The 282,657-nt window shown below is 53.7% G+C and overlaps 1 protein-coding gene, 1 long non-coding RNA gene, 1 other non-coding gene and 1 pseudogene across 3 annotated transcripts; 2 read left to right on the top strand and 2 right to left on the bottom strand.

The window, feature by feature from the left end:
- Positions 1-3,208: 3,208 nt before the first annotated feature.
- On the bottom strand, positions 3,209-3,312 carry LOC149998883 (U6 spliceosomal RNA). Its single transcript, XR_016507280.1, has one exon. It is a non-coding gene; the product is annotated as a U6 spliceosomal RNA (small nuclear RNA).
- Positions 3,313-23,828: 20,516 nt separating this feature from the next.
- Positions 23,829-42,705, bottom strand: LOC149998882 (small ribosomal subunit protein eS1 pseudogene; annotated as a pseudogene).
- A 55,018-nt stretch (positions 42,706-97,723) lies between these two features.
- LOC149998881 (zinc transporter ZIP11-like) lies at positions 97,724-102,350 on the top strand. The gene is made up of 3 exons (XM_090290522.1): positions 97,724-97,876; positions 99,745-99,903; positions 100,709-102,350. The coding sequence occupies exons 1-3, from the start codon at positions 97,758-97,760 to the stop codon at positions 100,785-100,787; spliced, it is 357 nt and encodes a 118-aa protein (XP_090146648.1). The 5' UTR covers positions 97,724-97,757; the 3' UTR covers positions 100,788-102,350.
- A 24,786-nt stretch (positions 102,351-127,136) lies between these two features.
- Positions 127,137-262,864, top strand: LOC149998880 (uncharacterized). Its single transcript, XR_016514053.1, has 3 exons — positions 127,137-127,622; positions 243,500-243,813; positions 262,443-262,864. It is a non-coding gene; the product is annotated as an uncharacterized LOC149998880 (long non-coding RNA).
- The last annotated feature ends 19,793 nt before the right edge of the window (positions 262,865-282,657 follow it).

The raw sequence follows: 282,657 nt of genomic DNA, 5'->3' as shown, positions 1-282,657 counted from the left end.
CTCTGGGTTTAGGCAAATATATAATGACATGTATCTACCATTATGGTATCATAGGGAGTATTTTCAGTGCCCTAAAAATCCTCTGTGCTCCACCTGCTCATTCCTCCCTTACCCTGCCACCTGGCAGTCACTGATCCCTTTCTTGTTTTCCATAGTTTTGCCTTTTCCAGAATGTCATTTAGTTGGGATCATACAATATACAGTATAGCCTTTTCTGATTGGCCTCTCTCTTAGTAATAGGCATTTAAGGCTTCTCCATGTCTTTTCATAGCTTGACAGCTCACTTCTTTTTAGTTCTAAAAAATAGTCCGTTGTCTGCATGGACCACACAGTTTCTTTAACCATCACTTGCTGAAGGACATGTCAGTTGCTTCCAGGTTTGGCCATTGTGAGTGAAGCTGCTGTAAACATTCACACGCAGGTTTTGTGTGGACATCATTTCAGGCTGGGATTTTCCTCATTCACACAGAAAGTACAGCCTCAGAATTCTGACCTGTTCAAGGTGAAAGCCCATGGTTTTTATTCTTCAGAGTTTTTTTTTTTTTTTTTCCTCCAGAGGCTAGGCCGATCATATGATTATCCTTTTTGTCTCTTGGTGGTGTTGGTTGGATTCTCTTCTTTCTAGTCTACCCTTCCACACAGGGACAGAATTCCACGCATCTTACATTCATAGCATGACATGTCCTACCTTGGTGGCCCACGCCTCATCTTTGCCCCGTGTGGACATTAACACCCAGAACCTGTCCATGGGGCCCTTGTGACTCCTCCAGCAGCTTCTGACCTGGGGTTTAGGCTCTGGCTTATTATCGCTTATTGATCAGTCATGGTCCCCTGTTTTGCTTCAGGCTCAGCTGTGCATTTTAAACCTTTTTTGTTTTATTTCCTCCATCATTTCTAAGTGTTTGTGGAGGAAGATTTTGGTTTTATCTTAATCTTAATCTTGCTGGAAAAGCACACATGTCTCTAGTAGAAATTTAAATTTGAAAAAACGACTGTGCTTGTATCTTTTCTTCAGTCGTTTGCCAGGTCCTGTGTGTCCCAGGTCCTGCCAGGCCCATTCTCCAGTGTCACTTCCTAGGGCTTCACGGACTTGAATCTTTTTCCAGACTCATGACTTAACATTTCCATAAATTTGACAATAAAATGAAAATACAGATGAATGTTCAAGCTCCCCAAGACTGTGTAAGAGGCAGGACTTCAGCTAAGCTGCTAGGCAGGATTTCTGAGTGGGGACTAACTTTGTAAGTGGTGAGTTCATTCATGAATATTTCGGGGTTACGAGCATGCTTGATTTCTTGTACCACCTTGCAGCTCGGAGAAGGCCTGCCTTGGGAATGAGGACCCTAGCAGGTGTTCTCCGTGCACATCAGACATGCAGAGCCATGGGCGAGGGGTCTCGTCTCTGCAGTGGGAGGGGGTCTCCTGTTGGCTTTCACAGTCCATGACTTATCTGATGAGCAGCAGGACAGTCAATGACCAGCTCTCACTGAGCTCAGCCGGCTCTACAAAGGACACATCTGTAGGAAAAGCCCGCATCTGGGGACCCACATTTCTCACAGGATAGATCTGGATGTGTTTCGTCGTCGTCGTCGGCATCCGTCCGTCTCGAGAGACGATGGTGTAGCTTCTACTGAAGCTACAGAGCCTGGGCAGGGTGATATGGAGGGTCTGCTGTTGCCCATGCAGCAGACCTCTGGATGTGTTTACCTCAGGATTTACTGGGATGCTCAAGAAAACCTACAGATGCCTGTGCTCTGCCTCCGATTTGCCCAAGTCCACTTTTCTGGGATGGGGCGAGGGAATCTGTCCTTTAAATTTTTCCAGGTGATTCTCAGTCAAATGACAGTGTGAGAATATTTGTCCTGGATGCCCACAGTGAGGTGGTGACGGTGAAGCCAAGGCATTCCTAAGTACTTTTTTTGCAGAGTTTCTTTGAGTTGAGTAGGATGCAAACAGAGAGAATAGGAGCTCTTAATTGCTTCATGCTTGGGTGTGGTTGAGGGTGGGGGATATTTGGCTCGGTGGTTTATCAAAGCCCCATCTTTGGAGGTGATATTTTGGGGGCAGGAGGGACGGTTAAAACCACTTGGTGACATGAAAATAAAGGGGGGGAAAGAGGACAGGAGAAAATCTAACTGAGCATTAACTTCCTTGGGCTTTGTGTTAAAACGTTGCCTGGGTTTCAATTAAGCAGAGCACCTTCGTCCTCATCCCTCACTGATGGGGGTTGCCATGGCAGCAGGCACGGTGCTATTTGTAGCCCACCCTGCCACCAGCCTCTGGCACAGGCGGTCCTGCAAGCTCCACTGAGCCCAGACCTGGCTCTTCTGCAGGCTGGGGGTTATGCTGGCATAACGTGGGACAGATTTTGCTGGGAGAGGTGACAGCTTGCTACTTAAGGCGGTTTACGGTGGGTAAATGCTACACTTGAATACCTTCAAGAAATGTGCCAGGCACCTGTCGGGGCTGAACGTTCTGTTCCTGCCCGTGCGCTTCGGCCTGGACTCAGGAGTCACATGAGCGAAGGTATCTCAGGTTATCCTGCGGGCAGAGTACCTCCTTGTCACCTCCCCTCGGCTCCCCGTCAGCCTGGGTCTCTCTGTGGTTTCTCTCAAGTCCGTGGGTCCTCCCAGGACAGTTTTCCTGGGCTTTCTGCACGGACCTGTGTTCCCATGCTCTGGTTTGGTAAATGGAGCAGATTATGCAATCCCTCATCCTGAGAGAGGTTTAAGAAGAACACACTTTGGGCAGAAGGTGATGTATTCCATTGGGTACAAGATCAAAATGATGGTAAAACCCCCAAGTGAAGAATCTCAGTAAACAGTCAGCAGGAGGTCTGGACTAGATGTACAATGTCAGGAGTCCATTTGTGCTTCTTCTGGATCCTTCTTTCTCCTCTAACTTAGGTTACCTTGAGTGCCTGTCACATGTGCAGACTTCTGGGCCCTGCCCAGGTCTACCGTGAGTTCCAAGAATCTGCACTTTAAAATGTTTTTTAATATAATTTTTATAGAAGTAATTTAGGTGATATTTCTTTTAATTTCATTACGGTAAGAATAATTAGCGTGTGGCCCACCCTCTTAACAAGCGTTTAAGTGCACAGGACCTTATTGTCGACTGTTGGTACCACGTTGCACAGCCGATCTCTAGAGCTTACTCATCTTGCTGAGCTGAAATCTGTGCCCATCGGTTAGTGACTTCCTATTTCAAAAACACGGAGCGCCCCACCAAGCTGGGTGTCATCCTTGCGCAGGGGCCACGCAGATCCCTGTGTCTTTCCAAGTTTAGTGTGTGTGCGGCCGAAAGGAGCCCGAGGATCTGCACTTGGCTCAGGCTCCCCAAGAGGGGGTTTTTGTCGTCATTCGCTCATTCATTCATTCACTCACTCACTCATTCATTCCTTCTTGCACGCTCACGTCCGAGAGATGCTGCGGAAGTCTCAGCGTGGCCGGCGGCTGGTCACGGACGACTCCCAGCGCACGCTCGCGGCCCTGGCCTCCCTCCCCACCCTGTGGAATAAGCGCTCCAGTGTGGCTGAGGGTAGCCGCCACCCCATCAGCTGGCCCCATGGCCTTGGTCCTTTCCTACATTAATGATCAGCGACAGTCTGAGCATCACTCAAGAGGGCCACACCTCCTGAAGCCTTCATTTTCAGTGAGGCCTGTCTGCTTCTCACCGAAGCTGAAAGAGGGCAGAGCTCGGCAGCTGCGTCTGCCTCCCTCTCGGAGCCTTGGCGGGAGGGCAGAGCCATTCTTCTTGTGTCCCTGGTGGCCGCAGTCTTTGCAGGAACGGGGTGAGGAAGCGTGCGCCCTGCCTGCCCCACCAAGTCCCTCAGTGCACCAGGCGGGGCCTTCCTGGGCCCCTGGCCGATCTCACCGATCGGTCCCACGCCGCCTAATTCCCAGGCCTTCTATTCCCGCTCTGTCAGAGCCAGTCCCGGCCTGTGCTCCGTCAGCTGCAGGCTGCCTCGGGCCGGGGCAGGTCCTCTTGCCTGTGAGTCGGTCTCCCTTCCGCCCTGATGTCCCAGCGCAGAGAGCGGAGGGCTCCAGGGTCCAGCCTGCCCGCCCTGCGGTCCCCAAGGTGGGTGGGTGCCTCTGCGCCGTGTCCTGCTCCATCTGTTGCACAGAGACAGCCCCCCGCTGAAGATGTGGTGGCCCCCAAATCTTAACCGACAACGGCAGAGAAAGAGTTGTGTTTCCCTTGCTGCAGGCTGCATTCGGATGGGTCGATTAGTTTCCAGAAACCAATTTTCTTCCTGGCCATTTCCCTTCTTCCCCGAGTATATGGTCAAATCTGGGAAGTAGAGAGTGGTGCTTAGTCTTCCGGCAGTGAGCTGTCCGGCCATTAAGTTTCAGTTTCCAAGGTGACTTTCTAAAAATCATATATATGTATACAATTTAAAAATATTAAACCTGAAAATGGACATATAATGGCTTAATGAAATGACATCAGATATTTAATATACAGCATACAGGTCATTTCTGTGTTTATGTAGGTATATGTGTGCATGTACCATCCATCCATTTTTCTATTCCAGTTTTCTCTGGACAGTAAACACACTTCAGGGATGACAGCGACCTACTTTAGCCCCATCTCCCTGGTTGTAATGTTTTTTAGGAAGTGCAAACTGGTATTAATATTAGCCTAAGCGAACTGTATTAGATGAGTAAATCCACTATTTAAAGGCACATGGAAGAGAAGGAAGTGGGGGAAAGAAAGCTACTTGGTATTCCATTACAAAATGGATGGTCTTAAAGGGCACCGGCCCTCCCCTCTTATTGACAGAAAGTCTCTATTATCTTTAGCAGCAGGTGATCCTGAAAATCGAAAATGTCAGCGATTGTGGAATCTTAAAAAGCATTCACTTTATAGACAAGGCACGATTCTAGGCTGCCGACAGGGAGAGCTGGGATTTGATGGTGCTTGAAAATTCTGCGCCAAAGCCTGTCATGATCTAATTTTCTCTCCTCTGCCAAGGACCTCGTGCCCTTTCAGATTTAATGGAAGAATGGGTTGGGGGTACTAGACATGCCGTTGACTGTTCTTTTCTGTTTTACCGGAATCACACGGGGTCATTGTGGGGACTGCTGAAATGTGGTTTGTCTAGGGCTCGGTGTGTGCCAGCCAGGGGGTCCCTCCCCCACGCTCATCGCCTCCCCGCAAGAGTTCTACACGGTGGCTAATGTTACCATCCCCACTTGGCAAACGCGGACACCAAGGCACGGGGGTGTCAAGTGACATTCCCAAACGTGCATTGTCAGGAAGTGGTCGGGTAGGCGGAAACCGACGTGAATGCAGATTTCCGTCCTCCCGGAACGCTCTCCCCTGCCGCTTCCTGCGCAATGACGCAGAGAGTCCTATGTTATTACCTTGGAGAAAGAGGGAAAGAGAGAAACCTGGAGCGGTAAGGAGAGGGACGTGCCGGAGAGCCTGCCGCGGGCCTTCCGTCGTCTCCAGGCTTGTGCCCGCTGGGGGGCTGGCCACCTTCGGCCAGCCTGCCGTCCGCCCAGGCTGGGGCCGCTCTGTCCCTGCCGGCTGCCCACTGCCCATCCCTGCTTTGATTGACAGCCCCCTGAGGAGGGTCGGGAGAAACTGCCAGAGCACCTCATGCCGAATAAGTTGCTCATAATCGGTATGTGAGCACATGTGTGCATATTCTCTCCTCCCCTGTCACACACGTGCGCACACACATGTGCACACATGCACACATGTGCACACGAACACTCAGTGTATATGCTAAAAAGGTGAGCAAAAGGGAGCTTCTGGGGCTCACTGCTGCTCCAGCTCTCGCCCGTTACTCGTGGTGAGGGGAACAGGGGCGGCTCTGTGTCTGAGTCACGTTTCCCGACCTGGCGAATGGGGACGTAGTGGGGACTGGCAAACCCGCGTGCGATGTGCCCGGCATCGTCACTGTAGTGCCGCTCTGATAGGGCCTGCGTGGTTTTCTCTCCACACTCCCCGCCTGCAAGTGAGACCTGGACTGAGTTGGTTGTGATAGGAGGTGATCGGACTTCGGTTCTTTTCCGTGGAGAGCACCCCGGTTGGGAGAGCGGCTTTTCTTTATTATTGGGGACCCTGCCTGTTTATCGAACAGATTAATAGCAAGAACACATTGTTGGGGCAATATTTAGCTAATTAAAAAAAGCCACACTTTCAGAGACAAACGTTTAGCTGCATTTACAAAATGTGTAAGTTATCTGCCTCTCAGTAATATGCTGATGGATCCTTACCTGTGAGCCCACGCTGATTGGACATGAGCCCGCCTAACCCACGAATGTGCCCTAGGGCCCGGCCGTGGCTTCACCTTCCGAGCTTTGTAGGTTACGCCGACACAGGGGTCTTCTCTGCCAACAGGAATGCAGGGGCCTCTGCCCACGGCAGGTTCTCTGGGGAAGTCCCTGCATCTTCTCCCCCAGAAGGGGACCTTTGTCTGCTGACCCTTGTGGAGTTCTGGGCCACTGCCCCCATCAATGTACTGCCATCTCTTCCTGGTTAGCAGGCTCATCTGTTGAGATGCCACTCCAGCACCTGTCCTATCCCCAACCGGTCCCTTGTCACTCTTCATGTGATTTTCTTGGATCTGACCGGTATCTTGGAGCCTTCAGTCTTGGCAAGGGAGGGCTTGCCTGTGGGAAAGGAGGTGCAGGAGGCGGTGGGTGGGTGCCATGCCCATATGCACACACTGCCTGTCGCACAGGCTTCTCGGGGCTCCATCCTCTCTGAGCCGGCTCTTCTCTCGATGTGCTTTTGGACAGGGTTGAAGTGCAGGTGACCAAGGACCAGGACTGGCCGGCTCAAGAAGACTGGCTGCTTTCATGGGCAGAGTGGTTAATCCGGCCGGAACTCATGGCCAGGAGACCATTGTAAGGAACTAGGGGTTTGCATGGGCAGCTAGCCTTGGCTGAGAAGAGGGACCCGTGTCTGGGACTGAAGGCCAAGTTCAGGTCCTCTTTGCCCTCAGATGTCCCTTTTGTTCTGCTCTGAGGGGTGAAGCTTGCAGAACTAACAGTCACCTGAAGCGAGCTAATTACTTGGGATGACAGGGTTCTCGCAGGGACCAGCGCTGGGCAAGGCTGAGGAGCCGAGGCTTCCCCATGCAGCATTTAAATTGAGCCGGAAGAAGAAAGGGCTCGGAAGCCACCACCAGGATAACATTTACATTACAGAAGTCAGAGAGCAAGAAACATTGGTCCTTTTAAGTTCAACCAACATTTGGCCAGTTCTTAAGTGGTGCTTTATAGTTCTGTCCAGCAGGCTTTTATCATTCTAAACCCCAGAGCTCTCTAGAGGCCTGGAAGGTAACTGGTTGTGCCTGACCTTGAAATGATTTGGACAATAAACATGGTTTTTCTTCTAATGGGAGGAAAAGCTTGGCTGTGTATTCTTAGTTCTCTGGCTATTGGAAATTCTGCATTGTGCCCCTCTTCACCTCTGTCAGCGAAAGGAAATCAGGAAAAGAACCATTGATCTGGAGAATATAGAAAATGTAGACTATAGCCATGCTTTATTGCTATTTAAAGTCATGTTTCAAAACAGTGTGGTCAGAGGGAAAAATTTGTACGTATGTGTTCATCTATACACGTAGTATACATATGAAAAAGATTGTCAGGACTTTTTAAAGGTGGTTTCCTTTGGTGGTGAATGACTTAGCTTTTCTTTGTGCTAATTAATATTTTTCCCCTTTTCTTACAATGTATGCAAATTTTTGTGTTGTCAGAAAATACTTTAATAAATTTTAAGGGAAGATAATACCTTTTAATTTGGGACACAAAGCAATGTTCATTACTCTGGACTAATGAATTTGTTCCTCACTGGGTGGTTGCTTCTTGTTCTACAAACAGTCAGAATGTGCTGTCCCTGAAGCTCATCCTGGGGACTTTCTTACAGAGTTTTGTAAACACTGGCACCAGAAATAGCCACTCTCTCCTGCTCACCGGGGATGAATGATCATTTAGGCTACCTGTGCCCGAGACTGTCTCTGGTAGCAGAGCATGTTAGTGCTGGATGGGGCTGGGGAGTCGACCTAATTCAGCTCATTTACAGTTGGAAGAAGCTGGACCCTTAGAAGTTGGGACTCGCCTAGGGTTGCACGCAGGCGATGGAAGATGAGGTTGGCCTGAGAATTCTATGCCATGGATTCCATTCACTTAGTCGTCTTTCTAAAGGCAGAGGAAAGCCTGGTGCCAATTTAATGGAGAGTTGAAGGAACTGAAGACATGGATATCTGAGGACGTGAATAAAACTTCCCCCTAGTAGCTTTCCCCTGTTCTTTCCTTCTTTTTCTCTCTCCCTCCTTCTCCCCCTCGAGCTGTTTAGCTCCTGAAGCCCTTGACCGTGTTTGGGACTCACCTTTCCCCCTGCCTTGGGAGTCTGGGTGGAAGGCAGAGCCTGCCTTGCAGGAGAGAAATGGGATTTCCCGCCTCTCTTGTAGCCAGAGGTGACGACGGCCTGGCATGGTCCCAGCAGTAGTGGCCAGCATTCAGTGCCCGTGACCTGAGCTGGGGTCTGTGGTTTCCGGTATTGAGGTAGAGGTGCGTCCTAGAGGGTGAAGTGGTGACATTTTGCTGGCGGTGCAGGATGTCCTGGTCCCCTTGACCCTGCTGGGTTCCCGGATGGGTTCCGTGGCCTCCTGGGTTGGTCCCATGGGCCTCTCAGTACCCATCAGTGCGCGAGCTGGTTTCTGTTGCCCACCACTGGGGCCCGCGCTGGCCCACTTCTGCTGACGCCGGGCGAGGACTCACATCCTCCTCTGCATCCGCACAGTCATCTCAGCTCTTTAACTTCTTGTCACAGAGACAGAAAGCAAAATCTACATCTTCTGGCAGGGGCTCGTGTTTTTCTTTTCTTTAAAGATTTTTTGTTATCTTAGTGATTATCCCGTGTTTGAGCATCCATTGCTGGCATCCGAAGAGCAAGAACATCCACGAACCAGGAAATGTTTATGGAACGTTAGCTTCACTGAAACCTTTCCAGCACCACACTGTCCTCCCGGTTACGCGGGCTGGGACAGAAGGAGTATTCTGCTTTTCTGTTGTAGTCTGCAGAATATAATGCTGTGCGTGGATGTTGGCACTACAGATGGCGGCGGCTCCGTGACTTAGACCCTGTGTGGACCCGGGGAAGACGCGAGAATGCCTTGGTCTCAGGGGCACTTATTTTCTCTCAGTTCTTCTGCTGCTGGTTGCACTTCTCTGTGATGGCCCTTGTCTTTTTCTTTTTTTAAAAAAGGGTCATTTAAATTTGATGTAAGGAAACGATGGTTTCTGTCAAGACAATTCAATTACTTTTTACTTTCTCGCCTTACATTCGTTTGTCTTCCCTACCGCATGTTTGGGAAAAAGTCATATGTACACTTAGGTGCCCAGATGTAACTGGGACTCAAGTGTATCAGTACCTCCCCGTGTCTCACCTTGAGGCTCCTGATTGGCCAGAAGTGTTTGGACTGATGTAAACTTAGGTGCAGAGGCAGCACCTCGGCCAACTTGTAGCTGGACAGTCTAAAATATTACTTTTACAATTTTAGTCTGTATCGGAATGATCCTGGGAGTGCAGGTGGGGGAGGGCGGGCTTAGGCTTATACAGTGCAGATCCCTGGGCTCCGCTCCCAGAGATTCTAGGTTAGTGGCTCCAGGGTGGGCTCCAGGGACGGGCGCGCTGGGCGCTCCCACCACGACCCCGCAGTGCTTGGCCTTCACTCCCCACTTGGAAATATGGCCGGCTAGGAATTTATTCTCGGAATCAGAGGCGACGTGAGGGCAGCATTTCCTCCAGCAGGAAAGTGAGCCAAGTGACTCTGCTGTAAGTTGGACAGAACCCCGAAGAAGGTACTGTCCTGGGTGCCTCCTTCCTTCACCTGGGAACTCAACCGTGTCAGGGACTAAGGAGCCACCATCTCTGAGGGAGAGGCTGAGTCCTCTGCAGAGTGCTTATAAGCATTAGTGTCCTTCCAGGGTGCCCTCTTACGAAGGCACGGGGGGTGGGGCTCTTTGGAAGTAGATGCCGTTTTCTGCTGGCGCACCCCTCCCCACCGGAAGATATGATGGTCTTTCCCACTGTGGAGTTTGCGCTGAGCACACACACGCAAGGGGAGCTGAGAAGAGATCTACGGACAGCTCTGGGGCCCACCCAGGGTGTGGTGTTGGGTCAGCAGCAATGAACTGGGAATGAGTTCAGGCTGGTCAATGATTTTCTGTGCCCGTGAGCCAGAAGCGCTGCCCTGGTATGTAGACATTTCAATCTTATCGGAGACTCTGGCTCTGCCGGCGGGGAGTAGAAATGATTACCCTCCTCAGGTATTTGGAATGAGGATCCTGTTGGTGGGTGGTGTGCTTCCCAGAGGAGAAGGCCTTAGGGGACAGTGACCCCGTCTCTGCTGATGTGCATTTAACTCTCACCACGCAGGCAGGTCTGTCTGTGTCTGCGTTGTCACTGAGCGACCACTTCTTCATAAGCAGCAGAGGTAAGACTGCATGGCGGGGGGGCGCCTGGAAAGTCGGTCCTGACCGAAAAGCCAAGGGCACCAAGCCAGCCTCCTTGCACAGGCAGCTTGTGACCCACTGGTAATCACGTGGCTTGGGTTATTAGAATGGCTAGTGGCGATGTCTAAGGTCGTTACAAAGACGGTGCATAAGTTTATCGTCATGTTTCTCAGACTCCAGGTGCCCCTCTGCCTAAAGGCCAGTAAATAAGCATAATAAATGCTTGTGATCTCCCCGCGAAGCTTCCTTGGCCTCTGGTGGGATTTCTTCCCGCCCTGGGTTGTGCGTGACCCGCGCAGCCCGTCCTTCGAGGCTGCACAGGAGCTGCACGTGCGGCTGTGTTCAGGACAGGGTGCCACCCGTTTGCACCCTCCCTGCCCAGAACTCGGGCCCTGAGGTAGGCACATGTAGGACCCTCAGATAAAACACAGGACAGCCAGTTACGGTTCAAATTCAAGTGAACAGTGAATGCCTTTTAGTGTCAGTATAGCCCCTGCAACTTTTGGGACATATGTACACTAAAATTTTTTTATATCTGAAAGTCAAGTTCAACTGAGCACCCTGTTCTTTAATTTGCTCAACCTGGAAACCCTGCTGAGGGTCCTGTCTGCACTAGATTCTCTTTGCCCTGTGTTCTAGTTGCAAAGCTGCGGTGTGGTTTGCAAGAATCACAGGGTTATGGGGTGGGGGAGAAGTCAGGGGGGCAAGGGAAGCTCTCATAGACCCTCTGCTTTTGAAAACAATTTCAATATTGAGGGAGAAAAATAGCATTCAGGACCATACCAGACAATAGCATAAATAAAGACAGAGAACCTTTTAAAATCTATTGTTTTATTGATTTTAAAGAGCGCTGAAGGGGGAAGGGAGAGAGGGAAAGAGAGAGAGAGAGAGACCGAGGGAGGCATCGATGTGAGAAAGAAACATTGACCTGTTGCCTGCCACACCTCCCTACCAGAGCTTGGATCCTCAACCCAGGCATGTGCCCTGACCAGAATCAAACCCGCAAACTCTTGGTGTAGGGGACGGCACTTGGCCAGGGCCATAACATGTTTTTGTTTTGTTTGTTTTGTTTTTCTTTAAAGGCACTATGCTGTCTTGAGGAATCTCAGGAAGGAATTTAAAAACAGAGGCTGAAACTCCAACTTGGCCAGGTGGACACAGCTGTCTGATGAGGAATCGGGTCTGCGGCCCCCAGCTAGGTCTCATCCATCATGACAAATATAAGTGGATCCCAGGAAAATGACCCATGTCTGTAAGCAGTTAGCTAATCATATCACCATGACTTTAAAAGGCCTCATTGGGACAGAGGACCTTTCACAGACGAGGAAAAAAAATACGCCTGAAATTAAGAAAAATACTCAGCTTCACTTGTGGTCAGAGAAATACAAATGAAGGGAAGTAGCATTTCCCCCGTAAATGACATTTATTTTCAGATGAAAAATACCCAAGCGAAGAAACAGACTGATTCTGTTGAAGGGAGTATAAATGGCCTGGCCTTTCTAGAAATTACTTAGGTAAATGGATCAAGGCCTTTGATGAAGAATTCAACTTCTGGGAATGTGGTCCAAATTCCTGATTCTTTATATAGGTTAAAGGTTTTCCAGTGATCTTGATAGAAAAATAAAAAATAAAAAAAGAGAAATAGCCTAAATGCCCAATGGTCAAGATTAAATAAGTAATAATTTGTATTGTTGCCAGCACTTGTAAGAGTTTTCCATTGCACAGAGAAAGGCTCGTGTTATGTGTCACGGGAACAGAAAGTCCACAATTGTAAAATATATTTCAGTATGTCAAACTACCTGAAAAAATCATGGAAAGAAATATGCCAAACTCTAGTATTTGTTTTAAACGATGTGATTATGTGTGTTTTCAGTTTTCTCTCGCACACTTTGAGGTTTTCCAAGGTTGTCTCAATATGCATTTTCTGTCCTTGTCACCAGAAGTGCGGTTATTGGCAGGAGTAGTTTGGATGGGATGGCTGGCCAGCCTCCCCGCCCTGGGCCGCTTACAGCCTTTAACCCTGTTACGTTGACGGGCGTCACGTGAGTGCTGTGCTCTTGGTTTCGCGCCAGGACTGCACAGTTGCAGCCTGTATGCGGGCAGGTCAGAGGGTCCTGGAGGGTCTGAGGACACTCCTGGGGCGTAGCCTTTGAAGGCTCAGCGAAGCGAAGGAATTTCTCCATGAAAAGGCATCATAAGCATTATTTCCCTCCCCTTTTTCCATGGTCTCTTGTTCAACCACGTGCTGCATTACATGGCTAACCTCCAGCTCTCTGGCCTTCCCAGTTCCTGAGAGTTGGGTCACATCTCAAGTGCCCCGCAGTTTCTAAAGACAGCATTTAATGCAAAAATGTCACAGAGTCAAAATACCCCCCTCCCCCCTTGAGAGCCCCTTTTCTTCTTAAAACTACCCGGCGGCAATGGCCCCCCAGAAGGTCGAAAGCCAAGAATTAATTTCTTTTTTTTTTTTTTTCCTCTCCATTTCAACTGGTGCCTCTCCTTTCTTTTGGAAATTGAAGCCAAAATTCCTGTGAAGATACAGTGGTGGAAGGTGGGAAGGGAGCATTGGGGAAAGAAGGGAATTTTCTCCTGTTTATTTTCGGATGCAAACGCCTGCATTTGCATTTGTAAAGTGCACGTGTGGTACATCTCCACTGTGGTTCAGTATTAGGAAACCAGTTTTGGGGCTACCATCACCCAGGCAGGCACCTGAAACATTTAAGGGTCTTCAACGGGAACTTACCCTCCCGTGCTAAGCCATTGCCTGGGGGTAGCTCAGCCCCCTTTTACACGTTCCAGTGGTGTACGTGAGTCATGAAGCCATAAAAGAGAGATTTAGTGCACGAAGTCTAGACAGGAATTTTCCTTGGGTGGGTTCCCGGTCTGTGTGGGAGGGAGCGGAGACAGTGCGCCCCCGCGTGGCGGGAGCGAGGCACTGCGTCTTCTAGCATCTGGGACGGAGGGACCGTTCAAACCTGAGTAAAAAGGATGGGCTTAGAAATAAGAAGCGTGTCCTCGAGTCATTAAAAACTAGAGTCGCAGAAGCTAAGAAATCTTGAAAATATTTCAGTAGGTTTAAGTGGAACAAGGGGCATAGGAAACTGGACATTAAAACATATAATCAGTAGTAATAACTAACATTGATTGTGATTTTGATGTGCCAGGTGCTTTACATCTGTTTCAGTTCTCATAACAACCTTACTAAGTAGATAAGATTATTAGGCCCATTTTACCACAGTGGCGCTGAGGCAGAGAGACAGCGTGTGCCTGAAGCCTCATGGCTAATGACTGACAGAGCCACGGTCCCATGGCTGACAGGGCCACAGTCCCACGGCTTCACAGGGCCACGGTCCCATGGTAGCCAGTGTGACCCAGCATCTGTTCTCGTCACCATTGGCAATGACTGCATATATGCAAAACATCAGTGTACTCGGGGCAGGGACAAATGACAGCTGTTGTGTTAGGGTTACTAGGGACTTTTTATGTGTGGGCAGGGGTCTTTAATGCAGTTATATTTATAGCTTTGCAAAGAGGAAACGGTAGGAGAGTTATGGATAGGTTTAGAGACAGCCACAGGCTGTAAATTTGGATGTCTCTGATCTGAGGGGCCCTCTGCCAAGACTGAGGGAACCACCGTGGCTCCTTCTTACATTCCCGTCTGACTATCAGGAAGGGCCTCTCAGGGTCTCCGTGGGCCTCTGCTGTCCCCATCTGCCTGCATTGATACTAGCCAATGTTGAGTAATTACTTCATGTTCAAATTCAGCATAAATTATAATACATAAAGGAAGTCATGCTAATCCCATAAACGAGCAGAGAGACAGAACCAGACTCTCAGCGAGCATTGTCCCACTCATGTGGATAATTGAATTTCTTCCCCCAAATTATTCTGATTCTCTGGAAAACAAGAAGAAAGGAAAAATATTAGTCAGTGTGCCCTCCTCTTTCCCCGCTCCTGGTCGGCCCTTTGATTTTGTTCACGCTCACGTCATCATACACAGTGAATGTATATCACTGCTGCTCTTCATTTTGGGTTTTGTAACAGGTTCAGCTTTCAGGAGGAATTTTTCCAGGGATTTGAAATTTTCTGCACTTAATCAGCTAAGGATTTGCCTATTTGTGCCAATTCAGCCAAACCGTCCCCAGTGATGTCTTAGGGATGCTTTCAAAGCTCTCGTGGCTGGTGATGTGTTAATTAGTGTTGCCGTATTCATGGGAGGCTCGTTACACTCAAACAGCCTGTGTCCCTGGTGGGACTGGGCCCACGGGTTATGAAAACAAAGGTCCTCGAATCCATAAGGATTCAAAAATCACTTAGAAATGATCTGTCAATATATTTTCTTCTTTGCTGCAGAGAAGAGCGTAGCTTCCAGAGGCAGTTGCTGATCCGAAAATGGGTTCCGTCCACTGATCTAGAGACATGAGGACTTTGTCACTCCGTGGGGGAGGGAGTCAAGCCCTGAGGAGTGGGCCTTCCCCATGCAGCAGGGTCCCTTTGCTGAGGCCCCCTGGCTTGTGCCCACAGACCTCTGTCTGGTTTCACTCTGTGGTACAATGCGTGGGGGCAAGAATCGCATCCCTGGTTTCGGGGGCGCGGAAACCAGGAAGTGACTGTGTCACTTTAGGTCACGCTGTGATCCAGTGGGAAGAGTGAGCCTTGGACTCGTCCGTCTGTTCCCCTGGGTCCTCATTCTCAAATGCAGCAAGTGGTGCCCCTCTCGCAAAGACGAAGTGGGGGGACCTCAGGTTGAGCTCCAGCAGGGGGCCTCCTCTTTGTGTGGATTCTTAGATACTTGTGTTCAAATGTTAAAAAGGGTTTTTTGATGATAATCCACTTTGAAGTGGTTCCTTTCTTCCCTCCCAAAGGAGCTGGAGCCCTGGGTTCTGTCCTCGGTGTTAATAAGTGTTTCCTACTTACGCTTAGAAATAGTAGGTCACTTGGGTTCATATTTCTCTGAGTGGGACGCCTACGCTGCACGCGCGCATGCGGGCGCGGTGCGGATGCCATGCAGCGGGTACTCAGCTTTGGTCCGTGCAGTTGTTGCCCGGAGGGGTTGCTGTCCAGCTGAGACGGTCGTGTGCTCCTCAGAGGCCAGCGTGCGAGGAGAGGCAGGAGGGCTGGCCAACCTGCGTCCCAGGGGGTCCACTCAAGGCCTCTTCTCCCTGTCGGAGCGGACGGTCAGCTGTTTCCGGAGGACTGCCCGTCGGGACTGGGGAGAGCCGCCCTGTCTGGTGCTCTCCCCCCCCACCCCCCATAAGCCCTGCTGGCTCCATTTGCGTGAACAAACCAAAATGAGCTTCAAAAGGAGTGTTGCTTTTCTTTTCCTGTTTTTGGAATATACAACAGCATTCCACTTGGGCGGTTCATCCAAAAAGGGAACCAAAGGCGTGGTCAGATTTATGGACTGAGATTCTGGTCTTTTAATGAGGCACCGAGAGGGTGGGATAAACTGCCCCTGCCTTGCGTCACAGCAAGGAGTGAGGTCAGAGAGAAAGGAATCCCCGGAGTCGCCCCTTGTTTCTTAATTGGACTTTGGGGAACTTCCCTGCAACTTTCAGCTTGGAGATGAGCGTCCTTCTGCCTGTGAGCCATGTGTGAGCAGGGAAGGGAAGGAGGAACACAGAGCTTGCCTCCCATCCTGCGGGTGGGTGACCCCTGACCTCCGCAAGGGACGTGCCCCCATCAGGCTTCTGTGGTTCCCCCGGCCTGGGAGTCACATTGCACGTGGCCCAGACCAGGACGCTGCCGAGGGTGGAAGGGGCACCAGTGACCGCCCTGCAATGGGAGCCAGACGAGGATGCGTGGTTACCCGGCTTGTAGCGGGTTTCCTACAAACACATTCTGGTGACCACCTGGGGCGTCCGAGTCATGCTTTGTGTGTTCTCACGCCCACTCATGATAGAAAGGCTTTTCCATTTGTGCCCCCTCGTGTTTAAGGTTCTCTCTGGATGCCTCACGTCTGGGAAGCCTCCCCCACAAGTCCACCGCCCTGTGACCCCCAGCCTGGCCCTCAGCCTCGCTCTTCGCTCTCCTTTGCTTTGATCCAGGCAGTTTGCCTCTGTCAGGAATAAACGTATGACCCAGGAGACCAGGGGTGCTTGGGACAGTCTGGCCCTGAGAAATGACACCCTTCACTGTGTTCCCAAAAGAGTCTTATTAAAAGGAGGGTTAGTGCACGGAAGTCAAGGGCTGGGTACTAAAGTTGGCCATGAAGGTCATGAAGGTCATGAAGGTCAGAGTGTCCTGTGGCACCCAGGCTGCCATTTGTCTGTCTGTCTGGCCACACGGGTACCTGCTTCCTTCCGTCTCTCTCCAGCCTGCTTCCTTGTTCCATTCACGCACAGTAGGTTCCATTATGTGGCCTTTTGGACTGAGAACCCACACTTGAGTCCAGGCTCCTTCCCCATTCCAGTCCCCCATCCCCGGGGAGAGAATCTCACTGGCTGAGCCCGGTGTTTGAACGGGTTCCGCCTGAGTCACTGTGGCCAGGAGAGCAGTCAGTCACATACGATAGACTTCTGTGGGCTGTGGGAGGGAAGGGCACGTGACGACTGCCACACTCCACGCCCACAGCACTAAGGACAGTCTGAGCCTTTCCACGCAGCCTCCCCTCAAATCCTCGCAAGCCCCCCCAAAATAGGTACTGTTACCCCATTTTGTGAAGCAGGAAACAAAGGCACAAAGAGGTTAAACAGCCTGTGAGCCTGCAGTCCGGTTCCAGAATCTGCTTCTGATGACGAGTCAGCATTGCCGCTCTAAAATAGGCATTCCCGGTGTCCCGTTCTCATCTTCCTCCTCCTCTTCATACCTTTCCGTGGGGCGCTGACTGTCTGCTCAGCGAGCGTTTGCTGAGTGAATGCTGAGTGGGCGAAGGGATGACGAAAGGAAGGAACACGCTGAAGAGCCCGCGGCCCGTTCAGGGGTCAGGAAGTAGCTCATGTCCTGGTCTTGAACGCTTCCTCCTGCCGCCGCTTGCCCAAGTTCACAGTAGTTGCCCATGTTCAAAGCGCTCTCTCTTCCCGTCCCTCTCTTTTTGCTCAGACAAGAGTGAGAACGGCGAGGCGTACCAGAGGAGGAAGACGCTGGCCGGCGGCCTCCCCGAGGGCCCTGCTGTCGCGCTGCCTGCTCGAGGGAACCCGGCCCCTCCCGGTGGCAGCAGCTGGAGGAGGATCACGCTGCTCATCTTGGCCATCACCATACACAACATCCCAGGTGAGGTCTTGCCACCTGCCGCCTTCCCGTGGCCCGGCTGGAAAGGGGGCCTGGGCAGTCGGGAGGATGCAGATCCTTTTTTGAGGGGGTCGGGGAGGAATTGCACATCTTTCTTGACTTTATTTATGGGGTTACTTCTTCTCGAGGGATCATTGTATGTTAAAACTTCCCGTTCCTATCACTTCAAACAATTTCATTCCTGTCTCCATCAGTGAGTTCCTTTCTTTGCGTATTGGAGAGCGAGTCCTTTAGAGGCTAAGTTCATAACTGTTGCCTGGTTGCCGTGGAATGAGCCTTCCGTAAACATGGGGTGTCTCTGGTTCCACGTCACGCTCTTTCCAAATACCGAATTCAGTGCCATTTAAGTCGATATTTGCCTTACCTGCTTTCTTTATGCAGGCTACCTTTCTGAAATGCCCTTATCAATTCTTTTTAGCATTTTGGAGGAACTAGTTTTGTGTCTTTGGATTTATTTTCCTTGAAAAAAATTTATTAGTGTTCGATTTCAAAAAAGTAATACATGCTTTATTTAGCATCACTAGAAGACACAGATAAGAATAAAAAAGAATAAAAGTATTATAAAAAAACAGAGAGGGAACCCGAGGAACTCCTTGGGCTACTCTTTGGAATTCCAGCTCTTCTTCTTACTTGCTGGTGTATCTTGACAAGTGACCCAGGGTCCCTGGTTTTCTCATCTGCGAAATGGGGATAGCGCTTCCATTGAGATAACTGGGATGTTCGTTACAAAATAAACTTCATTTATTTTGATAATTAAGGAGGATGCTATATATATGTATATATCTTATAAATAAAGCGTGATGTGTTTGCGTGCTATATATGTGTTTATCGGTATGTAAACATCTATGTGTGTGTAGTACAGTAGGTGGGCCTTACGACCCCTTGAGAAATGCTGTTATTGGCACCAGTAATACTTCGGCTCTCCTCTCCCCCTGCGACTTCCTCAGTCTTGGAGCTTAAACATTCCGATCCAGTTCCCATTGTGTTGGAACCGTGGTTAGAGCCACAGCATTGCTCAGGCAGTGTCCCCCGAGGACGTGTTACCTGGGTCCTTGCAGAGCTCCCAGTGTCACCCTGTTACCGTGTCACAGGAGCGAGGCCTTGAGTGGGCTCGGGGCCCCCATTTCCCTTTGAAGCTGATATGGATGTTGTCCCGTTACCTCTGGTGTCATCGTGTGGGGACCAAGGCCACAGCCGGGCCAGGTCCGTTCCCCTGGGGGTAACTCCGTCGTCTTGGGCCTGCACGAGGGGCTGCTTTTGCTTTTGCTCGTGTTTTAGGAACAACAGTGGCAGGGTGCTGTGTGTCCCAGTGTGTGTGCTGACCTGCCTGTGATGCCCAGTCACTTCTTTCGGTCTCCCTCGCGGTGAGAAGCGCTGCTCTCTGTCACGCCGGCTCTGATCTTAGGGATGTCTGCCGTGGGATCGTATGGGCTGGTTTGCCCAAGGTTCTCTGCGGCCTCTGTGTCTCGTTTCCCTCTTGACCTTTTCTCTTTGGGTGCTAAGTAACTCTTCTGCTTGGTTTTCTAGAGCTTGCTGTTGAGTGTGCCTTTGGGGCAGCCTGAGGGGGACGCCAGCCCACAGAGCTGGCCACAGTGGATTTGCATGGGGGGGCGTCTGGTCACGCTCCCCCCCCGATCTCTTAGAGAGCTCACTGGAGGGCCAGCGGCGCTGCAGAGGGCAGCTTGAAAGTCTCTCCAGCCTCTCTCACGCTGTTCAAAACTAATCATTAGAGGAGGTACTTGTGTTGCCTTTTTGGTTGTAATAGTTGCTGTCTTTCTGCCCTTCAAGATGCCTTCTTTAATCAGGCGAAATAGAAGAAAGATCTGTCTAGTGGGTCTAGAGCCCAACAGGATAACTATCCTGGCTTGAGTGGGGATTCTCTGTCTTCCTTCAGAACAAAAAGTGTTCTAAGAACCAGGATTCATAGCGATGGGCTTTGAGGACCCAGGAATAACTTTCCTCTGACGGCCCCTTCTCATATCACAGATGCCCCTACCCTGCCGTGTCCCCGTGTGCTCAACTGGAATTGTCCCCTGAGTTCGGACTGGGCTTAGCAGGGGCCAGGGTGGAAGCAGGGAGACTTGTGAGGAACCCAGGCAGAGACCATGGCAGCGGTACCAGGCGACGGTGCCGGAGGTGGCGGGGAGGCCTCCCGCCCTGGTATCTGTTGAAGGTGGAGCCGGCGGGGTTTCCGGGTGGAGTGCCTGTGGGGTGTGAAAGAAAGAGGACCAGAAGGACCCTGGGGTTCCATGGCTGACCGGCCACAAAGACGGTGCTGCCATCACCGGAGAGGGAAAGTTTGCAGCTGGAGCAGGTTTAAGGGGGGGCTGTGGGGAGTTCGGTTCTGGGCTCCGGGATTTGATTGCTGTCAGACATTCAGGTGGAGATGCTAACGAGCCGACTGGATGGGTCGGTTTGGGGACTGGAGGCATACATTTGTGACTCATTGGCACATAGTTGTTATTGAAACCCGTGACGCAGGATAAAATCACCGAGGGTCTAAATAGACATGTTTCCGCAGACCCCACTGGGGCTCATTCCTGGGTCTCGAGCATCTCACTTGTCTAAAGAGAGGGTCCCCTACCCACAGCTCCCGTGGGACCCCCTCATGCCCTTTGCCAAGGACTGTTTCCAGAGCTTGTCTGTTGCCAGCTTACCTTTGGGGTTTTGGTTTGTTTTTTTTTAGCAGTAACCCATAACCTTTGGACCAGCCAAGCTCACCTTTGAAAAGTTCCCTTCTTTAGGGTTGTTCTTTCTAGTTTATTAAAAATTTAGGGCTCCGACATTCCCTGAGACTCTGGGTTGTAAGACAGATTTTTCAAAGTGACTAAATGGATCATTGATTTTTTTTTGAAGTTTTTGTTTTGCTGGTTCGGTATTATATATCCTGGGGATGACATTTTGTTAAAAAAATTTTTTTTAATGTAGAAGCGAAAGCTTGTTAGTGAGTGTCTTGTCTCCTGCTGGTTTCTGGGGTCAGAGGTCACATACATAGGCATATGAACGCACCCAGGGCGCTTGGGTTCATAGTTAATTCACACGTGCAAGGACACATGAGTGGGGTCTTTGGAGACATGTCTATTTAGACCCCTGGTGATTTATCTGGTGTCACAGGTTTAAATAATATCTCTGTGTCAGTGATTCACAACTGTAGCCCCCCAGCCCCAAACCGACCCGTCCAGCCCCCTCACCAGCATCTCCACTTAAATGTCCAATGGGTCTGAGTCATCTGTGGCCCCTCTTATCGCAGGGTGCCGCACACGCGGTGTTCGCGGGCAGTTCTGGGTGCGCACAGACCCCGTGAGGACCACCTGTCCCCAGCTCTAGAGCAGGAAAGAACCTCGCTGTAGAGGCGCGCGTGTCCAGGCGCGCAGGCCGTTGGAGTGTTTCGGGAATAAGTGGCAAGGGCCAGTGGAGGCCAGCGGCCGCGAGGACAGATGCAAATGCTCCTGAGGGTGGCGACACCTCTGTCCTCCTCATTCCGGGTCCTCTTCTAGGGCTGGGGCGCGCGAGTCCTTTGGAAAACAACATCCCGAGGAAGGGACTTGCTTTTATAACAGCGACCCCAGATTGATCACGTGTCTCTTAAAGTGCTTTCCACGCAACAGATTATAGACTCAAGGGCTCCGGCCTTCCAGAGGTTCCCGGGCCTGAGGAGACCAGGCTCCCTTTCCGTGTCTGCGTGGGATTAAAAATCAGGTAGCAATCGAGTTCCTACTGATCTCTTCCCATGAGTAGTTGATCATCTCAACAGGGAACTATCCATTCAGCAACAAGATCTGGGCAGAAAACACATGGCCCGGAGCCTCATCCACGCGCAGGACCTGCCCCGTGGTCGCTCTGCGGGTCTGTGTAGAAATGAACCCGCCCACAGGCCCCACGTGCCCACAGCCGCCACCACCTCCACCGAGTGAGGACGGTCCAGGAACGGAAGATCATCAGCGCTTTAGCCACCCCAAGGAAGGCGACGTGGAGAGATGGGACAAGCACAGGGTTCTAAGTCAGAAGGGCCAGGGCTTGATCGTGGAGCCAGCAAATCATTGACCACTGGTGACCCTCGGTCAGACTGGGAGCCTCAGCTCTCCCAGCGGGAACACGGTGGCAAAGTCTGTCTTGCAGCTCAGGATTTATTAAGTGACAGTGATGGCGGCCAGAGGGCACACTCACCACGTTCCCCGCTATGCAGTGCGTATGACGTTCATTCCCTCTGTGTCCTCTCCCCGCACCCCCCCCCCCCCTTGGCCTTCACTTTGCTTTGATCCGCCAGGATCCTTTGGTTCTGGTCTCGGTGGTCTCGTGGGGGGAGTCTCCGATCACTTGACTTTTCATCGCCAGCAGGTTCCTTTTGAAGACGCTTCTCATTTCCTCCAGGAGTTTGGAAACACGGTAATAGTCCCCTTTCATTGCCTGCGTCTCAGTGGGAAGGCTGACATTATAATTAGCGCGGGCTCCTATCTGGGATGACATTTCGCTCAGTGTACTGTGTCCCTGGGGTGCGTGCCGCGGCAGAAGCTGTTGGCACACTCCGGAATCACGCCGTGGGGTTTGAGTGTGAGAGTCAGCCGAGGCGCCCGGAGGTGAACTCGCTGCTCCGGGATCCCTGCCTGATCACAGAACAAACGACAGGCAGCCTTGCCATTATATCTGCTCCCGCCACGGGCTGCAGACGCTCGGCCGCCCGTTCCCTGCTCTCTGGCCTTCAGGTTGAGTCGGCTGCATCCTGAGGCTGCACCAGGGTTAGGGCTAAAATCGAGGCTCCTTCCCTCGTCTGCCAGGTTCTGTCACCCTCCTACCCGTTATGTCAATTAAAGAAAAAAAGTTAAAGCAGGAGAATTTGAACACATTTTTGTATTAGAACTCCAACGTTTCCAGTTCCTTCCAATTGTCTTTTTAGCTATGGCTGGGCCAATAGTGGCTAGAACATGGTTTTGGGAAGGCCTTTTTCACTGGCCCTAATACAGCAGCTCCTGGCCAGGTGTCCAGCACAGGCTTTGGGGTCAGAAAGGGGGGTGACTGGTTGGGTCCCGTAACCAGAAAATGCCCTACCATTGGACCTTTACGTATCAGATTAAATGAAATGCAAAATGGAGATCCCCCAGTGCTGACCAGCTAGTGGCTACCATGAGGGGCAGCCCAGACACGGGCCAGTTTTGCTATCGCGGGAAGCTCTGTTGGATGGCAGAATGTATCAGAATAAAGCCTGTTAAATATCAGCATTTGCAAATGATTAATTTTTTAAGTGAATTAAAGATGGGACCGAGGGCTCCCTATGGTGCCATTCCTCCTGTCCCCCCTGTTGTGATCTGCTTTCTTAGGTCTCCAGTTGGGGACCGCACAGCGTGGGCTCCTCATCCTCGGCTCTGGCTGCTGTGGTGTCTGCAGAGAAACACGCACCCCTCCCCCGAGCAAAGCGCCACGGCTGGTCCGTGGCAGGTCAGCCCCTCTCAGATTTTGAAGCAGGGACGCTCACTGTCACGTGAACATCCCAGCAGCGTTCACTGTAATGCTTTTGCCGGGGACATCGCCACGTTTCCCCCGCCCTCGTGCTCCTAAATGAGATAATGCACCTCCTGGCCAAGAGTGGCTCTTGCGGCAGACGCCTCTTCCTTCTCTCGGCTTCCGAGCCCCGGGCCCCGTCTGCTAAGAGATAACGGAATGCATCCTGGCCATCCGGTCACCTGAATTCTTCTCTCGTCCTACAGCCGCGCGTTTGCTGCACTTGAATTCATGTCAGAGGTGGGAGGCCGTTCGCCCATGGGCACAGGGGATTTTATTCCTTTGCTGCCAGATTTCTTCATTTTGTTTCCTGGGCACGGGCTGTGTTTCTGATCCAGACACCCAGCCTGAAAAGGGCTTTTTTTCCTGGTTATAAGGAGGCCAGAGACCAGGTGAGAGGTGATGACGGAATGTCTTTATCATGTTCAACTGATCGGCCAGTGCTTTCTGGAGACTTTGTACATGGGAAGCATCTCGGGCACCCTGTTCAGACCTGTGGTTCAAGCTATCTGTATAGTGTAATGTTCACCTTCCTCGTAGCCATGTTAAAAAAAAGTAAAAAGCAAGGGAAGTTAATTTTCAATATATATATATATTTTTTTTTTTAATCACAAATAGGCCTTTTTATTCGTCACCATTAAATGTTTGTATTTGAAACAGATTCTTGAACTGGGGCTCGTATCCATCTGCTCGCTCAGCTGGAGCACCTGTCACCTCCCCAGCAGTTTTCCCAGAACTGCTGCCCTCACCATGAAGCTCCGTGCGTTTTCCCAGTTCAAACTTGGGCTTCTTCAGCATTTTGACTTTTCTAACAAAGACATCATGAATAGATTGACAAGCCTCTTCTGTGTCTTTTCCAACGCTATCTGGAATCAGTTTATTGACCACTTCTTTCAAGTCATCTGTCTGCGCCTCTCGGCTCATGATTTCCATCGTCTTCTTCCGGATTTGGCGGGCCCGTTGACGCCGCGCATAAGAGGTCTTCCAAGTCGGATTGCTGCGCTTTTTAGTAAAACCAGCACAGAGGAGACGAAGCAAACCCCCGCGGGTAGTCTTGACGTCAACATGAGCTTCAACCCTAGCCTGCCGCTTTTTGACCACGGAGCACATTTGGTCACGGGGAAGATCCGTGCCATGGAAAGGAGTCGGGCAGTGTTTGCCCTGAACATCCTCCGTAATTAGCTTGAGTTTTCTGACTGCAGCTTCATCGTTCTGCCCATCAGCGAGGCTCACTTCAGAAACACGACCCTTGCAACCATCAGAGGCGATTCGGGTTCCTTGAGTTCTCGTGACTAGTGTGTTTCCAGTATTTCTTACATTGAACACAGCTGGCGCTTTCACATCAGACCAGTCTTTCTTAGAAAACGGGCCAACCACTTTCTTCTTCGCTCCCTTTTTGCCGCCTTCCGTAAGGCGCGTGTTCCTGCCCACCGCCGTGGCGCTGCACAGAGAGCCCAAGGGCCAACGTATGTTTTATTTAACCTAAAATAGCCAAGATAGCATTTCTTCAACATAGAATCAGTGTAAAATATTGAGATATTTTACGTGCTTTTCCCTTGAAATCTGGTGTGCATTTTATATTGCTGGCGAATCTCAGTTTGGATGCTAAATTTTCAGTGGTTCAGGTGAAACTCAGTCCTACCAAAACAAAGCTGCGTACACAGGAAAAAATATTTTCCATTTCTTCGGTTTTGAAATGTAAGCTTGAGTTAATTAAAGTGGAATAGAATTATTCATTTCTCAGTCACACATGGCCAACGGGATGGTACAGATCTAGGTGTTCCAAGAGATAACAAAATAAATAAACAAATGAGAGAATAAGATACAGTCTTTGCCTTCAAAGAGCTTCCGGTCCAACAGAAAAAAGGTTACACACCCACATATTAAAATGCAGTGCAGAGTGAATGGATCATCACAGGAAGTCAGAACAGGAAGTGCAAACCCTCAGAACAAGGGTGTAAACTCTCTTTTGCCTTGGTGCACTTTAAAAATAATATACACTACTTTAAGAGTTGCGATTGGACCCAGGCCTTCCATCCACGGGGGAGGGGTGTGCAGGGGGTCAAGGCCATGGCTGAATACCAGGCTGTTCTCTTCCTTCCCACTTACCAGTGAAGTAACGAGGAGATAGCGCGCAGCCCAACACGGACCAGCTCTGCGTGTGGGGGCAGGGAGGTCAGCTTGTCAGGAGTTGTCTGTCCTGTCTGTCAGAGTTTTCTCACTGCTGCTCTTCCCAGCAGGGCGGCTCCACCCTGGGCCAAGGTCACGGTGAGAAAGGCAGTGGGCCTCCCTCATCCGAGGTTTCGCTTTCTGAGATTTCAGTTAACCTGTGGTCAACCACCGTCTGAAAATGTTACGTGGAAAATTCTAGAACTAAACAAGTCATCAGTTTTAAGTTGAGCGCCATTCTGAGTAGCAGGACGAGATCTCACACCCTCCCGCTCCGTCCGTCCTGCCTGGGAGGTGAATTGTCCCTCTGTCCAGCGTCTCCACGCCGCAGACACGCCCTTCCCTTCAGTCCCGCAGTGGCCGTCTGGTGATCAGATGGCCTGTCACAGTATCACAGCGCTGTGGTCAGGTCGCCCTCACTGTACCTAATACTGGCCTAAAGCCTTTCACGTAACTTTTATTACAGCATATTGTTCTAATTGCTCTAATTTATTATTGTTTAGCTTTTACAGCACCTAGTTTATAAGTTAAGCTTTATCATAGGCATGTATGGGTAGGAGAAAAACAAGTGCTTCCAGGACTCGGTACTATTCGCGGTTTCAGGCAGCCACTGGGGGTCTTGGATGTATCCCCTAAGGAAAAGGGGGGACCACGGTACTTTTTCTCCTCCTCCTGGACGAGCCACTCAGGACAGCCCCTACTGCAGATGGGCCAGCTGCTGTCATCACGTGATTCAAACACATCATTATGTCACCAGGTGGAGAGTCCCGAATCCCACGTGACTGACCCCTGCTGGCTTTACGATGACTTTTGACAAGAGCTTGACTGGTCCCGCTTCACTGGAAAGAGAACTGTAGCTTTTCCAAAACTTCGGTTAATGAAAATACGCGGGGCCTTTGCTGGCAGGAGCGGTGACCCAGGAGCCGTCCCACATGGTGCCGAGTCTCCCTGCTGAGGTGGCCGCCTTTGTGCAGACGCTGTAGCAGAGAACAAGTTTAATCAGCTGGTAACGTCTGAGATGCACACTTTATAATAGGCCCAGCTCATCTGGCTTCATGTGTGCTAATTTTAGTGTACATTAATTACGGAGCTCATAAGTCCCTGTTTATTCTATTTCTTCTCCACTCCCTTGATGGCTGTTATTGTGTGGCGTGGAAAATAATTAAAATGTTGCTTGTGTTCTGCAAGTAACAATTAACCAAGAATGAATTCTGAAATCAGAATCCCATTTTCTTTGCCTTTCTCTGATTAATACAATGAGCACAATGTACTTGGAGGGCCATTCCTCGCTCTGGTGGACTGTCACACTCTTCAGGGTAGGGATTGCCAGTTGAGTGCCCCACTTAGTACACGTGTGTCCTGAGTTAAATAACTTCCATTGCTTTTGCCTCCCATCTCTTTGCTGACACGGAGACCCGTTCAGAGGTGACACACTCAGCCTTGGGGTCTGGGAGAGGAAAGGAAAAGATGGGCTGCCCTCTGCGTGATAGGCGTGGGGGTGGGCGTTCTGCAAGTTCAGTCTGTGAAGCCCCCAGGGGGCTTGTGATGGGCCCGAGCTTCCTCCCACACTTAGATTTCCAAGCCACTTCCAGCCCCCGCCGGTTTGTCAGTGGTTCGGCCCGTCGAGGAACAGACAGTCCCTTGGCGCGAGTTTTCTGTGCGTTCCCTGCTCACGGACAGGACCATGTCCTCGTTCAGGGTCTGACCCTCAGCTGTTGGGAGGCCGCCTGCTCTTGCAGTGGCGGGGAGGTGTCGGGAGTAGACATTTGGGTCCGTTTTCTGTTGCCTTGGATCTTGTGCCAAAGCTTGCCAGGCGCCAGAGCATGGGAGCTCCCCTGCCCCCTGGTCACCTCCTTCTCCCTGCAGGTGGCCGTGCAAGTTGACCTTTGCAGCCAGGCCATCCCGTGGCTCAGGCCCCGCTCTCAGCCCTGTAGGCCGCTGCTCCCTCGGCTCCAGCAAACCAGCCATTGTAAATGGCACTCAGACGAGGGCTTGACAATGAGCCTGTGCCCTTGGACTTCCTAGTTTCACTCAAGGGAGAAGGAGCAAGGAGAGGAGCCCCAGCGGCTCCACCTTATGAATAAGCTACTGAAAATGTTTAACTAGAAACAACCCACAGCTCAGGAACGCGATGAAATTTGGAAACTGCCTTTGAATTACAGCCGTGTAGGCCAGCCCAGTTCTTTCTTTCCATGGATCGGTATGAGTTAGGAATCAGAATCTATAGCCTTTGTCCTATTTTTAAAATAACCAACTGTGTGATTATATGTATGACAGTTTTTCCAAGCTGTGATTTCCAGATCCGGGAAGGAAGATGAATAGTTGCTCCCCACCCCACCTACCTCCTAGCTTCGCAGGTGACAGGGGACAAAGTGCAGTTGTGGACCTGAGCCCGCTCTACAATTAAAGGGACCAGATAAAGAGCGGCTGTCCTGATTATTGGTGGGGAACCCAAAGCACCATCGGTCGGGTCCCCGGGCTTCCGAATTCCATTTCCTTTCCGCTGCAGAGCTCAGCACTGCTCGGCTCTCTTCTGCTCTGATTAAAGCTCAGAGCTGTCCTTTTGCTCCTCTTCCGTCCATCCTCAGAAAGCCTTCCTGGCACAGGGAAGTTAGGAAGAGGTGGGGGCGTGCCGATGGGGGGAAAAAATCTCTGGATCCTGTTTCCGTGTGCAGGCTCTTCTTAAATGTCAATATAGCAATACAGGCATTTTCTCTCCTGCCCTCTTAATCCAATGCTCTCCTCTAGCAAAGCCATTTGTTTATAAATCAGTAAGTCACAGTGGCGTCAGCTCTCCCTGCTGCGCCCTGGTCTCTAGGGTCAGCTTCCCTTCCAGACTGGAGCCACGTAGGGCCTTTCTGTCGGGAGTGGGGCTTGTGGGAGAAGCCAGCCGGTGAACTGAGCCACCAAGCCCTGCGGAGGACAGAGAAATAAACCAGGGGGAGGAGAGTGGGCAGGTGGAAGTGCAGGCACAAGGACTTGGGGGAGACGGGGTGTGGGGGGGGTTTGGTGAGGATATTGGGGCCGCGCACCTTTCTCTGCCCTGTAAGGGGCCAGTTGCTCTACCCTGACTTGCTGGGTCCTTGAGGACCCCCGAGCAGCCGGGGCTTGGCCTCGGGGTAATTCTGAAGAGTGCCCTGTTGCTTAGAGACAGGAGATGGTGCCCGGAGTGAAGATAAGGTTGTCAAGGAAACCAAGCCACAAATTCCCTTGTTTTTCTTCGGGCTGCTGGACAGAAGAGTGAAGGATTTCTGCTCTGACAACTAGAAGAAAAGTCTCTTCTTTTCTGTGTGTGTTTTAAACAAATGGACGTGCTAATAGCCAAGACGCAGCCAAGTTAGTGCCCAAGTTGGCAAAAACAGGGTGTCGAGGTTTGCATTGTGTTCTTACACCCAAGAGCACTTTCTGATGCAGACAGAATTAAGCAGCCCTTGAATCATGATTTATTTTCAGATGTGGGGACCCCAGCACTCCACCCTCCCTGTCATAACTACTTTGGTTTCCAGATGACCTTGAAGCTCTAATATAAGTCTCACTGTTACTTGGAAGACAGTTTCAAAGTCCAGAAGGGAAAATAGGCAGACTATTCCACAGAAGGCATATTCTCCAAAACCAACCTTTTCTAACAGGAAACAGGCCCAGTTTTTTTCTTTTTTATTGACTTTATTGGGTTGACATTGGTTAGTAGAATTGGGTTTCGGGTGCACGGTTCTCTGACACATCATCTGCCGCACTATTAGAGTCATAGACTGCATCTATTGCGTCATCATCACCCTATTGCAGTGTGTGGTCCCCACCCCCATCAAGTCTCCTCCCATCACCATTTATCCTGCCGTACCCTCTTCTTCCTGCCATGGGCCCACGTTCATTAGGAGTCTCCGTATATCCTGTCACCAGATTACATACTCACGTCCCTGTCAGTGGGACCTGAGGGGCGTCACAGAAGTTATTTATTTGCCGGCTTCAGAATACCCACCGTTAATTGGAAGTGAGCCGGCGCGTCTGGGCTGCGGTGTCCCCTGGGCCCTACCTGGATCCCTCCTACTGCAGCCCGCGGGGAAGCCCGCAGGGACCACGGGGGCTGGCCCGCGCGTGGGCATTATGCTGTGGACAGCAGCACGGCACGGAGGCCCAGGAGGGGGCGCCCCTCTGAAGGCTGAGACGGAGCCCCCATCTTTGGGTTCTCGTTCAGAACTGACCCCTGTCTAGTTTCATTCCCTGGAGCCAGGTTTTTTGTTTTTGTTTTTGACTTGGCTGTGATTTCGCTTCTGCGAAGTGGAAACGGTCACTTCCCAAGGTGATTTGAAGGGTCCCCCCAAATGGAGGGAGGCCGCTGGGAAAGTGTGAAGTGCCATCAGCTCGCTGTTCACTCGGCCACGCGGTTGCTGCTGTCACAGGCGGGCCTGCAGGTGTCCAGACTCCCAGAACCTTTAGAGGTGATGGCTCACCTTTCACGATCTTAGGGTTGGTTTCGTCCCCCCAACTCCCGTTCCCATGATGGGGAAGAGCTTTGTGTGGCAGCGGGGTGGGATGGGGCCATCCGGTCCCCTCCCTCTGTGTTAGGTTCCTGTGGATTCTGGGCAGTTGACCACATCCTGGGAGTCCTTGCAGAACAGAGATGTACGGCCTCGCAGTTCTGGAGGCCAAAACCCAAGGTCACGTTCAGCAGGGCTGGTTCCTTCCGAGGCCGGGAGGGGGAGTGCGTCCTGGGCCACTCTCCTCTTGGCTTGTGGGTGGTCTCTTCCCGTTGCCTTCCTTCTGTGTCTGTTTGATAAGGGCACCGGCCACATTGGGTGAGGAACCTCATCTTAACCTTTTGCGTCTGCAGGGACTCTATTTCAAAATATGGTTACATTCTCAATCCCAGGGTTAGACTCCAACATAGCAATTTGGACAGGGATACAGTCCGGCCCACAACACCCTCCTTCCAAAAAGACCAGACAAAGGACTTAACTTGTCTTTTAAAAACTTGTACTATGAATACAGGGTAGCGCCAAAGCAGATTTACAGTTTGCGTGGAAAACAATGCAATAATTCGTGAGTAATAACACAAGAATAAACTCTTTGTTTCATGTGCTCACAACTGTAAACCTACTTTCGCCTCTCCCTGTATAAGCCAAATATAAACGAGTTAATCACTCAGATGGGTATATCGATGGCAAGACAATCTGTAGGTGACGTGAAGCCGGGAGGGACAGGTAATTTGTGGAATGATGTCCATGTGCTGGAGTTCTGATGAGCTCTAACAAGGTGAAAATGAGCAGAAACAGAGACCAAGTGGAGTCCTGAAGTCAGATCCCCCTCCCTAAGCAAGCGATAAAGGCATGTTCAGGAGCAAGAAGAAGAGTCTGTGTTTTCAGTGAGAAGTGTGACCATTCGTTCAGTCACTTACTGATTGAAATACTCGCTGCTCCCCACTCCACGGGGTCGCGGTACCTCTGAGGGCGGCGGCTCTGTCTGCGGTGGCTTGCCCGCTCCCAGAGGGGGGCGCCCTTCTCCGAGCCCCCAAGGGTAGAAGGGAGCCCCACACCCTTGGGCTTGCATGCGGGGCTGGAAACCGGAATATGGGACAGTGGCTAAGATGACGGGACCTTGTAGGCTGGAGCAAGTTGATACAGGTGGTGCAAGCTGCCTGATGTCCAGGAAGGGCTGCCTCGCCCTTGGGTTTGCAGAACCAGGGACAAGGGTGCAGGAGACTAGGTGTCAGCAAAGTGTTAGAAACAATGTTTTCACAGAATCGGCTAAAAATGAGATACTCTTATTTGTCTTGGGAGGTAGTGGCGCCCTCATCACCAACATAACCACTGTGTACGGCGCGCCCCTACTGTGTGCCAAGCTGCTCTGAAAACTTGCCAGGGAACACACCCTGGGGTCACGCTAGTCACCCATGCCTGCCTCTGATAGAGTACAGCCGGCTCCCAAGGACCCTGACGTCGGAAAACCCTCGTGATCCAGCTAATCACTCTCTTCTCCAGACCAGAGTTTGGAAGGAACTGATTACTTGTTTGTTAGTTGATTAGAAGTAAATAATTCTTTTGGAAAAAGAACTCTGTTCTTCACATCTCTCCCCTTAAACTTGAGCTGGGCTGTGGGGCATGAAATCTAATCTCTGCTGCCAGGAAGGGACACGCTTCCCTAAAATCCATTAGGCAACTCCGGAGTGTTAGTTTGGGGTGACAGATTTCATAGCTGTGCTGATGGCACGTTGGGTGTTTGTAACATCTCCGGAGCCCTTTGCCATGCGCAGCCGGGGAGAGAAGGGATTAGGAACCGGCCCCCCAAACCCCCAGCTGTAATTAACAGACCATCTGTAGATCTGCATCACCTCCCCTAGCCTGGAACATGTTCCTCGACCCCCGTTGCTTTCCTTAATACGCTAGCTTTGCTCTCTTAGATAATTGGCAAATGCTCTTCTAGCGAGCATGCCACTGCTCTCCAAATGTTTCACTTCTAATTAAGAAAGGGAATTGGATGTACTCGTGGCCTGGCTGACGTTTTTCTTTCTGTTCTTTCTCCTCCCTGGCGCAGGACCAGGGTGGGAAGGAAGAGCAAAAGAAATTAAGAGATGTTTAAAAAAATAAGTCTCCACCGCCACCAGTGATCAAAGCTGTGTCCGGGAGTGCACTCCTATCAGAGATGGAGGGAGGGATCCGCAAGTTCAAGCCCAGCCTGGGGAGTTCCAGTCATGGGTGTATGACTGCACTCTGCCAGTGGGCAGCCGCCTTCAGGAGTGCTCTCGGCCCACAGAAATGCAGGCAGGTGATTCTGGATGAAGCACGTGGGACTCTGAAGACCAATGTCTAACCGCCGTCATGGGCTTTCTGACATCCTGGTTAGGATAAGAGGCGGACTGCACATACAGAAAACCCATAACAACGGCTTCTCTCATTTAAAAGAAGTCCAGAGGCGGGCAGTCCAGCTCCGGCCAGGCAGCGACAGAGAGCACTGGGGACCGTACTTAGGGACACAGGCCTCTTGGCATTTTCTGCTTTGCCAATGGCTCTCGTCTTCAGAGTTAACCTCATAGTCCAGGGTTGCCTTGGGGACTTCAGTCATCACTCCTTCCTTCAGACGGTCCTGAGGAGGACAACTTCCAAGTCTTGCTTTGCCTTCTGGAAAGTTCTTGTGCACAGTGTCCTCTTACTAAAGGAGAGGGGGATAAAGGACACTGGAAGGCACACTCCCACGCAGTGGTCAGTCAGTCAGAGAGTCTCAGAAGCAGAGATGCACCTAAGTAACCTCTTGCCTAGGGCCCCCACTCAAGACCTCTCCCCACAGAAGTGGCCATGTGGTGGCGAAGAGCCCACCGGGGTTTGAATCCTGGCTCGGCCATGCACTGGTGTTTGTGGGCTGGTTATTAAACTCCTGTGAGCCTTCATTTCCTCTGTGCAAAATGCAGGTAGTTGCCGGCCACATGTCGTGGCGTTCCCACGGCCGGCGGTCTGCATTCCAAAACCAGCAGGTCACCCGTGCGGTGTTAAGGTTGTGCTGTAACCATCACCCCCTTGTGGGCTACCTGCACCCCACTGTCCTACGGAGGCTGCACCTTTCTCCTGTCTTCCTTCTGGAACCTTCTGAGTGTGTAGGATGTAATCATAAGACAGCTTTATATTCTGACATCACGCTCTAACTCCTCTGTTCATTCTCCCTGACCTGCTCACTCCACAGATCCAGGGACTGGGTGACCTGTTCAAGGTCCTAGGTACTGGCGGATCGGGGCCAGATGCAGGCGTCTGATGCAGTGGGATGTGCCTGCCGCTATCCCGCGTTGCCTGCTCATCAGGAAATGCTTATAAGATGCTCGAAAGCACCTTCCTGTGTGGCTGAGCATTCCTCTTGTGATCTCACAGGTGCAGTTAAATTGCTTAGGTGTCTTTATGTTAGATTGTGTCCAATCCTAGACTCTAGACTCTAAATCATTCATGTTCACATTAATTTTTACTATTGCTCTGATTTTAAACAGCAACCCCAAATGTCTGGGATACAGTGGTGATCATTCTTAAATCCACGGAGGATCTGCTGAAGGGAAAAGGCTGCCAGCCGTCCAACTGGTCGCCCCGACATGTGTCTTTCCTGAGAGATGGTCTCCGGTTAAATTCAGACGCCCTTGGGAAACAGCTCTCTCTCCAAACATTATGTTTAGCTATTTTTTTTTTCTGGGCAAAGTTTGGGCTTGGGGAAAAGGCAGGTTATCTAGGGGCGTGTTAAGTTGGCTGGTGGAAATAGTAACTCTCCGAAGCCTTCTGTTGTTGGACAGCTTTTCTGACAGAATTTCGTGGTGCATGCAATTTCGTAGCGTTCTAGAGAGGATGCTTTGCTTTCGGTGCAGGACGTTTTATGGCAGAATAAGGCGCTCGCATCTGCCGTGTCGCTGAGTTTGTCTCGCTGAGCGAGCTGAGCGCAGAAGGTGTGGGTGATGGAGTCTCCAGCGCCTCAGGTGCTTAGAGGATAACAGTGTGTCGGATTGCGAAGGAGGAAAGACAGAGGATACCTTCTGGTTTAAAAAAAAAATCCCAACTTCTCCCCAGGGGTTAAAGAATTCTGGAATGGGGATGGACCTCAAAGATACTGTGGGTCACACCTTTGTATTAAGAGGAACTGGAAGCTCCTAGGAAGTGTGACCTGCCCAAGACCCCACCTCTGACAGCAGAGCTGAGGAGGGAGAAGGATCGAGCCCCTGTTTTAGTTACCACCTCTCAAATACTGCAGCTGGGATGTGCAAAGATGCCTAGCCCCTCCCCTGACTTCTAAGATCCGGGTAGGCTTCTAAAGAAAATACTAGATCTTCTTCTTTTCCCCAGAAAATCTTTTCCAACACAGCTTTAAAATTACAGTCAGTGATATATTCTTTTCTTATTTTGAAATCAAGGTCGAACACATGTACAGTAAGATAAATCTTAAATCTCGGAATCTTTGAGCGTCTATACATCTCTGTGCCCGTTATTCAGATGAAGGTACAGAACAGTTTTAACAACTCAGAAGCCTTCCTTGTATCCTCCCCAGGCAGTACTTCCACTGAGAGGTCACTGCTGTTCTAACTTATTTTAGCATAGATAGGCTCTGCCTGGTCTTGAGTATCACTTAATGGAATCACAACAAATATTCTCCTCCTTATCTGGCTTCTTTTGCTTTAAGATTCATCCATGGTTGCGCTGCATTAGTTGGCTGTTATTATTTGTATTTGCTATGTAGTATTTCATTGTATCTGTATGCCGCCTTTTATCCGTTCTGCTGTGGATGGGTACTGGGGTGCTTCCCGTTTGGGGCTATGAGGAGAAGACCACAATGAATGTTTTGTACAAGTGTTTGGGTGGACATGTGCACTGTGTGTGTGTGTGTGTGTGTGTGTGTGTGTGTGTGTGTGTGTGCCTAGGAATGGAATTGCTGGGTGGCAGGAGATAGATAGATGTTTGGCTTCAATACACCAACCAGTACTGTTTTAGAGCTGGGAAAGACATTTTCTTACCATAGTATTCCATGATTTTTATTACTGGTGTTTTCTTCCTGAGAGAGAGAGAGAGAGAGAGAGAGAGAGAGAGAGAGAGAGAGAGAGAGAGAGAGAGAGAGACTTAGGATAGATAGTTAAAGCAGACTTCTTTTAAACATGGCAGATTTAGTACATGCATTTCTGCTTCTTCCCAAAATCCCACTGAAATCACAGTAAGGAACTTAAAAATTGGGTTTCCGTAAGAATGGAGACCTGGAGGGTGAGGGGTCAGCAGACGGTTGGAATATGGGAGGCAGATGAGAGAGTGGTAATTGATCGACTCTAAGAGTGGAGAAAGCCCTCAGCCTTTAAAAACCTGCAAAAGGGAGGCCACTACAAAGCCAGCCGAGACGTGCTGCTGACTCCTGGGAAACCCTGAGGGTCCGAGGCACCAGGCCGGGAGTAGAGCGGGCACAAGATGAGACAGCCAGCAGGGCGGGTGACTGCACTCTGTATCAGCAGCATTTAGGTCTGTACCCCACACCCAACAACTGGACAGTCACCTCTCCTGCAGCATGTCAGGGCAGACCTTTCTTATCCAGATGAACGAACCAGAGAGGCATCTGGCTCCCGAATCGCAGGAGAGGGCTGGTAGGAGAGGCAGGAAGAGTTAAAGATGGTCAAGTGGATGCCAGGAATAGTGAAACCAAGAGGAGGTGGAGCCTGTCCTCCGCGAGGGGGGAAAGGAGAGGACTTTTGCTGGGGCAACTGGAGGCTCTGAGCCAACGATCCCCCGACACCGACGTTTGGAGTCCTCCTACTGAAAGGATGGCCCATGCTCAGTGCCCCTGGGGTTCCGCCCGCCGCCTGATAAGCCACTTCTGCAGGGGGCTCCCGTGTCTGTGGGGAAACGTGACCGGACAACCCCGATTCCTCCGACTTCTGAGGAATGCCCTCCGTAAGGAAGATAAAGACCCAAAGCTAATGCGGAGGTAACAGGGACAAGGCAGCTGTCACAAAACAACATGAAAACAAAAAAAGATTAATTTCCTCCAAGGGAGAAGAAGAGGACTCTCTTAATAACAAAAAGTGACGACCAGATGAAGAAAGAGCTCTGGGAAATGGAAAGCAAGATAGGCACCTTTGAAAAGGAGGAGGAGTTCAAAGATGAAGCCGAGGAAATCTCTAAGAAGATGGGGTTAAAAACACACACCCGCACAAGGGTACAAAACGTGAGAAAAGAGGGAGTGGAGTTCCAAAATGGAAGAATAAAAATTTCCCCAAACTGAAGTAGGTGAATTTTCCAGGCTGGAAAGGCCTCCTGAACTCCAGCCCAGTAAATAAGAAAGGGACCCTTGCCAAGACAGGTTGTCACGAAACCTTAGAATGCCATCGTCTGAGTTTGCCAAAGGTGGGAGACAGTTTAGAGTCCAAGTGCATCAAACCTGCCACAGCAGAGCTTCAAGGCAGAGGTTTGGGGGGGGGCGGCAGCTTTCCGGTTCCCCAGCTTGCAGCTTCCAAAGTGCCAAAGAAAAATAATTTTAAACAAAGGACAATGACGCCTCAGTCCCCTTCAAAGCAGGCACCTTGGGACCTCACACCGTTCTCCCAGTCACCATCAGCTGCCCCGTCGTATTTTCCTGAATCTCATCAACGGTCTGAAATCTCGTCCCTTTTAAAGCTGATTTTAGTTTTGGGAACAGCCAGAAGTCGCAGGGCACCCCATCTGAGCTGTAGAGAGGCTGAGGCACCTGGGTGATTTGATGTTTTGTCAAAACCTCTGCACAAGCTGTGATGTGTGCGTGCAGCATTGTTGTGATGAAGCTGCCAGTCCCCAGCTGCCCATAGCGGCGGCCTCGGAATCATCCCAGAAGTTTCCGCAGAGGAACGTTCAAGCCTAACACAAAATCTGATGCAGATTCGTTGCTCTACCCACGCAGTCATTTTGAATGTGATGGCCACACAGTACACATGCTCACTCAACGGTGTCGGCCACCCCCGCCAACTAGTGCAGCTAAACCACTCCTGGACTCCTGACCCTCAGAACTGTGAGCTAATACATGCTCTCAGTTTTGGGGTAATTTGTCCCACAGTGACAGATAAATACTATGGAGTTGGACGGAGGTAAGCTCTTTGATACCCAGCTTAGACTCACTTTGGACTGACGCTTTGACTGTGCATAGAAGTCTATCCCGTCATCGGAAATCCTCTTCCCTGGGGATTTTGAAGGCGTTCATTCATTGCGTCCCGTGTGGTTGTTGATGCATCCCGTGCCTTTCTTTCCCCACCCCCGACCCACAGAAACTGCATGCGATAAGAAATGTTTATTGTTTTAAGCTGGTAGATTTGGGGGTAGCTGTCACTCAGCGATAGACCACGCAGAGAGGCCTCGAGAGGAAAGGAGAGGTGATGGGGCACTTGCTCAAGGAAGGGGCAGTGACGCTGGGGTCCAGGTGCCCTGCCACGGGAGGAGAGGGGACGCAGGGGCCGGGGTGCAGAGGAGGGAGAGGCAGCTGCGGGTGTAGGTGAGGACGGGCCCCGGGCCTCAGGGACACCTGAAGAGTTTTCCGTTTCATCTGGGGAGCAGGAGGACGTGAAAAAAGTTCTAGTTGTGCTTCACTTAGAAGCCCGGGCTGCTGCGTTTCCTCTTCCCAGACACGGGGAGACGCTGAGATCCACTGCGAGCAGCATGTGGTGACTGCTCCCCGGCGGCGCCGTTAGCTCCGAGGCGGATCTCATTTCCCCGGATGGGTGAGGCGCCCCTGGGAGAGCTCTGCAAACCTCAGGCACAGCTGGGTGCTAACGAACAGCGACCTAGATTCCGAAGGCTGCTGTCACCTGCTGGAGGCAGGAGTGGGGGCTCTCAAGCGCCCTTCCAGGCTGAAGGTGCCTTGTGGCTGTGTGTTGGCCTGTGTGGCCCACCTGGGGGTGGGGTTTGCAGTTGGCAAACACTGGGGTCTGGCTCGTGGTCGCACCGCAAGCCGGTGAAAGGTTTAGGAAGGCTGTAGGAGTCAGACTCTGAAGCTGCTGGGGGCTACGCTACACCTGCCCCGCAGGGAGCCGCAGCTTGTCCACCACGGTCGCTTACGCCCTTTCTGTGCACCCGATCCCATTCATTCACATCGAGAGGCAGCTCCCCCTTCAAAGACAGAAATCGATTACCCTTGATCCGTTTCCTTCCTCATCTGTTTGCACAGTTCCTTCTGTCTTCCAATCCTTTGTATTATATTAAAGAAAAAATTTCGTCATCCCAGGGGTTACAAACATAAATGCCTTGGTGGTCCTTGCAGTTCATGTAAATAGGGCAAGCCAGCTAGTAAGAGACAACGGGGAGGGGTGGGGCCTGCGGCTAAGTGGAGCTGCTTGCCCAGCTACAGGACGTCGTAAAGTGTGCCTTCGGTGGCTTCTCTGTGGTCCCTGTTCCGCTGGTACCCTGGGAGTCTGTGACCCTGTGTCTGATCGATGACCTTCCCACTGCTCTCTTCCGGGCTGTGCAAAGCCTTTAGTCTGGAAGCCTTGCTGTAAGTACATCCTCATTCTAGCTTCCCCACATGCTATCTCCAGAATTATCTTCCCGAAATGGCAAATATGCTCATCAGTCTTCCACTAACGACCTCTGCCGACTCACGAGAGCCTGTAGGATGCAGCCTAAACATCTTGGAGATAAATAGAAGCCTCTTTGTAACTTTCCCCAAATGCTCCATTTGAGCCTCGCTGTTTTGGTGTTGCCTGTGCATGCCTGGTGCCTAGCACGGTCCCGGTGAGAAGGGTCAGTACTATATGCCGAGCGATGAACGTGTTCAGGCGCGCACTGCACACTGGCCAGAGTTCATGCTCTCACTGATTGGCAGCGGGGTGTGTGACAAGTTCTGGAAGGAAATGCAGCCACTGCATGATGGAGCCTTGAACTCAGTGGAGGGAGACCTTTAACTTTGACATCCACAGCCTCCCTGACCCAGCCTGCGACTTTACCAGGTAACCCCCAAGAGGGATTATGGGAATTCCAACAGTGGTGCACAGTGTGTTTTGATGAATGGCAGTAGGAGACAAGGTAGAATGGTAATTAAGACTAGAGCATGGCCCTGGCTGCTGTGGCTCAGTGGATTGAGCATTGGCCTGTGAGCCAAGTGTCATTGGTTCGATTCCCAGTCAGGGCACATGCCTGGGTTTCACGTCAGGTCCCCAGTTGGGGGCGCAAGTGAGAGGCAACCACACAGTGGTGTTTCTCTCCCTCTCTAATAAAATAAAATAAAGAAAGACACAAATAAATAATTTAAAAAAAAGAATATAACTTAAAAAAAAAAAAGACTAGAGCATGTGCTCTGGAACAGGGGGGCCTGGGTTCAAATCCTGACTCCGTCACCTCCCACCTGGGACCTTGTGTATTGGAAAGCCTGAGATTCTGTGTGCTGCCCTGACATCTCTGAGTCTGAAAGGGCCTCTAAGCTCTAGCTGAGTCCCCTGGGCTCGTCAGCAGTGCCCCCCACACAGTGGGACAGGGCTCCCTACCAGCCAGCCCAGCTGCCTCCCAGCGGGTCCCTGCAGTCAGCAGAGCTGCTCAGACCAGCCACGCCACCCTCCCTCAGGAATCGATAGCTACCTCACCCTGTTGTCATGCGCAGCCTGCTTTCCGGGCCCCTCTGGTTCATTCTGCTTCTGAGTGCAGCCCCCAAGTGGCCCTGCATGGCGCGCGGTGTCCCCTCCGCTGGCCGTGAGTGTATGTGACTAACGTGTATGTGACTAACATGCTGCTGCAGCACCTGTGCAGTGTCACGTGTCCTGTGTTTGGTCATCTCATGCTGTTTAGGGTGGGGAGTCCCTCTCACACTCCCGGGTGGAGCAGGAGGCGGTCAGAACGCTGTGAAAGTGAATGAACCTCTGTGCCTCAGTTTCCTTTTCTGTAAACTGGGAGGTATCACAGTGCCCACAGTACAGGGTCACTGCGGGCAGTGCAGGAAATGCTGTGTATAATGTGCTTACGACGGGGTCCGGCACTCGGGACGCCTGTGCATTTGCTGTTGCTGACCTGGTGCAGCGGCTCTCAGCCGTGAGCCGGCGTCCAGGTCCCCTGGAGGGCTTCGCTGCCCCCACCCCCAGAGGGTCTAATGCAGTAGGTCTGGGATGGGGCCCAAGAGTTTGCCTTTCTAACAAGTTCCCGTGTAATGCGGGTCCTGCTGATCTGGGGACGCCACCTTGAAAACCACGAGCTTCGTGGGAAGATCTCCCAGGGAGGGGGCGCAGGTTTTTTCCTGGATGTGGACTTCACTTCCTCCTCTGCTCAGTGTCCCAGCAACGTAGCGCGTAAAGGTGACATGAGTGCAGAAGTTCGTCACTCCCTTTAGAGCAGGACTTCCTTCCTGTGAAAGGCTCAGGTCTCTCCGCGAGGGAGGCCATCCTGGCCAGGGAGAAGGTGCCAGCACCTGCCGCTACTCCTGCGGTGGCAGCTCTGTTCTCGAGCAGGGCCACCCACTTCCCTGACAGGTCCCGTTTGTCCAGGCCCCTCGGTGTGTGTTCTGGGTGTTTGTGACAGCCTGACCGTGGGCAGCCAGGACGGAGCCTTGTTCATGGGCGGCAAACCTCTGGGATTAGCCTGGACTGCGGTCCGTGACGTGCCAGTCTGCTCTCTGGGGGTCACGGGAACCTCTGACCCTTGACGGTGCCAACGCCCTACCTCATCTACGGGGAGAAGAGAATAAATGCGTCCTTTGCCCGGTCTGTTATTCCTAAGTCCTCATTGTGTGACCAGAGGTAGTAGCCTCCCTCGCATGTACCTGCCTTGCATCTTTGAATCCGAGGCAGTGCAAGATTTGTCATAGTGTTCCCACAGCCCCGATTCCCCAGCTCGGTCTTCCGTCCTCCGGGGCAAGTCAGAAAGCCGGGCTACGGTGAAATTCCCCACGCAGACACCTCCAGGCTCGCGGGACCAGACCTGGAAGGCGAAGCTGGGTCGTGCCCATAAGCGGTGCGTCCAGCGTGGCGAGAGGCCACCCTGCCCACAGGTCTCGCTCCTTCTCCAGACCTGCCCAGCCACCCGGCCCGCATGGCTGGTGTCGTCGCCGTCCAGCTGCCCCGGGCGTGGTGTTCTGTAGGCTCCCTGATAATGAGAAGGTCCCTTCTCATAACTGATGCGCGTGCTCCAGAGAAAGGGTGGCGTCTCATCAGACTGCTGCTTTTCTGAGGTCACCCAGGCTCGCCCGCAGAGCGGGTGACTCACGTTGGCTGAAGTGACCCGAATGGTGGAATCGGCCCACTGGCCCCTGTCTTCCAGGCCATCGGCCTGCTTCTGGAGTGGTGCTCACCTTGGTGACGGCCTGCCTGCTCTCATATCCAGTCACAAAACTGGTCTTCATCTCCCACGCCCTTTGCCCCACATTCTTCTTTGACTTGAGCTTTGAACCGGCCCGTCCTCTGGTGCTGTTCCTTGGGCCCCCGATTCTGGCGCTGGTGTGAAATTAATAACAAACACAGAGAGTGTCGGCCTGGCGTGGAGTAAAGGGCACCGCTCTGCTTCCCAGCAGTGGCCAGGACAAACGTGGAAGGCTGGCCTCTGGGAACGTAACGCTCAGGCAGATGACTGCGACCTCATCAGGGCAGAGAGAAGAAAATACACCAGAATGAGCCCGCTAGCCTTGCCACTCTGCATTTCACGGTGGCGTCCGACGCGTGGTCTGTGGTTCCGTCTCCTTTCACTCCGCTTCGGCCTCTCGTTCTCCCGCGGACCCGTCTCGGCACACTGTGTTCCCGCCCCTGTGCTGGAGAGGCGGGTCCCTGCCTCTGCCGTCGTCCAGGACTTACGCTTGGTTGGGAAGTGTTCCCTTTGTGACGTGCTGTTGACGCGTGTGGTCCTCATCAGTGCTCGGATGGAGCTCTCGCTTGGCTGTCGTGATGAAGGGCCCTCCCGCCTCTCAAAATGGTGTATGTTCATCTTATTCTCCCTTTTCTGGGGACAGGTTATTGAGCATGCCCCACGGAAAAGCAGTGTGGCAAGAAGAGCTGGACAACTGAGGGATGGGAAGTGCAGAGCAGGACCGGGTACTGGTCGTGTCAAGTCGGTCAGTTGCCCTGACAGGTTTTCTCTTCTGAATGATGATAAGAAAATGGCAAACGCCCGTCTTCAGAGAGTCTCCAGATGCTGATGCGCTGCCATTGTCAGAGGAGAGAGGTCATTGGCGAAAACTGTTAACGCGCAGAACCAGCAGAAAGGGTGGTTTCCGCCAGAAGGAGTGGCAGAGACGTGTCAGGGGGGCGCGATGCAGCGTGGATCCTGGCAGAGGGGTCACCCCCAGGAATCTCTGACTGAGGGGTCCAGGAGATCGGGAGTAAATACTGTGGGTCTCCCCAGCGGGGAAAGGACCCCTGTTTCCCGGGTCCAGGGGTGCAGTCACTGGGCCGTCTCAGGGCTGGAGGCACCGTGTTTAATAAACTGAAGGCTGCTCGGATGGTGCTACCTGCTGGGAACACAGTGACTAATAGAACGTGCCGTCCCTGTCCTCGTGGAGACTTACAGTCCAGCGGGGAGAAGGACGTTAATTAAAGGGTTATACAAATAAGCGTGGCCTTTGGCCGTGCTGGATCTCCCCGCACCAGAGAGGGACATGTTTTCCCGACAGCACCTGAGGGCGAGACTGGCCGGGGAAGGGGTCTAGGGAAGAAGGAGAAGGATGAGTTGGCGAGGGGAGCAGAACGTGCGAGGGGTGAGGGGCACGGTGCGTCGGGGTTTGCAGGAGCGCGGCAGCCACGCTGCACTGAGCCGGACTGGGTTGGGTTCTCCGTGTACTTGACTCTCGCTACCTGAGACAGGATCCTCAGCCCCAGGAGTCTGTGGGCGTTAGTGACTGTGTGACAGTCTGAATCGTTAGGAGGAAGGGCTCCGGCGAAGGAGAGCAACCGCAGAACCCCAGCCATTCGACCTAAAATGGAATTGTCCTGAAACCCTTGGGTCATGACAGCAGAAGTGACAGAGGGTGAATTCTGGTGGCACACTGCCTCAGCATGAGCTGATACCCTGTGCTGCGTGGTAAACACACGAGCCTGCCCTGTGCTTAGAGGCTGTCTCTAGGGCCCGCGTCCACAATGACCTTTATAGCTCTGCTTCCAGGGTCCCAGCCCTTAATCCGTCGCCCACTCCCGGCCCTTGCAGAAGGAAGGGGTCTGATGCAGAGCTGGGAGCCCCTGTGCGTCATCCCCAGTCATTGGGGAATAGCCTGCGTGTGTTCTAATCTCACAAAACACCCAGAACGCATCCCGAGATCTTCTGTTCTTCTAACAAATCGAACATTTTGAGGCGCGGGGAGAGGGGCTTCTTTCGGTATCTAGGACTACTTTCCTATCTGTTGAGAAGTCAAGATATGACGTATAAAATAAGACATATCTGTGGGAAGGCGTACGGAGCATTTACCGGTGAAATTGGGTTGTTTGCAGTAAGACAGGAACATAAGTGTAAACATTTCACTGGTTCAGGCTGTAGGTTAACTGTCTCGAGAAGCCAGACTCGGAGGCATCTGTCGTTGCAGCATTAACTAAGCATAGAACTCTCCACGGGCTGTTCTGGGGTGCTCAGTCTTACCTGAGACCTGCAATACGTACCCACAGAGTGAGTACCGCTCCCTCCATGCCAACCGTCGGCTCTGAAATCAGAATTGAGGAGTCCTGGTTGGGACTCTCAGGAAAGCTGTGTTTCCTCACGATGCGGTGACGCTTCGCTCAGGGATATAAAAGTCAGCCCCAGGCCAAGAAGAGAGGCTGGGGCGTTTGTAGTAGGTCTTCCGAGGCAGCTGTTTTCAGGAAGGGCACGGCCGACCCAACATTTGCCCTGTTGTTAAGTCGTTCCTCCTCGCTTGTTCCTCTGAACGGGTTGTCCGCTCAGAGCCCTCACTTCCTTTTGTCCCCCCCGCGCCCCCGCAGCACACTCGAGTCCACAGAGTATTTGGGTCGAAACAGACAAAGCAGGGGTTAGCCCTTCTTCACCTTGGCCTCTTGGTGAGCCTCGGGTGCACAGACCAGAGCGGCGGTCCGTGCTTGGCCGCTGCAGGAAAGAGGTCCTTGTAGGTGGGTCGCTGGGAGAAGGCCTCCCGATGTCACACACTCGGAGTGGAAGGGGATGAGGGCTACAGGCAGGTGTGCCCCACGGGCCCCTGGGACTCTTGCCCTGTGGGGACGGGAGCAGCTGCAGGAGGGCCGTAAGGAGCCCCGTAAGTGCAGGGCCGGGAGCGGGCCTGGTGGCCCTATCTAAAGGCAGTTCCGGGTTCGCACGGACGCTCGCCGTGGGCATGTGTGCGGCTGGGGACCACACGTTTCAGCGGGAGCGGCCAATGAAAGCGGAGGCAGGAAGGCGAGCTGCCGCGTGACGGTGCTGAGAGGGTGCAGGCGGGAAGGGGGTGGCGTTCCCCTTTCCAGAAGCCACCGTGGAGGGCTGATGGGGTGGTTGGTACCATCCGCGAACCACCTCTCAACGCTGGTGCTGGAGAAGCAGAAACCACACAAGAAATTAAAAAATACCTCCTGTGTCCCAGGATTAGGGGGAGGCTCTCTAAGCCAGCCCCCCTACAAATACCTTCTAAGGCTGTCCTACCAAGTTTCAAAACAACATAGACGGGGAACAGCTGGTGTTCGTGCCGGGAGCCTGATGCTGTTCATTCCCTGGCCCGAAAGTGGGTGCTCATCCGGTTCAGCAGGGCCGGGCGGGCCGCTCAGAGCTCCCTCAGCGCGGACACAGCTGGACGGCAGGACACTCTGCGTTCCAGGAGAGACGTCAGCAAAATCCTGCAGTGTGTGGACATGACCCGTAAAGAACTCCTGAGTCCACAATACCGTTCGTTACTGGCCTCTGCTTCCTAATCCTTCATTAGATGAGGAGGTAAACCCAAATGACACGTGAAAGGGAAAAGGTCTGGCTCTGCACTGGCCTCCTGACAGCCGTGAGATAAGAAAGCAGATGCCGCAGTGACAATGAGTAGGACATAAAACCGATGACCATATGTCATTCATACAGACGCCGCCTCAATCAACAGACCAGATGGGGCGGCTCTGACGGGGGCCCGACATCCGCTCCCACCTCCAGATGTCTGAGGCCATCGTGTTTCATGACCTCATTCAGTAATGAATGTTTCTGAGATAATTTGGAGTAATCAATGCAGAAATTAAATTAAATTACAGATGCAGGAAAATCAGGCTTGCCTTGGGGAGTAAATTCCATCAAAATAAAGGAAAACATCCGTGCGTAAGGGTAGACCCTCAGCTACAGGAAAAACTGCATCTCTTAGGCTGGCTGCCCCCCTGCTTGTGAGTAACCGAGTTTCACTCCGTTGGGTCGTCTGCGTGGATCACGGTGCCTGGCACTAGGAAGGCAGACGTGGCCCCCCCACACCGCGTGGCCGGCCCAGTGGCTGGGCCCCAGGCCAGCTGACCGGGCTGTGAGTCCCGCTGTCTCTGCAGAACTCTGAACATGGGCTTCTGCTCTCAGTGCCTGCGTGTCTTCTCTTCTTAGCAGGACGTCAGTTATTGGATTTAGTACCCACCCTGATCCAGTACAACCTCATCTTAACTAATTACATATGCAAAGACCCAATTTCCAAAGAAGAGGTTCAGGATAGATAGACCTGAATTTTGGGAAGGACACAAGCCAACACAGTATACTACTCCCTCGTGCAATTTATGATTTTCTGAGAAGGGCCCCTCCCAAATATATAACTCCTCAGGCCCCTCTCCCCTAGCAGGCCACGTGAAACCTGAGCCTGTTCGTAGGACTTCCTTCATTTGGCTTCCAGCTTTGTCCTCTATTAAAATGCAGGGAGTTCAATGAGACTGATGTTATTGTTTTCGGTCTCATTAAATACTGAAGCCCGAATGTGTTTATTTGGCATTACCCCAAATCTTAATAATAACGCAGTCTACAAAGCAGGTCCCCACGATCCTCACAGGTCCCCAGAGATGTAGGCCAGGTCAGATGTCCCAATACTACGGGAGAGAAAAGTTCGGTTGAGAAAGGTCACATAGCAATGAACTGTGAAAGTCAACTTCAAAGCCAGGGTCCATGACTCCTGGTGCTGAGGCAGGTGGTGACCAGGTGAGAGGCGGGGGCCTGGCTGGACCAGGGGCGAGCTGTTCCCTTGGGCAGGTGACTTGACCTCTTGGAACCACAGCCTTTCCACCTATAGAATGGAATGGATAACATCTTTGAAATGCTGCTGTGAGGATGGAGTTAAACCACGGGAATATGATGCTAGACATCGCCCAGGAGGTGCTGGTTCCTCTGCTCTGCCTGCAGGCGTATCACCAGCAGCATGTCTCCGGGTTCCACTTCGTGCCGGCCCTGCGTGACCCCAGGTGGCGTACCGCTGGGAAGTGTCAGGTGTGCCGGTGGTGGGGTGCGTGGGGGGTGGAAAGAAGGGAGGCAACTGGTCTAGGGTGGGCACCAAGCGGCCTTCCTGGCGGAGGGCGTGACCCCACTCTGCCATCTGTCACTTGCAAGTGTGTGTCCCGGTCCTGCTGTGTGTACCCACATCTCCCCCAAGCAGGGGGTTCTTGCCATCTGCGTTTCCCAGTTCTTCTCAGACCGGCCTGATCCTGGTAGCAGGAACCCGCGGCAGCCCCATGGCGTCTGCTGGGAAGCAGGGTTCTGTAAATAGCCCGGAGCCACGGGGGCCTGGGGACGGGCTGGTGGAGAAGTTGCGTATGAACAGACATGGTCATTCAGAAATCAGTGCTGACACCGAGCACACAAGCACCAGGCTCCTGCAGCAGAAGAGCCTGGACTGAAACCTCGGCTGTAATTTCTGGGCCTTCTCTGTGGTGGCTGCTTCGATCCCTGAACTCCAGACAGGGAGTCGGCTTGGTCCCTCAAGGCAGACTCTGGCCTTGGGCTCAGGGCCAGGTGAGTCCTGGGCATTGAGGTTCAAGGGTGGCCCGATGAAATGAGCGGGCGCCTCGCGGCCTGACTCCCCGCTGCTGCCCCAGGTGACGACTGGATCTGGCTAGTGTGGCGACCCTGTGATCATCCTACGGGATGTGGTCCCTTAGGAAAGACCGCTCCCTGGAATTCTGCCCGCCAGGCGGGCTGCACCAGCTCAGAGAGCTCACCGTGTCCTCTCGCCAAGGTGTGCCCAGACCGGTCGCTCAGTGCCTCCGGGGGGGCAGCGCTAGAGTTAGCCTGGCCTGTGTCCTGTCCCCAAAGCCAGTGTCTGCTTATGGAGAGGGTCACGGATGATTCAGACGCAGTCCATCCGAGGACCAGCTGAAGGGCCGTGGCCCGTGGGTCACCTCAGCTGCATGGAAACTGGGCTGCAAGGGACTGGGGTTTTGGGTGGGGCTCCAGAGGTGAAGGTGCTACGTGGGGTGAGCTCCACAGTGGGGCCAGACAGGGAGCTGTTGAAAGAAAAGGGGCAGAGAACAGGGCCGGGGTGTGGGAAGAATGGACACCCACAGCCTTAGCCAGAGCCTTGTTTGCTGTTGTTAGCCGGGCACCCTTACTCCTCGACGGTGGGTGCCTCGAGGTTAGACAGGCACGGATCAGAAGGTGGCGTAACGCAGGGGTTCTCAGCCTTCCTAGTACCGCGGCCCTATGGTACAACTCCTCAGGTTGTGGGGACCCCCAACCATAAAAGTATTTTCATTGCTACTTCCTAACTGTAATTTTGCTGCGGTTATGGATCGTAATGTAAATGTCTAATATGCAGGATGTATTTTCATTGTTACAAATGGAACATAACTAAAGCATAGTGATTGATCACAAAAACAATATGTAATTATATATGTGTTTTCCGATGGTCTTAGGCGACCCCTGTGAAAGGGTCGTTCGACTCCCAAAGGGGTCGCGACCCCCAGGTTGAGAACCGCCAGTGTAATGAGCGTGAGATAGAAAAGCGAGGCGACTTCGCAGGGCCTGAGCCTGGTGGGGAGAGGAAGAGCGGAGCAGGTGGCATCCTCTGAGCCGCAAGCCACCCTGGGCTGATGGGACGTGCCCCTGACTTTGGCTTAGAAAGAAGAATACAGCAGCCTAGCCTAAATGGCGCGTGCACACGGTTAGATCCAGACAGATGGGAGGTGTTCAAACCAGAGACCACTGGTTCCTGTTCAAAGAAGCCTTAAAACTTTTTAAAGGAAGGAACAGGGCTCACGAAATGGCCTGCTTGTCAGCAGCGGATTGGGTCACTGCCTTGCTGCCTTGATTCGTAAGGTTGACTGACACACCCAATTAATGCAAGGTTGGGAGTCCCATGCTAGGTGTGGCTTCAGACTGGTCTGTTTCTTTTTATGAAATGAAGGTCTTAGCAGGACCTTAGTGGGCTCAGGGTATTCCAGGGAGATGCAGCCTTGACCCATTTAATTACATGCTGCCATGGAGCTACTGTTTTGCTAAACGAAGAGCTGTAATGGAGGACCTGTTATTTGGTTGCTTGGAAACCGGGGCTTTTACTGCGCAAAGTCGTCACCGAGCCCTTCTGGGGACAGAAGGCGAGCTGCCAACAGCTCTCCCAAAGTCGTAAATTTCTTTGGAGGGAGGCATAAATCAGTGGAGCGAGAATACGGAGATTTTAGTGGTGAACGCCCCATTCCAGACCACCTGATCCCTGCCAAGGGCACACACCTGTCTGATCCCCTCTTCGGGCTCCAGCTGTCTATTACACAAGCGCCCTTGTCCGCCTGCATTTCCGGGGGCCAGGTCACCGCGCAGTGCAAGGATGGTGGCTTATCTAGAGAACAAGAGAAACCAGGAGTGGCCCTGTGACAGCTTACAGCCACAGAAACTCGGAGGCCCGGAGAGGTTAGTTGGAATCTTACGCAGCTTCGGCTTCCAAGTCGTCCCCACCGGCACTTCCGGCCTTGTTAATGTCATCCCTCGCTCTTGGGCTTCATTTTTTAAGTACCCATCCAGGCTGGTAGGAAGTCCAAGTGCCTCCCACCAGTGCGGGCTCCATCGGACGGCCACACGGCTCTGGGGAAGGTCGGTATTGCGGCCCCCAGCCCCCACCGCTCCTTGAGGAAGTGTCTGCCTCGTTCTGAAATGTTTCCCCGCTTTGCAGGTCAGTGACGGGGAAACCGCTCAGGTCCTGTCGCAGTGGTCCCAGAGGTGCCCAGAGCTGTGGGCAGCCTGGTGCCAGGTCACAGCCCATGCTTCTGGCCCCACAGCAGTGGACCCTACCCCGCGGCATTGCATGCGTGTGTGATGGAGAAGCAGGTCTCTCCCTGTCTGTAAGATCCGTTTCCTAGCAGCAGTGCAGTCTGGGGCGAAAGCGCGCCTCTCCTCGGGTGAATCTCAGGATAGTCTGATTGCGCCAAGGCGTGGCTTCTCTAACCAAGTCCTTCGATTCAGGAATAGGGATGCCTTTTTCCCTTCTCGTCCCCATTTGATCATTCCTTCTGTTCCCTTCACTCATGCGAGCCACTCCCTGTGCCGTGAGGGTGAGACATGCGATCCAGAGCAGAGGACATCCACGACTCATCCCCACTCCCCTTCTCTTTGTCCCTCCCCTCAGCCTCCCCTCGCCATATGGGGGCTGGTTTGTGTCACTCCCCCAGAACCCCAGATAGCATTGCCTCTGTCAGGGTCAGTCCTTCTCCACGTGGACTCGAACACTCACTGTGGCTTCCTCAGCCATGGGACATAGAAGACCCCCAAGGCAGGGCTGTGGTCTCCAACGCCAAGTTGTTCAGAGACCTGGGAGGGGGAGAGCAGTGATGTATATAAAAAGCAGAGAGAAAGGAAGGGCAGAGTTGTGTGTCACTGAGCTTATCTGCGGGTGCTGGTGTGCTGGAAAGTCCCGAAGGTCTTAGACTCGGGTGTGCTGCTAAGGGGACAGTGCCCAGGGATGCCAAGGAACGGACAAGTATGGCATGAAGCACGGGAGTCCCAGTGAGCCCTCACTGGGGCGGAGATAGCAGCAGATCTGGGGGGAGTCAGGGAGTAAAGTACACCCCCTTCTGAAATGACTGCATTCTGTCTTGCTCAGCCCTCCTGAAGGTCAGCTTGCAGTGAAGGGCTGCTGAGCTGGCCCCTTGCAGGCCCAGGGCTCGGGGCGAGGAGGGCGGGCCCAGGACAGTCTCCCGTCTCAGGGGCGTCACCAGGCCAGGGGAATGAATGACCTGGAGGAGAGAGAACGAAGCGTCTGGACACCCTTATTTCAATGAGAAGGGGTGAGGAGGCTGACATGAAAGAAACCCCACCCACTCCCTGCAGGAAAAGGGGCGTCAGGTGGGGGAGGTAAGCCCCCCTTTTTGGAGAGTGGGGATGAGGGTGAGGACTCGCTTTTGCTCTTTTTTCCTCCCTCCAGGCCTTGGACGCCATCTCTATTTCTTTCTCTGATGACTAGTTTATTGCATTTTTAAAATTAACAGTGTGAGACATTACATTTTCTTTGATTGGTTGCCATCTAAGAGATAAAAATCACTCTCTGTAAATCACACATTGATTTTTTTCTCATTTCTGTATTGCAGTGGGCCTCAGCCATGGCTGACGGGCACATGGCAGCCCAGGCTTGCTTCGTTAGGAATCTGAGCCCCGCGCTTCTATTACCCGGTGCCATGTCTTGTCCCCGATGGCATCTGGGGTGAGACCAGAGGAGGCTACATGAAGCTTTAAAGATAATCCCTCAGACCACGGGGACTCTGAACCCAGAGGCTCTGTCCTCCGGGGCTGGGCCAGGTGTGCTGTGAGTCCCGTTTCCTCCTCCGGGACCACTCCTGTCAGTTCTGACACGCCAGGGGACTCCCCGTGCCCACTCTGCTTCTGGTTCCTCTCCATTCGCCTACGGGTAAGGGCTGTTTTCAGGATGCTTTTTCAGTGAGCAGCACATTAGAAGTCCAGAACAGTGCCTGGCATGTAGCAAGCGCTACGTGATGGCAACTGTTGTTTTTATCCTCACTGATTATAGCCAAATTGCACATTTATAACAACCCCTTATGGTTTACTTGCGTGCCAGCCGGCCTCGGAAGTGCAGGCCCCACGTGTGTCTGCCACCAGCAGGGGTCAGTACTCATTTACCAAATGGATAACGTGTGGGCTGTGAGCTGGCAAGTCTGAAACGCTGGAAGGCGTTTTTTCCTCTTCTTCCAAATGCACAGTGCTCCCCCCAAATACATTATGTTGCTCCACTGGGCGTTTATTGGGCATTCCCCTCTTCTGGCCAATGTGATGGCATATCCGCTCAGGCCCTCCAAGAAGCAAGGGGCCAGGAAGGGATTAGATATGCAAGAGACTTGTTGGGGACATGCCTGTCTGGATAGAGAGGAGGGAGCTGGGGGTGGCGGGGGGGCATCAGCCTGCAGTGCAGGCCTGGTACCTGTGAAAGGGGGCGGGGGGGGGGAGGAAGCCCCAACTGCAGCCCCGTCCCAAGAATTCGGTCAGGGCAATGTGGAGGGAAGTCCTCGAATCACAGGGGTTCTTTTAAGAAGAGTTCCATGTCCCGCACCGCTCGGGCCCTGGCTGGGAGCACCGCGGGGCATTAGTCCTCATGGAATTGGGGGACAGAGCCCTGGGCGTGCTGGCTGAGGCTTCCACAGAGGGAAGCCGGGGACTGCTCTTGCCCTGAGGGTGGCTGAGGGTGGATGGGGTGAAGCGGGGGTACATAGGGAGGGGAGTTAGAGGCTGGACAGGGGCTCCCAGGGGTTGGTTGTGAGGCGCTGTCCAGCAGCCCTAGTGCTGAACTCCGAGAAAAAGACCTCTGCTCCCTCGGAGGTCTGGCTTCCCCAGAACACCCTGAGCACACTTGCTGCAGCCCTTTGCCAGAGGACACATCTAATCCACCCCCAAGGGCTCCCTGTACAGTAGCCCTCCCCCCCAATCCTCGGCTTTACTTTCCATGGATTCAGTGATTGCCAACAACTGTGGTCTGAAAATAGTAAATGGAAAATTCCGGAAATAAACAATTCAGAAGTTTTAAATTGCCGGCCGTTCTGAGCAGTGTGATGAAATCCTGCCCCTCCCCACCCTGTCTCGCTCCATCCCGCCCAGGACGTGAGTCATCCCTTGTGTCTGCTCCGTGTGCACTCCCTGCCCGCCAGTCACTTACTCACCCTCAGTCACGCCACGATTTGCCTTCAGCCTCCCCACCAGGCAAACCCCAGAGTCTAATCCTCCAGCAGAGGCACCTGCTCAGCCTCCTGGGTGACTGTCTCTCCTGCTAGAATCCCCTTCAGCGGGCCTGGCCGCCCCTTGATCACACAGCCGTGCCACCAACAGCCATTGCATCCCCTGTTTTCCAGCGCTCTGCCCTGACCTAACCTATAAAACAGGACACGCTGTAGAGGGTGTGTGCCAGCCGAAGGCAGCCAGACTAAGCAAAACAGAGCACCATGTGAACCAAGCTCCACCCAGACCTCCCAGCTCTCTGCCGCAGCCGCTCAGAGCAAGAGCTGGAGCCGACCTCCGAAGCGATTTCATCGGAGGGATAGTAATGGCTTTTTGAGCACTTGCTATTTTTAAACCATTTTAGTTTACACTTTTCAAATATAATCCTCCCGAGCACCCTGAGGTGGAGGTACAATCAATGTCTCCAGCTTAAAGGTAAGAGAGCTGGGTGCCAGAGAGGGCAGGTCACTTGCTACAGGTCATACAAGGCTTTGGACCCACGTCTGCCAAGCCCCAGCTTGGCTCTTCCCGCTTGTCCAAGATCAAGTGTGCGCTCGGTCGGGAAATCCCAGCCGCTGCCATTCATTCCCCCGGGAAAGAGAATTCCACCTGTCGGCCGGTTGCAATGTCCTCACAGGCCACATCGGGATCAACACGACCTGTGTCTCCCATGGCTCCTCCTCTGTCAGCTAGCCCCTGGCTCCCTGCTCTGCAGACACGGCCCCCGTCTGCCCTGCGCCTTGTCAGAGACACAGGGTTGCAGGAAGCGGCGCAGGCGCAGATCCTCCGTGGCGTGACTGAGAGCGGACAGCCCCTGTCCTGTGCGGGGCGGGGGATGGAGCAGGTGGGGGAGGGTCTCCCCACGCCAGCCGGTCTGTCTTGGCAGCGTCTGGGACCAAACCTGGCATTAATTAAAAGAAGGCCTCTGGGTGTCAAGCACCTTGCCGGGTGAACTGCACGGCATGTCACTATTTGGCGTTTACGTCAGACTGTAAACGTGCCAGGGGTCGTGTAGTGATCTACGGGGCCCGCTCTGCTGCTCTCTGCTGGGGGGCCCCTCGTTCAGCCAGCTGCCCCAGACCTGTCAGCAGTTCGCGATGAGACCCAAGGTCTTGCTCCCGTCTCCTTTGCTCTCTGGCTTCTCCGGCTTTTGTTCACTCTTTTTAAAGACGCCATCGCCTCCTCTGGCTGGGTTTAGTCCTCTCTGGCTAGGAGGGATCGCCGGCTGAATTCCCCTGTAGCTTCCTTCCGGCGGTTTGTGAAACTCGGAAACGGGGATGAAATCACAGGGGGGCTTTGGGCCTCACTTTCCCCTCTCCTTCCTGGGGCTCCCTGGCACCTCAGAGCAGTGTTCCCCCAAATGGGTCCGGCCGGGAGAGCTCTGTGAGCAGCGGGTGGGAACCTTCAGTGGGCAGTGTGTGGCCGGGAACGTAGAGGCGTGAGTGTGGACACGAAGCAGGCTTGTCGGTCGGAACAGCTCAGCGTTCTGTGCGCCCGCGGAGGCCTCCTCTCCCCTTTTCTCCGTGGGAGCACGGGGCTCTGATCTTTGCCTGGTTGTCAGAAGCAAACAGTCAGAAGTGAGTTGAAGTTGACTCTTGGACGTGGGTGTTTAACCCGGTGCTTTCACTCGCTGTTTAAGGAAGCGGTTCTGCCAGCCCATCCCCACTCTCGCCAGCGGGGAGGGGCCGCCCGTTCCAGGAGGTGGCAGTTTCCTGGGCCTGTCCCTTCGCAAGGGGAGCCCCACCCGACCCAGGAATGTGTCAAGAAAGCACACGTGCAACCGCGAATTGCGAAATGGCTACAGTCGTCCCTCTCTGTGTTGTGGTTCACTTATTGCGGCCTCACTGTATCGCGGGACTTTTAAAAATATTATATTTAGTTATTGTGGATTTTTCGCAATATCACGGGATTTTGCGGCACTGTATATGTATGTTGTTAAAGTTACGCAGGTTTAGGAGTGTAGAATACATGTCAGGTTCCTACTTCGCGGGGGATGTGTGTGCTGGAACGTAATACCCGCGATAAGGGAGGGAATACTGCATTTTAATTAGAGGGAGGTCCACGGTAGAGAATCTTCAGTTATCGGCGTCTCTCAAGAAACTTGGATAAGACATGACCTGGCTCACATTGACGAGAATTTCAGCTGAATTCACGTCTTCTGAGGTTCACCTTGGTTCTTCATATTTCCCAACACTTAACTTTATCCAATATGAATAGCAGAGTTCGTAATCCACATGGCGAAGTGTGTCACGCTGCTTTTTCAAGAAGATAACTTGCCCTGGCTACTGTGGCTCAGTTTTCTGCAGCCTCGGCCGATAGCCGAAGGGTTGCGGGTTTGGTTCCCAGTAGGGGCACATACCCAGGTCGCGGGTTCCATTCCCAGTTTGGGCACATACCATTCCCCGGGCTGGGTGTACAGGAGGCAACCCATTGATGCTTCTCTCTCACATCAGTGTTTCTCTCTCTCCCTTCCTCTCTCTCTAAAAGCAAGGAAATGTTCTTGGGTGAAGATAAAAAAAGAAAAAGAGTAATTCTAAGTTGATAATTCCCATCCTTTGTCTGGGACTTTGCCAGCCTCCAGCGGGATTCCATGGCAAAATACCTAGATGGTAGTACCAATGGTTTATTTGATAACGTGGGCTATAATCCGAGCGCCTGCCTTCCTGTTTCTCTTCCTGTCAGACATCAGAGGCCAAAGACAGGCCAGGAGCAGGAGTCACCATATCATGGGCCAGTCTCCCCAGGAAGCTCAGCCTTGTGGCGGGGTCAGGGTAGGGATCAAGACCAGGCCCGCCCTGTGGTGTGCCTAAGCCAGAGAAGGTGACTGTCCTGACAGCTGAAGGCCAGGCAACCCGTCCTGTCCTGTGGGTAACACGCCTCTGTGGTTATGGTGTGACACTTCCCCCTCACCCAGCACGCTACCTCTCCCGGATCCGTGACAGGGCCCAGGTGGGCAGGGACACGGGAGGAGTCGAGGCTGAGCTGGCTTAGTACTCTTGAAGGCTCCTTACGCTGCTGGGGGTGGGCGTGGCCCTCCTCATGGCCCCCACAGTTCCCTCCAGCTGCGGGTGCTCCCAACACAGTTCCTTCTGTTTTAGTGCGTGAGCCGTGAGGACCCGGGAATGTGTAAGTGGGGGTTCAGGCTTGCTCTAGAGCCGAGTCCATATTCGTGTGGAAGCATCGTCTGCAAAGAGGGCGAGTTTGAGGCCAGCCCTCCATCTGTCCCCTCATCTTACCGCAAATGTCAGGAGTGAGAACCCTGCTCTGGGCACATCTTTCTGTAAGCAAAGCATTGTTATCCTTCTTTGGTGTTTACAAGAACCTTAGGTCCCATGCCAGGAGGGGAGCCCGGGTCCTCTGCTTTCCCCCAGGGGAGGATGAGTGAGAGGGAGACTCAGGAGGGATGGGGCGTTGGGGAGAGGCAGACACCCCCAGCCGCGGGAGAGGCCTGGCCTGGGCCCACTCAGCGTTAGAGCTGATTGTCAAGTTTGTCCCCAAGAGCCTGCCTTGCCCTGCGCCCGCGGGACTCCTAAACCAGGTTCCTGCTCTGGGTCCCTTCCTGGCGCCTGAGTTACTGGCAGTAGCTGGGAACAGAGGCAGCGGCTGACTAATAATATCCCACTCACTTCGGATATTGTCATAATTACCCTCCTAATTTGCACTTTCGCGGGAACACCTGGCGTGTGCGCGCTCACTGGCATTTGTCCTCTGCTCCTTTCCACCCAGAGGGTTTTCGCGGCCATCTGTTGGTCTTCGGTATCTGCCTGAATTCTCTCACCGCGCTTCTCTCCTGCCTGTGGAATTTGTCTTGGTCTCTCCTTAGTTCGACTCTTGGGTGTTTTTCCATCTTCAGACTTGATAACAGTTAACACTCTCCTCTGCCATGACCCCTCCTTCCCCTTCCCCTTTCCAAATCGCAGGGAAATGTTGGCTGCCTCCCTCGGCAGCACGTGCTTTTGGGGTAGCGGGTCATAGTTCCCTCCCCTAGAGCCCCAGGAGAGCAAGGAGGAAGGCCCTGCTTCTTTGCCATCCGTCACATTCTGTGATGGCCAAGGCACACATTGCCACGGCCAAGGTTTAGGGCGGGGCGGAGGGATAGTGCATCGGCGTTGTCCCGATCTCCTCAGGAAACAGATGCAGATGCCAGGGCCACCCGCTTGGACGTGGGAGGAAGCTGCAGCCAAGGTCAGCAGCCTAGGGCGGAGGGAGATGGGGAGACTGAGGTTCAGGGCCGGGCTCTGCCCCGCGACGCTGTGCCACTTGGGGCTGGCCCTCTCTTTCCTCCCGACCCTCCCCGAGCGGCTGCGCGCAGTGACGGACATCAGTGTATCGTGCGCTGGGCCGGGAGCTGACTACCCGGGAGGGGTTGGTGTGCTAATTACTGCGGGGCCCGTGCTCTGGGCTGCACCGTCATTTACGTTCAAACCGCTAATTATGAGACGGCTTCTCTGAAAAGTGCCAGACACTGCTTGGTGCTTTTAATGGATTTTTATTTATAGACATTATTATTATTTTTATATTTACTTTGAGGTGGAATGTCCATTAATGTAAATTGTGTTTATTTTTATACTTTAATTTTCACTAGCGTTGCCTCTAGGAAAAAGGCAAAATAAACTTTTTCTCTTAAAGTATAAAAAAACCACTAATTAGAGCAAAATCTTTAACAAAAATGCCAACCAGCTGCTGTTTGTGGATTAGGGGGAAAAAAAAAACCACAATTTCTTTCAAAGGGAAGGGTTTGTTCCTCTCCAGGACACGCCGGTTAGCGCTGCCCTAGCTTTCGATACCTGTCCCCAGTGGGCCGCCTGCTCCTGGAGTCCCGCACCTACCGGTGGGAGCAAGTTGTGGTCTCCACTTGACTGGCTCTCAACAAGCTTGAGAATTGGAGGTCTGTAACCACCGGACTCCCCAACGGTGGCAGGTGGCCAGAGAGAGGCATCTGCGATGTTCTCCGACTTTGTGTTCTCGTGACCGTGGATGTGGGCAGCTCCTGACCTCCTGGCGCTGCACAGAGAGGCTGCCTCCTCCTCAGAGGAAAGAATGTCTGAAACCCATAGACACACCAGTCATAGCCCATCTTGAAATTCAGCCCCCAGCAATACCCGGCACCCCCCCCCCCCCCAGGACACTGTTCTTAGAAAGCATGTCAGAGGCATCACGCCAACCTGGGAATATCGGACATGTACGCAGACCCCTCCCTGGAGTCATGACTCCTACCCTTGGGGACGTTTCTGGAAGAGAAGGGACATGAACAACGAGCTCTGGAGACTGAAGAGTCTGGACCTCAGAATCCCGGCCCACCTGGGCTCTCAGAGTCTCCCGCAGTTTTCCGCGCTGATCCATGCCGTGGAGGTGATCCCTTTCATCCCTGGTTCAAGGACAAGGCTCCTAGCCCAGGGCCTGGCATAAAAAAGGCCACCCCACCACCAGCACCGTCACCATTTCTCAAGAGAAAGCCACAGAGAGACTGAGATCTTGACTACAAGGCCAGCTTTGGAACCTGGAGTCATCTGAGAGGAAAGACTTGGTGAGTGAAGACTCGGCCTTTATTCAGAATTGACATCAGGAGCCTTAAAAATAAATAACAGCGAATCAAGCTTTAAAGGCTCACTTCTGGAAAGACCGGTTGCTCTGACATGTTGCCTCGGCTGGCCCCGTCAGCCGAGAGCTCTCGGGAGGAGTGTTTCCAGGGTTCCTCTGCAGCCTGCTGTGCTGTGAGACCTGCCTGATGGGGGGCTGGGCCCAGGGGCCTCGATGCCCTTGTCTGGTTTGGAAAGAGCGCCAGGTCCCTGGCTCCTGAGTGGCAGCGGCCCAAGTCACCCCACATGATCTCTGAGGCTTCCTCCACCTCGAAGTCCTAGGACTCTGAATCCCATGATGGGCACCATGAGGAAGAAAGGAGGATGTTCAGTGGGGCACCAGGACCCCACACTCTCAACCAGCAGCCTCTGGTGGCCACAGTCACCTCGTAAGGTCCCCGCAGGGACACCGAAGCACAGGGAACACTTGATGCCTCAGCTACTGAGGCTTAGCAGGCCTTCCGGTGAACCACAGTGGGTCACAGGTGAACTCATTCACCTTAAGATAGGTCAGGCCGAAGGGGCCCTGTGTCCCCGGGTGCCTCCTGGAGTCATTGTTACCACACAGTCCCAGTGTCCTTGGCCTACTCTAAACAGGACACAGGACAGAAACTGGGCGTTTGAAGAGATAGTGAGTCCCAAAGGAAGACACGCGCTTCTCAGTAGATTTTGTCCCTCCCGTTCCCTCTTCATAACAAAGGTTGCTCCGGGCCCCGGAAGCTCTTGGTCTTGAAAGGTGACCAGTGCTGTCGTTCTGTTTCCTGTTCGGATGGGGGCTGAACTCCCCCACGGATGTCAGGGAATGTCTTAAGATCATGCTTCCACCCGTGGGTCCCAGGCCACTGGGACAGTTCTGCTTTTTTTCAAAGCCTTTCAGCTGCCTCTAGACTAGCACCGCCCTTCTCCCTCTGCTCACAGTCAGGGTGCTGGTGAACTTGGCAGGCTCGCCGGGCCCACTGGCGAGGACTTGGAGAACCACTTCATCCATCCCCAGCCTTCAAGCTGGATGATAGCCACACCGTCTCAGGGTAGACTGTGACAGTCTACCACCTGAGGATGGCTTGTCACATGTGTGCAGTGACATCACTGGGCCACCATATCAACCTTGGACTTCTTGCTCATGAGCTGATAAAACCCTGTATGTGTAGGTCAGGGGTCATCACACTCTTTCTGGAAAGGGCCGGATGGTGACTATTTTAGGGTTTTGGTCCATTCGCTGTCTGTCACAGCTACTCATTTCTGCTGACGGAGCACAGAACCAGCCACAGACAGCTCGTCAACAAGTGAGCGTGGCTGTGTGCCAATAAAACTTCGTTCATGTGCACTAAAATTATATACTTCTTACGTGTCATGAAATATTCTTTCTTTGATTTTTTTTTTCAACTAAAAAATGTAAAAATTATTCTTGGTTTGCAGGCTACACAAAAATAAGCAGTCAAATTTTTTTTAAAAAAATTACAATAAAATGAGTACATAAATAATGAATAAATAAATAATAAATTTCGTTTTAATACAGGCAGTGAGCTAGATTTGGCCTCCAGGCCATAGTCTGCTGACGCCTGGGTTTTTTGTCACGAGCAGCCTTGCCTGACGCGGTGGTGGTGACGGGCATTCCCGGGAAATATTCCTAACCCGTCGCGCTTTTTTGTGTGTGTCTTTCAGAGGGCCTCGCTGTTGGAGTCGGGTTTGGGGCCGCAGAGAAGACAGCGTCCGCCACCTTCGAGAGTGCCAGGTAAGGCAGCCCCCGCGGCCCTCGCCCAGGGCCCTGCACCCCGTGGCGCCCCGGAAGTGCTCGCTCCCCGGATGGGCACCCCCGGCCGTACAGGGCCAAGGCTGGCGAAGGTGGGGGGAAGGGCAGGTGACGCTCAGGCCTGAGAGAGGGGCTCCGTCACACAGGCGGTCTGTGCCAGCCTTCCCACACGTGCTGTCTAACGGGTGACCACCCTGAAAACGCAACACGGATGTCATTGCGTGCTGCTGTCTAAACTCTGTAAATGAGTAAAGACCGAAGGGGGTCAAATATATGCTGTTGGAAGGCTTGACTTCGGGTGGTGAACACACATTGCAGTATGCAGATGACGTAGCGGAGGACTGGACACCTGAAACCTATGCCGTGTTATCACCCAGTGTGACTCCCCCAAACCCCCCCCCCCCGCCCACACACAAGAACTAAAGACCGAAAGCATAACACAGGCAGCCGTGATGCCCCGGTGGCTCTGTCCTCTTTGACGCCCTCCTTTCTCTGCTCAACAGCGTCCTTGGGAGCTTTCCATGCCCCTACACTCCTCCTGCCGCAGCCTGTGGCGTCAGCATCACTGGTCCAGAGTATCCTGAGGGGGGGAGGTGGCTCCCTGAAATACAGGCCTCGGAGGCAAAGAGCCTACCCTTCAGACCATTTTCCTCATTACAAATCCATATCTGGTTCGTGGTTTGGGGTCTTTCCTGCCAAATGCCTGTGATCTCACTCCTGGCTGATAAACTGCAGCATAGCCCCTCATCAGGGCAGGTTAGATTCTTCTGCCCTGAGCCCACGCTGCAGACCTGGGTTAGCGGGGGGAGGGGCAGAAGGGGGTCGGAGAGAGGGGGGGAGGAAAGAAAAGAGAGAGAGACAGAATAATTGTTGGGGGGATGGGTGCAGAAACAAAGTCCTCAGATCATTAAACACTTCTTTTGAAAGAGAAGTTTTGCTCTTTAAGATTTTGGTGGGAGTAAGAAGTGGTGCACCTCAGACACGTGGAAGGGACGGAAAAGACACAAGGCAGACGCTGAGCCAGAGAAGCAGGTGTTACAGTTTTAGCGCCAGACAAAACAGACCTGGGGGTGGCAAGCCGTAAAAAGAATAAAGGTCAGCACTGAAGGACAGGATGAGGCAATGGTCCTGCGTGTGTGTGCACCAGCAACACAAGCCTCACACGGCTTAAGAAGAGCCTTGAATTTCAGGGAAAACAGGCAGAACCTCCATCACAGCGGGTGAGTGCCTTTCCCCTCTCTGGATAAGGATAGGATCCTGACCCAGCAATTGGGAAACTTAGCTTCTTTTCAGGCACACATGGAGGTTTTTAAATTGATGAGAGCCACAGAGAAGATCAGAATAGCCCCAGGTCACTACCATTCAGACCACAATCTCTGACCTTAATGTGATGTAATTGAAAGTCGATAACAGGGCATAGCCCAAATAATTTGTTAGTGCAGGGCTGAACCTGTGGGGGCCATGAGATTAGCACAGCGTGAGCTCCAAGGGCGGATCCAAACCGATTATCTAAGAGCCCAGTGGACGGAGGGCACACTCATCCCTCATCTTCATACAGTGGGCGTATTTCGTCGGGAGTATGGGGACGGTCAGCATGGACAGGTCGAGATGCTAAGGGCAGGTAATGCGGGGAGCGTGGTAGGTCCTAAGGCATTTTCAGGGCCGGGGCCTAGACATGTCACCGCGGTAGAGTTCCCATGGTGCTTTGTGGAGGGGAAGGCGGGTGATGGGTTGGCCACTGTGAAGGTGCTGACGCAGGAAATGACAAGAGCCGGGAGGTGACTGAGGCACCAGCCTGGCTCCCATGGAATGATCGGGGCGGAGGAGGTGGATGGACCAGCGTGGAAAACTCAGCAGTTGAACCGTACTTCTTGGCCGCCCACAGCTGTGTGTTTTAGCTGCCGTAGGAGGGCAGGGCTGGGACGATAGTGGGGACGAAGAAGGACTGACGGCAGGAAGAGGTTTCAAATGCAGAACCAACAGACAGCACTCGTCAGCTGATTTTGTTGTCCGGAAGGGAGAAGGGAGAATTCCAGTTCAGGCGACCAGGAGACTTCGGTCATCTTATGGTGCCGTGTGGGAGGCGCTGAGGGGGGGAGGAAGAATGGATTTGCATGGATTTGGGGGAGGAAGAGTTGCCCAGCAGGCGCCTCAGGTCCGCGTGGACCAAGCTAGCTGAGCCAGGGAGAGTGTCCTGTTCGTTTAGTGTCGGGGTCAGTGGCCGGTGGTCCATGGACCAAAGCCAGCCCAACACCTGTTCCTGGGGACGAAGTTCTGTTAGAACACCGCACACCCGTAAGGTTCCGTCCTGTCTGCGGCCCCTTGCGTGCTGCAGTGGGCGCGTTGCGTAATCGCCACAGAATCGTAAGGCTGAAAGCTGACAGTATTTACTAGCTGGCCCTTTACAGGAAAAGTGTGGAGGCCCCTAGCTGCGTGGACACAGCCCATAGATTTAGTCCAGGTTCATCATCAAACGCCCTGACACCAGGTGTCATTTTTTATTACTTCCTGCTGTTTCGTAAGCATCTGGAGGCAGAAGTTCTCTTTTCTCACCTGTGCCATCATAACCCCTCACAAGAAAAGAGAAAAGTAAGAAGTAAATGCTGTAGAAAGGCATTCTCTTCAGTCCCCACTTGCTTCCCTGACCAGAAGGAGCACAGCAGGCCCCCCGCGTGGAAAGTGCGTATGGCTGCTGCCATCTAGGGTTGAGATGCTGTTACTTCACCTTTATGGAGCCCGGTCCAACCTTCTCCCCTCGCGCCTCCTTTCTTTCTCGATAGATACCTTGCTTGGGGGCATTCATTCACGACTCCACCTCCCCTGAATGCCGAAGCATCTCAGCCAGCAAAGGGCAGCCCCTAGTTCAAGGGAAACACAGCTTTCTTCTTTCTGATCTGGCCCCTTGCAATTTCTTTTGGTTTCACTACAAAGAAATTCTTTAGACCGCATGTCCTTGGGGAGTTGGCTGCTTCAGCGATTTTCCTTTCTGAAGTGCCATTACCTCCAGAGAGCATGTTTCCCAGAAAGGAAACATGCCCTTAGCTCTCTCTTAACTCAGCGGCGGGCATAATTCACACCAGCAGGGAGGGCAAGCTTATTTAGGCCTAAACGTTCGGCTTCCTGCATTACTTCCTGTTGAAGCTTTGACTAGGCACACAGCAGGGGGCATTTGTCATCCATGGACACGCCCTGACCATCCTGGAGCTGGGGGCTGGCTGCAGACCTTGCCATGTGCCCTGGACAATCCACAAAGCAGACCCCCACCCCCACCCCCACCCCCATACGCCTGGGCACGTTCCCTGCTGAGGGCCCAGCCGGCTCCTGCTGTCCGACACCGGATGCACTACAAAGGCTGCTGGGTACATTAGCCTGCGTTTGGACCCAAGATAGCCCATTAAGTGACATGTGGGGACCCTAAAACGAATTTTAAAGTATACATTTGCCCCCCAGGTCCAAGAGTGAAATGTAAAACACGTCCTTTTGCCTGGTTTAAAAACCAGTGTGTATGTTGATAGTATTAACAATCACTCACGAAACAGCCATCAGTCAACTAGGCAGCCAGCCATCTGTTTAGCAGCAGCAGCAGCTCTAGGCACAGTTTCCTGGTCATAGTCAGCCCTGGCCAGTGACGAGTGTGTCTGTGCGTGTCAGACCTATCGCATCTGCGCATCTGTGTGTCCAGGTAGACCCCCTGCTTTGGTTTCCGTGTATTTTTGAAAACAGGTTTGCAGGTTAAATGCAGAGAAGTCGGAGAGGAGACTTGGTGGTTGTGGTGGGAAGGGACGTCAGCTGAAACACACACGTGCTTCACGCCAGTGGTGTTCTTCGGGGAGCCGGCTGCTCTGAGGGTGCCCCAAGACCTCCCTGCCGCAGAGACGAGTTCTTAAGGCTTCCGTAGAGTTCTGGGGAGACTCCCTTCCTCAGGGCTGCGCTCTTGACCTCCCCCCGTCCCCCTGCATCGGGCCTCACCCTTCCTAGGGAAGCCAGAGCTCAGCTTGGCCTCCTGGGAGAGGGGTCTTGAGCCTGAGAGGTGAAACCCCAGCATGAAGAGGGGAAGGTGCCTGGGGCAGGAGATACTCCCGCACCAGATCCAAGCACTCCCCCACCTTCCACTGCAGAATAACACGCTCTCTCCTCCTGGCCCGGCCCCTCCCGCCCTTCATTCACTTCAGCGGAATTAGAAGTGAATTCTTGTGCTGTTGTTTATTTGCAATAGCAGATCGAGCTCTGTTTTTATTGTATGCAAACAGCCCTTCCCCTGAACCCATCAAACTGCCTTGCCTGGAATTCTAGAGTAGTCTGTAGGCAGCTCCTCTTACATTTCCCTTTGCAGCCTTCCCACACAAAGATAGCCTTACCCTGAATTATTAAGAGACAGTGAACTTGGAAGTGTTGGCCCGCAGGCAGGCAGTGATTGGCAGACAGCGCCACCATGTGGTGGTTCTACTTCATAGCTTGGGAGGTGACACACAGAAATGGCAAAGGTAGGCAGCAGAAGGCAATTGAGAGGTGTTGATGTCTGAGGTCACACAGAAGTCATACCTACAGAAGCTAAGGACCACGCATGTAGATACACAAGTTTATAAAAATGCTCTCTGTGCATTTTCAAAATAGTAGCATCTTCATACTCCAGCTCTTCTGACCCTGATGTTTCGTTCCTCATTGAACTCGGCACTCACACATTTACATCGTCATCTGACTTATTTTCCCAGGTCAGACAATAACAATAGAGCCTTTATTGACCCAACACAGAGAGGAAGAAGTAATAGGAACGGGCAGAAGGCTACTCTCTGCTCCTTTGATTGTCTCTACCAGGAGAGGAAAGTAGAGGTGTCAAGAGTCCTAACTTCAGCACACCCCCAAATCAGTAAGATTTTGATGTCATTTTAGGGGAAACACATTTACTTTTATAATGACAGTTTTTTTATTTTTTTAAAGATTTTATCTATTTTTAGAGAGAGGGGAAGGGAGGGAGAAAGAGAGGGAGAGAAACATCACTGTGTGGTTGCCTCTCACACACCCCCGACCAGGAACCGGGCCCACTACCCAGGCATGTGCCCTGACTGGGAATCGAACCCACGAACGTTTGGTTCACAGGCTGGCACTCAATCCACTGAGCCACACCAGCCAGGGCTTATAATGACACTTTTAAAATAGTGTTATTTATTTATCATTCCTGGAAGTAAAGAGAGAGCGCCTAAAGCTTGCCAGACCCCTGGGAAAAGCCAGACTACAAGACGAGGTGGTTTCTTGCGGACAATTTTAGGCAGCAGACAGTCGAGTCATAAATGTCTCTGTCTGTCCATTCACCCCACAGAGAAATGATGGGGCCCCTTGTGTGGACAGACCGTAGTTTGTAAACCCACTTATTTGTTGACGGGCATGTGTGGTGTTTGCACGTCTTGGCTGTTATAAACAGTGCTGCTGCGTGTACAGGGTTCTGCGCGGACATTTGTTTTCATTTCTCTCGGGGCCATACCTAGGAGTGGAATTTCTGAGTCACACGGTAGCTCTATGAGCTTTTTGAGAAAGGAAGCTTTAAAAAATTACCTTATATGCCAAAATAGAAGGAACCAGATTTGACCAAGAGTTTATTATAACCTTTAAAGGTCAATTCCCCACACACCGTCATTGCAGGGGCCTTCCGCGCGGCCGCTCGCCCGCGTCCCAGCCCCCGAGCCGCAGTCATGACCAGTGTTGTCACTGCAGGGGACTCGCTGAGTGCTTGCTGGGAGCTGGGTCCCGTGCGGGCCTTCGCCTTCGTTCTCTCACCGAGTCTGTGCAGCGGGGGTAAGACCAGACCCAGGAGTAGCCCCGTTTTGCAGGCAAGGAAACTGAGGCACTGAGAGGTGGTCTGCCCACAGCCCCACAGCGAGCGAGGAGAAGGGCCGAGGGTGTCCCGGACCGGGGACCTGACTCTCTGTTGGAATGGCCGTGGCCTGCGAGGTGGTCTGTCCGGCCAGGTTGGCTGAGAAGCTCAGCGAGACAGCCCGGGAGCGGCCGAGTCTTACTGGCCCCTGAGTTTTCTGCGGGTGTGCGGGGTGGTGGCGTCGCAGGGCGCGGGTCCCGGAGCTGGGCTGCCTGGGCTCACGCCCTGCCTCTGCCGCTCACTGGCTGTCTACCTGGCGGGTGTTTTCCCTGAGCCTCGGGTCCCTAACCTGCAAAACGAGAACAGTAGCGGTACCTCCCCGAGCACCCCGTTCTGAGAGGACCTGGGTGTCGCACACGAAGCGTGCAGAACAGCACGCCTGGGGTGTGGGCAGGCTGCGTGCGACACAGGCGTCGGTTCAAAGCGGGGTCCCTGGGGCAGGATGCCTGCTTCTGCACTCCTGAGCGTTAGCGGCCTTTCCTCAGTTTCCCCCGTGGCCTCCCCAGGCTGGTGCTGCTGCCCTGCCTCGGCACGGCCCGGGCTCCGGTCCGCTCGGAGAATGTCCTCACTGTCACTGCGTGGTGTGCGCTTTCTCACCCTGCCCCCTCGCCTGGATTGGAGCCCGGGCTGCCTCTCCTGCTCCCTGTGCGAACTTGAGCCGGGCCATGCGCCGTCTGCTCTGCACCGGGGGCGTCACGATGGGCAGCCCCTCCAGGCGGCGCGAGCGGCCTCCCTCTCACCCGGCCCTCCCAGCTCCCGGGGCTTGCTCTCCGGCCCGCACCAGGCTGCCCTCCTCTGTCTGCCGGGCTCCAGCCTCTCCCCCGTCTGCCGCACAAGGGGCTGTTCATGCTGCGGCCCCCTCCTCCACCACGCCACCCCCAGCCACCCCCACCCAGGTCCCTGGCGACAGGGCTGGACATCTTGGCACGGGGGACGGGTCTCTGCACAACGTGCCTCTGTTTAGGCCGCAGCAGGCCCCGGGGGAGGCATGGAACCCGCCAGGCCCTTCGCCCACGAACGGGAGCCGGGTTTCTCGGTGGCTTTCCCGGCACCGGAGACGACATGTGCTTTCCTCTCCTTGGTCCCCGTCGCTGCTCTGTCCACCCTCCTGCACAGCCGGGGACAAGCGGCTCAAGGCAGAAGGCGGCTGTGTTTTGCGGAGCGGACCACGAAGGGGGCTCAGGTCCCCCTGAGGGAGCTCAGGCATGGCCTTCATTTCACAGCTAAGAGAGGGAGCGGGGCGCTCCAAGGGGGGCCCGCAGGGTCCGCTGTTGTCACGAGCTGTTTCCGAGCCTCACTCGGGCCTCTCTGCTCCCCCCGGGTGGAGCTGAGGGCACAGAGCCTGGGCACCTTCCCTGCGGTCACGTGTACGGCAGGCGGCAGGGTCAGGGTCTGACCAATGTCTGTCTGAGGCGGAAGCCCGTGAATCAGCCACCCGTGCACGGCTCTCCCGCCCCACCCCTGCCTCTTGCCACCGAAGAACAATCTCAAAGGCCAGTGCTTATTGCGCGCTTTCCGGTGCAGACCCCATGCTCGCTGACTTGTGTGTATTAGCTGATCCGTAAAGTGCACCCCCCGGGAGGGAGAAGTGACCACCCTCGTGTGACAGGTGTAGAGCACACCCAGGGCTGCGTAAGCAGTAGGGGGCGGGGGCAGGATCTGAATCCCAGCTCTCGGCCTGTGCCTTCGATCAGTGCCCTCTGGGAAGGAAGGGGAAGCCCGGAGAGGCGGCGTGGAGGTTACCTGGGCCGCGTGCTGCGCCCTCCCCTCCCAGGAAGCAGAAGGACAGATGGGCCAGGTCATGGGGGGTGGGGGTGGGTGGAATTCCAGAGCAGGGGTTTCCTGGGCTGTAGGTTCCAGGGTAAGAGGCAGTGGTTGGTGGAGTGGAAGCCCCAGGTGTTTAGAACAAATGTGTTGTGGTTGGATTATGCCCGGCAGAAAGGCACGGTGAAGTGCCCACCCCCAGTCCCTGTGACTGTGACCTTACTCGGCTGTAGGGTCTTTGCAGATGTAATCAGTTACGATCCGTTCATCCTGGATTGGGGGGGTTCCTGAGTCCCGATGGCTGGTGTCCTTATAAAACGAGGCGAAAAGACACATGCAGAGGAGGCTGAGTGGCAGCAGGGAGACACACAGAGGGAGCGGCCCTCCAGGGAGGGGCAGGCAGAGAGCAGAGCGACGCAGCTGCCAGCCGAGAGGGGCCCCACGGTGCCGGCGGTCCCCGGAAGCTGGCGGTGAGGAAGGAGGCTCCCCTGGAGGCTTTGGAGGGAGCCCAGCCTCCAGAGCCGTGAGAACAAACCTCCGCTGTCTGAAGCCTCCGGGTCGCGGCGCTGGGTCACAGGAAACTCATACGTAGGGTCTCCCACCTCCTCCCTCCCCCGCGTGGCTTTCTTCCGTCCCCCGCGCCGTGGACACTGCCCTGAGCATGGCTTTAATCCGTATTCTTTTCTCTCCCGATGCGTTCCGTTTCCTCCCACCCCCCCATGGGGTGGCTTTCATTTTTTATTTCAGGAGGAGGCGAAGGTTTCATGTCCCTGCCCCCCCCCCCGCCCCCTTAAATGTCTCTCAGTTCAATTTGGACCATATTGGAGAAAAGCAGCGGCCGCCTTCAGACACTGGCCCATGGGAGAGTCACGGCTGCCCCCGCTCCGGACTGGAGCCGCTGAACTGTCGTAAGAAAGAGGCCTTTGTCACCGGGACCACGGCCCTCGGCTCAGAAACAGAGACAGATTGTGCCAGAAAACAAACAACCGAAAAAAAGGTTCAACCACAGAATTCTTTGGGACCTCAGTCATCAGCCTCTCGCCTGTTCTTAAAAGACAAATTTCCTTTCTTCGGGGTAATTCCATCAGATAGGTCGTCAGGTTTTAATTCTGTCCTGAGCTGAGAGCTGCGCCCCTGCCCTTCCCCCCCCCGCTCCCCCCGACCATCTGTGCCGGCCTCTGCCCTGCGCCCCGTTCGCATTACCTCATGCCTGCCTGCCTGCAGGTTGGGGAGCCGGGGGCCCTGTGGGGCCCGCTCGGGGGGCCGGGCAGAGGGCCTGAGGTGCGTACTGCTTCAGTCCCGGGAAGGGAGCAGCGCCGGGAGGAGCCCGCGAGGCCCCAGTACAGAGGCCTCAGCCTGTCAGCGTGAAGACGTTTATAACATCGCGTTCCACGTGGGAGAGACCCTGTTTGTGCAGAGAAGGTGGCAGTGACGTGACTTGCCCAAAGCCGCCCTGCTCACTCTTCAGACCATGCGTGCCTGCTCAGGACCAGGGGTCCAAATGCCACTTGACCCAACATGGCACTGGGGAATAGCTGTGACCCAGAGCCTCCTCTTCAGCACAAGGGCCCTTCTTACTCTATTAAAGCCCCAAACACCCTCAGCCCCCTCTTAGCCAGTGTCGCCCTTGACTGCCCGTTCCACATCCGGGGTAACATCCCCACGGGCTGCACAGATGGCCGGGGCAAGGCACACTGCACAGACCTCCTGGGAGGGGGCCACCTGCCCACCCTCCACCCATGTGAAAAGATGAGGAGGGCTCTTCCTGGGCCTCGGGTTGGACGACCAGGCACGAAAGTCACCCCAGAAGCCATTGAGACCACAGGGTCCGGGTTTGATCTTCAGACAGTCAGACCTCAGGGTCAGGCACTCCCAACAAGCTCCCCGTGGGTGTACCCACAGCGTGAGAACCACGGTCTGGAAGGAAGGGGAGAAGTGGCGCAAGCTCCCACGGTCCCCTCTAGAGGGGGACGGAAGCTTCCCGGGCGCACGTCTTTCCCAGGCTGGGGGGGACAGCCACCACCTCTGCAATGTCTCGTGGTTTTCACCGCCTTAGTTTAATTTATTTGGAGCTGTTTTTAGTGCTATCGTGAATAGGATTGTTCTCTTCATCTCGTTTTCTGATTGCTCATCGTTAGTACGTACAAATACAGTTGGGGGCAGATACAGTTATTCTGTATCCTGAAACCTTGCTGAACTCATGTATTCGCTGTAAACAGCTTTTTCTATGTGGATTGCTTAGGATTTCCTATATAGAGGCTCAGGTTATCTTCAAAGAGATACGGTGTTACTCCTTCCTTTCCAATCTAGATTCCTCATTTGTCTTTCTTACCTAGTTGCTGGCTGGCACCTCCAGGATCATGTTGAAATGAAGCGAGGAGGGTAGACATTCTTACCTTGTTCGTGATCTTAAGGGGAGAGCTTTCAAGCTTCAGCTGTTCGTGTCCTGTAGGAGGGCAGCTGTGGGTTTTTCCTAGATGCTTTTTATATTCAGGTCAAGCACCTTTTCTTCCAGTTTTGCTTATTGAGGGTTTTTATTGTGAATGGCTGTTGAATTTTGTCAAAGGCGTTTCCTGCGCGTATTGAGATGATTATGTGTCTTTTATCTTTTATTCTGTTGCTATGGAACATTGCACTGATTTTCAGATACTAACCCAACCCTGCATTCCTTGGTTAAATCCTACTTGGTTATGATTTTTAATTATAATTTTTTTTATATGTTGCTGTGTTTGGTTTGCTAGAACTCGGTTGAGAAATTTCACAGCTGTATTCCTAGGAGGCATCGGTCTTCAGTTTTATTTTCTTTGTCAGGTTTGAGTATCAGGGTGACACTTGTAGTCTAATTACATATAGGGCATGGAATGACTAGAACCCCTGACCCCCAATTGTTTTGATATCCACAGCTAGGTGGATATTGGTGCCTCTGAGAGACATTTAGATTCTAAGCGAGGAAGAAGAGAGTGATGAGTCTGATGACTGCATTAAGAGCAGAGGATGAGAACCCTTTGGGTTTTACCCATTAACTGAGGAATTGCTGATCGGTATTAAGGGAACGTGTGACTCACAACCCTCACCTGCTCTGAGACACCTGGTAGGTTTGTTGCCTCCCCTTGGAAACTCTTTATCTGCATCTGGTCCAGGAATGCAGGCTGGTTCCTGCTCTGTAAGGAGCCTAAGGGTCATGTCCAATGTCAAGGTGAAACTTGCTGTCAGAGCCCGTTACCTCGTTACTTATTTTCTGATGTGGGCCTTAGGGCTCTGGCTGTGAATTCTCTCAGCCTGGTTTCTGACCCCGTTTCCTACCTGGTCTGCGGCTACAGACGTCCTCCCCGTGTCCACCAGGGGGGCCGAGCTCCGTCACCCGGGTGCTGGTGGCGTGCTCTGTCTGCTCGCACCTGCCTCTTCTCCTCTGCCTTCCCCTTCCCCCGGACTCTTCGGACTATCTCGCCTGCTTGAATTTTTTCTTACCCGTCCTTCCTCATTGGTTCTGCCTTTTCTCCGTTGGCCCTTAGCTCCAGGGTCTTGAATTCTGTTTCCTCACCTGGACTTAACTCTTCCTGGTACCGCCTGACCGCCCCTCTCCCCATGATGCCCAGAATGTCTAATCTGTCCACACGGCTGCTCTTGGATTTATTTCTCTGGCCTGTCCCATCCTGCTGTGGATTGTGTCTCAACAGTGGCCCATGGTATTGACTTTCAAGGTGAAAATTCTATTTGTTTCCCTCTGTGGTTTCGTTAAATACATGAAAGCATATCCCTTGGCCGAGGGTCTTTGCAGGTGGAGACACAAGGAAGTAGTGCAGCTTTCCAGGGGAGGATCACCTTTAAGCTCGGCAGAAGTTTCCCCCGGTCACCCAGCAAGGCCCCGGAGACCTGTCCCCACAGCCCAGAACACTCAAACCTCAACACCAAGAACTCTGCTTTTTGGCAGGGCTGGATGCAGTATTTTAGGTAGAGCAAGACATCCTGCATATTGTTCACGCTGTGTGGCCTGCAGATGTTCTCCCCACGTTGCCCTTTGGGTAGCCTTCCATTTAAAAATTGGAGAAGGGGCAGAGGAGAGACCAAAATGAGGTGGAGGGTGAGCGATGGGTGAGCCGTCAGAGCAGAGCATCCTGAGATGATACTTTGGGAACATCTGTGTACCCAAAGGAACAACGAGGTCAGTTTGAACAGGAACCACAGTCAGAGTTAAAATGAAAAATAAAATGCCTGAGTCCTGGAGGGGAAAATATCAGAGGACGCAGCTGAGGAGAGCTCACCACATTTCAGGTGAAATCATAAAAGGAAACTTGCAATCAGACATACCTTAGAACATGTTTTGAATTACAAAGATGAATAAAACGTCACAAAATCACCCAGAGAGGAAAAGCAGGTTTCTTATAAAGGGATCGGATTCAGACTGATCAGAAATTGGTGCGAGTGAAAAGGGATATTCATGGAAAGGAGATGGGAAATCAGGGGCAGAGAAACCTGCAGCCTCATGAACAAATGAAATCGGGCCTAAAAAATCAAAATCAATGAAGCTCTCTCTCTCTCACTGTCTGTCTCACACATACACACTCATATGCACACGCACACACACACATGCACACATACATGCTTCCCTTTTTACACACAGCTCAGTAAGGTAGCTGGCCCGTAATTTCTTTGAACCAGCTCAGCTCTGTTCAGGGAGAGACCCACACAATAGGTCAGGCACTAGCCTGTATGTCTGTTCACCTTGGACCAGATATTTTGAACCCCATTCAAAGAAACAGCTCAGCTCTTTCCTGGTCAAGCAAATAATTAAGAAAGAAAAAGGCCGAGCATCTGAGTCTGGATCTCTTAGAAAACAGAGCCTGTGGCAAAGTGACGTACGGCAATTTACTGGGAGGTGCCCTCCCAGAGGCGCAGGGGCGAGGGGAAAGGAAGCGAATCGCATGGGGAAGGCCAGAAAGTAACTCCCTAGTCAGGTGTGTCACGGAGTTGGTTGTAGCTTCTCAAAAGGTAAATCCTGAATCCTGCTCGGGGGTCATGAAGGACACCTTCAGAGAGAGCGAGTGGCTCTGCCGGGTCTCAGCACCGCCAGTTGGAAGGTGCAGAGGAGGGGCAGGAGACGGGGGAAGGACAGGAGAGGCCGTTCATCTCGTGATTCCTTCCCACCTCTGGCTGGGTCAGTCGGAGCCCGCCCTCCCCGTGCTTCTGAGTTGCGTTGCCCGCCCACCCAGGCAGCGGCTGTGGGTCCGGCTGGGCCCAGCCACCCTGGTGAGAGACCGAGCCCTTACTCCTCGCAGAGACCCTCCCCCCCGTTAGGAGGTGACGGTGGCAGGGGAAGCTTTAGGAATGGTGTGGTGTGCTAGTCACGGTTCTCCAGAGAAACGGAACCAGTGGGGTGTGTACAGGGAGAGGGAGACTTCTTAGAACCTGTTAGCCCGTGTGCTTATAAAGGCTGGCAAGTTCAAGTCTGCAGTGTGGGCTGGCAGACTTCAGACCCAGGAGGGCTGATGGTGCAGTACTGGTCTGAGGCCATCTGCTGGGGGATTTTTTCTCACTCTTTTCCTTCTATTCAATCCTTCAACTGATTAGATGAGGCCCACCCATGCTGTGGAGGGCGATCTGCTTTACTGATTCAGATGTTCATCTCATTCAAAAACACCCTCACAGAAATACCCAGAATCATGCGTGACTAAATATCTGTGCGTCATGTGGACCAGTAATGGACGCATAAAATGAACCATCACACATGAGAGTTTCTGGAGCTCCTCAAGAAGTTCTTTGCCAAGGTCCACAGTTCAGGCAGGAGCACAGGGCACTGGGGTGGAGCAGACCGGTCCAGTGCACTGGACTTAGCAAGCCAACTGACCGCTGTGTCTGGTACAAGATGATTACCATGTAGTTAGTTACTGTTCTGCAAAGACTATCATTGATTATGTTTATTTTTACACTCTGTTGACTTGCCTCTTGCTGATTAACCTTTATCATTGGTTATACTTTGAGGATATTTTTGCCATGCTTGAATAGGCTGGATCAAAAGAGGCTTCAAGGTTGAACTTTGACTTTTTTTTTTTTTTTTTGAACTTTGACTTTGACTTGGAAACTATTATCCGCGCGTTAGCCTTCCTAATCATGTTCTCTGTGGCGGAAAGAAGATGAATCGTGAGTTATTGACGATCTACCAAACAAGCATGCGCGTCCGTGGCGGTGTCGGAGTACCAAGGGAGATCGATGATTGGGAGTTTGTGCTCCTTATAAATGGAAATGATGAAGTCTTCAGCGTGCTTAAAGACATGCAGGTTTTCCTTCTGTCTTTCTCTTCCTTGAGGAACCCTTACCAATTTCTGATCTACCCACGGCCCCACTCACACTTCTATACACACACACACACACACACACACACAGTCATTCAGGACAGGCCCATATTTTCAGTTATAATCAATATAACACAATGGTTAACAATATAACTTGCATTTTCTTTTTCATGCAAACTCTTACAACCCAGTGTGCATCTACCGTTGATAGCACATCTAATTGGGCTCACGCATGGCTCATGGCCGTCGTGTTGGATGGCACAGCTCTCGGGCAGTGGTGCCAAACCTTGGCTGCGCGTTGGAGTCACCTGGGGAGCTTTAAATGCTGCCTCGGTCCTCGCCTGCAGCGGTTCTGGTTTCACTGGGCTGGGCTGGGGCCTGTTCTCCGCAGGTGACTGTTGTACCTTTCGGGGTGAGAACCGCGGGTCCACAGGGCGCTCTTCTGGGAAAGTAGGTCCTTTCCCCGACGCTGGCCAGACGTCTCTCTCCTTCCACTCCCAGAGACGTGCATGATAAACAGAAATTAAGCAAGCTCTAACTTGGGTCACGAGTAGAAGAAAACAGAAACAGGATGGTATTAAATTCTGTCTCCCAGGCAAGAGTGAACAAGCTGAACCACTTGTCTGCTCCGGGCCTGTTTACCAGCAATGATTTGTTTTGCTGCTGCCCTTGAAGCTCGCGACGTGTTTATTGTTCTCTGAGAACCAAGAATCATCTAAAACCACTGCAGCAGAGGCAAGATTCCCCTGTGTTCTGTGGGGCGCCTCCGAAGGGAACGAGAGCACCCCACGAGGAATCCTGATTCCTGGGGGGATGGCGGGAGTCCGTGGGACAGGGGCCCCGGGATAGCATGACCCCGGCACAGCTCACTTTCTCTGCTCTTGGCAGGCGGACGCTCTTTCTCCGCAAATAGAAACCAGTCCAGACAAACCGCGGTGACTCGGGTTTCTCAATGCATCCAGAAAACATTGTTTCAGGGAAGTGGACAAATGAGGCAGCAGTAATTCAATCAGCAGGAAAACCAACGCGGTGACGCCCCACGGCCGAGACCCGGGGTGTCGGCAGGCGGCTGGGCACCAGTTCTGGCTGCTCACGGGCACCTGGGGCCCCGTCTGCCCAGTCAGCCCCTCACACTTAACGTGGACTCGCCAGGGGCGGCACGCAATGTCCCTGGGGGCTGTGAAGCCGGGGAAAAATAGACAGAGAGTGGAGTCGTTGGGAGGACGTGATACTTGCTGGATTTCACTCTGTTGGGTCATCTCAGTGAAGAAGTAACCGGCTCAGGCAAGAGAGCTTTTCGCTCCAGTGAACGTACTGGGAAGGCATGTGTGGCCCAGCCTTCCCCGCTGAGCGAGGGGGCCCTCTGTCTGCGAGGAGGCCAGACCTTTTATGCTGACCTTTGGGGCAACCCATCCCCTCTCATCCATCCCGTCTGTCAGCTGGAGCCTGTAATCGCAAGTGACTGGTAGGGTTCAGTGTGGCTGTGGGCGAGAGATGGGTACAGTGCGATGAGTGACTCACATGGGAACCAGGTCCACGAATTGACTAATGACATTCACAGATAATCAGCTGTGCTTATCAATATCGGTTCTATAAAGTCAACCTCATTTTCTGTGTTTGCCTCAAGTTTACATCCTCCCTTAAGAGAAAGGCGTGGATAAAGGGAACAGGGTCTTGATGACCAACTCTTTCTTGTCTGTGTTCCTAATTAGGATAATGTATGCTTACAAACGTTTTAATGAGATATTTTTCGTTTTCATTTACAACATTTGTAAGAAACAGAACCACAGTCCACATTGTCCTAAGCTCAAAAGGGAATTCACTGGTTTGCAGAGCACAAGAGTCCAGGGATCCTGGCTTCAGGCACAGCTTGATCCAGGGACACGAATCCGATCATCAGGCTTCTACTTCTGTTTTTCTCCCTCAGCTCTGCTGTCTTCAGTGTTGGCATGATTCACAGGTGGCCTTGAATAAGTTACTCACAGTCTCTGTGCTTCGGTTTCCTCATCTGTGAATGGGGGAGGATAAGAGCATCTTCCCTCGTGCTAGTGCATCAGGGCCTGTCACATGCTCAGGACAGTGCCCGGTATATCGCGTGTGCTCCCTCGTCAAATGCTAGCTTTCACTGCTACGAAGTGGGCTCCTCTGTTTAGGGGTCCTCAGACAGAGAAGCTAATTGGTGTGTATCTCCCAGAGAGACACTGAGGGAGAAGGTAGCTCCACCTTCTCCTTACTCACTCGGGGCCTTCATCCCTCAAAACCCCGAGTCCATCATGGTTGGCAAAAGTTACCGCTTTCTGAAACGGATTTAAAGACTGGATCTGTCTGGTTCTCTGTTTGGCCTGAGAAAAACCCCTTTAGCTCAGCAGAAAAGTCAAAGCAGGAAACCTTACCTGGTGAGCTATTGTCAAGACAAAGGATGTGGGGGTCATGCTTGGAGCCCCGGGGGTGGAGATGCCCCAAAAGCCTAATCCAGAAGGCTCGATGCTGTTACTGTCCCCGCGGCAGGCAAATGCCCATGCCAAGGTTCTTGCTGTAGTAGGTCTCCCCTCGCTGCCCCCCAAGAACCGCTGTAATTAAAAGCCGGCCGCTCGGCATGTCACGTGACTTGGCTGGACGTGCCTCTGCAGGCTGGGGCCTGAGCCCACAGGGATTTGATTTTGATAAACAGGGTTTACGCTGCTGTCTCCCCCCCCCCCCACCCCCCCCGCGGCGGGATTTTTCGCTGCTTTATGGTTTGGAAAGGATCCACCCCTGATGGAAACCCCCTCACACAGGAGGAAAACCCTGTGAAACAAATCCAAGTGGGAGGGAGAGGGGCCCGGGAAGGAAGATGCGGCAGCCCGTGGCTCCGGGGCCTGGTGACGAGGCGATCGCCCCAGAGACCACGCAGCCCGCTACGTCTTTGTTCAGCCTGCGCTCCCCAACCCACAAGGACAGCTGGAAACCATTCCTAAAATTCCTTGGAGAAGAGACCTTCACATCCTCTCCGGGCAGCCTTTCTGCTTTTGTGCACAAGGGATTGCCAGGACTTGGCACGGCGGACAGTTGGGGCTGAATGAGTCTGATCGTGGGGCGTCCCGGGCACTGTCGGCCATTTAGCAGCATCCCTGGCCTCGGCCTGCTAGATGCCAGAGCACCGCTCCTGCAGCGGTGACGGCCAGAAATGTCTCAGGCATTGCCCGATGTCCCCGGGGGCCCACATCGCCCTGCTTGAGATCACTGCCCTAGGTCGTACATCCTTGAAGGCCTGCTGTGTGCCAAGCACTGTGCCACAGGCTCAGAACAGGAAGAAAAGAGCTTGCGCATTAGTGTGAGCGCATAGGGCACGGGTGGGAGGCCGGGGCGCAGGAGCGAGCTGCCGCGCTGAGGAACGCCTGTGTCCCGTGAACGGCATTACTTACTGTTTTCCGAAAGAGCCGCCGCCGGCCCAAGGCCTTCCTGCCTTGCTGCCCCTCAAAACCATTCGCACACACGCCCCAGTGGGAAGGGAACAGCTGCTCCCAATCTGCCGAAGAACCGCACTTCACAGGCTTGGCCGGCTTCCTCCACACCTCCTGCTCTCCAGGCGAAATCCCAGGTCTCTAACCTCCTGGGAGGCATTGTGGGTAATGCTGAAATCGTGCCAAACATCTGGATGAGAACTGCAAATTGCGGCCAGGTCTTGCCAAATCTCCAGACTCTGCCACCGGGATGGGATGTTAAAAGTGTCCCGCCACTGTGTCATTGCGTCTGGGCTTGGTTGGGACCCGGGGCCGCATGTGTCTGTCCCTCCCTGTCTCTCCTTTCTGGCCCTCAGCTGGCGCCCTTTGGGTTATTCATAGGTCTCGTTCACTGTGGTCTGAGAAGCCGAGGACAGGGGCTGCGTGATCCTGACTCCTGTGTCTCCTTCCCTGGTGGTCCCTGGCCGCCACTTTTGTGGTTAGTGTATCTGGGACGTGCTCAGAAACCCCAACTGCATCTAGATGGTTGGTGTTATGTATATAAATAGCCAGATGTCCCTGGTGTTTAATTTCACTCAAACTGTGTGATCCCGAAACCGCTGTACTCACTCCCCAAAGAGCAGGCAGAACTGACTTCACGATCCTGAGGCTTAAAGTCACCTCTCCCCCCAGCGGTGGTGGCAAACTATTGGGAAGCTCAGAGTCAAGTTCTGTGTCTCCATCAAACTCATCAGAACAAGCGCAGCGTGCAGAAGCTGAGCTCGAATTGAACAGAGAAGCTGACCCAGACCTTGCCCGTGTCCTGGCGAAGAAATGAGCGACCTCACGGCTTCCCTCCCAGGGACGCGGCGACGTGACGCCAGGGTCCTCTCGTCCTTGACCTTCCTCTCCCAGGAGCTGTTCTTGCAGGAGCCCTGCAGCTCGTTTTCTCTCTGGCCACGGGCAGGGTGTGGGAGGGGTGGCTGTGGGGCAGGCTGACTCGCGGGGGGTTCCCACGGCTGACTTTTAGGTGTGGGCTCCACCAAACCCCAGAGTCCGACAGCAGCCTTCTGGGGGTGAACAGAGGTGTCAACCCTGAAGCTGGTGGCTCCAGGGTTTCAGCTGCCTGTCCCCTGTCAACGAAGGTGAGCCCCTGTGTTGTGCAGTTAACGCGGCAGGGAGCAGCGCAGAAGGCTTTTGTCCCCTGGTCTCCAGCTGACAGCGTCCACAGTGCTGACATCTCGGGCGAGCCTCGCTCTCAGGGTTGCTCTGTCCCCAGAGACCGTTACAAACAGCTGTGTATCCCGAGTGTTTACAGTGGGGACTCAAGGAGAGGTGCGGGGGGCGGGGGGACCCTCTCTGGAAATGCCTCTCAGTCCTAGAGGACAGGGACAAGGGGCAGCTGCTGTTCATGAATGGCGTGGATAAACAGGTCCCAGCGCACGCCTCGGGGACTTGCTGGAGCTCCTCCCCCTCTGTCCTGCTCCGGGACTCCTAGGATGACAGACTTCATAGATTCCCAAGGGGCCCGCCCAGAACTGCTCCCCCAGCCCAACCCTGGCCAAACCCTAACCCCAGAGGTACCCAGCCAGGTGTTCATATTGGTGGGATGTTTGAACTATGGGGATAATGTCAACCTCGGGGGGCCGGGGGCCCCTGTCCGACACGGCGTTCCCGGCACCTAAGGCAGCATGTAGCACAGATATGTATAGTCACACGTCAGAACTCGTCGGCTTCAGGACTCATCGCATTTTGATGAGAAAAGTGTTTCAGCGCTCGGTGCTTGCTCGGGACGGATGGCGCTCGCTAGAAACTGTGTGAGTCACAGCGCGTTCCTGCCAGAAACGGCCCTTCCTCGTTGGGCACTCGTCAGTTTGGCCTCAGCGCTCGTCACGCATTACGCTGGGAACTGACGACGGGTACCGAGGTATCGCTGTATTTGCTGGACGGAAGAATGAATGAACCTGTGAGAAGAACGGGAGTTTTAAGCCACTGTCTTTCAGCCACTCCTTCTTCTTTCACCACAGGACGTTCTACACAAGCCGTCAGGAAGGAGAACACTGTCGTAATTAACTGCATTCAGCAATTATTTAGCCAAACATGCCTTTTTAATTTTTATTTTTGCTTCAATTGTAGAGATTTGTAAATGCACAGAAGAGAAACGACGATAAACCCATGTGCACATCATCACAGGCTTCAACAATAGCAACCCAGCTCCCTCACCCTGAGAACAGGGGGTGCTGCTTGAGGGCCCCCCTTTTAGAAGTAACCACGTCAGTGTGGTTCATCTTATAATGAAATCCAACTTCCTTTCTGGACAGAGACCCAGAAAACGTTGTGTTCTCCTCCCTTTGATCTGCAGAGCAGCCCCAGCCCCGGCCTCAGCCTGTGCGCAGTCCACGCAGCCGCGGAGACCTGTGTATACAGCTCATTGTCTGTGTTTATCTTATCGGCATCCTGCTCACCCAGGCCCACTCAGAACAAGGCGTTTAGTCTTTGCAGCCTGGGCTTCTGTTCCTAGTCACCAGTTCAGTTTATAAATCCACCGTCCCGGGCGGAAAACAATTTGAAAGGCAACATTGTTTCTGGACAAAGCCGTGACTGTGATAACAGAGCATGTGTGGCTCCTGTCTGCTAATAAATTGCTGGGCCACAGGGTTGCGGCCAGGGGGCCTTGGCAGGGCGCAGTGCCCGCGTCTTCTCCTTCCCAAGCCCATCCCGACAGCCACGTAGAGTTCAAGTTAGACAGAAGAATGTTCACTGAGCCCCTGGGGTCGTGGGGAGGGGCGTTCTGCTCCCAGGGGCACGGTCCCCACCCGGGGACACGGTTCCCGCCCAGGGACACATCCCTAGCTCTGACTCGGTGTTCCTCCCAGGGAGAGCTTAGCGGAGCGGCTCTGCTCTGGGGCTTTGCCCTGTGGTATAACGAAGTCATTGTTCTGGACTCTGGGATGTTCGGCTTCTTTGAGATCGTTTTGTGGCGGCAGACACAGATGGAAATTATGAGAGGCTTGGGGAGAGGGGGCAGAGGCTCTCCCTGGCTCCCGCCACCCCCACCCCAGCCACACCCTGGGTCCTTAATGGGAGCAGACTGAGGTGAGACAGCTTCATCTGGGGGTGGTCAGGGAAGTTTTTACCCTAAAATGACGCTTACAGAAGAACTTGGCACAACCGTAGAAGGCCACGTAAAAGGTGCTGTTATTGTTGTCAGCAGAAAGGAGCCAGAATGCTGTGGGCAAAGTGGTGGCACGCACCGGTGTCGCCGGTCTTGGGCCAGGGCCCTAAGTCCTGTGTACAGAGGACCTGTGTCTCGGAGGCTGCCTCAGTGACAGGCTGATGATCTCTGTCAAACATCTGCACAGTGCAGGACAGAAGTGGTGCTCGAGAACGAAGTCAAGAGTAATAGTCGTATGCCAGTAATATCTGTGTGTCATGTGACTTACGGTGCTAGCAGAGGTGAGTAGGTCTGTGTGGGAAGTTGGGAGGCCTCTGGTGGGGCGGGGCAGTGGATGAGAAGAAACCTTTTAGGGAATCAGAGACGGAATATATCTCGAAGGCAGTGGGCAGCCCTCGGAGGCTTTTGAACAGACAGGGCGGCAAGAAGCGGCCATGAAGCCCAGCAGAGAGAGGAGCAGACTCGGGCGTCTGACTTGGTGTCGCTGACGCCCCGGCCTTGGGCCCCTGGTCTGTAGAACAGGAGTTAACATTGGCCGGCTCGCATCCTGCCGCTCGCCTGGCAGGCACCTGGGAAGCGGGGGACTTTAATTATTGGTGCCTTAGAAAGGTCGTCTGTTGGTGGGGTGTGGGATGGGGCAGATGGAAGGAAGAAGCAGAGGCCAAAGTCGGGATCCCGGTGAGGGCCAGGTCTCTCTGCATCCCTGAGACCTCCGTGGAGCAAGGCCCCGCCTTCTCCCTTCCCCTTGAGCCCCGCCCCCACTCACTGTCACCCCCCCAGCCCACCCATTTCCTCGGCCCTGCACAGGCTGTAATTACGCACACGCCTGCTTTCCTTAATTACCGTGTCGCTCCGAACGGACTGTTTGCCCCACACCGGGGTCTGTCTCCCCCGCCCGGCATCCAGGTGTGACGCCCGCCCGCCCCCGTAGGAGTGTCTGGTGGCTGCTTTCACACAGGACAGAAACGGGGCGCTCTCCCGCTTCTGGGGGCTGCACGTGTGCAGTGGAGCCTGTCCCGCTGAGACGCACGCCTTCCTGCCGCCTCCAGCCTCTGGGCGCTCCTAGCAGCCCGAGCCAGCCTGCCTGCGCCCTCACCTGACCCTCTTCTTTCTGTCTGTGTGTCCCCTGTTTGTCTCACGTAAGGACGCCTGTCACTGGCTTTAGAACCCTCCTAGATAACATAGGGGGTGCCATCTCCCGATCCTTAGCTTAATCACATCTGCAAAGACCCCTTTTCCACACGAGGACACTTTCATAGGTTCTGGGTCATGGACGTATCTTTTGGGGGGTCTAGAAAACTGCCGAGGGTGCCGTTTTCCCAAGATAATGAGGTATCCGCCACCCTCTGGAAAGCAGGAAGCTTGCTACTCTGGGACCACCCAAGGAACGGATGGTTTATTGACCTAATTTTTAAATAAAATGTTTTAATAACGTTTGCAAGGCCTGCCAGCCCTCTCCAGGCTGGGACCCACTGGCACCTCGGCAGCTGACTGGCGAAGAGCTCTTCGCGGGCAGCTCGGCCCATCTTCACAGCTGTGTTGACTCAGGACGAGAGGGGGAGGCAGGGGGGCTCTTCTGGCCAGTCAGTGGCCCGTGCAGCTCGGAGAAGGGAGACCTGCAAGGAGCCAAGTGCTCACTCACGCGTCCTCTGGGACTGAGGGGGTGGGGTGGGAGGTGCGCCCAGGTTGGGGGTGGCTGAGGTTCGTGCCTCACTGGGCCACTCTGTGTTCTGCCTTGGATGGGAGACACCTTTGAATTCTGACATTCGTAGTTTCCCTTTTTTCCTCCCTTCTTGTCTTGGGACTCTCTCTCATTTAAAGTTGATCCAGATGTTTGGTTTATATGAAGATATTTGGCATCCGATAAAAGCCATGGAATGCTGACAGAATTTAATATTCTTTTAGTGCTGGGTGGACCCAAATTGTGTGTAATACTAGCACTGCCGGGCAAGCTGGTCTTGTCTGAGAAAGCAGGCCTCGGACAGATCACACAGGGACGCGTGAGGTGACAAGATGCTAAGAAATGTGGCCGTGACCTTTCAGTGCCATTGTCTCTGCTTCTCCTCCCTCCGGCTCCCAGCCGACCAGTGTGTAGTAACCCATGGACGTGGACGTGAAGAGGTGTAAACCTATACTGCCCTCTCTCTCCTCACCCCATCCCCATCTTATGGCTTTAGGATTGGGGCAGTTTTTTAAAAAATGCACTCAGCACAAATGGGTAGACACGTAAGTGGGTTAGGCAGGGGACAGACTGCTGTCTCCCCAGTCAGGCCGAAGCTCCTGGGTTCAGCGGGAGGGGCCGTTCCCTGTCCCTGATTCCTCCAGGCCGCGAGTCCCATTAGCCCAGTTGGCTAGAGTTTGACAGTGTCACAGCTGGAAGGGAACTAGCAGGCCCAGAAATCCGTATGTATGCAAGGCCCCATGACTGTCTCAGAGATAACATTCAGGGACAAAAGGCATCTACACACGGACGTGACTCAAATGTGAGTCACGTACAGTCAGAGTCAGTGTTCGCTTGTGAATGATTCCCCCAAATGCCACAGGTTCACTTTTGTAACAGCAGAGAACTTAATCTCTAACAGCTGAAGTTATTTACTGCTCTGTGTCAGTTATGAAGGTCTTCCGACCCACCCACCAGGACGCTGACTTGCTGAAGGCAAACACCTCAGCTCTGGCATTTCTGGCACAAAGCGGGTGATCGGTACATACCGGCTGAGTTGATTGATGAATGTCAATGTGCCGGCTGGGTGCTTGGTTGTCAGTTTCAGAACGGCTGAACTGGAGAACCGTTTCCTGAAATCATCACAAGTGGCAGAGCGGCTAGACCCAGGGTGTGTGAGGCGGCAGCTGTCTGGGGGTGCAGCTCGTTTTACACGGAGAGAAACAGGGACAGAGACCGTGGTAATCTGCACAAGGTCACCCTTAGGAGACTGGGCCCGGCCTTGAGCCGGAGGTGTATTCTGCCACCCCCCAGGGCCCCTGCTGTGCCTGCGGGCCTGAATCCCCAGGGCTTGCTCACCAGGCTCCTTCCCGGCCCTTGGAGACTCAGTCCTCCCAGGGGAGGCTTCTGCAGCCCTTGTGCTGTGCTGGGAAGGAGGACGAGGTTCCGCAGAAACCCGAGGGGCCCGCTTCACGCTTGCCCCGTCCCGTGGAGGGCACCCAACCGTTTGGTCTGGGTTATTATCTGCTCTGGAGGTTTCCCTGTGATGGCTGCCCTTTGGGGCTGAGAGTTTCCAAACGCTGCCTTTCAAGGGCCTGGCTCGTTTCTTAGGAAGGGCAAGTCTTCCTCCAATATCTGCCTTGGGAGAGTGAGAGGACGTGCGATTTTTACCTTGTCGCTTAGTAATACTTCAGCATGAACTCGGGCGTCTGGCTGGTCACCTACAAGGCTGTCCCCTGCAGAGGACACCAGGTCCGTACAGGAGGGTGGCTTGAGCGGAGGTCAGGAGAGCTGCATAGCACAGGTGGCCGGACACCGGGTGCTGGCTGGACACCTCTCTGCCCGCTCCAGTAGAGGCCGTGGGCACCGGAGGGCAGCCAGGGCACAGACAGAACGCTGGCTGTCAGGGGCCATGGTCAGGTGTCACAGATGAACTTGACTTTTTCACCTGTGGAGCGAGGTCAGGGATAGGGTAGCTGCAGCGTCATGGCTGCACACAGAGAGACTCTACCCCCCCCCCCCCCCCCCGGGGCAGCCTCTGCATCAGAGGCAGCAGTGGTGGGCCTAGGGCCTAGTACTTGCCAGCTGGGGCAGATCCCTCCCTCTGGGGTCCCGTGGCCCTGGGGCTGCCGCAGACCATCCCTTGCCCCGAGGAAAGGGATTAGGCTAGCAGAGGCCTCTGGGAAATGCCCCAGTGATCTCCTCCTGTGGCCAGCTGCAGCTGCAGCCCTGCTCCACTCAGGGAGTCACTGGGAGACACCCAGGGGGCAGCTGATGCACCCCCACTGCCTGGGGGACGGCCCTCAGAGGGGATATTTGTCCCGGACGGCAGCCCAGCCCCGCCCGCACGCGCGATGGCCAGGCAGCTCCCCGTTGGCCTGGCCTTCGTGGAGGTGGTTGTTCAGCACCAGGTCATGGGTGCAGGATTCCCACTTAGAAGAGTCGCTTTGTTGGCCCATAGAGCCTTAACATCTTCCTTTTCCTGCAGTGACACTTGGCGCCTGGGCCCTTTCGGAGCCTGGCACCAGCTTCCGTCTCCAGCAGTGACAATTCTTTGTACTTCCCCCGGGGCCCTTCATTCAGGCATCTTACGCCCGTTCTTGTTCTGCTGGCCGCCTGCAAAGCACACTTCCTCGTTCATAGGGCAGAAACAGGCCCCGACAGGCCCTGCCGAGGTCTGCAGAGTCAAAGCACACTTGGCTTCCCGTAAGTTCAAGTTAATCAGCCCAGAGCACTTGACAGTCAGCTCCAGGGGCCTCTGAAGCTCGTGGGTGCTTCCTCATTTGTAACCAGCTGGCGCCGTTCAGCTGGAGTCGGGCAATCCTTATACACCGTGGAGCTGTCTCATGCCCCTGGTTATAGATGGAGCACACCCAGGTTTGAATTGTGCCTCCCCAGGCGACGTGTGGCCCCGGGGGTACCACGTGGTCTCCCGGAGCCTCAGTTTCTGCTTGTATAAAATTGGAATCATTACACCTACGAGGCAGAGGTTTTGGAGGTTCAGCAACAGAATGTGGAGACTATTTAGCTCAGTCTGAGCATGTACTTGCTTAGTAAAAGGTATTAGGAGAAATATTATTTTAAAAAATTTATTACAAAGTATTTTAAAAGGTTATTATTAAAATATTTTTCAAACTATTATTTAAAATACTTTAAATATTTTTGTAAATAAAAATATACAGGGTGGGGCAGAAGTAAGCTGACAGTTGTTCGTATGGAAAGTAATACAATAATTAATAAATAATACAAGAATGAGCTGCGTTTTGAGTACTCACGACTGTAAAACCTCCTTTTGTCCTGCCTGTATTGAATAAGTTATTAACAGTGACAAGCTGCGTTATTTTGCTCGTATGAGTAGTGTAATGGAATCCCCCTTTCCGTGCCTCTGCCTCGCGGGGGTCTGTGCTGCCCCCTCGGGGCACCGCTGAATTGTCAGCCATGGCTGTCACACGGTCTCCTGCAGAGCTCTGCCGTTTCCACGGTGGGAGTGTGGGGCCAGGCTGGGCTCCCATCTGTTTTAAATATTAGGCTCCTACTCAAGGCCTTATTGGAAGCAAAGGGTTCCCCAGCTGATGAACTTGGGAAGTAGCTGTTCTAGAAGCCTCCTGTGAGTCTGTTTAGGAACTTAAAGCTCCTGCCCTGCAGATGAAGTCCTGAAACTGCAGCGCTTGCCCAGACACCTGCCTGTGGGGCTCACTGAGGCTCGTAGCTCAGATGCACTCCCTGGGCCACACCTGGGCACTCACAGCAGCAGCTGCAGCGGGGGTGGGCGGGGTTCTGGCCCCAGGGCTCAACCTCCTCGCTGGACAGAAGCACCCAGGTGCGCATGCCGGGAGGGAGCTCCAGCAGCCTGGCGGATCCGGCATTTGGAGGGAAGAGCCAGCTGAGAGTAACGCAGAACGTGGCGTCGGCGGGACCCGGGATCCAGCCCTGTTTGAAAATGCAGACACATTGCAGGTGGCACTGGGGGCTTTGGGGGGTTTGTCATCCCATAGCAGGACTCGAGACACTGGACCTCGGTTCTGGCAGGACTTGGGCCCTCAGAGCAGAGGCAGGTGGCAAAGCCCCAGTAAGACGAGGCTCCGATCCTAGGGAAACTCAGCGTCAGGCAGGAAGCATGCCAATGACAGAGCCGCGCGGCAGGGCCTCACTCCGGCTTGGCAAAAAGGCACCCTGTTTGCAGGACAGCAAAGAGGAGATGTTGAGTGTCACATTATTGGACTAGAAACTCCTATGTGTATCTTGCGTTAACCAAGGATGGGCCCTGGGGATGAGAAGAGAGCCTGAAAGTGGGCGTCAAGGGGTTTGGTGTGGGTAGAGCTGATGCAGAGGGTGGAAATCAGGCTGCTTTGAAGCCAAAAAAGTCACCCATGATCCTAAGTCATTACCTAATCCGGGCCGATCATCTCGAGTCTGCAAGTGCGTCATGAGGGAAGCCACTAAAAAGCGGGAAGGGCCTGGTTCAGACCCATCATGGAGACTAACTTTGCCTTATTCCTGAGATTAATTCTATGGGATCAAGTTCAAGGTCACCCTCCCCCTCACTGAGTAGCCTTCAGCCACACAGGGACTTCTTCAAATTTCTTGGACACACGAAGATCTTGCGTAGCTAGCGGCCCTCATTCCAGCTTTGACCCGGTGCCCGCTCTAAACGCCTCCTGCCCTCTTTCATTCTTCAGACCTGCTTCAGTTGGACCTCCTTAAAGAGTCCATCTCTAACCACCGTTTCTGAGTTAGGTCCTCCCCTGGAACTCCCCGTCAGATCCCCGAGGTCATGCCCTTCCCAGCGTTGATCCCAGTTCCCTTGTGTGGAAGTACTTGCTGCTTTTACTTGCCTTCTGTACTGTGCTCCTCCGTCCTGAGGGTGTGGGCTGTGGCCCCCAGGAAGGGCCCAGCGAATTCTTACGAACTAAATGAATACTCAGCAGTTTCATGAAGAACCTTTTTCTGCTCAGCACCATTTCTCTCCCTTGCTTGGCCCATCCTGAACTCAGAAGTCACAGGTGACAGCCATGGTGTCCGTGAGCCTCACGTATCATCAGAGCCCCCAGGTGGCCTGGGACAAGCTGCCGTGCCGCAGACACGCTGACAGATTCCCGCCACTGGGGACGGGGGCTGCAGCAGCCCAGGCTTACAGTAGCCTTGTCAGCTCTGGAGGGAAGTCCTGGGAGTTAGTCCTTGGCCACTGTTGTGAGCACTGGCTGTGCAGGCCTGTCGCACTCCAGGGTGGCGGCTCTGTCAGCTTCGCTGGTCAGAGAGAAAGCTCTTCTGTCCCGGCTGTTGGCTCCTTCCCATTCGCTGCTCACTTTTATGATGTGTTACTGTGCTCGTAAATTGTCGGCCTGTCCCATGAGCCTGGGCAGAGCCTCCAGGCCACAAGCCGGACACCCGCACCATTGACTTTACCAGGATGTGGTACCATAAACGTCCCGCTGACCTCTGGCAGGGCAAGTGCAGCGGCTTCCCAGAGAGGGAGCCGGTCAGGGAATCCAGCCTCTGACCCATGGGCTGTCCAGGGGTCCTGACAAACCCTTTGAATGTGGCCTGCGGATAATCTCGAGCTGTTAACAGGCCCAGGGAAACAGCCCTGTGGCTCCTTGAGGGCCACAGCAAGAGCAGAAAAACCTCCTTGTGAATCACTGCAAATATTTACCCTCGAAAGTTTGTGAAACGTCTGAGCTCTTGGATGGCACTCCCCTCGGGACCGAAAGGGCCCTGCCACCAGCGGCACGTCCGATGGGCCGTGTTGGGAAGGGTCAGGCAGCAGGCCCCCACACACACACACCCTCAGCCTGGGAAGAGCCCCACGCCGCCAGAACTGTCTTCTCTAAGTAAATGCTAGTGATGGAGTCGCAGGGTTCCTGGGCTCTCTTGAGGAACCTGACCCCTAATAGCTTGTCCCACTTCCAGCAGCTCCTTGGTTTCTTGGCACCGTGTCGGCCTAAACGGGATTTCTACCAGATCAGCCCCTGGTCTCTCAGTGGGAACTGTTACCGGCCAAGGGGCTGGGCATGAAATCTATTGGTGAGAAGTCTGTCCTCGCTACTATCTAGTTGGAGCGGCAAGCCAGAAGCAGTCATGATGCTGGATACCTTACTTCTTCCTCCCGTGGGAGTATCTGTCTTATCCATTTGTCCGCCCACCCTCCGTTCCTTCCTGCCACCCAGGACTCCTGAAGACTCGCTCCGTGGAAGAGTCAGAGTGGGCCTCTCGCCAACAGTTGCTTGGGCTGAATCAGAATGCAGGGGGTACCCCAAAGATTCTGCAGGAAGCACAGCCATCTTGAGAAGCCACTGATAACTCGGGCCCGTGGCGGGTTCTCCGCCTGCGGGTCATGCGCCCACACCGTCCCGGGCTGCCCTCAGCGTGGCGGAAGCAGGAAAAAGCTGGTGTGAAGGCCGGGCAAGCGTCCCCCTGCTGGATCCCGGCAGTTGTGAGGAGGTGGCCGTTTCTGTGTTGGGTCGTACTGACGTTTTGTGTGTGTGTGTGTGTGTGTGTGTGTGTTTAATGGGTGCCTCAAGGTAATAGGTTACCGGGGTTTGCACTTTTACCCGGTGCCTGAGTCTGACTCACCAGGCCTGCGGTCGGTCGTATAAATAACAGGCTGTTAGGAAGGTAGCTGAGGCTCCGTTGGAATAAACAGCTTCCTTTGGGTGGAAACCACCTCGGGGCTGGAGGCGGAGAGCTGAGCTGCTTGGACAGGTCACAGGAAACGGTTCCCCTCGGCATGCTGGGGGTTCTTAGCTAAGAGATGTGGGAGTTTTGGGGGGGCCAGCGAGTGTCCCGTAGAGCAGCTGGGGAGAAGTTCAGAGGCAGTGGGTGCACCTGTCTCACCGGCCTGGAGCCCTGCTGCTGACTCACTGGTCCCCTCGGGGAGAATGTCCGTGGGGAACAGGCTTCCTCCTCACCAGTGGGCAGGCGTCCACAGCTGGGATCGGAGGGACAGCAGAGGCAGACGCAGTGAGGAAGGTGGAATCTGCCGCTTCTCTCCTGCCCCCGATATCCCCCCTGATCTCTCCCTCCTGGACTAATACTCACCACGGGCGCCCCGCCTCCCTGCGCCCCTCTACCCACGCCAGCCATACGCATGCGTATGGACAGTTCCAGCCACGTGGCTCCTGCTCGGATGGCCGCACCTGCTCCTAAGACAGGCACCAACCAGGTCCTTAACGCGCGCCCTGGCAACGCCCCTCCTGCTGCGCAGCCCAGACTTCAGAAGCCGTGCGCCGGCGTTCCTGGCAGCACTATTCACAGCAGCCGGGAGGTGGACCCGCTGCGGATGAAGGATAAACGCAACGCGCCCTGCCCGGCCAGTGGAACGGTTGTCCAGCCACGGAAAGGAACGAAATGCGGACACGCGATACAGTGTGGGTGACCCCGGAAGACACTGCTGAGTGGAAGTGGTTACACACAAAAGGCCCCATGTCGTAGGATTCCGTTTAGGGGCTGGGGGCGGGGGTGCGGGTAACAGTAAACGGGGAGTGACTGCTTCGTGGGTATGAAGTTTCCTTTCGGGGTGAAGACTGTTCTGAAACCAGACAGTGGTGATGGCTGCACCATATTGCCAACGTACTAAATGACATTGGGTTGTACACTTGACCACAGTTAAGATGGTGAATTCTACAGTATGTGAATTTTACCTTGATTTTAGAATACTTTCGTATGTGTCCTCTAAGCCCGCCTCACATCAGGGCACTGTCCCCTGCTCACCCCACTCCAGCCGTGCCCGGCCTCCTGCTGCTTCCAGCCGCAGGGCGCTGCACAGCGCGGCCGCCGCCTCGTGGTCTTCACCCCCGTGCCCGGCCAGCTTCCACCAGGAAACCTTCCCCGAGGTCCGGCGGGGCTGCCCCTCTTCTGTTGTAGCAGCTCCTGCCCTTCCCCACGGGTGACTCACTGCCCCTCCGTGGCGTCCAGCTCCGCTCTTCGTCTGAGCGAGCCCAGGAGCTCCGTAGCTACTTGGGGGTGGATTCGTCCCTAAAATTCCTTCGTTATCACAACACCCAGGGCCCAGGGATGTTCTCCTTGGCGTTTTGAAGCACAGGGACCATTCATTCCTCCGGCTCCCCCCTTTCTTCAGTGCCTTGCAAGTGGGCAGAACCCCGCGTTTCCCGCAGAACCCCACATTCTCCTGCCCGCTCACCCCCTCCTCACCCCGCCTGTCTTTGCTGGCTGCAGAGATGGCAGGACATGCGGAGCCCCTGAAACTCGTTTCGTTTGCAAAGGAACATCATTCCTCTCTGTCCTGGGAGCCCAGACCTGTTGTCAAACGACAAACTGCATGTTGGCCGGCAGCTCTCCCTTCCCCGGCCCGGAAGGCAGGAGCCGCATCCTGACTGCACGCCGTGAGCCCGAGCTCAGAGCTCCATGCGCAGTTTACGTGTGTCAGGCGTGCAGTCCCGTCCGCCCCCCCAAAGGAGGAGGAGGAGCAGGTGGTGTTCAGCTTTGAACTTGGCCCACATGCCCCAAGCATAAGTGAAGGTCTAGTTCGGTCTAAACAAGGGCGTGCGGGGGAGAATCTCTGTTCTGTGAGTTTAGCCTGGGCCGGGAGCCAGGCAGAGAGAGCGATGTGACAGAGACCACAGCCGAAGCCGTGGAGCGCGCGTGTTGTGCAGCAGCAGGGCGTTCCGCCTCTCGGATCGGGCCCAGGAGATTGTTTTGCGGGTGGAAAAGAAAGGAGCCTTTCAAGCCCTTTCCTTTGGCCTGCCCTGCATTTTTCGCTGAGCGGCCGTTTTGGAGTTTCCTCTTGGAGTGATTGGTTTATGCCGTCCAGATGTGCACAATGTGATGGTTTTGTTTTTTGGCTTTCCAGATGTTCACGGACAGGAAAATGAGCTTTGGCAAAGGCAGGGGCCTGTCTCTGCTGCCCCGGGAATCTGGAGAGCCCACAATGCCCTCGTTGTGTAGGAATCACAAAGCTTAGGGTCTGGAAAAGAGCTTATTTAACCCCCTTATTCTGCAGCCGAAGACACTGAGGCCCCGTGGGGAGTGACAGGCTTGCTGCTGAGGGATCACCCGCACCTGGAGCAGAGCAGACGCCCAGCTTGCTAGAGTTCATGGGCCCGTGTCTGTGCGCACGTCTGTTTCTGTGCTGTGTCCACCTGGCGCTCCTGGAGGCACTTGGGCCGCACTGGTGAGCAGACCGACGAGGACTGCCAGCTTGTTCTGATGCCAGACGGGGAGGGGAAAGAATGAACAATAAATGTACAAAACTGGGTACATTATATAGTAGGTTGTCAGGTGAGAATTGCTATTAAAAAATGAAGAGGATGAGGAGGTAGAGGAGGAAGAGGAGGAGAAGGCGATGGGAGAGGAGGAAGAGGAGGAGGAGGTTAGGGTTATGGGGTGCGGTGATGGTTTCCAGTTTTAGCTACGTGAGTAGGGGTAGATGTCATTGAGGAGGTGACGACCTCACTCCCCTGTTGTATCACAGAAGAGCTCAAAGTCCGGTGGCTTCAGCCAGCACACATGTTTTGTGGGACGGGAACTCAGGAGCAGCTTTGCGGAGGGTGCCTCCTCTGGGTCTCCCACGGCAGCTGGCTTCCCCCAGAGCTAGCGGACAGAAGTCACAATGTCTTGCATGCCCTAGCCTTGGAAGAGCCACGTGACCTAGCCTTGAAAGAGGTGAAGAAGTGAGCCGCAGGTGTCTGAGGAGGAACGTCCCAGTAAGAACGCCCCAAGGGGGGGTCCCCAGCCATGCTCGTGGAGGAGCACGGGTAGAAGAAGAGGTCCGAGAGGGGACGGCCTGCCTGCGCGGGGAAGGCCCTGGGCTCTGCCTGAGGGAGCCGGAGGCCACAGGGCAGACGTGGCGGGTGGGCTGAGGACAGGCCGCAGGGGCGGGAGAGGAGCCAGGAGGCGAGCGAGGAGGCTGCCGTGGGAAACCAGGCTGGAGGCAGGGATGCGGGAGGACGGGCCTGCGTTCGCGACAGGTTTTGAGGAGAGGTCCCCAGGATTCCCTGCCAGGCTGTGCAAGGTGTGCCAGCGGAGTCAGGAACGGCACCGACGTTTACAGGCTTCCTTTCTGCGGCTGTGGCTGGTCCCCTTGCCCTGCCTCCTGTGGTCTCATGGGGAGAGCGGAGGTGCGGGAAAGGGCTCGGGGTGCACCGGTCCCCTCGCCGCGGGGACCAGGCGCGTTTCCACGTTGGCGCCAACCCTTCGTAGGCCTTGTTGACTGCGTCTGCAAAATGGAAAATGAGCTCATGCCCCCCGAGTGAAAGGAGTAAGACACGTGTGTGAAAGCACTAATGCCTTTAAAAGAAGGGGCCAAAGCGCTGTGAAGCTCTTTAGTGGTTTGCAGTGGTGTTTCGCATGCGGGGGAACAAAATGTTTTCCTTGTAGCCCCTCCCCTCAAACATGGATCCTGCAGGTGGACTGACTACAGCATTCAGCAAATAAGATACTGGGGTGAAGGGGTGAAAGGAGATGTCAGGGGAGACGGACGTGGGGACCCTGAGGACATACTCTGTGCAGAACTCCAAACCTGTAGTCGAAGAAAGTGCCCATAGGCTGAGGTTGCGGGTGATGAGGACGTGAAGCGCCCTTCACCCAGACCCTCACATGATCCTCTACCAGGGTCTTATACGGCCACCTAAACTATTTATGTAATGAAGTCCAGAAGCAGGCACGGCCGCTCTGGGCCGCGAGAAGTGAGGGTAGTGATCTCCCTGGGGGCTGCTGCAGGGCAGTGGTGAGCAGGAAGCCTGGGGTTGGAGTGGGGGGTCTCTGGGGGTGCCGGTAATGTTCCATTTCTTGATCTGGGTGTGGGCTTCATGACACCCATCAAGCTTCTGAAAATACGTCAAGCCCAACATTCACTCATAACCTGTGTCTTCTCTGCAGGGGCATTCAGCTGCAATAACACATCTCTCCGGTAGCATCTGCTAATAACCGGGGGAGCGCAGCGCTCTTGGGTAGATGACCCCAGGTACCTCTGAAGTCACACAGGCAGCCTCACACCTGGGCCGAGCTGGGGGCCTTGGTCGGCAGAGGTTCCCCAGGACATTGGTCAAGGAGTTAGAGGTCCCAGGCACACCTGGGAGGCTTCCCGCCCTCTCAGCGAGGGGAGGTGCCTGCTGGTGGCCTGAATCACCCTCAGACACCACCCTGCCGTGTGGCTTGACTTCCTGGGCCCTGCCCCGCCCACTCCGAGGAGGGTGGCAGACTGGAAGGGAATAGATGGGTCATCGCTTCTTTCCAGCCTGTGGCGGTTAGCCTCCCAGAACCAAAGGAAGGGGGTGGGGCAGGATCCCTTGCGTGCTAAGCCAGCCACTGGGCAGGCCCGGCACGAAGCCCTTCGGGGAACATCCAGCCCCTTCCCACCTGCAGGCTCATCAAACACCTCAGCTGGCAGCCCCAAGTGGGAAGCCGGTGATGTCATTGCCAAGCCCGAACAATCAGGCCTTTCAGGGCAGGACGATAACAATCAAAACAGTCTGTAAGGGCCTGCCACGCAAGAACGCACACTCTCTTCACAGGGGGGAGGGCCCAAAGCGCGGGGAGGCGGGCTTGCCAGGGACCCGTGGCCGTCCCTTCAGAGCCTGGGGAGCAGGGCCGCGCAGTGCGCGCCCACTCACGTGCCAGTTCTCAGAGAAATCCCCGGCACTCTGCGCCCCGCCCCCGGGACGCCCCACCGCCAGCCCCAGAACGGAACCCTTTCCTGAGCAGTGATCAGCGGTTGGGGTTTGAGCAGGCATATCCCGTCGCACAACTCCAGGGGACGCCATTCGCAGAACACAGCGTGCAAGGGGCCCTCGGAATGTGCAGCACTTACTTTCCAAAGCCACTGCCTTCAGAATGAGGGAGCAGAGGCCTGCTGGTTCTCAGGTGTTGTATTTACCTTGAGTCCCAGGAATCAGTTTTGCCGCAGCAAAGCTCCTTAGAGACCCACCTCCACTGAGCCTAGAAATTCTCAATACGATACATGAGATCAGATGTTTTCTTTGCTCGGTTTGGGAGGTTTCCGGTGTTCAGATATTTCCTGAGAAACTGTCACTCAGTCTAGGTAAGTGGTTCTCAACCAGCGATGAATTTGGCCCCCCCAGCAGATATGCTGCAATGTCAGGAGACATTTTGGGTTGTCTCAGTCAGAAGGAAGCTATCGGCATCTATTGCATAGAGGCCAGCGATGCTGCTACACATCCCACCATGCACCGGGCAGTCCCCGCAACAAAGACTGACCCAGCCCAAAATGTCGCGGTGGCCTGGTTGAGAACCCCTGCGGTAGATGACATGCCAGCCCCATTAACCCTGGCATCTCTGATTAACATCTGCCCGCTCTGGCCTCCTCTCCTCGTCTTCCAGAGCGGGCCAGACCCCCCGGCGTAAGGCAGTGCCCGCGCCCCTGCTGGGGATCTGAGAGCCCAGGTGACCGTCTCTCTCCGATGGCGCAATCGCTGTGTGTGAGGCCCAGACGACCCCAAGCGAACCGAGCGGCGATGAGGAGTCCCCACGGTCGGTCCCCTGTGGCGGGGGAACCTTGGGACAGCTCAGCGTCCTCGGGCCTCTGTTTCCCCATCTGTGAACCGGGGATAATTAGGTAGGAGACGCTGAGGAGGTGCTGGAGAGCGCGGAAGCCGGCGGCCGCACGTACGGAGCTGACAGCCGCGCCTGGGCCTGGGCCCCTCGGGCAGCCGCAGCAATGGCGCTCCGCTTTACGTAGCCGGGGGACCTCGGGCTCCCTCGGTGGCCGTGGTGACAGGAGACGGGCCGGTTTGGGCCGCAGGCTGTTGCGGCGGGTCCGCACTGCTGCTCTGGGCACAGGCTTGTGCTGCTGCTGCTGCTGCTGCTACCGAAGGCTTTCCCAGCTCAAGCCCAAGGCGGATTAATGGGTTTGAAGGGAACCCCTCCGAGCATCTCATTCAGCACAGGGGTCAGCCTCCAAAAACGCGGTGGTGACCCCTGGCTGGGATGGAAGCCCACGCTTGGCCTTGGGAAGACCCCCAGGGTGGGGCTGGGCCTTGCGCGCCCAGGTTCTCCCCCCAAAACCAGCTGACTCGGCTCCCCTCGGGAAGGATTCTTAGAGGACAGATGTCCAGGAGAGATGGGCTTTGACCCCAGTGCGTTACTTTGCATGTGTGTGTCGGCTTTAAATTGGGGAAGGAGAGAAAAGGGAAAGCCACCTGTCACACACCTTCGCTCCCACCATTCCTTCTTCCTGTAGGAAAGGCACCCCTCTCCCCCACCAATCTCTCAGATGATCAGAACAGTGCCCAGCCCTCACAGTCCACTGCGAATGGCCGTTCCTTTCTTGGATCATCTTTCTCTGCCTGCACCGTTCTCCCAGATGCCCTCTTTGTGCAGTTCCCATGGCCTTCTGCCAGTCGTGTGCTGGAATTATCCATGTGCAGGTCCTTCACCCTCTGTTAGACTGTGACTTCCTCCACGGCCGGGGCCCTTCCCAGCACCTCACATGTGGCATGGGCTCTCACATGCAGCAGGGCTCAGCTGTGAGTCCCGGAGTCCCTCCTGGAAGGGCTCCCAGCTGGGCCGCCCCGACCTGCTCCTCAGCTGGGTGTCGGGATGGCAGGGAAGGGGCTCCTGAGTCAGGCGGGTGCAGCCACCATCCTCATCCTCACCCCCTGGGATGATGTCTTAGGTCCCTGGTGATGCGTGTGTAGCCGGGGCTGAGAGCTCAGAGTTTAATTCATGGTCCAGAGCTGATGTCAGTGCGGAGAGGAGCAGAGGGCGAGCGGGGCACCGGCCCTTCCCCTGGGCCACCCCAAGCAGGTGCACGGCACAGAGCAGTGCGCGGGGCCGTGGTGGGCCAGCGTGTGTGTGGGCCGGGGCGGGGCGGGGGGCAGGATCGCCAAGTCAGGGGTTATATATGAGGGTGGGAAGGACAGAGAAGCTGAGGCCAAGCCCTTTCTGTGCAGTGATGGAGCCCAGGATCCCTCAGGAGAGATTCCATGATCACTCAGCGAGGTGGTGCCCTGGGAGCAGCCTGGCGGGATCCCAAGGGCGGGACGCCTGGTTGGTCTGGAAGCCCCATGGCAGAGCGGGGGCAGGGCAGGGGCAGAAGAATGGGGTTTCTCTGCTGCTTATCAGGACGGAGGCTCCCGGACAGGACAGGGAGGAGGCTTTCGCGGCCCGCCTGGCGGAGCGCTGCAGTCAGTGCCGTATCACAGCGAGGACTTTGGACGGGGAGCCCCACCTCCACTTGCTGGTGACACTGGGCTGGCAGGTCTCCACGGTCAGTCTGGGGATAAGTCATGCTCTTGCCTGGGGACATGAGGGCAGGTGATGGGCAGCGGACAGCAAGCCAGCCACGGAGTGCCGTTTCCACATCTGCCAAGGGCCTTGAGATCTGATCGGACACCTTGACCTTGCTCATTGGAAGACCCTCATTGGGTCCGTGGTTCCATCTGGTCCCATCTTCCTGTAGCCTCTGAGATACTAGGGCAGAGATCAGCCAACTACAGCCTATGGGCCTAATCTGGCCCACCACCTGGTTTTGTAAATAAAGCTTTATTCGAGCACAGCCACACTCATTTGCTTACATTTTGGCTGCTCTTCCACTATAGAGTTGAATAGTTGCGACAGGGACCCAGTGGCCCTCAAAGCCTCAAATACTCCCAGTCTTTCTCTCTGGGGTGCCTCACGGGTCATGGGATGAGGTCAGAGCTTGTCTGAACCGTTCCTGTCTAAGAAGCAGGAGGGGAGAGCTGCCTGAGATGACCCAGGCGGGGACCCAAGTGAACCCCCAGGAGAGGCCAGCGGACAGGGACGCAGCTGGGGGCCTGGTGGGCGGGGCGTCTTCTTGTCTGTCCACTTCATTTAAGAAGCAGTTGTCCTGAGTGAGTGACTGGTCACCCGTAACACTGGAACATTTCTTTATTAAAGAACTAACAGTCATTTTTCCAGTGCCGTCACTTTGATGAGCCGACGGGTAGATGTTGGGGGAAACGTAAAGCTGTCACGAAGGGGCCAGGTGAGAGTTTGTTAGATGTGCCACATGCTTATAAGCCCAAGATTCTGGGAGGGTTCGTCTTTTCCTGAGTGTCCCCCGGGTCCGGGGGACTCGGGAACACATCGCCCCTAGAACCTCCTATGAAGCGTGTGTGCATGAGTTGGGGAACAAAAGAGAACACAGGCTGGGGTTCAGGGCCTCAAATAAAACGTTTAAATATTAAATGCTGAGGATGGTCTCCAGTGCCCTTTGCTGGAGAGTAGAACAGGAGACCATGGCCGGAGCTGGCCTGTCGGGACCATCCAAGGCAGCACGTGTGTCCCTGTCCCAGGAGCCTGGGGCAGGTGAGCAGGCAGGAGGGCAAAGTGGAGTACCCCCTTGTCACTATCCCGAGCTGATGGGAGGACTCCTGTTAGCAGCCAGAGCGACAGACGTGAGCAAATGGACCGGAAAGCCAAGTGACAGCGGAGCTTCTTTCTTCTGTCCGATCCATCTACAGTCCTTCAGGCCACATGCCCAGCGTGGCCTGCCAAGCGGCATCCTCTTCTCTCGCTGTTGAGTTCTCTGGTGACCAGGAGGGTCCTCCGTGGAGGGGCTGCCCTGTGGAGCTGTCCAGCCGAGGTGGACGCTCTAACGCTGCCTCCCGTTGCATTCAGCCTGACCTTGATGCTTCTGCTGTCTCTGAACGTTGACCTCCGGGCACCTCGCAGGGGTTTGCAGGGTGCCTAACAAGGGCTCCTCCCGGGGCGCACGCTGCCTGGCACCGCCTCATCCTGGTGCTCCCTCCCTTCACACTCCCACGGCTGCTCTGGGCACGGGGCAGGCTCTCCGCTCTCCGCTCCGACCAAGCGACCAGTTCACACAGCACAGTGTCCTCCAGCGGCAGGAGGAGAGAGGCCAGGGTGAGCCCCGTGGTGGCCCAGAGAGGTGCGGTGTGAGGTCCAGGCCCGCACGGAGTGTCCACGGGAAGCTGAGCCCAGCCCCAGGAGACCTGAGTCGCTGTCCCATGAAATGAGGTCTCCATGCCGTGAGGGGTGGAAACCAAAACGCGCTCAGCGCCTCAGCTGTGCCAGGCACTTGGCAGGCGGTAGGTCGCCAGGCCACAGCGAGCCTTCACGGTGGGTGTTAGGGTCCCCGTGGAAACCCTTCCACGTTACAGGTGAGGAGCTGAGGTGCGGCCCGTTAAATGACCTGTGCAGAGTTGGGCAGTGACATGGTGGAACTTGGGTCCTCCTAACACCCAGCCAGCATGTGCTCCGCAATAGTGTAGCAGCATGAAAACGGAGCGTCCCAGGGACCAAGGACAGCGTGAAGGGCCAGCGGGCCCGTGCCACCCCCTCTCTGTCCTTGTGTGCTCCACCGACACCCGTGCCCCACCCTTTCTCCTTCCTCCACCTGCCCCAGCTCTCACCTGGTCTCTTAACACCAAAGGCCCGGGGCTCCTGTCTGTGGGGCACTCGATTCCCGGTGACCGCCTTCACATGTCTTCTTGGTCTTTCAGGAATTTAGCCATTGGAATTGGGATCCAGAATTTCCCCGAGGGCCTCGCTGTCAGCCTCCCCTTGCGAGGGGCTGGCTTCTCCAACTGGAGAGCCTTCTGGTAAGTGCTCCGGAGCATCGCTGGGGCGGCTGAGGTCGTGGCTGACGCAGAAGTCAGAGCACCTCTTGGTTAGAACACTCACTACTCTAGAGAGAATGGGAAGAGCATTTAAAAGGACTGATAATGACCACAGTAAAAGTGCCTTCCGTGTTATAGGGCCTGCGACCTACAAGTTCTTACACATACTGAGGTTATTTTATTTCCACCCTCTGGGACCTCCTCCTGCAAGTCCCGAAGCCTAAGAGCCACGACTGTCATTTTGTACAGAGGAATGGGACCATGTGGCCAGTGGCCAGGCCCTGAGATGAAACTTTAAAATCCTCACTCCAGTCCGGGCTTGACATCAAACCCACTTTTCCCTGATGTGACAAAGCCAAGGTCATGGCCCCCTTAGAGGATTCTGGAGCACAGTGTCTCCCCCATGCCCACCGTCTGCTCCCAGCCCAGCCAAGTAGAAGCAGGGAGAGGGTGGGAACTCCCAGTCCCCACAGTGGCCCTGCTCCAGCCCGTCCCCTGGGGGGCCGGTGGGGAAGCTGTCCCACTCCTGTTTCACAGATGGAAGGATTGAGGCTCAGAGGTGACGCATGTCCCCAAATGCCCGCAGCCAGGGACAGTGGGAAAGGTTTCCCGCCTCCGTGTCTGTGGGCAGTCAGCCCGGAGCAGGTGTCTCGTGCCAGCGGGGTCAGATGTGGAGTTCAGGGCCCGGCTTAGTTCCTGTCTGAAGGCCCAGAGCTTGTGAGGTTTTAAGCGGGACGCCTTGGGTTTTAAGCAACAGAAGCCCACTCTCACTAGCACAAGTAGATAAATTGATTGATTGATTTTAGAGAGAGGGAGGGAGAGAGAGAGACATTGATGTGAGAGAGAACATTGATTCGTTGCCTCCCATACGTGTCCTGACTGGGGACCGAACCCGCAACCCTTTGGTGTATGGAATGATGCTCCAACCAGCTGAGCCACCCGGCCAGGACAAGGGATTTTTGTAAAAAGAAGAATCTCACCCTAATTCAAGATGAGGGTTGTAGGGACAGACCCTCCGTGATGGACATAGCCAGGTAGGCCACCTGTCCCACAGAGTGGGGAGGGTGTAGTTCCTTCAGGAGGGATGCGTTGTGGCCTGAATCCCCAGACAGGCTGGACACAGCTGTCCTTGGAAAAAGTCCCTATAGCTTCCTACCCTCAAATGACAGCGTAGGCCTCGGGCGTCCACACAAAGGGACCGAAATCAGTCACAAAAGGAGGAGAGCGCTGGTACGCGTTCCAGCGTGCAGGGGCCTTGAGAACATGGTGCGTGAAATCAGTCAACGGAAAGGGCCCTATTGTTTGATTCCACTGATAGGAGTGCCCGGCAGAGGCTGATCCGCAGAGCTGAGAAGTAGATTAGTGGCTGCCCAGGGCTGGGGGGAGGCGGGAGGGGCGGGGACCAGCCGCTGGTGGGCATGGGGCTTCTTTCAGGGGACAGAGATGTTCTGCAACTCCATAGCGGTGCCGATTGCCCAGCCTCGTGAACAGACTAAACGCCACTGAACTGCGCCCACTAAGTGGGTGTGCCATACGGCATGCGGACTAGATAGATCTCAGTAACGCTGTTGTTTTAAAAAGACAGTGTAGGAGCCTTAAAACTCAGTGTAGGAGACTTAAAACTAAAAAACAAAAACCAAAACAAAACAACCTTGGGGTGGGGGTTGGCCACTGTCCTGCACTAGGGTGTGGGAAAGGAGGAGGAGGAGGTGACCAAGGCAGCAAAGTGCCCCGCGCTGCCGTGCCCAGATAGGACGTGGGACAGACGCGCTGTTTTCTGAGGCGGCAGTGTGCCGCGCAGGGGGTTGCGGGACTCGCCCGGGTGGTACCCACCTCCCTTCTCCCCTCAGGTACGGGCAGCTGAGCGGCATGGTGGAGCCTCTGGCCGGGCTCTTCGGGGCGTTCGCTGTGGTCCTGGCTGAGCCTGTCCTGCCCTACGCTCTGGCCTTCGCTGCGGGCGCCATGGTCTATGTGGTCATGGATGACATCATCCCCGAAGCTCAGATCAGGTGGGAGAGCCCTGCCCCCCACTGCCCATCAGTCCCTGTCCCTTTCCCAGTTGGGGTCCCAGCCTCCAAACCTGCCACTCCTCCATTTCTGCCCCTTCCTGCCCCCCCGAGATCGACCCCAGCCCCTCCGCAGCTGTGCGGTCTGAAATGAAGTCACAAGTCGGTGGAGAGAGAGACCAGGTAACGTGAGGCAGGGGTGCACACGCTGCCTCTCCGCCGCCATGAAGCAGACTATTACTTTTTAATATTCTGCCTCTCTCCCTCCTTCAGTCTCCCTCCCTCCCTCTCTCTCCCCCTCCTACCCTTCCTCCCACCGTCTCCAGATTCTCCTGGGACTTAGCTGTGTCAGCCCAAGCTTTACGCCCATGGTCTCATACAGCTACATGCCAGGTGTCGGGGGCTGGGGGCGTCCTCTCTGTTTCATTTTGGTTTTTATAGCACGATCATTTTGAGGCTACTTTAGAAGGCCAGATTAAGTATGATCTTCAAGAACTGAATCTCCACTATTTATTATTCAAGCATGGATGCCCAAGTCACGGTAGGTGACCTTGGGCAAGTTGTTTAGCCTCCCTGTGCCTCAGTGTCCCCACCAGTAAAACTGGAATAATCATCACGTGGTTACCCTTTCAGATGACCCGAGTTAACCAGTTTGCCTGGCACAGTGTAAGCCTCGGTCAGTGTTGGTTATCAGTATCATTGTCATTATTAATAGTGGTTGGATATCTTCTACAGGAATTGGACCTGCAGAGGGTGCAATTCCCAGAGTGCATTAAGGTCTTCCTTCCCTTCCTCTCCTTCCCTCCAGTGGTAACGGGAAGCTGGCGTCCTGGGCCTCCATCCTGGGCTTCGTGGTGATGATGTCACTGGATGTTGGCCTGGGCTAGTGCCGACGTGCTTCGGACCCCAGGGAAGGCCGCACGAGGACACGGCAGCGCTCGGCTGCCACGGGACCACGGACCTGTCTTCACGTTGACACGTTTTTCTGCTGTTCATCTCATTATCCCGATTGACTCTGATTATATGAAAATTGTTACTTTTCTTTTGAGGGAGATATTGGTTTTATTTCTGGACTTCCAAGGTGTCAGTGGAACTACAGATTTGGGGCCACTGAATGGAACCTTGCTTCCATGGGAGTCCAGTCCAGGGAAGTCTCTGCTCTCAGTGTCCCTCGCTAGACTCGATGGCAGGTCCCCAAGGGCAGCCACAGAAGCAAGCTGCCCAGAGAGAAGCCCCGAAGCATGTCTGCCCAGCGGCTCAGAGCAGAATGGTCGGGCGTCTCTCGTCTGCCCCTCCCGATCTGGAACCGGAGCATCGTGGACATAACCCTCTGCTCCTCTCCCAGGTCCAGCCAGCCCTGGGCGAGCACCCTTCCTGTGCCTCCCGAGGGAGACGCTGAATGGGGTGGGGGCGCACACAGAGGGAGGAGGAAATCAGCTGCTCTCGCTCTCTCTTTGGAAAGATGGACAACATCTTGAAATTAAGGGAATTAGGAAATTGCCACAACTGTGAACACACTGGGAGCCCTGGGAAAAGAGGCGGCTGTCGCCTCCATCAGAGACCTCTGTTCTCGGGGAATTCCGAGAGCAAAGTGGTTGGTCATGGTTTCCCAACCCCTATGGCATTTATTTTGAAAAGTTCATAGCCTCCATTTTTCTAAGAGACCGGGGACACCAGCCAGCTGCTAGGACTCCAGCCCTTCATTTACCTGTGGACGGAGCCACCTAAGCTAACTTAAGGGAAGGGAAGACGTTTGGCACCTGGGATGGGTCCTCCCTGCTGGCCATTTGGTAACGTGTAACCAGACCCGGAACTCTTAAGCTGCAGCAAGCTCTGCTGGAGTTTGGCCAGGGCCCCGAGCATGGGAAAGGAAGAGAGGGTAGGAAGAGAGATGTTTATGTTTCCCTTTAAAAGGAAATTTTTAGCAAATCATACTGAAAGGACCCTAAACAATGACTTGAACTAGATTAGAAGCCAATCGATTTGTCCATATGCATAGCTTCTCCAACAGGGGGGATATAATGTCCCTGCTTGAAGCACAGCTGGGGCCTGCCGGCCTCGCTGGTCACAGGAGCCCCGAGGACCTGGCATGGGCTCCGCAGACCGGCGAGCAGCCCAGGAGCCAGGGGTCCAGGCCTTGTGAGCCCCGCCTGCCCTCTGCGTTTACATGTTCGATCGCTTCCAAGGGTGAACGCCCCGCTCTGTGAACGCCCCAACACCCCAAAGGCCAACCTTATGCTGGGCCAATCAATGTATGTTTCTTCGAATCTCTGACGATCAAAATTGAAGACACATCCAGAGGTTTCATGGGTTGAGATGATTTGTTTTGGTGGTTGATGTGTATTTTTTTTTGTCTTTGTACATAGTTCTACATAATGCAAACTTCTTTCTGACGGACAAGACCTCATGACTGTGATTCGTATCAATAAAAGGGATATTGTGGACAGCCAGTGCGCGTGTTCCCTCCGTCTCAGAGCTGCGTCCTTTCCAGGGTCGTACATGTCAGGGCTAACGACAAAGTTCGTCCTGACAGCTTCCCTGCCTAACCCCAGGAGAAGCAGAGGAAAGGGCTCAGATGGGAAAGACGAGTCCCGCCCCTGGTTGCACGTGCAGCGCACTGAGATGAGGAACTTAATGAAAGGCTCTCGGGAGCTCACAGGACCTACAGGAGAAACAGGCTTGAAAACTGGTTGCAATCCAGGAAAGCTAGAGGTCTGGGATCCGCAGGGCCCCGTCACATCTCAAAAACAGCTTGGTTTGGGTGCCACGTCCCCAGGGCTGGCTCCCAGATCCTGAACCGCAGCCCTGGATGCTAGCTCCACCCCCATGGGAATGAACCCCACACTGATCAGCTGTCTCACCACCTCCCTGCCTTGGACACCATGAACCCCACTTTACCCGCAAGGAAGCGGGGGCGGGGGGCGGGGGCAGGAAGTCTTACTTGCCCGCAGCCATAGCCGGGGGAAGGTCGGCTCTGCTGTGCCCGAGAAGGCAGAAATGGACCCCCGCCACCCTCCCCAGAGCTCTCCCGAAGCAACACCCCGCCACGCCGCCACCCCAATAAATGTGGAGGAAGCTGGAAGCCCGGGGGACCCCCGGGGCTGTTCTTGCCCCCTTCCTCTGGCATTGAGGTAGGACTGCCTATAACAAAGCAACAAATCTCAGGTGTGTGGAGTCCCACCAATTTTTACCTCCTCTGCCCGCTTTGTGGGGGGGGGGGCGGCTTTTCAACCCCCAGCCCGCCCCGGTTACACACCCTGGGCCAGCCGGCCGGGCCCACAGGTGTGATCTGACTGCCTGGCAGGTGAGGCCGGGCTGCCTGCGCCCACGCACGTTCGGGGCTGGAGGGCCCCTGCTGACCTCGGCCTCCCGGGGCGGGAGGTGCTGTTTACCTGCGCGGGGCGGGGCGGGGCCGCGGGGCGGGGCGGGACTCACCTCGGCGCCGAGCTTTGCACGCAACCGGGGGCCCTCCCAGGACGCCCCGGATCCGCCTCCCTCGGTCCCCCGCACGGCAGCCGACACCCCTCCCCGCCCCCCTGTACCGTCCCGCCCCCTGCCGTCTGTCTACGGGCTGGTCGCTGCCAGCATGTCCCTTCCAAGGCCGGCCTCGGGGGATGTGCCGTTTGTGCCGTTTCAGGAGCGCTCTTTGGGAAAAAGTGCGCAGAAGTTCAAACACAAAACCAGGCTCAGGGCTTTGGAAGGGGCGCCTGTGAACCAGCCTCCCCGCGGTGCCGCCTTCCTTGGCTCTAAGGTAAGGTCGCCAAGGCTCCCGCGCGCAGGGAAGCGAGGCCTGCGGTGCTCGGGACGGGACGGACAGGCTTTGTCACGAGTCCTCTAGCGAACCACTGCCTGGCCATCTCTCCAGCCCCGCAGCTGGGAGCAGGGGATTAGCAGGCTGGAGGAATGCAGCTCCCGGTTCCGCCTCCCCGTCCTCCCGCGGGAGACATGAACCTGGAAGGAGGGGGCTGTTGCCTCTTCCTTCCAGCGGGATGCCAGAGAGAGGCTGGCGCCCACGGCCAGTGAGCACAGTGGCAAAGGGCACCCCGAGTCTATTCCAGACACTTCCCGGCCATTTCCCATCCTCTCCACAGCGCCCAGGCTCTGCCAGTGACTTGAAGGCAAAGGGGCACTGCTGGCCACCATCTGTCCCCAGCTGTTACTGAGACCTCCACAGCTTCTGGGGGTGCTGCTCAGCCTTGGGACCCCCAGGTTTCCTTAGCCCACTGGGGGTCATGCTTCAAAACATGGAAGACATGGGTGGATGGAGGAGCTAAAAGGGCCGCCGGATTGTGTCGGCCTGAGGAAAGGTGTATGATTCTTTGCATGAGGTAGACCATGTGATCTGGATCTCAGCCCCCCTGCACCCCATGGTCCTCTCCCAGATTAAACGATCAGACTGGACATGGTGTGGGATCCCTGGCAAACTATGAGCCACGACGTTTGTAAGTCTGTCACTGGCCTCTGTCTCGCACGAGGGCTGTGGATCTTGCTGTTGGGAGCCGGTGGGGACCCAGCTCTGGGGTTTTAGGCTGGGCTAGTATCTCCCTTCCCTGATTGGAGGAGCCATGACCTCCCAGGAGCCCAGGATGCGTCAGGGAAAATGCAGATGTAGGGCCAGCCTGGGGGAGGGGGGACGATCGTGCAAAGAGAGGAGAGGCCTGTGGCCACAGTGGGTTCTGCTTTTTAGGGGTGCAGTGAGGGTGCTAGAGATGTGCTCCTTGGCTGAGCTTTGCCTTTCAGGGTCAGGATCCAACACGCCCTCGGGTCACTCCCGCACACCCCGGAGGATCTCCCAGGGAAGAGAACAATGAATCGCTCTCAGAGCAGCACTTACATGTAGACTTCCTACTTTCTCTCCACTAGGGATCTGCCCCGGTTCCGCTTTCTTCGATGAAAGCACCGATTGAGCTCCATATGTGAAATCCCAGAAAAGTCTGTTTTTCACTGACCAGCAAGCCTGGAATACACGGTAAAAGGAAAAGCGCAGTCTCAAGTAAGTCGCTCATGCATCTGCAGGTCTCGTCCGTGTGGACAATGGTTGCCCTTGGTGACTCGGCGGGAGATGGTCATCGTGTCTGTTCTCTCTTGTATAACAAACTACCACGGACGGAGTGGCTTAGCTGACACACGTTACTGTCTCAGTGTCTCTGGGTCAGGAGTCTGGACACGGGCCAGCTGGGTCCTCTGCTTCGGGTCTCACAAGCTCGAGGCCGGGCTGTGTTCTCATCCGGAGGCTTTGTGGGGAAGAGCTTCCAAGAGCACTCAGGGGGTTGGCAGAATTCAGCTGCCTGCGGTTGGTAGGACCAGGGCCCCAGCGCCTTGCTGACCATTGGCTGAAGGCTTTCCTCAGTTCCCAGGGCCCGCCTGCAGCTCTCTGGGGCTACTCACGATTCCTTGACATGCAGACATTCCCACCGTGGCTGCTTTCTTCATGAAACTAGCCCCCTGGTGAGTTTGCTAGCAAGAGGGAGCCTTGCACAGTGCAACAGAGTCACGGGAGAGACAGTCCATCCCCTTTGCCCTAATCTCTCAGCTTATAAACCCAGGTCACACAAGTTGACTTCATAGGTTCATGGTCATCTGTTTCATCAGTCAGGGGAAGCATGACACAACATGCTACATACATGGAGGCATGATCCGATTTCATTCCCTCTTTTGCACGTATACTCTGAGTGATGCCGTGCAAAGAGGGAAGGGCTGAGTGAACAGAGAGGAGACTAGGGTCAAGGAATCGAACTGAGAGCAGCTCACTGAGCTGCGTGAGCACGGGGAGTGAAGCCTGGCCTTTCTGCCCTCCTCCTCTCTGAGGAGTTTCCGTGAGCTGACCCCCTAGAACGTGGGTCAGGGCTGTGGCCAACGCTTGGACTTCTTTACGTGACCCAGTGACAGGAGCTGGAGGTGCTGAGAGATTGGGGAGCAGTGTCTGCAAGTCTCCTCCCTCCTACCCCAATGTCTGTCATTAACACACCGGAGTTCAGTACAAAAATGTTTTGAATTCAAGTTACTGTTTGCATGTTGACACCCACTGAGGTGTGACAGAGGTGAATTCATTTTGGTCACTGCCTTTAGTTGGGCCTAGGGACTTTTACAATTCAACTCCCAACATGACTCGTTGGTGGCAGTGGCTGAGTCTCAGCCATTGTCTGTACGTCACAGGAGAAAGGAAAGGAAGGGAGACACAGGGACAGGGAGGACCGGAATTCAGAGTCCCCTTCCAGGTCTGTGCCAGTGTGTAGACCTAGAAGTCTCCCTAGGATTTCTTTTATATTTCTGTATATTCTAAAGTTGTGTAATAAAAACAGCAACACAAATCTTGGCAGTCGGAAACCAAGCCTGAACGTTCTTGCTTTGGAACCCAAATGTGAATGTAAGGCAGACGTTTCCGGTCCTCTCGGGGAGATTAAACCAGATAATGCCCCGGAAACTGGAGAGGTTCGTGAGCCATGTCATCCTCCTAAGAGCTGCTTCCTTCCCCGATGAGTTATGTCTGATTTGGAGGAGGGTTGACGCAGGGGTGTGTGTTTGTTTAATGTAGAATCCTTGGCTAATGTAAAATTCTTGGCAAACCTATCAGGTTGGCAGGTGCTGAAAAGCGAAATCCTCTTTTTCCAAACCAGAAAAATAGATGCAGTTTCCCGTCATTGTCCCCAGAGCTCCATCGGGAAGTCACCGCTTTTAGCCCTCAGGGTCCATGCACCAGGCACAGGGACAGTCTGGCTGGATGGCTCAGCCACCAAGGTTAGAGGGAAGGTCAGGTTTAGATCTTCTCCCCTGTGGGCTCTGTCATTCTGAATATTTATCTCCCAGCTGTGAGAGATAAGGGTGAAGACGGGTGGAAGGTTTGGGCTGGGGCAGCGCTGGGGTCAAAGGGGAGGCGGAGGGGCAAGGGGAGAGGGCAGCAGGGGGACAGGTTCTCCCGCGGGCCTGGGTGGCCCAGCATGGCTTTGGGAAAAGGCAGGGTTTGGTTAGGGTCCTTAGAACTCACAGCGCTGCCTGCTGTCTCTGGAAGAGATGACAATGCCGATAGCGTGGCCGATCGGGATCAGCCTTGGCAGGGGAGTGCCCAGCAGGGCTTTGCGGTTTGGTGGAGCGCAGCCGGCAGGTCGGGCACAAGGCTGCCTCAGAAACACGCCCTTCCCTGCCCAGGGCTGCCACCCCGCCCACGCCCAGGCTCCTCCCGCCACCAGCTCAGCTCCCATTTTCTCCTCCTTTCACTGGTCCCCGAGGCTGGGCCTACCTGTTCGGCCCCGGGGAATTATCACCCATAAGCCCCCAGTACCCTGCTTTTCGACATGAGTTGCCCATGTCCTGTGGATTGGTCAGCGCCAGTCTTTGTGGAGAGCCCGTTGGCAGGGACAAAGGCGCATAGTGCCAGCCCGGGGCGTAGGTGCTCACGTGAGCTGAGGAGGAGATTCAATCCTGCCAATCACAAGGAAAGATACTGCCTATGCATTTGGATGGGAGGGTTATGGTTCAGGGCTTGCGCTGCGTTAATTTTGATATCACCTCTCTAAACTCTGAGAACAAAGCTAGCAAGAGGAAAAGACTCAGTGGATAACACTAGCCCAAGCCACGCTCCTGTTAACGTGGGCGGGCTGCCCTCTCAATCATCCCACGAAGAGAGTGGCCCTGTCCCAACGGGGCGCACTTTACCTGGGCCTAGGGGATCGAAAGCGATGTTTGCCAGCCACTCTGCCTTTCCTCCTGATCGAGGAGTTCTTGTGACAATCTTTTTAACCATCCCTACAGCTGTGATCACAGTGTATTCTGCCTTTGGTCCACCTGACCGCTGCCGTGTGACAGATCTGCTACCATGACCCAAGCGTTTGGGGAGTCAGTGCCACCCATGCTCTGGAATCCTACCCAAAGTGATGCGTGGTCGATGGGTGCTTGCTGACCTTTTTAAAAAAGCCAAATCGAATCCATTTTAGCCACTGCAATTTCAAAGCAAGGCCAGAGCTGGTCAGTGGCTTTATGATGTGTACGTAAGTGCTCATGTGGGCCGATTGATGCTTTACTCTGTTTTGACTTTTGAAATCTGTGTTTGTTCCACTTTTTATTATGGAGAATTTCAGACCTACACTCGAGTAAACAGAATGGTGGCATGAACCCCCATGTCCCCATCACCCAATTCCAACACCCCCCAACCCCTCCCAACCTGGCCCCCTTCACCTCCCTCTTCCTCATCACTTTGAAGAAGTAAATTGCATTATTTTATTCATAACAGGTCAATATATATCTCAGAAAAGGAAAGATGTTTCTACATGATCCCGATACCGTCATCACACCCAGTAAAGAACAAAGTGGTGTTATGTAATTTACTTTAAATATTGCCTACGACTTACTCCTTCCCTTTAAGTTGAGCCGGCTAACCGGATATCGTTCAGCTCAGATATTCTGTATTTCTAAGGGAACTGGTGCTTTCCTCGAAACTCATTCATGTGCTCATTTCATTCCTGGAAGGAAGTCTGTGAGGTGAATGTGGGGAAGGAGATCCGGGAGCACAGCCGAGTCAGCACCCATCTTAGCTCTGAACGTGCCTTGTACCATGGCCTAGGCAGGAGGTGCCAGTGATCATGCCACGGGGGACAGAAGATCTGAACACACCTGGCCCTGGCCGGCGTAGCTCAGTAGGTTGGGCATCATCCCACAAAGCGAAAGGTCGCCTGTTCGATTCCCAGTCAGGGCCCGTGCCCGGGTTGCGGGTTTGGTCCCTGACTGGGGCAACCAGGCGATGTCTCTTTTCTCATTTTGATGTTTCTCTCCCTCTCTTTCTCTCTCCATTCCCCTCTCTCTAAAAATAAAATGAATAGAGTCTTTAAAAGAATAAATAAATAAACAAACAAATAAATAAACACGCCTGTCTCTCCTGTCCCCTCCCCCGGTGCTGAGTGCTGGGGCCCATCTAGGAGTCTGTTGTGGGAGGCAAATGCTTGTGTGTGGCTGTCCAGGTGACGGGCGGTCGTGTCAATGGCCGGCGGGAAGGGAGGGGGGTGACCGGACAGAATAGGACGGCCAGAATGGCCTGCATTTCTTGTCAAGAAATGCACATCATAACCTGGATAGCATCCACAGAGACCACCCCTGGGCTCTCCTAGGACACAAAAGTCCCCCAACTTCTGTAGAGCCTGCCGGCTCCCTGGCCTCAAGGATGGCGTCACGCCCCTTTGGCTGCTGTTGCGTTGGTAGCAGGTTTCACTGGGGAATTTCTCCTCCCATCCTCCCTCTTCCCAGGCGGGGTCAGCCCTTTAGATGGCGGGCCGCGTGGGCCGGGGTGGGCACTGCCCACGTGCACGTCGCGTTTGCTGAAGTAGCCGCCAGAGCCCTCTGCCGACACGGGAAATGCTTCTTCTTATAGCGGCTCTCGGCTGGTTTCAAGAAAGGATGTGTCAGAGTTTCAGGGGCACCTTCCCTGGGCCAGGGTGGCTTTTCGGGGTGAGAGCCCAGTGCCCCCCTTACCCGCGTCCCCACCCTGGGCTTTAGGGGGTTGACTGACACTTTGCGTGTCAGGGAGAGCTGCCTGCTCAGAGCCTGGGGCTTTGCTGGAGAAGGTGGATCATAACTTGCATTGTGTGTATCAAGGGCCCTGACAAGTGCTGATGGATTTGGCTTCCTTGCTGATCCCGAGCTCTGGGTGGGGACAAAGGGGTGCATTGTTGGCGGGGCAGGCCTCTGCCTGCGAACCCACTCATTTGCCTGACGGTGGAGACAGGTGTATCACACACTCGGCGTGCCAGAGCGATGGTGGGTGATTAAGATCTTGGCTTTGTTCCCCGGGGCCAGGCAGGGAAGAGCAGATGCGCAGAGAGGAACAACCGTGGTCACGGTCCTTTCCCTGGAAACTGTGTCCTGACTTTTCTTCTTCTCTTAGCTTGCCCTTCTGAGCTCTGCTCCTGAAAGCAGTGTCTTGCTAGTGACGGGAAACCAGATCCTGTTGTGACTTCTGGCCCTGGTTAGCTTGGGGAGCAGTAGGGCACTGGGCATCCTCGTCAGGGGAGGTAGATTTGTGTGTTGTTGAGCCAGGGCTGAGAGTGCACCCCTTGGCTGTGCTCCAGGTCAGCGACCTGGAGTGACCATTTCATGTCTCCATTTTATCACTTTTTAAATTAAAATGTTATTCTTATTCAGTACCAGATAAATAAAGCCTAATAACTTGAACAGCACGATAAAACTTTAAATGAAATTCAGCATCCTCTGCTCTGCTGTTCCTCAACTATGGATCTTATAGCTCTGTGAATCATGTTCCTATTTGTGGTAGACTGACCCCCCCAAAATTTATGTCCATCTAAAACCTTGTAAGGTGACCTTATAGGGTCTTTGCAGATGTCACTAAGGTAAGGACCAAGTTGAGATCATCCTGGATTAGAGTGGGCCCTAATCCAGTGAGCATGTCCATATAAGAGGCAGAAAGGGGCACACAGAGACAGAAGGCCATGGGCAGCTGGAGGCTGAGACTGGGGTGATGCAGGCCCAAGGCAAGGAAAGATTCTTTTCTAGAGCCTTTGGAAGAAATGTGTCCCTGTTGAGACCTTGATTTTAGACTCCTGGCCTCCAGACTATGAAATAATTAGTTTCTGCTGTTCTAAGCCACCAAATTTGTGGAACTTTGTTGTGGCAGCTCTTGGAAACTAATGCCCTACCCAGAGCTGAAAGGTGAGGGGGTCAGTACCAGCCGCATCCCTCCCTTTCATCTGGAAAGTAAAATATTTCCTTGAAGCACCTCAGCCAACTTCCTGTACATCTTGTTGGCCAGAAACAGGCATACGGCCAATCCTAGCTGCAAGGGACTCTGGAAAAAGGGGAGTAGAACTTTGTTTTTCCAAATGTGGCAGTTCTGAGTTTTGATGACACTCTCCATGCTCTGGTTGTAAAAATGACCAAGATATGCCAAGAAGACAAGGAAATGTCTTCTCTCACATCTGTCATCTCCTTTCCCTGTAATCTCCTTTCTTTTTGTTCTCCCTGCCTCTCTAATTGTCTCCATCCTATATGTAACACCAAGGAATGTTAAATAAGCAAATATGCAATGTCCTCACCCAGCACATGGTTTGTGCTCAATAAAGCTCAACAAGGAGGCTTAAAATCAGATATAAAAAATGAAAGTTGGAAGACTCACTGAATCGTAAGAAATATGAAAAACATGCAGCCTTAGAGATGCTGAAGAATGGAATAAACACCATGTACCTCTGATTAGTAAGTGTTGTCCTCCCAGAAGGAGGGTCACGATATGGACCAATACTTTCCACACTTCAATGTGCATTAAAAAAAAAAAAAATCGCCATAGAGTTTACCACATGCAGATTCCCAGGTCCCACTCCCCACCCTTGAGCACTGACTGGGTCTGGCACAGGGCCTGGGGCTCTGCATTTAAGCAAGCCCCCCTGCCCCGTGGTGATCCATCCACTTTGCATTAGTGACTAGATTCCTGTCATTCTTTCTAATCCCAAGATTCTGAGATCCTGCAAGAGCTGCCCAAATCGATTTCCAGGTACGTTTTGAGAGGATCAGGACAAAGCTCTCTATTCCCAGACTTCTGATAGGGCTTTCAGTGCAACACACGGACCTTCAGTCTCTGGGGAACTTTCCACGAAGGGGGAAGTGTCTCCTGTGGTGCTTTCACTGGCTACGGGCTTGTGTATTGCTGGACGGGCAGGAAGAACCAGTGGTCTGTTATTACAGGTTCATGTAACCCCGTGGGCAAACGCACACGTGTGCACAGCCACCTGCTGGGATGAAAGGGCACCTGTACCTGCCTTCCGAGCTGGTTAGAAACAGATTTGGGTTGCTGTCACCTCTTCCCCTGTCAGCAATGATTATTTCTCTGCTTTGCCCTGTCCAGACACGGAAAGCATTCTGTTGTTGCTGTGTGAATTCCTCCACCTCCCCTCCGCCCTCCTGTGTCATTCTGTCTCTCTATCCATCATACTACCCATCCTCTCAGATACATCTGTCTCCCTGACCATCTTTTAAGAGACACTGGAGATAAGGCGCTTAGACCAGCGCCCAGCACACAGGAAGCCCTGGGTAAGTGTGGCTCTCGTGTGTGGCTTTCTACCACTGGGCACCTCTTGCTGACCTCGCGCTCACACGGGCCCTCCTGGCAATGCCCCCACCCCCGCCCACCCTCCCACCTCCTCCTGACTGCCTCTACCCCAGTCCCAGCTCTGCAGGGTCCAGAGCTGTTTTATGGCCAGCCCGTTTCCCGGCGACACAAAGGGGGCCTTTGTAACAGGTCCTTCCAGATGTTGAGTATTTGGAAAAACATTCCAAAAACATTCCGATCAGAAGGTGTTTGTCCTCTCGGTGCCCTCGGAAGAGGAAAGAATCCGGGACAGGGATTCGGGAGTGGCAGTCCCAGCCCTTAGAGTTGGGACTCTGAGGGAGGCGGGAGACATCGCGGGTGCTTTGTAGTATCTTCCCATCACCTTCGATCGGTCCCTGTCAGTTCACTCACCACTTAGCTGGTGTGCCACCCTCCTCCCCTCTCCCGTGTGTATACACCTTCGAGCTGACTGAGCACTGTAACATTCCTGTCTAATTGGACCAGGCGATCAGTGCAAAGGTCCACGTGCTCTGCCATGGCATCTCCTGGCTCCAGGGGGCTCCCTCACTTACCTTCCCAATGATCTCTGGGAAGTCGGGGATCATTCATAAACAGGACCATGGACGCCCAGAGAGGTCGGACCGTTTGTCCCAGGTCACACAGCGAGTGCGTCAGAGGCCAGGGCAGGACGGGGATCTGTCTCTGGTGGATCAGCTCAGAGCGTTTCCTGAAGAGTGTGGGAGGCCCGGCCCAGGTTCTGCCCCGCCGTGCTGAGGCAGAGAGACGCATCAGCCGTGGAGCGGCAGAGGAGAAGATACAGGAAAACAGGCCCATGCCTTCAGGGTAGGAAGCTGCAGACGACGTGTAACATCAGGTCCTTTGGGTGAAATTTAGGAAAAAAACAACGAAACAGCCTGATGTTTAGAGACCCACACGTGTGTAGCAAAACCGCAACGGAAACCAAGCGGCGCGTTTGCCCTGCTGGGGAGGAGGGAGCAGGATGATTGGGGAGGCCCGTGCAGAACCATCAGTGGTATTGGTCATGTTCTCGACCTTGGCAGATGCCAGGTGCTCCTGTGGCCATCGCACACGCAGGTGACGTCCGCTCACGAAGCAGCGTGATGTCGTGCAGGTGGTGGGCTCTGTCCGGGGCTGAGTCTCCGTTTGCGGCTGAATTACGTCTTAACCTCCTTAGGCCTCCGTTTTCTGCTCCGTGTCCCAGAGGTTGATGGCAGCCTCTAGAGTTCTTAGCAAGCGGTGCTTAGGACAGTGCCTGACACCACGTGCAGTGAGTGACGGTCCAATGAATGAGTCACATGTGCATCCTGTGTACGGCGACTGTGAGACAATAAATGCGACCGAGTTGGGGAGGCTGCTGATTGGTGCTCGCTCAGCAGCTCATCTGATTAAGCGTCCGCTCTGAACCAGGCCCAGGGCCTAACAGGCTCAGTGGAAATAAGCCGGTGAGTTCAGTGGCCTAACACCGTGTGCTGATTTACGAGGAAGGAGTTTTAAGGCAGTCAGTGTCGTTGTAAAGACGCGCTTTCGCTGAGGTGTCCCGGACAGGAGGGCTGGCGGAGGCTTGGTGGAGAACATTTCACTCAGTGGGCTCAAGTGCCTCTGCGAGGGGCGGGGGGTGCTGAGTGGGGTCCCCCGGCTGGTCTGTGATGGTGCCTGCGGATCCTGCCAATGACCGGATTCTGCCTCTCGGCCTTGAATGGGAGTGATCTCATGTGTGCTGGCTACGGAGTTCAATCATTAATTTGCCACAATTAAACCAGAGACTTCTGTCTCCAGCAGCAGATAAGCTCCCCGAGAGCTAACAGGGAGGAAGGGAGGGGCCGCTTTGACAAACCGGCTGCGGAGGGCAGGGGAGGCTGATAGAGTGTTGATAGTGGCCATCATGGCTTTATTGTGGCAATAACGTTGTCATCAAGCATCTGGGGATCTAGGAGGGCTGGCGTCAGCCAGCTGCGGGCAGAAGCGGGGAAGTGCCAACCAGGCTTTCTTCAAAGTCTGCTGGGCCACCGGGGAAGGCTTTTGGGTCCTCGAGGTGGCCCGTGGGTGATCAGCTCACCTTGTTCCTTCCTGTCTGGGCCAGGTGGACTGGGAACAGCTGTGGTGTCGAGGTCTGACACCTTAGTCCGTAGCGGACGTGGAGATCAGCCCAGAGGGGAGGGGCCCCTTGGAAGAAGGGGAGGGAGCAGGCAGTGCCAGGCTAGACTCCAGGAAGAACTTTCCCCTGACAGTGATGATCAGAGCAACTGCCATCTACCGAGTATTTGCTGTGCACCCAGAGCAGGTGCTGCACATGAAGTCACTAATTCCTGTCACCACAAGGAAGCTGCTTTTATTATCCCTTCAAGAGATGAGGAAACTGGGTCCCAAAGAAGTTAAGCACTTTGCCCAAGGTCCAAAGTAGAAAGACTGGAATTGAACTTGGACAGCCTCTTCTTGGAGCATCTAGGCCCCAGGTATCCTGTCCCCCAAAGTGCCCATTAATCAGAGATGTTTTAGAACAATCTTAGCTTTGGAATAATTCTTGGTCCTCTTGTCCCAGCATTAGTAAGCTGGTACGGCCACACACATGTCACACACATGCGCATGCACAACACACAACCACACGTGCCACACCTACCATGCACATGCCGCACGCAACCACAGCACACACATGCTACAACTCACACATATGCAAAGCACACGGGGCATCAACGCACACGTGTGCCATGTCCATCACATGTCATGTGTGTTGCACACATGTTACATGCCTGCGTACACATGTCACCCTCTCTCACCCCCACACATACCTTTGAGGAACTGGCATGACTGCCACAGAAGCATTGACCCGATGGCAGGTTCTCTTCCCCAGGGCAGCTGATGGGCATCCTGGAATATACCCAGGATTGTGCTAGACCCCCCTGCCACACTGGGAGATAAGTCTCACACTGGCGCTGAAGTCGTCCACACTCGCTGCGCTCTTGGCCACGGTAGCCGGCTCATGCCCTATCTTTGCAGGAGGTCCTTCCGGGAGCGCTTTAACTCCTGAAAGAGCTCATTAAGCTTTGCAGTGGTCTCGAGATGGTGGCTGGGGACCATTACTGCCCATGGTGACTTTGTTAAATTGCGGCCCAGGGAGAGGCAGAGCCTCGTGTAAGATCATCCAGCCAGGGAGCAACAAATTCAGTCGGGAGAAAACAAAAACCCCAAATGCAACCTCCTGAGCCCCCCATAAACCAGGGTTGGCAGAGATTCTAAGACAGAGCAATAGGTACCCACATCTGTTGGTACGGAGATTACCCAGTCACTCTGCTAGAGGACCAGGCAGTGACGAAGGAATGCTGGCTGGATGGAGGTGCCTCTTCTTCTCCTTGGTGGGTGTCCTGTTTACTCTGTGGTTTTGTTCCCCGCGTTAGTCAAAGGGAGATCAATACATTGTTGTGTATGTGCTTCTAGGATTTTCCTCCCTCATTCACCCTGGAAGAATGGGCGCATTTATGCAGCTGTCATGGACTGATGTTGTCTGCAGAATCAGAGGTGGCCTGGGCTCTCAGACATGGGTCTGGAGTAGGATTTCTCAACCTCAGAAGGGTGACATTTGGGGTGGGTCATTCTATGTCATAGCAGGGGGTTCATTGTGGCATGTTTAGCAGAATCCTGGCTTCTACCCCCAGAATGCCTCCAGACGCTGCCCAGTGTTCCCTGGGGTGGGGGGAGCAATCCCCCTGAGCTGAGCACCATGGGTACATAGATATTTCTTAAATCAGGGGATAGGACTGTCCTCATGCCAACAGCTGCCCTGCCCCTTGTCCTCTGGCCTTCTTCCCCCATGCCACCCTCTCCCGCTGTTCGGTGGGAACTATGATGGCTGCGGACTCCAGCCTTGGCTTTGAAGGTCAGGAGGCAGGCAGCGCTCGTGGTCTGTGTCACCGTGCCCCCAGCCACGGCAAATGTGGTGGCCGCGGGTCATTCCAGGAAGCAAGCTGTGCCCCAGAGGGCCGGGGCCCGGGCGCTGGAGAAATGGGACTTTCTTCCCTTCCCCATCCAAGTCCTCCTTCTCTGCAAGGCCTCCGAGTGGCCAGCGGAGACTGGAGTCCACTCTGCGGGCAGAGGACAAGCAAGCAGCACAAACGCCCCTCTGTCCTCTCTCCAGAGGGAGTTTTCCGTCCACTTCCCCCCTCCCCTTAGAGAGACTCTGTTTTTGGTTTTTTTTTCCCGTCAGTCCACTAGCATGCCCGCCCCTCCCCCACCCCTCCCCGCAGCCCGTCCCCATACACCTGACTTATTTATTTATTTACGGCCGGAGCATCTGAGCTGAGGGTTAGTTCGGGTCTATTAAGTTTGCTCCTTTTCCTGCCTGGGAACCCGGGTAATGAGTAACCGTAGCGTGCTGCAGGCAGCTGTGTGGGACAAACCCGGGACGCTGTAGGAGCTGCATAAGGGAGCGTTTGTTCTGCCCCTTCTCAATAGTTCCTTGTGCCGGAGGCAGGGCCATGCGGGGGAAGGGAGCGGGCAGGGAGGGAGAGAGGGAGAGAGAGAGCGACTCTCAGTCACTGCACTTCTGACGGTCCCCCCGCCCCGTCCCTCCGTCCTCATGGACTCCTGGCTTCGGGCTCTTCCCACTGACTCCAGGACTGGCTCGTCCAAACCTTGGGGGGGTCCTTTTTGGTGAGTTGTAGGTGACACGGAGCCTGAGGGCTGATTTTTCACAGGCGTTGGTTCAGGTGCCCCGGATCCCTCTCGCTGTGCAGATTGATTAACACAAGGCTTCTTGTCTTCTAGTTCATTGAACGATCCAATAAATCTCTAGATAGCGCGCCCCAGCCTTGAGTGCCTGGAGATGCTGTGACGCTTTCCTAAAGCGGCTCAAGGCAATTGTGGGCTCAGCCATAGGCCCCCCAATTAACGTGGGACTCAGTGGGGCCAGAGTTGATGTGTCTCATTATATGGGCAAGAGAGATGGATGAAGAAATATTATGCACGTTTGGCCTTTGGAAAATCTCCCAAGTGATAGTGGCATCCATTTTTTCTGTATACGGGTATCAAACACCTGCAACAAGCCAGCTCTTGGTTCCAGGGCGGAAAAAGGAAGGGCAGCCTCTCCTCCAAGCAAAGGAAAGTTTTAGCAAAAAAAAAAAAAAAATTGAGGCAGATGAGCACGGGGCCTATTTGGGGGTGAGGGAGGGGCTGGGTTGGTTATGTTGTGGGCAGATGGATCAAGATCCTCAGTGTGCTCCGAATCAGCTGCGCTACGGCGTGTAAGATCCACATAAAGGGGAAGACATTGTCCACGTGGAAACAAGTTAGCAGGAGGTGCCAGTCGTCAAGGTGGAAGAAAAGAGAAAAGACAGAACAGTCAAGGTGAACCCTAAGGTGGGGGCGGGCTTAGCAGCGCATGGAGAGGGCCGAGTGGATGAGCCCCAGAGTGGACGAGCCCAAGGCTTTAGACCTGGGTGCCCTGGGGAACAGAACTAGAGAAACACAGCCCATCGGGAGGGCTGCGAAGGTCAGAATCGAGCAGAGGGATGAGTAGTGTGGTTTGGATGGATGAGTTTGAGAGGCCAGCAGGCACCAGATGTCCCCTCGTCAGGTGGCAAAGGGGTTTTGATCTTGGGTGGGAATCAGAGCTGCACTCTCTCCCTCGTTTTCCACTCTGGTGCTGCCACAAGGGTGGGGACATGCCTGAGACACAGGCTGGACCCTGCCGTCTGCCCATCCAGGTCCTGCCCCGCCTTCCCCACCTGCTCTGGGCCCGAGAACTGCCCTATGTGGGCGGCACTGCCAGGCGCTCTCGGCCCCCGGACTCCGGCGGGGTTCCGCCAGGGCAGCCCCGGGCAGGAGATCTGAGGGTGAGAGGCAAGGAACCCCAGTGCCTGACAGGGGCTTCTCCCTCTGCAGTGCCCTCTCTAGATTCTGGGAACAACTGCTTGTCTGTCCCTCTGACCTAGCTGGGGTCCAGCCTCACCCCTGTGGCTGGTCCCCTGAATTCTCCCTTGTTCCTGAACCCTGCCCGTCCCTTTGGTATATAGTTCCCGTCTTAGACTTTCTTCAATTCCCCAACTTGGAGGGGCCGTCTGCGTCCTGTCAGGACCCAGGATAATGCAAAAACTAGAGTCCACCCAGGGCATAGCCCCTCCCTCTGTCACAGATGATATTCCCGACCCACAGTGGCCTTCTGAGAAATGGTCAAGTAATCATTACAACTGAGAGGATCTCTACGAGCTGGAACGACTCACGCATTTTTCAGGTGTCACCTACCCTCCTGAACATTCATGGGCTGGTTCTTGACCTTTTGCTTTTAACATTTCACTCTGTGTCTGCTACCGGCTCCTCAGGGCCTTCAAAGCTTCCTCTTAACACAGAGGTGACCTCCTGTTCCAAGTCAAGGCCACATGTTTCAAGCAGCTTCCACGTTCTGTCCCCTGGTGCTGGTGGAGACGGAGTCTTGTTCCATCCCACCTCTGGAGGAACCAGCGTTAGCTAAGCAGAAAGGAATTCTGAGAGGGAGAATTTGCCATGTGTTCAGGTTTATTGAGACTTCTTCCAACACGTGGAGGAATTCTAGCCGGGAGAGAGTCTGTAAGTATCACCCTGTTTTGAACTGCAGACACGCCCGCCACGCTAGGATTGCTGTCCCACCCCCAAGCCGGCTGCGGCTCTCTTTATCCTGACCTCTTAGCATGTGGCTTGGGAGCTGAACTTTTAATTGCAGGTGACAGGCACCCAAGTGGAACTAGCAGGGACCCAAAGAGGAACTGATCTGAAGGACGTGGGGCAAAAATGAAACCCAAATGAAAGCAGGAAATACCAAAAGGCGGTCCATCTTCAGGACACGTGTAGAACTTGTCCTCTGCATGCCAGCTTGCTTCTCTGGCTCTGTAGACCCGTTTTCCTCACGTGATGGGAAGAGGCCTACTTCTCAAAGCGAGGGAGGGCACTGGGCAAATTCATGTTCATCACAGGCATTGTGAAACAGCCATTATTTTTTAAAAACAAGCCAACCATCCTTCTGAGACTTCCCTGGGCTCCACAAACACCATTGGCCATAGTTACAGTTTAATAGACAGAAGCCATCAGTTAAGCAAATAAATATATCAGGTAATTGCAGTGTTGGTGTAGGAACAACTGGTTATTTTTCCGGTTGTTGATGGATGACGTTAGCTATTTGATAAGGTGGCGACTGAGACTGTGTGATAATGGGCCATAAATGTGATGCCACAGGTTCAAGCCCCAGCTTAGGTGACCTTGGGCAAATTGCTCAACATGCCTGACTTTGTTTCCTTATCTACAAAAACGGGAGTCACGGTCCTTGTCACCTCACTGCGTTGAGGGGAGGCCGGAATGATATCCTGTTTTAAAAGGGTGTGGCCAGCCTCTCAGAGTTTATAATCCAAGCGCGAAGAATCTGCGGTCCTGAATGCCGACAGTGCCAAAGACAGAGGCTTGCGAACATTCTCCCCGTGTTTGAGATGCAGGCAACACGTTCAGGACGTCTCCGGGGCTTCTCCGACATCACACAGGGCGGTCAGCAGCCACGTGGGCGAGGCGGACAGCGTGACTGGCCATTCGTCAAGGCTGCCCTCTGTGCAAGCATCACACACCCCGACCCAGCCTGCGGGTGTTCGCCGAGGGTGTGGGCTGGAGATGGGTGGGCTCCGGGGCTGGTGGGCACAGTGGGCGGTGGCGTCAGCAGGGACCCAGGTTTCTTCTCCTTTAGCCCTCTCAGCCCCTGCGCTGCCTTTGTTCGGAGAGTAACCTCTGGTGTGGCTGCAGGAGAGCTGCTGTTGGCAACTGAGGCTCCATGCCTCCCTGTTTCCAAAGGAGAAAGGAGAGGGAAGAGCCCCTCATCCAACCATGTTTGAAATTTTAAACAGGGACCCAGAGCTCTTTAAAAAGGGGACATGTGAGTGATGATTGAAGGGGGCGATATTTGCATCTTTCTTTTCCTTCCTTCTCAGTTCCTTTCTTTCTATATTCCTACTGCCTCGTTCAGCACCCTGTTCCATTAGCATTTAGGTGTAAAATAAATATGATTTCATGGTAGTTTGAGCCATTATTTCTGACTTGCAATGTGTGGCCATTAAGAGAAATATTTCATATAAACCCTTCAAGGACACAGAGTGCGTCTGGTGTGTTTCAGAGTCTCTCATTGCCTAAGCTGAACCAAGTTGTCCAAGACTTCAGAGCAGGAGAGGATGTGGCCTCCCCCTTTCGTTCTGAGTGTTGAATCGTCGTCGTCGGCAGCCATCCGTCTCGAGAGACGATGGTGTAGCTTCTTAAGAGTCTATCTGCACCGCCGAGAATGGTTGTGCAGTCCGACTCGGGAGTGACACGGTATCTGTCTCTTCCCGTGTTGAATCGACATCTTGCGATGACGCTGGAGTGTCCTCTCCAGTGAAGCTGAAGCTACAGAGCCTGGGCAGGGTGATATGGAGGGTCTGCTGTTGAATGCCTGGCCAGAAGTCATGCAGTGATGTAGAGACGCAGTCAGTGATCAATATAAAATCAAGTGCATATAGAGAAGGGCACCTCAATAGACGGATGCAGATGACCAAGAATGGAGGGGAGATTGTCACTTCTTGGTTCCCAGCTTGGGTTAGAAATTTCTACATCTCGCCATTTGTCAGTGTATACTGTATTCCAACTGTTTTAAATGTTTTCAGTGAGACTGGTTTTATTTCATTGCCACTAGAGGTAACCCTGAAATCACAGTAATTTCCAAATGTGCTTTTATTCGCAAGGGCTATTCCTTTTCCTTGCTGAGTAATATTCCATTTTATGGGTATACTGCTTTCATTCGCCTGCTCATCTGTTGATGGACGTCGGTTGCTGTTATCACTAATGCTGCTATGAATAATTGCGTACTAGTTTTTTAGTTCTTTTTAAAAATTGTTGTTCTATTACAGTTGTCCCATATTTTCCCCTGTTATTCTTCTCTGTCCCGCCCCCCTTGCCCCCCATCACAGTTAATCCCCTCCCTGTTGTCCACGTCCATGGGTCATTTACATTAGGTCCTTGACTAGACCCTTCCCCTTCTTCCCGTGCTTCTGCCCCTCCCCCCCTCTCCTCTGGTTACGGTCAGTCTGTCCCTCGTTTCCATGCCTCTGGTTCTATTTTGCTCATTTGTTTGTGTTGTTCATTAGGTTCCTGTGTTAGGTGAGATCATATGGTATTTGTCTTTCACTGCCTGGCTTATTTCAATTAGCATAATACTCTCCAGGTCCATCCACACTGTTGTAAAAGGTAGGGGTTCCTTCTTTCTTTCTGCTGCATAGAACTCCATTGTGCAAATGTACCACAGGTTTTTGATCCACTCATCCACTGATGGGCACTTAGGCCGTTTCCAGCACTTGGCTGGTGTAAATAGTGCTGCTATGAACATAGGGGTGCCTAGGTTCTTCTGAACTGCTGTTTCAGGATTCTTCGGGTATAGTCCCAGCAGTGGAATTGTTGGATCGAGAGGCAGTTCCATTTTTAGTTTTCCGAGGCAATTCCACACTGTTTCCCCCAGTGGCTGCCCCGGTCTGCGTTCCCACCAGCAATGCACCAGGGTTCCCTTTTCTCCGCCTCCTCGCCAGCACCTGCTGTTTGAGTGCACCAGTTTTGGTCTGGACATATGCTTTCCATGCTCTTGGTGTATACCTTGGAGAGGGAAATCTTGGTCCTGTGGGAACACTATGTTTAATCGTTTGAGGATTGCTACAGTGTTTTCCAAAATGATCATGCCCTTTTACATTTCTACCAACAATGTATGAGGACTCTGATTTCCCCATGTCCTCACCGACATTTGTTATTACCGTCTCATCTTTAAACAGAGATAGTTTTACTACTTCCTTCCCAATCTGGATGCCTTTATTTAATTCTCTTGCCTAATTGCTGTGGCTGGAACCCCCAGTACAACGTTGATTGAAGCGGTGAGAGCAGACATCCTTGTCTTGTTCCCGATTAGAAAGGATCCGGTCCTTCCCCATTAAGTATGACGTAAGCTGTGGGGTTTTCGTAAATGGCTTTAATTAGGCTGAAGAAGTCCCCTTCCATTCCTAGTCTGTTGAGTGTTTTTATTATGAAAAGGTTTGGGATTTTGTCAAATGCTTCTTCTGTGTCAGTTGAGAAGATCGTGAGGGTTTTGTCCTTTATTCAATTGGTTTTCTATATTACATTGGTTGATTTTTCAGATGTTAAGTCAACTTCGCATTCCTGGGATAAATCCTACTTGGTCATGGGGTTTGATCTTTTTATTTGTTGCTGGATTTGGTTTGCTAGCATTTTCTTGAGGGTGTTTGCATCTATATTCATAAGGGATGTTGGTCCATAATTTTCCTGTGTTTCTTGTCTTTGTCTTGTTTTGGTAATAATACTGGGCATTACTGGGTATCAGGGTAATACTGGCCTCGTAGGATGAGTTGGGAAGTGATCTGTTCTCTCTTATTTGGGGAAGAATTTGTGTACGATTAGTGTCAATTCTTTAACTGTTTGATAACTTTCATCCATGAAGCCATCTGGTCCCATGGTTTTCTTTGTGTAAGGTTTTTATTACTTTTATTTTTTATTACTACTTCAATCTCTTTTCCTGTTGTCAGTCTCCTTGGAGATTCTATTTCTCAGATAATTTTTGAAAATAGGTAGGTTAAAGGTCAATTTGCCAAGTAAAATAAAGAGTTGTTCTTTTCACTTGAAATTAGCGCTGTGGCCGTGTTGAGTTTCCAGTGTGGCTTTGAGGGGCGAGTCCATGGAACGCGACCACCCCCCGCTCCTCCGGGCCTCTGCCGCCTTGCAGTTGGGATTTCTGCAGTGGAGACCCATCCCTTCAGCGGGGCTGAGGCCTGGCCTGCTGAGAGGCAGGGGAGGTCAAGGGCAAACCCACAGGTTACACAGTCAGAATAGCAAGTTCAAAGACCGTTCAGGCACCTACATGCCGCACGACCTCCGTCAAGCTCTTCGGCGTCTCTAAGTCAGTGGTCTCACCTGTAAGGGAGGTGGGTGATAACGAGCCCTACCTCACAGGCTTGGGGGACAGGCTTGGGTATGCACATGGGCCTTGCTAAGTCACCTTTCTGCCCCTCTGTCCCCACTCCCTTCCTGCCCTCCCATCACTTCAGTGAGGGCGAAGGGGGAGTCTGCACTTTGGGTGTAGGAGGAGGTAAGTGAGGAGGCTGATTTCAGAACATCCAGCAAACAAAGCCTCCGCGTTCCAAGGAAGCACCCCCGTACCTCCTCCTTACTGGGGGCCGGGGTAGGAGGCGTGGGGTGAGGCTGAGGCATTCCACCCATCTGACCTGCTCCCCAGAATGGAAGAAATGACCCAAGGGAGCAGGGAGGCCTTCTCAGGTGAATGCCTTTGTCCACCTGGACCTATGTTTTTGAGAATATTTGCATTACAAAGCTTCTTGCAAAACCAGGGAGGGCATCCTGTTAGCCTTGGGGAGCTCTGTGCAAATCCCAAGCTCTAGTCCCCGCCTCTCCCTATACACACCCAGCCCCCTCCCCGCCCCCCCTGGCCCTTAGGTAATGCCAAATGGAAGGATGGCTGAGATGGCATGTTCATTCAGCCACTCCCTCCCTTCATTGGTTGAGGGTTGGTTGTCCTTGGAGGGTTAACCCCCTGGCACTTCCGAGATGCTCCCAGAAAGAACTGAACAAGCCCCAGGGGTATAAGAGGCAGAAAAAAACAGGAGCCGGAGCAAGCTGGGAAAGGAAGCAGGCGCTTGCTGGAATGGCCCACCGGGCTGCAGGGAACTTGGCAGCGAGGGAACCCTGGGTGAGCCTTCCGCGGTGTCTGTGTGAAGATGCTTGTTCTTGAGCGGCCCGAGGTTGGGGTGACGTGGGGACACCCAGCAGGTAGGCAGGAGACAGACCTGGAGTCCAGCCTGCTTCACGGGGGGCAGGGCTGGGTGTGAGCGTGGACAGGTGTCAACGGAGGGAGATGAGTGGGCAGCTCAGCAATAGAGCCTGGGATGCATCCCAGGTCTAAGGGCGCAGGGACCGAGGCGCAGTCGGCCAGCAGGGCGGGGACCTGGCTGCGTGAGAGAAAGCAGCTGCAGAGACACGAAAGGAAGAGAGCCTGCCCAAGCTCACCAGAGGCCGCGGAGGCCGCGTGGGCTTGGCACGGGCAGCAGGGTGGAAGTGGGAAGAAGGCAGCCAGGCGCGAGCGGGGCGTGGGCACGGTGCTCTGACCCCATTCTCTCGTCTGTGAGACAGCAGTGGTCTCATCTCCTATCTTTTAGGGTCGCTACACGCTTGGCACAGAGCCCAACAATTAGTAAGTGCCCAATGACACTTTTTTATTCGTTTTAACTGAAAATTGAGCCTGTTTGGAGAGGAAGATGATTCTCTTGTTCTGTGAAGAAGGGAGAGAGATGAGGAGCCCTCCTACTTGGAATGTGCCGGAAACCTGATGGCCTGGCTGACCCTTTCTGAAACTTCTCGGTGGTTCTGGAGCACTCACTTTCGTTAAGTGACAGCATTACTTTTGCTGAAATCTGTCTGGGTTTGCCTGTCTTTTAGTTATTTTTTTAAAGAATTTTTTTATCCTCACCTGAGAACATTTTTTTTTTTTCATTGCCTTATGGGAGAGAGGAAGAGAGAGTAGGAAATTTTGATGCAAGAGAGAGAGACGCATCGATTGGCTGTCTCTCATGTGTGCCTGGACCAGGCGTTACATGTTCCCAGGTGGGGGAACAAGCCACAATCTAGGCACGTGCTCTGACTGGGAGCCGAACCTGCAGCCTTTCAGTTCCCGCTCCAATCAACGGAGCCACCTGGCCGGGGCTGTCTCTTCGTTATTTTAGTCTCTGCACCAAGCACAGGAACCCCGGCAACCTGGGTTTTATTATTAGAGCCCATATGTACTCCTTCTCGCTTCCGGAAGGTGCCCTTCCCTCTGCAGACCTCTCTTTGATGGTTTTGGACGTGGGCACCAAGTTCATCTGCATATTTCCTCCAGTTGGCACGCATATCCTGGGAGCTGAGAGATTCAGCCACGTGCAGCGTCAGGTCAGTTGCATTTCCTCCGTGTCAAACTCTTTCTGCGTGTCACCCAGCAGCCCCCTCTTATTCACGATGTCTCTTTCCCTGGTTGCAGTGACCAGCAGTCAACCATGGTCTGAAAATATTAAACGGAAATTTCCAGAAATAAACAACTCATCAGTGTTCAGTTGCTGGCCGTTCTGAGTAGCGTGATAAAATCTCGCTCCATCCCGCTCTGTCCCTCCCAGGATGTGAATCGTCCCTTTTGTCCAGTGTCCCCACACTGTAGGCACTCCCTGCCCGTTAGTCACTTAGTAGCCGTCTGGGTGATCAGATCGACTGTCCCAGTATCACCGTGCTTGTGTTAAGGTCACCCTTGTTTTACTTAATGATGGCCCCAAAGCCATTCACATAATTGTTATTACAGGATGTTATTGCAATTGTTCTATTTCATCATTAGTTGTTGTTAATCTCTTACTGTGCCTAATTTATAAATTAAACTTTAGCATAGATATATGTGGATAGGAAAAAACACAGTCTATGGATAGGGTTTTGTACCATCTGTGGTTTCAGGCATCCACTGGGGGTCTTGGATGTATCCCCCATGGATTCGGGAGGGGGGGCTAATATATCTCCCTAGAACTTCTAGATTTGAGAAAGTTCTCCAAAACATATTGCTAATCGTCGGCAGCCGTCCGTCTCGAGAGACGATGGTGTAGCTTCTTAAGAGTCTATCTGCACCGCCGAGAATGGCTGTGCAGTCCGACTCGGGAGTGACACGGTGTCTGTCTCCTCCCGTGTTAAATCGACATCTTGCGATGACGCTGGAGTTTCCTCTCCAGTGAAGCTGAAGCTACAGAGCCTGGGCAGGGTGATATGGAGGGTCTGCTGTTGCCCATGCAGCAGACCCCCCCTCTCTTCGCAGCTGAAGGGTCCAAGGGAAAGACGGAGTCAATACAGCTTGGCTTCAGGTGCGCCGCAGAATGACACGTTTGTTCAAAGCAAGCATTCTGTCCAGAAGGTTTTGATCTGATTACAGGTAGGATTATGTATGTACTTAATGCCCACTTGCAATATTAAAATTAAAAAACAATGTGCAACAGAGGATGCAGACTCTGTTGCTGGGGGGCAGCGTGAGACAGTATTTTGAAACAAGCTCCTGGTCCTATGGGTCCACAGCTCTTTCAGTGGAACTTCCTTCAGTGATGGGACGTCCTGTGTCTGCACTGCCCAGACATCAGCCACTAGACCCCTGTGGTACTGAGCACCGAAAATGCGACTAGTGCAACTTGAATTTTAAAGTTTATTCGCTTTTAATGCAATTTAAATAACCACATGTGGACTCCTGGCTAGTGTATGAGACACTGCAGTTCTCAGCAGTAAACTTTTCAAGGGCTGGGACTATGTCTTCTTGATCTGTGTATCTTCTTCAGGATAACAACAGTAATACTTAGAAGAATAATAATAATTCTGTACGTTACCCTTAAATTGTGATTTAGGGACTCTTTTCAAGGCCAGTATGTTCGGGAAGCCCCCTGGTGGTCCTGTTACTGTCTAGGTCTAGCTGGTGTTTACTGAGTGCTTGCTCTGTGCCAGGCACTGCCCCACCCGTTTCCCAGGGGTTAACTCGTGTGCGCCCATTCCACAGCTGATGCCGCTGGGACACAGCCCTCTCAGTCCCCTGCCTAAGTCACTACACTAGAAAGTAACCGAGCTGGGCTTCGAGGCCAGGATCCAGTCTGGCTCACATTTAACCTGATGCACCTACTGTTACCGAGGTTTTCCCATTTTAACCTAGCTGGGTTTCTCCAACTCCCGTACTAGAAGGTTTGTCATCCTGGAAGACATTTAGGGGCCTGGTGCCACGCACCTGACGCACAAAGACAAGACTAGACCTAACGCAGCTGACAACGAGGCCGGAATCCCAGCCTTATCTACGAACGAAGGGCACAAGGGACGTCAGCTGTTGCGCGTGGACCCCAACCATTCCTACAGCTGTCCTGCATTTGCTGCGTCTAGGAAGACAGAACTACAACTCCCAGGAAGCAGCTCGGCCTCCCACCGCCCCTCCCCGATCTCCTCTACGCCCCGCCCCACTCGCCCCGCCTCGGAACCGGCTTATATATAAGGGCCGAATGGCCAGGCCCCAGGCAGAGCGCGGAGGCGGTGCGGGCACGCCGGGTGCCAGTGGAGCCGGCTGGACGCCGCTCCACAGCCCCCCACTCCCCGGACCTCCAGTGCCCCGCAGGCGCCCACCCTACAGTCCCTGGGCCTCGAAGACCCGCTAACCCGAGGCGGAAAGCGGCTTTGCCCTTGGCTCTTTCCTGGGCTTGGCAGAGGGGTTCCGGCGGGACTCCGGGCTCGAGCTGGCGATGCGCAGCCAAGGAAGGCTGCGTCCGGGCTGGGTGCTCTCCCAGAGCGAGCAGGCGGGACACCCGCGCCGGGGTCCGCCGAGTCGTGCCCCTGCTCCCGGGCCCGGGAAGGCGGCCCCTGGGAACCCCAGCCGGTGAACTCCCCGCGATCTCCGCGGGTCCCGAGCGCAGCGGCCGGCTGCCAGCGCTTGGATCCTGGATGGGAAGTGGGTAATGGGGTGGGGTGCTCCGGACCCCTAATGTGGATTACTTGGTGCGTATCGGCCGGGCTCAGAAGACTCACGACCTCGGCTCCATCCGTGGATTGATTCATTCTACCTAGCAGTCGAGTCGCCTACCTGGAGGTGAGTTTTCCTGCAATTCGGCGGAGGGGTTTGATTCGACTTCCCGCGCCCACCACTCCGCGTCGCGTTCTGAAGGTCTCGAGGGTCTGGGTTGAAGTTTTTCTTATAACTGACAGCTTCTCGGCGGACATTGTAGCCATCCCTCTGTCTCCAGACGGAGCTAGTCGCCCGGGTCGCGGCGGGCAGCGCCCATGCCGGGTGTTCTCGATCATCTCCCGGTGGCCCCCAGCGCCGCCAAGCCGCTGGCGGCCCCGCGGGACCGAGCCCAGTCTGGGGAACGCCCCGCGTCCGAGGCGCACGGCGCGGTCCTTGAACTTACCTTTTCGCCGGCTTGCCCTCCGGGGCCCGTTACTTAGGGAGCGGAGCCGCTTCGGTAACTCCTGGCGTCTGGCCACTGGCGACTCAGAATGCGACGGGAACGCAGCGCTTGGGGCAAGCAGCCCGGCAGAGCCCCTCTCGCGGCTGGGCACGGAGGACAGATGTGTTTCTGGATGTCCCTGGTCAGCTTTACTGCAAGGACTGGGTCACCGGTCGGGCGGGCGCTGGGATGGTGTGGGCATGTCTTGAATGGGTGGAAGGTGACAGGAATTCGGTTCCCTGTGCACCCCCCTCGCCGCCGTCCCCGTCCCCCCACCCCCACCCTCCGCCCGACCTGTTAATGGAAGAGGTTTCCTGGCCAACTGCTCCGGTGTCCGTGGACCCTGCTTTCCTCGTCCTTTTGTGTCTGTGCTGTTAGGGGCAACGCGGCGCCTGTCACGGAGTAGGCGCAGAATAGATGGATATTCGTTAAATGAATGACAGAACCAGTGCGCCGTGATGTGCCGATCAGCCAGGGTCCTCGCTTTCCTTCTCCTCCCTCTTTGGCGCTTGTCCTCAACCCCTGCAGATGTTTTCTTGGAGATGATTTCCCAGCTGTGGGATTCCCTCCCCTCCCCCAACCCCGCTGGCAGAGCCCCTCCTGCATAGAAAACTTCTGGAAGCTGTTGGGTCTCCCTGATGTTTGCCTGGGGTGGTGTTGCCCCGATGAGCACCTGCTTGGGGGAGAAGGAGGGCCAGGCACCGTAGGATGAGAAAGGGGGGTACATGTTGGTACCGTTCTGGCTCCCAGGAGCTGTGCCTGTGGCCACACCAGGACCCCGGAACTGCCCAGCTGGGGCAGCCTTTCTTGTTGCGCCCCTGCCCTCCCCAGGCCAGACCCTGGGACGGGGGCTTTTGAAACTGTCCTGCGGATGGCCCGCTGCTGCACTTGTGCACCCCATCTGATTTTCACCGTCATTTGCGCTCTTTTATAGAATACTACAAAAAAAAAAAAAAGGGCAAAAAGCAGGAAAAACCACCCAGTTTGCACCGTAATGCTGGCATTTGCACATATTTCTTCCCCGCTGAAACCCTGCAATATATACAACATTGTTTCCTGCTCCCCCCCACCCTTCATTTTATTTGGACAGTTCCCCATGTGATGACTGGGTTCCACCCCAGGCATTGAATCATAATTTGCTTGACAATTCCCCATTGTTGGACACTAAGGTGTTTCCAGATTTCTACCCTTGCTGCATCGGTGAACATCTTTTGTACATAAGGATTTGTCCACAAGTTGGGATGATTTCTTTTGGAAAATTCCTAGAAATCCCTGTCTTTGCTTGAAGTCACAGTCCTGTCTAAAGTCAAAGGAATGTCCCTCTTGGTGGACTTTTCTGAGGTGGACTTCCCTGAAGGGAGTACCCCATATCCAGCAGGTAACCCACGTCTGGGAGCCAGAATACTCTGGCTTTTTTTGTTTTGTTTTTCCTGCAGCACAGAACCGATCGGTGTTGGTATGAGACTGGTAAAATCTGCCTTCCGGACTGTGATGGAAATTATGTTAGTGATAATATGGGTTCAAATTTACTAGGCAGCTGGATTAAACATACTGTCATTTTATTTAAAAATCTACTTTCGATTTTGATATAAATCTAGCTTCCCAGGAAAGTTGCAGTAATCGGGCATGAACTCCCCCTCCACCCTTTCTTTCCCCAGCTTCCTTCAGTGTTAGCATATTGCTCAACCCCAGGGGCCAACGCCGGTGACCAGTCCGTCTCCAGTGGCCCCACCGGTGTTCTTGCTGTGGTTCAGGACCCTGCATTGCACAAAATGCTGTCTTGTAAAAAGGGGGAGTTGGGAGGGGTTCAGCAGATCACCTTTTTTATTTTATTTTATTTTTTTTACCTTTTTATTGAAATATGATGGACAGAAAAAGCTGTGCATATTTAATATTTACAACTTGACTTTCATAATACGTACACACTGTGAAACCCCGCAATCTGTGCCATAAACATATTCGTTGCCTCCACAAGTTTCCTCCCGCCCACTTTATTATTATTTGTGTGTGTGTGTGATAAGGACACTTAGTAAGAGAGCTGCCCTCTTAGCAAATGTTGACGTATACCACACAGTATTGTTAACTGTAGGCGCCGCGCTGCACAGGGGAGTCCAGGGTTTGGTCTGGAGAAGGTTTGCAATTGCGAAGTCCCCTCCTTCCTCTTCCCCAGGTAAACTCACCCCTCCTCCTATTTCTGACCAGCGCTAGGTGAGGCCCTCCAGCGCCCAGAGCGGGGAGGAGCAGAGCCCTGACCATGAGTGGGATAAGCTCCTCTATGTACCCCCTCTCCTTCCTTCTCCCCAAACCTCCTCTGGGAATGAGTCGTTGAGTAAAAACCGGGCTGTGACCTGATCTGTCCCGACATGTCTTCTGCGGGGTAGGTGGGTGGTGCCATCTGGGGGTGCGTGAGAGCAGCGAGCCGCCAGGCCCTGGGTCTGCCGTGGACACGTCTTGCGTGCCAGGCCTGTGCAGGTGACTCACGCTGCTGAGCAGCAGGTGTGGCGGGCGCTCTGTGTACAGGCCCAGCCAGGAGCATTTCCTGGTTACCTGGGCAGATTTAAAGGGACACGGGTTTCTGCTCTCGCCTCAGAATGGATTTCAGGTATTGTCTAGCCATCCTGGGCCAGGAAGGGATCCCCCTTCTCTTTGGAGGACTTATTTCACCAGACAGGGGTGAGGAGAGCCAGCCTGAGGGGTGCGGTGCCGGGAAGCTGCTGATGGGGATGACGTCTGGCCTGGCCCAGTGTCTTTGCTTGAGAGCTTTTGAGAAATCGGGGGAACCCGGGACAGGAACCCTTTTCCTCGCCTCCACCCTGAGACCCCATTAGTCCAACCTTCCCCTAAACACACACGTGGACGGGGGCTGTCTGCCTGCAGCGTCTCCGTCTGCGTCAGCTCGGCGTGGCTGCCCACATCAGGCAGGTGATGTTTGTTTGGGATAAGGCACTATGGAGCTTACTTCAATCTCAACAAAACAGACTTCTGTTGTCTGGATAGAGTTTCTCTGTTACCGTTCGGGTATGGTCGCCTGGGCTTGATTTTTCTTTTCCTCTTTGAAATGCTCCCAGCCTTCCCATTGCAGCTTGTCCTCTGAAGGCTGGTGCCCCTCGCGCTCTCTCCCGGTCCCCCGCTCCCCGCCCTGCTCCCGCACTGGTACAGACGGCTTCTGTAGCCAGCCAGCCACCCTGCGGATCATAACAGGAAGTCTCGGTGGGAGAGGGGCTGGGGATGTTGTGACTGAAGGGTTCTGGAACAGCCTGCTGTCTGCGTCTGCCTTGTCCCTCCCTGGGCCCAGGTCAGATGCTCCCCCTGGCCCCTGGCCTTCACGTTGCCGTTTGCATAAGAATGAACTGGTGGCAGAACTTGGCAAAAATTGGGATTCTTAGCAGCCAACCCTGCCCACCCCCCAATTTTAGGGGTTCTGTTTTGGTGTGTGTGGGGTTGGGGTGTGCTCAGAGATCTGCATTTTTAACAAGCTCCCCAGGCCACTCCAATACAGATGGACGCTTTAAGAAATGGGGAATTGACTGGATTCTTGGCCAGCTAAAGCCCAAATTGAACCTTTTCCTGCTGAAGCTTGCCCAGCTACAAAGCTTCTCTTTTCTCCTCCTTCAGGAAGCCTTCCTGGCTTACCTCCACCTGGTCTGGGTCCCCACATGTACTTCTTTGGTTTGTTGGTGCAGGTTTTGACATAGAAGTCTTGACATCAGGTGCCCTTTGTACTTGGTTAAGGCAGAGATGACTGCATTTGGCCAAAAGAGAAAGGAACTGCATTTCTGGACTTGAGGAATAAATTATATCTGCACTCTCTCCCCTTGGGGATGGGGGTTGTGAGCTCCCTGGGAGCTTGAAAAGTGCTTTTTTTAAAAAAAAAATAATTTATTTATTTGTTTGTTTATTTATTTGTTTTTAGAGAGAGGGGAAAGGAGAAAGAGAGGGAGAGAAACATCACTGTGCGGTTGCCTCTCACTCGTGCCCCCAACTGGGGACCTGATGTGCAACCTAGTCATGTGCCCTGACTGGGAATCGAACCAGCGACACTTGGCTCGCAGGCCGACCCTCAATCCACTGAGCCACAGCAGCCAGGGCAAAAAGTGCTTTTTAATAGCTTGCTTCCTGGTACATATTTTTGGGTGCCCATCGGGACACTGTTACTGCTGGCTCATGCCATCCTTGGCCACGCCCATTGTCACCATGGGGCTGGTTCGGGTCCTCCGCACCAAGTTATCACCTGCTTCTTCACATGACAATGGCACCTGGCTCACCATACATGAGGACAAGAATGGTCCTGGATGAGTTCCTCCCTTTGCTCTGTGCCTTTGGCTAAAGATGCTCTGTCCAAACGCGTGTGGGTTCCCTGGCTTCACAGACTAGATCTGTGCCCAGAAAAATGTCTGTACCAAACCAATCTGGGCTGATCGCGTGCTGCACGGAAGGCCTGGAGGAAGCGTGCAGCCTGGAGGAATGCTGCAGTGGCGAGTTTCTGTCAAAGAATTACTGTCGTGATGTGAATCATCCCGCCCTCCCGTAGTTGGTCTGCTGGTACAGGCTTCTACATAGCAGTCTTGAGACCAGGGGCCTTTTGTAGTTGGTTCAGATGGAAGTGGCTACATTTGGGTGAATGGGAAAGGGGCAGCGGCTCTGGGTCTCCAGAAAGAAAATAGACCTTCAGTCTCCCGCCTGGGGTCTGTGAGGCTCGCGGAGGTTTGGAAATGGCCCTCAGAGGGCCTGATTTTAATGGTTTCAGACCCCTTCCCTTTGCTGGGAACATGGGCCCTTGACCTCATTTTGCTGTAGCGATTTCCTTCCCTTCCCTTTCTTTTCATTGCACATCCTGCCTGCCCAGCGGTCCCTTCATGTAGTCACGAGGGGTCTCAGCCCTGCTTTTGAGTCTTCAGTGACACAGTCCCTCTCTCCTGCTATAGACGCCTTTCCCATCATTTGCCTTAGACTTCCTCTCCCGCTACTTCTACAGATCTCGAGTGTCTGCTGGACGCGTCTCCAGACGCTGGCGACGTCGCTTCAGTTGTCTGGCACGTGGGCTCCGGTGTTCTTCGGGCCGGTGGGAAGCAGACCTGACTTAGCAGTCGGTCCTTGTGGGAGGGGCTCCACCGAGCTTTAGGCCCGGAAGGAAGGTGCCTGAGAGGCTGGCCTTTGACATTCTTCAGCATGTGTGTGAAGCCCTCAGGAGCTCTGAGTGACGGTTATGGTTCCTGCGTTTGTACCTTCCTCGCTTAATTATTGTAAAAAATGTAACCATTCTTTATGACAGTAAAATGCACATGAAATGAAGTTTACCATCTTAAGTGTGAGTCAATGGCATGATGTCCACGCATGAGGCTGTGTGGCGCTCACAACCATCTATCTCCAGAACTTTTTCATCATCCCAAAGGGAACTCTGTCCCCATTCAACGTCAGTGCCCCTTTCTCTTCCCCCAGCCCCTGGCTACCTCCATTCTATTTCTGGTCCCTGATGAATCGGACCCCTGTGGATGTTCCATCTAAGGGGGAGCATGCAATATTTGCTCTCTGTACCTGACTTAGGTCACTTAGCGTGACGTCCCCAAGGCTTACCCATGTTGTAGCATGTGTTAGACTTTCCTCCCGTTTTAAGGCTGAATAACATTGCATTGTATGGATGGGCCACATTTTGTTTATCTTTATGCACGGAGGGTTACTAGGGTTGCTTCTTCCTTGCGCCTCCCGCGAATTATGCTCCTGCGCACGTGGCGGTTCGGTGTCTGTCGGAGTCCCCGCTTTCGGTCCTTCCGGAAGTGGAATCGCCAGGTCGTACAATAATTGTATGCCCAACTTTTTTGAGGATGAAATCCATTTTGGTCCCCACAGCAGCTGCCCCATTTTCTGTTCCCACCAGCAGCACAGAAGGGCTCTGATTTCTCCACATCCATGGCGACGCTTTAAAAAACACTTTTTTTTTTTTTTGGATAATTGCTACCCCAGTGGGTGTGAAGTGGCACCTAAATAAATTTAAAGGCAGGTTGACCAGGACAGTTAGGTGTTGTGTGTGTGTCTGTGTGTGTGTGTGTGTGTGACTCCAGGGGCTTGTGGGGTCTCCTTTTGCCTTCGAGGAGGAGTCTTCTCCGAGCTCACTGCCCAGGGACCGAAGGAGCCGCAGAGCGTACCTGTGGGGCCTCAGCGCCCAGTCTGCTGCGTCTGTGCTTTCTACATCGATAGGTTTGCTGTTCTAGCATGTTCTGTAGTCCCCACTCTTTGCGCTGGAGTTTTTCAAGTGCTTTGGTGCTCACATCCCATCTATCACCCCCAGTCTGGTGAAACAGTCAGGTGTCACCCCCATTTTCCGGAAGAGGACATTAAGGCCCAGGTGAGTGACGTGGCGCAGGTAGGTGCTGATCCCCCTCCTCCTAACGTAGGGCACTCTGGAACGCGAACACTGTCAGTGCTGGTGTAGAGGCGGCAGGGACACGGAGCTTGGAGTCACGATTCGAGAGAACTCCAGCGGGCATCCTCTCCGCCTCCTTGTTCTGCGTGGTCAGGTTTCATGTATGAAGTTTGTTGAGTGGGGGTTGTTTGGAAAAACATTCAAGACATTGTTTTTCCATAGAACTCCTCTTCTGTACAGTCGAGTGGCTTAAGACACGCCTTTTCGAGCTCAGTGGTGAGATGTCAGGTCTCTGGGCTGCTCCGATGGGGAGCCACGGCCAGGAGCTCCGTGAAGACGCTCAGCTCTTTTTAGGGGTTTTCTTCCCGAAGCTGTGTGTGGGCCCTGAAAGCCCAGCCTGCCCCAGTTCGTCATCGGACGTCCCCAGTGTGTTTCTGGCCTCCAAGGTAAGGTTAGGTGTCGGCAGTGGGTGGTTTAATCGGCCCAGGGACCGGTTGTGTCTGCTCCCCAGCTTTGCGCCTTTTGCCTCTTGGGGCCTCTGCACCCTTCCCCACACTGGAGCGGATAGTGACCTTGTGCCCCCGGAGCCCCCAAATGTGCCTCTTTTTTTATTTTTTTTATCATTGTGGTATCATTTTTTATTTTTTAAAATGAAGCAGCAAGAGACGAGCCTGTGGCTGAGGTGACAGAATGGATGTCCCAAGTCTGGTGGCTTTCTTCTCTCTGGGAGGAGAGGGGAAGAGAGAGGGTGCCTGCCGTGACCTTTTCCATGACCTCCACCCATGACTTCACACCAGACTTGTGTCGTGGCCCCAGGGTCACACTGATGGCAGTTTCTGTGAATCTAAGGGAATCTGTGGCCACTGGCAAGCCAGTTGGGAAATGTAGATGTTTGGGCTTTTAATTAAATTTCTTCCGTGGAAACTAGGAATGTGGTTAACCAGGGAGCTGAGATGGGCCTGGTTTCTCATTCCGCCCTGACCGCCGGGCTCTTCCGCCTTTCCTGGAACTGCCTCCCTCACCCCGTCCCGCTGCCCTCTCTGTCCCTTTCTCTCCCTTCACCTCCCTCTTTCTATCTGCACCTGCCGCGTTCTCCCTTCCTGCAACCCTTTCTCTCTCCCTTGTCACCGGGGCATACGTCTGCAGGGCGCCATGTTGGGGAAGGTGGCTGTGTGGTGGCATTCACGATTCACCCACCAAACTGGCCATTTGATGTCGCCTGTCCCTTAAAGTATTCCTCAGCCTTATTCCTTCTACATCTCTGTGTCAGCGTTCAAGAGAAACAATGTGCCACAGCAGCACTGCTTTATTGGGAAGAAGAGAGAAGCCAGCCTTTCGCTGGCGTGGGCAGGCTCTTCCAGTGTCTCTATTTTCCTTCATCGCTGCAGGGCCCGGCAGTGGCTGTTATTATTTCTCACGTCCGAGGCCTAGAGACTTTGAGGAATATCCTTGAAGCCCCAAAGCTTTGAAAGATGGAACAATGGTTTGAACTCAGGTCTTGGCTCGCGCTTGACACTGGGGTCCCATCCTAGCCTTGCCGCCACTGCCTGTGTGTCTATGTACAAGTTGCTGGGCCTCTCTGGGCTCAATTCCTCATCCATGAAGGAAGGGCATTTTTAGGTTGGTGGCGTTCAGTGGCAAGTGACAGAGAAACCAGTTCTAACCGGCTTAAATGATTGGGGTTTTGGTTGCTCATGTAACTGAAGTTGAGGTGGTGTCCTTCTGGGTGACCTCTTGGCTCTCTGCTTTCCTCCAGTCCTTTGCATCTTAGGTCGACTTCCCTGGTAGGCGCGAGAGAGCAGAAGCATTTCCAGGTGTCCCTGCTTCTACAGACCCAGAGCAAGAGAACGGCTTCGTGTCCGCTGTCCGGGGGCCGACCCTGGACCCAGCCGTGTGTCCGGCAGGTGGACATGTTGACGGCTGTCCGGTGGCGCATGCCTTACCCCTGGGTCTATGGGGCCAGCCCCCCTCCCCAGAACCACTGGGATTCTGCAAAGGGAAGTTGAGGCCCTCAGGAAGCTGGGGTGGGTGAAGGGAAAGAACAGCAAACATTGGCTGGGAATGGATTGGGCTGCGGACGATAGACCACGTCCCTGGGTGGGGGCAGGGAGTTAATACTGTTTACCTTTGTCCCTAGGAGCGTGCAGGGGTGTGTGAACCCCCGGTGAATGTTGATAAAAGAATGAACTTTAAAGTGCCTTCCTTCTCTGGATGTCTGAGTCCAGGGTCCACTTCTACTCCTCCAGGGAGCTGGGGACTGGGCTCTTGCCCCTCTAGGTCCAGCCTTGCGGCAGATGGCTCGTGACTGGTTTCCATTCACCTCACCAAAGAGCTGTTCTGGAATAGCAACCTGATGCTCGGGAGGGTGCCTCTCACCTGAGATTTCTTCCAAGTGAAGGAACTACCTTCCCCGATCCTGTGCGTTTCTGGACTGGTGGTGTTGCCCCGGGCCCGCCTGTGGTCCATTCCTGGTGTGAGCCCGCTGGTGCGGGCAGGGGTGGCGGCCAACGGATTTGTGCAGACTCCTGGCCGGGCTCCGTGTTCGCAGCCCAGGGAGGGGACTGAGCATGAGTGGGTTTATTTAGGGGGCTCCTTTGTGTCTGCTCGTTCACGTGCCAACCAGCGCTCCAACTTTTGGGGGCTCCTGTTAGAAAGACGGCCTTGACTTCCAGGCTGTTGCGCTCAAGATGGGGGACCCTAGTCTGCCTGCTTTGTCCGCACGTCGCACGGGCAGCTTTGTCTGAGGAGCAGGGAGTCATGCTTATGGGCTGTGCAAGCCCCTCAGGGAAGCCCTGCTGCCTGGCAGGTGTCGCCAGCTGTCCTCGCCTGGCAGTGTGAGGACAAAGCTCACTGTCCTGCTGATGGGTTATTTCTGCTCTGAAGCTTGAGTCTGAAGGGTCTTTGCAGGGCGGGTGGCGAAGTGGGAGGGGGTGATTACCATGCATTAAACAGGGACATCCTAGGAAGCATGCTAGCGATGTATTTGGTATTTCCCTGTTAAACAGATGAGCAAACTCAGGTTCCCAGGGCTTAATTTCTTGTCCGAAGTCACTTTCACCCTGCTGGTCAGCGGCAGGACCAGAACTCGACCTGCCTCCCGGCTGGCACGTGACTGCATCCTCCTAGCTTCGAGCTGCAAGCTTGGATCCCTGCTCCTTAGAATGTGCTGGAAGTCACACGTCAGATGGATTTGATGAGGTCTCTGTAGCTGTGATTCCTCCCTCACGTCTTCCCCCCCAGTAACCTGCTGGCAAATGTAAAGTGGTCTCCTCCCCCCTCTCCTGATGGTGGCGGGGCCTGCATCCTGGTAGGAGAGGAGCCAGCTAGACACTGAGTTCGCTGTCCTTCGCAGGGGACCCAGTGAGGCCAATGTGACGATGACTAACACCTAAGTTAGCGGAGCAGTTCGCGTGCTGGGGTGGTCCCTGCCGAGGATCTCTCGCGGGCTGCTTCCCAGGTGCCAGCCCATCCGCACGTCCCTCACTCCAGATGCAAAAGCTGGGATGGAGCTCTGTGCGGAGGGGCCCACATGGGTCTGTTCGTCTTCATGATCAGCACGCTTTCCCACAGTGTTGTCCTGCATGGGCAACAGCAGACCCTCCATATCACCCTGCCCAGGCTCTGTAGCTTCAGCTTTACTGGAGAGGACACTCCAGCGTCATCGCAAGATGTCGATTCAACACGGGAGGAGACAGATACCGTGTCACTCCCGAGTCGGACTGCACAGCCATTCTCGGCGGTGCAGATAGACTCTTAAGAAGCTACACCATCTTCTCTCGAGACGGACGGCTGCCGACATGTCCTGCCTCTCACTCGGGAGATGCACATGTCCATGGCAGGCCCCAGCGTCCGAGATCCCCCGAAGGATGCGGAGGCTGGAGTGTACAGAGCTGGGCTTCCCCCTCGTTCTCCGTCTCCTGCGATCGTTGGCATTTAAAGTGGCGATTCCGGGGAGGTCCTAGCCTCCTCTCTGGAGCAGGCTTGGAAGGTAGGGGGATCCATGTGTCGGGGGGACAGGAAAGTGGACGGGTCCATTATCGAGGCATTTGATGTAAGTGCTGTGACGAAGGGTCTGACCCTCGGCTTCCAGGAAGGTGCTGCGTGCTCTTGGCCCCTTGAGCCCCCGGCATAGATGAGCCTTCAGAGCAGACCTGCGGCTCAGCCTGCCCTTCGATGTCATCTTGGGAGACTGGAGAGAGCTGTCTGGTGCTGTAACAGTGTCCCCCCAGCATGGGAGAAGGGCCAGGTCAGAAAATCCTCGCCCCATCTGAGTTGCGCTCCCTTCTGCCACCACGGACTCTGTCCTTTGCACAAAGAACCTTTAAATCAACACGATTGGGAGGGTAGAAACCAGAGCCTGTGTGGCCCTGAGATTGGGGGATGGGGAGGGGGAGGGAAGTCGGACTGGGTCTCATTCATTGGACTAAGTCTTGGATTGCTTCTCCCTCTTACTCTCTCTCCCCTTCTGGGCTTAAACTCTGTGTCCACCTTGAAGAAGCGGACCGGCTCCTTGGCTGTCTGCTTGGGCTGTGTGGCATCTCTGCTCAGAAGTGGCTGGACTTAATTGGGCAAGAAAGTTTCCGTGTTCTACCCAAGAGGCCCGACGTGCTTCTGGCTTTGTTCTTGGCAGGGTAAAAGTTGGGCTGTGACCTCTGCTAGCTTAAGCGACATGACATCTTTAAAGGTGGTATGCACCCTGATGTGCAGGGCAAATGTGGTGCGTGCCCAGCCCCAGGAGCCTTCTTTGCCTTGAGTGGGCAGGGAGGAGTGGGGTGTGGGGAGAGGAGGCTGTGAGGTCAGCTCTTCCTTTCCGGGGTCCCTGCCGGGCTCGCCTCCGTGTGCTCTTCCCTGAGACCTGTTAGCTGCGTCTCTCTCCTGCCTTCCTCTCCCAGAGCAGACGCACACGTGGAGGGGACGGAGCCTCCAGTATTGTCCGGCGGTCACCCAGGTTACACTTGAATAAACTCCCCACGGATGCCAAGCTCTGTGTCTGCAACATCTTCACTTTCAGCCAGTCTTCCCTCTCCCCGAGCCGCTGTAATGCTAACCACGGACGAGGTCATAGCACAGTATTAACGAGTCTTATATTGCCGCCATGACTGGTTCACGGGCATGCGTCTTCTTTCTCCAGGAGAGCCAGAGGGGTGCGTCTCTGGCTTCATAGCACCTGGCCTGATGCTGACCGGCCGAGACAATGGGCACAGTGGGTGACGTGGCAGGTTGGAAGCCCACGCTGCTCTGCCATGTGGATGCTGCCTGGCTGGGGAAGCTGGGCCCACGGACTCCGGCCTGATCGTCCCCACACAATCCATTGGCAAAGCAACTCCGTGTCTTTGCTCGGACTGGTCCTGGGCATTGCACCTTTGTGTCCCTGTGCCTTAGAACTGTGGCTCAGCCACACACCCTGGTTTTGGGCCAGTTTTAGTCTCCTCCTCTGCGTGGTGGCTTTGGGTACATCACCCCCCCATCTCGGGGCCTCAGTTTCCTCCTGCGTACCTTAGACGTGGGCTAGGTGACCCCTTGATTAATTTCAGCATGCAGGGCGTCTTCTTGTGCTTCTCTCCTTTCTATAGATGACCGTGAGCAAGGCAGGCAGGGGGTGACACCCGCCTGTTCCCAGAGGTCATGCCGCTCCCAGCTTTCTCTGCAGCCCTGCTCAGCTTCTCGGAGAAATACCCAGTTAAACATCAAGGAAATCAAAACATAAAATGGTCTTGCGGGGCCGTCTTTATAAAACATCATTTGTGAGAGTCTGCAATCTGTTAGGGTGACCTTGTACCAAAATAAACGACCATAAGGGTCTGTTCCCTCCCTGCCCTGTGGCTGAAGAGGGTTTTATTTATTTAGGGGCCTTGGGGTGCTCCTCCTGCCCCTTTTCCAGAATGCAATTTGGATGCAAACTGCCTTCAAAGGGTGGATCTTACAGGGCCGTGGAATCGGGGGCCCTTCAGGTAGGTAGGAATGCGGTTCTTTTTTGCCTGCTGGCGGGTCCACCTCCTGGGGTTGGGCGGCTGAGGAGCAGCTGCCAGCAGAATTGGGCCCTGCGGGGGGCTCCTCTGCTTGCCTTTCACCTGCTCTCCAGGCTGAGACGCCTTGTTTCAACCCGAATGGTTCTGCGGAGCGAGATGTCCTCCCCACGGCCCCTTCTCCTTCCTGCCCTAACCTCCCTCCCCTCCTCTTAGGGGAAAAAAAACGTCCTGCTCCCTGTCAGCATCTGTGTCTTTAAGAATTCCCTCCATTGTAGCCTGGGGACAGAGACCCTTCTGTGAGAGTCCGTTGGAGGCCCGTCCTCCGTGACACCCCGCCCCCCATATTAAAAGACCATCGGAACAAGCTCCCCATTCTCCTCTGGAGAGGGTCCCTCTGTCCCTGGCCAAGCGACTCTTAAGGGCGCGTTTATCCTGGGACACTCAGTTTACAGAGAGGGCTGGAGTGTCAGATAAACTCACTGAGGCCCGCGGCTGGGGAAGGACAAAACCCCTTTATCTCGGCCCTTCGGGGAGAGCAGCAGGCTGGTGCTGCCGAGCGGGGTCTGGGCACACAGGGGGGGTCTGGGCCCAGGCTGGTTTCGAGAGCATTCCGGGCTGTTATCGTATCGTTTCATTTTTAGGGGGACTCTCAGGGTGGACGGTTGACTGTGCCTCAGCCAGACCCCCCTCCCCCGTCTGCTCTCGGTTGTTGGGAGCCTCTTGCGCAGGTTTGCCCTTGGTCTGCAGGGAGAAGTCCCTAGTTTCTTTGTGCTGCCCTTTTGGATCAGGAAAGACTCACCCACTGGGTGGGCCGGGTGCCCCTGTGTGTTTTGGGAGACGTTTGGTCTAGCAGCAAACATCATGGATACATTTGGCTCCCTGGAGTGTGCATGTGTTCATGTGCATGTGCCCCCCATCTGGGCACGTGTGTGTGCCCCATCTGGGCCCCACATGTGGTGGCAGCCATATAATCTGGCGCAGCCTTTGCTATAGGTGGCACAGAGTTTTCCACTCAGTCTTGTAAACCAGGAGTTCCCGTGATTGGCTGTTGCACTGGATTAGTGTTTGTTGAACACCTACTAGGTACTCTGCACTGTGTCACTATCGCGATCCTAACAACACCCTACAGACCTGGAAGGCTAGGCTCAGACAAGGCAAGCGCCTCCCCTAATGCCACCCAGCAGGGGAATGTCTGAGCTCCCAGCCCTGCTGTGTCGGGTGCTCGGGCCTTTGCCTGCTGCAGAGCTGGAGGCTGGGCTGGAGGACCCCGGGCAGCTCGGGGTGGGGGATGCTTTGGGGACCGAGGCCACAGCAGGTCTAAGGACATGGTCAGGCCCTGGCCTTCCACCGCTGGCGTGGTTTCGGACTCGTCCACTACCTTCCTGCGTTTCCCCGGCCCCCCACCACCCTGGCATTGGCTGGGAACCTGCCACTTCGGTGCCGGAGAGTTGAAGCTACGTGATATTAGTCTGTCCCACGTCCCCGTACTTGCGCCCTTGGAGGGCTCAACTCCCACATGGCCTCACTCCGGTGGGGTGATGGCGGAGAGGCCGGAGCCCTTGCGTCCTGGCCAGGGCTACGAGGGAGGGGCCCAGCTGCTTTGGCAAACAAGCTGCACTGGGGGGCCTGTGGCCAGGAAAGACCTGTGCCCACGACCCCTTGGGGAGGAGCCCTGACCCCAGCTCCCAGCCCCAACTCTGGGACTCTCTCCTCTTGCTTCCTTTTCTCAGGGCTGTGCTGGGCCCTGGGGATGGCCCTGTGAGTGTGTGTGAGGGCGTGCGTGGGAGAGAGTGCGTGTGTGTATGTGTGTGTGTGTATGTGTGAGTGTGTGTGAGGGTGTGCGTGAGAGAGAGTGCGTGTGTGTATGTATGTGTGTGTGTGTGAGCAAGTGTGTGTGTGAGTGTATGTGTGTCTTTGAGGGTGTGTGTGAGAGTGATAGTGTGTGTGTAATTAAGTGTGTGCGTATGTGAGTGTGATTGTATTTAAGGGTGTGTGTGAGTGTATGTGTGTGTATGTGAGAGTGTGTAAGTGTAAGTGTGCGTGAGTGTGAGTGCGTGTGACTACGTGTTAGCGAGTGTGTGTGAGTGGCTGTATTTAAGTGTGTGTGTGTGTGAGTGTATTCGAGTGTGTGAGTGTCTACGAGTAAGTGTATTTAAGTGTGAGTACGAGAGTGTGAGTGTATGTGAGACTGTGTGTGTGTGAGTGTGTGTGTGTTTTTAGTCGGAGAGACAGGAGGGCCGGTTCCTGGAATCCCCAGGTCGCCTGAGTGCCATCTCTCTGTGGCCCTGCTCCCCGCCCCGTCCCAGGAGTCAGTGGCCTGGAGGAGCCATGGGAGCTGAAGGGCCCCCCCAAAGGGCGCCTGGCCATCCATGTTCAGGGTGATGTTCTCACGTCCCCGCTGCCAGGGCCCCTGGGGGCTCGCATCCCAAGGGCAGGAGGCTCCTGGCTGCCCCGTGGTCTGGCTGAGTCCCTCTTGTACCAGGGGGGCTGGACTTGAGGTCGTCCCACTGGGACCTGCCTAGACTGTGGACGGGAGGCTGAGGGTCCCCCTGGAAAGTCCAGGAATTGGCGGAGGAGACACGGTGGTGGGAACTGGAATTCCTGGGCCCTCCGGGGGTGCATCCTGCCAGGGGGTGGGGCGGGTCTCAGAAGCACGCGGCACCATGAGCTGGTGCCCGGGGCCGGCTGGGGAAGAGGCAGGAGGGAGGGCGGTTTGGGGGGTTCCGGATGGATCTGGAAGGCGTCAAGTGAGAAATAAGCAGTGCTCCGCCCCGTGGTTGTGTGGACCCACGGACTCCGATGATGGGACGAAGGAGGGGTGGCCAGTGGGGGGACTTGGGAGGAAGGGATGGAGCAAAGGAGAGGCGCCAGCCTTCTGGTTTGGGTAGTAGGGGCTGGGACGGGTGCTGAGGATGAGGGTGTGGAACGGAGTGGGTGCTAGACTTGGAGGAGCAGCAGCAACCCCTCCTGGACAGGTGGAGGGTGGGTCTCCGCACCGTGGGTGTGTTCCTGGACCGGCCTCCCAGGACCGGACCAAGACAATGACGGTTACTGGCCTGTAGCCCCTGCCAGCCATGGGATCCAGAATAATCCCCAGGGACACGGATGCCACCGTGGCAACGTCCACCGGATGGGACCAGATGGCGGATGGGGATGGACTGGATTCTCGTCCACGCTCCCCGCTCCCCCTCCCCCACCTCCCAGTCACTTCTGGCAGGGCGGCGGGGGTGGCAGGCGGCCCGGGTCATTTCTTTGCCCTGAGTACACTGCAAGCACTCTGCACCCAGGGGAGGCTTGGGACCCACGCGTCAGCGAGGCTGCAGCCTCACCGATCTGTTCATGGCTGCTTTAAAGGCTGATGGAGAGAGTTGCGTTGGACCCATGGTTGAAGGGTCTGGGTCTCCGCCTTAGCTTCTTATGTCCCAGCTGAGTGACCTTGGGCAAGTTTCTCTACCACTCTGTGCCTCCGTTTATTTTGTAGGCAAAAGCCCAGGGACACTCCTGGAGCGCTGTCCAGCTCTAAAATCAAACGATCGCGTGCTTTGTGACACGCATACACGGACTTCCTGAGTGTCTGGGCTGCGCACGGACTCATCTGTCTCCCGTCTCTTCCCTCACACCTATCCCCGTGGTCCTGCCACTCCCGCCCTGATGAGGGTGATGCCCGCCGCTCCACGCCTGCCTGGAGGAGGGAGGACAGGGGCGCCCATTGGCCCCTACTGCCTGGCGGAGGACAGGGAGGGGCAGGCGGGTCTGGCTGAATTCAGAGGTCATGATGCTGACCTCATGGGAGGGGGGGACTGGTGTACACGTGACGCCGAGCGCGAGGTCAGGGCTTGGAGGGCTGTCTGCACAGGTAGGGCGCAGCGGTCCCCTCCAGCGTCTTCCACACCAGAGGACCACCACTAGAGGCTCTGGGAACTGCTCTGCAGGTTCCAGAACCATCCACCTGTGAGTCTGTTTGGGCAGGATACATGCATCTCTTATTTTGGCTTCTTCTCCTACACTCGGGTGCAGCCCACATTCAGATAGCCCAGAACAAAGCCTTATTGATAACCAATGTCCCTTGGGGCCCCACCATCCCGGAGCGTGCCTGATCAAACTCGTGGATTGGAGGAGGGAGAGAAAGTCTGTCTGTGCTTGACGTAATCCCTCTTCTACCCCTGTCATTGCTGACTTTTTCACGGGGTTAGGAGGAGCCTTGCTGATGAAATTCATGTTTTGGAAAACTTACCCAACACCCTCCTCTTCTGTCACCTGCCCTGTTAATTGCCACCTTCGCACATTCCCTGCGCTTCCAGGCCTGGCAGAGGGAGGGGCGGGTGACTGGAGTTCCCGCCGACGCTTGCTGCCCGTCTGGGGACCGAATCTTCACCTGGTCAGGCGTGCCCAGAGGAGGCACTTAGCACAGACGGGGTTCTCTGCCCCCCTGACATAAGACTCCTGTTCTTTGGTGGGGGGAGGGCGACCCTTAGCACAAGGGAGACGTTAGCCGGGAAGGGGGAGCTCGCGGGCTGGCGGAGTTGGTGGCAGGAGTGGAGGAGTGTTGTCATTTATTAGGTCCATGAAAACAATACGGGGTTTGTCTCCAGGGCACGGCGGTGCCGGGGGAGGCAAGCCAAGATGGGCCTGAGCAGGAGGAAAACAAGCACAGGTCTGACGAAAATGTGGTGGCTGCGAGGAGCGGGGAGAAAAGCACCTTTGTTTGGGGAGGTCAGGGCAAGCAGGGGCTGGGGGGCGGGGAGAGGCATGTGAGGAGGACTCCGGGGCCCGGAGAATCGCTGCTTCTGTCCTGGGAACCTGGGCCCCTAACAGTGGCTTCAGAAGACCAGGTGACCACGTTTCTGGGGTGGCTGTTCCAAGGCGTTGCTTCCGTGTGGTTTGGGGGAACCGCTTCCTAATCAGCTCTGCTCCTTGGCGGTGGCCCGTGAGAAGAAACCACATGAGTGTCCCAGGGATTTGGGAAGGAGGACGGATAGAGGAGAGGGCTCTGCCCAGATTCCGCGGCTCCTGGTGGCTCCAGTTTCGCTGGCCACTCAGCATGGCTAGCTGATCTGTCTGGACGGAGATGCTCCTAGAGCCTAAAGACAGACAGCTCTGGGGTCTGGGGAGAAGGACACTCCGGGGGTGCCCTTCATCTGACACGCTGTATTGATGGAGACCTGAGGTATCTGGAGGCTGCAGGAGGAGGAGAAAGACTTCCTGCTGGATTGCCTCCCTCTTGAAGCCCTCCAAGACCACCCCCAGTATCTCCCCACCATTTCACCTTCTCTACAGGCATTCCTGCTAACCCCTGTGGATGTGTATCCAAACCTAGTGACTCACTTTGGCTTCTAAATACTGAATTTTTTTTTAAAGCCACAGGGTCCTGAGGATCCCTGATTGGTTCCAGTCATCCTCCCCTTGTTGGCAGAATTGTTGCCCTCTCTGCTGTGAGCCTGTAGCCCTGGGTGACTTTGGCCTTGCTCACGCCATGGGTGTGTGGGTGTGCAGACTCCACCGGGACAGCAGGCCCGGGAGAGCGGGAGTGGTGCCCACCCTCTAAAGAGCGGCTCTGCCCCCAGCTGCAGCCCCGACTGCCCGTAAGAAGCCCGTGCTGGGGGAACTGGGGCCGGCCGCCAGCCAGCGGGAGCTGTGGTGGAGAACCCGGTGGTGGGTGGGCATGCTCAGCTCCACTGTGGTGCGGTCCCACGGGGACCCCTGGGGGCTTCTGACAGGAGAGACATGTGTTCTGTGTGGTCCAGGTTGTAAGGTCCTCTCGGAAGCGCTAATGGGATGGACAGTGGCTAAAAGTCGCACTTGCTAACACTAGCAATTCCTGTTTCAAGGACTGATTTTTTTAAGACACTCTCCCCCCACACCCATACACACAGTGGTCCCCACTTACCCACGGGGGATGCGTTCTGAGACCCCCACTGGGTGCCTGGAATCGCAGATAGTACCGAACTCTGCACACACCACTTGCTTTCCCACACACACTCACCTTCTCCCCGGAAAGGAGGCGCTTCGCAGCTTCTCCCAGGCGAACCCCAACGGCCGGCCGGCTTCGCCGCTCCTGCGCTTCGGGCCATCATCCAGTGAAGTGAGGGGGCTGAGCCCAAGGGTGCGCGTCCCCGACCGGCTGATGTGGGGATGGCTGCCGATGGCCTCGGACAGGGAGCGCCCGCAGGGTGGAGACGCTGGACAGAGGGATGAGTCACATCCCAGGCTACTTAGAACAGGGCACAACTTAAAACTTAGGAGTTGTTTATTTCTGGAATTTTCCATTTGATTTTTTCCAAATGGGGTTCACTGAAACCACGAAAGGTGGAACCGCAGATAAGGGGGGGCTACTGTACCTGCAGGCATGCTCAGGCACATGGGCACCCACATGCGCGCGCGCGCGCGCACACACACACACACACGCTCGTTCGTTCCTCCCGGTGACCCCACGGGGCGGCGTGACTGTGATCCCTGTTTTACAGACGAGGACTCTTGAGGCCCTTCGCAAAGGTCACCCAGCCGTCAAGTGGGGCCGCTTGGCTCTAGACCCAAGGCTAAGTGGTAAGCGGTGCTGCCGGGCACCTGGGGGCCGCCCTGTGCCCGACGGTCCGCGGTCGTGCCAACCCTCCCCGGAGCCTTGTGAGGGCTGCTGTTCGTCTGGTTTTCCAGCTCGCCAAGGTCAAATGACAGGGCCCAAGGTCGCCCACTTGCCAGCTTAGCTCTGTCCCCTCCCAAAGTCAAAGGGCGTTGCCCCTGCTCCTTGGTGACAAGTCATCACCCAGGAGCCTCTGGAACTCAAGTCGTAGTTTTTGCATTTGCGGGCGAGGCTGGGGAAGCCCGCAGGCCTGTCCCCACCTCTGGGGGCAGCGGTGGAAGGAGGAGGGGTCGCCCTCTGGCCTGTCTGGGAGGTGCCCGTCCCCCTGGCCCTCTGCTGCCCGGCTCTGCTCCCGGGTTCCCCGAGACCCGGCTGACGCTGCTGCCCCAGCCCAACTTCAGGGCCTTCACGCTGCTGCCGCCGCCGATGTGACTTCCCTGCTCCTGTCACCCCCCTGGCCCTCCCACCTTTCTCCTTCCCGAGCACACATCGGGCCAATGAGGCCGGCCCTCGGGGCTGAGACGGTGCCACCTGCCACCTGTTCCTCCCCTGAAGGAAATGGCTCTTGTCTTCCCTCTGGGGCCGAGCGGGCTTCAGGGGCCTCCTCTGCTGTCTGGGCGGGGACCTGGGCTGGGAGCAGGAGGGACAGCGGATGCTCTCTCTGGCTGGCTTTTCACTTCGAGGTCCGGGATCCAGGGGGCCTTCCGAGGGAGACAGAGAAGATCAAGGAAAGCATGTGCCTGGGGGCCGGTCCCCTTACAGCACCCCCATAGTCCGTCCTCGTCTCCCTGGTAACTCAGGTGTCCTCCCGCCCCGACGCTCTTCCTCCTCCTCGCCAACGCAGGGCTACCGCTCCGCAGGGGCTGAGGCGCCCAGTGGTAACTGAGCACCTACTACGCGCCAGGCCCTGCGGCACTCCGTGCTGTCTCTCCTCCCGACAGGCACTTGGAAGGGGTTCCGTTTGCTCTGGGCAGCTTGGGATGTCAAGAGTCCTGCCCAGCGTGGCAGCCAGCAAGTGGCAGAGCCCGGATTTTAAACCAGGGACTGGAAAGCGGCATCCTTCCCTGACCTCCTCTCTCGTCCATGCCGGCTGGGTGCCAGCTCCTCTGGGGAGCCCTCCTTGGGGACCCCTGGGCTTTTCAAGCCCCGACTTTTTAGACCCTGGTTATGAGGTTTCATCCTCCACTTCCTTGAGTTGCTTTTAAGTGCGTCCACGAGGGTGTAAGCCTGAAAATAGCGCCTTTTCTATAACGTTTGCGTTGCTCACAGCCTCTAGTCTCTTGAGGTACCTGCTGAATTGTGAGAACCCGCTAAAAGTGGCATTTGAGTGCCTACGTCATGCCGCCTTCTGGTGACACTTCTTGCAGGGGAATATTATTTGCATCGTTTCACAGGTGAGAAGACAGGCATGCACAGCGTCACACAGCGCCGGGGGGCTGGGGACATCGTAGTAAGGCTCGCTGGCCACAGGTGTGGGGTCCCAGAGGGACGCTTCGTTCTTTTTTCCCTCTGAGCTGCCTTCCTGGCCACCTGCTTTTTTTTTTTTTTTTAAACCAGCTTGATTGAGGTATAATTTACATGTTATCAAGTTCACCTGTGGAAAAAGCACCACGCTGTGAATTTGAGTAAATGTGTAAAAGGGTGTGACAGTCCCCACGATGCAGCTCCGGGAGGTCCCCGGTGCCCGATCCCAGTCCGGCCCCACTCCCGTGGCTGCCCGAGGCCACCGCTGACCTGCTCTGTGTGTTCACCTCTGTGCGCACCTGTACCCACGGGACTACGCCTGCGCACCTGGCCGCCCTCACTGAGAAAGTGGCCACCCACCGGCTCTTCAGTGGGTCTTGCGTGTGTGTCCAGACTGACTACGTGGCAGTGAATGGGTGAACCGGGAACATGCTTGTGCGTGGCTTGGGAGGGGCTGGGGTGGGGCAGGTGGGGGGGTGCCCCTGGGGGCTGAGCAGAGCCTGGTCTTCAGTGCCCCCTGCCTGGGCTCCGAACGCACTGCCTCACCTTGCCAGCCAGCTTTAATGGACCTGGCTTCCTGCTTCCTGGCCGTTAGGACTCCATTAGGTTATAATGACAGACGGAGAAGGTCTGTTTCCTGACAATTAAAGTAAGTGGAAGATTGGAACTTGATGCAGCCCGCCTCTCAGCCAGGAAGGACTTGACTTCCCATTGTGTTTTCCCTGCTCCCCCAGCAGGGGTCTGGGGGGATCTGACAGTCCCCTCCCCTCCCCAGGGCTCCCCTGGCTGTGGCTGATTCTCAAGGCAGTTGTATCAAGGGCAATAGTGCCCATTTCAGGTCATTTTCAGGCCTCCTCTTCCCTACTGTGCCAGCCCTGATCTGGGGAGACAGGGAGGGGCCATGCCTTCATCCTGCAAACCTACCTTGAATGTCTGGTGCAGTCAGGGGAGGAGGGACGTGCAGGAGCCCCAGCCCCAGGGGGCCAGAGGCTTGAAGCCGGGAGTTGGGAGAGAAGGTGTGAACCGAACAACCTCAGGGAGTGAACACAGAGCAAACAAGAGCACCTGCCGCTTGGTGTCAGGAAGAAGGTGGACATAGAGCCTGGAGGACTAGGGGTGGGAGGGAAGAGGGGCTACAGGATGGGTGGAGGCACGTGGCCTCTCACGGCCACAGAAGGTGGAAAAGCTTTGCTCCAAGGCAGGCACCCCACGGGGGTCCCGTCAGGGCCAATGCTAACCTGCAGACAGGGGAGCAGAGGTCCCAGGAGATGCTAACTCCCGGACTTGACCATGACCTTGGGGGAAGCACGTGGAGCGTCCACGCTTTTCTCTGCTGCCATCTCTCCGAGGTGCTCCGTGAGTTTCGCTTTCTGTTTTAACCACCATTTAACCCGTATTTGTTATTCAAAACAATTTGATTTTTTTTTAAAAAAAGCCCTCCCTAGCCTTCAGCCTCCTTGTCATGCATTTGCGTGTCTGGAGGTCTCTCTTATCCCTGGTCCCAAATTGGGTTTTGCAGTCAGACTCCCAGACCACATGGGTTGAGTATCACTTTTGACTTCACTTTTGATTTTCTTTTCCTGCGTTTTTATGTCCCTTGTCTTTGCATCTAGTTTTAATGCCTGTACAATGGTCTGCAAAACTAACACCACAATGTGCTTAATGCAACCATTGAGTGTTAAGAACATGTGGACCTTTAGTTTCATCTTATTATATAAACTGCACTATGAAACATTTCCCCCGTCTTTAGCTTTTGGCCATGCAGGGTGCTTTGGTAACAGGGTGGGCGCTGCTGGCGTTCTCCTGGCCTTTGGTTTCACCGTTTCTTCTGCTCTCAAATTCCACATCCCGGAAACATGCGGCCATCCTCCTGTTTTGTCGCTGGACCTGCCTGGCACCAGCTGCAGCTTAAGGACTGTTTGTCGTCCCCTACGTGGGTTTCCAGGTGCAGGGTGGAGTGCCAAGTTCTCGGAGGTGTCTCCAGCAGGCACACGGCCCTCTTCTCACCCTGGAAGGACCACTGAGCACAGAAGAGTCGAAAGGAAGGGCACCGCCTGGGTGTGGGTCCTTCCATGTGCTGAAAAGCCTTCCTCCTTTCAGAAACCCTGCCCAGGCTCAGGAGTGCTGAGCGCTCAGCAAACACCTTGGAGGGAGACAAGCTGCATTTGCTGCTCCCCGTGTTCCCTGTGGCCCGGCCTCCAGGGCCACCCCACGCCCGGACTCGAGAATCGCTAGGTGGCACCGCAGAGTGTGTGTGCACATGCGTGTGCGTGTCGTGATACACGCGGACACAGGTGGGACGGGGGTGGCTGAGCCTTTATTCCAAGAGCGCCCTTCTAAGCGATTGCTTTCATGGGAGGAGGGAAGGCAGATGTAGGGGTAAAGCGGCCGCAGTGAGGGGTGCTTGGGACTATCCCTGTTCATTCTCAAGCCAGCCGTGATATTAAAACAGTGTCGCAAAATGTGAATGCGTGACGTGGCCTGAAGGTGGAATAGGTCTGATGTTTCCTTGAAGCTTGACCAGGTGTCCCTGTCACCCTTGTGGGACCTATCCATTTTCCCACGTCGCGTGGCCTGAGGGTCAAGGGCTTTGGGTTTTCCATTTTCACCACAGGCTGCTATCAACATCTTTGTCCTTCTGCCTCTTTTTTTCCCCCTAAATATTAGGAACACTTGAGCTGACCTGAGTCTCCGATCTGGCAATTCTAACCCCTCTCCAGGTCCTGGAATCTCTGGCAAGGTTGGGGGAGAGGAGCAAAAATGTGCCCCCTTCCTGGCCGTCTCTCCCAGGTCTCTGCAGGTGGGCAGCCGGGGAAGCCCATGGACCTGGTCAGGGCCTCTCCGCTTGCTTATCTTCCTCTGGGCCGCACACTCTTCCTCCCTTCATCCTCCTTCACTTCAAATCAGTGAGGATGTCCCCTCACTGCTGACGCTGCTTCTTGGGCCCCAAGTGGGCTGTGTTGCTCCATGCTCTCTCCCTCCTTGCCTCCGGTCTTAGTCCTTCCTTGGCTCGTGGTGAAACCCCCACTCTTCCTCCTCCTTCCCCGTCCCCTTCACTTCCTGAGTTTCTTTTCCCCCTAGGACACTGGCCACTTGCTCCCCCTCTTCATAGATGAGGGTGGCCAGAAGTCCAGCAGCCAATGTCACCTGGAAGGGGTTCATGGCCAAGATGGGGGACACCCAGCTTGGCTCTCTGCTTCTAGAATCCCTAAGCTGAGTGCTGAATCAGGGACCCTGCCCCCTACCCACCCGGATGCTCAGGGCTGCGTTCTGACTGTCATGAGCCCTGGGCATTTGTGCCTTCCTAGGCTGCCTCCTCCTTTAAAAAAATGTATATTTTATAACTATGTTGGTATACAGGTGAACATATCAATGTTACCTATTAAGAAATTTCCTTCAGTCTTAAGTGTGTTCATTTTTCTTCTGATTTCAAAATAGCACATGTTCAGGGGCCCTGCACGGTGCCCCGGGCCCACCTTACTGGGCTAAGCCCCCTGCTCTGAGAGGGAGGCCCTGAGGATGGGCTACCGCTCTTAGCTGGGGACCCGCCCTGAGCTCGGCCAGCAGCAGTGGCCCCAGGTTCGTCCCGCTGCAGGCCACCAAGGACAGGACTCCATACAATGGGCTCCTCTTTGCCTTTGGGGAGTTTTTGCACTAAAGTAAAAACCTCCCCAGGCTGAGCTGGCCTTCCAAACGGGCCATTGGAGCCACTTGGCACTTTTGGGGCTCACGTTCCTCGTCTGCGAGGTGGGGTGGTGGAACGGCCCTAAGAGCGCTAGTGACAGTGGGTACCATGCACTGCGTGTGGGAGAAAACGTCCCGTAAAGCCATGTGCTCTGCGGTGTTCAGTGGCCCCATCTCTTATCTCTGCAGCTCTCGGCACCAGGGGTTTAATGCAAAACGTAGACGGAGTGGCTCTCACTTGCAGCTTCGTGTCCCCGGGTGCCTACTTACTGACCACGCCGCGGATGGACATTGCAAAGGGGGTTGAAAGTGCGAGGCTGCAGCGGGTCTGACTCTTGCAGCGTCTTGCAGCTGGGGCAGTGGGGTAGCGATGAGGTCTGGAGGGGCCTTTTCTCGGGGCGGTGTTTCCGCCCGCGGAGCCTGGCCAGGTCTGCGCCAGCCAGACTCGTGGGCTACGGTGCCCTCTAGTGCTGAAGTCAGGTCTTGCAGACGCTTCTGCAAATGCACCAGGTTGGGGCTGAAAAGCTGAAAACCGAGGCCATCGCTTTGAAAAAGTCACATATCTTTGCAAACTCTTAAGCATACTGATACTGGGCCTTGCCGCCAAGAGGATTTAAGGCAGTTTACTTAACTTTTTATTTTTAAAAGTAAAGGAACTAAAGGTAGGAAAAACAAAGGTAGAAAAAAGGATGAAGCCATGGATAGAATAATCCGTATACAGTTGTAATTGCTGAGGGTGACGTTGATAGGGTCTAGAGTAGGCTAGAGCTTTCTAGATCAATTCTGTCCATTCTCATTAGATCACATCGCCAGTGCGCTGTCACTGGCAGAGCTGTCTGGGGACTCTGGGCTCCCCCAAATGCCGTGTGGCGGAGGCATCATATTTTCAGGGAATTCGAGGCTGGCCCCTTGCTTTTTGCCCGAGTGGGAGGGAGCATCGTTCCTTAACGTGGACGGGGTCTGTCGCCACCTAGTGGTTCTTCTCTGCACCAGCTCTCAACAGAACCTCTCGTTTCTAGGGGCTGAGGCTGTGAACGTCTGTCTGTCGGGTGGGGGGGGGGGCTCCCGGGTCTCTTACAGAGCATGGAGGGCCCTGTGGGAAGAGGTGGTGGACGCCCACAGTCCTAGGCCCAGAGGGGACACTGGGGGCGGTGGGAGAGAACAGGTGCTCGGGGCCAGCCCTGGCTCAGGTGCGCACGTGAACGCCAGGACTTGGTCAAGGTTCCTTACTGTTCTCCACCGTCAGTTTTCCACTGAAGTGAAAACTGTCTTGGGGATCAGAGATGAAGCACCGGGCACACAGTGGCTGTTCTGCTGCAGTTCATGGTGGACCCTGGATCTGTCACCCATGAAACCATGTGCCGCTCTCTGACACCATCCAGTTCTAGAATTCCTGGGGGTGGGGGTTGGCTGGGCCAGTTACACACCTGCTGTATCAAGTACATTCTTTTTAAACACGAACTTGTTATTCTGGGATAATTCTAGAATTACGCCCAAAGTTGCAAAGTTAGTGCAGAGGGTTCCCGCCTATCCCTCTGCACCCCTCATTTCTCCTATTGGGAACGTCTTCCATAACCCTGGTGTTGTGAAGACGAAGCAGTTAATTTAATGCTGGTGCAGTGCTGGTACCTAAAGTGCAGACTGGACGGTATCTCACGAATAACCTTTCGACTGTTGGAGGGTTTAGCCCAGAATCCCACATCGCGTGTAGTCTTCTCTGGTCTGTGCAGCATCCAGCAGTCTTTCCTTGTTTTTAATGACCTTGGCTGTTTGGGAGAGTTTGGGGCTTCTTCTCCCATAACAGACTGGGGTTGGGGGAAGAATACTGCAGACAGGATGCACGCGTGCCCGTTGCATCGAGGCGGGCACTTGATGTCGCCGTGATTTATCCCTGGTGATGTGGACCTTGACACTTAGATAACACGGCATCTGCCAGGTTTCTGCACTGTGAACTCGCTACTTTTTTCTGTCTGTAGTCTGTTCATTAGAAGAGAGACATGCAGTCCAGCCCACACTCAACAGACGCGGGAGGAAGCCCATTTCTTGGAGGGGAGGTATTTCCGTATATTATTTGGAATTTCTCTGTAGGGGAAATCTTGGTTTTTTCCTCCCGCATTCATCTGTCTATTCAGTGATTTATTTATATCACTATGGGCTCATGGACACCTGTTATATACCACACTCTTCCTTGTCTTGATCATGGAATAATTCCTTTCAAGCTTGCAGGGATAGGTCCTCATTCTGGCTGGGGTTTGAATGAAGAGGCCTTTATCATTTCTTTTATCTCTGGCTTTTTAAAAGCCCACAATAATGATTGCGTCTAATTGCTCACTTGGATCTGGACTTGGTACAGTGAGAACTAGGTTTGGTGGCGGGGTCTGTTGGTGGCACCCCCATGATACCCTGGCAGTGGGGAGCACTTGCCTGGTCTCATCTGGGAGGAGCACCGGGCTCAGCCTCTGCCCCTGCCCCCCTGCAGCTTCCCATTGGGCCAGTCACCGCCCCGCTCACCCCACTGCTTCCTCATCTGCAGGCCAATGTGCTTACATGTGGGTGTGCGTGTGCGAGTGCGTGTGCATGCACAGGCATGCGTGCAGTCGTGTGTATGTGGGCTGCGATTGCACATGTGTTAGTTGTGTGCATGGAGACCACCACGTGATGCATCAATGTGGCCCACTCAGTGTCCTGTCTCCCTCACGAGGGAATTGCTCCGTATTTGCTGATTTAATTAGTTTAACTTCACACTAATGACTTTTGTTTTTCACATTTTTTGGGGAGACACCACCATGGGACCCCCCCACCGTGGACACAGGGGTGCACAGTGCCCCTCCGCCCTGCCATCTACCGTTTGTGTTTTCCTGTGGCTGAGATCTGACTTAATTATGTTGAACACAAAGGTGCATGATGCTGAGATACTGTCCTTCCGGTTGGGTCACATGTTGTGGGAGAGGTACAGCTGTTTGTGTGCACATGTGTGTGTTTGTATACACGTGTGTGCAGGTGAGGATAAATAAACGGAGAGCAGGTGAGGGAGAACTGGATGAAGTGGGAATCTGAGGAGAGGAACAGAGGTTCCCTTTTACGAGGGGTTCATCCAGGATAGGGCCAGTGACACCGCAGGGACTTAGATGCATCATAGAGGGAAGGACCCCCCTCACCCCGTGAGGAGGAAGAAGGGGGTGTGCGCAGAGCGCATGAGTGGAGTTTCTACGTGGTTGGTGGGAGGGGACCTCGAGGCACGGTCTGCTGGTGTATTTAAATGGGGACCTTTGCAGGAGCAGTGGGCTTCCGGAGTGGATGTTAGAGATGGTTACCATGGCATCGCCTGGTGGGGAGGTGATCCCGAGGGTAACGGGAGGGTCCTGCTGGCGCTTGGCTGACGGGGGAATGTCAGGGGCCCGTTGGCCAAACGACATGGAGTTGCCTCTGAGACATGACCGAGGAATTCATTCCCTCATTAGAGGCGCCCTTAAGAGTACATGAACTGAGGACATTCTGAGCTGTGAGGCAGATGGCTGAGAGCAATTTCCTACACTAGCCAGGGACATCTTTAGCTGCAGCCGGGGGCCCCTGCCTAGTTTTATGGCGTAAGGCCAGGCAGGCGGAGGCAGGTGAGGGCGGCATTCGGAGCGCCTTCTGAGCTTTTGGCCTTGGCATTGCTGGTATGGGAGATGCTGAAAAAGCTCTGGACTGGGGGCTTTGGGGAGACACACGGGCACCCCGTCTGTGAGGGTAGATTGGGCATGAGCAGTGGGGAGGAGGCGGAGGCCAGTCAGAGGTGGCTGTAGGGAGCTGGCTGGCTGGCCCCAGCGGTGGGGAGTGTTCAGATCTGGCAGAGAGGTTGGTATTAATTTATACCCTGCCTCCATCTAAGTGAGATCTGAAGTCAGTCATCCCCTTAGAAGTTAACTTTCTCTCTCTTCATTGGCTCATTCAGCACCCCTCTGAGTACCTACTATGTGGCAGGCACTATTCTCAGTACTTATCTAACGCTGTGTAACAAGTTACCCCAAACATAGCAGCTCAGAGCAGCGACATCTGTGACCTCACCTTTCTGTGGAACGGGAATGTGGGCGTGGCTTGGCAGTCAGGGTGGTGACTGGGTGGGGGTGGGCACAGTCTTCTGAAGGTTCGAGAAGAGCGGGATCCACGTCCAACTGCACTCCGTGGTTGTTGGCCAGGTTGCGTCCCTTGCCGGCTGTAGGATTGAGGGCCCTGGCTCCTTGTCACATGGGCCTCTCTATAGGCAGGTCCCGTTGTGGCGGCCGGCTCAGAGAAAGCGGGAGTGAGAGCGTGGGCCAGCAAGGTGGGGTCCCAGCCACTTACCGAGCCGCTTTGGCCATATGTTGGTATCCTTGGTGCCTGCGCTCATGAGACGCTACATAGCCAGCCTGGGTGTGGCGTGTTCACCTTTTGTTTGTTTTCAAATAAGAGGAATTACTGTTTGCCATGTAATGGACGTGTTTTGGGCAGGATATCCTGAGTGACCTTGGCAAGCTGTGAGTCATCAGGGCAATGGAAAGAATAAGCCCGGTGTCTTAGGGGGGCTCAACAGAAATGCCTGCTTAGGGCGTGCGATACTGTCGCGCTAACGTCCTCTGCATTGCGTGTCGTGGCCTCCAGTATAAAGGCACTCGGGCCAGAGAGCATGTGTCATTAATGCTCAGGAAATACTTGATTCCCTTCCAGAGTGATGGGCCGCCCCCGTGAGGCAGGACAGCGAACCGTGGGCCTGCCTGCCACTCAGCTCAGATGTTTACACGGACTGTCACCCCAGTGGGTGCAGGTCAAGGTTCAGAGCTGCCTTAGGAGTGGGAAGTGCGTGGAGCTGGGAGGGACCACCCGGCTTCCCAGACCAGTACGGACACACCATGCCCACGAAACCCGTGAATGCCGGGTCCGATGGCTCCTTAGGGGGGCGTCCAGGGACTCAGCATATGGTCCCCAGATCGCGACTTCCGGGGAAGGAAGAAACGCAGAATCCGCAAGGGGACAAAGGGCTCGTGGTGTGAAGTCTGGAGGAACCCAGGCCCCGGCTCCAGGCCTCCTTTCCCCGGCCCAGCCCGGCCGCCGGGAGCCCCACGTGGCCCGGAGCATGTCCCGTGAGGCTCGTTGAATCGAGAGGCTCACAGTGCAGAAGGCACAGCGGACTTCAAAGACTCAGTATGGAAAAAGTCACGTAAAATAGCTCACGAATCATTTTTCAAATATTGATTTCATCTAGTGATGATAAGATCTGAGGTAGAGTGGGTTAAATAAACATTATTAAAATTAATTTCAGCTGGGTTTTTTAAAAGCGCTTCAGTGTGGCTATGAGAACATTTAAAATTACTTAAGGGGCTGGCGTTCCACTTCTCTTGGTCAGCGCTGGCTTAGGTCAGGCACTGTCGTAAGGATATTTTACCCTCCCTAACCCTCTCAGGGAGACCCCATACTTATTCCGTGGTGTGAAGGGGAACATGGAGGCACCCAGAGGGCATGTACGTTCACTCGGCTGTGGGTGAAGGGCTAGGCAGACCTGGGATTTGTCCTTGGGGTGTCTGATTCCAGAATTCGCCCTCTTGACCACTCACTGCATTCTTTTTTTTTTCTTTTAATAATTTATTTGTTTGTTTGTTTATCTATTTTTAGAGAGAGGGGAAAGGAGAAAGAGAGGGTGAGAAACATCGCTGTGTGGTTGCCTCTCACTCGCGCCCCCAACTGGGGACCTGACGTGTAACCTAGTCATGTGCCTTGACTGGGAATCGAACCAGCCACACTTGGCTCGCAGGCCGATGCTCAATCCACTGAGCCACAGCAGCCAGGGCTGACCCACTGCATTCTTGCCTTTCAAGTTGTTGGTGCTCTCAAAGAAGTGTGGGAAATAGGAAGTGAATATTAATGTAATGGGGTTGGAAAAGTGCTGTGAGGGGGTACGCACAGAGACTTGGTCCCGAACTTTGAGGGGACATCCTGGAGGGCTTCTAAGAGGAGATGACAACAGGCACGGAGCGGAGGGCACCCTGTGCCGGGTTTGGGGAATGCAGATGGTTTGGGATGTCTGAGGGCCTCCTGCAGGGGAGGATCCTGGAGGAGAAGCCTTCAAGGGGTCTTACGGGGAGACAAGGCAGGCATATGGGCGGCAGGAATCTGATAATCCTGGGCTTCGTGGGAGGGCCGAGCTCATGCTGCTGGAAGAGGAAAGACATCACAAGGTTGGAAGAGGAAAAGCAGCAGATGTGACCTGCATTTGAGGATGTTCACCCATCCAGTCTGAAGGGCGGCTGGGGCAGCAGGGAGGCCCATCACTTAGGAGGCTGGCCAGGGGTCCGTCAGAACCTGGGCACAGCAGGAGGGGAGAGCGTGGGCTCAGGGGGCATCCTTGGTGTGGATCCAGGGAGATTTTTGGTGCAGTGGAGGGTAGACTCAGGATGGGTCCTGGGTTTCTTATCTCTGGGCTGACTGGTCAGTGGTGCCATTCAGAAATCAGCAGAAAAAAAGGGAGGGGCAGGCTTCAGTGTGGTGGGAAGGGCACTTCTACACAAGGTGAGTTTTGGGGAGGGACCCACAGCTACGAGAATTCTGCAGGGGCTGGAAATAGTCATCTAGAGCCTCGGGCAGAGAGATGGACTGGAACTCAGGGCTGACCATGGCTGTCAGCGATTGTGAAGCCCTACTGTGTGTCAAGCATCCTACTAAGCACGCTACATATGTTATCTCCCGTAGTCTTTTACGTAACTTGTGCATAATCCTAATTGTACAGAAGAGAAAATGGGCCTAGAGAGGGTGACTTGTTTGCTGACAGTCACATGGGTCTTAACCAGGGGTCGGGGGTGAAACCTCAGGTCTGACTGTCTCTGAGGTTGCCCTCTTTCCTCTGTCACACTCACCTGGACATTTAGAGAACAGAGGACAGACATTCTAGTAACAAGGAGCACAGAGAAAGGGAGACAGTAAGTGTGAAACCAGGAATGGGTGGTGTCCAGGACTCTGGAAGAGAAGAGAGTTTGCTGGAGAGGAAATGTCAAGGGGGCACATGGCTCCTTTTACCTGACAGTGGGGTGTCATCGGCTGACAGGAGTCAAAGCAGTTTCAGGGAGAAGCAGGGGCGTGGCTGTCAGTCGCAGAGGCCAGGGCTGGGAGGGGTGCCTGCAGCGTGTTTCAGGAAAGCCAGCCCAAGGCGGCTCTCGCGAGCACAGGTGGTCTACCTTGGAGAGCATGAAGCAATAGCTCCCCACCCACCTGGGGCCTCCATGCCCTGAACCCAGCTGTGTATTTATAACCCCATTATTTTTCTTAAAGAAGCTGACTCTCTTTCCAGAAAAATGTACCAGCTTTAGGTCCCACAAAGCCTAGACCCCCCCTCTCCACCCCCCAGAGAAAGGGTTTTGGATGGACATGGGGACTGCTCCAGGTTCTGAGGTCCAGGCCTGGCTTTGCCACTTGCCAGCACAGACCCTGGGCAAGTCCTTTAACCTCTGGGTACCTCCCCCTCCTTTTCTTTAAAACAGAAATGATGTACGTGCCCATCTAAGGTGGTGGCTAAGAGTCACTGAGATGTGCATAAAGGAATTGGGACCGTGATTCACAGGCAGCAAATGCCGGGCTCTCCTGCCAACCTGCCCTCTGATATCCTTATTAGTAGGTATATTCCTGGCTGTCATTCCAAGGGTTCCTCTTTCTCTGGGCTGGGTTCCTCCAGTGCTCTGTGGTGGGAGAGCCCGTGTGCTTCTCTTGAGTTACCCCGTAATTTGTTTCTGAGGTCCAGACTCTGTCCTGGGAAGCACATGGAATCATGTGCCCTATTCTAGGAGAGAGACGTGTCCTGAGTGGGTGGACCTTGCAGGTCTGTGGGTGGTGACCCCGCCCATATACCCAGGGACCCCTCCCACAGTCCTGGGACCCCATACGTGACGCACGGCTGCGTGTGTGTGCCTCTGAGCCACCTCCCGGGGTGTGACCGGTCCTTCTGCTGCCCATCAGATCTCCCTTTGCTGACCCCACTCTTGTTGGGAAACAAACCTTTGTAACTTGGAGCTCGTTGCTGGAGGAGGGCGGGTCCCGGATTGCAAAAGCAGCCCCTGCACATCTTCTGGGGCAGGCGGTTCCAGGCCAGCCCTGCGCTGGGACAGCTGGTTTTCGTCTGCGGGCTTCTGCCCCAGGGCCTGGAGTGACAGCTTGCGGCCCAGGCTCTGCTCCAGACCCTCCCTCGGGGCCCCTGGAAGCTTCCAGCCCTGGACGCCTTCCCTGCTCCCTGTGCGGCCGGTCCCCGAGCGGCCACTTGATGGCGCTGTGGCTCCACCGGGCGCGGGCGGCGCCTGGGCTGGCGGCCGCGGGCTGGTCCTGCCCGGTGCGGCGACTCCAGGCGCCGGGCTCTGCCGGCGTGCGGGGCGCAGGCCTCGCAGCACAAAGCTGCCCCCCCACCCCGCGTACTACCCGGTGGAAGAAGCTGGCATCCTGGGCGGGTTCCCCCTCCTTGGCCTGGCAGTTCAGAGGAACTTTGCCACTGACTTTATTCTTCTTAAAACGTGTTTCTTTCTCTTCTTACTTGTTTTGATCTGTTTATCTGCCTGCACCACGTTTCTGCCATTTGACCAATAGCTGTTTTACCAGGTCAGTCACCCCAAGCCGGGGGCATGCTGAAGACCTACAATTTAATTTAATTTCCACTCTGATTCTGGGGAGGGATGGCAGGGAGGAACGGCCAGGCTGGTCTGCTTCCTCCTCTCAAGCTGCGCCGTGACCGTGGCTCTAGCTCTGCCCCAGAAGCTCGCTCTTGGGGCTTGTGCTGGGGGAGCGGGCGTCTGGGCGCGGAGTCCTCGCAGGCTGGGGAGCGTGGCACGCTGGAGGAGAAAATCGGAAAGGAAAAAGGAGGCTTTTCAGACAGGAGCTTTTTATCCGACGCCAGACTTGCCGCAGTGCGCTTTTATAAAACGCGAAGAAGGAAATAAAAAGCATTCATGCTTTTTCACCCGGCGATGACTTTTATGTTTCGATATCTCAGTCCACGGTGTCTTGTCATTGCACAGATCTGTCCCCCCTCAGCCCCCAGATCGGATCCTTTGATTCACTGGTTTGTGGTCTGACTTTTCATGTTCATACGCCGGGCATGGCTCTCCTTGGCAAGCTGGCTTCTGGAGGTGGGATTCATGTGGGTCCACTTTTGTCATTGAAGTGGAAGCAGCTCTCAGCTAGAGAGCTCCCCGGAGCTGTCATTCAGACATTTGGACGAGGACGCCTGCTGCAGCTGCCAGGCCGGGTCAGGGTCGGGCAGCGGTGGCCCCTTGTGAAGCCCAGCGAAGCCCAGTTTCACTTCGCAAAGCCAGCGGCCTCATTTGAATTCAGCAGAACTCAGGAACTCAGAGCTGGCCTCCCAGAGCCTGCAGGCATCTGGAGGTCTGGGGACGGAGAGGCAGGGTCAGGGGTCACAGGACCAGGCCCTTGTCACCCTGGAGGACTCTGGGACAAATGCAGAAGGCCCGTGGGGGTGGGGGTAGGGGTTCAGGCTGCCCCCTCTCCAGGTCTGCTGTCTGTCCCTGGGGCAGGCGCATGGGGCCAGCCTGGGCGGACAGTCTCCCTGTGGCTCCCAGGCAGGGAGGCCTCACCCCAGTGCAGGATGCTGTAAGCCTGTGGTCCCACCCGCCCGGGCAGGGGCCCGAAGAAGGCTGGGGCTGGCCGTGGAGCACACCCTCCTTCCAGGCCCGCCGCGGGGCGTCTGTCCCTGGGAGGAGGAAAACATTCTTTTCTTTCTTTTTTTTTTCGCTGCTGGTCTTCTGTCTCACTGCCTGGCTGCCTCCCGAGGGGTCCTGTGGTTTCTCAGGACTTGGGAAAGAAACCACAGGGGACAGGGACAAAGGAAACAGGGCACTGCCGTCGCCAGAGCCCTGCCATCCCAGGCACGGTGGTATTCAGGTTCCCAGGCCTGCGGTGACCCTGAGCATGGCACGCTGACCCGTGCTCAGACCCTGGCTTTCCTGGTCTCTCAGCTTCGGTTTTCTTATCCGTCAAGTGGGGCAAGTGCCGACCAACCCACAGGGTAGACGCAGAGAAGGTTGAGATAAGAGGGGGTCATTTCTTAAAAGCTGGTAGTTATTGAATCCTTCCCAGGAGCCAAACACGGAGCTGCAGGCTTTGTCTGGATCGTCCCAGTGAGTCTCACAAGACCCCCACATGGGTGTTGTTAGCACCCCTGGGGTGGGGGAACAGAGACCCACAGACCATTCATTGTGTCCTGCCTGAGGCACCCCGATGTCAGGCACCGGAGCGAGCACTGAAGCTTGACGCTGACCCACGTCGCTGACGGGCTGTCGCCCCCAGCCCCCGGCATCACCTTTCCCGGGTACCCACCACCCTGTGTGCTCATCTGTGGGAGCCTCCGGCCAGATGGCAGCTCCCCCACCCCTCGCAAGGCCCTCTGGTCTAGAGCCGCACGGATTTCTCCCTCTAGAAGCCACGGGATCCATTTCCGTTTAAGAAACTGTGCCATAACCAACCCTGGGGCGTTGCATAAAGGAGCAGAGCATTCAGCAAAGAATGGTCACGGTTGTGGTCATTAGACATGCAGAAAATGTCTCCACTGCGTCTTGGTTCCACTAATGAGGCGCACGCCTTCCAAGGCTGCATGTGTGTTGTGTGTATGCATGCGTGTGTGTGTGGAGAAGCCCACCCCTGGAGGTGGAAGGCGCACAGGAGCTAGGACATGTGGCCCTGGGCGTCTCACGGGGTGGTGCAGTGGGGCAGAGCAGCTCCCCAGGAGGGTGGGGCAGGGGTGAGCGGGGAGAGGAGAGGAAGGGAAAGCCAGGGCGGGATGGGAGGTCTGGGGTGACTTCCGGGGCTCCCAGGCCTAAGCGCCTTCTGGCTCCAAGCTGCTTTGGCTCCTCAGATTCCTTTAAAGAGGAAACAGTCCTTTCATTGCCATCCAGGGGGGAAGGCTTCCCGGGGCTGTGCCTGAGGTTAGCCTCGGGGGCGAGTGAGCGTGATCATAGCAGGATGGATCAGTGTGGGCCCGGGGGCGCTCTTTTGGCCCCTTCAGCTTTGGAGAGGGTGTTGATGGTGATGAAGGCTTGCTACCTGCCCAGAGGCGGGCACAGAGTGAACTTGGGGACCTGACTTGGCCAGGGTGACACCATTTACTTCCTCTAGGGAGGGGCTTTTTGATAGGTGTCAGCCCAAGCAGCTTCCGTTTTTTTTTTTTAAATATATATTTTTATTTATTTATTTTTAGAGAGAGAGGAAGGGAGGGAGAAAGAGAGGGAGAGAAACATTGATGTGCGAGAGAGACATCGATTCCTTGCCTATTGCATGCCTCCAACTGGGGACCTGGATTGCAACCCAGGCATGTGCCCTGACTGGGAATCAAACCGGCGACCTTTCGGTTCACCAAATCCACTGAGCCTCACCAGCCAGGGCACAGCTTCTGTTCTGATCACAGGAGTTTTTTCCTGAGGGTTTCCTAACTGAAGCATCTTTCCGTCCTGCGTGACAAAGCCCATCACAGTTTTGGAAGATTCACACACACACACACACACACACACACACACACACACGTACACACACAGGCTGCTAATGGAGTAGCTCCAGTGCAGATGGGTGCCAGTCACCGCCTGTGACAGCCAGAAGTGGCCCCCATGAAAATGGAGATGACCCATGAAACCCCCTCCCCACCACGTTCCATCTGAGCGGCAGTTACCCTGAAAACTCATGTATGTGGTCCCCAGATTCCCCTGGTGCCCTCCAGGTCACTTGGTGTTATCATTATTTTAGTTAATTGATACTGGGGCTGGTCTGTGGATCTGGGATGGAGACACTGGCTCTTCTTTTAGCTCTAAAACAATCCGTGGCGACAGTTTTGGGAAGCGTGGACACCAGCGTTTCCTTTCTGTCCCAGGTGGCGAGGCTCACCTTGTGTTAGCTCCGCTGTTGTGGGCAGGGGCCTCTCGTCCCCCTGTCCCGGAGACCTCTGAGCCTCACTGGTGTGCGTCACCATGTGCGACCTGGGTCTGTTCACCTCTAGGTTGCGTATCGGCAGCCCTTCCCCGGCCTGTGACCGCGGCCTGTGGCCTCCTGCAGGCTGCGGTCACTCTCCTGACTGAGATTTGGCGGGAGCGTCTTTTCCCGTTGGGTTGATGGGCAGGAAGCCAGGATGGCCCTGCGTGGGTTTAGGACCTAACCCTTAGGTGGGTACAGTTAGGCCTGCACCTCCCTCCCCTTCCTGAGGTCCTTCGAGACTCACTTTCCGAAAATTGTAAGTGAGAAAGAGCGAAAAGCAAAACCATTATTTGCCGGGCAAAGTGGACAGTGGAGAAATGCTCTTAAGTAAATTGCAGGCTGCACACTCTCCCACGGACGGCCCTGGGGTTGAGGTGTGGGTCTTCCTCTCATCAGCATCGGCACCCAGAAGGAGTGTTCATATGTGTTCCGTCTTTGAAAATTAAAAGCTTACCTGTTGATCTTCATGGGAGAAACGTATGCACCTGTTCATTTACTCGGCAAGTATTTGTTGTTCTGCTGGCCTGGCCCTGTCCCGCATGTCGGGACTATAAAGGTTCATGAAGATAAATGCCCTCGGGACAGTTCTTTCCGAGGGGGAGATGGACCGTGGTCTGCGCTGAGAGGCTGGGAGAAGCCGGGACTCAGGGGTACCCTGCGGAATGTGTGGCTCCATGGCCCTAGGGAAGACATCCTAGGGGACATTCCGTGTAAGGGGGAGAGGTGTTCAAAGAATGTTTCCGGGAGGAGGAGTGAGAGGAAGGGCATGCTCCGCAGAGGGAACAGCATGGACAGAAGCTCAGAGGCTTATGAGGAATGATACCCCTAGAAGTTACGTGTACACTGGGGCACAGGTTTTGGGGAAGAGAATATGGGAGCGTTCATGTTAATTGTGTACCTCAATGCCAGGAAGTAGTGCTCAGGAAAAAAAAAAAGGAGAAAGAAAGAAAAGAAAAATCCAACAACTTGTATTATCTTTCTGATAATAAGATAATAATACCACTTCCCTCCACCCCTGTTGTCAGAATTTTTCTTTCTTCATTTGTGTCCTTAACGTATTTCTTTGTGATCCACTGAGAAACTCTATGATGAGATTTCAAAGGGAGACTTGCCCTAAATACTATCTTTGTGAAACGCTGGGTATTCTTTTGAGGGCACTCGTACACTGTGTTGCTTTGGACAGGTGTGCTATGTTTCCTCTGGGGAGCGGCTGTAGTTCAGTGTGGGCTGAGTGGACGGCTGGAACGGGAGTTTTGGGCACATGGAATTATGGATAAGCGGTGGGTCTGGATGGGAGAAGGGAATGTGTTTTTTAAATTGCTGTCCACGCCTTCTGTGTTCTTACGTGCACCGCGTTTAGGCCAACACCCCTCGGGGGGCATAGGGCTGCCTTTCTCAAGAATTTGTGGGGGGTTTTATTGGGAGGATGCAGAGAGTGGGGGGAAGATCAGAGCAAATGGGGGCAAAGCCGAGGCTGAGGGTTGGGGTGGACAGAAGTAGGTTTACAGTGATAATACAAATAAATAAAAATACAAGAATAAAGTCTGGGTTTTGTGCTCACAACTGTAAACCTACTTTTGCCCAGTCCCGGATACAACTAAGGAGCCGAAGACATTCTCTTCTGCGAAATGCTTTTCAAGCTTTAACACCGAAACCCTCTTGGGAGACAGAGACGCAAATGAACTGATGCTCCTCGGAGTCCAGAGACGTGGCCTAGGCCTTTCTTCAAGGCCTGGCCCGGAAGTTTCTTGGACGTCACCTTTATTGATCCTCAGAAATCCTGGGAATTTTGCACCTTATCCCACCGCGATTATAGCACATGGCACACCACATCATGGGCTTCCTTTGTCCCCTGTGCCAAACGCAGGCGTTCCCCGAGAAGTTCCAAAGGACGCCTCCTTCCTGGCCTCCCGCTCTGTTAAATTGTGGGTCCAGGCACCGACCCTTCTAGCCAGAGACCATTCTCCATTTCTTCCTGTTGGCTTCTGTGCACGGTAACAATTTTCCCACGACTTGGGCAGCTTCTGGGCTGCCACGTTGCTGCAGGTTCTGCCCTTACGCCCTGTGCCCAGGTAGCTCTGGTAGGGATGGTTTTCACGAAGTGCTGTGTGTGGGCGGACAGGAGGGGACTTCTCGCTCCTCTGTGGGGAGGGATGAGAGTGAGACAGGAGGGGTGGCCAGGGAGCCGATGTCCTGGAATGTAATCAAAATGACAGAGACGGTTAAGCGAAGCGTCATGTAGCTGCAGGGTTTTTTTTTCCTGCAAATTTCGCTCGTGGGGAGGTTATATTTTAAAACACAAAGAATGATCTAACCTGGGCTATCCCCTGGCTTACCTGTTCTGCTGCTGCCTCTTGGCCCATGGCGACCAGTGAATCACATCATTAGGAACCTTTCCTCTGGGCCCCACCCCTAGCCGGGCTAGAGGAACCTGACACCGACTGAGTGGCTGCAGGGTGTGTTGGTAGTGGGCATAGAGAAGTAGCCGATTTCTAAACAGCGAGGGGAGATAGTTCCACGCTGTCAGAGACAGGCTGCCTCAGGGGTCCGGTGGGGAAGCCAGGTGTTCTCTTTGGCCGCCCCCCTCTGTTTTCCAGATCTGCAGGTTAATTAAGAGCAAAGGGAGAAAACCTTCTAGAATTCCTGCTGTCTGGACAAATTTGGGTAACTTTGCAAGTTGATTAAATTGACTAAGATGGTTATTTTTAGCGCTGTTTCTGGATGAAACTGAAAATGTGAAGAATAATAGGTTCTTGTTTTCTAGAAACAGGGAAAGGACGTATCTTTAATTGGGCAGTGCGTACTTACAAATAAATCCTGCTTTTCCTGGTGCGTGCGTGTGTTTGTGTGTGTGTGTGTGTCTACCTGGGCCCAAGCTTCCTGGCTGGTATATCTATTTATGCACAAATATATACAGGACTATAAATAAAAACCACAAATGAATGCCTTAGACTGAAACATGAGGGCTGCCCTTTCTATTTTGTGTAGTAAACGAGGCAGACAGATCTCCTTAGGAGACCAGGTTCGGGGAACGACAGCCCAGGGGCGGGGGCACTAGCAGACGGTGTTGGACTCTGAGGCCTTCTGTTTACCCATCAGGCTGTCTTCCTTGCGCTGACGATGTCGTCGGCGGCGGCAGCCGTCCGTCTTGAGAGACGATGACGTAGCTTCTTGAGAGTCTATCTGCACCGCCGAGAATGGCCGTGCAGTCCGACTCGGGAGTGACAATCCCTGCCGCACTTGTTACAGGTGAAGGCAGATGGCTGTTGTTGCTGACGATGAGGCTCCAAGGTAATGCAGTGTATGCCTCAAAGACAGACTGTGCGTCCCCCTGCCTGTCCTCCCCTGGATGACACTTGCCAGTCTCTAAGGCCACCAGAAGACTTGTCAGAGAGGATGGGCTGGGGAGTGGCCCTTGTGAGCAGGCTTAGCAATGACAGTGAGCGTTGGCTGAGCGCCTGGGGTGTGCTGGGCCCTGGGCTAGGAACCTGTGAGTTAGGTTCTAGCAGCACCGGTTTGCAAATAGGAACAGCTTCTGGGAAGGCCAGCAAATCACCGGTGTCATCCAGACTGAAATAGAGCCGGGGTAATAACTCGGGCGGCGCTCTGCGGGCCTGCATTGACCCGTGGGTGTTTCCCTTCCCTGGAAAGGGCTGCACACCAAAAGCGATGTTGAAAATACCTGTGTACTGAATGAATGAAGATGATGGAAGTTGGCTTAAGAATTGAAAACACACAGAAAACACTAGGGAAGTGGTTATTTTGGGGTCCCATGAACTGGATTGTATTTGGAGGCGAGTTGCCAGGATAGTGAGAGGGATCTAAAAAGTCATACCATGTAAGAAATAAGCCACTGGCATCCAGGAAGTGTTCCGTGTTGAATGAATGGGTCACCTGAATAAGGGGTGCCGGAAGTGAGAATGCCGGCTGACTTAGGTATTGGAAAGGCTGCTGTGTTGAGCAGACACTGTTCGTTCTATATTATATTTTCATGCAGGAGGTTCTCGAGTGACGCACTGCAGCATGATTTGGGGAGAGTGGGATTGGTGAGAATCTGTAATGACTTCTGTCATGTGCTTCAATCTCCTCCCTTGCAAAACCCATCCAAACAGGAAACAAGCTACCGGAATAGTTCCCGCTACTCTCCTCCGGATGACCTGCTGGTGAAGCCGGCGTGGGTAATAGGAGTGCAGGGTTTTACAGGAAAAGAGGTGGGAGCTTGGGGGGAATGGATTCACTCTAGCCGGGCATCAGATAAACATGTGATGGTTTAAAAAAATCTATATGTGTGCATGCTTTTTAACTAAAGAGTGATATATGTAAAGTAAGCAAAATTTAAATGTATTGCTCAGTGAATTTTTATGTATCTTTCCATCTGCCTAACCACCACCCAGACGAAGAAATAGAATGTTCCCAGCCACCTGGAAGGTACTGCCTCGTCACTTCTCAGCCAGGAATCCTCCCCTTGCCCCTGTCCCTGCAGATAGCCATTTAGAGTCAATAGTATTGTCTCTGTCGCAAACGAGAAGGGTTAGTCTCAGCTACCTTGTCAACGGACAAGCCCATCCAGCAGAGGAAGAAGGATTGTCTTCTTGTGGAGATGTGTCTGGGTTTGGTTTGAGTTTCAGTTCCTAGGACCTTTCTGTGGCTAAAATATGTAGACACCATGTTGTAAGACAATTTTTCACTCCTTCGTAGACTTCTATCTGGCCAGGTTTCCATCCCGAGGGTTTTCCTTTCTACTTACCTGACAAACCATACATTTTACTTCCTTTAAGGGCAAAACCAACCTTTAAGCACATTGATCGCCTACGGTTTAAGAGCCGGCTGCCCTTTCTGTCCTGGATCTCTGGTTAAACATGTTTTCTTTTTCTTCCAGCCGACTTGGCCAAGAAGGGCTAAGGCTGTGTGTTCCTCGGGAGAGGACCGGCCCAGCAGGAGAGAGGAGGCCGGGGCGGCCGGGCTCTGCCCTGGCAGGCGCGTCTCAGGCCAGACGGCTTACCACTGGCTGCTCTGGGGCCCTCGCTCACTAACCTTTGTGGCTTTTTCTCCTTTGTTTTTATTTCCCTTTCCTCTCCCTCCTTGAAAGTGTGGCGCATTTTTGGACTTTGGACGGTTGATAGGTAGCGATCCGTGTTTCCAGAACTGCAGCCTGCTCTCCCGGGATGGGCGGGTAAAAGGAGTTTCGCTTCCCCTTGAAGACGGAGTCTCAGAATCCTGGGAGAGGCGTGAACATCCTTTCTGTCGGCCACCTAGCTGGGACTTTGAGATGATGTTGGCTGAAGGCACCTCCTACTCCTTGTCCTGCTGGAGAGAAGGTGGTTGGAAACGCGGTTACCCTTGGAACACAGTTTTTGTGTGTTTTTTAATTCATTATGTATTTATTTTTAATTGTGGTAAAATGTCCATAACATACAGTTGACCGTTCTAACTGTTTTTATGGGTACCGTCCAGTGGCATTAAGTACATTCGCACTGGTGGGCAACCATCTCCAGAACTCTTCATCTTGCCAAACTGAGCCGCTGTGCCCATTAAACACTTAACTCCCTGTTCTGCCTCCCCAGGGCCCCCGGCAGCCTCTCTTCTACTGACGGTCCCTACGGTTTGACTCCTCTGGGGGCCTCCTGTAAGGGGCATCACACAGTGTTTGTGCTTTTGTGACGGGCACGCATATTTCATTTAGCATCAGCCCATGTCAAGGTTGCCGCCCATGCTGGGATTTCCTTCCTTTTTAAGGCTGAATAATATTCCACAATGGCTTCCCATGTATTGAACACCTACTGTGTTCCTGACCAGGCCCTTGTCTTGCCTGGGGGTTTGGGGGGTAGTTTCGGTGTTCCTAGAGAGGAAACAGACACACACAAGACAAAGGTGGGCTCTTTGGGGAGAATCCCGCAGAGTGCCCCATGTCCAGGGTTCATTGCCCAGAAGGCTTTGAGGTGTGGTCTCATGCTCCTCTCTTTTGGTAAGGCCACCTTTCCTAGTTTTCCAGAAACGTGATTAGGATTATTCTCCCGGGCTTAGAGGCCACAGATGGGGACGTGGTTTCGGCGTCAGCTGTTGGCAAGACTGCTGAGATGGGGGGTCATCCCATTGTCCCCTGCGTTAGTGTTGTCTGGGAAGTTTCAATGTGATGTGTAAGATACCTTTTTTGAGAGATTGAAGGCTCTAGGATACTATTTCAAGACAATGCAAAACAGCAAGAAAGATGAGCGAGCTGAATGCTAGTTCTGCTCATCGTTTGGAGATGCTGGGGAGGCTTTCCGTCGTCTGTGCTCCTCCGCTGCCTCCTTGGTCACCTGTGGAGGAGAGCCCTGCCCCGTCCCTGGGGTCTGTGTGGGAGAAGATGGCTTAAAACCAGAAACTATAAATTCGTTCCACATCAGTTGGAATGGAACTCCCAACCCACCTCCAGTCGCTTGTTGTGCGTCACAAAGTGTGTGCTTTATGTCACATGCGTTTATCCATCTCACAGTTTTTTCCCAAGAGGCTTCCTTCTAAAGTCATTCATCTATTCATCGAATGTTCACTGACTGCTTCCCTGCGCTAGCCGTCAAATTAAGGTTCTAATGAGAAAAATGTGAACCGAATGGTAGACATTAAATGCACATTGATCGCCCTTTTGGGGGAAAAGGAGGATTCTGGGAAATCATACCAACAGGTTGTTAGAATGACCAGAGGCTAGTTCTGAGGTTGTTTCTAACCCAGCCCCTCCCTCCCTCCTTTCTTAAAAAATATATATAGTTCAGTTTGACTCTTCACAACTCTTCATGGCTTTTGGATGAGTGTCTGGTGTGTTCTTGGCCCGTGCACGTATGACCCCAAAAATTCTATGTGTCCATAGTGTCTCTGTCAAAGGGAAATATCAACGAGTTATGGACACCCGGGGCCTGGTGACTTCAGGGAGCAGGGGGTGTGGCGGAGGTGGCCCTTGGCACATATTGGTCCCGGCGTTCCTGCTCTCTGAAGAACCCAGCACCCTCAGTGTATTTCGCAAACGGCGCCTTCCCCTAGTGCCGAACCTGGGACCGCCACAGGTATTTCCTAAGCCACCAGTCCTGCACCACCTACGACTCACCTGATGAATCCCCAGGAGGCGGTCCGCAAAGACACACTTTTCTGAGTAGGGGTAATGATAGCGTCCTGAAAGGAAGGAGACGGGGCAGAGATGCGTGTGAAGGAATACTTTCGTGCGGTCATTTCTTGGCTAGAAGAACAGGAGACAGCCTTGCTGCCCATTAGCACGCTGCTCCGAGTCATGGAATGGGAAGGAAGAAACGGCTCACGTTGGGGGAGACTTGCCTCTAGCTTCTCAGGCCTCTGCTTCCCCACCAGTGGAAGGAGGTTGACCAGATGTCCCTGTGGTTTTTGCAGAAGTTTCTGATTTTGACCCCGTGTTCCTGCCAGTGTTTGCCAGCTCAGCTCTTGGGCACACCACCTCAGACCTGCAGCGAGGTCTCAGGTACGTGCCACTGGGACCAGTTTTGAGAGAGTGTTTAATACATAACCCTGCAGACTCTTACAAACCTTTCTCGGTAACACTTACTTCATTGCACTTTTAAAAATGAAAAAAGAAAGAACATGCCTCTTAGCAGACTCATGGTAATCGGGGCTGACAGATGTCACTCAGAATTTTATTATCTAAAGCCACAATGATTTTCCAAATAACTTAAAAATATATAACCCAGCTTCAAAATAGTGTCCCATAACAGAGGCCAGGGAACTCTGTAGGAAATGAAGTCAGAATCTTGGCCCCCATTATGTGTGGGTTCAGTGGCTTTGAACACTTTTACGTTCTCCGAGAAATACAAGGCACCGGGAACCATATCCAGTTGCCGTGTGTGGCTGCCAAGGTCTCAGAGAGTGGGGAGTATCTTGGGTGTCTCCACATGGTGCGTAAGCCAGCGTGACACTGCTTTTGGTCCCCCTAAGAAGCTTTGAACCCTTCCATGAGAGCGCGGGTAGGCATAGAACAACCTTCACACGTTTGAAAAATGAAGCACCTTCCATTCTACAAGTTCTGCTGTGTTCAGAAGATCCCATTCCCAATCGGGGCCTGTGAGTGGCAGAGGCGGTTATAGAAGGAAGCTAGAACGTATTAGGTACCTGCTGTAATCTAGGCGTGTGCTTGAATTAACCCTTGCATGACCGTAGCACCCCTTATCCCTGGGGGATACATCCAAGACCCCCCCGTGGGTGCCAGAAGCCGTCGATACCGACTGTGTTTTTTCCTGCACATACATACCTACAATAAAGTTTAATTTACAACTGAGACGCAGTGAGAGATGAACAACCACTAAAGATAGAACAGGTACAACAATCTATGTAATAACAGCTGGACGAAGGGAAGATCCAGGTCCCAGGCAGGGCACAGCGGGACGGAAGGAGACTTCCTCGTGCTGCTCAGGTTGACATGCACTTGAACCCTCATGAATTGTTTATTTCTGTAATTTTCCACGTAATGCTTTTGGACCACAGTTGATGAAACCGTGGAACGTGAAACCGTGGATAAGGGTGGGGTACTGTATTTGTTTATTCCTCACAATTATTTAATTGTGTTTTAATATTAATGTTCACGTTAACTATAGTAACACCTAAGTAATAAGTGACGCGTTTTTTAAACCGTCCTGTGAGAATTTTTGTCCCATTTTATACACGCGGCTGCTGAGGCTAAGAAGCTTATCCCGTCGTGGTACTGCGTGGCGATCGCAGGACAGGGGTCTGAGTCTGGGTGAGTCAGCTGGGATTTGGGAGCCGGCGTGACTTTCCCTGCTGGCTGCCTGTCCTGAGCCAGCAGCCCTAGGACAGCGGGGAGGACTCGCTAGCTATCTTTCTAGGACCAGGAATCGCAGAACTGGTGGTCTGCCTTGAAGTGTGGGGACGAGGGGGGCATTTTGCCCTGGTCATCTGTGCCTCTGCCTTTCCAAGGAGCTCTCCGAAGCCAGGCCCTGTGTCCCCGGTGGCGGCCCCGGCCACACAGCCTGCTGGAGGCTATCTCTCCAGATCGGTCTCCAGGAAGCATCTCCGGGTGGCTTCCGAGCTGGGGGGGAGGCGGCCCGGGCTGCCAGCATCTGCCTGGCTGTTATTTGGTTTTCTCTGACTAGATCTTTGTTTCTGTGAAACCCTTAGCTGCCGAGGCTCCCGTGCCTGGGCCTAATCGGGGCCGCATGGAGCGCTAGCCTGGTTAAGTAAACAGCATTGGAATATTACCTGTCTGTTAACCTGTCAAAATTGCTTTACAGCCCCCTTTTATCTTGCCCCCCACGGAATTTCCCCTGGAGTTTTCTGCCTGCTCTCTGGTTCCTTTCCTCGCCTGCCCTCCTCCATCCTGCAAGGCTTCCCCACCCCCTGAGTCATTAAATATTGTCAGAGTTCCGCCACTCACTGCCGCCTTGTTTGCCCAGTGCAGATAAATTGTTGTTGACTCTGTGATGCAGACCAAGGACACTGGGCTCCTGGCCCCAAGAAAGTAACCGCGGTCCCTGCCAGGTGGGCGGAGGGCAGGAAGGGGGGCTGCGGGGTCTGGAGCTGCCGGAGTGTGGGGGAGGCTGTGGGGGAGGGTGGCCTGACTCCCTGTTCCCCAGGTGGGTTCGTAACGAGCCGGCACTCTGGCTCTGGCTGCCTGGTTGCCTGGCATGCCTTTGCCCTTCCCTGTGCCCGCTCCACCCTCTTTAAATACCGAGTTTATAAATTGGAGGGTCTTAGGGGAGCATCCAGTTCTAAGCCTCACAGAGGCCGAGACCTGGCTCCACGGTTTGATCTCATCCTTGGTTGCATAAAGGTAGCGATGTTTTGGAGACTGACTGCCCCTCCCCAGTTATGGTAGAACACGTATAACATAAAAGTTACCATTGTGATTATTTTAAAGTGGCATTGAGTGCATTTACCATGTGTGCAACCTTTACTGCTATCCAGTTCCAGAACTTTCTGATCACCCCAAAAGGAAACCCCATGCCCATTAGGTAGCCATTCTGCATTCCGCCCTCCTCGGCCGAGCCCCTGGCAACCACTAATCTACTTCCTGTCTTTATGGATTTGCCTGTTCTGGGTATTGTGTGTAAACAGGGTCACACAGTATGTGAATATGTGGCTTTGGTGTCTGGCTGCATAGTGTCCTCAAGGTTCTGGAGATTCACTCCTGTCTTCTGCTCAGGGTTGTCTGTTCAGGGTGGGGACTCCTCCAGGGGACAATGGGACAGTTGTTGGAGACCTCTGGGGTAGTTGTCCCTTGTTCCTGGCAGGGTCGAACCTCTGTTCTCTCCACTCAGTGGCCTGCTACCCGGGGACTTGGCGCTGCCTGCTTGGGGACATCATTTTGACTTCCATTGAAGCCACCAGGCCCTCTCTGTCCGCCAGGCTGGAAGAGACAAGGAGGCTTCAGGGTCTGGTGCAGCCTCGGCCTGGGGACGGCTGCGTGGGGAGGGACCCCTTCCGAGCTCCCTCCACCTTGTGACCTGGCCAAGCGCCACTGTCCTTCCATCCTCTAGATCAGAAATCGGACAGGACAGGGACCAGTTCCTCTTTGGACAGCCGGCTCAGCACATGGTAGAGAAGAGCACGCACTCTGAATCAGTCAGTACAGCAGCGTGAGGGGTGCGGGCCTGGGAGTCAGCTGGGCGTGTGAGTCTCCTTTCTGCCATCACCTATAGCTGCATGACCTCAGTGTTTCCCCCTATAAATTAGGGATGACAAAGCCCGTCTGTCAGCGCGATGATGATTGTGTGGTGATTGAACACAGTCATGACCGTAAATCACTTTCTGTGGGGCCTGACATTAGGGATGTGTCCAGTAATTAAATTAGTTATTGTTAATAAAATCTAGCATTAAAGTAAAAAAATTGCTGCAGTCCTCTCCCTACCCCCCATTAACCTTTGCCATTCTGGGTTTCTGACAGCTTCTAGAAAGCAGACAGGGCTTCAGTGTTTGGTTTAATGAGATGCATTTGCTGATTATCAGGATTCTGAAAAGTTCCAGACTTTCGGTTTGGTCTGTGACAAGGGGAAGAAAGCCTGCTTCTATCCAAGTCAGCAACAAAACAAAATGTCCCTGGTTCTTTTCCTTCCTTGCTGCTTCTTCTCTTTCTTTTTTTCTTTCCTGCTGCACCGTTTCTGGAATTCCCCCCATCCTAAGGCTGTTCCCAACTCCTTCCTGTTTCCCTTCCTGGAGTCTGCCTGCTGGGACAGCGGTGACCGGCTCCTCCTTAATCTCTGTGACACACAGGGGCTCCAGAAAGTGTGGAGGAGTCCATATGCATGCGCCCCGGAGTGCCCAGTCCCTTACGGGGCCAGGGGCCAAGGGGCCTCTTTTTATCTGTGGCCTGACATGCGTTCAGCACAATGCTACGGTCTACGGAGCACCCACGACGCGAGGGCACGAGGCCGGCGGTGGGGATGCTGGTGGGCACCTGACGTCAGGCTCCGTGTGGGGCTGTTGTGATTAGGGAGTTGCGTAACCTCTTTGTTCCGTTCCCGTCTGTGAATCACTGGCCCCGGGCCCGTGTGAGTCCTGAGCTGGGAACACGGGAGTGGGCCGCGCCCCCGCGCACTGCCATTCCCGCTCCTGGCTGGCGTTCTGCGTGCCTTTCAGGAGAGCTGGGCAGAACCGGGGCGGGCGCCTTCCAGAGGTGGGCTGCATCGCTTTGCTTGGCCGTTGGAACTGAATCCACTGTTGTTTTCTGGAAGAGGGAGCTTTTCGTTTTTCACTAAAAAAGAAAATCAGTACCACACTCCGGTTGAGCAAAAGGACGTGAACTTCCTTCTCCTTTGCCCCCTGGTGTTACGTGTGCCTGTTTTTTTTTTTTTTTTTTTGTTTAGGAAGGGTGGACCTGTGAGCTTTCTCCGAAGGTCAGGTCTATGGCGGTCTCACTGACACACAGTAAAGCCGTCCTTTTTAGTGTTCAGTGGATTTTGACTTTTCAAGCAAGGCTCCCTTCCTAAATTACCGCCAAGGGTCTGGTTTGGAGCATGGCGACTGTCTATCCATGCAGACTCGGGGACCTGGAAAGACAGCCTGACATGTACAACTCTTGAGATAAAATTGTTTCAGACATAATTAGAATGTGATCCGAGGGGGATGGATGTAAACAGGTGCAGGGTGTTTTGGGGTTTGGTTTGCTTTTGGTTGGGGGAATGGAGTAAAGAGTTGCCCGAGTGTCTGAAGGAAGGGAAGAACCAGAGGAGAGCCGAGCTGGGTGGGTACATTCTGTGCCGGCCAACAGGATTCAGGCAGACTTGTCCTGACTTCCTGAGGCTGAGCCTGGCTGGCAGCCCTTACCTGGAAGGCCCCTAAATGGTCCCCACTAGGTAGCCACCAAAAGAGAGGGTGGACATGTGACTGGCCCTTGAGTGAACTGCCTGGCCTCAAGCCCTCGCTCGGTGACCTCATCTTGCCTGCAGGAGACTGGACCTTATTTTCTGCTTCAGCTGTTAAAGGAGTTTCTTGGGCCCTTGGGCTTTGGACAGAGATGGTGCCTTCTTCCCCTTCTGTCTGAGCCCCCTGCACACTGGTGCAGAGCATGCGGCAGAGAAATCTCCGGGGACTTCCAGGTCGCTGGCTTGTGATAACGTTCCAATGGATTTTGTGTCACGTTGCTTAGCAACGGGTGGAAAATAGGCCAATTACAATCTGAGTGGGGCTTCTGAACTTTCCGGGGCCACCAGGTTTGAGCTCAGCTTCAGACCTGACTGGTTCCGGCAGAACTCTGTGCTCAGATAAGCTGCCTGACGTGCGGAAGCAAGAAAAGGCAGAAACGCGCTCTGCTTTTCCCACCAGCTGCTTGATTCTCTTCTGGGGCCGGGCAGGCTATTGTCTTGCCTTCAAGCTCTCAAGGCTGCAGCCAGTCACCGAAGGTCCACCTCGGGGCTGGGACGGCACTGTGCCTGTCAAGGGGAAGGGAGGGAGCCTCAGAAGGCCCCAGAGGACGGCTTTGTCTCCGGCTCTCGGGCTCGCAGCCATATCCTGGCTGAGCGATAGTGCATCCAGCTTCTCTGGGGCCAGGGCTGAGTCACCACGAGTCCCCCACAGTGTTGGCAAGGGGCTGCTTAAAGAGACCCAGGACTGCAATAACGGGAGTGGTTGGAGGTTTCTGCCAGGATCAGCTGGATGAGGGAACGCAAAGGGTCAGCATCTATCAGACTCTTCGGAGACTCAGGGAAAGCCCAGGCCCGTCTGCCGGGGATGGGACGAGCGTGGGTCTCTACGGCTTTGCCGAGCAAGCCTCACGGGCGGGCTGTGTGGGCGTAAGCGTGAGCCCTTTATTCTAAGGAGCCCTCCCGATAAAAGCAGTGAGCACTTATTGATCGAGAGCTTTCCCTGGGCCAAGTCCTTACCTGCTCGCTCACTGTTAAGCCTCCCAATAGCTACATGCAGATTGGCCCATTTTGCAGATGAAGAAAGTACTTAGAAGGATGACATAACTCACTCAGAGTGAAGAACAGGTCAACAGTTTCATTCCATCTGTGCCCTTGTAGGCCAAGGTCAGATGTTAGCTAGAGGCGTGCAGCTGGGACCCCAACCCCCGGAGGGCTCACCGCAGTTTCCAGCCGTAGAGTCAGTGCCGTGTCTGCCTGTTGGACGTTGGTCCCCTGCCCTGGGCTGGGGAGGCAGCTGGCTTTGGTCTCCGTTGTATTTCTAATACTTGGCATGGAGCAGGCCCTTTGTTTGTTAAACATGAATGAATAAGTGACCCCAAAGCCCCTGTAATCAACCTTCCTGCCATCTGGTAGACCCCAACTCCTGTCTACGCTGGGCACATGTGGAATAAGGCCCTTTGAACATGGGCGGCCAAGTTCAACTCTCTCTTGAGAAATTGGCACAGGAGCTTAGCAGTGCACTTCACAGCTCCCAGCCAGCTCTGCCATCTGTTGGCCACAGTCTAGAGGCTTGGTGGCCAGTCCAGGGATGTCACAGCTCTCTCTTCCTCCTCTTCTCACTGTCTGCCTCCAGAAAGGCACAGTAAGAGGGGCTGGTGAGAGTGACTAGGAGTCAAATCATTCCTCTTGTCTTCTGGGAGGACAGAGGTGGCAGGGAGCTGTGACTCAGCCTTGGGGTTGGATTGTTCCCCCTTCAGTGGGTCTCCTGGCTCCTCTCCCCCTGGCTGTTCAGGGAGCACCAGGCACTCACTTCATTTCCTGGGTTTTCACTGCCCCTACATTGCTCTCCTCAGTTACCCCATATTCCAAGATTGCCCTCTGCTCCTTCTTCTCTGGGGTGTGGGAAATGGGGTGGCCGCCCCAGGTCCCCACAGCAGGGGAAGCCGAGAGTCGGAGGAGGGGGAAGGGGTGCGATTCCCAGAAGCCCGCGCTCCTGTGTGTGTAACCCGCGCGCTTCTGCGAGTGACCCCAGCTGGGGAAGTACATGGTATTCAACAACCGAACCAAGTTCTGAGGGACGGAACACACGCGAGTTCTTATAGCAGCGGTTCTCAACCTGTGGGTGACAACCCCTTTGGGGGTCGAACGACCCTTTCACAGAGGTCGCCTAAGACCATCGGAAAACACGTATATAATTATATATTGTTTTTGTGATTAATCACTATGCTTTAGTTATGTTCCATTTGTAACAATGAAAATATATCCTGCATATCAGATATTTACATTACGATTCATAACAGGAGCAAAATTACAGTTATGAGGTAGCAATGAAGATAATTTTATGGTTGGGGGTCACCACAACCTGAGGAGCTGTATTAAAGGGTTGCGGCATGAGGAAGGTTGAGAACCACTGGCTTACAGGTCTTTGCTTTAAGTGAAAATTAAAACATAATTGGAGGGATTTCAGCTGATAGCAGGGCAACAAGGCTGTTCTGGTCTTTAAAGATTGAAAGTCGCAGCTGCCCTCCAATGACACCTCCCAGCTCATCTGGCCTGCAGACAAGGGGATATCCGAGGTCCTCCCAGCAACGGCTCCCAAGCCCCCACCGGGACCTCCCGCATCCCGTGGTTGGAGTGGGAACCTCTAAGGAAGGAGTCACGGGGTTGTGTTTACCCTGTGACACAGCGCGGGGGTGGCATTCTGGACCCGGACAGCCTGAGTTGGAGTCCTGGCTGCAGCCTCTGCAGTTCAGCCTAGAGGGACGTCGGGAGTTTTCTGCTTCCGCTGGCCCCACCTCTCTTCCACCCCCTGCCCTCGGAGGCGTCCCCTGAGTCACCTCTGTAAGAGGTTTGTCTTTCACGCGGGAGTTCTGTGTCGTGCGATGACACCATGGCCATTCCTAAATGTCAGGCTTGATGTTCTGCAAGTTTTATTCGACCCCAACAGCATGTTTTATTTATAGTACAAAGGTCTGTCCATGTATCCTCCCACGTCCTCTACCGTTTGTGCCCACAGACCACGCATACCTCTTCACGACTAAAAGAAAACCAACACGCACACGCGGAGTGAGGCTGGCTTACAGCTTGGGGCTCTGGTGAGCGTGGTCATCTGGGCAAACTCCGCTTCCCAGTCCAGCACGTAGATGCACACACCTGCAATCTGAGCCCCGGGACCTGGCCGTGTGAGGGCTTGGCTTTAACATAAGAGTGATAGGCTGTGTCACCCCCGTGTCAAAGCTCCCCACGTGGGCCTAAGAGGGCTCTGGGAGCAGAAATGTGCGTGCCTCGCCCTGAACGGCAGCCTGGGCTGACGTTGCTTCAGGGTCGAGGCTTTGAGCTTCCCTACGCAGTCCCTTGCCCCATCGAATTACTAGAACACGTTCTCAGCTTAGGACAGACCATGCCCCCTTTCTTTTAAAGCCTATTTTTTCCCCTCCGTTGCCACCAGATTCTAGATGTTGTCGTTTGGCTGAAGTCCTCTGATGGCCAGGGGACCGTGTAGGGAAGGGGCACATGAATAACCTCTGGGCAGACCCTGGGTCTCTGTAACCAGTTAGATTTTTCTCTTCCCTGGGAAGAGCCTCCTGCGGTTTCTGGGCAGACTTCAGAAGTGGAATGGGTCCCACCAGCCACTCAACCGGCCCACAGCGGCCCCAGGGAGATAACAGTCTGAGATCACGGGCATTGTTCTTGGCGAAAGGGACTTGGCACCCTGCGCCTCCAAGACTCGGTCCCTCCTGACCTGAAGGTGTGGCCTTGACCAGAGTGACAAGATTGCAAACATTGGGGTGAAGAGAGTATCTCATGTTGCAGCCCTTTTCCTCCAGAATATTCTCAACTTCCTGTTGTTTTTAATCAGTTGCATTTTGAGAAGAGACTCTTAGTTTAAAGCAGTGTTTCCCCTTCAAGAGGTGGTGTTGTGTATTAATTCAAGCTGAGCTTGGCATCGGAGCGCATTCCCTCTGACCAGTAGCTTGTTTTTCCTTTTCCTTTCTTTCTTTTTTTCTTTTTGCAAGCCAGGATGGCACTTCAGAATTCCCCAGCATGGGGTAGCTCTCCGTTTCTCTAAACGTGCCCTGCGACCTTTCCCCCCAGTCACCTCAAATATATCGCCTTTTACAGCGCTACGCGTGGGGACCAAATGTTTTGCATTGAAGAACGGGAGTCTCAAAATAAAATATGGGCTCCTTTTGGAAGAGAGACCATGACCACGGTTAGCAGGCTGGGCAGGTTCCCAGTTCAAGCTCAGTGTGAACCATTTCTAGATGGGTGAGCGGTCTTGTCACCCCCCACACCCCCGTTACTTTCACCGTTAAGAAAAATAAAATAAAAGGCATATGGCTTTGCTGACCATCAGATCTCTTTGTCCTTCCTGCTGCCTGCATTACTGCACAGCCTGCACATAACTTTTCCTTTGGGAAGTGTCAGTAGACACGGCAGCGAGGTGGGAAGGAAATGAAGCTCAGTGGGGGTTGCTCCGATACCCACGAAAGTAATTCCATGACCGAAATGCCGAAGACCCAAAGATCTCTCTGTCTTTCAGACCCAGAGAGGATGGGTAGAGAGGACAGACTGAACCAAAGCTGCTTAATTTTCAGGTGGCTCTTTAAAATGATCAATCTGGTTTGGGGAAGAAATGGCTCTTGAAAGTCCATTAACTCTTTCCAATCCCACCGTTTTCTCTCTGTGGTATGGAAGGGCTAATTTACCGAGGAAGTCACTTCTTGGCCAAAGTAAAACATTTTGAAAAAGCATATGAGCACAGTTAAAATTTTTGGAAGGATTTTAAACAAAAGATTAACACATTTCCTCTGAGTGCTATGACGTTAAGTGATCTTAATTTTCTAGTTCATAATGAAAATTATTTTATGTTCAAGAAGTCAATAAAGCTCATTTCCTCTGGAGAAAGAAAGTAGCATACACATATAATTTTGCCGTTGTCATTGTTCTAATACTCTGTCTGTCTCTCCGTTAGACTTCACGGATCCTTCAGGGTTTAAGTTCACCCTCTGGGTACGCTGAGCAGGCAAGATAGGCTTGGATTACGCGGGCGATGTTGGACTAGGAGAGACCTGGACTTGAATCCATCACTTACCAGCTGTGTGGTCTTGGCTGTTACTTACTTTGTCTGTGACTTTATTTTTAAAAAAATCTATACAATGGGTTTAATGACCCTGAACTCATAACGCCACCCATGAAAGCCAATTAAAGCAACACAGCCTTCTGAACGATGCTCCTTTTCCCTGAACACGTCTTTTCTGAGGACTTTTATGCTCATCACTACCACTTCTGGGATAGAGAGTGTGAACTACATTTATTTGTGAATTCACTGAATAAGGATTTATGGGCTGTTGCTCGAACATTGAGTGTTTGAGAGCCGTGGTTATGCTGTTTCCATCCCGCCCCACTGTCCTGTGCCCTGTGCCCAAATAATCTTTGTGGCCCATGTTTGTATATGTTGTGTCTACAGTGGGCCGGTTAAAATAAGCCTCCGTAGGTGTGACTTTTTTTACTCCAGCCCGGGCTCTCTCATGAAGGTGCATTGATTTCCCAGGTCCTCGCCTTACCTGATCTTCAAGTACTTGAGAAGTCTCCATGTGTCCCCTTGTCATCATCCCTGGTGGTGACTGAGGAAAGACAGTTCCATAAATTCGCATGTCCAAGAGGGGTGGCCCCGGATAGTCAACTGGGAGCCCGAGCCTGGTGCTCTCCTGGGGCCAGTGGGCTCTGTGTGTGGCCCTGGAAATTAGGCCACCTGCTCTCTGACCCCAGCAGGGCCACTGCTAACCTGTGAAAGGTTTCTAGAGCCTGTCAGAGCCCCCTCTTCTCCACCATCCCATACGGTCCTGGAAGACGCCCTGGGTCTAAAGTTCCGTGGTTTCAGAACATTTGGTGAGAAGGGGCACCATCCTCACTCAACCTCCAGAACACAAAACAAAAAAACATCCCAAACCAACATCAGAGGCTGCAAGGCTTTGAACATACCATTAAAAAAGATGTTTATTTAATATTGGATAAAAATATACTGCCTTACCTTTGAAAAAAATAATTAAATAACTAGGAGGGCTTCAAAGCATTTCCTTTCCCCTCTGCTTTCCAGGAGGAGAAATATTTTTCAAAGTCATTTGAATATTAAAGAGCTGGGCCCCAGAAACCCTTGGTGGGGATCAGCAAGTCGATCAAGCATTTTCCGAACAGCGGTTTTGCGCACAGTTTGAAGCAGAGACCCTTCCTCCACCCATGACGTCCCCTTCCCTCCTCTCTCTTTTTCCCCTTCGGTCCTGTCTGTGTGCTGAGAGGCATCCTCCATTTGTTTCTGATTCGGTTACGCTGAACTCATCAGCACGAGGTCGCGAGAGGCGTTGCAAGTGCAAGAGCTGCTGAGGCCGCTTGTGCAGACCCCGGCCTCCGTGACTTGGGTCTTAACCCAGACCCCAAAGTGACTCCGCATCGGATGGCTTGAAATCGGCCTTGAGAGCCTCCGGTGCCCGGCCTCCGTCTCTCCCTCCTCTGCGCACTGGACCTGGACACCGCGGCTTTGTGCCCCCGGCCCTGAAAACTCCCCGCGTCGGTGTTCTCCCACGTGGAGCTCTTTGGGACGCCCTTCCCTTTTCTTCCCCCGTGTTTTAGTGTGGACGTGTACAAATGCGGGCAGACGCTGACGGATTTTACGGTGTCGCCACACACCCACCACCAATTCCAACTCCCTGACTGGCTCGCTGGGCCTGCAGGATCCCGCGTCTGGCCGGGCCTCAGGCGTCTCGTCCCCTTTTCTTTGACTCATTCACAGTGGCTCACAGACACGCGTGGACTTCCCTCCGAATAGCACCGCTCGCATATCGTGAACAAGAATTAAGTATCGAGTTCCAGGGTTTCCTTGTCCTGCTTAAGGGGACGATGGGCATGCGCTGTCCTGTACAAATCTGAGGTGTCCCGTGGGTGCAGACGCCACCCGCACCCTGGCACGCTCCCCTGCGGCCCCCCCGCCCTGGTGGCAGCGGCTCTGCTGATTTTCTTCTCCCTGGGTTAGTTGTGCCCATTCTGGGGGCGAGCCTCATAGAAATGGGGTCGAGCAGCGTGTATGGCATCGGAAAACTCTCCCTCTGCTCAGCGCGGTGCTTTGGCGCCTCAGCCACGTGACCGCACGGACGGGAGGTTTGTGCCTTTTCACTGCGGAGCGCTGCTGCTCTGTGGGGCTCTGCGTATCCATTCTCCCCTGGATGGGTGCCTGCCCTGCTGCCAGTGTTGGGCTATTTTGAATAAAGGCGCCATGAACATTCTTGACCAAAGCGTGTGGTTGCCTGTTTTCACCGTCCTGGGTAAATGGCAGGGAGCGGAATCGCTGGGTCAGAGAGTGGATATCTGTTTAGTTTTGTAAGAAACTGCCAGGTCTTTCCCCAGAGTGCCCGTGTATGCTGTAGCCCACAGGGCAGGCAAGTTCCTTAACCCTGGGTGGTGGCACCTTTTGCACGTTTAGCCGTTCTGGTGGGTGGGTGTTCCCTCCGCTTAGACGCGGATTAGGCTGAAATGGCAGGAATAGGGCTTCTGATGTAAGGAAAGACTTCCTGAGCCAGCTGACCTCTGGTGTGGCCCCTGGGGACCTCCGGAGTCTTCCTTTCTCTTAGAAATGCAGAGCTGTCTCGTGGCCCCGTTTTTCCCTCCTGAGATGAAAAGCATGTCGGTGGCAGGACTGTGGCCCAGGCAGGTCCCCAGCACGCAGGAACAGCTCGTCCCTGTACCTCGAGGCTCAACCCTCGTCACCAGCAGACCGCGACACACACAGCAGGTGCTCAGTCAATAGCAGGACAGAGCTGCCTTTTCCCTGTCGGGTCTCCTGTTTCCATGGCGCTGAGCTGGGGGCTGAGGACAATTTGGGGGTAAATAAGCCCCGGTGCCTGGCTTTTGGGAGCTCTGGGTGCCGGGAAAGAAGGTGAATAGGAGCAGCTGACTCCCAGGCACGAAGCAGGAGGTGCTGGGAGCGCCGCGGGGAAGGAAGTGCGCCCTGAACCAGCAGGTGTCACTTGCCGGCTGCCCGACCTTGCGCGTGGCTTCTCCTGGAGGCCTCCCTGCGCTGGTCTGCAAAATAGGGGAGGTGGTGGTGGGGACGAGGCCCCCGGCCTGGAAGGCCCTGAGTGTGATGCCCAGGCTGGTTTTTCTGGGCTCTCCTCTTGTACACGGGGCTGAGTCTCAGACTGCACAGCAGATGGACACTCCACGTTAAATGGACATTAATGTGTAAGGGATTCTTTTTTTATATTTTGAAAAGGAAGCATAAACCCGACAGTGGGTGTGGTGTTGGCTCTCCCCACAGCCCTGGACAATCTCAGACAGGCTCTCTTCAAACCAGCGTTGTAAAATTACGTTGCCCCAGCAGATGCTTCATAAGGATTTGATGATATTCTTGGACTTAGGACCTAGACTTCTCTTCCTGCCGAGCCGGGGGCTATGGGGGCTCACCCGGCTGAGTCTGGTCTCTTCTTAGTAATGGGGATTGTAAATAATCAGCGTGAAATGCCTACAGGGAACTGGCCCGTCTAAAGGATGGAGTCACAGTCCTATCTCTAAGAATACGAACGAGGAGGGAGATGGTGAGGGGCCGTGAACCAGAAAGGTCACCTGCGTTGGCCCGGTCCTCTTCCAGAGCCACCTCCGCAGGCTCCACGGATCAAGTCACCCCGAACTGTTTCTTCACCCACCTCGCCCAGCCAGTCCCGACTTCCCTCCTGGGTCGGATATCCACAGCGCGATTCAAACAGCTGGGCCTGATGTCACAGGCAGGGCACTGTCTGGAGTCCGCTCCCGGCCTCCCTCCCCACCATCCTTTTGATCCAAGATTGAGTAAGAGACATTGGCAAGAACCGGGAAAGGCAACTCCATTGTTTCAACTTGCAGAGACGTGGGGGACGGGTTCTTGTCTGCAGATGACTCAGGCACCCACCCCACCATTAGAAAGTGCAAAGCCGAATCCAAAACCAGCAACAAGCCACAAGCAAGCTGCCCCCTTGTCTGTATACACACTTGGAGTTCAGAGACGCCCTGGGAGAGAGGCGGCCCAGGATGCGTTCCTTCTGATGGGCTTTGTTCTGCGGAGTCTGGGTCCCATTGGAGGGGCTGGCTGCTCGGATGCCCCGCGTGCCGGTTTAGGGCTTGGGGGCTGGGCCGCCCTGGGAACAGCCGGGTTCACTGGACAGCCTCCCATGCAGCTTGCGCCCCTCTGCCCCCCCTCCCGCCCCCACCCCAGGGCCCTTCTCCGCGTCGCTCCAAGAACAGCTTTTACTGTTTCCTGGACTCTGCGTGCGGAGCTGCCGTCCCGGCCTGCAGAGCGGGGTATCATGTAACCCCTCCCGGCTTCATTCCTATGCAGGACAGGTACGCTGCGGGCTCTAACGAGCCGCCAGCCAGGCTCCACCGAGGCCTCGGCACCGATGGAAATTCAAAAAAAAAAAGAGGGAGCAGGAGGGAGGGAGGGAGAGAGAGGGATTATTTTGTTTCGACGTGTTTGAAAGCGGGATCTGTGGCCAGTTGGGGTTTTTTTCCCTCCCCCTTATTTACACAGTCTGTGCGGAGACACACCAGGGCCTGTTTAGATTGGGTGTTTGCTTCGGAGACCGGCCAAGTATTTCAGCACTGCGCATTGGCACAGCCAGCGCGGCGGCACCGGGAGGCCCAGTCGGTCACAAGACCTCACGGGGCCTCCGCGCTCCCTCCGTTGCCTCCTTTCACCTCGTCTCCATCCTGTGCTTGCCCAGTCAGCGAAGATCTCCAGCAGCCTCGGCAGCCAGGGGGCAAGGCTGCCCGCTGAGGGGGCTTCACCTTTAGAACGAAGGCTTTCCGAGGCCCGGGCAGAGGGCAGTGCTGGGGTGCAGAGCCTGGGATACACGCTTCTCTAGAAGGGTCTGGATTCCCCAAGGGCCTGGGATGAAACTTGCAGCGTGTGGAGTTGTTCCAGGTTTGGGGAGGTCAGCCGTGGCCGGAGCCCCGGGAAATCTGCATAAGGGCTGCTCTCGCGGGGACGATGAGCTGGACACGGGCTTGTCTGGGGGACAGAACTGAGCAGGGCCAGCCAGCACTGCTCCAGCTCCTGACCATGCCAAGGGTGAGGCGCGTCAGCATCAACTGGGAGCTTGCGAGCGATTCAGAGTCCCGGGCCCCACCCCCAGGCCTGGTGAGCCGGCACCCGCATCTGCACATGGGCCCAGGTGGCTCCCGAGTGCACTCAGGTTTGAGAAGCACTGCTCAGGGCCTGTGGTTCCCAGAGGGCGTTCCCTGGTGTCCTTACACCTTGAGATGCTCTTGGACACAAGGGATTCGGTACTCAATCCGTTTGGAGGATGTTGCAAAATGCCCCCCCTTCTAAGAAATTAATATGCTTGCGTTTGCTGTGGAGTCTCTGAGAAGTTCTTCAGGAGGAAATGCTTTAACCCAGGGTCTCCCACATTTGAATCAGATCATCTGCTATGTTTTCTTCCCCAAGGAACACGTAATGAGCGTCTTTGGAACTAGTCACGTGTGCTTTCTGGGTGGACAGTCACTGTTTCAGAGGGTCAGTGCTTTACCCTTGGGATTCTCCAAGGAGCTTACCTTTGCTGTAGATGAGAGGGCTGGCACACAGTGGTTATGATGTGGATTCGACTTAAATGCCCGGGTTCTGATCCAGACCCAGCTCCTTATTGGGGGTGCAGCTTTCGCCAAGTTATTGAGCTGCTCTCTGCCTCCGTTTTGCCTTCTATGAAGTGGGAAGAATAATAGTCTTACCAGATAGAGTCTGAGTGATTTCATATTGACTTACACCAGAGCAGTCCTGGAATGTAGAAACTCCTTACGAGTATTGGCTGGCTAATAATTTTGACTCTTACTTGCTAGATTGAGTAATCCCGAGCCCAGCTGTGTATCAGAACCACCCAACGCAATTTTCCAGAGCCTCACACCAGGTGCACTGGGTCTGTCTCCAGCAGGAGAGCCAGGGAATTTGCATTTTACGACGCTCCCCGGGGGAGTCCCTTGCAGCAAGCCTGGCCTTGGGGCTAGGGAGCGACTCCTGTAAGACCGGGCCGCTTTGGCCGAGGAAGGCCTGCCCTGACTTCGCACACTGGCCTACACCTAACACGTCCACCGGGAGCGTGTGGTCTGGGGGGACTGCAGTCCGCCTTAGAGCCTGCGCCCTGCGCTCGTGTCTCATCGGCAAAACAGGAGAGCTGTGCCAGGTGTGGTCCTCGGACCCGCTGCGGCAGCGTCACTTGGGAGCTTGGCTAGAAATGCAGGTGCTCAGGCCCTACCCCAGACCTGCGGAAGCAGAATCTGCATTTTGACATGCTCCCCAGGAGGCTCTTGTACACAGAAACAATACCTCTCCAGAGGGGTTGGGACAATCAAGTGTGCAGGGGTCAGCCGCCGGCCTGCTTTCTTCCTTCCTTCCTTCCTTCCCTCCTTCCTTCCTTCCTTCCTTCCTTCCTTCTTTCCTTCTTCAGTTGGTAAACACTGAAATAGTGACCAGCTGTTATCCATCCATCCTGGACAGGAGCCTTGGGAATTACGGTCAGATCGATGAGAACATTTCCTGACATCGAAGGCTATGAGTTCCTGGGAAGTTTTGCAAGAAGCAAGCTTTGACCAGGCTTCCCTTAAAATCAGATGGATTGCTATGCATTCATTTTACAAATGTTTCTCCAGAAGCCAACTAGTTGCTAAGCTTGGGTACCGATAGGCAGGGGCGGCGCTTGTAGGTGACAGTGAATCTGTATCACTGCTGTTCTTAGCCACACTTCTTGTCACTAAGGACGGGCATATACCTGCCTGTGCACAGAGCTTGGCAGCGACCAGCACATACGCACAGTGGGTGGCCTTAGGGAGGTGTGACAGTTTTCTTGCTGTAGAGGAAACCACCCCAAAACTTAATGGCTTAAAGCAGCAGCTCTTTTACTTGTTTATTATTTTCAAATCTGGGCTGGGCTCGGCGGGGCGATTCTTCCGCTCGCTGGTTCATGGTTACTCAGGAAGCTTCATGCAGCTGGAGAGGTGGCGGGGGGCTGGGCTTAGGGGGTCACTCGGACACCTGGACTTTCCTTCATTTCAGGGTTTCCCTTTCTCCACATGGTGTCTCTCTGACCCCCCAAAAGTGACTTTTTACAACGGCCACCAGATCCACTTAAGACTTAGGCCTGCAGCTGAACCCAGTGTCACTTTGGCCACATGAAATGGTGCTGTTGTATCAGGAGGTCAGTTTTTTGGGGAGCAACTGATGTTACAGATCAGCATAGGACGTCACTGCTGGCAGAGGTCTTGTTCTGTATCTGCGTGAGAAGATCGTCTCCAGACCCCAGCTCTGGCTCCCCATCAGCTTTCTGCCTGATTGCTTTGAGGCTGAACTCCCTTCCCTCGGCAGATTTTATTAGCTGCTGTCCCTCTGGTTATCAGACTCTAGAATAGGCAGTGAGGTCCGGCCCTTTCCCATCTCTCAGGCCCCCGACATGGTTTCCTATTCTGTCAAATGAAAAAGATGTGGGCAGGGCTCCGAGGCCACTTGCGTTGCCACTGCCTCACACAAGCTCTAACTCAGGCAGATTATTTGGGAGAACTTCCCACTGGTCCCTCACTCCACCTGCTCCTGTCTGGTCCGTTCACTCCCGAAGTGACCCGTGCCGCCTCTCTGGCACGCCATCTGTGTCCTCCAAGATAGATCGGAACCCCTTTGGTACGGACGGGGTCCTTTCTCAATCCCGTGCAAACCGCCTTTTTGGGTTGCCCCTTTGTGCCCTGAAATGGCACCTGGGGTGCACCTGGGGCCGTGTCCTCGGGCCGTCGCTGCAGCGAGCTGATGCTGTCTCTCCGCCGGCCCTGCCTCGCTGCTGCCTGGACTCAGTTCCGTCCTTTGAAGGCCCGTTGAAGTCCCACTTCCTTCAGGCCTCCTCCGAACACTTGAGGCACAGATACCCTCCCGCGGCGCTCCTGTCTTCGAGCGTGTGTGATCTTCGGTAATTATTTAATGCTGCTCGTGCTCTGCTTTGGTCTATTAATTTCCGCTCTCTTCTGTGAAATTGGAGCCTTTGAAGCAATGCCTCCATCTTTAAAAAGATAGAAGAAAACAAAGCACTTCCTCCTAGCACTAGACACAGATTTATCGTAGGGAATGCTTCTTAAGTGGGTTGTTTCCTTTCGGAGGGTGCCCTTTTTGTTCTAGAGGAAGATCTGTTCTCTCCAAGCTGAAGTCAGTGTGAGTTGCTGCCCACGTGGCCGTCAGCTGCTCTTCCTGGAAGCAGCCCACGTGGCACCCCCCACACCTCTGGAATTGCAGACAGGGCGCTCAGGGCAGATTTGCACATTCAGATCCTGGCTCTGCCCTTGCTCAACACTTCAGTGGTGTTTCTCCGCTGCGTGCTGCTGATGTTCTGGTGGGGAGAGTCCTGTAGGACGGAGATGTTCAGCATCCCTGCCACTGCCCACTAAATATCAGCAGTTCCCCATGAATGGTGACAGCGCATACTATCTTACCCCAAATCCCCCTCTGGAGAACCTTAGAGACTAACTTGAGAATTTCCTTGGGCCGAGCAATTTATCCTGCTGAGACTCTTCATTCAAGCATTATAAGGCTGTTGGAAGAGTTACATTAGTTCATGACCTAGAGTGTCTGGTATGTAGCTAATGTTTAGTGAGCACCTACTTAGGTTATTAATTTATTAAATAATTATCATGGTCACCAGATGACATGCAGCCACTCTGGAAGCAGGCACACGGAGGTTTTAGAGCCTTATGATCCGGAACAGGCTTTTCCCCTCTTGCCTCCCCGACTGCCCTTTGCCCAGGTGGCTTCAGCCCCTCTTTGTGCCTCTGTTTCCTTGTCTGGGGACACCTGTCTCAACCCGCCTATGGGGTGTGGCGAGATTACACAGCCTGGGTAAGCACACATGTCATTCCCACGCGGCTGTTTGCTTCTTTTCCAGCAGCTCACGTGAGACTTTGCCAATTTGTCTCCAGGACAGATGACAGACACCTACAGAGTGTCCACCGCGTGCCCGGCCTGACTAGGAACTAGGAAGTGGCTGGTGAGGCCAGACTCAAGAGTGCAAGTGTATCCCCATCCCCGCTTGTTGCTAGATGGTTCTCCTGTTCACTCTTGGAATTGGCGAGTGTGTGTGTGTGTGCGCGTGCGTGCGCGTGTGAGAGAGAAAGAGAGAGAGAGAAAGAGAGAGAAAGGAGTGTGCTTTCTGGGGGCCGCTGGATAGAGAGAATGAGGCAGAGGCAGGTAGGTGGTAGCTGTGCTTAACGTTTGTGGGAGGAACAGAAAAGAAGAGCGAAGTGGCCAGCTCTCGTTAATGCCAGTGCAGCCGGCTTGGCTGTACAATGAAAACCGTGGCAGGGGATGGGTCCCACCAGAAGCAGGTCTGACCTGCGGAAGTAGGACTGTCTTCCCGTCCTGTCAGTGACTTCTTTCCTGGGTAAACTGTCTCTCCAGTCGTGCGCCAGGCCACCAGGTTTAGTCAGTTCAGGTGGGTTCTGCCGAGCAGAGTGAGTGCTGGAGACTGAGCCAGGGACCTGTGATTATTCCATGACACATCATGCCCGACGGAAAGAAAAGACGGAAGGGGCTGTTCTCCTTCAGGTGTGAGGCACCTTAGCCGCAGTGTTCGTGCTGTTTAGGGCGTCAGGGTCAATCTTGACTTAGTCAGGGTGACAAAATGGGTTGTCCAGACGGAGGGAGCCCGAAGAGAAGGCACTTGGTTCTCCTCTAAGCTCTCCGGAGTTAACGGTCAGTTCTCAACCAGGCCTGCCCTGCGTGGCCTTGGAAAATCTCTTATTGTGAGTGTGTCATGCTGGGTGTATGGAAACCAGAGACGGTCAACCGGTGGTTCATGGGCCAGGTCTGACCTCGGATGCGTTTTGTGGGGCTGATAGTGTGCACTGTTTTTCTTAAAGGTACCTGCCGACATCTCTGGCCGGATGGTTCAGATGCTTGGAGGGTCATCCCATACACCAAAAGGATACGGATTTGATTCCTGGTCAGGCACATACCTAGGTTGCCGGTTCAATCCCCAGTTGGGGCACAGATGGGAGGCAACTGATCAATGTTTCTCTCACATCAGTGTTTCTCTCTCTCTCCCTAAAAGTCAATGAATATATCCTTGAGTGAGGATTTTTTTTAAGTTACTTGCCAACTTACAAATTGCAATATTTCATTTAAAAAAATCTAGTTTTCTAGCTATCCTTGAAAAGTCAGAAAATCTGGCAACAGTAGGCTCTTCATTCCCATATGGCAGAAATCAACAAGCGGAGTAATAGATGTCCTTTTAAGACTGGACATTCGCTCTTAATTTATTCGAATCCCCACCACTCCTGACCTGATCCCCACCACGCCTGGCCCTCTGGGCCTGATTTCAGTGACTGCTGGCCCCGCAGGTGTTCAGACTTGTGATCCCAATCCAAATGCAAGACTTCTTCCCTTGGATGTTCCTGCGTAAGGGACAGGACACTTGGCTGCTGGTTTCCAGGAATCTGTGAGTCTTTGCTGCAGGGTCAAAAGACCAAGAGTTCAAAAGGCTTGCTCCAGCTGTGCCCTTGACTCTCCTGATGACCTGTCAGCAATCATTTAACCCAGGTCAAACAGAGAGGCAAAGTGCCAAATACCAGGCTTCCTAATACATCTGCTGTGGAATCATTTCAGAAGGGAAAAATGCCCCCATATGAGTTTTTACCTTACTCTTGTCTTTCTTCCCCAGTGTCTTGTATCCGTGGGACAAAAATGGTCTGGGAGTTCAATTAAATACCATTCCAGTGGCTGTGACCATGTTGGAAAATTTGCAGCATGTACTAAAGTTGAACGTTTATGCACTTTATGAACATCAGTATATACCCAACAAAAATATATTCACATTTCACCAAAAGATGTGTACTAGAATGTTTGTATTAGCCCTTTTTGAAACAGCCCCAAATTAGAAAGCACCCAAAGGCCTGTCAACAGTAGAATGGATAGACTGTGGTATGTTCAGTGGAGTACTATACAGCCATGGAAAATGAAAGACTTACAGCTACATGCAGCAGTATAGCTGAATCTTGCAAGTAAAACGCTGAGTGAAATATAAACAGGTGAAGATAATACATAGGCCCCCTAAAGACTATATTATAATACAGAGATCTTGAAAACAGGCAAAGGTAATCTGTGGTGTCAGAAGTTGGGATAGCGGCTGCCCTTGGTTGGTGGCGATGGCAGGAAAGGCTTCTGGGAGTAGTGGTAATAATGCCGCTTCTTGATGTACGTACTGATTACATGATGTGCTTACTCTGTGAAATCTCATGAGCGGTACTGCTGTGAGATGTGCATCTCTATGTTCTATAGTGTATTGCAATGAGAAGTTAAAATGAATCAAAGCAAAGAACACAAAAATCCAACCCAGGAGACAGTGTTATAACTTCCACGTACCCAGTGCCAGGGTTTTTGTACAGAATCCTGTACCGACGAGAGTTCTTTTTACAAGCAACCAAAATCACCCCGAGCTAATTGAAGCCGAAAAGGGACTGATGAAAAGCAGATTGCATTAGGTCAGCATCTGCAGGAGGGTGGTGAAACCAGGTTTGGAGACTCTGCAGCCAGGAACATGTCCCAGATGCTGCCGAGCGGGTCTGGTGATGACCCCAGACACCGGGCATGTCCGTCACAGCCTCCGCCACGGAGGCTGGGTGCAGGAGGCGGAGCTTGAACCCCTGCCTCTCCAAGCAGAGCATCGGTTGCTTGCGCCACAGTTACCCGACGCTTGCCAGAGTGGCTCCCTTAGGACTCCTGCTTCAGGCTCACAGTCAAGCACAGGTGTGGCGGATGAGGGGACCCCCAGCCTGTTCCTGAGGCTGTGACAAGAAGGATCTAGCATTTTCAGCTTCGGTAGCAGACGTCAGGCTTTGCTTTATGGAGTGGGGCGGACCCCAGACTCAGGAGATTGACAGATGTTTACAAGCTGGATAGACAGTCTACCTGGGAATGGCCAACTGGATGCTTGCGGTTGTGGGGAGAAGCTTTCAGTGCGCTGACCCGAATTTTGCGGGTCCCTCCTAGACCAGAGGGCAAATGTGCCGACAAAGGGATATCAAATTGTCCATGTTTAGTTGACAACATTTCATTGTGCCCAAATTTTCTTGTTGTTTTAAAAATAAGTTTATGTCTTTTCATTCTTATGCATTGAGGAAAAATAAAAGAATATTTCTTTAGTGGTCATAATGGATCTTCCCTGTATTTGAAAGATATGCGCTTGATTTTGTTAAAGGTTGATGGGGTTGCTTCTTTGCATTTGTGCATTTTCGGCTCATGGAATGGATTCCTTGAGTCAAATAACCTTCTCTCTCTGAGCATCAGTCTCCTCAGCTGTAAACTGAGGCTCATACAATGGACAGAATTAACAGTGATGAAGCATGGACCGCTGTTCACATTAGTGCCAATAACAAATGGGTTAATGATTCCTACTTTGGAGTGTCTGGAGATAAAATGAGATAATGTATGAAGAACACTTAGCACTGGGTAGAGTTTGTAGCAAACACCCAATAAATTATACTAACAGCAGCTATATTGTTACAGATGCAGAATACATTGTCTGCTCTCTGCCCCTGGGAAATAGGGTAACACATAGAATGACAACCTCTATGGATTATGGGAAAACACCTTTCCAGTAAAGACTCTCCTTCCCCTGTCTAGCCGCCCCCTCCCCCCACCCCAAAGATAGATGCATACTGATGAAGAAACCCGAGTTTTAAGAAGTTTGGTCATAACAAAGCAACTTAAAGGTGGGCTGCAGGATAAACGGGCCCCCATGCCAGGTGCGTGCCGCCCCCAACCTCGGATTTTGGAGTGTCGCTTTGCAAGCCCCACCGTGGCCAAAGCAACAGGAAGTGCCTTCGCCATATGCTAATAGGCGCGTTCATAACTTCAAGTCCGAAGTGTGGGAACTGCCCAATTCCCCGTTAGCTCTCCAGGAGCTGTGCTGACTCTCGCACTCTGGGCCAAGCTGGGAGCAACACCTGGCCGGGCGTTCCGTCCAGCAGGGCCAGCTCTGCGGCTGGAAGCTCCGTGGCGCGCGCGCACGTGCTGGCAGATGGCTCCGGAGCCCGCTGTGCGGGAGCCTGTGGGCCTTATGGCCGCAGGATAAACAGGATGGAAGGGCGGCAGGGTGCTTGGGGAGCACCACGTGGGGCCGATCTCCCTCTCTGTCCCCCGCCTTGGTTGTCTCCTGCCCCTTTGCTCATGCCCCACTCCCCACGCCCTGGCGGGAGGAGAGCAGCCTTCTGTTCGCAGGGACAGGATGGTCTCCAGGATGGGAAGCTGCGCGCTGAGGCCGAGGCCCTGCCAGCCGCCCTGCGCACCTGAGCCGGGCCCAGCAGGGAAAGCTCGGGGACTGCAAGAGGTTAAAACTTGCCCCTGTGTTTACTTTTGTTGGCTGCCACACTGCATAATAATCTGTCAGCACGTCAGGTGCGGATTTATTTGTGCATTAAAAACTGCCTAGAGCGGACGGATGCAGACGCTCTACAGCGCGCTGGAAAATGTGCCTGCAGCACAAAACAGCCTCTCCAAATATTTCACCCTTTTAATAAGTGCATTTAATTAAAGTCATATAACTTTTCTTTTTTTTATTATTATATTAAAAAAAATCCGTTTGCTTGCTGAAGCTGAGAGTCAACTCCGGAACACAAAGGAAGCGCGTGCTTCCCTGGCCCCTGCTGTTTAAGGTGCAGAGACTCATCAGCTGGCTTGAAGAGGGCATCACGGTGGCTCGGGTGGGGACAGGGTGTCCATGTGCCCCGGGGGAGTGTTCCTCGTTGGCACGGAGGCAGTTTCTAGGTAGTGTTTGGTTGTGCGTTTAATGCTACTTGTCCAACGCATGGTGTGAGCCCGGCTGCGTCTCCAGCCCGTGTGCATCACGAGGACGGTAGAATCAGCCCCCTACAGACAGCCGTCTTGGCATGTTTATTTTGAGGACAGCCCTGCGCAAAGGCAGGGACTCCGACTAAGTGACCCTTGAAGATCTCACCTCCCAGCAGATCGGGGGGGCAGAAGGATGGAGCGAGGTGGAGAGGATGGGCTCCGGAAGACCCACGGCCGCCTCCGCTCTCTGCCGCTGCTGTGTTCCTACCAGAGCTCTTGGAGTCTCTAAACGGGCCGAGACTGAGCTTGGCTCCCAGGTGGTGACAGCAGGGCTTTGTGGACTCGCTCCGCCTTTGCCAGCGGATTAGGGAGCGTGTCAGCGTGAGGGTGGCGGCGCCCCGTGGCTGCTGTGTGGGGACCCGCCGTCGGCGAGGTGGGGCCGGGGGAAGGAAGGGTGGGGACGTGTGTGGAGTGGCAGCAGAAGTGGCGCCTGTGAGGAGGGGGCCTGCGGGTGGCGTTCGGGAGTGGGGAACCACAGCATACCAGGCATGGTGGCCCAGAGCCCGCTAATTATGCAGCCCAAGGGAGCCCTGTGGGCCTGCCAGAGCAGCCGGAGCGGTGGCATGGAAAACCTCAGAAGGGGTCTGTGCGCTTTGGGGCTGACCAGGAAGCGGCCCCAGGGGCTGCAATGCTGGGTCTGCGGGAAGCAGGACTGGACGCTCTGGCCGCCTGCACGCCTGCAGGAGTGGCTTTCAGACCCGCCAATCTGGTAGCCCCCATGCCAGTGGGAGCAGAGTTGGGGAGCATCTCCTTCTCCTCTGTGCCAGACCGAGGTCCTTGGAGCTTCTGAAATCCAGGATGCTCGTTCCAGAAATTCTTTCGAACCAACCGCCTTGGTCTTGCACCTTCTGGTTCTCAGTGCGCCTCGCAGAAGGCTCCTTAGCTTCTTTCCGTGGCTGCAGGGCGCAGGGCTGGGTGACGCAGGGCGGCCCAGAGAGAGCCCGGTGACCAAAGGCCAGGCACGCTCATGTTTTGTAAGTTATTCTTTTCTTAGCATCTTCTAACGATACGGAGCACTGCTCTGGATGATTATTTCCCCTGTTTGCAGAAGGAAAACACATCCAAGCCTCAGTTCTCAACCATCTTTTTGAAGTTGAAATCTCTCACCCCAGCCTGGGTTTAATTTTATGATTCTCCCACTTTCTCCCATGGTGGTTTTTTTAAAGTTTTCATTGAAATGATCATATATTTTTGTTGTCATTGTTTTGAGAATTTAATAGCTCTCCTGCTTTCCAGAAGAAAACAGATTTTAGTTTAGGTATTGCTGTTTTGGACGTTAGTCAAAAGTATGGTCCACATGTCATTCTTTGCATTAAAAAAGATACACACACACACACAGGGGAGGGCAAAAGTAGGTTTACAGTTGTGAGTGCCTGAAATGCAGAGCTTATTCTTTTATTATTAAATAATACAATTTAAATGATTGTGCTATTTATTGGTATTATAACTGTAAACCGACTTTTGCCCGTCCCGGTATATATTTAAGTGGGAGGCTTTTGGTTAAGCAGGAAAACCTTCCCACAGCCTGGTGAGAGGAGACGGCACTCATACTAAGCCACTACCTTGCGCTTGAACGCGCAGTTAAAATGTTTGGGAAAGGGTGTCGCAGGTTTCAGGATACCCGGAACGACAAAGGGGACAGCAAGCAACGCCACCGTCTGTAGTGATTTCCCGCGGTCCCACTCCCTGGCTAGCTTCAGCGTCCTCACCTGTGAGATTAGGGACCACGGTGCCTCCCTCCTGCAGCGAGCCGGGAGGTGACGTCTGTGTGCGGCGTGTCCTGGGCCCGCCCGCCCCAGGGTTGGTGCCCCTTTGAAGCTGTTTTGTGAGTGCTGCCGGGGTTGCGCTCAGTAAGGAGGGGCAAAGGAGCTCTTTCTGGAACTACTAGAGAGTTTGGAAAGAAATGACCCGACGTGTGTTGAACGTTGGCAGCATTCTGGAGGCTGGGCCTCTGGCTGAGGGCCTGCGTGGGCCGTGCTGGCGTGGGCTCCTCCTGGCCTGCAGATGGCCGCCCTCTCACTGTGTCCTCACATGGGAGGCCGAGGACGAGTTCTGGTTTCCGTTCCTCTTTTTACAAGGACACCAGTCCTATCAGATGAAGGCCCCATCCGTACGACTGCACTCCACTGCCATTGCTTCTCGTAGGCCCACGTGGGGGGTGAGCACGTCAGCGTGGGCCTCCTCAAGGGGACATCCTTCGGTCCATGGCACAACTTTTGTTTCTGAGTTTTTCTTTTTCATCTGCTGCCAAGGAAGGGAAGGTCAGCCGTCATTTTCCCAGCCACCACCTCTTCCCGTTGTCACGGCGACTGCAGTCCCATCACCCTGTGCGGTGGCCGTTCTTTGTGCAGAGCTGGAGGCACGAGGCAGGAAGGGAGAGGACACCGCAGTCATGTCTGAGATGGCCCTTCCTGTGGTGGGTCAGGTTCACCATGGAGCCACGATGAGAGATGGCCGACAGGTGTATGACGTGTCTCAGCTCGAAGCAGAAGACCTGACAATGACCTCTACTTAAGATGCATCCTTTCCCTGCAGGGAGCAGCTCATTTTGTGTCGCCTCCATCTTTTGAGGCGGAGAGTTCCTTCCCGAACATGGTTCTTGCATCCAGGTACCACCAAGGTGGACAGGCACTTTTCGATGCAAAGCTGAAGAAAAAGAGCCACCATTTTTAACTGGTGTTTTAAGCATTCCAAACTGAATGCAGACTGAAGTACAAATACTATTTTTGGCTTTCTTTGAAAGGACAAAGTTTCTTTAAATTTTTCAAGTTCTCCTGTTACTCCAAGCCTTTCCTCTCATGAATGTCCCCTGCATCAAACCCCTAAGGACTCCTGCTTATTTATTATCCCGTTCTAAAAAAAACCCAACACCCCCGTGGCCTTGCTAGTCGATCTAAAGTGGCGACAGAGCGTGAAGAGGGAGGCCTCCGTCGTGCGAGCCAGAGGGACCCGGGCTTGCTCCAGGGCCCGTTAGCAGGGTCCTGCTGCGCCCCCCTGGGCTGTGCTAGGACTGAAATGACCTGTTGACCGAAGGCTGTCATCCCTTCACTTAGAAGGTTCTTGGACCTTCTCTGCGACTTCAGTGTTGGGAATGCTCCCAGGTGTGCAGGGACCTTGGAAGCCTTGATGACGACCATCCGATAGGGGCCACCGGCTGCCCAGGGGGACAGTGGTCTGCTCATCGGCGTGACCTCTGGTTGTTGAGGGGATGTTCCCCCAGCCGTCACTCACTGTGCGTCTCAACTTGGGTTTCTTAAAGAAAGTGCTAGATGTGGGAGATGCAAAAAAACCAAACCAAACCAAACCAAAAACTGGTCACTTGTTAAAAATTTAGGGGCATTTTAGGCAATAGGTTTTAGCCCCTGGCAGTGCAGGAATTTCCCTTCAGAGAAAATTCCCATTTTTTCCAAAGACACGTCAGGATGACCTCTAACCCACGGAGCCAGTGTGATATCTATAAAAGTCCTTGATGCCTTGAAGGAAAGGGGCAGGAAGACTTTTTAAATTTAATTTGCAAAAATGCTCTAGGCTTAAAATAGAGTACGGTGTTGTAAATGTGTTCTGCCGTTGAATATAACCAAATGTTTTTGAAGATAAACAAATGTTTTTGAAGATAACTGAGTATTCAGCTCACCAAGTATTTTTAAGAACTTACTATGTGCTGGGCATTCCCCTTGCTGGAGTTTTAGCCATAAACAAGCAGAGTTAACCCCTGCCCTTAGAAACATGTTCAAAGGAGGGACACAGGTAATATTCAAGTATACAAATAAATCGATGGCGCTGGGGAGTGATGAGGGGTATGGGGAGACAGGAAATAGCCAAGAGGCTATGGAGGGATAGGTGGGGGGGAAGGACCATTTTTTACACTTCAGTTTTAAATTTTATTTTTCTATTACAGTTTACATTCAACAGTGTATTAATTTCAGGCATCCAGCATAGTGGTTAGACAACCCTATGCTTTATGAAGTGGTCCCCCCAATATTTCCAGTACCCACCTGGCCCCACACATAGTTATCACACTATTATCTACTATATTTTCTATGCTATGTACTTATAACTACCAATTTGTACTTCCAGTCCCTTCCCCTTTTTCACCCAGCCCCCCACCCCCACCCCCTCGCCTCTGACCCCCATCAGTTTGTTCTCTGTATCTATGAGTCTGTTTCTCTTATGTTTGTTCACTTACTTTGTCCTTTAAATTCCACACATAAGTGAAATCATATGGTATTTGTCTTCCGCTGACTGAGTTATTTCACTCAGCATAATCCCTTCCAGGTTAAGGACCATTTTGGATAGAGCTGCAATGGAGAGCCGGAGAGGAGGTGATGTCTGGGCAGAGCAGATGTCTAACTAAAGTGTGAATGTCTGAGCACACAGCTCAAGCCCAGAGTTCTTCCTGGCCTCCCGCCTCTGAGGGCTCCCGACGTCCCTTGGCTTGTGGCCGCATCCCTCCAGGCTCTGCCTCTGCCTTCACATGGCCTCCTCGCGGTGTGTCTCTCCTTTTCTTCTGTCTCTTGTCAGGACACCCGGCGTTAGATTTTAGTGCCTACCTGGGTAACGCAGGATGAATTCATCTTGGGGTCTGTCACTTAATTCCATCTGCAAAGACCTTATTTTTCCCCCTAAATAAGGATCTATTCATGGATTCTGAAGGTTGGGATGTGAACATACCTTTTGGGGGGCTGGTGGTCATCGTTTCAACCAGTAAAATGTGCCATCGGGTAAAATCACTTTAACAGCAAGTTTTAAAGAAAAATTAGGTGTGCCATGGGGTGCCATGCGGCTGTGACGCAGCTGCATTTCAGGGGTGACGGGCAGAAGCAGCCGAGGGCAGCAGAGCCTGGCTTCTGCGTGGCTGGGCCACGGAGCCGCTGGGCGGCCTGGTGAGTCTCCCCAGCTCAATGGGCTTCTAGCTAGACCTGACCACCCAGGGGGATATCAAAGCCCTGGGGCTCACGGCTGTGGGTCGTCGCGGGAGTGCCTCGGAGAACAAATAGCCAGGCTTCCTGAAAAAATACTCTTAGATCCAGTGGCACCGAGTCGTCGTCGTTGGCAGCCGTCCGTCTCGAGAGACGATGGTGTAGCTTCTTAAGAGTCTATCTGCACCGCCGAGAATGGTTGTGCAGTCCGACTCGGGAGTGACACGGTATCTGTCTCCTCCCGTGTTGAATCGACATCTTGCGATGACGCTGGAGTGTCCTCTCCAGTGGAGCTGAAGCTACAGAGCCTGGGCAGGGTGATATGGAGGGTCTGCTGTTGCCCATGCAGCAGACCCCCCCTCTCTTCGCAGCTGAAGGATCCAAGGGAAAGACGGAGTCAATACAGCTTGGCTTCAGGTGCGCCGCAGGAGTTGCCGGTGTTGACTACAACGTCAAACTGCCTTAGGGACTCCGGCTCCGGATTTTCTGTCGGGGTTTACTCCCTTAGCCTTTCCCCTGAAGAGGTATGCTGCAAGGCAGCGGAGGTTTTTTGGAGTCAGAGTTTTCCTTCTCTGATGTGCCCTGACTGGAAGATCGAACCAGCGACACTTAGCTCGCAGGCCGACGCTCAATCCACTGAGCCAAACCAGCCAGGGTTAGTGGCACCGAGTAGAGAAGCAGTTAAAACAGAGGTTGGGAGACGGGCAACAGCGTTCGGTTGGGGCATTTCACGAGTGGGAGGTGAACACCGCTCATGGAAGCAGGAGAACGGGGGAGGTTGCAAAAGTCAGCAGCTTGGGCAGCCTGGATCTCGGCCCAAGAGGAGATTGTGCTGCGCTGAGCAATCGGCTCTTCTGGGAATGACCTTGGGGGCTGTGCAGGTGTGCCTGAGGCAGTTGTGGCATCAGGGCCGCCTCCCTAGGGTGGCTACTCTGCTTGGAGAACGTATCACTTTGTCTCTCCTTTGCCAGGGGAAAGGCGGGGAGGAGCGGGTCCGCGTGCCCAGAGCCTGTCTGAGCCGGGGATGGTGTTTGCTCAATTCTGTGCAGCCCCAGCTGTTGCCCCAGGTGCTAAGTTAGATACTTGGTAATTAGCGGGGCTAATTTATTTAATCATGTTTGTGCTGTTTCTCTTCTCCCAGTAGTTCATCGTGCCCTGATCCTTCAGGTTTTCCTGGATCCGCTCCCAGGCATGTTTGTTGGAAGATGCCGTTGAGGGACGATGGATGCTTGCTGATGCCAGAGATTAGCGCAGGGTCTGGCTTCGTGGTGGCGGTGCTGGTGGTGGGGAGCTGGTCTCCCCCTCCGTACCCTAACCTCGGGACTGTTGACAGACACCGTGGGCACGGAGGGTTCTCTTTTCTGGGGTGCTGTCTCGTGCCTTGTCGGATGTTTATCCGCGTCCCTTGGCCTCTGTGCACTTCAGGCCATAGTGTCCCCTCCCCAGTGCTGGAAACGAAAAACATCTCCAGATGTTACCAAATGCCTTCTGAAAGGGTCATAATTGCTCCCAGTTGGGAACCCTGTTCTAGTCACGGTACGGATCACTGACGTACTTAACTGAGATTTCTTTCGGATGAAAATTATTGTTCCCAGTGCACACGGTAGGTTGGACCGACGAGTGTCCTTTCTCGGCCGTCTCCCAGGCTCTCCTTGTGGACCTGCGCTGATGGGACACGCCGAAGCCCTCAGCCAGGGGAGGGGGCAGGCTTGGGGGTCAGGACCTACAGCGGTGTCTCCCCCAATGCAGGTTCTCTTCTCGAAGACGTACCGTCCTCTGCTACCCAGGAAAGGGAAAAAAAGGGAGGAGTACTGTATAGAGAGACACCAGGCGGCAGGGTTAGTGTCACCAGGGAGATAAGCAGAGCCAGAAAAGCCACTTGTGTGTGGAAGGTGGAAACTAAGCTTCTCCAGCTGCTCAGATGGACCCAGTCCACCATGGTGGTCAGCCCGGGAGGGGAGGATGCTTGTAGTTCCTGTGTTGGCAGCTCACTTGGGGGCAGCTCTCGTGATCCCTTCTTTTTTTTATAATTTATTTATTTGTTTGTTTATTTTTAGAGAGAGGGGAAAGGAGAAAGAGAGGGAGAGAAACATCACTGTGTGGTTGCCTTTCACTCGCGCCCCCAACTGGGGACCTGGCTTGCAACCTAGTCATGTGCCCTGACTGGGAATCGAACCAGTGACACTTGGCTCGCAGGCCCACGCTCAATCCACTGAGCCACAGCAGCCAGGGTCTTTGTGATCCCTTCTTAAGGGGCCATTCAGATCCTTGAAGGCCTTAGCCTCTTATCCAAGAGTCTCATTCATTTTGGGTCCCCACAGAGGTCCACGTCGTACCTCACGCGCAGAAGGTACCTGGAGTATCTTCGGCGAGTGAATGAAGACAGATGTGCTCTTTAAAAGGGTCAGGTGTATACGTGAGGGCAGGGAGGAGGTGGGGGAGGAAAGGGAGCGCAGCGACTGAGAGCTGGCAGCCCAGAGCAGCACCGTCCCGTGGAAAGGAAACACAGGCCACATACGCAATTTAAAACTTCCTAATAGCCACATTTTAAAAAGGACAAAGGAAACAGACAAAATCAATTTTTGTAATATAGTTTGTATAACCCAGTACCTCCCCAGTCTTATTGTTTCAACAATGCAATTGGTATTAAAAAGATTCAGGGAGCTATTCCACCTCATTTTATACCCAGTCGGGGCAACCCGGGGGTGTTTTCTGTACACTTGCAGGGCTTCTCCATTCAGACTGGTCACCTTCCTGGTGCCCGTTGACCGGTGGCTTCTGTCCCGGACAGTTCAGGTCTAGAGAGGAAGTGTCAGTGGTTGAATTTGGGGAATAAACTATTCAGCATAAACAGGAATAAAAACTGAACTTGAGGACTCCTGCGAACAGATCCCATCCACGAGTGCCCCTTCCTGCCTTGACAAGGGCCATCCCTGTGGCGTCTCTGTGCCACCCCCAAACTGCGCCTGTTCACAGGAACCCGGTGGCTGCCACTCTCCCCGCTCCTGACCCCTTTGTGGTCCCCTCAATTGGCTTTTGTTTCAAATGAAGGAGCACACAAAAAAGGGGCCCGCGTTCCGCTGGGCAGTCTTATTCAGACATGGCTGCGTTTTCTCAATTAGCCAGGAGTTCGCTCCCCACCCCTCTCTGCTCTGCTGTGTTCTCAGCATTTCAGTCAGGGTCCTGGCCTGACTCCAGCTTCCAGGATAACTTCAGGGGCCCAACTCACACCTGCCCAGGTAAATAAAAACCAGCTTGGCCCTTTCCAGGTTCCTCTGTTCTCCTGTACTAATAAGAAAGACCAGGAGCCTGATCCTTGTAGATAGTAATGATGGTGGACAAAGAAGGAGGCAAAGGCAAGACAACAGAGAGACAGGTCACCCCTGGAAGGAGTGGCCCTGGGCTCTTGGGAACGGCTTGAGTTTAGCTCCCGCTGCCACGGTATCTCTTCCTCCTGCTCCTGCCAAGGACTGAGAACTCTGGAAATCTGATTTTGTCTTTTCCTTCTGATGTAAAAGGCCATTCCATTCTCTCTGATGGTATCGCCTTGAGGTTTCCAAAGTGCCCGGGGTCAGAAGTTCATGGGGGAGCCTGGCAAGGCAGCTGCCCAGGAGGTATGATTGGCTGGGTCCTCCCACTCTTCGCTCTGCCCCCACCTCAACCAATAGACCTGTGATCTCAGCCAGGGGCGGTCACCCTCCCAGGGGACAGTTGGCAACGTCTGGAGACACATCTGATTGCCATAATTTAGCAAGGAGAGGCTACTACCAGCACCTAGTGGGTTGAGCCCAGGGATGCTGCTGAATGTCCCACAATTCACAAGGCAGCCCCCCTCAATAAAGACCTCTCCAACCTAAAATGTCAGTAGTGCCAAGGCTGAGTCCCTGTGTCAGAGCGCTTTTCCTTTGAATTTTAAATACTTACTTTTTCCTCCTTTTGTCTACACTCAAACATATAAATGGTTAAATTACTGCCTTACCTATTAGTTAACACCTTCTAGGACTTTGGAGGCAGTCAGCTGGGCACCCCAGGAAGGGGGTGGGAGCCCCAGAGGGAGGAGGGAGGGCATAGGAGCTGACTGGCCGCCTAAATGCTACAACTTTCTGATTTTTAAAGGGAAGGCATGTGCTTTCCCGGTAAGGGCCCCATTTCATTCTCTGCCCTCTGGTCGGTAGAGCCCTGGTAAAATCCAGTTTCAGACCCATTACCTGAGTGTCTAAAGCTAGAGGAATGAACCAGCATTTCCTGATGTTGCAAAGGAAGCTGCCTTGCATAGATTAGGCCAAGGTGAACACTCAGAATTTCTCTTGCTCTTAGCGCTGTCCAAGTCAGCAACATTTATTCATATGAAAGTCTCTGTAGACAAAGGGAAAAAAGAAAGAAAGAAAGAAAAAAGAAGAGCCATCTGGTCTACCAAGCCTCAGGACCTGGTTGGCTTGGAGCAGTTTCCTCAGGGTGGGTGGAGCCTTGGTCTGGATTCTGTCTTCCTGCAGCGCATCACTGGTTCTGCGTGGTTCTCACAGCTTCCGAAGACCTAGACTCTTCAGAAATATGCATTTCGCTTCCAGTTGACTTAGTCAAGTGGCCCCAGGCATCTGTCTACCAGAGTGGGTATATCCTGGGTTCAGGTGTGGAAACAAGGGTTCTGTCCAGGGATGCCCTTCTTTCTGAGCATCTGGGGAGGGCTTGGAGCCCGAGACCACAACGCAACCTTGACTTTGCTTTGGCTCCACCCAGAGAAAACTCCCCCTCGAGGAGCCATTTGAGTTACTTGGCCCATAGGGAGTTTGTGCAGAAGGTTTCTGATGAAGTTATGGGTGATCTGGAGTCCGTCACGCCTGACAATCTTCTGCCGCACGCCTCTCCTTGTAGAGCTGTAGCGAAGATTAAAAGGCATTTGGGGCCTGAAGGGAACATAATTCTGTGATGGAGGGTGGGGGGCAGCCTCTTCTGTTGCTGAGAAAGAAGAATGTGACTTAGCAGGATACAGCTTGGCTATTTCCCAGTGTTATCTGAGATGGTTTTCCAAACTTCAGTCTTACCTTTAGGTCTTTTATTTTAACCGTGAACATTTGCATTCTTCTCTCTTGTTCTTAATTTTTTAAGTTGTTTGCCTGCCTCAAACACCGTTATTAGGTATACTTAGTTAGGAATCATTCTAGGCTTGGGTGGGCTAAGAAGGTCTGTCACTTGCTAGCTGTGTGACCTGGGGCAAGTCACCTAACCTGTCTGGGCCTCACAGTTTCTTATTCATAAAGTAGAGCCCCATTGACCTGGCAGAGTTTTCGCAAAGATAAATAAGCAACCTCATTGAAGGAGCATTATAAAGCATGACAAACAAGCGTCTTTTATTATGAGTACTGAGGCTTTTTTTTTTTTTTATCCTTTCCCCCAGAGAAGACCTTTCCTAGTCTAGAGCAGGGACCTTCACCAACAGGTATGTGACTTCTGAGACTTTCTAACCTCTGGCCTCCGTGGTTCAGAGCAGTCACTTATTGGAAAAGACAAGAATTGAGGGGGAGCAAGGAGGGGGCGGAGTTTGGAGTAATTGCCCTGGTTGTCTGATTATAGATCCTGTTCCCCATTCGTCCCTGAGCTGTGTGCAAGGAGCTGAAATCATCTGGGCCCCCGCTAAGAGGGTAGATTCTCCCTGCCACCACCGTGGGCTGCGTTCTGATTTTTCACTGAACGGTAGGGGCGGGGGGAAGGATTATGCACCTTAACAAGCTTCTTTCCCCAATAAAAGCCAGGTGGGAGCCCAGCAAACCCCACATCTGCCCATCCAGCCCCTTCAGTCTGAGGCTGCTTTCTCCCCTTCTGCCAACTCAGCTCGTTCCTCTGGTCCTTCAACCATTTTGTCCCGCCAGTAGCATTTCACCACCTTGACACACTGACTGTCGCTTGCAGACGGGGAGAGCAGAGCTGGCGAGGGCGCACAAATGGGAGAGGAAGAGATAGAAGGAAGGGGAGGCACCGCGGCCCATTACAGAGGAATAAATTCTGCGGAGGGGAAGCGAGAGGTCCCTCCCGGTGTCTCGGTAAATCATCTTGTTTTATGGACGGATGCAGAGGGAAGTGGGAGCGAGGCCGGCCCTGATAACGAGGGTCATTCCTCCTCCTTACGCCTGTCTGGGTTTGGGGATGTTCCCCATGCGACCCCCCTCGAGCTGGACGCCGCGGGAGCTTCTCTCTTTAATTTATTGTCGTCATCCGTCCTCTTAAATCCGAACCGCAGTTACTTAAGGGGAGCATTGGAAGAGTTTTATTAGAAAAACATGGCTGGCTTGTGTCTGCTGTCGGTTTCCCCAGAATGCCCCGCAGCCTGAGCTCCTTCGTGGGTGCCATGGCTGCGAGAATGGGGTATCTGTAGGTTGTTTGAAATCACCTCACTGTTAGAAGTTATGTCTTATACTGGAAAGCTTCTTTCAGACCCCAAGTTCATTACAAGCTCAGGATCTCAGACCTTGCTTCTCTTTGTCCTGTTAACTGATCTTTCAGCCTGAAAGGCATTCCTTAGAGACAGATTCACCAACCAAGGGGCCCAGAGGCCTGGGCGTGGGTGTGTGCCGATCTCTTTATGAATACCTTGTGCTGAAATGGCTTGAGATAGTTGCCCATACTTAAATTGTGAGTATTTCATGTGAACTGCTGGATCTCCAGTTTTGAAACTGTGGGATGACTGGGATTGAGACCCTGGCTAGAGACCCTGGAGCTGCCAAGTGCCACCGCGTTGGGCCTGTCACAGCTCTCACGCCCTAATTCATTCTTCGGTCCAGCCAGCTTCACACATTCCTGTCTTCTGCCTGGTCCCTGAAGACAATGAGTTTGAGATCCCTCTGCCTTGAATTACCCACCGAAGGAAATGAGGTGAATGAGGGAGCCCATGCACGGAATTGGGGTGACCCCAGGGTGTGTGCAGGTTCTTTTCTTCGGTGAGTGGCAGGCCCCCTCCCTGGAATGTGCCCTTACTAGGCAGATGCCGGTGCACTGGCCGCGTTGCAGGTAGATTCTACCTGTCCCCCCACCGTCCCCGCCCCCCAGAGCAGCTGTGTCACTGTGGCCAAAACACCTCTCCTCTCTGGGCCTCCCTCTTCTTCCGCGGAAGGTGAATCGGTGGGAATACATTAGCAGTTGACAGACTGTAGCCGCTTTCACCTTTCTGGAAACAAAACCTCACACGAAAGTGGGATGCAGTAGCCCCCGTATCCACCAGCGATACCTTCCGACCCCCGGTGGGTGTCTGACCCCTGTCGGTTCTGTGTCTCCTCCTACCCAGACATACTGTGATAAAGCTAAGGGTATGCATTAGGCACAGGAAGAGATGAACAACAATAAGGAATAATCAGTATACTGCACCACACGTTAGCGAATATGGCCTTTCTCTGTCTCTCTCTCAAAACACCTTATCGAACTGCACTCCCCTTTTTACCTGAAGGGTGTTTTGCAGCGCTGCCCTGGCACATCCTTAGTGTCACTGCTCTTGTGTTTTGGGTCATTATTAAGTAAAATAAGGGTGACATGGGCACAAGCACGGTGATACCTCAACAATCAGTCTGATGGCCGAGATGGCTACTCAGTGACCGGTGGGCAAGGAGCGTCTGTAGCGTGGATCTGACGGGCAAAGGGATGAGTCCAGTCCCAGGCTGGCAGAAGCGGGATGTACGAGATTTCATTGCGCCATTTAAAACTTAGGAATCGTTTATTTCTGGCATTTTTCACTGAGCGTTTCTGGACTGCAGTTGACCGCGGAAAGTGAAACCGTGGATAAGGAAGGGTTGACTGTGGCAGCTGAGGGGATCGGAAAGTCTGGAAAGGCATGCCTGGGTTTTCCTCGGTTCCCTTCCGACGTTGGAGTCCTACCTGGCGTGAGCACACGTGGACCTTGCTGCCTGCCAGGGGGTCACTGGTCAGTTTTCTAGAGCTTATCCCAGTGGTCACCTCAGTAGACAAATAAAAGTATATTTATAGATCCTCATACTATAGATATGTCATAATATATGAATGGCTGCTATGTGCAAAGTGTTCTTCTAGGTCTAGAATTGTAAGATCTGGTTCCTGGCTTCCAGGGCTGGGCAGACCAGAATAACACAAAGTAGAATTCATGAGCGCAGGCAGCATCGGTGAAAGAACATGGCAGGTACGAGTGTCTGGAGGAGATCGAGAAAGTTGTCCGAGAGAAGTAAAAGCTTTGAGGAAGCCTTGGAGGATCACTGGCTTTTCTTGGCGGAGCTGGGGAGGAAAAGGAGAGACGGCCATTGCAGGCGGAAGCATGCTTGGAGCCTGGGGCCGGCGGTGGGTCTGGGCAGGGCTCCCCAGGACTGGCCAGTCGTTAGGTGGGGCTGGAGGAGGGGAGTGGAGGACATGGGGCGCCAATGGTGGATGGGGTCAAAAAGGGGGGAGCATTTCCACAGCCAGGCCTGGGAGCTTGCAGAACTTGTAAGGCTTTCGAGCTAGGGATTAGCTTGACCTGCACCCCCCCCCCCCCCCCCCCCGTAGCAAGATAGGGAGAGAAAGATGGCAGGTGAGCAGGGGGCAGCAACAAGGGTCTGCACCAGAGCCTCTGCAGCGGCAAAGAAAAGGGGGAGAAGAAACAGGAGACACTGGGGAGGTGAATTTGAGAACATGGAGGCTGAATGCTAGCACAGGAAAGACAGCGATGCATCCAAGATGATGTCAAAACTGTAAGCCCACGCCCTGGCTGGGTGGCTCAGTTGGTTGGAGCATTGTCCTATGCACCAAAGTGTTGTGGGTTCGATTCCTGGTCAGGGCACATACCTGGGTTGTGGGTTCAATCCCCAGTAGGGGCGTGTATGGGACTCAACAAATCCAAGTTTCTTTCTCACACCGATGCTTTTCTCTGTCTGTCTCTCTCTCTCCCTTCCTTCCTCTCTCTCTCAAATCAATAAAAATATCCTCAGGTGAGGATTAAAAAAATTAAGTAAGCCCAACTAGGCAAGGCCTCGTTATTCCCTTAATTATTTAATTTGCATTTATTGGGTGTCTCCCTTGTGCTAAGATCTGGGGGTAATGCATAAGCTGAGTTGGAGAACTCAGGAGGGGTTGCGATGAGTTTCCGGAACTGCCTGAATGTTGCACGTGGCATGATGTCTCCTGCCTGCTGGAGATGGGAACGCGAAGTCGGGAAGAGAGGCAGAGGTGGGGCCTTTATTTATTTGAACAGTATGTATTGGGTTTGTTCCTCTCTGTTCCAGCAACAAATGCATGCCTGGCGCCTGGTGCCCTTTGGAGCCCAGCGAACAAGCGTTGGTGGGAGCTAAGCATGGAACAGAGACATTACATGGGTGTGGAGCCAAGGGTGGCATGGGGCCCAGGGATGGTCGGACTCCCTGTTCCACGGGACCCCGGCGGGGGGTGGGGGTGCGCCACTCCCAGGAAAGATGTAGTTTTGGGGTGGGCCCATGGTGGGAGAGCTGGGAGATGAGGGAGAGGAGAGGGGGGCATGGACCCTGGAGAGCCTGATGAGGTGGGTGGAGGAAGGACAGGGTTTCATAATGGGGATGAGGACTAACAATAAAAACAAAACTTCGTAACCACCGGCTGAGTTTGCAAGTAGGCCACAGCCTTCTCAGTGTATCCCATGCGCCGCCCAAGTCCGGTCATTGAGCAACAATGTCGTAGGCCCTACTGTACCTCGTTTTACAGAGTGAGGCTCACAGAGTCAAGAAGAGGCGGCTGGCTTCCGGGATGGCCGTCTGGCGTTTTGGGTGCTTAGATCCCAAAGAGTCGCTTTCTGATCCAAACGGAGGCCACCGGGGTTGCCTGAAATAGGGCTCCCTGAGCTAGAGCTTCTTCTGAGAGGCTTAACCTCAGGTGCACCTCACTTCCCCTCCCCAAGCCTCCCCTGACTGTGCCCCACAAAAGCCTACAGGAAAGGGGAGGCCAGGAGGGGGAGCGTGGTAAAATGTGCCGGCCGTTTGGTGAGAGGACTCCGACTGTTCAAACAAGCCCGTGAGCCGCGCGTTTCCCACGGCGGGGAAGTTCACGTGGTCTTTGTGCCCCTGGTCGGAGCGGGATGGGGCCGGGAGGTGGGACCCTCCAGGTGTGGTTGCAGGCCGAGGTTTTATATGTTTCGCTGCACAGTTCGTGGCTAATGACAGGGCGCCGGCAGGTAGGGACACGATCAAGCCCTTGGGCTTGCACATGTGCGATTGGGCAAAAGACAGTCGTGGATGTACCTGGAATTCCCAAACCGGATACAAAATTGCTAGCAGGATGCAGAGAAAGAGGAAGAAGCCATGTGTTTTACATAATGAGAAGCTTGCCTCCTGCCTGATGGCCTCCTGGGGCCCGTGGTGGTGGGTCGGGCCTCCTGTTCCCGAAGTCCTGGGGATTAGGAAACCCGCGGGCGCGCGTGTCTGCAGGGCAGAGCCCCGCTCCAGCAGCAGGCTCTCTCTCGCTCTGGCCGGTTTAGATCCAAGATCCGTGGCTTTCCACCGGGGGTGGCGGGCCCAGAGGCCTCCAAGGAGTGCTGTTCCACCAGATGTGCCTTGGTGCCCGGGATGGAAAAGAAGCCCGGCAGCGGGCCGAAAGGAACTGCAGCAGCCACCCAGTTCTCCTCCCCGGCACGCCCCTCCCGCGCCCCGCACGGATTCTGTCTGGGTGGCGGCACTGCGGCCCTCTTGCAGGCAGTCTGGAAGGTGCAGGCTTGCCCCAGGGAGGGCTGGGCTGGGAGAGAGACCGAAACCGGGAAGATGTGGGAGGTCAGAGAGGCTGGAGGCCCAGGCCGGACCTGGGGAGTTGTGAGTGAGGCCGAGCCCCATTGCTGGGCAACCTGGGGGGAGAACGGCAGGGGCAGGGTGCAGGGGGCGGAGTCCACCTACGGAGCTGAAAAGGGTTAACCAAGCAAGGCCCCCACCCTGCCAGCGGCCCCTCCGCTGCCCTTCCCTCCAGGACCCACCACCCAAGGGGGCACTTGTGTGTGAAACGCATCCCCTCCCGCCTCGCCCCTGCTGTGCTGTGTCCCTCCCAGCGACCTCTGTCTCACTGGGCAGAACGTTTGAGAAGGAATTTGTGCAGGAAGGAGGTGGGCGTCCCTCCTCAGCGGTGGCCCCGATGGGTGGTTTTTCTGGACGAGTCGTACCAAACCTGGGGCTTGTCAAACCTTCTGCCCATCAACCCCCCCTTAGTAGTCGATTGTTTAAGGGTGCTGAACACACAGCTCTGGAGTCAGGGTTCTGGGGTTCAGATCCTTACTCCATGAACTTGGGGTGCTAACCGTATGCTCACTAGCCTCAGTTTCCTCATCTACAAAAACAGGGGTGATCTTTCACTACCTCATATGTTAGTACAAGCGAGAGCAAAAAGGTTTCTCCGTTGAGTCCTTTCACATAATAAGTGCTCAGTAAACGTTAGCTATTATTACCACTGTTAATATGTTTCTTTCCAAAGATGGATCTCGCAGAGGGTTTCCCTTTAAATATTTGATTTTAGACCGGGGCTGGCAAATGATGGCCCTCGAGCCAAAACCAAGCTGCTGCCTGTTTTTGTTCAGTTCCTGACCTAAGGACCATTTTCATACTATAAACGTTTATTTTAAAAGTATTATTTTGTGACCCGTGAAAAATGATATGACAGTTACATTTTGGTGCCCGTGAATAAAGCTTTATTGGAACCGGGCCATGTGCATTTGTTTGCAGATCGCCCAAGGCTGCCTTTGCGTGGCTGGGGGGGTACGGGGGGGGTTGACTAGCTGGGATGCCCACGGACTGGAACCTGCTGGCCATCTGGCCCTCTGCAGAAAGTTTGCCCTCCCAGTTCTAGATGCCTGCGTACTAACCAGGGAGGGTAGGTATATACTCCTAAAATGAAAATTATAGGGTGTAATGTGGATTGGTATAAAGCCCACTAAGCATCAGAAAAGAAGATAAAGCTTTGCTCTTTTAAAATAAGAGACGGCCACACTGGGTGTGAGTTCTGGAAACCCCACAGTGGTGTTCGTGCCATTTTTTCAGGACAGACTCTGAGTCTCAGGACACCCCCACAGGTGTGTGCGGAGGCTGTGCTCCTTTGAGGGAGGAACCCCCAGGCTGTCGCACGGGCCAGTACCCGTTGGTGGGGGTAGGAGAAGAAGGGGAGCAGGCGGATGCCCAGCACATCGCCACCCCTCCTTTTGTACAAGTGGGGTCCCCTGCAGGGACAGCATGCCTGGGAGTCTGTTCCATCTCACCTGTCCTGTGCACTTCCCGGTCTGTACTCTGCCTCGTCCTGCCCGGTTCTGGAAGGGATTCCGGCAGCCAGGACCCTTGAATGTGCAGAATCACCAGTCCCAGCAGAAGCAAACGCCTGGGGCTGGGGCTGAGAAGGGTGAGCTGATCCGAGTGTCACCGATGATTTAAGACAGGTGACCCTGGAGCTCAGCTTTGAATTTTTCAACTCAGGGAACGTTTTTTCTTGCCTCTTTCTCCCTGCTCACGGTGTCCCTCATCTCTGCTCCCACTTCCTGCTTGTGATATGACCCGCCGTGTGTGCTTGGGGCGAGGAAGGGGAGAAGGCAGGGGCAGGGTGACGGCCGTCCCAAGCCAACGCCTGTCCCCACACAGCGGCAGCAGCCCGCAGGGATGGCGCAGGGAGGGGACTGAGCCATGGACAGAAACCGCTAATCCGTGGGTGACCTGGCTGAGAGCGAGTCACCCCAGCAGTGACTCTTTGCTCTGGAGGAGTCACTCACACATTCCCAAGGGAGCCAGTGTCTGGGAGACGTGACGTCGCCACTGGAACAGCAGTTTCAACCGCGTGTGGCTTCGTAGAAACTTGTCCCCATGGGTGACACCCAGCTCTGTGTGGAAGATCCCGGGCAAAGGGAATGGGGCTCTGAAGCTTCCTATGTCCGTCTGTGTGGATGCATGTGTGTGTGCACAGGCATGTGCGCCCATGTGTATGTACATGCACGCACATGTATGTGTATGCATGTGGGCATCTGCGTGTGTGCGTGTTTTAAAGGACGTGTCGTGTCCATCCTGGAACCTCATTTTAGCTGCCGCCTCTGTCCATCGAGGGTGGTGAGACCTCATCTGCATGATCAAGAGGTTGGAGGTGGCTCTGATGGGTAGCCTGCCTGTCTGTGGCCATCCCAACATTTTCCTCAAAGGCTCTCTCCCCACAAAACCCTGCTCCAAACCCATGATTTGCACAAAGCATTCGCTGTGCGACCGCGAAGTCTCCTCGTTTGGCCTGCACACTCAGACCGTGTGGAGAGGGGCTGGCCGCCTTTAATTGGTTTCAGAAAGGCAAGGCCGGCCCTGTGCGGCCTGCGTGCTTCCTCCCAGGCACCAGCCTTGGAGCTCTGGCAGCTTTTTCCGGCCACATTGGCCCAGCAGGCCTTCTTGTTGTGTGGATAGCTCGTAAGAGAAGGAACAGACTTCCCAGCGGCCTCTCCTCCCGGCATTTTCTCTTGCAAACCTGAGACGCACGGAGCACACCACGCCCGGAGAGGCTCTGCCTTCGCACTGTGACCGGCCACAGTTAAAGCCTTCTTTTATAGTTTTATAATGTCTTCTTTCTCCCTTCTCTGGGCTCTCTCCTACTGAAAAGCCCCTGGCGTGTCCCTACCTTCCCGGGTAGTAAGAATACGAAAGCCTTTAAAACATTGTCTCTTAGGCCCAGAAGAGGAGGAATCTCAGGCACGCCTCCTTCACGATTACGTGAAAGAACAGGGAGCTGAGAAGTGTCCCCAGGAGGGTCAGGGGCCCACGGATTGCGACATGATTTGGCTGGGGCGCCCCGCGGCCCGTCAGGTTTGCTGCAGAGCTGTATCCGGCACTCGCTAGCACACACACGATACTCATCTACAACAAAACAAAGCTCCCTAAAAGCAATGCCCTGGGAATGCGCTGACAGTCCCTGTGGGCACCCACGCGGGCTCATGCTAGCCTCGACAGTGGACACCTCCACTGAATTCCGCCTTTCCTCTGTGGGTGTGTGTTTGCTTTAGGGGCCTCGGAGCTCCTCAGAAGCAGAGAGAGGGTATTTGTGGACTGGGCGCTAAGCTAATACCTGGAAACTGGGTTTTGTATTCTTTTTTTTTGCGGGTGGGGGCGATTGTTTTCTTTGACCACCCACTCCGGGGAGAGGCAGATAGGATGACCACATGGTGGGCGCAGCTCACAGGAGTGACCGTCCCTGCCTGGACGGAGGGCACGTGCTGTGGTTATCCTTGGATCCTGGAGCACTATCTGAATCACATTTGAAAACCACTTTCCTTTTTTCCCCTAATCACAGACTTTGCTTCCTGTTTCCTTCCTGCCACGCTCTTTCTGAAAATCTAACTGTGCGTCAAGCCGACTCCTTGTATGGGGTGATTTGCAGAGCCTCTGCTGGGGACGGGGGACGCCACGCAGGGCCTTGCCTTCCAGGAGAGCCTCCTGCAGGCTGCAGCGTGGCTGTTTTCTGGTTTATTGTCCTGTGATAGGTTCAGAGCGCGGGTCAGGTTTCTCATTTTCAGCGGCTCCGGCTTTCGGACAAGCTCTAAGGGATTAAGGGCTGAATGCAGGTGGATTTCTTCCCCCTCCCATCGCTGTCACCTGGACATTACCATGGCGATAATCCTCCCTGAAACAAAAGTAAAGGGCAGAACCGGTTGGACGGAAAGTGTGGCCACACACTCTCGCACTGAGACTGAGCGCTGGGGGGCGGGGGGGGGGGCCTGGCAGCCTCAGGATCCTCCACATGGAGCCCCAAGGAGGGGGAGGGGGAACAGGAGAGGGCCGGGAGGGGGAACAGCCCGGATCGAAGTCCCCTCTGACTGCACCGCAGGGCAAAGCTTCGGTGTGTTCCTTCGCGGATTAGGGGGGAGTCGCTTCTTTCTGCAGCCGGCAATCCTGTCTGGTCTCCCTCAGCCCTTGGGAGGAACGGAACAGTAGATCCACAGTCTGTCAGTAGAGATTAGCCTGGTTGTGAATCACGGGAGGGAGGGAGGCTGGGGATTATAATCCGCTCCGCACAGTCTTGCGGGCTGAGGTTTGGGGCTTCTTGAAAAGCCTGGGGTTTAGGAAGGCAGATTTCACTGTGTCAGCACTGAGAAACCGGTTTGGGGGTTAGGAAGCAAACACCCACAACAGCTAGATGAAGAGAGGTGGATTTTATTTACCGCTGAAAAGGTGCATTTGCTGTGGCTTTTTTTTTTTTTTAATCTTGAAGTCCTCTGTGGAATGTTCTGAAGGGGTTGGCAGGCTCTGAGAGAGGAGACTGTCGGCTCAGAGGAACGTCTCTGCCACAGCACAGAGCGGTGACGCGGGGTTGGTACCTGTCCAGATCCTCTGGAGATGCTAGAAAGAAACAGAAAACAAAACCAAAAAAAAAAAAAAAAACCAAAAAACGGAGTGTAAGGTGGTTTTGCACGCAGGCTTCCCTAGGCGGGAGGTGGTCTGGTAACCTGGCTGACCTTTGAAGTCTTCCCATGCCCTGGAGGAGGGGATACCTGCATTGCTGGGTGACAGGCCCAGATGGATGAGGTGACTGCTGGCTCCTTCATCCACCAGGTACTCACTGAGCACCTACTGTGTGCTGGAGGCTAGTTGGGAACAACCCAGAGAAAACCTTTGCCCTCCATTGCTCGAGAGAAAGCAGACTGTCACCAGGTAAACAAGTATCTGGAAGTGACGGCTGCTAAGAGTGTGGCCAGGAGAGGTTTTCTCAGGAGAAACATCGGAACAGAGACCCCGGAGGGTGGATCTGGGAGAATATTCCAGGCCAGTGGTCAGCAGGTACGTCGTCTTCCACCAAATGGCCACTTTGTTTTTGTAAATAGACTTCTATGGGTGCTCAGACACACCCCTTCCTTTCTCTATTATCAATGGCCACGTCCTCACTAATGCAGCAGAATTAAATAGTTGTGACAGTGATCGCCTGGCCCGCACACCTAAAAAGCATCCGACCTTTGACAGAGGAAGTCTGTCAGCTCCCGATCTAGGCAGGAGCCACGTGCAAAGGACAAAGTGCTCGCACTAGCCCTTGTGCACCCATCCTGGTGACGGACACCTAAGCCGTCCCCAGCTCTCTGGCACAAGAGACAAACTCCAATAAGCATCCTTCCTGTGTCACTGGGTTTACCTGTGGGAGAGTCCACGAGATGAGCTGTTTTTATATTAGGATGAGCAAGGGAGCATAAAACCGTCAACCAGCAATTTTAATCAGATGTAAAAACCTGTCTCACCTTCCTGCCGTCCATCCTGCCACAGGGGGTGTCCGTTCTCTCAGGGCAGGTACGGCTTATTTGCACTTTGTGTCGGGCCTGTTTGACTCTTGTAGTTCTCAGGAATTTGTGTCCAGCATCAAAGGAGACCATGCCCGTGCAGGTGCGTAGAAACCCATAAAGGCCTCGTGAAGGTTGGGGGAGGCAAGGGTGATGTTCCTAACCTCAGTATTGTAGCTTATTTATAGTTCAGACGTAAAATTTTTTTATTTGCTTTTTACGCTCCCCTAACGCCCCCCAATCTAGACTGAGGACTTCTTAAGAAAGAGTGGGATCCATTTTTCTAATCTTGGGGCCTGGCAAAGAGATGACACTGAACAGGAACACCCCAGTCCCTGTTCTTTTTGAATAAGGAAATGTCATCTCCCGCTAAGTGCTTTTAAGCAAAATAGAAAATTGTTACTTTAAAGAAATTATTTGCATTCTAAAGCTGAACAGCAATGAGTTCGGGTACAATTTTCTTTTTTTTTTCTTTTTTCTTTTTGGTGTTAGTTTTTGGAGGGGACATAGCATGCTTTAAAAAAAAAACAGATTTTAGAGAGAAAGAGGAAGGGAGGCAGAGAGAGAGAGACAGACATCAATTTGTTGTCCCAACTTACTTATGCATTCACTGGTTGGTTCTTGCATGTGCCTTGACCAGGGATCGAACCCGCAACCCTGGCGTATCAGGACAATGTTCTCGCTAACTGAGCTACCCCAGCCAGGGCATGCTGAGTAGTCACTGGAGAGCATCCCGATGTAGGTGACGGTGGAGGGCGGATCGGCTTCACCGTCTGGGCTGCAGAGAACGTGGACAGACGAAGTGCAGAAGTACGGGTTCTTACTCGTGGTCTTGGCCCTCACCTGTTCTCCTGCCAGAAGTGCCCAGGCTGGGTCTTCTCTGCAGGCCTGGGTCTTTGTCACAGTCCCAGATCCAGTTCTCCCATAGAGTCGCCTCGTCCCTCCGGCACTTTCCTCTAGACTTCACCACAGGTAGAAGCCGTGCCACTCATATTTACCCGGTGAGTCGCATACCACCGGTGGCATCTAAGCGGGTGCCAGGATGCCAGACTCGGGGACCAGACCATGCCTGTGTGCCCGGCTGGCCCTGGGAGAGCTGCCTAGCTCTGGGCTTTTCGTGCGGCAGGCTCAGTGACTATGGGTTTCTTGGTTGGTAGGATAGCCCGTGGATGGTATAACCATTGTAAGTTGCCACGTTAATATCTGTCACTAGCCTCTGTTGAGTTGATTTTCCCAGTTACAAAGTATGGCTGACCTAGAGGCATGGCCTCCAGGTTCCTCATCTTTACAACAGGGACCGTACAAGCTGCGTCCCAGGCTGTCCTCAGGACACGCTGGACACCGTGCTCGAGAGGCTCCCTCCACGCGCCAAGGCCCCAGGAGACAGGGCTCCAGTCCTGGAGACAGGACAGTCCCTGTTCCTCTTGAGTCCTTCCTGCGGACCGCCCAAAGAGGCTCCTTTTGTGAGCTGTGGCTTTGTCTTAGATGCTGGGTGCTGGTCTCTGAGCAGAGCTGACACCAAGTCTTCAAAATTAGATGACTTTTTTCTTTCTTTCTGGTGTCTGTGTAATTGACAGTCTTAACTTTGCACGAACCAGGAAGTTTGGCCACTGAACTTCCTTATGATCTAGGGACAGGGAGGGGAGGAATGAAAACGCCAGAAGAGACAGAGGGGGAAACCTCCTGCGGAAAGCCTGGGGGGGAGCTGTGCCAAGCAGCCTTGATAGCGGTGGTTCGCCGGCAGCCCTGGTGGGCGTGGGGCTGGAGGCGGGGATGGGACAGGCCTGGTGGGCTCTGGGCTCGAGGCAGGGATGGGACACGCTTTCCTCTTGGCCTGCTGGGTGGCTGCCAATGCAGGTCTTAATTCTTTCCTTTAAATAGTTTGGTGCTGTTGACTTTTAAATGTTCGAAGCAGCGTATTTATAAGCCTTTGCCTCTTAACTCTGAGTAACGGGGCGGTGACATTTTCTTCAGCCTCTGCATTGCCAGGTGCAGTGCAGCGTGGGAGAAAATGCGTAGTGAAGGAGGCCTCACCAGGCCTGCTCTGCTGCAGATACCTGTCCTGGGACACCTCCTGGATCTGTTCTTTCTGAGTCTCAGTTTCTCCCCTGGAATAAAGAACTAGGGCATCTTGTAAGACTTTCTGGAACCCCAAAACATTTCTGAATAGGCTCCACTCACATTTCCCAATGACTGTCCTGATCTCCTTTTTCTGGCTTCTAAGTAGTGACACCGGTCATGACAAGCAGGTACCCCCTGGGTTCTCGAGATCTGATCAGCAGGGCTTGACCCCCAGGAAAAGGCCTGCAACAGAAGTGGTTTCGAAACATTCTTGTTTGTGACTCAGACGTGGTTGAAACTCGTCTGTCAGTCATCACAGAACGGAGCCTTTCGGAATGACGGTATTTGGATATGAGGGGCCCCGAACTGACGCCTGCCTGCCTGCCCTCGGGACCTTAAGTGGGTCTGGTATTGGGGCAGACCTGGGCAAGAATGCTTCTCTGTTAAAGGCTTTAGTCCAACGTTTACTACTTAAATCATTTAAAGTTATTATTATTATTTTTTAATGTATTGATTTGAAAGCAATAGTTCTCAACAGAAGAAGGGGGTTGCCCCCCCCCCCCCAGGGGACATTGAGCAATGTTGGGAGACGTTTTTGGTTGTCACCTCTGGGGTGGGGGGAGTGAAAGAGACAGGGATGCTGCTGAAATTCCTAAAATGCACAGGGCAGCCCCCACCGCAAAGAATTATCCAGCCCTATATGCCAGTAGGCCTGAGGAGGACAGACTCTTATTTGAAGAAGCATTATTTTAAAATGAAATTTAGTGAACCAGTGACAGTGCCCATACAAAGTAAATAAAAAGTACTAAGCACAATGAACTCAAAAAACTACGTTTCTAAACCGTAGGTCAGTGCTCCTGTTACCTGGGCTCGAGGGTCTCTTTCTCTTCACGCTGAAGGGGAGTGAGCCCGAGGAGAGGTCATGGGCACGGAGCCTTCTCCTTAAATATAATCAGTGGGATCAAAGAGAGCTGCTCCCTCCCTCTGAGACAAAACCGGGCCCCTGTGGTGCCCGCATCCCAAACTTGGGAGCGCTGTCTCCCCGCCATGCCAGGGGCTAAGTATATGCTGCAGAAGCTAATTGCCTACAAGGATCGCCTGGCTGCACCTCTGGCTCCTGGGTGCTTCCAGCTGATCATTAGGCATAGATGGGAATCTTTTCTCTCTTTTTTCACAGGTAGTTAGAGTCATAATAGCCCCCTTTAGGCACAGGCTTTTTCATCTTCAAAGCGCATTGTAAACATGAGCTATTCTCCGTGCTCCCCAGTGAGGTCAGGAGTCCCATGTTTTACTGGATGGTGTCACCAAGGCAAGAGAGACGAGGTGAGTCACCCGCCGCCAGGCTGGGGCTGGGAGTTAGGTGAGGTTAGGCTTGAGATTCAAGTTTGCAGTTGCCGGACTGCTGGATGGGTCCTCCACTCACCCAGGCACACCTTTCTCTCCGCCAGCGCTGTCTTGATGCGCAGAGCCAAACCTCAAACTCAGGCGGGTCTGGGGAGAGAGAGAGAGAGAGAGAGAGAGAGAGAGAGAGAGAGAGAGAGAATGAGAATATGACATTTCTTTTCCTTTACTCTCTGTAGGCAGCTGTTACAGAGGGGCAACAAAATGCTTTTCTTAAAGTAATAATAATAACAATAGTAATTCCCCTGTGGCTGGCAAGCCCCTCAAACCAGGGCGTTACTTTAAGAAAGCGCTCTCCTTGTGGACCCTTTTCCCAGGATAGTGGTGGGTGTGGAGCCCAACCACGGATTCTCTTCACAGGCTCCGTTGGAAGGCGTCTGTGGCTGGCAGAACCAGGGCCGTACAGACCAGGGCGCCTGGCCACGGGCCGGGACCGCGTAGGCGAGGACCACCGTGGAGCGCACGGCCTCTAGGTGCCTGTGGGCTCTGGGCTATTTCCTTTGCGCACATCCCAGACACTCCTGGACCTGGCCTGAGGGGAGCCACGCCGAGGTGTCAAGAAGAAAAATGAGGAGGGCGGGCTGGGGAGGCAGGAGCAGCATGGTGCCAACACGCATTTCGTACTATTTCCTAAGAGTTAAAAAAAAAAATAAGTAAAATCTTCAAGATTCAAGAGACTTGTCCAACTGTCCGTGGATCACTGCAGGGCTTTGGGTCTCCTGGCTCCTGGGGACGTGTTCCAGTCGGAGACACGTGGGGCCCTGTGCTGCTGACCCTTGAATACTCTCTACTGCAGAGGGAGTAAAGGAGGGGAGCAAGTGTGCTTCACGTTAGGGCTGGAGGAGCAGGGCGAGGGTCTGTTTTTATGTTAACGTCACCAGGATGGAGTTGAGTGAACTTTTCATGGCCCAGAGACCATAGGGCTTTGTGGGTTGCTTTAAGTCTTCTTTGTGTGTCCATCTAAAACCTTTACCTTCCGTGTGCATCTGCTCAGGCTGCTGTAACAAAAATCCCATGGTCTTGGGGGCTTAAACACCCAACATTTGTATCTTACATCCTAGAGACGAGGAAGTTCAAGATCAGGATGCCAGCGTGGCCAGGTACTTGGTAAAAGCTCTTCATGGTTTAGAGGTGGCTGTCTTCTCCTTGTATTCTCATGTGGTTGGAGGGGTGGGGGTAGGGGAGCAGGCTCTCTCAAGTTCCTTCTTATAAGGGCACCAATCCCGTTCACGAGGGCCCCATCCTCATGGCCTGGTTTCTCCCAAAGGTCGCATCTCCAGATACCATCATATTAGGTATTTGGGTTTCAACATGTGAATTTCGGTGGGGGAACACAACATTCAGTCCCCAGAGCCCTTCCCTGTGACCTGAGTGTGGATGGGAAGGGGGATGCAGAGCAAATAGCCACTCACTGAGACCCAAGAACAGCAGCAGAATCGAGACCAGGTTTCTCCTGCGTCCTTTGAGGAAGCTGATCACTTGCTACAGTAGGTGAAGAAGGACCCTGGGAGCAGGGCTGGGGGTGCGGCGTGAGCCGGCAGGAGGGAGCGGGTGCTCCTGGCCCAGAGCCCCCAGAGCTGGCGTGACTTTGGGAACCCCGTCTTCAGTTGTCTCTGGTCCCCAGCTGCAGCCAGCTTGTTTGTCCCATAAAGGTCAAATCCGGTTGTCGGGACAGTCAGCGTAGCCTGCTTGTCATCTCACCCTTTGTTGCTGAAGGATCCAGTTCCCCAGAAAACAGAAGTGTGGCCCCATGTGGCACGGTGTCCTCCTAGCATTTCAATCATTCTTCAGGCTTCCTGTTACTATGGTTTCTAACTAAACCAGGTAAATGATATGCAGACAGAATGGGATGAAGACAAGGGAGGGGCTCCCACTGGGATCAAAATATCCCTATACCTGGCCTCCTCCCTGTCCTTCATCTTTCTGCTCTGGCTCTTCCTGCCTCTCTCTCAGCCACTTCTGCGCTCTTCTTCCGCACCCCACTTAACCCCTTCCTTCCCCAAAGCACAGATATGGGCAAGAGGGCTCCGAAGCCCACCCTCTCTGATTCATTCATGCCTCACCCTCATCTTGACCCTTTTCAGTCCACTCTTGACATTGAAGTTGCCCCTCCCTCCCCATCTGTGCCCCTCAACGCATTGCTGCTTCCTCCCTGGCTGCCCGAGTCCCGGGCTGCGAGCCCCTGTCTAGCTGAGCCCAAAGAACCAGCCCTGCCTTGACCAGAGGGACGCAAATGATTGCTCCCTCTCTTTTCTCAAATTCTCTCTCTGACCAGTCATCTGGGAACATGCCCAAGGACCTTTCGGACCTTAAAACCTTCTTGACCATTGACACATTTTTTCCCCCCTTTCCCACAAAGAGGTAGAGATTTCTGTGAATCTGTTATCTTCTTTTACCAGGTCATCCGTCCCTTCCTGTTGGAAATCGGACTCCCGCGTTTACTCCTCTGCCATGGGGTTCCCTCCAAACCACTTCAGATCTAGATGCCTCCTCTTAGTTCTTCCTCCCTGAATTCACCCTTGACTATTCAGGGATGACCACCCACGGACTCCCTCCCAACCCACCTCCTGCCCGCAGGGATGAGCTTCAGCCAATCTGTGACCATGGCTTTGGCCACACCCCTCATAAAAAACGACTTCCATACCTTCATCTGGAGCCTGGAGATTTCTTCAAATGCCAGCTCTGTCTGTCTCTTTTTATGTCTACCTCACAAGTTCATTGCCCTAGAAGTCCTATGTGCTCTTGTCCCTCTGGCTGTGCTCGGCTCTAGCTTTCCTCACTTCCCATGAAGGTAAAATAATTTGTCTGGACATCGACATTAAGTTTTATTATCTTTTTACCTTTCGATTGTTATTCAGCTCATCACTATGATTTAATACAGTGTTTTTCCAACCTTTTCACCTCATGGCACACGTGAACTAATTACTAAAATTCTGTGGCACACCAGTATGTACATATTTTTTGCCAATCTGACAAAAAAATCAGTATGGTTTTGATTCATTCCCATGGGGCGGCTATTGTTGTGTTGACTTGCCGTTTTTCTATTTGAAAATCCAAGGGAAGAGACGTCAGTGCCCTGACTGAACAGTCAGGTGTTGTATGTGGCACACTGGTTGAAGATGGCTGCTTTAAAATATACCTGTAGTGTTGGCTTTTCAAAAACACCCTTTTTTCTGTCTTGGTCCTCTCTGCACTTCCTGGGAGGGTGTTCTGCTCTGCTCCCTCTAACAAGTGCGTTGCAGCTGAAATAAAGATATTGTTCTCCCGCCTCGTAAAGCACGTTTGTTGGGTCCACCCTCTCTCTTTGTCCTCCCCGGACAGGAGGTTGACACCTCTCCCCCGGAACTTCTCACCCTTTTGAATGTGAAAACCCAGTTTACTATTACACTCTTTCAGACTCCCATTCACTGAGTAATGATTTAATATTTTATCTATGAAGTACTTGAAAAATACAACCTGTTAGTGTAAGACATAATGTATTCAATCGCACTGATGTGAATCTGGTGGCCGCTTGGTGACCACCAACCTAGACTTTGGGGGTGATTCCCATTTGGTTTCCCTGTCTCAGCACTGGTCCCTCTAGCCTGTCCTACATACTAGGCGTTATGCACCTTTTTTTTTTTACTTAACCCTTTGAGTGCCAGCGTTGCTGTGAGTGACGCTGCCAAATTCTCCCAAAAGTGTCAGCATCTTTCCCAGTGACTCTTTTTTTGATGGCTATAAATGTAAATAACAATGGAACAATGCGCATTTTGTGTTTTGTTCTCCTTTTTTGTACCTCAGGTTATATAGTGATATAACTTTTTCTCATGTTGATCCGAATTTCGAATTACACCTGCCACTCAAAGGGTTAAGCCACCTTCTGTTGAAAGCCTTCCGGCCCCTACAGACAGACGTCATTCTGAAAGGAAGCCCCTTAGCCTGCCATCTAGGTCCACACAGGCTCCCTTTCCGGCCTTACAGTGCACTCCCCTTTGACATGTATGGTCCATACCGGGCAATTGTGTTTTCTCCAGCAGACGCTTAGGTTCCAGTTGCTTGATCTTGGCGCCTGCTGTTACCTTGGCCTGGGAAGCTCAGCCACTGTTAACCCTAAGAATTACCTGTCTCTCAGACTCACGTGAAACCTTTCCAACTTCTCCCTTCCATGGTGTTTGCTCCTCCCACTCGGAGTGGCCCGTCTCATAGATTCGTGCTTCGGGTGTGCCTGGATGCGGTCTTGCTTTCATACACACATGTGCACATGCTCACACGTTTTTAACTTTAATTTGGAAATCATTTAGGTATTCTAAACATAGTGCCAGAAGCACTCATACACAGTTGACCCAGATTCAGCTGTTCTTAACATTTCGCCCCACCTGCTGTCTGTGTGTGCCTCTCTCTCTCTTTTTTTTTCTAAACCACTTGAGGGTGGGTAAGTTACATGGGCCTTTACCTCGGAATGCATCAGGGTGTATTTCCCGAGAAGAGTTGTGTGCGCTTCTATAATTAGGTGTCGGTGTCTAATAAAAGTTGTGTCGAGGCCCGAGAAAAGTTCAGTAGTCACCTTCGTAAATTTACACTGCTCGGAGACGTTTACCCCAGCTCCGTCCATGCCCCAGGTTTGTCTGTTGAGCTAATAATGTCCCTAGTGACCCCATTTCCCTCCAACCAAGAATCCAGGTGAGAGTCAGCTGTTGCACTGAGATGTCATTGTCTCTTAAGCCGCCTTCACTCTGGGACATTCCCACAGCCTTTCTGTTTCTTATGACAGGGACATTTTTAAAGAATACAGTCTGTCACTTCCCCCATTTTGTTAATGGAAGTGTCCTCATTTTGCGTTTGGGGTTTCCTGGTGAGGAGATGGAGGTTCTGTGTTTGGACTGCTGGCTAGGTGATGGGGTGCCCTTCACAGCATGCCACACCTGGAGATACCCAACATCTACCTGTCTGTATAATTGGTGACGTTAATTTCGGTCACCTGTATCAGGTGTTGTCTGATTTCTCTGCTAGGTTCCCCCCCCCCCCACCCAGAAACTAACAAACAGTCTGTTGGGGAGACATTTTAAGATCATGCAAAGATCCTCATCAAAATTTCCTCCTAGAATTAGGATCTAGTGGTGATTTTTGCCTGATCCAATGGGTGCAAGTGATTTTCCAACTCTGATACTGTCTCAACATTGATCATTTGGTCTTGGCATCCTGTTGTTAGCAAAACACCCTTCTCTCCTCCATTTACTTATAAATCTGTTTGTTCACTACTGGCACAGACTCTTGAATTCTTATTCAAGTGTTTATAATTCACTGATTACTTAATTATTTGGATTCTCGTAATGTCCCATTTTTGGCCAATGGGAGCGCCTTCAAACTGGCTCCTGGGCCCTCACGCGAAGACGCATCCACTGTGGTGGAAGCCTTTGAAAAGATCGTTAGCCACTGGAGAATGCATTAGTATGGTGACCCGCATGGGATGGTAACTCAAATGTCAGGGGAGGGACAGAGGACTTTGCCCACTGGAGGCTGTCTTAGGTCTCTTCATGCCACCTGTTTGGCGACGTCTAAGGCTCTCTGGGGTGTGACAGCACTGACAGCTCTACTGGTTTGCACTGGGAAGACCTTAGAGAACCAGTCACTGATGTTGAGCCCGCTCTTATCTTTGAGCCCCTTCCTACCCAGCCGTGTGTAAGGAGGAGGGCTTAGTGGCTCACCACCTGCCTTTGACAGTCACGGGACAGAGGTCAGAGAAGAAGCCTGTCCTGGAGATGGTTTTCCCCCGGGGTGACAAATCTGGTGCTTCGGTGTGGGGCGGGTTGCAGTACATGGGAGAGCCCACGCTTTGCCTCCAAGGGGCAGCTGTTTCTGAGCTCTGGCTGCTTGTTCCCGTGTAGGAGCATCGGTGTGGGGTTGCTCGGTCGTCTCATTTCTTAGGACCGTTCAGAAATCCAGCTTTTTATGTAAAATCTCCCAGCTCTAATCTCATCATCTGATCTCAGAAACTGTTAAAGCGCCCGTCAGGCTATGGAAACATGTTTCAGGTCTACGGGATGAGTCAGTTAGCTGCATGTACATCGATGTACAGAGGCAGAGAATCGATCATGGACCTTCCAAGAGTCTTCCTGGAGGGTATACTTTGATGATTCTGTGACTTCTTATCCAGAGGAGGAAATCTTTAAGGGGTGTCTTGAAGTTTCATTTAAAAAGCAAAACAGGATATAAAATCCATACGTATAAAACCAAGTCCTTTTGTTTTCGTGTAAGTCCCAAGTGTCGAGCTCATGACCTCCCCAAAGCAACGATTCCCAATGGCTTACCTGGTACGGCTTTCATACAGACATGGTTATATGTTGCTTAGTGTTCGGGGGTGATTTATTGGCCACTTCTCTGGGACTGAACAGAGGTAGATTGTCATGACCAGTGGCCACTTGTTAATACACATGTCTGCCCATCACCTGCCCCCCTGGCCAAGCCATTTCTAGGGGAAACATCTTCGGTTTGTGCAGTTGGTCACGACTTCATAAATATTTCCACTGAGTTGTTACCAAGAAAACCTTTGCCTTATGAATTTTTGTTTTATTACTCTGCTGAGGCAAACGCCCTCCCAACAGACATGCGGTATTACACTTCAGTCAGACGCTGTGCCTAGAGCTCTTGCTCTCTTTTTCCTTGTGAAGAAAAAGCCTGAGAAATGCCAGATTATAACACCCGGCGTTTTTCAGGTGTGCGGGGTGTTTTCTGTCCCACTTCACACTCCGGGTAGGTAAGCTGGACTTCGGATGGGAAAGACGCCCAAGCCCCGTAAGTCTGTTCACCTACAAAAATCCAATAGAATCTGTTGGGTCATGTTTGGAATCGACAGACTGATCAGCCTCCACTTGATCGTCCTCTCCTTTGCTGAACACCTCCCTGTCTCCTCTTTCTGGGTGGATGAGACCAAAAAAGTTGATTTCATCATGGGGATTTTTTTCAGTTTTTCTGATGCAAAAGAACTTCCTCCACTACGGCTGTGCCTTGGCCGGTGTTGGCAGAGGACTCCACTGTGACCCACCCGGCCCGAGGGGCTCGGACTCTGAATGACTCTGAATGGGGGTCCAAATGTCTGCTTTCTCATCCTCACCCTGAATTTTTCCAGGGCACCTTGGCACCTCTTTCCGGCTCTGGAAGAGCATCCCTACCTTTAGGAAAACTACATTCCCCTGGTGTCTTGTTGAAAAGGGCCCTGGTTTTTGCAGATTCAGCCTCCCGGGGCACAAACGTGAAATGCAGCCGCTCCCACCCTGTGTTTACTTTTATTTCCAGCCACATCTGGAGGCCAAAATTCATAAATTTATCGCCAAGCCTGACAGCAGTTGACTGAGCTTGCACGTTAAAGGGAAGGGAAAAAAAAATTAAAAAAAAAACCCAGAACACCCACCCACCTCCCGACCTGTCGGGTGTAACAGGGACGGAGAGATGGGTGGGCGGCTTGTACAACCCCACCGCTTTCATTGCCATGTGCGGCCGCTGGCCCGCGGGGCGGGCGTGGCGAGCGGCCCTGTTTGCCTTGGAGACCTTGCCCGCAGCGCACGGTGCCCGGCTCTCCCTAGGTAGACAGCTGGGCATCTTTTTAACCCGGTGAAGCCCGGGGGAGGGAAACAAGGGCCGCTCAGAGGTGCAGGACCACAGGCCAGGTGGGGGGAGGGCGGGAGCGGGCGCCAGGCCGTGTTTACAGTTGGGGCAGTGAGGTGGGTGGGCCCCTTCTCGTGACGTACTTGAGGCTTTAAAAAACGGTCATAAATCTGCCGCCTGTCACGCAGGCCTGGCACTTTCTTTTCCTTTCACAACCGGGTTTTGTGTGACCCCCCCCAACAAAAAGGTTTTTTTTTTTTAACACAAGAAATCCTCTAAACACTCTTGAAGGGTGTCCCTCCATCCCACCATTGGGGTGCAGCCCCCCTAAACGTGTGCCGGGGTGCTTTGGTGGAGGCTCAGTGGGGCAGGGCGTCACCGTTACGTTTTCTCATTTTCAGAGAGCTGCTGGAGGGGGTGCGGCAGCCCCGATGGGACCTGGGGCTCCGCTGTCCCCACAGAGTTGCTGGACCTGCTTTGGGTCAGCCCGGAGCCCCCTCCATAAGCCAGCCGCCCCCTTTGGTGACTGCTTTCTGCCATAAATAGAGCAGGCACCAAGGGAGCCATTCTGGAGCCCCGGGGGCAGGGGTGCGGGTGGAGGTGTGCTGTCGATGGCCCCCAGCCAGGGCCCGACCCCCTGACCAGAGAGAAATGTGCTGGGGATGTCCTTTTAGCGGGCGGTTTGGCTCCCCGGGGCCTCACGTCTGAGGGGAGCCCGCCAAAGAAAAGGGCACTTTTTGTGGTCGGAGCCTGGGGCTTGGACAGCACCCCTGGACGGAGGGAAAATGCGTCGGGGGAAGGCGGGGCCCGCCCAGGAGGAGAAAAACCCCCTGTCTGTGAGCAGCCGGGCGGCCAGGCCTCCCCGCTCGGGGAACAGTGGACAACTGTTGGAGAGCTTGGCCGGCCCCGGCGCCCAGGTGCGCCCTGGCCAGGCAGGTGTGTCACCTTATGAAAAGAGGCACGAGGGTCCCAGCGTCTCCCCCCGCCGCCCACCCCCTCTGCGGTCCCAGGCCAGAGCTTTCTGCACGTTTGGGAAGCATCCGCTTCAGGGTCACCGTGTGTCCCATGAACTTGACCCTCTGCTCTTAGGCCGGCGACGGGGTGTGGGGGCGCCTTACTCTCCTCGCTCTCCTAGGTCTTCGCATTCGTTTTGCACGCTGGGCCGTGTCCCAGGCAGGCCGCGAGCCATGGGATCTGAAGGGCTCACTGCTTTTCAAGGCATTTTTCCTGGCCCCCGGCCACACTTGACTGCTTGGTTATTTGGGCAGCGCTGCTCAAGGGTGTGAAACCAATTGGGCTAGAGAGGGAGGTCGGGGCTCAACCCGAAGGAGTGGGATTTCCCTGTGGGGCGTGGGTGGGGAGCATGCACATGTCCCCAGCAGGTACCCCCAGAAGAACCCAGCCACTGAAGCACCAGTTCTTTTCCATTGGCGGGTGGGGCCGGGAAGAGGAGAACTTTGAGCCCCCGTGACCTGACAGCCTAGGGATTTTCCAGGTTTGCCTTGGGCAGGTTGTGCCAACCAGGGACTAGGAATCAGGAAGCTTTTATTCAGTTTTTAAGAACTGTTACCAAGGTCCACTGATGATGATCAAATGTCGAGTGGTCATGCTGCAGGCCCTGGTCAGTGCCTTCCAGAGCCCAGGGGGCCGGAGGCTAGACTCTCATGATCTGCTGCTTCCTCCAAAGCCTGCTGTCATGCCCCTGAGCGCAGGGGTGGGTGCTGGAGGGAGACCCTGCTCTCAGGGCCCCTCTGAGCGTCTCCCCTCACCTCAAGGTCCTGTCCGCAGTCTGCGAAAGCAAGTGTGACCCCTGGCTTGTATCCTCCCGGCTCTTGTGTTCTCTCAAGTCTAGTTACTTTTTGTTTTAACCGTTTCAGAATTTCCGCTCTGTGCCATGGGCTTTGCAGCTGGGGTCCGCCCCACTTTGGGGAACAGCCAGAGGGGGCCGCTCCCTGTGTTAACGCCTGTGGTTAACTTGGTCTCATGTGTTGGCTGAATGTCATTTTCTTAGAGGGACCCTTGCTGTCACTGCCGCTCGCTTCCCACCCCCATATCCATCTCCTTTCTTTCTTCATGGACGTCGCACGATCTTATGAGCGAATGTTTGTATTTACTTCTTCGTGAGCTGTGCCCCTGCCTGGACTACAAACACGTGTCATGAGCAGAGGCTGCGTTGGCTTTGTCATCGACCGAGCTCCGGCTCCCAGCACAGCATCTGCCACACAGACGCCCCGTCCGTGTCTGAGTTAATAGGGTAAACCCCGCCTGCCCTTGGGCAGCTGTGCTTTCTGGCTTCCTGCGTCCTTGTTGGCTCTGGGCTGCTTTCACAGAAGGGAAAATAAGGGCCACCCTTTACCATTCGAGGCTGATTACTGATGTCTCAGACCTACGGTTGTGACCAGAGGGGTGCGGGATTGTAGGGCATTTATTTTAGATGGAAAAAGAAATGTCAGCAGACGTCGAGTTCTGCTGATTTGTTGTCGTCACTGCCGAGATGAGAAGCTTAGGCGTGTTTTTCTTAACCAAAAAGATGGAGTTGCAGTCTCCTGGCTATTTGGCGGGAGCCTCAAAGGCCTGGGTTCTGACGGGGTGCTTCATCAGGTAAACCTCTAGTTCCATCCACTGGGGGCTTCGAGCCTTGACTCTAACAAGAGACCCCCAGAAAATGTGCAACAGAAAGTTAGAAATTTATGGGGGCAGGGCAGCGCTTCATAAGACTTCTGTGATTTTTGCTACTCTACTACCTGGACCATTATTTTCTTAATATCTTTCTACATGGTTTCATATTTTACTTAAGTAAACATACTTGAAAGGGAAATTCTGTATCACGCTCATAGATGGAATCCAGGGCCACTGGACCTGAATGGAAGATACAATGAAAAAAAGAATCTTCAAAGATTTCTGTGGATTTCCCAAGGCTCTGAGCCCGAGAATGCTCTCTCTCCTTACAGTCAGAATTGCAGAGAAGCTAAAGACTTACAGCACCGAGCAGTGATGGTCTTCCTGCTTTGATCAGGACAGACAGAGCTATAAAACAGAAACGCATTTCTGCGTGACTCAGGGTTCCTGAACGCCCGTCCCTGGGTGTGCCCAGCGATGATCTCAGATACCTCTAGGTGACGCGTGGCGCCTCTTTGGGGAAACGAGGACCTGGTCCGCTTCCTCACCTCCTGGATGAGAAGCTGAAGACCTCTGAGGTGTGATGTTACCTGAGGACCCACAGATCCCATGGCTAATCAGTGGCTGAGCTGACTGTAGCCCAGGGCTTCTCAACCGGGGGCGATTTTGCACCGCACCCCCCCCCCCCCCGGGGACTTTTGGCATTGACATTGTTGATGGTCACAGCTGGAGGTTGCTGATGGCACTGGGTGGGTAGAGATCAGGGAAGCTGCTCAACAGCCTAGAGGACACAGACCAGCCCGCGTGCCTCTAGCGCTGTGGTGGAGAGCCCTCCCTGCTCCAGATAAAGGCTTCTTGGTGGCTCTTGTGCCCCGTTTGCCCGCCTGGTCCCTGGTCCCTCTTGCGCTTGACTGCAAATGCTGTCTCTTTGCAAAGCTATTCTATAGCCCCTGCCCACACCAGGGAAGGGTTTCAAGGTGTTAACTCAGGAGGCTTCTAAGCTGTTTTGTGGTAAAAGCTACAGCCTCTGGTTGCCTCAGCAATCTCTTGCCCATGTGGTGTTAAATCTTAACTTGTTATTCATTAGACAGAGCCAGGGGCCTGGTGGGGGGGGGGGATTGGTCCTCTTTCCCCACCCCCCCACCCCCCAGCCACCAACCACCCTGTCTTTCTACATACTGGACAGGAGAATAATCTCCATCGCCATCTGAAATGGAGGAGGCTTTCGGGAAGTGTAGTTTCTTACGGTCAAACTCAAGGCTTTTACGTTAACCCAACAGCAGGAAAAGATGAGTTGGTTCTGGGACCATGCTTTCAAGGGGTGCCCAGCCTCATGGGGACAGTAGGATAGCTCCCCAAATTATTATAATACAGACGCAGCTAGAAATTCACAGGAGCCCCAAGACAGTGGTGGGGGCTCAGATGGCCAGTGAGAAAGGGATGAATGTCTTCCAAGTGTCCTGGGGCCCAGAGGTGCTGAGGCCCCTATTGATGATTCTCTAAGTTGGAATTCCGCCCACTTCTTTCTGAAACAGTAAACCCTTTCTCCTTCCCAGTTTTGAACTTGACCCTTCCCCTCCACAGATTGATAAAACCTTGCTTGCTCATGGCCTGGTGTAATGCACGGTCCACAGCCTGCTTTGCTCTCCCTCTCCCCCAGCCTTCCCCGCGGGTTAATCGCGTCTGTCGGCAGGCTGGCTGGTGTGAAGGCCAAGTCCCGACAGGTCCCGGGTCTCATCGGAAGCCTGGAATGTGATGACTGAGGAGCATCATTGTCTTGCCTCCGACTCTTAGTTTAAGGAAATGTCCCAGAAAATCACAGGCCAAACACAGCCTCGAAGGCAGTGGTGTTTCATCGTGTGAGGAGCCAAGCTAGGTCCCCAGCCACCAGTCCCGAGAGGAGCCCATCGCGTGGAACCAGGAGCCAAGTTCAACAGCCTTCTGATGTAGCAGGCCCTGGTGATGGCTTGCTTTCAAATCAGCCAGGTCTGGAAAGGGAGGCATCATATTATGGGCCTTAAGGAATTCCATTTAATATTTTAAAATATCTGCACATTCTTTCCTGGTCTTGGTTAAATAACCTCTTTTCTGTTAGGATTTTCTGATAAACCCAGAGAAACCCACAACCATTGCCCACACATGGCTTCCACAAGTAAAATAATCAACCTTTCAGCTCACGGCTTGCTTTTCTTCTGAAATCTCAGATCTCCACCCCCACCCCCGCCCCAGCCCGGTTCTCATGTGTCCCCAGACATCCCAGGGAGACAGGAAGGAGGAGGAATGATGGTCCAGATTTCGCCGATGGCAGTGATAACGCAGCATAAATGCAGGGTCGGGGCCGTGCTGCCCGGGCTCCCACGAGGGCCTCTCGCTCGCTTGTCTGGCTCTGAGCGCAGCCAAACCCCTCCCGGCGGCCTCGTTGGAACATGACCTCTGCCAAGTTCTCTCACTTTCTCTCCTGGGCCATCAATCGGTCACCTACTGCCTGCCTGCCGAGGGTGTCTGTGCCTTACGCTGTCTTTACTGGTGCCCCCCAAAGCGTTTGAAACCCTCTGCCCAAGATGGTACAGCTGAAGAGTGCTAGAGTGGTCATGCACACCCAGGAAGGCCCAATGTCCTTGTTTCTACTTAACCAGGTCAGTCCCCTGGCAAATAACCTGCAGCCCTGTCCCTCCTCATCTGCCCAGATGCCTCACCCACCCACCGGGGAGGCGGGGGCCACCTTCTCCACAGCCTCACTGTGCACATTGGCTTGTTGCATACATGCACATTATATGTAACATAGAACACATAATAAAACATACATGTATAATATATAACACATAGCGTTATGTAATATATAATATACATATATAATCTATTATAATACACACCATAAAATATGAACATCAGTTGTTTTTTAAAAAGATTTTATTTATGTATTTTTAGAGACAGGGGAGAGGAGGGAAAAAGAGAGGAAAAGAAACATCAATGTGTGGTTGCCTCTCGCATGCCCCCAACTGGGAACCTGGCCCGCCACCCAGGCATGTGCTCTGACTGGGAATTGAACCGGTAACCCTTTGGTTTGCAGGCAGCACTCAATCCACTGAGCCACACCAGTCAGTGTACATCAGTTATTGTTGTTGTCATCTTTCCTACTAGGTTTTGACTCTGGGGATCCTTGCACCTGCCTTCTCTGCTCTGTATTTCCAGCACCTGGCCTAGTAACCAGCGCACAGTAGGTGCGCAACCAACATTGAAACGCCCATGTGGTGTGCAGTGGGGTTAGATGAGGTCTGTGCCCGTGTTAAGGTTTCTGGAAGGCTCGGAGGTGGCTTTTCCTTCCCTTCTGGGGTGCGTGGTGTTCACTTTCAGTGCTCTCAGGCCGGCTGCTCACCGTGTGGTCCCCACACCGCCCCCCGCCCCGGCTGACCATCTGTGGTCATCCTGACACAGTGGGGGGCCCTGGAGAGCACGTGTCGTTCCCTGTGGAGACTTCCCGAGAGAGCTCACTCACTTGTGTCTGCACTAGACTTTGGGACGTGGGCGGGCTTACGGTGTCAGCTGAAGGCCGAGTGTCCTCAGTCCTCAGGGTGAGCAGTGGCTGTCGAACTGTGTGTGCCGGGACCCCGCCGAGCCTTGGAGGGACCTCCGTGACTCCTGGGGAGCAGGGCACAGCCAGGGTCCTGCACTGCAGTTTGTTAGGGAGCAGGAAAGGCTTTTGAACTAATACACATACGCCACACCTGTTGGAAGTGCTTTCTCAATATTAATTTATTTAACCCTCTGAACAACCTCCTGTGTGAGTCCTATTGTTATGCCAGGTGCTGATAGGTGAGGAAGCCAAGGCACAGAGAGGCCCAAGGCTTAGAAATGGTGGAGGTGGGATTAGAACTCATGCGGTCCAGCCCGATTCCGGGTTCTGCCGCTTTATGAAAGCAGTTTGAGAACCATTAAGAGTTTAGTTCCTGCTGCCCCCCAAGCTCTTAAGTTTGCTGAAATAGCCTCTCCCCCATTTGGGTTCAGTTCAGGAAATAGCCCTTGTCTGGGAGAGGGTCGTGGGGCAGGGGATGGGGAGTAGCCTGGCGTAGGGCCTGGGAGGTCCTGAAGTGTGGCCCAGGGTGGAGGCTGGGAGCTGGCTGCGGGGAGAGGGGCGAGGGGCTGTGCCAATGTCCTGGGGCCACTTCCCTCCTCACCCACCCAGACACCAACCCCGGGAGGCAGGAGCCTTTCTCCCCCAGCCTCACTGTACAGCTATTAAGTGGGGATTTGCCAATCAATAAATCAAAGCACCTAAAAAATGAACCGGGCACCACACTGGCTCTTTCCTGCCTCTCTTGATTAAAACAAACAACATTGTGAAATGTCAACCTGTCAGTCGTTTGGAAAGTTTGCGGCATGGAAAGGCAATTACCCAAATGACTTTTTAAAAGTACGAGAATTTGCCTGGCTGAACGTTTTTTAATTAATGCCCCACGTTAACGTGAATAACTATTCATAGCTCAGCGAGCTGGGCTTGGGGCTGGGTTGGGGAACATTTGGTATCTCTGGCAGAGGCGGCGTGTTGACCCGGCTGGCAAGGGGGCCGTGGGCCGCCTTCGCAAACGAAAGGCATCTCCGGGTCGAGGTGTGCCTGGGAGAGGAGGGGCTGTTTGCCGGGAGGGCGTGGGCTTACGGAGCATCGGGACAGTTTTTCACGTTAGCATAAGTGTTGCTGCTGCCCAGGTGGTCTCTCTAGGGCTAAGGTCTCCCCAGATGTGTCCCCGCCTCATCTGCTGAACAAGCCTTTCAGGGAATTAAAAAAAAAAAATGTTGCTTGGGGTCACACCATTTAAATTTACCTCCCTGGTTTTCTGTGATCTCATTTTTCCTTAAAATATCACTGGAAAAGTGTTTTTGAGTTGAGTATTCTAGTTTCCATTTAAACATGGTGAAACTGACACATGGGGCCCAGGCTCGGCGTGAGGGCGGGGGGCCCGGCCCGGCACACCTTCTGTGGGTCAGCTCCCCGCGGGTCAGGAGCAGCCTTCCAAGGGGGGCTCCCCTTCTGTGTTACCGGCGGGCGTGGCACTGCGTTCAGGTGTCCCTAGGGGCAAAGATGTGGTTTTAAAGAGAAAACCTGACGGATGGGCTTGTAAACTTGAGAGTTGTTTTTTTTCAAACACCGTGGGTTGGGCTCCATCTTTAGGCTCGGTGGAGACACGCGAATCCACGGGAGGGCGCGAAGTTGGACCAGTGTTAGCAGCTCCGGATGGAGGTGGATTGGGCAAGACGTGAGAAGTCAGAGAGCCACCAAGAGGTCAGGCTCTTCTGGCTCAGAGACCATGAGAGAGCTTTGCCGCTCTGGAGGTCTGTCACCTCTGTTTATGGAGCGCCAGGGGCCAGAGAGCCTGGCACGGAGTGGCCTGGCTGCTCTGATTGATGATCTGTCCGCTGGACTAGGCTCTAGGAATCCAAACTCATGAGGCATGTTGCCCACCCTAAAAAGTGTTAAGATCTCCTTGGGGAGAGAGGGTAGATGATCTGTCCCCTCTGTCATCTTATATTGAGTGCAAATGTGGGGTGCGGGCAGTGATGCCGTGGCTCAAGTGTGAGCCGTCACCAAGGGCTGGGAAGCCAAGTGACTTCTCCTGGGACGTGGGACTTGGACGGGGTTTCAGAGGAAGGTGTTGGGGAGAGGCCGAGCAAGGGAGGTGTTGCAGGTGTGGGGAGCAAAGGTCAGCCATGAGGCAGTTCTACAGGGCTGGAGAGAGAAGAGGAGGGATCAGAATTCTGAAGGCCTCAGAGTTCAGGCAGAAAATGTGGTCTGTGCGTGGAAGGCAGTAGGGGGCCATTGACAGCTGTTGAGCAGAGTTTGGCAGAGCTGACTGATATTTTAGAATGATAAACTGTGAGGGCGAGATAGAATGCTCTGAAACAGGTGCGTCTAAAGCCAAGGAGCCCAGGTGGGGAATTACTGCCACAGTAGAAGGCAAGGTCACTTTCAGCTTCACCCCTGGAGCCAGAGGAGCTTGGTGCCAATGGTGACTCACCTATTTACTAGCCACATGACCTTGAGGAAGTTTTCAGTCTTTCCGTGCGTCAGTTACCTTATCTTTCACATTGGGGTACTGACATCCATTCATTCTGTTCAGCTGGAAGAGGGCTGTACCATGCCACGCATGCTGTTCACTCAATAAAGAACAAGACAGACACACTCCCTGCGCTCAGGGATCTTAGTCTGTGGTCATAGCCGTGGGGATGTAGGAGAAGACCGATCATGAGCCATATTAGCAGAAGAGCTGACCGGAGGTAGAGTCATGAACTCAGTTACCGGGGGAGGGCTGCCCCTCTGGGTGACCGAGAGAGTGTAGTTAGATTCACGGACACAGGGAGGTTCTGAGGGGAGCCTGGTGGAGGGGGATAGAAGAGGTTGCATTTGGATGGGAGAATTTGAGGTCACTTGGGAATCAGTGATCAGCCTGCCCTGCAGGCAGCTGGCACAGTGGGGCTTAGGACAAAGGTCAAGGCCAGGGATTTGGGGCGTCTTCAAGGACAAGGGGATAGGGCAGGAGTTCAGCTGGGGTAAGGACTGGGCCTTGGGTTCTCTTTCTGTGCTGAACCCAGGAGGAAGAAGAGGAACCAAGGAGGAGGAGGGGTGGGGGGAGCTCCTGAGACCTGGCTCAGCAGCGAAGGCCAGGAGGATCCTGGCTCTCAGGCTCCCACCCACTCTCTTCTCCACACTCACAGAACAGCAGGCCTTTCTTTCTGGTGTCGCCTCTGGGGGCCATGTCGTGGCTTGGCCTCTTTTCCAGCCTGGCATTGTGTCACAGGCTCTGGGAAGTGCTCAGGGCCGTAGGTCCTGACCCGAAACGCGAATGTCATCAGACCTGCCTGTCTGTAATGGCACAGGTATGTGGAAAATGCCACAGAGCAGGTCCGTTCCACCCTGTGGCCTGCAGCCTGTCAGCTGGGTTAGGATTCTTGGTTGAGTTCACGGTTCAGGCCAATACTGACTGAGTCCGTCTGTGGGAGCTGCTGCTCTCCGGTCAGTGGGCATCACGGCTGCCGGTGAGTGTCTCTCTCTCCCGGTCTCACCCTGGGTCCTGCAGGAGGGCCCAAGGGCACCCTTGCTGGATCTCCCCTCGAACCGCAACTTGGGGGCAAGCTTGCAGCTACCTAACCCTGATTTCTAAGCTGTTTCTGATTTCACCATCTTGCAACTTTTATTTTACCTCTTTTTTTTTTAATTGCATTTGTAGTTTTATTTCTAGTTCAAGATGATGAATGTTTTATTTTTTATTATTTTTAAGATATGGTGGCATTGTTTTTTTCACCAAACAATGCCTGTTCACTGTAGTCGTGCAGAAATAAGAAAACAGATCACCCATGAACTTGCTACCCAGGGAGGACAACTCTAACGTTGACTTTCTCCTCCTAGGTTTGTTTTTACAACCTATGCAATTCTGCATTGTGTGTGTGTGTGTGTGTGTATATATATATATATATATATATATATATATTACAATAAACCCTGGCTGGTTTGGCTCAGTGGATTGAGCGTCGGCCTGCGAGCTAAGTGTCGCTGGTTCGATCTTCCAGTCAGGGCACATCAGAGAAGGAAAACTCTGACTCCAAAAAACCTCCGCTGCCTTGCGGCATACCTCTTCAGGGGAAAGGCTAAGGGAGTAAACCCCGACAGAAAATCCGGAGCCGGAGTCCCTAAGGCGGTTTGACGTTGTAGTCAACACCGGCAACTCCTGCGGCGCACCTGAAGCCAAGCTGTATTGACTCCGTCTTTCCCTTGGATCCCTCAGCTGCGAAGAGAGGGGGGGTCTGCTGCATGGGCAACAGCAGACCCTCCATATCACCCTGCCCAGGCTCTGTAGCTTCAGCTTCACTGGAGAGGACACTCCAGCGTCATCGCAAGATGTCGATTCAACACGGGAGGAGACAGATACCGTGTCACTCCCGAGTCAGACTGCACAGCCATTCTCGGCGGTGCAGATAGACTCTTAAGAAGCGACACCATCGTCTCTCGAGACGGACGGCTGCCGACGACGATATATTACAATAATAGCAATAGCTAACACTTACTGATTACTCACCATGGACCAGGAAATATGCTACACTGTTGAACACATGGTTGAATTGGGTACCAGTAACCAGCCTGTGAAATACAGACACATCTTGTCCTCTTTTACATCCAAATAGAAATGACAATGATGGTGACAAGCAGCTGTGGAAGGCTTCCTAGGGGCAAGGAGCAGCGACTCCTGCTATCTCCACTTTTCAGTTGATAAAATGAAAGCTCAGGAAGAGCGTCCAAGGTGACAGCTCGCTAGCAGTCCCCTTAGGATCTTTACCCTTAACCCCATCCATGTGTGACGTGATTTTTGACCACTTACCCCCAGGGCGGCCACGTTTACTGGCTGCTTGGCATTGTCTTCTCCGTCTGCCAGGCATGCTGTGCGCCCTGGAACGGATGGCGCACTGCTTGGGAAGAGGGACGCTTTTCTTCGCCGCCTCCCTTCTTGTTCCCAGACTCCTCAGCATAGCAGGCGCAGAGCGAGTGGGTGTTTATCTTCTTCTGAAAAGTGCCCCCTCGTCGCGACCGTTTTGGAACCTGAGTCTGAGATTTGGCTGGAAGTCTTTCCGAACATTGCGATCCAGCCGACAGAGCATGCCCGGTCCATCGCGCCTTCCCCCCGACCCCGGACCGGCCACCTCACATCCCGCTGGACGAGGCACAAGAAAACTGCGTTGCCATCGTTTTAAGTCAAAGGGACTTGTTTGGAACTGGTTTGTTTTCCCTTAAATCGCTGTCCTTGAGTAAATGCATGTATAGCTGCCCCCACACATGCACTCACCGTATGTAGATTTCTGAGGCAAGGCTGCCTGTATACAATAAGTCCTCATTCAAAGGGGGACTCATAGCACGCTGATGGGAGGGCAGACACGGTAGAGGCCCCGCACGTAAGCCTGAAAGAGCGCACCACAGCCAGGCCGGTGTCCTAGACAGGCACGTTTCAGCAATTTCCGGGGCGGATCGTGCTGGCCTTGACTGTGGGCAAAGCTGTCTCGGCCCCTGCGTACCCCACAGCCTCACTCCTCCGACTGACCTTCGTTGGCTGGGGCCTCCTGGGGTGTCAGTGCCGGACACCTCCGGGCTGGCCAGGGCTTTGTCCTCCAGGCCCAGGGCACGGGCAGCTTTGCAGGGCTGACTTAGGAGTCCGTGTCAGGAACTGTCTTCCCCAGGGGAACCTCCTGGAAAGGTGTCAGAGGACAGAGAGGAAAAGGCTTGCTGTTGTTTTTAGAGTTTGCTTTGGTTTAGATGCAGGACGATCCTCACTTGGTGTCAGCGCGTCCTGACGCTGGGGTACCTGCACTTGGGGAATCCAGCTGCTCAGGGAGCTGAGGGGGGGGCACCAATCCCTGTACACAGCCGTCTTCTCTCCCAAGACTCCTTGGGGGAGAGAGGGAGAGAGAGGGAGAGAGAGGGAGAGAGAGAGAGAGAGACAGAGAGACAGAGAGAGAGAGAGAGAGAGAGAGAGAGAGAGAGAAGCAGAGAGACAGGTGTTTAAAGAAACACGTATAGGTGAGTGTCCTTCAAGGAAACATCTCAGAGTCGGGCTGGAATCATTAGGGAAGAAATTGTCATCTGGGCATGTCGGGGCTTTTTTGTTGTTGTCTGTTTGTTTGTTTCCTCTGTATTGACTTAATGCCAGCTGATGACGCCCTTAATTTGGGTTTTATATGCCCCAATTTTTCTTGGATGAAAACTTATTTATTTATCTATCCATCATCTCTTCCCATTAGTGCTTTATTTAATTTTATCTGGAGTTGGGTACTTTGTGGGGAAGAACACTGGGTGCCCTGCTTCTCCAAATGGCAGCCTCGGGGGGCAGGGGAGGGAGAGATGAGCAGCAGAGAAACACGCCCCCCCATCCCCCCCACCCCACCAGCAACTAAATAAAAAAGATAAATGAACCCTAATCCTGACCTGGGGGCAAATCCCAATAAAGATCCAGGGTAATTCTTCCTGCTGATCCAACCCTCGAATTCATTGTGTGAATTAGACAGGTCTATGGTTCTAATTTGCCAGGTGAGATTGTATAATTATCTTTTATAGGCCTGGGTGTGATGTGTGCTCGGTGTTTATGCTGCAGGGGGCTGAGGGGGTGTGTTTGGCCTTAGAGGGCCTGCTCTGCCCTGCCTGGCTGTGGCTTCCACGTAGGCGGGGGCGGCGGCTGTTGGCACATCTGCCTGGATGGACCCCGGGAAGATCTTCAGGTGGGGGGTGGGGGTACTCAACAAAGGGTCTGAATGAAGGCTAGCAAGTTCGGAGATTGGAAGGAACGAGGCAAGTTCAGGGACGAATGATCATGCTCATGACCTTGGGAACTTCTGTCTTCATGGACCTCTTCCTCCATAAAAAAAGATATTAAACTTTTATTTTATGACTGCAGTGGTATAAGGATGAATATCATCCAGTCTGCATTCATTGCTATAGGGGCGTTTATGTTACAGTCATTTTATTCCTTCTGATTATAAAAGGAATTAGAACATTTTCATGGGCCCTTAAAAGTGTTGTGGGTCCTGGTCACTGCTTAGCGGGTGTGTCAGCCTTAGGTAGCGTTCCTAGACATGGGACCCAGTGGCTTGGCGTCCTGACAGCTACTGGGTGTTTTGTGGGAGTCACTTCCCTCTGATTCTGGGGGCTCGCCTTATAAACTGTTGAAATCCCACAGCCCGTGCCACTTTCCTTCCACGCCCCGGCCTTCTTCCGCAGCGTGTGGCCTTGGGTCAGCATGGTGGACTGTGGAGAAGGGAGTAAGACCGTGTGGGAGAGGACACGCTCCATGCTGTTGTCTTCCTGCGACCTCACCTGCTGGGCCTTTTGTCCCTCAAAGGTGTCCAGGAGGAACAGTCCCCTCCATCCTGGTTGGGTTGAGAAACTAGTAGGTGGTATTTGGCTCAAGGGGTCTGTGGAGATGTCTGGAAGGAACCGGTCAGGTGGGAGATGCGAGAAGGGAGGGACATCTGGGGACAGGCGTGGTGTACTGCTGTCGGCCTGCTTCTGTAGGAGTGCCGTCTCCCTCCTGTCCCGCGCCGTCTGCACAAGGATGGGCCTGGCATCGGGAGGTGTGTGTGCGGCCATACAGGTTCCACATGGCGGATGTGGAAGCTGGAGTGTGAGTGGGGAGGGGCGAGAGGCAGAACCCAGGGATCCAGAGGCCGGGCACCTTCGCCGGCCCCGGGGGGCCATGCCCGTGGGAAAAGCAAGGAGGGAGGAGACCTCTGCTTGTCACAGAGCAGAAACTAACCATCCTGCCTAATGCAGCGGTTCTAGAGGCTGGCTTGCCTGAAACTGGGGTCCGGCAGCAAGAGGAGGGGACAGCTGTCTCTTGGGACCTGAGTGATGTTTCCCTAACGCATCTGCTGTTCCGGAAGTCAGATGGGCAGGTGCCCACGGCCTGCAGGAGTGCTGCTTGGCACCCCAGAGAGGGGAGACCTGGCTGGAGAGCAGGGGAGGGTTCCGGTCGCCTGAGGTTCCTGGGAGCGGGCCGAAGGGGGTTTTGGGAGGATCCCTCTAAGCCCTTGCTACTCTGAGTATGTTTTGGACCACCAGCATGGCGTCCACCCAGGACCTTGTTAGAAATGCAGAATCTCAGGGTGCCACCCCAGAGCACTGCATTTGAATTTCACCCAGATCTCCAGATGAGCCTCAAACTTTGCTGCATATTAGACTGACTTGGTTTGAATTTAAACTTGGTTTTAAAATAACTTCAAAAAAAGTAAACCCATTGCCCAGACCTCGCTTGGTTCCAATGAGCGCCGCTGGGGCTGGTGCCAGGCTTCAGCATGATTTTCCAGTTGCCCAGGCGACGGGGACAGAGATTTCAGTGAGTAGCCAACTCTGAACCCTTCCTCCCTTCCTCATCTTTCCCCCACCATCGGATTTACAGAAGACCCCTTCCAGTCTCCACTGATCCCACCCCCAGTGTCTGCTACTAATCGGTGGATTGAGATGTCACGGGGCTGGGCGAGTTTAGACTTACTTGTGTTAAATTTCCTGTCTCTCCTGGAAGGGTAAGGCCGTAACCACAATGAGTTTATCGAATGCTTTGCACCTAATAAACTGAACATGGGTTGGGTCTGGCGCGGCTTTGTGCAAAGCAACTACAGGAATGGGACTCCGTTCTGTGTCGGAGTTGGACTTGGAGCGTGTCTTGTGGTTTTGCTTGCTTCTTTTTGAGTTTTCTAGCATTTGCAAGTCGTCTAGTTAGGTCCCAAGTGTTGCACAATTCCCTGGAGCTAAAGTCGTCCAGGTCTTTGCCCAGTGGTCAAATGCACTCTATTGCATTGGAGGTTGGTCCTGGGGTAAGTTCATGCATGTGGCAGAGGAAGCCGGGCCCAGCAAACATGTGTCCCTGGGTTTGGCAGAAAGGGGGCTGGAGCGCAAGGGACCGCGACCTGATGGCCGGAGTTGGTTGATGGGGTGGCTGCAGAGGACCAGCCCGGCCCCTGTCCTTAGTAACTCTAGAAACCACACAGTGATCCAGGCCCCCAGGTGATGTGTGTGTGTGTGTGCATGCCGGGAAGGAACAAAACGCCACCCAAACAATCCTTCCTCTTGTGAGTGAAGGTTACAAGTTTTCTGTTTCAAATCTGATGGTATTGTTTTTCCCCCGTTTTCTTTCTTCTCTCTGTTTTCATTTGCCAAACTCAGGGTCTAGAGTGATTTCTTTGAGCCTAATGATGGGGAAGCTGAGAACAGTGCTATTATCTTTAAACACCTTTTGAAATACTACTCTTCCTGGTGTCTGAACTAGGTTGAACAGAGGTCGGATTTAAAGATGAAATATTTTAGCAGGAACAGGAACTATGCTGATACCTGTGCACATCTTCTCAGGAATTATATGGATGGTACGGAATAGCCTTGCTCTCTAGAAACCCATAAAAAGGAGTAAAGTTAATATAAGCATAGCTAATATTTATTAAGTGCATGATAGGGGTTGGGTACAGACCTAGGTGCTCCTCCTGTGTTACCCCATTTAATGGATTTAGACATCAAAAGGTCAGAACATAGAAAAACTCAGACATAGGAAAATAGTAGCCTTTGCGTGGAAGACTCAGTGAAAACAGAACAACTCAGAACTGTGGCGATAGATGATTGTGTAGTCAATTTCCATTGTGAACTTAAGTTGTGTTGTAACTTAAAAAATCTCAGTGTCCGGTGTTAATATCCATTTACGTCTTAATTTATTCTAGGTCTTGTTTATTATGACGATGACTCTGTGTTTCCTGAAAGTGGCCTGCAGTTTGCCATGTCGATGACTGACGTAGGAAATGGATTTCTCCCTCTGTTCTGAGTTAATGTGGTTGTAGTCGGTATTGAAGAATGAACAGCTGTGAAACTCCTATATCCCTGGAGGCTGGTTGACATTCAGAGACCGCTCCCTCTCTGTTTTAAGTTGGAAGATAAGTTTCATGATCCTGTTTCCAGCAGTAACTCCTTCCTTCTTTTTCCAGGTGAAATTAGAGCTTTGTGGCCAACCTGGGCAGGAGCTTGGAACCAAGAAAGGACAAGAGAGAAGGTGAGCCTGAGCACGAAAGGTAATCAGCACAGCTGCTCTTCTGCAGCTGTGCGGCCCCAGCATCCCTAATGCACCTGCACACAGCCGGGAGCAGAGACCGGCAGACAGCAGCCCTCAGAGGAGGTTCGGAGACATGGCTTAATCGGTAGTATCGTCATCACGATCAGTTCAAGTCAGGGTTCATTGTCACCTCTCACAGCCCTAGCAGGTCACTCATCTTATACGCAATCTACAAATGAGGAAACCAAGGTACAGTCATTCAGCCAAGGCCATGCAGTGTTTAGCGAGGGAGCAGGATTCAAAGCCAGAGCCCACACGAGTGCTGTGTTCTCTCTCCACTCTGTGTGACGGTGCATTGTCCCCGCTGCCCAGTGTGTGTGCATCTGTTCCTGCCACCTGGTCTTTATACACAGGGTCTGTAGCAGGGCACAGAAGCCTTGCAGTTTGCAGGGAGAGCCTTCAGGTAGGTGGCTCAAAGCCTGCAGGTATAGAAAGCAGAGCAACGTGTGGATTGCACCTGTCGACCTTCAGGAGCTCAGAGACTGACTGCAGAATTAGAGAGGCTCTCGGGGCTTTCTGGAATGCTGCGGACTGATGTCTGGTCCTAATAAAGCATAATCTGGGCACAGGGCCACTCACTCCCTGCCTTGAAAGGGCAGGGTTTGCCCGTAGCTGTCTGTACCCCACTGCCCACAGCAGTTGCCCTTCTAAGGCCGTAAGTCTGGCTCACAGGTACACGTCAGTACAGCAAGGTAGCTGGCAGCTCGCAGCGGGGCCGTGCTTGGTTGGAGGCAGCAAAGTGTCCCTGTTTCCCCCACGGAGCCTGGGAGAGGGGCGCTGTGTGATGCTAAGCAGGGCTTTAGAACTGGACAGGTGATGTGGCAAATCTTCCCCGATTGGTCCCGCACAGTGGCAATGAGTGTGGACCTGGAAGACCTGGGTTCAAATCCTACACCCACTGTTTCCTCCCTCGGTGACCACAGATGGGTGACCTTTGCTGTCCCCATCTGTAAAATGGGGACAATAAAGGTAATCCCTGCCCGGCTGTGACTGGAAATGAGAGGATACTCAGAGTGAAGTGCCTAGTTCAGTGCCCAGGACATATTCAGCATACAGGAGAGGGCACGGTTTTTTTTTTCCTTATCAGTCTGGATATGATGTTGGGTAAAATCCCAGGCCTCGGTTTTCTCATCTGTAAGAATGTGACGCTAATGCCCTGTGGTCAGGGACGGCTGTGAGTGATGTGCAGGAACACAAGTAGTGTCACCACTGGGTGCCTCACCTTCCCAAAACCCCCCACAGCCACAGGGGCCACAGCACTGGCCGCTCCTCCATCTGGCACGCGGTCTCCCCGGCCGGTGCCTTGAGAGCTGGGGGGGCTGGGAATGGACCTTGTTCTCTGTGACTTGGGTGTTTCTTTCCCCCGTCCCTTTCCCGCTGCTCATTTCAGGATCCTGTGCAGACTCGGTGCCCAGACAATGGTGTGGATTACCTGGTGGGAGGGTGGGCTGGGAGAGGAGTGGCGGTTGCTTAAATGATTCTTTCGCTGCTGTCTGGGTTGGAGTAACTGGCAGGCTGTGTTTGTATGGGGCCCTGGGGGGTGGGGTGGTTAATGGGTGACTCCCGGGGGATTTCCAGGCAAAGGTGTGGGCATTGCCTTTCTGAAAACGGCACCCTCTGCCTTAGCCAGCCCTCTTTCCTCCCTCGTCAGGCGGCCCCAAGCTGAACACCATTCCGTAAGGTACACAGCCCCTTACCCGCTTCGGAATGGCAGTGACTCCTCACTCACTCACTCACTCACTCACTCATTCATTCATTCATTCATTCACCTAACAGTTACTGGGTGCCTGCTGTGTGCCGGGACTGTTTTAGGGAGAGAACACGATCTGGCTCTCAGGACCTTGCCTTCTGGGGGGGGTGGGTAGATGATAAACAGCAAAAGTGGAGACTCACGAAGCATCTAGTGTATAAGAAGGTGACAGCCCTGTGGGAGAGAATAGAAATGGGCTGGAGAGGGGGCTCCGCGTGCTGGGCAGGGAGACCCGGGCAGGTGGCAGCACTGAACCGGGCAGACACCTCATTGAGGAGGTGACCCCTGAGCTCGTGGTGGGCGGGGGGTGGGGGACGGAGTGTACTTGGTGTGTTTGAGGGCATGAGTGCTGGTGGGCTTGGAGCTCCCTGGGGGAGCTGAGCGCCCACGGGTGAGGCCCCGGGCCAGGGAGAGCCAGGGTAGGGGGAGGCAGTGACAGGCTTTCCCACCAAGGGGTGTGGGAGTCCCAGGGCAGCAGGGTGTGAACAAAGCGCACCGTGATCAGACTCACGGGGGGCTGGTATGGTAGCCGAGAGGAGGGGCCGCTGCGAGGGAGGGCACATTAAAGGGCCCCTTTCCTCCCCTGTGCGCTGGCACACACGGGACAATAGAATAAGCCTGGCGCTGAGGATAGACTAAAAATCATGACGAAACTTCTCGGGGGCTGACCCTCATTTAGGACAGCCTCTGGCACTGGAATCATGGCCTCAGATGCGCGTCAGTCTCCTCTCCTTCCCGCCCGAAAGCCACCAGGGGTCACACGGGCAGGCTGCAGGCTCCGCAGCAAAGGACAGACATGACAGGGAGAGAATAAAGGGAGTAGGAAACATCACAGGAGGAGGAAGACAGACACCCCCATTTTCATGTTCCAACCATGTTAGAATGGGGGACGGGTACAGGCTGCTGTTCAAGGACACCTGACAGTGACATGGTCACGCCATGGAGTGGCCAGGCTGTTCACAGACATGCCTTGCGGTCTGTCCAAAGCCCTTTGGGGGTTCTCCTTGGTTCCTTGCAGCCTTCTTTCCTTCTTCTCATCTTCCTCCCCCCACTGCCCCCAACAATGTGGGACTTGGCGATCGCAGGAACACATGGGACAGCCGCAGGAATGGCGTGCTCTTTCTCCCACGTTTCACTGTGTTTCCCAATGACTCCACCAAGCTCCTGGCCGTTGGCTCTGTTGGGGACACTCTCCTCTCCAGCACCACGTACTCTTTTACTTCCAGACCAGCGGCCCCAGGACGTGGGGGGAGATGGTGGGCCGATGGCTGGTCCACCTAGCAGCAGTCCTCGTCAGCACTATCGCTATGGGACCAGCTTGCACTGATGTAACACACTTCCCTTCAAAGGACACATGTAGCCAGGGCCTCTGCGCCCCAAAGGCCTCTGTGTGAGATCATTGGGAGCAAGAACTATTTTTACGGACCCGCCATCTGACGCGCAAAGACGACACACTTTCCGCAGGCCCATCCATCATGCGCATGTGGCCGCCCGGGAATGGCACCGCGGCTAAAATGAGGACGGCCACTGGCACCACAGTGGGGAGAGCGCCGGCGGCCGGGGCCCTGGGAGACAGGAGTGCGCCCGAGTTCTGAGCAGCAGTGGGGGTGACCTCACCCAGGGACGGGCATGGAGCTATCCAGAGGACAGAACTTCTCTCAGGTCTACGTGTGAGTCACTGGGGCTGTGTCTCTGCAGCGAGCTCTGTCCCCAGGCCTCCCACTTCACCCTGGGACATCGTGGTCACTGGGCAGGCATCGTGACTCATTTGGTCTCTTGAGCCAGCCACTGGGGGTGGAGTCTCTGCCTTCTGGCATCTGTGCCGTCGGTGCGACCGATCGGCGCGGCCTGGCTGGCCGAGTGCTCGGCTGTGATGTGCGAGACGTGTGTGGTCGGGAAGGGCCCTCCCACTCTGCAAGGGTCCAGCCAAAACCACTGCCACAGCGAGCGGATTTCAAAATCCAGTTTGGAAAGTCCGGAGGGCTCCCTGGAGCGAAGGCAGCTGAAACCCCAGCTTCCTGTGCCTGCGGGGTGATGTGCACTGTGATGCCTGAGAGATGGGGGAACAGACAAAGCCAGCCGGGGGGTGGGGAGCAGGGGGGGCTCCACGTCTCCCCCCCTAGACAAGCAGAGTTCACCCAAAGGGCCAACAGAGGCTGGTGAGGTGTCAGGTTTCCCGCCACACCCAGCACCCGCCTCTGCTGTCATCCTCCTCCTTGGTTATCATCTTCTAAGCATAGAAACAGTGTCATCTCCTGCCTGCCCGTCAGCCCCACACCTGCAGCAGGTGCTGCTCTCCAGCCTGATGTCATGCGTGCGTGGCGTTGGTGTGAGAAACCGGGTAGCAAGAGGGACTTTCTGAGGATTAAAAAGTAGATCCCCAAACTGTTTCAGTGAGGTGTTTTTTTGTTTTCTCCTGGTTTTTATTTTCCTGTTTCCTTTTTCTCTTTCTTAATCTCTCTCTTTTGTAAATTATATTAGATTGATTATGCTATTATCGTTGTCCTGATCCCCCCCCCTAATTAAAAGGGAAAAATTGTAAACAGGATCCTAAGGGAGTAAGGAAGAAAGTGTTCCCCAAAGAGGCACAGGAGCTTCTTTTCCCCGGGTGACGTTTACTTGATACCCGTCTGAGTGACTTGTCCTGAGAGGTGCACCCCAGGGCCACTGGAGGGGTCTGGCAGCTCGGTAGCCAGTCCTGCCTCTCCCCTGACACGGGAAGTAGGGAATCGGGTTCACAGTCATGGGACTCAGTTTACCCGCTTTCAGCCTCTGTGCTCCCCCAGAGTCATGAAGCTGACTTATTAAGCCTCACAGTTTTGTCCTTCGGCTCATCAGCTCTAGAACTCTCCACTTCCAGTCTCTGTGTGCAAGTGGGGGCTGGGAAGGCGTGACAGCGTGGTTTAAAGGTCCAAGGCGACAGAGACCCACCTCTCTCTCTCCCTTTCTCTCTCAGAATCTCTCCAGACTCCTCTTGGGACAGTGACTCACTGTCCCAGTTGAGGAAGTTGGGTGATCAGGGGGAGGGGCAGAGGCTGGGTCACAGGAATGCCGTTTGGTCTAGAGGGGAGGGTCAGCTCCCCAGGGCCCAGCTGACCAAGGGAATCATGGGCCGAAGGTATGGACCTGGATGTTATCTAGCCCAAGAGCCGGTGCTTCTGTGAAAGGGCCGGCCTCGGGGTGACTCAGTCTGCCGGCAAACTGTGAAAGGGAAGTGACTCACCTTCAGCCCTGAACGAGAACTCCTAAGGCCGGGCCGCCAGCACCTGTCTGGGACGCGGTTAGTTATTAATGCTGCCAGGAAGAGTGTCATGGGAACCGGACGCTGGCCTAGATTGCTGCAGGCAGCTGGACTTTTCCCAGCTCGCGTGCCCTCTGCTCACCTGGTCGCGGCTCCTCTCCAGGTCGACCCCAGACGCGCAGAGCCAGGGAGCTCTTAGTGGTCCAGTGTCTCCCAAAGTGCCCCTTGAGGGTGCAGGAGATGAGGAAGGGGTCAAAGAAGTGGCTTGGCAAGGCGGAGCTCACACTGAAAGAAGCCCACACTGCAAGACCAGCCCGAGCGAGTCTGGGCATTCGGGAGTGGGCTGAGGATGGGTGCCCCGGCCCCGCCGCCCTGACCCACCCTTCCCGCCTCCAAGTTCTGGACCCGGGGCTCAATCAGATCTTCAGGGAATGCCTTCAGGTGTGTGGCTGTGCCGGGCCAGGGGACCACCAGAAAGAAACTCTGCCACCCCCCACGGAGGCCCCTGACCTCAGCACCCTTAACTCCTGCCCCACTGACCTGCCCCCAAGGAGGGGCGAGCTCTTGCTCCATTCTGCCCCAGCACGGCTCCAGCCACTTCCTGGGGCAGCCTGAGACAGCTTGGTACAGCCGAGGGCCCAGCTCTGAGGACCTCTGCAGGGAGCCCTGGGAAGGCTGGGGCTGGTCGCATTGAGCTAGACGTTCCCATCAGCTCTGCTCTGCCCTCTTTCTCTGTCCATGCCTGGAGAAATACACAGAGGCAGCTTCTCCTCCCAAAACCCCAGAAGGCATGCTTTGCTGCTTTGGGGGGAAGCCCAACCTGGGCGCCAGCCACACCTGCCCCAGCCCGGCCCACGCCCCTCCGCTTCCAACCATCAAGCAGGGGGAGGAGGGCTGACTGGACAGGAAGAGGCGGCAGTTTCAGCAGGCACGTGTCCCCAGGGGCCACAAAGGAAGCCCAGTGCCCAGAGGGAAGAGCCGTCCCCTGATACTTGCTGCCACCTCTGTAAAGCCCGAAAGCACTCGTGGGCAATACGGAGGGGCTGGGGCACCGTTCGCCCGCCTGGGCTGTGGAAGGAGCTCTGTGCTAGCACTGGGCCATGACTCCCTGGGTGGCCCTGAGCAAGTCATCCATAAGGTGGGAATAAGGACAACACCTGTCCTGCTCACGTGACAGGGTTTGTGTGAGGCCAGCTGAGATCACTGAGCACGTGACTCCGCTTTGGGAGTGGTAAGGGCCACCCAGATCTGGGTGGGAACACTGGGGTGCTTAAGGTGATTAGCAGCAAAGCAGGGCCTGAGGTCTGTGCTCCTCCAGGAGGGTGGCTTTACGGGCACCCACCTGTGGCTTAAGAGCTTCTCGGGCCTCCCACAGGTGCTAAATCACTGCCTGGTGGGGGTGCTTCATCTGCGCGTCAGCTTCAAGAGACACAGAATGGCTCCTCGGCCTTTCCTCCCTTTCCTGGTGGGCTGTGCAGAGCAGAGATAGATCCCAGGGCCTTATCTCTTAGGGTTTCCTGAGGGACCCTCCCACTGTCCATACAGACACTCTGGTGGCCCCAAGTCCCTATCTCAGCCCACGTGATCATTGGGTACCAATTTCGGTGCCTCCTGTCATGTGATTTGTCCTGCTTTGCCACCTTTTTGCCATCACAGAAGAAGGAGGAGCACAGGAGTGTCAGATCACACCCCACAGTGCAGGATACGAAAAAGGTTCTCGACAGACCACCACTGAATGTATTAGACAACCCGTCTGTTCCCTAGCTCGCTTTTCTTCGTGGAGTTCTGCCTGTGCGCTCACCGGAAGGAGGAGCGTGGAGATTGAAGGGGCATCCTGATCGGGCAGCAGGCATCTACTGAGAGACTCTTCTGTGCCCAGCACAGTGCTGGGTCCATTGGGTGAAATCCTTGCTTTCGGCAAACTAAACTTTTTCTGACCGTCCGCTTCCCTCTCGCATCGAGACGCAGGCTTGCCTCTAGGTCTTCCCAGGTGGGTACTTTCTGCTGGAGCTCTTCAGCGATGGACAGCGTGATCTCCCTCCGTCTAACCCCAGCAACTCCAGTTGTTGGGAAGTTTATTCGTGGAGGGAGACCCCATCTGCCTCTGGGGACTCCCGAAAGGGATCGCTCCCCGGGACCTGGAAAAATCGAAAAAGACTTTGTGAAGTTGCCAAGCCTTGTGGGGAAAAAAAAAATGGACTCAGTTCTAGTGTTCCCTGAGAATTCATGTCTACCTGGAGGCTCGGGATGTGACCTCATGTAGAAAAAGGGTCTTTGCAGATGTCATGAGTTCGGGCTCCAACGAGCAGTCCCTGGGAGAGAAGAGGAAACAGACACAGAGAAGGCGGTGCTGTGAGGACGGAGCCGGAGCCCGGAGCGATGCCTGGCCGTGGGTGCGTGCGGAGGGCCCTAGCTCCGGGAAGCTTCACGCCTTCAGCGCCCAGAGAGGTACCAGCCCTGGAGTCTCCGACTGCCTGATGTGTCTTCCCTCAGTTGTCTGCAGTTTCTGCTTCTCTGTTTTTAGAAAGGGATCAAAAAGAAATCCTCAACCCTCTCACCACCCCGCAACTAAAAATGCGCCTTACGTGATGACCAAAGTCGGCAGCTGTCCATCTCGAGAGACGATGGTGTAGCTTCTTAAGAGTCTGTCTGCACTGCCGAGAATGGCTGTGCAGTCCGACTCGGGAGTGACACGGTATCTGTCTCCTCCCGTGTTGAATCGACATCTTACGATGACGCTGGAGTGTCCTCTCCAGTGAAGCTGAAGCTACAGAGCCTGGGCAGGGTGATATGGAGGGTCTGCTGTTGCCCATGCAGCAGACCCCCCCTCTCTTCGCAGCTGAAGGATCCAAGGGAAAGACGGAGTCAATACAGCTTGGCTTCAGGTGCGCCGCAGGAGTTGCCGGTGTTGACTACAACGTCAAACCGCCTTAGGGACTCCGGCTCCGGATTTTCTGTCGGGGTTTACTCCCTTAGCCTTTCCCCTGAAGAGGTATGCCGCAAGGCAGCGGAGGTTTTTTGGAGTCAGAGTTTTCCTTCTCTGATGTGCCCTGACTGGAAGATCGAACCAGCGACACTTAGCTCGCAGGCCGACGCTCAATCCACTGAGCCAAACCAGCCAGGGTTGATCCGATAAATATTGTGTGTATATTATTAATAACGCATTCCAGTGGCTTTTTACATGACTTTCCAAAGTGTATCTTTCTCCCCCCCGCTTAACACCAAAGTGTCTCATCTGCCCTGACTGGCAAAAGGCCCCCCTCCCCAGCTGACCAGTCTCGGAGGGGCTCTTACATGTGTTTAGGCATAAATGAAAGCCTTCCTTCCGACGTGTTGAAACATTGGCACATGGTGAACTCCAGCCACAGTGTGGTGAGACCTCTTCTTCATCCTTCCAACAATGTGATGCTTATGAACAGTCATGCCTTGAATTCAAATTCTGCGTCTTTTTTATAGTTTTTGCCCCTAACCATGATTAATCTCTTTTTCTCCATCTTTTGTCATCATATACCCTTTCTGCTTATGGGTTTCACCTCTCAGAATTCTCCCCTCTCCAACTTCTTTATCTGGCTCACATGACATTTTCTTCTTTTTCCACATCGCTCTCCTAGCCCCTAGTTATATGAATCCCCAGTCAGTCCTTCTCCTCTACCTAAGACCATTTCATCCCTTTCCGCCCATTTCCAGGTTGGTTTTAAACAAAATTCTGTGCTGGATGACCAAAGTAATTCTAAGATTACAAGATGCGTAACGTTAGAAAACTTTATTAAAAGGCAAGGAAAATATTTAAGCGCCGTACTCAGTTAAATGGTATTAATCTTTTATCATTAAATAACATTTAAGTATGCTTAGGGTTGTGTAGTGGTTCATTGTAGGGCAGTTATTTTTTGGCAGTTCTTTGATTTTTCCAGTGTTTTTTCTTTTGCCGTGAACTAAGGCTCTGATGACAGTCCTTGTAAACAAGAACTTTATTCATATCTGAGCTAGCTTATGGGGCTGCTATAACAGATTACCACCAACTTGGTTTAAAGTAACGCAAGTTTATTCTCATACAGTTCTGGAGGCTGGGAATCTGAAATGAAACTTGATTTTAGTCCCCAAAATGACTTGGGGACTAACGTCAAGTTGTTAGCAGGGCCAGTTCCTTCTGAGGCTCCAGGGGCCGGTCCTTCCTGGCCTTTTCCAGCGTCTGGAAGCTGTCACATTCCTTGGCTTGTAACCACAGCGCTCCGGTCTCCACCTCCGTGGTCCCGTCATGGTCCTCTCTCTCTAGTCAAATCTCAGTCTTCCTCCCTCTTACACGGACGCGTGTGATGGCATTTAGGGCCCATTGGATAATCCAGGATGATCGCCCCCTTTTAAGATCCTTAATCCAATCCTGTTTACCAAGTCCCTTTTGCCACAGAAGGGAACATTCATCCTGTGACTATCTTTTTTTTCTTTTCTTTTTTGAATGGGGTTGTCATGATGGAACCTGTCATCACAGGCAGGATGATTGTCTCCCAATAAATTCCTGTAAGTGGAAATAAAGGGTGAAAGGGCAGTACTGCTGTTGGCGTGGAATGTTGGGGGAAGTAGTGTTAAGTAGATGAAATTGACATCTTTTTGCTACTGTCTCTTTAAGAGCCCTTCCTAGCTCTCCAAGGAGTCAGATGGGACTGGGGGGCGGCGCTGTGGATTGAAATCCCTGTTACAGGAATCATTTAAAGTCAGCCTCTAGGAAGCTGGGGGCTAATGAGATAATTCCCATTAGGAGAGGAAGGAAGTGAAGGTGACCTGACATCCTTTCTGTCTTTAATTTATATGATTCACGGAAACCTCCCCCTCTCCTCCCCTGGGCCCCCCCTCCTGCTGCCGCCCCTTTGAATTCTGGGTCCGATGTCCAGCCCGGTCTGCCAGCCACCAGCCAGGGCTCTGGTTTCCAGCAAGTCCCAGCACGCCCGGGGAGCCCGCGGAGGCTGCTCTCTGCCCTGACGCGGCATTCGGGCCCTTTGCTCGGCAGCTGGGCCAGGGAATCTGCTCTTTGCTCTTTCTTCTCAATTCCCAGAGCCTCACCCGGCTCCCCTCTGCCCCACCCCTGCCCGGACCGACCAGGACGGGACCCGTGGCCGTGGGACCAAAGAGAAAAGCAAAGAGAAAAGCTTTCAATGGCACACAGGCAGGCTCCAGGGGACCTAGAAGCCAAGGCTGCCAAGATCTTGTTTGCAGCAACCCCCCCCCCCTTTATACTTTTAGAGGGAAGGAGAGAGGACAACAGAAGACCAGTCCTCTTCCTGTTTTGCTGCCTACACTGTGGTCAAAGCTCTCCCTGCAAACATGAAAATCCAGTTTGAGTCTGTACTTCGAGGTAACCCAAGGTTCATAGTTTTTGAAGTGCAGATCAAAACCCCTAGAAACATCTGGGGGCTGCGGCGCGGGAAACCTGGTCTCCTCCGGTATTGTTGCCATCAGATCGCCCGTTCCGTTGTTGACACCTGCCGGGGACAGCCTGGCCGCTGCTCCCACAAGCCCAGAAAGGGTCCCTGGCACCGGGACCAAGAGGCGAGAGGCTCTTTCTTGTCCCGGGTTTCCTTCTTTTCCTCCTCTCATCCTCCCCGAGGGAGGCCATATGGTGGAGTGTTCTGAGTCCGGGCCAAGGACCAGAGCCGCACGGGCCCCGGGGACCGTCCGGCAGTCCTGCTGTGCCGTGTGGGTGGCCTGTCCTGTGGACTGGCTGCCTGACCTCCCGGGGCCTCCTGGAGCCCAGCTGCAGTCTGAGTAACAGCCTGGCCTCCTCGTGACCAGAGAGTGCTGAGGCCCGGCGTCCTTGTCACCTGGGCACCCGCACCACGAACTGCCCAGCCTGCGCTGGGGCTGGGCCCGGCCGGGCAGACCAGACAGAGTCCTTGCCGGACGCGTCCCATCCCATTGGGCTGGCCTAACCTGGCTCTTCCGGCTGTAGCGTCTCTAATGAGAGAGAGACAGACAGGCAAGCTGGGGGCTTGGGGAAGAGAGGACACAGTTAGAATGATGAGAAGCAAGAGGGGGAGGTGTTGGAGCTGAAGGCAAAGATTACCTGTGCGTTTCGGCATTAAATACCAGCCAAGCTCACGCCCCGGCCCTCAGCTCAGCTGGAATCTGGAGTGCAGCCCCGTTCCCTCCGTGGGGGGCCACCTCGCTCACAGCGGGGCTCCTTCACGGAGAGCTGGGCCTTATCGCCGGGTGCAGACCCCTGGCTCCATCGCCTCCTCCCTGCACGCGGAGCCCTCAGACTTCTTAGGGGCTGTAGAAGGAACATGGAAGGAATGGGGGTAAAATTCATCGAACTGCTAGGAACAACTTTATTGATTAAAAAAGGGAAAAAAAAAAAAAGGATTACTGGAAGATGGACCTGGACGGTTTTTTTATATGTCTCAAGTATGGTCTGCACCAGGAAAGTCGCCAAGGCAGTGACCACTTGTCCTCCCTTCCCTGGAAAACAGAACGAGTGCTATAGAGAAATCCATAACAGTCGCAAGTACGACTCAGCCCTCGTGACACCCCTGTGATGGCGTAGGCACTGCTGTTGTTGCCGGTTTACAGAGGAGTTAGGGAACTCGCCCCGGGTCGGGGATTTGAGCCTGATCTGACTCCACACCATTAAGCTAAGGTGTCCCCAGTGACGTGTTTTCCCATCGGTAGGAATACATATCCACGCCCCATGTCCCTCCCATGCGTGTGAGATAGCTAGTCATTCACTTGTTCATTCATTTGTCCATCCACCCACCCACCCATCCATCCGTCCATCCATCCATGCGCCTCTTCAGGGCCAGACACTAAGCCAGGTACTCCAAACGCAAAGAAAAGAACCACGGCAGCCACAGCAGCCCGCCTCCAGCCGACCACGGACAGACCTGCACGGGGCCAAGGAACCCCTGGGAGGCCTCGAAGCTGCCTGCTCCCACACCCTCTGAGTGCATGGGTCCTTCCTCTCCAGTGTTGGTGCCCCAGATCCAGGCAACTCAGGGGTCCCACTGTGTCCTGCTGCAGGCTGACAGGTGGCCCTCAAAACATCCGGGGGACAGTAGACAAGGGACTTCAGAGACCAGGAGCAGGGGACCTGTCAGTTTATCCCCCTGAGGAAAAAGTGTAGTAAATGCCCTCCTCTCTGGGACCCCCTCCCTGGTATGATCCAGGCTCCTGCCTGGTCTTTAAGGAGGTTTCTCTCTGTCCCCTCAATCCCCGTTGTTGGTAGCAGGGCTGGCACACACTCTGGCCAGTCCCCCTTTCCCAGCGTGAAATGGGCCATCTGAAGAAAGAGAAGAGAAGGGCCTTGTGCTTGACTGGTAGGTGGCCCCTGAGGGACACATTGCATGATAAGGAGAGGACAGAGGGAGTCTGGGACTAGGGTCCCTATTACCTTGAAAGTCCATCCCTAGGAACAGTCTCCCGCAGAGCAAACAAGGGATCCAGAGCGGCTGATTCGGAAGGGTCTTTGATCCACCTAGAAGTTACTGCTTTTCACTGGAGAACCACAAAGCAGCCCCACCCAGGACAACGGAGATAAGACGCCCGGTGTGATCGCAAACCACCGGCCTTCTGATAATGCCGGGATTTATTGCGGTCTGGTTTTCACCCAATGGGAACACATCCGGCGAGCATCAAAGAGGGCAGGCGTCACCTTGTGCAAAGAATCCTGGACCCTCAGGTGTTGCGTGTCGGGCCAGGGTGCGTGTGTGGCTGTGTGTGCACAAGCCTGCCCGTTGGCAATTACCTTCCGATGGATCAGAGGCCACCAGCCCCGGGGGGCCTTGAAAAGTCCTGAGCTCCATTCCCGTGGGCTGGCTGGTCAGCGTCTAGGATGGTTATTGAACGTCTTACATATAAGGGGCGCCCTGCCCTGGGTCGTTGTGTCTTTGACTCTTTGTCACAAAGGCAGTTTGCATAAGGAGGTTAAGGGAGACATGAGGTGGGTGCTCAGAGAGGACAAAGCCTAAAAACTTATCAGCTGGGATCTGAGACTTGCTCCTTTGCTGTCTTTTGACGTTTTTTACCTTACCTGGTACAAATTCCAAGGGTGTATGTCTGACCCATAGGAGTGGAAGAAACAGGGTGTGGGGGGGCATGGGGGAAGAACAGAGGGGAAGCATAAGGTCGCATCTTTGCAGGGGGAGAGCTGATGGGCGTTGGGTGAGTGCAGTCCTGGGGGAAGGGCCCCTTCCCCGCCTACCCCAGGCAGTGCCTCTTGGCCGCCTCCTCTTCCATCTGGGCCGTCAGGCATCGGCCTCTGGAGACAGGAGCAGGGAAACAACACCATGCAAACAGAACATCTGGAAGCTTTTTAAGGTTTATTTTTTAACACATTTGCAAGAGTCAGGACATTTGTGCAGGAGGTTTACAGGCTGGAGTGAACCCAGGGGTTTCAGTCAAGTGGGAGCTGTGTTTTGACTCTGTGGGGAAGGGAAGGTGGGAGCGCTGGAATGGGCCCACGCCAGCAGCGCCGTCCTTCGTTCTCTAGCCCCACTGGCTGCGCAGGGACAGATGAGGGACCTGGGTACCACTGGTACAGAGCGTAGGACTTCTTCTGCCCTCTTCCAATCAATCAGCTGAGCCTCTGGGAAAGGCTGGGAAGATGCTGGTAGGTTCCGTCCCACTGAGCCTTAACCTCCCAGAGACCCCCTGGGCCCTGGCTGTTCCCATATGGGCTACAGACTCATACCTGTTCTGCATCTTCCCATCGGCACTAGCCAGGCGGGGCTGAAAGAGGCAGGGGCAGAGAGGCCAGGTCATCCTGCTGCTGCAAAGTTATGGTTCACCCTGCAGGCTTCTCTCTCGTCCGCCCTCCACCTCCTTCCCCTCTCTCTTCTCCTCTCCTCACCTCCTTCTCTCCTCCTCTTTCTCTTCTCCTTTCTCCACCTCCTCCCTGCCTCCCCCAATGACATCCCTGCCTCAACGATTTAGGCCAAAGGAAGCACGTAAAAGCTTGGCTCAGCATTTCAGTGGGGCAGGCTGGGAATGAAATAAGGAAGGGAAGAGACAGGCCCAGCAGGAGAGAGAATTTACACATGGCCGCATCTTTCTGTTCCGGGAGCCAGAGCATCAACCTGTTCAACTCTCCATCTTTCTTCATTGCTGGGTTCTTATTGAATTCTTTCCTTCCTTTCTGCTCCAACCCAGTGATGGACCCCTAGCCAAGCTTATTAAATGTATGGGAAATCTCTCTTTGCTCCGAGGGCATCCTTGTGGGAGGATTCTGGTTTCAGTGCCTGAGGAGTTTACCAATTAGAAGGAGAATTTATGCTCCCATTTCTAAACAGGCCTGCTGCCGCATGGCAGTCTTTATTAAGAGAGTTCTTCCAGGCGAATGAGCTCATGCCGCCCGCATCTCGTGGGAGCGGGCTCCTCGTGTGCTCTGTTTATCAGGGGAGGAAAGCGAGGCTTCGCGTAGCTATTCATGGGAGCCACTGAAAGGTGTCCACCCTGTTCTGATGGGAAGTGAGGTGACACAGCCACCAGGAATTCCACCCCATCTAGTCACCCCGTCTGGCAGCTAGGTGTTCACTCCCAGGCCTGCCCCGGTCATGCTCGTTACCATTCCTGTTCGGGAGCACCTTGGGCCCTTCCCGGAGTCCAGATCCAGGCAAGTAACCGCCTTCCCCAGCTCGGAGCAGGCTGTCCCCGGGGCCGGCAGCAAATGTGCCGTGGTTCTCGGCATTGGCCGCACAGGGTGTCACCCGAAAATTTTAACGGCTGCCCCGTCCCACCCTAGTAGAGTCTGATTTAACCAGGTTGGGGCAAGGTCTAAGCTTTTGAATCCTGAAACGCTTCCCGAGTGATTCTGATGTGCAGCCAAGGTCAAGAACGAACCACTACTCAGAGACGGTGTTTCTCAACTAGGAGCGATTTCGCTGCCCCCCCCCCCCCCGACATATGCCAATGTCTGAGACATTTTTGATGGTCACACTGAGAAGGGGGTGCTACTGGCATTGAGTGGATAGAGGACAGTGATGCTGCACAAGAAACAGCACACCGCCCCCAAGAATGGTCCAGCCCCAGGCTTTACTAGTGCAAGTTGAGAAGCCTTGCTCTAGAATGGTGGTCCTCACACTTGAATATGCACAAGATCACCTGGAGGACTTGTTAAAACAGATTGCTGGACTCCACTCCTAGAGCTTTTGATTCAGTACGTCTGGGGGGGAGGGGCTGAGAATTTGCATTTCTAACAAGTTCCCAGGGGCTGCTGAAGCTGGGCTGTGCGTTGAGAAGCACTATTCTAGACTGATGCAGAATCCTATTTTTCTAGATCTACGATATATTTTATCTGTTATGGTTATCATAAAACTCTCAAATAATAGTGCCATATTAGCTAAGACACAAGAGTATTCTGACATAACAAAAACCCAGAGAAAGGGCCGTCCAAGGCTAGTGTGGCAGCTCGGGAGTTTTTAGGGACCCAGGTTTCCATCGTCCTATTAAGTCACCTTAGAGCAGGACTCCCATTTTCAGGGTCCCTCACAGCCCAATATGGCTGCTGGAGCACCAGCCATCACGTCCTCACGGAAGGCAGAAGGTGGAAAAGGCAGACAGGTAACAATCAGACTCTTTCCAACACTTGTCGAACAAGTCTTTGGCCAGATCTTAGTCACACGGCCATAGTTAGCTGCAAGGGGGACTGAGAAACGGTCTTTTTAACTCTGGTCCACAGTGCGCCAACCCAAATTCAGAGCAACGTTTCTAAGTAGAAAGGGGAGAACAAATATTGGAATTAGGAACCAAGAATCCTCCTAAGAGTTGCCATTTATCTGGCATCTGCCACAGGCCATGTGCTTCCCATGTGGTATCTCATTTAATCCTTAAAGCACTGCGAGGCAGATAACATTATCCTTATTTTGCAGAGAAGGAAACGGAGGCTTTCAGAGAGTCAGCCACTGGCCCAAGTTACAGTCACAAATGAGGCCATTTAAAAGCTGCTTCAAAGCCTGGACTGCTTCTTGCCTCAGCTGGTCTCAGAGACCTGACTTTTTCCTTCGGAGGCTATATAGGGTGTCTGTTAGGCCTTCTTCAGCCTAATTCTGGACCCTGTGTCCCTTCTGAGCAGCGTCACCCCGGTGCTGCCTGTATCCCTGCTGTGAGACCCTGGTCTGCAGACCTGTGGGGGAACAGAGGCACAGTGTGCCCTGATTAACAATTACTTTCCCATGGCTGCTGTGAAATTACCACCAACTCAGTGGCTTAAAGCAACACCAACTTATTCTTTTACACTTCTGGGGCCAGTTTCCCTGGGCTAATGGCAAGGTATCTGCAGGCGGGTTGCTTCTGGGCTCTCTGGGGAAGAATCCGTTTCCTTGCCTTTTCCAGCTTCTGGAGGCCACCTGCTCGCCTGGCCTCCTGTTTCCTTCCCTGCATCACGCGGGCCCCTCCTGGGTCAGATCTCCTTCTTCTAAAGGCTCTTGTGACCACATCGGGGGGCCCACCTGGGTAATCCAGGATAATCTCCAGAGCCTTAATTTAGACCCGCACAGCCCCTTTTACTCTAGAAGGTATCATTCAAGGTCACAGCAGTTAGCATGGTTATCTTTGGGGGCTAACGCTCAGCCAACCACAGCCGCCCCCTTGCTACTGTTTTTCCTTCCCTTGTCCCAGATTTTCTTCCCTCGGCTGTCGTGAGCGTAGAATGTGCGTACATTTCACTTCTATCTTTGGAGTTTTCAAAGAGGCCAGAGACAGGGTCTGAAGGGCAAAGCAGTGTGCTGGGAGACGTGTCTAATCAGCTCCCAGTGGCCATAGCAACAGGCACAGAAACATTCAACAAGTGGAAAGGGACGGGGGAAGGGGACCCTGCCCTCGAGGTGGCAGAGTGGCTTGCCTTGGGCAATGGTGCCCAAACGGAGACACATAAACTGCAGCCGTCCCCGCAGCCAGCTTCATAAACCCTCTGGGCTCTCTTTCAAGACTCTAGGTGCCTGTTAATCCCGGTGCCCCCATTGTCTTCCTCTGGGCTACTAGAGGCATGTCCTTGGCCAAACATAAATGCTACACCTAGAGGAATTTGGGTGGGGGTGGCGGGAATGTTAGGCTCTGCGCAGGCCGATTCTGTTCTAGCCTCATTTCCTGTCGCCTGCCGTCTCTGCCCCCTCCCAGCCCTCCTTGGCTGGGTTGGCCATCCTGGGATGAGTTTGGGGTGTTGCATGTTTTGCTTTTTATTTTATTTTGCAAGTACCTCCCAACATTCCCCTCTGTGTTTAATGTCCTCCTGCCAAGTGCATGCGGTTGCCCGGCAACAAGAAGGAAGTCCCTGTGTGATTCACCTGGCTGCTGCCAATTAATTTGCTCGCTGCGTGCGTCTCCCGGGGAAAGAAAGGCTTCTCCTGGCCCTGCTGAGCGAGCAGAGAGGGCTGCTGCCCAGGAGGGGAGAGGAAACCGGAGGAAAGTTAGCAGAACTTACTGGGTGTTTGGGGTGGTTTGGGGTCCAAACGAAAGGGAGTGTCTGGAAAGCCAGGCAGCACCTGGGCGGAGACTTACGATGTCCCTCTGGGCCACCAATCAGAGAGCCGCCTGGAGCGCCGGAGCACTTCTGCGTCGGCAACTTGGCAGGCTTTTCCTGGACAGGTGACTAATATGCAGACTCTGTCCTTTCGAAGTTCTCCTGCAGAGAAATGTCTTTAACCATCTTCTGCCCAGGCCCTCACTGTGACATTCTCCCATTGCTGACAGCACCTGCCCCTCTGGATCTCACGCAGCTGCGCACATCCTTGCCAGGGTTTAGCCAAAGCCCACAGGAAGGAGATCAACCCCGCACCAGGCTGAGCGGTGACCTGCACAGGGCCAGAGGGGCAGAACAGGCCCGCGTGGCCCAGGCTGCCTCCAGAATCCTTAGTGTAGTTATTTCCCCGAGATACTGCTGTCCTTTTGGCCTCCTGCTGATCGGTGTTGCCTCTCACTAGGGCCTGGGGGGCCGGGTTTTTCTGTCTGGTTTGTGTCTGTATCCACAGCCTCTAATCCGCTGGGGTCCTGGGGAATGCATGCGTTTGCATTCCTTGTAGGCTGATGGTCATTGCTGGAGCCAGAGACGCCGTGAGCCACCTCCATCTGTGAACAGGTCCCTTGCCTGCAGTGCTGGGCCTCATCAGTTTTAAAACGAGGAAGTCCCCTGAGGGCATTTTGTGGTACTGACTCTTATCTGTCCCTAGAGACTCAGAGGTGGTGGGAAGCCAGGAAAGAAGGAGGATGAATCCCAGACCACCTCCTCTTATTGGCCATCAGCAGGAGGGAGGCAGAATTGTGTTCAACCACATCTTCTCGCTTCCTCTGGGGGACCCCGGTCCTCTCTGGATAGCTTCCTAGTTAATTATTAAGGCACTTGTAAAAAGGAGAGTGCAGTGTCAGCTGAAGCGGACGTTAGGCTCGGGGACCCGCCCTTTGTCCTGCCATACTGAGAACGCTGGCACCTTCTGCGCCTCAGTTTCCCCACCGGTAAAGGGGGTGTTCTGACACACCCACGCTCCCCGCCCCCCATCTCACAGACATATAATAGCGACACGCTGAAACCAGGATTTTCCACTTCCTCTGGGCGGGCGGCACTTAGTGGTATTATTTTAAGAATCAGCCATGGGTGTAGTGGTGAGATTTGTGTGAAGGGCTCCCGGCGATGATTCAGTGGACAGGGAGTTGCTTGGGATGTATAAATAGCCGCCCCCCTTTCTTTTTTCCTTAACGAGAATTCTGCTTTTAGCAGCAGTGTCTGTTCTGAATTTTCAGCAGCTAGAATGCGATGGCCTACAGTCAGGAAAGTGATGCTCATTGTTGAAAGGCGGCAGTTGGAAGCGCGGGCACCGGGGTCTCACGCCTGTGCTGTTCTTTGGTCTACAGGCCTAGGAAGCAGGATTGGCGAAGGACTGCTCTTCGTCCCCACGCCTCCCTCCGGCAAGCTTCGCGGAGCCACTGTGTGCCACCAGGCCCCCCCTGAAGGACGTGACTCAGATGTGACCATCTCTTAAGAGGCAGGAGCTCTGGATTGGGTTGAGGATTCTGATTTTGAAGAATGAAGAAGGTTCTGGATTTGAGAAGACCTTTAAGGAGAAAGGCAAGCCCCTCGCATGGAGGAATGGTCTATGTGATGACCGCTGTGAGCTGGGAGACGCATCGCTGGGGGTGACTGACGTAAGGCTGAAGAAAACACTGTCGTCCCAGACCTTGTCTGTCCACCGTACGGAGAACTTTTCCTTTGCCACCAGCTCCTCAGACTGCCCGCGGCTGTCCCCAGGAACCCCTGGATGGTCACCGCACCCTTTCTTGCCCGCCTCCCTCCACGTCCGCTGTGCAGCAATTCCTCTTTGCTCTGTTATCTCCTAGGGGATACGGAGTGAATTGTTAACTACTCGGAGGTCAAACAGGATCTTAATTTTTGTCCCTGCTTCTTCTAAAGTGTGAGTGTCTTTCTGCACACAGGCTCGGAATAGTGTTCCTTCTCATCTGTTTGGTCACACAGGGCCCGGAGGGACCGTGATCCGTGCAGACACATCCTGCAGGCTCCTGGGGACGCTGCCGGGGACTGGGGCAGGGGAGCTAGATCGAGAAGGCCGGTGTTCTCCATGCTCTGCTGCCCTGGCTGGGATCACATGTGGGTGAACAGCGGGAGGAGCAGAAAGCGAACCCTGTTGTTTATTCCAGCTGTCTTGACACAGAGGTACAGTCTGCTGTGAAGGCCCTCTCCTCTCAGATGGCAGTTGGGGGCCACACCAGAACTTGGAGCTTCGTTACAGGCCGTCCAGCGACCAGACTGGTGGAATTTCTTGCGGGTCCTCTCCCTCCAGTGTGTGCCGATGACACATGCCCCTGGCAGCGGATTGGGCCCCACGAGACGCGGGTCCTGTTAGTTTCATTCATTCACTCTGTAGCCGCCACACGCGTGGATGAAAATACTTCCTAGATCTCCATCACGCTTCAGCCTTGTCCAAAGTGCAGAGCCAAACATGTTTGTACTGCCAGCTTCCCAAGCGAATGGATGGCTTGCTTTTGTCAAAAAGAATTAAAGCTAGACATATGTATTGTCCCTTGCTGTGGGTGATGTGTTTGTGTGACCATTTAGTGCCTTCTGTGTCTTCTCGCTGGAGCAGTGGGGTACTTCTTAGCATTTCCGATTCACCACAAAGCGAGTAAGGGGAACCTCTGGAGGAGGTTTCGTGCTATGGAACTGTAAGCCTTCCTTATGGGATTTCACTTTCCTTCCTTGACAGGCAGACAGGCTTGTTGAACCAGTTAGATTCCTCTGGGTTTCAAGGAACAGAGACCCACTTGTAGAGCCTCCCTAAAGGCTGGTTTTTTGCAAGTTTCCATGGAAGTAGACAGCACACAGTCTACCTACCAGCTGCCCACCTAGACCTTCCCAAGAAGCCCCAAATCATTCAGGAGTTCCCATTGCTATCAAGGGTGTCCTGGGACAGCAGAACTGTCCCACTATGGCCTTCTGGATCTTCTGCTTAGCAGCAGGAACCCCTGCTCCTGATTCTGTGCTGTTGAGCTGAGGGTGCCCAGGACTACGGGCTTTCCCGGGTGCAGGACTTCCATTGCTGTGACGGGGCAGCCAGTCACCCTGCTGGGGACTCAGTGATCTGGCCCTGCTCCGAATTTACCTTCTGTGATTCATTTGGCCGATCACCCTTTAGGACCCTTGTGTCTGGTCACATCATTGGCCACTGGGCAGCTTATAGGTGATGCCATTGGATCAGCCACCAATATTCACCAACTCAGTTGTTCCTAGAGGTGGCATGATATTTAATGACGACCTTCAGAAGAGCACTATGGGCAGTAGTGAGTGTGTGTGTGTGATACATGTACATACTGTGTAGAATAACGAGCCAAGAAGAAAATTCTGCCTCTTAACTAGACAGAGACTAAGAGCTAAAGTCTTTGGGATGGTGTTGTCTGCAGAGCGAAGGAGTTGGCTAGAGAACTTCCTGAAATTCCTTTGAACTCTAGGATCCTTCAAAATATCAAGGGCATGTAAATTGGGCCTAAATGTGCACTTTCTTTCTGAAGTCTCCTAGATAGCCTTTGAGTTCAACTCCGAGCGGAATGGGACTTGCCAGCTCCTTCTCACCGCTGCAGACACTGCCCTGGTCGGGGAGGAAGGAGCAGATGTGGTGCTGGTCGTGGGGGTGGAGGGGAGGAAGGCCGTGCCAGCCCAGTTTTGGGTGTTCACGACAAGTAAGAACAACCCAAAGGCAAATTACAGGTTCTTCTCAGCTTTGTCAAAGCCAGGCTTTCGGGATTCTCGCCATCCTGCCGTTGTTGCTGCTTGCCAGGGGATCGGGCCTTCCTCCTTTCTGCTGAAAGATGGTTGTGCGTGTCTGTGGTCCTGGGACACGGGCCTGCAGCTCATCCCACTCGTCGTGTGACCGCAGGGAGGTCATTGCCTGCTGGGATACAGATGGGCATGCAAACATCTAGAAATGATTCTGTTGCAGTACGCCTGTGTCTAGGTTGAGACCCCACCCCTCCCCGGCGCATTGGGGTCTTTGCCTCTGTTCTGACTCGCTGCCATTGGAGAAATGCTCGCCCGGCTCCTGGGGTGCCATTTTTCTTTTTAAAAAGATGGACTCAGTTTAGATATTTCCTTCATCTGTGTCCCACGTACAGTCATTGATTCCAGAAGTCCCACCGTTGCTCCTCTTTCTCTCTCTCTCCTTCCGTAACCTTTCATCCACAAAGAATCCCAGATCTCAGAGGTGGAAGGGGTCTGAAGCATCGCCCTTATCGAGACCTACCTCTGAGAATGCAGGATACCCTCTCCAGCACTGGACTAGGGGCCTCCCTCCCTGGAGAAGGCAGCCTTTCCGGCACGGAGAGGACTGTGAGAGGCTGAATGGAATGTTCCACCTGGTGGGGAAGCTGTCGAATTTGAAAGACCAGTCCTTGGGCTCCCAAGTAGCCACGCGTGTCAATGAATGAATGAGATTTTGAGCCACGTGCATTTTTCCCTCTCCCCCACATGTACTAGTCTTTTCTGGATGGAGGTAATATGTCTTATGCTGATAAAAAAAAAGCCGAGTGAGCAGACAAGGAGACCTGGGCTTTTGTCTCAGAGTCCCTCCTCTGGGTTCCTCCCCTGTAAAATGAAGGGGTCAGGTTACACGTTTCTTGAAGTCTTCTGGCTCTGACATCCGCAATGCTGTCCTATTTGATAGAGTTTATGACTTAAAGGATTGCTTTTCTGTTGTTCCCTGTGAGAATAGCATATTAGATATTGCCCAAGTAACTGTTTCCTCCACAGACTGGACATACTAATCTTGCTTGAAATTCGTTGTGAGCATAATTTAACCTCAGAGTGGTGCCTGTCCCCTTTCCCCAGGGTTTGGTTCAAGCTTCCCTCTGAGATTTTTCCATGGCATTGAAACTTGACCCAGAGAAGACTTTATCCTCTTCCAGTGGTCCTGGAAACCTGTGTATTGACGGAACCATAGAAGGTTCTAATGGAGAAGTCCCTCTGCTCAGGAGGATATGGTTTAAAAGGCATAAAGGTGACCTTGGGAATGGCCACTGCCCTTGGACAAGACTCTCATGCCAGGCTGTTGTTGGAGAGGAATCGGGCAGAGGGGGCCTGTCTCGGCCTAGATCTGAAAGATCCTTGAACCGGACCAGAGGTGGCAGAGGGAGAGGAGCCTGGCAACCTGACTCCTGTCCTGCCTTAGCTCCAGTGTGCTCCAAGGTCATGTGTACGTCACTCAGGCCTTTTCTCTGGGCCTCAGTTTTCTCACCTATAAAATGGGAGGGGGAGGAGACATGGTTGGTCTTGAGGCTCCTTCTTAGGTCCCTCCCATGGATCAAGTTCAGAGCCTTGCCTGACCCAGGTGACGTCTGCCTGTCCTCCGACAAGGAGTTCTTTCTCCCTTTGCCTTCGGCTGCACGGGCCAAAAACAGGGCTGTCCTGGGAAGTCCATTACCAAAGAATACTTCAAAGCTGTTTGCACTCCTTGTCAGCTGCGCTCAACATGAGTTTGTTGAAGGAGAACGCAAATAGACATACACACGGATGGCAGGACGGGGGAGGGGACTCCTGTTTGCCCGGGGTGACGGAGAAGGGAGAAAACAAACCTGCCTGCAATTTTGACCAGTAAATAAAAACTGGGAGCTCTGTGTGGCTCCAACTGTAGGGGATTTATTAGTTTGCTTAGGGAAAGGCAAATATTAAGTCTTGGGTTGCCCCGTCCTGTGGCCTGCCTTTTGGCTTTTGTGTGCCGTCAGGTGCCGATCAGCGTGTACTCCAGGTTATCAAGGTCTGTCGAAGGGTTTTTTTTTTTTAAAGTTGCTTTCCGTATCCTTCTCTTTTTTTTCCTCACTTGCTTAACCCCCCCCCCCCCCCCGTTTTACGGTAATTCAGATCTGGGCTTTGGACATGAGGAGAACATGAGGTGAAAGGCATATTGTTCTGTTCTGTTCCCAAAAGTACCTCTAGTCAAGGCTCTGGCTGGCCTGGGGACTGGCCACGCCCACGCTTTTGTGGTCCTGGTGGGTCCCCTCCATCTTCTGCCCTCAACTTAAAAAAAAACTTATTTTGCAATTACAAGTGCCATACAATATTCTATCAGTTTCAAGTGTACAACCTAGTAATTAGACATTTATATACTTTAGGATGGGGTGATCCACCCAAACAGTGTAGTAGCCATTTGACACCATCCATGGTTATGACAATGTTACTGACAATATTCCCTGTGACTCTTTTTATAACTGGCAGCTGGTACTTCTTCATTCCTTCCCCTTTTACACCCATTCTCCCCTCTAGCGACCAGCAAAAGGTTCTCTGGATCTATGAGTCTGTTTCTGTTTTATCTGTTTGTTTTGGTTTTTTAGATTCCACATATAAGCGAAATCGTTCATATAGTGTTTGTCTTTAGCTGTCTGATTCCTTTCACTTAGCACAGTACCCTCTAGGTCCGTTCATGTGGCAAATGGCAAGCTTTCCTTCTTTTTTTATGGCTGAGTAATATTCTACTGTGTGTATGTACCACATCTTCTTTATCCATTCAGCCCTTGATCTCTGCCCTGAACTCTTAAGAAGTTAGACTGTTGGGCAAAGGCCTTGCCTCTCATTAAGCTTAAAATAAACATAATCATAGGCATTGGCAAAAGCCACAGATCTTCTTTTTCTAAGTTATTAACTTTATTTCATGTGACTGTTCATACCTAACAGTGACAGATGACTTCAGCCTGATGTGTTGAAAGATCAGCTGCTAAAGAGGGAACTGTGAGTGCTAACTGGGGTCTGGCCAGGGCTTGTCACGCCCCATGGAGTGAAATATGCAGACCCGACAGGCTGGACAACCACCCAGTCTATCCAGTTTCCAAGTATGAGCTGCAGTGAAACTAAACTAGATAGGACATTCTTTTTTCCTTGGCTTAAACATCCTAGGTGTAAGCTAGTCTGCTCCAAAGTTGTGTATTCCTGAGTCCTCAGGCCTCATGGGTGGTGCTTGCTCATATCCACCCCCTGTGGGGACATCCACATGGCACATTGCTCCGTGTCAGTCCCTAAAAGCTTTTTCCATGGAGGGGGCATCTCACTAGCCCATCTGGGACGTAATGGTTCCCGGGCACTACTCACATAACCAAGAGTTGGGAATGTTCTGAAACTGCTAACTTAAGGAAGTTCCTTTCACACTCCAGCACTGATTTATAATGGAACTCAGCATGATTTTTAATCCTCTGGTAATTCTTGGAGGATGAGCCTATGTTTTTAAAGGTCATTTTTGGGCACCCAGGCTACTGAGATCCTACTAATCCTTCCTGGCTCATCTCAGATGGTCCCTCCTTTAGGAAGGCTTCCTGGATTTCTCCTCCCCTCTCATCCAGTTGTGACCCCTTCTTCACATGGCCTTTTAGAGGGTCTGTGCTTATACTGCATTTCTTTTAACTACCCCTTTCTCCCCAGTTCTCTCTCAAGAGCAGAAGCTGGTTCACTCGTTCTGCATTGAAATTTATGCCTGATATTCCCAATAATGTTCAGAATCCCACAGCAGTCACTGTGAGTGACATTTACTTTTCAGAAAGTGGAGATTTATAGATTCAATCACTGTGACCAAGTCTTATATGTGAGAGTTGCAATTCAAAACCAAGGTCAACCTGAAATGCAGAGCTCTTACATTGTGGTCTGGTGGTTTTTACATGGTACATGTATGAGAACGATGTTGAGTTGACTTTTCCTGTTAATGATCTGATACTGCGTGTACCCCCAAATTTGCCTGTCCCCCCCCCCACACTGTTAATCATTCAAGTGTTTTCTGAACAGTGGAGGAAAGTTGCTTGTTGCTTGATTGGTTTCTTTCCCAACAGAAACTCCTTTCAAAATAAAACGTGCCTGCTTTTTGCTGGTTGTTTATGAGCTAGGTTCATTTTTAAGGTGGGCAAGAGAAACTTGAACTCAAATTTAGTTCAAAATTTCTAAAGAATTTCACAGTGTCTAGCAGGGCAAAATATAGAAGAAAAACACAGTAACATGTGATATATTGCCTGCCTTCAGGATCTTGCCTCCGGTCTGGTTAGATGAGACCGGCACAGGTAAAACCACCAATCCCACTTGCCAACAGAACTCACAGGTAGCGCGAGTGGAGCGTCTCTGTGGATAGTGCCGCCTGCTCTTCGTCGTAATGTGAATGTTTCCAGCAAGCCACAGGGAGAGAAGTTGAATGATGTTGGGCAGGTCCCCTGCTCCCTGGGATGGACCTGGGTTCCAGGGCTTATCACCTGGGGACAGAGGCAAAGATGGAGAGAGAAGAGGGTTCCCATTTGCTCTCTGATTAATTACCTCTGCCACGGGAAGGCGTGCAGATAGGAGGGGCGGGAAGGAGCAAAGAAGTCAGAGAACACCCCTCTCCTCACCTTATACAAAAAAAGTAAGATTCGAGTTTGGACAAGGTGGATGTCACCTGTGGGCTATGGCCACCGGGACCAGTTTCATGAGATCAGATGACATTCAGCTAAGAACAATCAGGCATCTGAGAAACTTTAAAGGTCTTTGCAAAGCTTCTCTCTTAAATCTCATGCAACTTAGTGAGAAGGTCCTGAGATCCCGTTTTCGTAGACGAAGAAATTAAGGAGAGCCAGAGGCAATGACTGGCCATGCAGCTCCCCCTGCAAGGCAGCGTCGCGGTTTCTCTGTGACCACTTTAGGAGAAACCGAAAGGAAAACGGTATTAGCCTCAGCCGGCTGCTCTAACAAGACACACCCAGGCCTCACCGTTTTACCTAATGCCTTGTTCTCATTTACACCTCCGAGCAAGGACTCTGGCTTCCCGCGTAGGTCACCACCACCTTCAGGGAGGTGGGGTGGAGCAGCCGCGAGGAACCAAGACTTCTTCGCCAGCCTGCCTGGGCCTGAACCGCTCCCCTGACCGCTGACAGTGGGACGGCCGTGTCTTTAAACTGCTTCACAGGGCCGATGCAAGGCCCACCTGACTTACTGCAAGGTGCAGTGCCTATGGCAGAGCCAGGAACACAACGCTCAGTAAACGTGAGGTCTTTTTCTTTTTCCTTTTTGGTTGTCAAGTGACCTGTAATTGACGTGTCCTTCCTTTGTAGTTCTTAACTAGCTGGGCATTCCACTAGTTGTCTCTCATGCCGTGAGGGTGGCAGCCACCAACATCGCAGCCTACAGACTGGGCAGTGCCCAGATCTCTTTAATGGTTCCAGGCAGTTCTCTAGATGGGGACCGATCGGTGCTGCATCTGTCAGGCATCGTTGACAATCTCATCAAAAGTGATATTTCCACTGTGCTGATTTTTTATTATTATTGCTATTACTATTATTATTATTATTATTAATTGCTTCTTTCTGTCTCATGGTGGTTCTTTGGGGGCTTTGATCATCGGAGCAGAGGCAGAAGGCACCACCTCAATGTGGGCCTGTCTGTTCTGAATGGTCTGTTTCACTGTGATCCTCAGGCCCTTCCAGTCACCGGTTGCTTTGGGGGTGTCATCACCAAACATTTTTGGAGAGACCCTGGGGGCCAATCTTGGGGGCCAGGGCCAACATGGCATTGACTTCCCCTCCGGGGCACCTCAGGTGTATGTCTTTGATCTCAAAGGGGTTGAACTTCGGTGGCACACGGCGCAGCTGGTGTCGAATGAACCCAGATTCGGGAGCCTGGGGAAGGTTGCACCTGAGCCTCCTGGGAGCCGGAAGCAGCAGATGTGAGATCTTAGCTCTCCACTCTGAACCGTGGAGCCAGGTGGACCTGCCCGCCCGGACTCTTGGCTCGGAGGGTCTCCGTGCCTGGGTGGGAAGAGGAGCCTTCGCGTGGGAACGTCCCCACCGCGTCTGTGTTCTTCTGAGGCGCCATGGCGTCCCTGACTCTCTCCGCCGTGGGCGAGCTCTTTGGTTGTGTGGCTCGGTTTCGCAGCCGGAGCTGAGCAGAGAGGTTGGTGGTGTCTGGCCACCCGCTCTGTAGGAATGATTCCCCTTTCTCGATGCTCTCAGCACCACGTTCACCCCGTCTGACTGGAGCACCAGCCAAGCTTTTCCTCCCAAAGGCCCAGTTCTCCCGAGTCTGTCGGCTGCCCCTACCGACGAAGGAGGGCCAATTAGACGTGGACTTTGGGGACAGGAGGCCCCCTCTGTGGCCTCCGCTCCTGGGGCAGGGAGAAAAGTTGACTTCCAAGCCAGTGGGGGACCCCACAAGTCAGACGGCTCCCCGTTTCCACACCTAGATTTCCAATCAGGCCCCTCCTTCCTGCGGACCAACGAGCCCCCCGCTCAGACTCGCAGCTGGGCGTGGGCTCTTGTAGCTGCGAGCCCTTGGTCGCCCAGGGCTCTGGCACCCGCGTGCTCTGTTCTGTCTTTGGCTCTCCTGGCACCACTAGAGAATGGAAAAGCTGGTCTGTTTACAGGACACGGGGCCAGAATAACATTAAAAACTAAGGAGCAAATAAAATGTTGTAAACAAATCTCCTTTCCAGTAAGAAGGACTCCTCTCCCCGCCCGCCCCGGTCCCTCCAGCATGAACCATTTTTCTCGTGTGTTTGGATAAACTTTCATCCTGTGCAATTACCCTTCCCAGGGAGCGGCTGCCTATTTCCGTTGGCTATTTATTTTGATTTTGACCATTCCCCTTGCCCTTAAGCATCACACACACCTAACAGTGAAGAAAATATGCTCCCCATCGGGGCATCGGGAGCAGCTGGCTCCTGCGCTCCCCTTTTCTCCCTGCCACCCCGTCCCTCTCTGACCTCACTGTAGGGTGTAGACATGGCGGGGCTGGTGGCATTGCTTCAGGGGGAAGGAAGGGGGAAGGAGGAGGAAGAGGAGGAGGAGAGACATGATTTCAAGTCCGAGCTGGACCAACGCAATGGGGTCGTGTGTGGGTGAGCATCTCCCTGCGAAAGCTCCGAAGTGCATCCTCGTGATTTTCTGTGTGAGCAGAAAGCCAGTGAGCTCAGCTTCCTGACCCCAGCAGGTAGCTTATTGTAAAACAGTTCATCCAGAGGAGGGAAAAATACCTTGTTTCAGCATTTTAAGGACTTTTTTTTGCTCTGAACCAGACATGCAAGAAAGGGGGTGGAGAATGGCCTTTTTTTCTAGCTCTGAAATACATGTGACTGGGGTCGGGGCGGGGGATGAGCCGTGATTATTCCTGTTTATAAATGCATAGGGTTGTGAAGGGCCCCTCGTGGCCTATTCCAAACTGTCCCCCTGTCCTTCTCACAGCCCTTTGCCCTCTATTCTCCTTCTGTGTTGGAGGAGAGGAGGTGGAGGTCCACCGGGCCCTGAGTGTTGGAATCTTCGCTTTCCATTTCAGTCAATTTCACTTTCTGAATTCCTTGCCCGGGCCTGGTTGGATGAATCGATATTCTTGGGGTGCTGGATTCCGAGAAGCTGTAACGAGCAGAGAGGCACTGACTCATGCCCCAGTCATGGAATCCGCGTGGTTTCAGATTCCTTAAGACCGAACTCCGTGGTGGCACCGGAAGGGGCTCGGGGTGAGGGGCGGGGTGGGCTACACTGTGGTAACTTCCCATGAGCACCCCAGCCTGCAAATTAGGGCTGTTCCGGGGCCATCCGAGCTAGCTTTGGGACCTGGGTCGTACGCTGGTAACCTGGTGAAGGGGAAAGCTAGGGGCTCTCCCCTTTGAACGATGGGGGTCTCCTCAGGGCCCCGGCTTCCGAGGGCTGGAGGGGATGGTTCAAACCCAAGAGGGTGTGAAAACCTAATTAATAAAACCTGGGTGATGTGGGCATGGTTCTGGCTGTGCATGTTAAGGAGTGAAGTGCGCAGAATGATGTGCTATGCCTGGGTAGACTTTTCCAGAACCGAGGAGGAATGTCTAAAGATCCAGCCCTAATCTGGTGCCCAGGCCCCCTTAAGAGCAACAGGAAACTCCAACTTGATACAAATTGGCACTGGACAGTATACTGCGGTGGGAGAGAGACTGTGATCCTCGTTCTCCCACCTCAGGTTTGGGAGCTAGCACTGAGGTTCAGGTGGGCACAGTTAAACTGTCCAGCCGCGCTCGCAAGTTCATGGTGGGCACCGATGGGAACGAGTCTCTGGTCCCCACCTGGAGGAGGATCCTCTAGAAGCCTCCAAGGTTAAGCGCAGGGAGAGGAGGCCAGAGAAGGCCTCTGGGAGGGAGGACGGATCAGCCCAGGCAAAGTGCTGCAGAAGCAAAACCCATTGTGGTGGCTTTGTGCCTGCCGTCAGGGTTGGGCACTCCCGGGTCAAGAATGCTTTGAATAAGAGGCGCTGTGGTGGACCGGCCCTCCGTGGGGATGCTGGGCTCTTGGTGGGGGGGGGGGGGGCGGGGGGAAGACTTCATCCGGGCTGCAGCGCCATTCCCAGTTCCGCTCTATTTAGAACACTTTTGTGTGTGTGTGAAAAGCAGATTGCTGGGGGGCACAGCTCTAGGCCAGCAGGGGAGGTGGTTCTGTGGTAGCTTTCAGAATAGGGGGGAGGGGGCGTAGAGAGGAACACAGGGACATCCATCACCAGGGACCAGCCCAATAGCCTTCTCGCCTTTTTCCATTGCTCCCTGCCCCGCACCCTTCGCCTCCATCCGAGCAGCCCATCTGCAGGCAGACCGTATGGAGGGACTTTACTTTCACCTGTGCAAGGCGAGACTTTAATTCCGTGCGTCCATGGGACAGAAGGCCCCATGGCAGTGAACACCCCCGCCCGTGCTAAGGATTGCTGCGTGGGACTTACAGCACACAGAGAGGGCTGGCTGGGTGAGGAATGGCGTATCATGTGATTATCTTGTGGAAGTGTGGGTCACCCGGGCTGACGCTGATTCCTGAACCTCGCAGTGGTACTTCCCAGCAGAGACAACATCTGAGGTGGTTGATGGTCTGCTTACAGAACTCAGATAATCCTGCCCTCCCCCACCAAAGGGACAACTGTGTTAAATACAGGGCAGGCCACTACAGACTTTGCAGGCCAAGGGAGTTGTGAGTGGCCACGGATTTTTGAAGAGTGTCTTTCTAACCCTTTTCCAAGTTCCTTGCCTTCTCTTCGGCCTTGGTCCTTGCAAAAGAGACTTGGCGTCTGAGCAGTGACTCCCACTGGCCTTACATGTGTACGGCCTACTCTGGGGCTCAGTGAGATGGGGGCCCTGCCCACCAGACTCCAGTTAGCATCTCGATGTCCCTTCCCTGCAGAAGTCTTCCTTGGAAGAGGCTGTCGTTGATCACCTTCCCGGCCAAGGCAACTCTGAGACCCATGACAGCTGCTTTTCAAGAGCTGGGGAGCAGCGGGGCAATGCACCTGCTTGTCAACAGACCTCGTTCTCATGGCTTTTCTAACAGGCAAGACCCTGGTCGTGTTGGTCTGGATGCCAGTGGGTGGCCTCCTGCGGAGTTCCCGGCAGCACTCAGCCATCGGCGACCAGGGAATATTCAAATGCATGGGCTGCTCCGATCCTTTCCAGCCGGCCATTTGTCCGGCCTTCTGGGTCCCCAGAGCAAGCCCATGGGTGACTTTCAAACTCAGCCAATGATTCTCAACCAGGGGGGTGACTTTGTCCCCCTACCCCGTGCCAGAGGCCACTTGCGATGTCTGGAGACACTTTGGGCTGTCACAGGAAGGGGAGAGGGCTTACTGCTGGCATCTAATGAGTGGAGTCCAGGCATGCTGCTCAGGTGCCCGCCACGCACAGGACAGGCCCCCACCACACAGTATTGCCCGGCCCCAAACGCCCAGAGTGCCAGGACTGAGAAACTGTTCTAAACCTCTGCTGAGGGTTAAACCAGGCATTAACCCTAGTCCCCTCCCCCCTATGCCCCCTCCCCCCCACTTTATTTACCAAAGGGGGAAAATCTGTTATTTTTTCCAAGTGCATTTCCCCCTGTATCTTATCAAGAACCACCAAGTTCAGCACACCCTTGATTAGTCACTTCCATTAACAGTGTTTATTTTGGGGTTTGTGTTTATTTTTGAAACGTGGTCTCCTCCCCCCGCCTTCATTATCCGCCAGTGGTGCTCGGCCCGCTTTCCAGCACAGTCTCGTCCACACTCTCCTTGGTAATCCACAAACCCACCGAGCCAACTGAGCGCCGTCTCTTCCCTTCCTTCCTTCCATGGGGGAGTTCTGCAAAGGACTTGACCTTCTCTTGCAGGAGCCAGTGCAGCGTTCCCTTTATTTCTTAGATACGCTTGAAAACCCTTTTCCTGAGGGACTCCAGTGACGGGCTGACCCGTGACCACATGGAGGTTGATTCCCAGCTGTCCTCGTGCCATGAAACCAAGGACTCTGGGGGGTTTTCTCCACTGACTCAGAGGCGAGGACAGTTTTTGACCTGCGGGTCCCTCCTCTTCCTCCCCATCCCTCCCCGCATCACTGCAGGCTGGTCTTGGGGCAGTATTTAAGAGTTTCTGAGTCATGGAGAGCCGATCCCTGTTCCTCCCACTCACTCGACCCATCCACCCTCCCAAAAGGCACTTAGCACGCCCTCCCCGGGCAGGGGGACTTAAAAGTCCTATGGCTGGAGCTCAGAGGAAATCTCAGCCCAGGTTTGGGAGGTCTTCCTCTTTGAATGGGCACCACTGACTCTCCTGTCTCCTCCCTGAGTCCCAGCAGCCACAGCGTTCCCAGGAGGTCACCTGCAGAACCCCCTTAGCACATGGAGCCCCTCTTCCTTCTGGTAGATCTTACTGCTCGTCTTTTCCGTCTTTTCTGTGAGCACTGGCCCCAGGATGCTTCCAGGCGGATGGGCTGTAGGGGACCCAGAGTATCCTGCCCCTCCTCCCACATGCCTTCCTGGGACATTTATTTGAATACCAAGGGAGAGTGGGTTATGTTGGGGTATTTATTTGTTTAAACATGGGTGGTTCCTACAGAGGAGGGTGTTGGGTTTCAAGGTTGGAGGACCAATGCAAACAGAGTGGGTGGTCTGCAGAGAGAAGTGGGCAGGGTGGGAGTGAGAGGACCCATTCCGGGCTTCTGTGTGTAGGTGGGGATGCTGCCGGAAGCATGACCTTGTTCAGGACCCTGTTATCTCTATCTGGGCGACAGAGTGATTTGCGATGGGACATGTGTGTTCAGACTCAGACAGCCTCTTCCTCGATTGCTGAAAAGAGTATTTGGAAATCATTGGGCAGTTATTTAGGGGCCATACTCCCATTAACCTCTCCTGAGGGCTTTGGTGGTTCTGTGGGCCTTGGGGAGGAGCAGAAGGGTGCAGGACTGGTTCTAACTGCAGCCCCACCCCCATAATTCTGGAAAATTTCTAAAGGAGCTGGATGGCAAGCCTCTTTCCTGAAAGAGGTTGAGTGGCTGACCAGATGCATGGTCCTGCTCTGTGTCCTAGGGCCAGCCTCCTTCCTGGGTTCAATTAGCCAGAAAAATCTCTCTGATTAGCATTGGGGTCACATCAGCCCTGACAGAGCTTGGGAGTTTTGTATGTGGCAGGTAACTTTCAACAGAAAAACCGAGACGGAGGGAAAATGAGAGGTGCAGGTGTGGGTGAAATTCCTGCTCTCTGGTGGACGCTGTTCCCAAACCAGAAGCGACAGCCGTGTAGCATGCTGTCCATGTGGCTCTTCCAAAGTTTCTCCCCTGCAGACCTGGCCACTGCAGGGGAAGGCTCACCATGAGCCTCCACAGATGGAATGCTGAAAAACTAGAATGTTCTGCCAGGGAATAGTTTTGGAGAGAAAATACCAGGGAAGGTTTTGGAGACATGGCAGCACCCACTTAATAACACCTTTATATACAAGCGTTACCGTGGAGATGGTGACGCGTGACCGTTGTCCAACGTCCTTCCCAGGGAAACAGGAGATGGGATTAATGACGCATCACAAATCATCCCCTAATACTGAAGGGTACACCACCAAGATAGGCTGTGGCATCACTTTATAAAATCTTGGAAGCAGAGGGACGCTTTTGGCCAGGTCCTAAATACTGTTCCCTCTGGATAGATAGCTCCTGAATGCAGATACTGAGTTCACAGCACAGGAGTCAACTGGAGGCCCTTCACAATCAATGGTGTGCATACTGAAGTGTTTAGAGATAGACACCTACATTTTACTTTGACATGGATTTAAAAGATGAGGTGGGTTAACACATAAACAAATGCATAAATGTGTGTTGAAGCAAATGTAGCAAAGTCTTGATGTTCAGAGACTCCAGGTGACGGGTGTATGTAGATACAACACTTCTATATGTTTGAAAATTTTCAAATAAGATATTGGCACAGCGTACCAATCCCTGGGCCACCCATGGTGAGTTGGTGATGAGGCCTAGGAATTTTGTAAACTTTCCAGGGGATTCTGCGAAGAAGCCAAGTTGGGTTGGGCATCTGTGAAATAGAGTGGGAGCCCTCAGACTTGGAGGTACGTACATAGGAATCCCCTGGAGTCTCTATCCAAATGCAGAGAAGGATCCGGCACGTACTGGGGGTGGGGGGGATGTGGGGGGAGCTGAGAGTCTGCATTTCTCACAGGCTCCCAGGTGATGCTGGGGCTGCCAGTGCCTGGCCCACACCTGAGCAGAAAGGCCTGAGAGGACCCTCCCTCGTTCTTCCCATCCGTGTAGTCCAGTGGGTCTCACTGTGGGCTTCACACTGGAATCGTCTGGGAGCTTGAAAAGAAACTGATGCCTCGGGGTCTCCCCTCAGAAATTCAGCTTTAATTGCTGTGGAGTAAAATGTGGACAATGAGATTTAAAAACCCATAATCAAACAAACAAAACACAAAAAACCCCATTGGATTCTAAGGTACAACCTCTGATTGAATGCCACGAAGTGAATCCATGGAATTCTTACATTTTAGAAAATGAATTTATGCCCCAAAAGACCCGGAGGAGCCTCACCCTCAGGTGTCCAGGGTGGCAGGCTCCGAGCCATGCCCCCATCCTGCTCACGGAGGATGGACAGCCAGCAGTCACGGAGCGTCAGGCGCTGCGCCTTAGTTCGTTTTATCATCACGGGAACCAGGGAAGGCAGGCGCGACCATCCTGTTTTCAAGCCGGTGAGAGCGCGCTGGGCTGTCCGGTGACTGGCCCAGGGCACCAAAGCTGAGACAGAGATTTGAGCGCGGGCCGCCTGACTTCGTATCATTCTGTCATCTTCGTGATCTCTCTGCCCAGGGGCTGGGACACTGCGGCCCGGGGGTCCCGTCGGGCCAGCGGCCTGTTTTTATAAATCAAGTCCTCCTGGAACGCAGCCACGCCCCTTCATTCTTGTCCTCTGTCTGCTTTCACTCCGCAGCGGCAGGGTGAAGCAGTTGCAGCAGGGACCCTGTGGCCTGCAAAGCTGAAAATATTTACTATCTGGCCTTTTACAGAAAAAGTTGGCCGGCCTTTGATGCATTGCTGAGGCAGCCAGCACCGAGCGAGGGGGCAATCCTTGGCTGTGCTCTGAGCACATGGAGGATGAACTTGAACCCATGGCCATCCTGTGGCTCCTGTATCTACTCAAGACTTTTTTTCCTCACTCGTGTGGCCTGCGTTTCACTCGGAGAGAGGGTTGCTTGCTTCCTCTGGACATATTTTATCTTGATGCTAAAATTTCTGATCTGTTTTCTTAAGAGCAGGAGGTCTTGATCCCAAAGCCAGGGCCACCACCCAGCTCTCGGTGGAGTGGGGTGAGCGAGGCCAGCTGCCGGCCACCTTCCGCTCCAACGCCGTGGGAGGCCTGCGTGGAAAAGCGGCTCCTGGGGGCGTCAGCTGCAAAGAGGCTTCCTCCCCTCCCATCAGCCATCCAGGGAGAAACCCTATCAAGAGGTCAGGAGGGAAGAGAGAGGGAGGAAATGCCAGTCAAGCCCGCAAAGCCCCACCCTCCTGCGGCTTCCAGCCGGTGAGCTGGGTCTGGATATCCCTGACCCGCCCCCAGGGGCCAGGGCAGGGCAGGCAGGGGAAGTGCATTTGGTAATGATTCTAGATTTCCTGTTTGGTTTCTGTCCAGGGGGCTCTGAGATATGCTAACTCGTAGGATCTGTGTACACATTAACAGCCCTCCGTTCTCCCAGCTTTGTTTTGTTTTTCTTCTCTTTGATACCTTTCCTCTTCTCCGGCTTGTCTGCATTTTTTGTTGTGAAATGCGGTGAGGTAGAGCTATGGGGTGAGTTCCCAGCCTCCTTGGGGAGGGAAAAGGAGAGGTGAGAGGTAGGGAGGGGCTGGGGTCCCCTGCCTAGATCCCGGGGCATTGGCTTGGGAGCCATATCGATTCTGTTTCCGTTGGACATACAGCTGGTGAAGCTGTACAGGGTTTGTTTAGGTAAACAAACATGTATTTAGTGCTTACTGTGTACATGGTGGAGAGAGAGAGAGACAGAGAGACAGAGACAGGATGGGGATGTTGGGGGCGAGGGTGGTGGCAGAGATCCTTTGGTTCAGCTTTCTCTTCCAAGCAGGACTGAGACTTAGGCTTAGGCTCCTGCATGATCAGGGCGCCTCACCCTAACAGAGATAATAAAGCCAGGCATTGGTGCTGAGCCCTTCGTCACCCGGTCTGGTGTTCCCTGGCAGGGCAGGCCACTTCCGGCAGCCTCCCTAGGACACCAGCCTTCGCCTGGGGTGCGATGGGGGGATAAGGGATAGAGGGGTTGGAATCCCAGGGTGACTTTGACCTCAGGGAGACTGGGGCTCCAGGGAGGAGGAGTCTGCCCTTCCTTGGGGAGCAGGGACGTAGGTGATCTCCCTCCTCCTCAGTCAATAAGGACTTTGATCCCTCCCATGGGGAGAACCCAGAGCTCAGAGCCCTCCCTTTCAGCGCCTTCCAGTCCCCTCCTGTTACTGCCCATCACGCCCCCACTCCTTGGAGGAGACAGGACTGTCTCTTCCAGACGGACCGACGCAGACTGGAGTGAGTGCAGCTCATGACACGGACTATTTCTGCAGCCATGTGGCTCAGGACGCACCTGAAAGTGTCAGATGGAGAGACAGGGAGAGGGGCAGAGACACAGGGGCCTCATGCCACCCAGCCTCACCCCGCCCGCCCCCCGCCCCCAGCACAACTTGCTTTGCTGATAGAGCTCCCCGCTGGTTGGGGTTGGTTGTGGTGGAGCTGGGGGTGCCCAAGACTGTGCCAGGCTGCCTGTCTTACTCAGCCAGGCCCCGGGTTTACTGGCTGGTGGTGCGGTGGGCAGGGGATTTGCCCCCTTTGCCCCCTTTGCTGTCTCCTCCCTTTTCCTCCCATCCAGTCTCAGCCATTGTTCCAAGAGCTAAGTGGTAAAACATCTTGGGCAAGGCGACGTGACGCTGGTGTGTGAACTCTCCACCTGAACCTTCTCCTGAGCTGGTAAAACCTGGGCAGTCTCTGAACTCTCTGAACCGAGGGGAGCGCAGAAAAATAAACAGACCGCTCCTGTGATGAAAAGCACACGCCAGCGCAGGCCCCCCCATCCGGCAGGAGCTACCCTGGAGCCTTTTGCAAAGCCCCACTCCTGACAGCCCTTCCCCAGACTAACGGCTCTGGGAAGGGCACAGTGGAGCCAGGGACAAGGTGTGCCCGGCCTCCCGCTGGAGTCGGTGCAGCAGGGCTGCTGCGAAAGAATCTTCCAGAAGTGCTGGGGTTTTTCCCCTAGAAATGAAAGGATCGCAGAAGTAAATAGATTTCTCCTTACTTTCTAATCCATCCGCTTAATTCCTCTGACTTTCCTGCCCAAAGGCTCATTCCCTGGCCAGCCTTGTAGACAGGAACGCTACATTTTATCGTTTTGCCAGGTGAGGATTCTTTCTGAAATGTGAACACCTCCCAGTTTGTCTCTTTGGGAAATGCATATCCATATATGGGTACATTTGTGTGTATGTATATATGTTCTTTGTGTACATACACAATGTATAAAGAATTTTCCAAAGGACTGAAGCCCCCTACATAGAAAAATGGCTGGTTCCCCAGACACTGTTGTGTTTGGAATGGCAGCCAACATCCCAGGTGGCCGGGGACTGTCCCGATTTCCAAGCCGGATGTCCCGCATGCTTCGAGCCCCTAAGACGTGAGTGAGCAAATTGAGAAGGCTGGTGACCATAGAGCCACACATTTGAGGCCCATTATCTCAAATCCTCATGGTGACCCTGTCAGTTGGATGGCGTTTTTACAGAGTTGGAGAGGTTGAGCGAGTTGCCCAAGGTCACATGCAAAGTCAGCGGTGAGGCGAGGCTCAGACTCAGAACTTCCTCTAAGACCCCACATTTTTTAATAGGGGCCCCTCAGACCTTGCAGGTACACACAGGGTAAGCTCTGCTGAAGGTCCACAGGGACTGGCAGGGGTTACCTGGGGCTGGAAATAGCCAGCCTTCAAAAGGGCGGAGGAGGGCAGCAGGAGGGTGTTCCCCAATAGCGTCTCCTGGCTGCTGGCTCCTGCAGCTCAGAGATCTCCTGCTCTGGATTCTGAGGAGGATGAGGCCTTGCCTGGGGCCAGATTAACCTTCCAGATGGAAGGCCAGCCTTGGTGTGCCTGGGTCTAGTGTTTTTAACCCCTTCCCTGTGGTATGTGAGCCCCTACAGTGGAGCAGGGGCCCAGGAGCTTGGGGAAGTGAGAACTGGCTGAGAACCCCCCTCCCAGGAGCAGACTGGGTTCCTCTCCCTCTTAACCTTACCCCCTCCCCCCGCTGCTCCCTGGGGCTTCCACAAAGGTCCTCCTTGCCCCAGGCCTGTGCAGGGCGCTGGGCTTCAGGAGGAGGAGACAGGCAGAAGGTGGAGAGATAATTGCTGTTTTCTCTTGGGGGCTATATCTCTGCCAGACCGGGATTCCTACTCTCTAGGGACCCCAGTCCTCTGCTGCTACCTGGAGGTGTCCCCGGCACAGATTCCCATCCTGCTCGTTGTGATGGGCCCACTTCCCCAACCGGTCCGCCCCTGGTCTCCCTGTCAAGTCCTGCCACGCACACCTGAGCTTCCTGTCCTAGAGAAAGGGGTGGCTGGAGTTCACTGGGCCTCCTAATCACCAGGGTTGAGCTGGTAGGAAACCAGGCCAGGCCATTCTACCCATGAGGCCCTGGGAGCAGGGGTCCTCTGGGGAGTTTCCTAGTTTCAAAAGAAAGAGGTGGCAGTGACCCGGAGTGTGGCCTTCCCGGAGGACGGTGGTCCACGGGGCGCGGTGGGAATCACAGAGAACAGGAACACCAGTGAGCATTGGCCTCGGGAGAATTTCCTGGGCCGCTGTGTCCCATTTTGAGGGGAAAAGCACTGATACCCATGCAGTGGGGGTGGTGCCCCGGCACCCCCTGTCCCAGCCCCATCTGCCTCCATCCCGTTCCCATTGAAATAATCACAGGGTAGGCCCAGCCTGGCTGGGTTGCCATGGCAACCGCTCTAATTTCTTTTAATCCCAGTGTTCCTTCCTAAAGGGACCTCCCCAGCCCCCACTCCCCCCTGCAACGTGTTTTAATTGTAATAACTTCTGGGTTTGGGGGAGGTAATGACCGTGTGTGGGGAGCCAGCGTTGGCCTGGCTCCATCCCCAGAGTTGCCCGCCCGGCTGCGCCAGGCAGCCCACTGCCTCCCAGCGGGAGTCCTGGAGGAGCCCCCGGCTGCCAAGGCGGGGCTGTGGCCTCAGCGCTAATGAACACTTGCCGGCGGAGCCTGGGCCCTGCAGCGCCTGTGTCTCGAGGATGTTTATGGCGTGCCACCCCCGACCGCCATCGGCACCGTCTCCCCCA

This window comes from Furipterus horrens, unplaced genomic scaffold (assembly GCF_987537825.1).
Source record: "Furipterus horrens unplaced genomic scaffold, mFurHor1.1.pri manual_scaffold_11, whole genome shotgun sequence".
NCBI classification, from domain to species: domain Eukaryota; kingdom Metazoa; phylum Chordata; class Mammalia; order Chiroptera; family Furipteridae; genus Furipterus; species Furipterus horrens.
The sequence above is the reverse complement of the archived record's forward strand: the minus strand, read 5'-3'. Positions and strand labels throughout refer to the sequence as shown.

Excerpts from the sequence above, each read along its gene's own strand:
- LOC149998881 (XM_090290522.1), top strand. The coding sequence starts at position 97,758 with ATGTCTTCTTGGTCTTTCAGGAATTTAGCCATTGGAATTGGGATCCAG. Across the intron at positions 97,877-99,744 it reads TCCAACTGGAGAGCCTTCTG|GTACGGGCAGCTGAGCGGCA; the intron begins GTAAGTGCTCCG and ends TTCTCCCCTCAG. Across the intron at positions 99,904-100,708 it reads ATCCCCGAAGCTCAGATCAG|TGGTAACGGGAAGCTGGCGT; the intron begins GTGGGAGAGCCC and ends CCTTCCCTCCAG.